Source organism: Bufo gargarizans, chromosome 1 (genome assembly GCF_014858855.1).
Source record: "Bufo gargarizans isolate SCDJY-AF-19 chromosome 1, ASM1485885v1, whole genome shotgun sequence".
Taxonomy (NCBI): domain Eukaryota; kingdom Metazoa; phylum Chordata; class Amphibia; order Anura; family Bufonidae; genus Bufo; species Bufo gargarizans.
In genome coordinates, this window is record NC_058080.1 from 242,368,960 (window position 1) to 242,581,379 (window position 212,420).

General features: G+C 43.4%; 1 protein-coding gene across 2 annotated transcripts; it reads left to right on the forward strand.

Annotated features, from left to right (window-relative positions):
* Nucleotides 1-32,106: 32,106 nt before the first annotated feature.
* On the forward strand, nt 32,107-200,475 carry RAP1GDS1 (Rap1 GTPase-GDP dissociation stimulator 1). Of its 2 annotated transcripts, XM_044302262.1 has the most exons (15): nt 32,107-32,289; nt 104,555-104,662; nt 118,887-119,009; nt 127,733-127,858; nt 145,144-145,290; nt 149,244-149,372; nt 155,222-155,347; nt 173,585-173,728; nt 175,832-175,963; nt 177,198-177,332; nt 178,816-178,941; nt 189,532-189,671; nt 193,640-193,766; nt 196,231-196,359; nt 197,986-200,475. In XM_044302262.1, the coding sequence occupies exons 1-15, from the start codon at nt 32,286-32,288 to the stop codon at nt 198,111-198,113; spliced, it is 1,824 nt and encodes a 607-aa protein (XP_044158197.1). In that variant the 5' UTR covers nt 32,107-32,285; the 3' UTR covers nt 198,114-200,475. The 2 variants fall into 2 exon arrangements, with proteins under 2 accessions (XP_044158197.1, XP_044158205.1); XM_044302270.1 differs by lacking the exon at nt 145,144-145,290.
* The last annotated feature ends 11,945 nt before the right edge of the window (nt 200,476-212,420 follow it).

Below are 212,420 nucleotides of genomic sequence, written 5' to 3' on the forward strand. Positions count from 1 at the left end.
GAGTGGAGTTCAGGATTTGCCCCCGCACAGGGAGTACGATTGCCCTATTAATCTCATCCCAGGCGCCAAACTGCCTAAATCTCGTTTATACAATCTTTCCCAACCTGAGAGGATCGCTATGCGTGCTTATATCTCTGAGAGTCTGAGAAAAGGACACATATGACCCTCGAAGTCACCTGTTGCCGCTGTTTTTTTCTTTGTTAAGAAAAAAGATGGTTCTTTAAGACCTTGTCTGGATTTCAGGGAGCTGAACAGTATCACTATTCGTGACCCTTATCCGCTTCCTCTGATCCCGGACCTGTTTAACCAGGTTGTTGGGGCTAAAGTATTTTCCAAATTAGATCTAAGAGGGGCATACAACTTGGTCAGGGTCAGAGAAGGAGACGAATGGAAGACGGCCTTCAATACCCCTGAGGGCCATTTTGAGAATTTGGTTATGCCTTTTGGTTTGATGAATGCCCCAGCCGTTTTTCAGCATTTCGTGAACAGCATTTTTTATCATTTGATGGGAAAATTTGTATTAGTGTATTTGGATGACATTTAGATTTTTTCTCCTGATTTCAAAACTCATAAGGAACATTTACTTCAAGTCTTGCTCATCCTGCGGGAGAATAAATTATATGCGAAACTGGAAAAATGTGTGTTTGCGGTTCCAGAAATTCAATTTCTGGGGTTCCTCCTCTCCGCTTCTGGTTTTCACATGGACCCCGAGAAGGTCCGCACTGTGCTTGAGTGGGAGCTTCCTGAGAATCAGAAGGCGCTGATGCGCTTTTTGGGCTTTGCCAATTATTACAGGAAGTTTATTTTGAATTATTCCTCTATTGTTAAACCACTCACTGATATGACCAGAAAGGGGGTAGATTTTTCTTCTTGGTCAGTAGAGGCGCGTAAGGCTTTTTCTAATATCAAGGAGAGTTTTGCTTCCGCTCCCATCTTGGTGCAACCTGATATTTCTTTACCCTTCATAGTTGAGGTTGATGCTTCTGAGGTGGGTGTGGGGGCGGTCTTGTCTCAGAGTTCCTCTCCTGCCAAATGGCAACCGTGTGCCTTTTTCTCGAAAAAACTCTCCTCCGCAGAGAGAAATTACGATGTGGGAGATAGGGAATTGTTGGCCATCAAGTTGGCTTTTGAGGAAGGGCGCCATTGGCTAGAGGGAGCCAGACACCCTATTACCGTATTTACTGACCATAAAAATCTGGCCTACTTGGAGTCAGCCAAGCGTCTGAACCCGAGACAGGCCAGATGGTCTTTGTTCTTTTCTAGGTTTAATTTTGTGGTCACGTTCCGCCCTGGAGTTAAGAATGTGAAGGCAGATGCCCTGTCACGTTGTTTTCCGGGAGGCGGGAATTTTGAAGACCCGGGTCCCATTTTGGCTGAAGGTGTGGTGGTCTCTGCTCTCTTTTCTGAATTGGAGGCAGAGGTGCAGGCAGCCCAGTCAGAGGTTCCTGATCTTTGTCCTCCTGGGAGGTTGTTTGTGCCTCTCGCTTTAAGACACAAGATTTTTAAGGAACACCACGATACGGTCCTTGCTGGGCACCCAGGGGCAAGAGCCACACTGGATCTCATCGCTCGGAGATTCTGGTGGCCTGCGCTTCGTAAGTCGGTTGAGGGTTTTGTGGCAGCCTGCGAGACTTGCACTCGTGCCAAAGTCCCTCATTCACGGCCATCAGGTCCTCTCCTTCCCTTACCCATTCCTTCCCGTCCTTGGACACATCTGTCCATGGACTTCATAACGGACCTGCCTCGTTCCTCGGGGAAGACTGTGATTCTGGTGGTGGTGGACCGTTTTAGCAAAATGGTGCATTTCATCCCTTTTCCTGGTTTGCTCAATGCTAAGACGCTGGCGCAGGCATTTATTGATCACATTGTCAATATTCTGCCACAGATGTACGTTAGAGATTATCCCCTGATTGGTTGTGAGTGATAGCCCCTGTACAAGCAATGGTAGATAGCTGAACTCACTAATATCTCCAGATATAGGCACCAGTTGCATGTGATGATCCAGTGAGGAGAATACAATGGTGAAGCTTTGATCATTTATTGATTTGTCTTGAAAACAAATGCAGGGAAATGAGGGTATACTAGAGGATATTAGAGGTCAAAAAGAATAGCTCTCACCATCTTGAAGGTCTGCGACAAAGAGGAAGTACGAAGGACCTTACAGAGGATGTGATGTCACAAAAGAGGGAGGAGAGCAATGCAATGGAAATTTACATAACACACTATAAATGGTATTATAAGAATAACCACAGGGTGGCAGCGTTACACAACATGGTAAATGATAATATAATGCAAACACAAATTGTAGAATATAAGAATAAAGGCTGGAACAGCACACTCCCCGTCTGAAATCCTTGGATTTCACTATATATGCAATTACCGAAGTGTCCATGAAATGTTGGAACCTGAAAGACAAAAAACAAACAAAAAGAACATACTGGAACTGGTGAACTGGAAAAGTCCAACGCCTTGAATCTTCTGGTTCCCAGGAATAAAGTTCCTTAAGTAAAGAATCATTCCTCCACGGGTAAGAGGAGAACAATCTCAGATGCAGGCCTGATAAAGGATTTGGGATGGCCTTGCTTTGCAATGGTCACTTCCACCTTGCGAACTTTGCCATCTTCACTGATGAAGACCTTTGAGATGAGTCCCATGGGCCAGGAGTTTCTTTCCACCTTTTGGTCTTTCATGAGTACAAGATCTCCTATCTGTATATTTGGCTTGACCTGTTGCCACTTTCTACGTGCTTGCAGAAGCGTTAAATACTCCTTTTTCCACCTGCTCCAGAAACAGTCGGCCAGATGTTGAACGTGCTTCCACTGTTCAGATATATGTTACTAGAAGAAGACTCTTCAGGTGGATTAGGAACAGATCCAAACTTCTGAGTGAGAAGAGTTGCTGGAGTAAGAATGGCAGGGGATCCTGGATCCATAGATACAGGTACAAGAGGTCTTGAGTTGACAATAGCAGATACCTCAGCCAGGAATGTAGTCAAAGTCTCATGGGTGAGCCTTGAGAAGTTTGAGTTCATAAGCATACAGTCCAATATTTTGCGGGTGATGCCTATCATTCTTTCCCATGAACCGCCCATATGAGAGGCATGCGGGGGGTTAAAGATCCATGTACAACCATTATTGGCTAAGTAGTCTTGAACTGGTTTAGAGTCAATTTGCAACTCTCGACAGGCTCCTATGAAGTTGGTTCCACAGTCAGATCTTATTTGCTTTACTGGTCCTCTGATGGCGAGGAATCGTCTTAAAGCATTGATGAAGCTAGAAGCGTCCATGGATTCTATTGCTTCAATGTGTATAGCACGTACACTTAAGCATGTAAACAACACTGCCCATCGTTTGCTTTCTGCATGACCACCTCTGGTCTTACGTGCAGTGACTGTCCATGGCCCAAAGACGTCCAGACCAACATAAGTGAACGGTGGTTCGGTGCTTGTCCTATCAACTGGCAAATCAGACATTTGTTGATGTTGTAATTTTCCTCTCGCCTTGCGACAGTTAATGCAATGGTGAATAATATGAGCAACCTGTCTTTTTGCTCCCACTATCCAAAGACCTGCGGCTCTTAAAGCGCCCTCAGTGAAATGTCGGCCTTGATGCTGGACTCTTTCATGATAATGCCGTATCAACAGTGTTTTAACGTGGTGTTTGGCAGTAATAATAAGGGGATTCATTTCTGCAATCTCTAGCTTAGCCTTGTTTAGGCGACCACCAACTCTCAGCATGCCACGATCATCAATTACTGGTTTCAAGTTGACAATGGGGCTGCCTTTTGGTATATCTTGCTTGTCATGTATACATTTCAGTTCCATTTTAGAGGCACTCTGCTGTACGTTACGTATCACAAGCAATTCACTTAGAATAATGTCTTCTGCCGTTAGAGGTTTATGGCACAGGTGCCAACTGCGACAGTCAGTGTTATGCTTCTCAGCATGAAAACAATGAACAATGTGGACTAACCTTGCAATGATGTGAATGAGTCTTGACCATCTAGAGAAGCGTTCAAAGCGATGACAGCCCAAGCCAGCGCTCCTTTCAGACTTGGTGACGAAGGTACTAACTTCAGGCCGAATCTCTGGATCTTCATGAGGGTCCTGGAGACTGAAGACGTCTTGGATAGGAGTTTCTTCATTCTGGTTCAGCAGAAACTCTGGACCTGTCAACCAAGAAGAAGTTGCAGAGACTCTTCCAGATGCTGGTCTGGTGGCGCAATCTGCAGGATTGAGATGAGATGGAACATAGTGCCACTGTTCAGGTTTAGAGGATCTTCTAACCCTTTCGATGCGGTTACTGACATAAACGTAGAAGCGTTTTGACTGGTTGTAGATGTAACCCAGGACAACCTTACTGTCTGTGTAAAATTGAATGTCATCCACCTGAATATCCAGCTCACGTTGTATAAAGTCCACAATCTCTACGGCTAGCACAGTCCCACAAAGTTCGAGTCTAGGAATGGTGTGCTCAGGTTTTGGAGCTAATTTTGCCTTTCCAAACAGAAATCCAACATGTGCTTGATTGGAATAGTCTATTACCTTTAAATAAGCAACAGCTGCGATGGCTTCAGTAGACGCATCTGAGAAGATGTGGATTTCTCTCCTCCGAGTCAGGGGCGTACATACAGGGGTCGCAGGGGTCGCAGTTGCGACCGGGCCCGGCCCTCCAGGGGGCCCGGCCGCCTGTGGACCCCTGGCCCCGCCCTGCAGTAGTGCTGTGCCTGCCTGTATAAACCAGGCGGCCGACCCGGGGCCCGCCTCCCGGGCCCGCCTCCCAGTGTTATGTGCTATGTGCCAGCCCTACCCTCCTTCATTCTCCTCCCCCTGATTCTCCCGTGGGTGCGGCGGTGCGGCGTGCCTCGTCATTTCCTATTGGGCGGCCGCACCGGACATGACGCTTCCCAAGGCTGCGCAGACGCACAACGACGCCGAGACGCAGCAGGGAGAAGGCGCCGGAAGCTCGCGAAGATGCAGGTGCCGGTCCGAAATGAAGATAAGATTAGATTTGATTAGATTTGTAAAGAAAAATAAAATAAAAAAAAGGTCTTCATAATTGCTCAGAATAGACTCAGAGTAGGGTCTGCTGGGGGCTGGCAGGGGCTGGCTTTATAACTAGCTCTCCTATATTTCTGTAGCCGGCAACCTCTGACTGCCCAGTTGGGCTGAAACTACTACACCCCACATGTTCTGGCAGTAATAGTAAATGGATATTGGTGCCATTCTGAGCTACTAGTCTATATAATACATATGTATTATATAGACTAGTAGCTCAGAATTACACCAATATCCATTTACTATTACTGCCAGAACATGTTGGGTGTAGTAGTTTCAGCCCAACTGGGCAGTCAGAGGTTGCCGGCTACAGAAATATAGCAGAGTTAGGCTACTTTCACACCTGCGTTAGGTGCGGATCCGTCTGGTATCTGCACAGACGGATCCGCACCTATAATGCAAACGCTTGTATCCGTTCAGAACAGATCCGTTTGGCTGCAAGCAGCGTTTTGGTGTCCGCCTCCAGAGCGGAATGGAGGCTCAACGGAGGCAAACTGATGCATTCTGAGCGGATCCTTATCCATTCAGAATGCATTGGGGCTAAACTGATCCGTTTTGGTCCGCTTGTGAGAGCCCTGAAACGGATCTCACAGGCGGACCCAGAAACGCCAGTGTGAAAGTAACCTTAGGCTACTTTCACACTGGCGTTTCTGGGTCCGCCTGTGAGATCCGTTTCAGGGCTCTCACAAACAGTGCAAAACAGATCAGTTCATCCCCAATGCATTCTGAATGGATAAGGATCCGCTCAGAATGCATCAGTTTGCCTCCGTTGAGCCTCCATTCCGCTCTGGAGGCGGACACCAAAACGCTGCTTGCAGCCAAACGGATCCGTTCTGAACGGATACAAGCGTTTGCATTATAGGTGCGGATCCGTCTGTGCAGATACCAGACGGATCCGCACCTAACGCAGGTGTGAAAGTAGCCTAACTCTGCTATTGGTGGAGGGATGTTGGGGGGGCGGTGACGGGGAGGGGGGCCCCATGGTTCAGTTTTGCACCGGGGCCCCATGGATTGTGTGTACGCCACTGCTCCGAGTGACTGTAAGGGATGTTGGAGTGTAACACTTTGGTATGTGAATACTGTCTAATGCATGCAAGCATTCCTTCCACAACTCCCACTTTTGTTGTTTGTCAGAGGGCAGTGGAGCATCCCAGTCAGATACAGACTCTGAGAACTGTCTTAACAGGAATTTGCCTTGTACAGTCAAAGGTGCCACAAATCCCAGGGGATCATATAGGCTGTTCGCCACTGAGAGAACTCCCCGTTTAGTAAATGGTTTATCTGCACAGTTAACTTGAAATCCAAGGGAGTCATTTGCTAAGTCCCACCTCAGGCCCAGACTTCTCTGTACTGGTGGATTGTCTATCCCTAGATTCAAATCTCTGAATTCTGTGGCATGATCGCTGGGCTGGAAGGCTTTCATTACGGCAGCGCAGTTAGAGGCTATCTTATGTAACCTTAGACGAGACTTTGAAAGCATACCTTGTGTCCTTTTGAGCAGATCTATGGCCTCCTCCGCTGTAGGGAAGGATTTGAGTGCGTCGTCCACATAGAAGTCTCTCACGACAAAGTTTCTGGCATGTTCCCCAAATTCTGACTCACCATCTAAGGCAGCCCTCCGTAGGCCATATGTAGCAACCGCAGGTGAAGGACTGTTACCAAACACGTGCACCTTCATGCGACATTCAACCATTTCTTTGCTGGTGTCATTGCCTCTATGCCAAAGAAACCTGAGGTAGTTTCTATGATCTTGCCGCACGATAAAGCAATGGAACATTTGTTCAATGTCTACAGTAATGGCTACTGGCTCCTTTCTGAATCTCATGAGCACTCCCACCAGATTATTGGTCAGGTTCGGACCGGTGAGAAGGACGTCGTTCAGAGATACGCCATTATGTTTGGCACTTGAATCGAATACCACTCTTATTTGGTTTGGCTTCCGTGGGTGATATACCCCAAAGGATGGAAGGTACCAGCATTCTTCATGCTCTTGTAAGGGTGGAGCCAGCTCTGCATGATCATTGCAAAATATTTTTTCCATGAAGGCCACAAAATGACTTTTCATTTCTGGTTTGCTTTTTAACGTACGTTGCAAGGAGATGAATCTGGAGAGTGCTTGTTCCCGGTTGTCAGGAAGTCTGGCTCTTACAGCACGGAAAGGTAAAGGTGCAACCCAGTGGTTAGATGCATCTTTGAAGAATTCATCGTCCATTATTTTAATAAACTCTTTGTCATCCATGGACAAGGCCAGTTTGTCGTCGTCTGGTGTTGTACAAAACACAGTTTTTCCTAAGTTGTCATAACTGGTAGGAATGATGTCTGGTGTCTTTAAGAGGTTAGAAAGCCTTTCCTTCACCTCATAATGATGAACACATGGCTTAAAATGAGATGTGCGACCATTGTTGAGCACAAAGGTTTTGAAGGAGTTCACTTGAGATGGTTTGTGGCTCTTATTTAAACATACATCGCCCACGATTACCCAGCCTAAATCGAGTCTCTGTGCATATGGGGCATTATCAGGACCGTTTCATTGTTGACGCACCTTGTGGACCCTCAGAATGTCTCTCCCAAGCAGAAGTAGGATGTCAGCATTCATGTCCATAGGGGGAATCTCACTAGCTAGATGTTTCAAGTGGGAATGATGATATGCAGCTTCTGGAGTAGGAATTTCATCTCTTTCATCTGGTATTTGGTCGCATTCAATTAACGTTGGCAAGGGTATATGAACGTTCCCTTTTATGGAGGAGATAAGGTATCCAGTGGCTCTTCTGCCATAGGTCTCTACACGACCAGAACAAGTGTTGAGGGTATATGGTGTTGCTTCTCCTGCTATGCCGAAAATCTCAAAGAATTTAGGTTTTGCCAGAGACCTATTGCTTTGTTCATCAATAATTGCGTACATTCTGATGGCTCTTTCAGATTGCCCTTCTGGGTAGACGTTGACCAAACACACCTTTGCACAGCACTTAGAATCAGCCTCCTTGCCACATATCGCCATACAGGAAGAGGAAATAGTAGTTGTAGTTAATTCTTGAGCCGGTGGCTCCCCGCCATGAAGTGCGACGGCATTGGTCGCAGCTTGAGATGGTGCGTTGTCTGAAGGCAAGGTAGGATGCATTGCTGTAACGTGCTTGTCACTGCTGCATTCTGCACACTTGATAATAACCTTACAGTCTTTCGCCATATGATTAGATAAGGCACAACACTTGTAACACACTCCAAGCTCTTTGAGTATCTCTCTGCGTTCTTGCAAGGTCTTTGCCCTGAGCCCACGACACTCCTTTAAAGGATGAGGTCTTTTATGGATGGGGCACATGCAGTTAGGGTCCTTTTCTTTGAGGACAGGGTATTCCTTCCTAGTAGTGCAGGTTGAAATGAGTGGAACATTGGTTTTCCTAACGGATACTGTCCCCCTTAAGTCTCTACGTTTATTTGTGGTGTTGTCATACCTTGAACATGAGGATGAAGCAGGTAGAGTGGATTCAGTGAAGTCAAAGCTGGGGTCATTCTTCTTTCGAGCTTGGTCACTGATGAATCTGGTAAAATAAGAGAAAGAGGGAAAAGACACATTGTGTTCTCTCTTGTATCTGGAGCCCTGGTCTGCCCATTTCTCTTGCATGCCATGTGGTAGTTTCAACACTATTGGATTGACGCCATGGGCGGTATCAAGGTAACTCAGTCCTGGCAGACGTGGGTCCATTTTTGCCAATTCAAGCTCTTTTAGTAGGTCGCTTAGATCCTGGAGTTTGCGATTGTCATTGCCAGTTATCCTTGGGAAGGCTTGAAGTCTCCTGAATAGGGCACTTTCTATAGCTTCTGGACTACCATAGGTCTGTTCAAGTCTCTCCCATGCTGCAGCGAGACCTTCCTCTGAGTGGCCTGCATGAACCACTCTTAATGTCTTTATGCGTTCTGCAGATTCTGGGCCTAACCATTTGATGAGCAAGTCAAGTTCCTCCATGGCAGTGAGGTTTATGTCACCGATTACTGCTTTAAAGGTCGATTTCCAGGCCCTGTAGTTTTCGGCACGGTCATCAAACCTTGAGAGACTAACGTTAATCAGCTCCCTGCGCATCATGTATCTGGCAAAGTCTGACATGTCTGATCTCCCATTCCATATTGCAGTATTGCATTGTGGTGTCTCTCAGAGCATGTAGGGGCTCTGGCAGATAAGGTTGAGATTGATCAGGATGGAATGATGTGGCATAAGGATTAAGCTGCGGTTTAGTCTCTGGATGATCAGCCTGCTTGGTGTTAGATATTACCTTATTACTGGGCTGTGATGATTTCTGGTACTCTGGGGGTTCACCCAGTTGGTGAGTTAGAAGTGGCGTTGGTGCATGCGATTTTACAGGAGGAGTAGGCGATGGTTGCCTTAGCACATACCTGGCAGTGCGGTCGGTTGGGTCTTCCTCTTCTCCTGGGACGAAACAGTCTGGGTCGGTACCTTGGCCTAATGCTTGCTCGAGGACCTTTAGTTTAGCTAAGGTAGCTGCTTCTTCCCTTTCTGTCTGGAGGATCTTTAGCTGGGCTTCTGTCTCAGCCTCCATTTCTGCCATCTTAGCCTCCATTTCTGCTTTCTTAGCCTCCATTTCTGCTTTCTTAGCCTCCATTTTAGCCTCCATTTCTGCTTTCTTCTTCGTAATCTCCGCCTCCTTCTTAGCAAAGGAACTTCTTACGCTAGCTTCCTCTGCTTCTGCCCGGACTTCTATAAGCTTGTCATGCAAGGCTGACCTTCCGGAACGAGAGGTTTTGGAAGATGAAAGGGTGTATTTTGTATGTTTACTTGAAGTTGACCGATGGGATCTTGTCTCCTGTAAGTGTGCGATGCGGAGTTCTGCCTTGCTCTTAGCATCTTGTACTAGGGCATCCTTCTCTTCAAGGAGATTCTTTCTCTCACTCAGCTCATCAGAGGCTTCGTCAAAATCAGAGTCGCTCAGGAAAGTGATGTACTTAGCAGAGAGTCGCTGATAGAGGACGTAGGAGTTAGTTAAGCGATTCAATGTTGTGGTTAACTTTGTTGGGTCGTTGTTATATCGTAAAAGAGCTGCTATATAGTGTTCAGTTCTCTGCCATAAATCATTTAAATTGTCACTGAACTCTTCTTTGGTCGCCTCAAAGTTCTATCTAATCTTTTGTGTTGGCTTGGTAACACGTTTAGATCGTACTGCTTGTTCTTCAGTTAACATGGACTCTGCTTCCTGCATATTTGAGTTTTTGGGAGCAGGGTTACTTTCTGTATGTTCAGTTACTGAGAGATCCACTAAGCTTCTTGTGGACATGTTATTCCTGTTTAAGCGGTACTGTCTCTTTAAGAGGGTATTCCAGCTTGTGCACTGTGCTTATGAAGCCACGTGCGTATAAGATGGCGGACAGCTCTAAGCTCGCAGGCAGACTGTGTGTAGACATGCAAGACTGTAGATTTAAGCTTCTTTTTGACTATTCTGCCACAGATGTACGTTAGAGATTATCCCCTGATTGGTTGTGAGTGATAGCCCCTGTACAAGCAATGGTAGATAGCTGAACTCACTAATATCTCCAGATATAGGCACCAGTTGAATGTGATGATCCAGTGAGGAGAATACAATGGTGAAGCTTTGATCATTTATTGATTTGTCTTGAAAACAAATGCAGGGAAAGGAGGGTATGCTAGAGGATATTAGAGGTCAAAAAGAATAGCTCTCACCATCTTGAAGGTCTGCGACAAAGAGGAAGTACGAAGGACCTTACAGAGGATGTGATGTCACAAAAGAGGGAGGAGAGCAATGCAATGGAAATTTACATAACACACTATAAATGGTATTATAAGAATAACCACAGGGTGGCAGCGTTACACAACATGGTAAATGATAATATAATGCAAACACAAATTGTAGAATATAAGAATAAAGGCTGGAACAGCACAGTCAAATTGCACGGTATTCCTTCAGACATAGTCTCTGATAGGGGCACGCAGTTTGTTTCCAGATTCTGGAAGGCTTTCTGTTCTCGCTTGGGGGTTCGGTTGTCATTCTCTTCTGCTTTCCACCCGTAGTCGAATGGCCAGACGGAGCGCGTCAATCAGAATCTGGAGACATATCTGCGCTGTTTGGTGGCGGAGAATCAAGAGGATTGGTGTTCTTTTTTGTCCCTTGCTGAGTTTGCTTTAAATAACCGTCGTCAGGAGTCCTCTGATAAGTCACCATTTTTTGGTGCATATGGGTTTCATCCGCAGTTTGGGACTTTCTCGGGAGAGGGGTCTTCTGGTTTACCTGATGAGGACAGATTCTCCTCGTCTTTGTCATCTATTTGGCAAAAGATTCAGGATAATCTAAAGAGCATGAGTGAGAGATATAAGCGTGTGGCAGATAAGAGACGTGTGCTTGGTCCGGACCTGAATGTTGGTGATCTGGTGTGGTTGTCAAGAATATCAAATTGAAGGTTCCCTCCTGGAAGTTGGGTCCTAGGTTTATTGGGCCTTACAAAATCCTGTCTGTCATCAATCCTGTTGCCTACCGTCTTGATCTTCCTCAGACTTGGAAGATCCATAATGTTTTTCATAAGTCCTTATTGAAACCTTATGTTCAACCCATTGTACCCTCGCCTTTGCCTCCTCCTCCGATTATGGTTGATGGGAATCTTGAATTTCAGGTCTCTAGGATTGTGGATTCTCGTCTTGTCCGCGGTTCTCTTCAGTACCTTGTTCATTGGGAGGGTTATGGTCCTGAGGAGAGGATGTGGGTCCCAGTGACGGACATTAAGGCCTCTCGTCTCATCAGGGCTTTCCATAGGTCCCATCCTGAGAAGGTGGGCTCTGAGTGTCTGGAGTCCACTCGTAGAGGGAGGGGTACTGTCACAACCAGACAGCTGAGAAACTCTGACAGAGGCCTTTCAGAACCTCCTCCTTGAGTTCTCTTTGTTGTGCTGTTCAGTTCCTCATCTCGTTAGCCTCTCTCAGCTGTCATGGAGTTGGACTGATTGCATCCCTTTAAATTCCGCCCCATAATGCATTACTGGGCGGCTTATACTACTTCCTGGAGTGTGTGTGCATGCTGATCTTGTTTTCCTGTCTGCTACAAAGTTAAGTGCTGAACATTTATCTGTTATTTTCTGTTTGCTGGATCCCAGGTGACCCTGACTCCCTCCGTGTCTGGTGTAGGGAGCCGGTGGTCATGTCCCCTCACTATTGTAGGGTGTTCAGGGGTTATATAGTCGAGGTACGTGGATATGCAACCTTCCACCTCTGGGATCTTTGCATAGGCTGAGCAGCCAGGGAAAGTCTCAGGTCTTGTGCAGGGGTCTCCCTTTTGGTTCCTTAGCTTTGGATCCACTCAGTCATATATGCATGTTGCTTTGTCTTGTTTCCTGTACACCGTCCGTGACAACAGGCTGAAGAGAAATTAGCTCAGTCAGTGAAAAAAGGCGATAAGGCATTCTTCAGATACATAAATGAAAAAAGGAAACTAAAACAAGGAATTACCAAATTAAAAACAAAAGAAGGAAGGTATATGGAAGAAGATAAAGAACTAGCTGACTGCCTCAATGAATACTTCTTATCAGTTTTTACAAAGGAAAATGAAGGAAAAGGACCTCAGTTAGGGAGGAAGACTAATGAATTGTTTGATGCATGTGTCTTTACAGAGGAAGAGGTTCTAAGTCAACTGTCTAAAATTAATACGAATAAGTCACAGGGGCCTGATGGGATACACCCAAAGCTATTAAAAGAGCTCAGCGGTGAACTAGCAAAACCATTAACAGATTTATTTAACCCTAACCAATCACTGGTAACAGGAGTCGTCCCAAAAGATTGGAAATTAGCAAATGTGCCCATTCACAAGAAAGGTAGTAGAGAGGAATTGGGCAACTATAGACCAGTAAGCCTGACATCAATAGTGGGGAAATTAATGGAAACCATACTTAAGGAGAGGATTGTGGAACATCTAAAATCCCATGGATTAAAAGATGAAAAACAGCATGGGTTTACTTCAGGGAGATCATGTCAAACTAATCTTATAGATTTTTTTGAATGGGTGACTAAAATAATAGATGGCGGAGGTGCAGTAGACATTGCTTATCTAGACTTTAGTAAGACTTTTGATACTGTCCCACATAGAAGGCTTATCAATAAATTGCAGTCTTTGAGCTTGGACTCCCATATTGTTGAATGGATTAGGCAGTGGCGGAGGGACAGACAACAGAGGGTTGTAGTCAATGGAGTATATTCAGACCATGGTCTTGTTATCAGTGGGGTACCTCAGGGATCTGTTCTGGGACCCATATTGTTTAATATCTTTATCAGCGAAATTGCAGAAGGCCTCGATGGTAAGGTGTGTCTTTTTGCTGATGACACAAAGATTTGTAACAGGGTTGATGTTCCTGGAGGGATACACCAAATGGAAAAGGATTTAGGAAAACTAGAGGAATGGTTGAAAATCTGGCAACTAAAATTGAATGTTGATAAGTGCAAGATAATGCACCTGGGGCATAAAAACCCAAGAACAGAATATAAAATCAGTGATACAGTCCTAACCTCAGTATCTGAGGAAAGGAATTTAGGGGGTCATTATTTCAGAAGACTTAAAGGTAGGCAGACAATGTCATAGAGCAGCAGGAAATGCTAGCAGAATGCTTGGGTGTATAGGGAGAGGCATTACTAGTAGAAAGAGGGAGGTGCTCAGGCCGCTCTACAGAGCACTAGTGAGACCTCATTTGGAGTATTGTGCTCAGTACTGGAGACCATATCTCCAGAAGGATATTGATACTATGGAGAGAGTTCAAAGAAGAGCTACTAAACTGGTACATGGATAGATTAAAGGACCTTAACATGTATAGCTTGGAAGAAAGACGAGACAGGGGGGATATGATAGAAACTTTTAAATACATAAAGGGAACCTGAGGGGTTAATTGTGCGGATCACAGCCCCCTGTAAGAGATCAGTTGCTGCCAGGCAGCAGGGGGCAGTTATTACACAGTTCTAAGTATATTCTAACTTGAAGCGTCCCCATCACTATGGGAATGCCTCTGTGTTAGAATATACTGTCGGATCTGAGTTTCACGCTCTAACTCAAATCCGATGGTATATTCTAACATAGAGGCGTTCCCATGGTGATGGGGATGCTTCAAGTTAAAAAACTCTGATCCGATGGTATATTGATAGGGACTCCTGACTTTACATTGAAAGTCAATGGGGGACGGATCCGTTTGCAATTGCACAATATTGTGTCAACGTTTGGCTCCGCACGGCCAGGCGGACACCCAAACGCTGCAAGCTGCGTTCGGGTGTCCGCCTGCTGAGCGGAGGCGAAACGGCACCATACTGATGCATTCTGAGCGGATCCGCATCCACTCAGAATGCATTGGGGCTGTACGGATCCGTTCGGGGCCGCTTGTGAGAGCCTTCAAACGGAACTCACAAGCGGAACCCCGAACGCAAGTGTGAAAGTAGCTTAAAAGAATAGAAAATATTTAAAAGAAGAAAAACTGCTACAAGAGGACATTGTTTTAAATTAGAGGGGCAAAGGTTTAAAAGTAATATCAGGAAGTATTACTTTACTGAGAGAGTAGTGGATGCATGGAATAGCCTTCCTGCAGAAGTGGTAGCTGCAAATACAGTGAAGGGGCCAAATGGTTCTTATCTGCCGACACATTCTATGTTTCTATGTTCCTTACTTTTCCATTATCCTCCCCCTCCTGGTGCCCCAACATTGTCATCCTGCTGCCACCCTTAATAGTGTGCCCACTATGCTCCCTCATGAACATAAAGCGATACTGCAAAAATAACAGTGCCGTCCAGATCAGCCGTCCCCACAGTAATATATATATATATATATAAAAAATAAAAAAGTTGTACAACAAGTATTTATAATGCGCCCCTGCAGTGCCCCATTTAGTAATACTGCATCCTGCAGTGCCCATGTAGTTACAATGTCCTCCTGCAATTATAACCCCCCTGTAGTGCCCCCTATTATTATAGTGCCCCCCTGTAGTGCTCTGGCCTATTTTAATGTCTTCAGTAGTGCCCCCTTGTATTATAATCCCCCCATAGTGCTCCAAACAGTATCAATGTCATTGTGACCTCCTTGTACCATTCTACTGCCCCCAGTCACCTGAGGCCTATGAGGCTGATTGGCGGCATGGAAGCCATAGGCTCCCGTGGCCCGCCATTAGTTTCTACCTGCTAGATGCTCGTCTTGCCTTGATGTCACGGGCCGCAGATAATTGCCTTAGGGTCTGCATGCGCCTGTGAGTTTGAGACCCTTGTCCTAAGGGGTTACTTATTAGAATTTAATAAACTTTGAGATTTATTTATGAAAATGCCTCATGTTTTATAAAAAACAAAACAGGAGATACATGTCTCCAACAAAGCATTACTCACCTCATCGATCCCCTGCCAAGGCCATTCTGATGCTGCTATTGTCCCTGTTGCTCTCCATTTCCTTGTTGCAGCTTTTACACAAAGTAAATTACTTGGACCGTCCCTTCAGTCAATCATTGGCTAAGGTGGTTCAACTTTATAATATAACAAATCATTGTCCATCACAACTTTCAGACTCCAATGACATGGCTGTAAACCCTTGCTGCACTGCTGTGAAGAGGGTGGTGGGGGGTTGTGAGAGTGAAGAAGTCTCCAAAAAGTAATCAAGAATGATCTCCTCCCCCATGCAGCCATTTTTCATTTTCCCTTTTTAATCTTTTACTCCCTGCCTTCCAAACTATTTTAATTGTCTGTTCATATAGCCGTATGAGCTTACTATTTGTAAGATGATCTGTACTTTCTAATGGCACTATTTAATATTCCACATGTTGCATTGGAAATCTGGCAAAAAAAAAAAACAGTTGGGGTGGAATTGGAAGAAAATGCAAATGTGCCATTGTTTTATGGGTTTCATTGTTACAGCGTACAATGTGTGGTGAAATGAGGTTATCTCTATTCTGGGGCTCTGTATGATTACAGTGATACTAAATTTATATATATATATTTTTTATATCATAAAGGAAGTGTCACACAAAAAAATATTCAACATTTTTCAAATCAGCACCTGGATCTGAAAACTTTTGCAATTGCATGTAATTAAAAATGTTGTATAGTCACTGAGCTATTTAATAAAATGGATCTGTATAGCGCCACCTGCTGTTTTTACTCTTCCTTATTTCTCTGTCCACTTCTGTTCAGTTACAAGGAGAGAAGCTGTCTAGCAAAGCAATGAATGGGGAGATCTCTGGATCCATGTGAGGTACAGGGCTGGTTCTAGCTGTGTTAGAAAGAGGTTGCCATGAACTATATGATGTCTGGTTTTCATGTTTTACAGACATCAGGAGGAAAGAAGGTTTCTACATCAGCATAGAAGAGGATTCTTTACTGTAAGAGCAGTGAGACTATGGAGGTCTCTGCCAGAGAATGTGGTGATTTCTGGAGAAGGGTCTTTGATCCAGGGAGTTATTCTGATTGCCTGACTGGAGTTGGGAAGGAATAGTTTTCCTCTAAAATGAGGAAAATTGGCTTCTATCTCATTATTTTTATTTGCCTTCCTCAGGATTAACTTTGCAGGATAACAGTCTGAACTGGATGGATGGACGTCTTTTTTTCAGCCTTACAAACGATCTAAATGTCATACTTACCTCCGTCAGAGTCATCCTCAAACCTATGACCGGATAGGTGAAAGGTTCCAGAGTCAGCTGCTGCGCCTGACCCCGCTGCACGTGGACTTCACTGCAATAGCGGAGAAAAGACTCGCTACAGCGCATGCTCAAGAACTTAGACTCTGACGGGGAGAGAAGAGTGCCAGTACGCATGTTCTGCGCAGTACTTAGATGTCCACACGCAGCGGGATCAAGCTCAGCAGCCGACTCTGGGACCTTTCACCTATCCAGTCTTAGGTTTGCGGATGACTCTGATGGAGGTGAGTATGACATATCATTGGAGCATGAAGTGGGAGTAGAGGTAATTCACAGTTTTTTATTGGTTCTTCTATCTGTCAATCTTAGAATTAAGGTATTTATACCACGTTAGTGGTGCTGAGTTTCAATTCGGCCAGATACCCCTGAGGAAGCCTGGTTACTGGCGAAACATGTTGGGGGGCAGGTTTAGGTTTTAGTCTAGCTTTCCTGTCTTCAGTTCATTATATCAGCGATTCAGTGTAAGGCCTCTTGCACATGACCGTATGGCCTTTTCAGTATTTTGCGGTCTGCAAAAAACGGATCCGCAAAAAATACAGATGACGTCCATGTGCATTCAGTTTTTTGCATAACGGAACAGCTGGCCCCTTTTAGAACAGTACTATCCTTGTCCGTTATGCGGACAATAATAGGACATGTTCCATCTTTAAACGGAACGGAAAAACAGAAATACAGAAACGGAAGGCATACAGAGTACCTTCCGTTTTTTTTTTTTTGCGGATCTATTGAAATGACTGGTTCCGTATACGGACTGCAAAAGACGGAACGGAAACGGGGGGAAAAAAAACGTTTGTGTGCAAAAGGTCCAATAGTTACAATCCAGATCCTCCAGTGAGTCAGTGATGTAACTAACTACTGTTGAAGGGCTGTCAGTAATAGCGCTGGATGGTGGGGAGACTGCACATCCCCACTCCAGGCAAGAACAATTACAATAATCAGTCTGAATTCAGGGAGCAGAGATTTTAAAACACTTTTTCTTGTGCTAACATATTTTGTTTTTTTACCCCCTTCCTTTGATTCCTGACTGGTTTAATCAGGTTGTTGGTGCCAAGGTGTTCTCCAAGTTGGACCTGAGGGGGGCATATCATCTAGTCAGGATCAAGGAGAGGGATGAATGGAAGATGGAGTTTAACACCCCAGAGGGTCATTTTGAGAATCTGGCCATGTAATTTGGGTTAACTAATGCTCCTGCAGTTTTCCAGCATTTTGTTAATGACATCTTTCATCATCTGGTGGGGAGTTTTGTTGTTGTGTATCTGGATGACATTCATTTATTCTCCAGATATGGAAGCTCATCAGGATCACGTGAGACAGGTGTTTCAGATCCTAATAGAGAATAAATCGTATGCTAAGATGGAGAAGTGTGTATTTGCAGAACAAGAAGTGCAATTCCTGGGTTACCTACTCTTATCTTCAGGTTTTCATATGGATCCAGAGAAGGTTCGTGCTGTGTTGGGACTGGGATCGGCCCGAAAATCTGAAAGCACTTATGCGGTTTTTGGGATTCACCAACTACTACCATAAATTCATTTTGAACTACTCGACTGTGGTTAAACCTTTAACGGACATGACTAAGAAAGGTTCAGATGTCACAGTCTGGTCTGATGCGGTATTACAAGCCTTTTCTGCTTTAAAGGAGTGTTTTGCTTCTGCTCCTATACTGGTGCAACCGGATGTGTCACAATCATTCATTGTGGAAGTTGACGCATCCGAGGTAGGGGTAGGAGCAGTTTTGTCACAGGGTCCTTCACCTAGTAAATGCCACCCATGTGCATTCTTCTCTGAGAAACTCTTGGCTGCAGAAAGAAATGGATGGGTAATAGAGAGTTGCCAGCCATTAAGTTGGCTTTTGAGGAGTGGAGTCTTTGGTTGGAAGGAGCTATTCATCCTATTACTGTGCTTACTGACCACAAAAATCTGGCTTACATGGAGTCAGCTAAACGACTGAACCCAAGGCAGGCCAGATGGTCATTGTTTTTAACCAGATTTAATTTCATCGTCACTTATCGCCCTGGGGTTAAGAATGTGGAAATGAGGTAGGCGAACAGAGCCTCTAGGAGCAGGTGCAACGCCCCCCCCCCCCCCCCCGGCTCCTAGAGGCTCATTTGCATATAATAAAAGATAAAATTACACGAAAACAGGGGCATACTTAAATAAAAGAAATGCAATTTCAAGTGACGAAAATTGGGGGGACAGAAACCCTTTAAAGAGCTATAATTCCTAATAACTTCCAATTAGGATGTGAATACCCTCAAATTAAAGCTGAAAGTCTGCATGCAACGTGCCACTGCCCAAAGCCCATTGTGTCCCAGGTTTATAGGAATGCTGAGTGGTATGGTGCGGCCTTAGTAGTTTGTGTGTGTCACGGTGCTCCTACCTGGATACCATCGATCCCCAGGGTTAGAGACTGGAGCAATAAAGGGGGTAGAGTCAGGGCCGGCGTCATAACCCGGCATCCCCGGGCAAGTGCCGGGGCCCAATGCTCCTGGGGGGGCCCACTGAGCTGCTATGAGCACTTCCATCAATACAGATGGGAGCTCTCACTGCTGTCACTTCACTTACGCAGTACCCCTTTGGTGGGCCCTCTGAGCTGCAGAGACTCAGAACACGCCCCCTCTACACAGGACACGCCCCCTCTACACAGGACACATGCTGCCTGAGGAGAGAGACCGGAGGGCTGGAGCTGGAGCTGTGAGTGAGTCTGCACTGTGACTGTCTCTTGTCTGTGGGACAGAAGGGGGGGGGGGGGGGGACTCTCCGATCGGCTGCTGCTTCATTCTATTTAGTTGTGTTACTGTTTCATTAAGCAGTTTGCCTCCATGATACCTGCCCCCCCCCCCCACATCTGCCCCCCCCCCACATATCCTGTACTATCTCATCCTCATGGGGCCCCTGCTGTCTCCTTTCCTCCCTCATGTATCCAGAGCTCCTGTTTCACCCTCCTATCTCCTATTGCTGCCCTGCACAGACCTCCTGCCCCTACTTCTTGTATGAATCCCCCTCAGAGCCCCTTCCCCCTACTTGCTGTGTCCACCCCTCCTGTCCATCCAGAGCTCCTGTTTCACCCTCCTATCTCCTGTTGCTGCCCTGCACAGACCTCCTTCCCCTACTTCTTGTATGAATCCCCCTCAGAGCCCCTTCCCCCTACTTGCTGTGTCCACCCCTCCTGTCCATCCAGGGCCCCTGTCTCACTCCTCTGCCTCTCAGTATGGTGGCATCTGAACCGCATTCACCATAAGGATCTTCTAACGTCACAGGGTCATGTGACTGTGCCCCCCACCCTGTACTGTACCCCCTTTATACCCTGCATTGTGCCCTCTTACCACACCCTGTGCAGTGCCCATAGTCATTCCGTGTACTGTGCCCTCTTATACCCTTTTATCCGGTCACTGTATGGTGGTTTTATCATTTTATGGCGTGTTATCACTATATGGCGGTGGTATCCAATAACTGCATGGCCATAACTGTGTCCCCTTCCATGCCCACACCACTTTTTTTAGACCTGGCATGAGCGGGAAAAGATACAGATTGCGGTGCTAAGGACCTTTGCGCCACAATCTGTGTCAGAAATACGCCTAACATAGACGTATTTATATATAATAAATGACCCCCTAATTGTATTATTATTCGGTGGTAGGGCTAATATCTTTATATTATATAGACTCTAGTGTATTATATTGTGCCCTGTATTTCCCAGTAGAAAATGATCCTTGGGAAGCACAGTCCTCATCCCGGACCACCAGAACCAGGTAGCGCTCTGTCAGTACATGGCGGCCTCCCCTCTCCGCCACGCTGCTCCGCTGTGTACTGGGGCTTATTCTGACACTAGGGCTGGGTTCACATCCCATTTGTGCCATCCATTTAATGTATACCAAAAATGTATGCGTTAACAGATGCCTCAGACTGATGCCGTACAGTGGCGTCCGGTCACCATACAGTTCCATTGTAAAAAAACATATATGCATTTTTTACTTGACTCTGCAGGATACAAAAACTTGGAATGCTGCACATTTGTATACATCAGGCATGTCCAAACTGCGGCCCTCCAGCTGTTCCAAAACTACAACTCCCAGCATGCCTGCATAGCTTACAGCTATTAGAGCATGCTGGGAGTTGTAGTTTTGCAACAGCTGGAGGGCCGCAGTTTGGATATGCCTGGTATACATCAAACCGATAGGAAAAACGTGATGTGAACACACATTGGGGGGGAGGGGGGCGTACTAAAATTTGCTGTGGGGCCCAGTCAGTTCTAGCTACATCACTGCACATCTTCTTATCTCCTCCAGGCCTGGCTCACTGCTGCAGCGGGCCGCCGAAGAGAAGGAGCGCAGGGAGCTGCGGTTAGTGAATGACAGGACCGCCAGCTCCCCTGCAATGATAGGTATGTGAGGGGGCCACTGGGGGGTCATTCATCACACTGTGAGGGCCCCTTACACAGTATAATGACTCCCAGTGCCCCCCATTTAGTATAATGATCCCCATTGACCCTCTATTTAGCATAATGACCACCAGAGCCCCCATTAAATATAATAACCCCTCGTGCCCCCTCCATACAGTATAACCCCCAGTGTGGGGGCGACTGGGGGTCATTATTCTGAATGGAGGGTCACTGTGGGGTCATTATACTGTGAGGGCCCTTTACATAGTATAATGACCCCCAGTGTCCCCCATTTAGTATAATGATCACCAATGACCCTCCATTCAGTATAATGACCCCCAGAGCCCCCTCCATACAGTATTCCCCCAGTGTGGGGGCTACTGGGGGTCATTATTCTGAATGGGGGCGACTGGGGGTTATTATTCTGAATACAGGGCCACAGGTGGTCATTATACAGTGGGGGGGGGGGGGATTGGGGGTTCATTATACTGTGTGAAGGGCCACTAGTAGTCATTATACTGTGTGAAGGGCCACTAGTAGTCATTATACTGTATAGGGGCCACTGGGGGTCATTATATCGTGTGGGAGCCACAGGGGGACATGTCAATGTAAAAAAATGCCTCATGGGGGCCCACTGGGATTTATCGCCCAAGGGCCCACATGAACCTGGAGCCGGCCCTGGGTAGAGTTGTAGGAGGTGGAGAATAAGTCGAGTCCAGACTTGGTGAAAGTTCAACAGCTTTACTTGAATAAACTTGCATCCAGACAAAATGCAATCTTTCTCTTGGTTCCAGCAGGTTTTGGGGTAAACTGGTAGACATAGACAACCTTGAATACCTAGCTGTGTCTTTCTCTGCTGTACTAGACTCTGGCTTCCGTCTGGTAGCTGGACTTTGTAGCAGTTCTGGTATGTTTGGAGTGGCGTGCCTTTGACTGCTGACCCCCTCGCAATACTCTGTATCTGTAAGGTGTCATGGTTCTCTATAAGCTGCTTCCCTTGGGAGACTCCTGCTGCAGGAGGGGGACCCTTCCCCTCACTGCTACATCTTGACTCGTCTGCTCCCAACATTAGACTAGAACCAAACTAAAACTTCCTGCAACCTCTCCCTTGGTAGGAAAAAGGACTAGCCCATTTCTGCCCAAACTGGGCAGTTCTATTCTATCTAAAAATCTGTCTGCCATATCTTCTGCCACCTGCTGGTGAACCTGGCACATTACATGAACATAACAGTTTCATAGCAATATGGTGCCATATTCAACCATAATGAATTAAATAATAAATAATTGACACAAACCTCTTGTGGATGAAAAGGCCGCGGTCTTTATTAAAATCTTGGGGGTTACATAAATCAACCAACTTTAAAATACCTATATAAATACCATTCTAAATAAATAATAAAGTCCATTACTGAATTAATACGAGCTTCTTCTTTCATCTTGACACGGCGATTGAAATCCACAGGTAAGGTGCCTCGATAAATAGGTGACATTCCCGCCACAAACCTCCGAAAACCAATCAGGAAACTAGATAAAAATAGAAACAGGCCCAGCAACTGAACAGCAACCGATTTATCCAATAGCAACGCTGACCAGCCATCCAATTGTCCAATCCTGAAGCTGTCCAGAATAACACTGGCTCACTTGACATCTGAGGAGAAATAACAAGAACATAGTAACATAGTACATAAGGCCGAAAAAAGACATTTGTCCATCCAGTTCGGCCTGTTATCCTGCAAGTTGATCCAGAGGAAGGCAAAAAACCCTGTGAGGTAGAAGCCAATTTTCCACACTTTAGGGGAATAAAAATTCCTTCCCGACTCCAATCAGGCAATCAGAATAACTCCCGGGATCAACGACCCCTCTCTAGTAGCTATAGCCTGTAATATTATTACACTCCAGAAATACATCCAGGCCCCTCTTGAATTCCTTTATTGTACTCACCATCACCACCTCCTCAGGCAGAGAGTTCCATAGTCTCACTGCTCTTACCGTAAAGAATCCTCTTCTATGTTTGTGTACAAACCTTCTTTCCTCCAGACGCAGAGGATGTCCCCTCGTCACAGTCACAGTCCTGGGGATAAATAGCTGATGGGATAGATCTCTGTACTGACCCCTGATATATTTATACATATTAATTAGATCTCCCCTCAGTCGTCTTTTTTCTAAAGTGAATAACCCTAATTTTGATAATCTTTCAGGGTACTGTAGTTGCCCCATTCCAGTTATTACTTTAGTTGCCCTCCTCTGGACCCTCTCCAGCTCTGCTATGTCTGCCTTGTTTACAGGAGCCCAGAACTGTACACAGTACTCCATGTGTGGTCTGACTAGTGATTTGTAAAGTGGTAAGACTATGTTCTCATCACGGGAATCTATGCCCCTTTTGATGCAACCCATTATTTTATTGGCCTTGGCAGCAGCTGTCTGACACTGTTTTTTGCAGCTTAGTTTGCTGTTTATTAAAATTCCTAGGTCCTTTTCCATGTCAGTGTAACCGAGTGTTTTACCATTTAATAAGTACGGGTGACTTGCATTATTCCTTCCCATGTGCATAACTTTACATTTGTCAGTGTTAAACCTCATCTGCCACTTATCTGCCCAAGCCTCCAATCTATCGAGATCCCTCTGTAGTAGTATGCTGTCCTCTTCAGTGTTAATTACTTTACACAGTTTAGTGTCATCTGTGAAAATTTTACTGTGCAAGCCTTCTCCGAGATCATTAATAAATATATTGAAGAGAATAGGGCCCAATACTGACCCCTGAGGTACTCCACTAGTGACAGTGACCCAATCTGAGTATGTACCATTAATAACCACCCTCTGTTTTCTATCACTCAGCCAGTTACTTACCCACTTACAGACGTTTTCTCCCAGTCCGAGCATTCTCATTTTATATACTAACCTTTTATGTGGTACAGTGTCAAATGCTTTGGAGAAGTCTAGATACACGACATCCATTGATTCGCCGCTGTCAAGTCTAGAACTTACCTCCTCATAGAAACTGATTAAATTAGTTTGACATGACCGATCCCTCACGAAGCCATGCTGATATGGCGTTATTTGCTTATTTCCGTTAAGATGCTCTAACATAGCATCTCTCAGAAAACCTTCAAACAGTTTACCCACAACAGATGTTAAACTTACCGGCCTATAGTTTCCAGGCTCTGTTTTTGGACCCTTTTTGAATATTGCCACCACATTTGCCATGCGCCAATCCTGTGGGACATTCCCTGTCAATATAGAGTCTGCAAATATCAGAAATAAGGGTCTGGCTATGACATTACTTAATTCCCTTAAGATACTGGGGTGTATGCCATCCGGTCCTGGCGATTTGTCTATTTTAATCTTTTTAAGTCGCTGTTGCACTTCTTCCTGGGTCAGACAGTACACTTTTAATGGGGAATTTATTTCAACATTCGGCATGTCATCTGACAGTTTATTTTCCTCAGTGAATACATTGGAGAAAAAAATATTTAAGAACTTTGCTTTCTCCTCGTCGCTCTCTGCGACTCCCCCCTCATTACTCTTTAACGGGCCGACACCTTCAGATTTATACTTTTTAACATTTATATAATTGAAGAACATTTTAGGGTTAGTTTTACTCTCTTTGGCAATTAATCTCTCGGTCTCTAGTTTGGCCGCTATTTATTTTTTACATGTTCTATTTTTTTCCTTATAGTTTTTCAGTGCTTCCGTGCTACCCTCCTGTTTCAGTGTTTTATATGCTTTCTTTTTGTCATTTATTGCTTTCTTTACAGTTCTGTTTATCCACATTGGTTTCTTTTTGTTCCTTAACCTTTTATTCCCATACGGTATGTACCTCTCACACTGAGATTTTAGGATGTTTTTAAAGATATCCCATTTTGTGGCTGTATTTTTATTTGTGAGGACTTTATCCCATTTAGTTAGGCCTATGGCCTCTCTTAGTTGGCTAAATTTAGCTTTTTTGAAGTTTGGTATTTTTGTTCCTCCCTGTAGAAACGCTCTTTTGAATGATAATTGGAAGGTTATTACTTTATGGTCACTATTTCCCAGGTGTCCCCCAACCTGCACGTCTGTTGTTCTGTCAGGCCTATTGGTTAATACTAAGTCCAGTATGGCCGTCCCTCTAGTCGGGTCCTGAACCAGTTGGGAGAGGTAATTGTCTTTGGTTATTGCCAAGAACCTGTTTCCTTTATGAGATATACAAGTTTCAGTTTCCCAGTCTATATCTGGGTAGTTGAAGTCCCCCATAATAACCACCTCATTATGATTTGCCGCCTTGTCAATCTCATTTAGTAGTAGATTTTCTGTGGACTCTGGTATATTAGGTGGTTTATAGTAAACTCCTATTAGTAATTTATTATTGTTTTTAGCGCCATGTATCTCTACCCACAGTGACTCCACATGTTCATGTCCCTCACTTATATCTTCACGGAGTGTGGGCTTTAGACCGGACTTTACATAAAGGCAGACTCCTCCCCCTCTCCGGTTTTGACGATCCTTTCTAAACAGACTGTAACCCTGTACATTAACTGCCCAGTCATAGCTATCATCCAGCCATGTCTCAGTTATTCCCACTATGTCATAGTCCTCCTCACACATCACTAATTCCAGTTCACCAGTTTTATTAGTCAGGCTTCTGGCATTAGTATACATACATTTGAGAGGTTTATGTATATTTTTTACCCTACACCTTTCCTTCTGAACTGTTCTAGTCCCTCCTTCCATTCCTCCCCCAGTCCCATTACCTTGCCCCCGGTCTCTATCTGCACTATCTTCCCATCCTATAACATAATTCCCCCCCCCCCCCAGTCCCTAGTTTAAACACTCCTCCAACCTTCTAGCCATCTTCTTCCCCAACACAGCTGCCCCTTCCCCATTGAGGTGCAGCCCGTCCCTACGATAGAGCCTGTAGCCGATAGAGAAGTCGGCCCAGTTCTCCAGGAACCCAAAGCCCTCCTTCCTACGCCAGTTCTTGAGCCACTTGTTAATCTCCCTAATCTCCCGCTGCCTTTCTTGTGTGACCCGTGGTACAGGTAGTATTTCGGAAAATACTACCTTTGAGGTCCTTGCCCTAAGCTTTTGACCTAAATCCCTGAAATCATTTTTAAGGACTCTCCACCTACCCCTAACTTTGTCATTGGTTCCAATATGGACCATGAACGCTGGATCTTCTCCAGCCCCTCCCAGTAATCTGTCAACCCGATGTGTCGAACTCTAGCGCCAGTAAGACAGCACACTGTACGGCGATCACGGTCTTTGTGACAGAATCACGGTCTTTGTGAGAGAAAAAGAAAACACCACAGAACCAAAAATCCATGTTTCAATGGCACCATGAGGGGCAAAGCCCATTCAGGCCATGCCCCTATTATTATGAATGCACAGTGTAGGAGGACTTGGAATAACTACACAGATTACATTAGTGTTAGCCTATTAGAGACAGTAGCAGGGTGAAGGAATGGTAGTGCCACTCTGGGGTACTACATGCACTTTAAGCCCATATCCATACTGATTATATAACTATCTTGAATATATTTTGGCACTCAACTAAAATGCCAAAACTTGTATCACTGTCCAGGACCTAACTGTATGTAATAAAAAGGAGTCAATGCCCAGGACCAGTTTGTGAGGTCCCATTATGTCCTTTCCTTCTTTTTGGTCATCATAGCCTTGTAATGGGAAGAAAGAGCTCAGTCATTGCATTATCAAGTCTTCATACTTAGGCAGAAAACAAAGTTAGAGCAACACCTCCAAACAATATGAAATAAAGTACAGGTGCATGCTATCACAGCTACTACGCTATAGAAAAGAAGATGGTCATGTGGATTTCTGTACTTGTCGATATTGAAGGGAGTGTAGAACACTGGAAGGAAATGTTTTGTCTCCCAGTGGGATTTTTAAAGGGGTTTTCTAATTTTACACATTTATGGTGCATCAACAGGACAGAACTGTCATAGTTCCGTGTTTACAGTGCCTTGCAAAAGTATTCACCCCCTTGACTTTTTTTGTATTTTGTTACATTACAGCCTTAAGTTCAATGTTTTGTTATTCTGAATTTTACGTGATGGATCAGAACACAATAGTCTAAGTTGGTGAAATTAAATGAGGAAAATATATAAATAAAACTATTGTTCAGAAATAGAAAACAGAAAATTGGCATGTGCGTATGTATTCACCCCCTTTGTTAGGAAGCCCATAAAAATCTCTGGTGCAACCAATTACCTTGAGAAGTCACATAATTAGGGTACTTTCACACTAGCGTTTTTCTTTTCCGGCATAGAGTTCCGTCACAGTGGCTCTATACCGGAAAATAACTGATCAGGCATATCCCCATGCATTCTGAATGGAGAGTAATCTGTTCAGTTTGCATCAGGATGTCTTCAGTTCAGTAGTTTTGACTGATCAGGCAAAAGAGAAAACCGTAGCATGCTACGGTTTTATCTCCGGCGAAAAAAACTGAAGACTTGCCTGAATGCCGGATCCGGCATTTTTTTCCATAGGAATGTATTAGTGCCGGATCCGGCATTCAAAATACCGGAATGCCGGATCCGTCCTTCCGGTCTGCGCATGCGCAGACCTTTAAAAATGAAAAAAAAACTGATCCGTTTTGCCTGATGACACCGGAAAAACGGATCCGGTATTGCAATGCATTTTTCTGACTGATCAGGCATTTTTCAGACTGATCAGGATCCTGATCAGTCTGAAAAATGCCTGATCAGTCAGAAAAAATGACATCCGTTTGCATACAGTTTGCCTGATCAGGCAGTCAGTTCAGGCAACGGAACTGCCTGCCGGAATCAAACAACGCAAGTGTGAAAGTACCCTTAGCGAAATGATGTCCACCTGTGTGCAATCTAAGTGTCACATGATCTGTTATTACATATACACACCTTTTGGCCTCATGCACACGACAGTTTTTTTTCACGGTCCGCAAAAACGGGGTCCGTAGGTCCATGATCCGTGACCGTTTTTTCGTCCGTGGGTCTTCCTTGATTTTTGGAGGATCCACGGACATGAAAAAAAAGTCGTTTTGGTGTCCGCCTGGCCGTGCGGAGCCAAACGGATCCGTCCTGAATTACAATGCAAGTCAATGGGGACGGATCCGTTTGACGTTGACACAATATGGTGCCATTTCAAACGGATCCGTCCCCATTGACTTTCAATGTAAAGTCTGGAGTTCTTTTATACCATCGGATTGGAGTTTTCTGAATGGGAACGCCTCTATGTTAGAATATACTGTCGGATATGAGCTACATCGTGAAACTCAGATCCGACAGTATATTCTAACACAGAGGCGTTCCTATGGTGATGGGGACGCTTCAGGTTAGAATATATTGGAAAACTGTGTACATGACTGCCCCCTCCCTCCCCTGTAGTTAACTCATTGGTGTCCAGTGGGCCCCCCCTCCCTCCCCTGTAGTTAACTCATTGGTGTCCAGTGGGCCCCCCCTCCCTCCCCTGTAGTTAACTCATTGGTGTCCAGTGGGCCCCCCTCCCTCCCCTGTAGTTAACTCATTGGTGTCCAGTGGGCCCCCCTCCCTCCCCTGTAGTTAACTCATTGGTGTCCAGTGGGCCCCCCCTCCCTCCCCTGTAGTTAACTCATTGGTGTCCAGTGGGCCCCCCCTCCCTCCCCTGTAGTTAACTCGTTGGTGGCCAGTGGGCCCTCTCCCCTCCCTCCCCCTCTTAATTAAAATCGCCCCCCCTATCATTGGTGGCAGTGGAGAGTACCGATCGGAGTCCCAGTGTAATCGCTGGGGCTCGATCGGTAGCCATGGCAACCGGGACGCTACTGCAGTCCCGGTTGCCATGGTTGCTTAGCAATTTGTAGAAGCTTCATACTTACCTGAAGAGCTGCGATGTCTGTGACCGGCCGGGAGCTCCTCCTACTGGTAAGTGACAGGTCTGTGCGGCGCATTGCCTAATGATCTGTCACTTACCAGTAGGAGGAGCTCCCGGCCGGACACAGACATCGCAGCTCTTCAGGTAAGTATGAAGCTTCTACAAATTGCTAAGCTACCATGGCAACCGGGACTGCAGTAGCGTCCCGGTTGCCATGGTTACCGATCGGAGCCCCAGCGATTACACTGGGACTCCGATCGGTACTCACCACTGCCACCAATGATAGGGGGGGCGATTTTAATTAGGAGGGGGAGGGAGGGGAGAGGGCCCACTGGCCACCAACGAGTTATCTACAGCGGAGGGAGGGGGGGCCCACTGGACACAAATGAGTTAACTACAAGGGAGGGAGGGGGGCCCACTGGACACCAATGAGTTAACTACAGGGTGGGGGGGGGGGGGTCTGCCCCCTGCTGCCTGGCAGCACCTGCCAGGCAGCAGGGGGCAGTCATGTACACAGTTTTTCAGTATATTCTAACCTGAAGCGTCCCCATCACTATGGGAACGCCTCTGTGTTAGAATATACTGTCGGATCTGAGTTTTCACGAAGTGAAAACTCACCTCTGAAAAAGCTTTCAGAGGTGAGTTTTCGGATCCGTCTGTATAAAAGTAACCTACGGCCACGGATCACGGACACGGATGCCAATCTTGTGTGCATCTGTGTTCTTTCACGGACCCATTGACTTGAATGGGTCCGTGAACCGTTGTCCGTCAAAAAAATAGGACAGGTCATATTTTTTTGACGGACAGGAAACACGGATCACGGTCTCGGCTGCAAAACGGTGCATTTTCCGATTTTTCCACGGACCCATTGAAAGTCAATAGGTCCGCGAAAAAAAACGGCACAACGGCCACGGATGCACACAACGGTCGTGTGCATGAGGCCTTTTTGAAAGGCCCCAGAGGCTGCAACATCTAAGCAAGAGGCATCACTGAACCAAACACTGCCATGAAGACCAAGGAACTCTCCAAACAAGTAAGGGACAATGTTGTTGAGAAGTACAAGTCAGGGTTAGGTTATAAAAAAAATATCCAAATCTTTGATGATCCCCAGGAGCACCATCAAATCTATCATAACCAAATGGAAAGAACATGGCACAACAGCAAACCTGCCAAGAGATGGCAGCCCACCAAAACTCACGGACTGGGCAAGGAGGGCATTAATCAGAGAGGCAGCACAGAGACCTAAGGTAACCCTGGAGGAGCTGCAGAGTTCCATAGCAGAGACTGGAGTATCTGTACATAGAATGACAATAAGCCGTACACTCCACAGAGTTGGGCTTTATGGCAGAGTGGCCAGAAGAAAGCCATTACTTTCAGCTAAAAACAAAAAGGCATGTTGTAAGTTTGCGAAAAGGCATGTGGGAGACTCCCAAAATGTATGGAGGAAGGTGCTCTGGTCTGATGAGGCTAAAATTGAACTTTTCGGCCATCAAAGAAAACGCTATGTCTGGAGCAAACCCAACCCATCACATCACCCAAAGAACACCATCCCCACAGTGAAACATGGTGGTGGCAGATTCATGCTGTGGGGATGTTTTTTTAGCAGCCGGGACTGGGAAACTGGTCAGAGTTGAGGGAAAGATGGATGGTGCTAAATACAGGGATATTGTACCACTCTGTGCGTGATTTGAGGCTAGGACGGAGGTTCTCCTTCCAGCCGGACAATGACCCCAAACACACTGCTAAAGCAACACTTGAGTGGTTTAAGGGGATACATGTAAATGTGTTGGAATGGCCTAGTCAAAGCCCAGATCTAAATCCAATCGAAAATCTGTGGTCTGACTTAAAGATTGCTGTTCAGAAGCGCAAACCATCCAACTTGAAGGAGCTGGAGCAGTTTTGCAAGGAGAAATTGGCAAAAATCCCAGTGGTAAGATGTGGGAAGATCATAGAGACTTATCCAAAGCGACTTGGAGCTGTGATTGCTGCAAAAGGTGGCTCTACAAAGTATTGACTTTAGGAGGGTGAATATTTATGCACATTGACTTTTTCTGTTATTTGCTTCTCCAATAAACAAATATCTTCAAAGTTGTGAGCATGTTCTGTAAATTAAATTATGCAAATCCTCAAACAATCCATGTTAATTCCAGGTTGTGAGGCACCAAGACATGAAAAAAGTCAACGGGGGTGAATACTTTTGCAAGGCACTATATGTGTGTGTGTGTGTGTGTGTGTGTAGGGGCACAGTAAAGGAGTTCCCAGCTGCTGATTCCAGGGAGGCATACAAGAACAACCACTTCACCAGTGAATTATATTGGGTAAAAATTGGCAAATGGGGCCATGGTACCATCTATTCTACCAATAAGAAAGGTTTCAAAAAGTGAGACCCGTACGTATCACACATATAAGACATGGCCAGTGGATATGCACTCTGCTTCACTATGGACCAACTGCTGTCTTCATTCATGGTCCAAGGATTCTCCTGTGCTGCTCTTCTTCTGCAGGAATCTCTTTCCCTTTCTTATCCACCAGTATACAACGGTTTCAGAAGGTTCAGAAGTCCCGATACCTACCTCATAAACTGTAGCACCGGTCCCCTCTTTCCTGTCCTATTCTATACCTCCTCATCCTCTGCTGTCACCAAAACCCACAAGCCACAACAGACATTTTTATGTAAAAAGTGGAACAGTAAAATATTTCCATAAATTGTACAGACCATGTGTGAACTTAGGGATGGTTCTCAACCATGAGGACACAAACCAGCACCCGAGGGGCCATAAACCATCTGGTCTAAACGAACAGAACCGCTCCTATTCATATAACAGTATGAATGAGCGCTGTACGGTGGTTTAGCGCTGTATGGGGCCATCATTTACACACAACGCTGTCTATTATTCTCCATTTCCAAATTCCCAAAAAATGGAAGATGTTCCCACAAGATTTCGGAAAAAAAAGTGTTATACTAGAAACCCTTTCCTGTCACCTAAGATATTTACAGAACAAGGAGCTCAGTCAGGAAGCTACTCATTACAGTCTCAGTATAATCTTTCTGACTAATTAGTCCCTCCATACACATACAGCAGCCAGTAGCCAGTGCTATGCCATGTGCCAGCACCGGTGGCAGCAGCGGCACTGCAGGGTGGGGCTGAAGATGGGCACTGTACCTGCCTAGTGCGCAGGCGCGCTCACAAACCAACCCCCGCCCGTCCTCCTCCTCTTAGCCCAGACCCTGGGCGCTCCATAGCTCTCGCGGTGACTCGAGTATTTTCGCCGGGTGTCGTCTGGGTCCCACAAACCTCCGAAGATACCCGCTTATACACCCGGCCAGAGGCAGCTGCAGACCGGAGCGGCACAGGGACCAGGGGAGGCAGCAGCAGCATGGGTGAGTGGAGGAGACGGGCGCTGGATGACAGTCACACACGGCGCAGCTGTATACAGTGCGTGCGGATTGTGCAGGATGTGACTGACCGGCTGTGCCAGGAAGCCCTGCCATTATCTGTCACCGGGAGTGTGTATGCTGTGTATAGGACTCCTATACATAGGAGTGTGTATACTGTGCAGGTATAGGTGACATCCCCAGGACATCCAGTACATACAGGCTGTATGGGTCTATAGATAGGAGTGTGTATACTGTGCAGGTATAGGTGAGATCCCCAGGACATCCAGTACACACAGGCTGTATGGGTCTATAGATAGGAGTGTATATACTGTGCACCGTATAGGTGACATCTCCAGGACATCCTGTACACACAGGCTGTATGGGTCTATAGATAGGAGTGTGTATACTGTGCAGGTATAGGTGACATCCCCAGGACATCCAGTACACACAGGCTGTATGGGTCTATAGATAGGAGTGTATATACTGTGCACCGTATAGGTGACATCTCCAGGACATCCTGTACACACAGGCTGTATGGGTCTATAGATAGGAGTGTGTATACTGTGCAGGTATAGGTGACATCCCCAGGACATCCAGTACACACAGGCTGTATGGGTCTATAGATAGGAGTGTATATACTGTGCACCGTATAGGTGACATCTCCAGGACATCCTGTACACACAGGCTGTATGGGTCTATAGATAGGAGTGTGTATACTGTGCAGGTATAGGTGACATCCCCAGGACATCCTGTATATACAGGCTGTATGGTTCTATAGATAGGAGTGTGTATACTGTGCAGGTATAGGTGACATCCCCAGGACATCCTGTATATACAGGCTGTATGGTTCTATAGATAGGAGTGTGTACACTGTGCAGGTATAGGTGACATCCCCAGGACATCCTGTATATACAGGCTGTATGGGTCTATAGATAGGAGTGTGTACACTGTGCAGGTATAGGTGACATCCCCAGGACATCCAGTACACACAGGCTGTATGGGTCTATAGATAGGAGTGTGTATACTGTGCAGGTATAGGTGACATCCCCAGGACATCCTGTATATACAGGCTGTATGGTTCTATAGATAGGAGTGTGTACACTGTGCAGGTATAGGTGACATCCCCAGGACATCCTGTATATACAGGCTGTATGGGTCTATAGATAGGAGTGTGTACACTGTGCAGGTATAGGTGACATCCCCAGGACATCCAGTACACACAGGCTGTATGGGTCTATAGATAGGAGTGTATATACTGTGCAGGTATAGGTGACATCCCCAGGACATCCTGTATATACAGGCTGTATGGGTCTATAGATAGGAGTGTGTACACTGTGCAGGTATAGGTGACATCCCCAGGACATCCAGTACACACAGGCTGTATGGGTCTATAGATAGGAGTGTATATACTGTGCACGTATAGGTGACATCCCCAGGACATCCAGTACACACAGGCTGTATGGGTCTATAGATAGGAGTGTGTATACTGTGCAGGTATAGGTGACACCCCCAGCATATCCAGTACATACAGGCTGTATGGGTCTATAGATCGGAGTGTATATACTGTGCAGGTATAGGTGACATCTCCAGGACATCCTGTACACACAGGCTGTATGGGTCTATAGATAGGAGTGTGTATACTGTGCAGGTATAGGTGACATCCCCAGGACATCCAGTACACACAGGCTGTATGGGTCTATAGATAGGAGTGTGTACACTGTGCAGGTATAGGTGACATCCCCAGGACATCCTGTATATACAGGCTGTATGGGTCTATAGATAGGAGTGTGTACACTGTGCAGGTATAGGTGACATCCCCAGGACATCCAGTACACACAGGCTGTATGGGTCTATAGATAGGAGTGTGTATACTGTGCAGGTATAGGTGACATCCCCAGGACATCCTGTACACACAGGCTGTATGGGTCTATAGATAGGAGTGTGTATACTGTGCAGGTATAGGTGACATCCCCAGGACATCCTGTACACACAGGCTGTATGGGTCTATAGATAGGAGTGTATATACTGTGCACGTATAGGTGACATCCCCAGGACATCCTGTACATACAGGCTGTATGGGTCTATAGATAGGAGTGTATATACTGTGCAGGTATAGGTGACACCCCCAGCATATCCAGTACATACAGGCTGTATGGGTCTATAGATAGGATTGTGTACACTGTGCAGGTATAGGTGACATCCCCAGGACATACAGGCTGTATGGGTCTATAGATAGGAGTGTGTATACTGTGCAGGTATAGGTGACATCCCCAGCATATCCAGTACATACAGGCTGTATAGGTCTATAGATAGGAGTGTGTATACTGTGCAGGTATAGGTGACATCTCCAGTACATCCAGGTTGTATGGGCCTATAGATAGGAGTGTATATACTGTGCACGTATAGGTGACATCCCCAACACATCCAGTACATACAGGCTGTATAGGTCTATAGATAGGAGTGTATATACTGTGCACGTATAGGTGACATCTCCAGTACACACAGGCTGTATGGGTCTATAGATAGGAGTGTATATACTGTGCACGTATAGGTGACATCTCCAGCACATACGGCCAGTATGGCCGTATAGAAAGGTGTGTATACTGTGCACATATAGGTGACATCCCCAGCACATCCATTACATACAGGCAGTATGGTTCTATAGATGTATAGGTGACATCTATAGCATATCCAGTACATACAGGAAGTATGGTTCTATAGATAGTGTATATACTGTACATGTATAGGTGACATCTCCAGCACATCCCGTTAGGGCTGCAGTAAACTATTATTTAAGTAATCGAGTATTCTATTGATTATTTTTTGCAATTGAGTAATCTAATAAGAAAAACCCTCTTAAAATAACGTATTGCTTTATAAAACTTTCCCCCTTTCCCAGTGCTTCCTATGCCATCCACCATGTTCCCCCCCCCCCCCCCCCCAGTACCATCAGATCAGCAGCCCCTCCATGTCATGTCCCCCAGTGCCCCCATGATGGCACTACTATCAGCCCCTCCATGCCATCTGGATTGCCATGATGTCCCCCTTCCCCAATGCCTCCTATGCCATCCACCATGTCCCCCAGTGCCATCAGATCAGCAGCAGCCCCTCCATGCCATGTCCTCTAGTGCCCCCATCAGCCCCTCCATCCAGATTGCCATGATGTCTTCCTTCCCCAGTGCCTCCATGCCATCCACCATGTCCCCCACTCCCCCAGATCAGCCTCTTCATGTGCCAAATCACAGGTGCCCCCATTAACCCCTCCCCCCAATAACGTTATACATGCCAAATTACAGGTGCCCCCCCCCCCCCGCCAATAAATTTATATACATGCCAAATCACAGAATAACTGCATCAAGGATTTTTTTTGGCCTCTATTACATTGATTAAATCGATGAATCGTTTCAGTCCTACATCCAGTACATACAGGCAGTATGGGCCTCTAGATATGAGTGTATATACTGTGCACGTATAGGTGACATCTCCAGTACATCCAGTATATACAGTCAGTATGGTTCTATAGATAGCAGTGTATACTGTACATGTATAGGTGACATCTCCAGTACACACAGGCTGTATGGTTCTATAGATAGCAGTGTATACTGTACATGTATAGGTGACATCTCCAGTACATACAGGCTGTATGGTTCTATAGATAGCAGTGAACAGTATATACTGAAGATGTATAGGCGACATCTCCAGCACATCAAGTACATACAGTCTGTATGGTTCTACAGATATGAGTGTATATACTGTCCATGTATACGTGACATCCCCAGCACACCCTGTACATACAGGTAATATGGTTCTATAGATCGGAGTGTATATACTGTGCACGTATAGGTGACATCCCCAGTACATCCTGTACATACAAGCTGTATGGTTCTATAGATCGGAGTGTATATACTGTGCACATATAGGTGACATCCCCAGCACACCCAGTACATACAGGCTGTATGGGTCTATAGATCGGAGTGTATATACTGTGCACGTATAGGTGACATCCCCAGCACACCCAGTACATACAGGCAGTATGGTTCTATAGATCGGAGTGTATATACTGTGAACGTATAGGTGACATCCCCAGCACACCCAGTACATACAGGCAGTATGAGTCTATAGATAGGAGTGTATATACTGTGCACGTATAGGTGACATCCCCAGCACACCCAGTACATACAGGCTGTATGGTTCTATAGATCGGAGTGTATATACTGTGCACGTATTGGTGACATCCCCAGCATATCCAGTACATACAGGCTGTATGGGTCTATAGATAGGAGTGTATATACTGTGCACGTATAGGTGACATCCCCAGCACACACAGTACATACATTCAGTATGGGTCGATAGATCGGAGTGTATATACTGTGCACGTATAGGTGACATCCCCAGCACACCCAGTACATACAGGCAGTATGGGTCTATAGATCGGAGTGTGTATACTGTGCACGTATAGGTGACATCCCCAGCACACCCTGTACATACAGGCAGTATGGGTCTATAGATCGGAGTGTATATACTGTGCACGTATAGGTGAGATCCCCAGCACACCCAGTACATACAGGCAGTATGGGTCTATAGATCGGAGTGTATATACTGTGCACGTATAGGTGACATCCCCAACACATCCAGTACATACAGGTAATATGGTTCTATAGATGTATAGGTGACATCTATAGCATATCCAGTACATACAGGAAGTATGGTTCTATAGATAGTGTATATACTGTACATGTATAGGTGACATCTCCAGCACATCCCGTTAGGGCTGCAGTAAACTATTATTTAAGTAATCGAGTATTCTATTGATTATTTTTTGCAATTGAGTAATCTAATAAGAAAAACCCTCTTAAAATAACGTATTGCTTTATAAAACTTTCCCCCTTTCCCAGTGCTTCCTATGCCATCCACCATGTCCCCCCCCCCCCCAGTACCATCAGATCAGCAGCCCCTCCATGTCATGTCCCCCAGTGCCCCCATGATGGCACTACTATCAGCCCCTCCATGCCATCTGGATTGCCATGATGTCCCCCTTCCCCAATGCCTCCTATGCCATCCACCATGTCCCCCAGTGCCATCAGATCAGCAGCAGCCCCTCCATGCCATGTCCTCTAGTGCCCCCATCAGCCCCTCCATCCAGATTGCCATGATGTCTTCCTTCCCCAGTGCCTCCATGCCATCCACCATGTCCCCCACTCCCCCAGATCAGCCTCTTCATGTGCCAAATCACAGGTGCCCCCATTAACCCCTCCCCCCAATAACGTTATACATGCCAAATTACAGGTGCCCCCCCCCCCGCCAATAAATTTATATACATGCCAAATCACAGAATAACTGCATCAAGGATTTTTTTTGGCCTCTATTACATTGATTAAATCGATGAATCGTTTCAGTCCTACATCCAGTACATACAGGCAGTATGGGCCTCTAGATATGAGTGTATATACTGTGCACGTATAGGTGACATCTCCAGTACATCCAGTATATACAGTCAGTATGGTTCTATAGATAGCAGTGTATACTGTACATGTATAGGTGACATCTCCAGTACACACAGGCTGTATGGTTCTATAGATAGCAGTGTATACTGTACATGTATAGGTGACATCTCCAGTACATACAGGCTGTATGGTTCTATAGATAGCAGTGAACAGTATATACTGAAGATGTATAGGCGACATCTCCAGCACATCAAGTACATACAGTCTGTATGGTTCTACAGATATGAGTGTATATACTGTCCATGTATACGTGACATCCCCAGCACACCCTGTACATACAGGTAATATGGTTCTATAGATCGGAGTGTATATACTGTGCACGTATAGGTGACATCCCCAGTACATCCTGTACATACAAGCTGTATGGTTCTATAGATCGGAGTGTATATACTGTGCACATATAGGTGACATCCCCAGCACACCCAGTACATACAGGCTGTATGGGTCTATAGATCGGAGTGTATATACTGTGCACGTATAGGTGACATCCCCAGCACACCCAGTACATACAGGCAGTATGGTTCTATAGATCGGAGTGTATATACTGTGAACGTATAGGTGACATCCCCAGCACACCCAGTACATACAGGCAGTATGAGTCTATAGATCGGAGTGTATATACTGTGCACGTATTGGTGACATCCCCAGCACACCCAGTACATACAGGCAGTATGGTTCTATAGATCGGAGTGTATATACTGTGAACGTATAGGTGACATCCCCAGCACACCCAGTACATACAGGCAGTATGAGTCTATAGATCGGAGTGTATATACTGTGCACGTATTGGTGACATCCCCAGCACACCCAGTACATACAGGCAGTATGGTTCTATAGATCGGAGTGTATATACTGTGAACGTATAGGTGACATCCCCAGCACACCCAGTACATACAGGCAGTATGAGTCTATAGATCGGAGTGTATATACTGTGCACGTATAGGTGACATCCCCAGCACACCCAGTACATACAGGCAGTATGGTTCTATAGATCGGAGTGTATATACTGTGCACGTATAGGTGACATCCCCAGCACACCCAGTACATACAGGCTGTATGGTTCTATAGATCGGAGTGTATATACTGTGCACGTATTGGTGACATCCCCAGCATATCCAGTACATACAGGCTGTATGGGTCTATAGATAGGAGTGTATATACTGTGCACGTATAGGTGACATCCCCAGCACACACAGTACATACATTCAGTATGGGTCGATAGATCGGAGTGTATATACTGTGCACGTATAGGTGACATCCCCAGCACACCCAGTACATACAGGCAGTATGGGTCTATAGATCGGAGTGTGTATACTGTGCACGTATAGGTGACATCCCCAGCATATCCAGTACATACAGGCTGTATGGATCTGTAGATCGGAGTGTATATACTGTGCACGTATAGGTGACATCCCCAGCACACCCTGTACATACAGGCAGTATGGGTCTATAGATCGGAGTGTATATACTGTGCACGTATAGGTGAGATCCCCAGCACACCCAGTACATACAGGCAGTATGGGTCTATAGATCGGAGTGTATATACTGTGCACGTATAGGTGACATCCCCAACACATCCAGTACATACAGGTAATATGGTTCTATAGATAGGAGTGTGTATACTGTGCAGGTATAGGTGACATCCCCAACACATCCAGTACATACAGGCTGTATGGTTCTATAGATCGGAGTGTGTATACTGTGCAGGTATAGGTGACATCCCCAGCACACCCAGTACATACAGGCTGTATGGTTCTATAGATATGAGTGTATATACTGTGCACGTATAGGTGACATCCCCAGCACACCCAGTACATACAGGCAGTATGGGTCTATAGATCGGAGTGTGTATACTGTGCACGTATAGGTGACATCCCCAGCACACCCTGTGCATACAGGCAGTATGGGTCTATAGATAGGAGTGTATATACTGTGCACGTATAGGTGAGATCCCCAGCACACCCAGTACATACAGGCAGTATGGGTCTATAGATCGGAGTGTATATACTGTGCACGTATAGGTGACATCCCCAGCACACCCTGTACATACAGGCAGTATGGGTCTATAGATCGGAGTGTATATACTGTGCACGTATAGGTGACATCCCCAGCACACCCTGTACATACAGGCAGTATGGGTCTATAGATCGGAGTGTATATACTGTGCACGTATAGGTGACATCCCCAGCACACCCTGTACATACAGGCAGTATGGTTCTATAGATCGGAGTGTATATACTGTGCACGTATAGGTGACATCCCCAGCACACCCAGTACATACAGGCTGTATGGTTCTATAGATCGGAGTGTATATACTGTGCACGTATTGGTGACATCCCCAGCACACCCAGTACATACAGGCAGTATGGTTCTATAGATCGGAGTGTATATACTGTGCACGTATAGGTGACATCCCCAGCACACCCAGTACATACAGGCTGTATGGTTCTATAGATCGGAGTGTATATACTGTGCACGTATTGGTGACCTCCCCAGCACACCCTGTACATACAGGCTGTATGGGTCTATAGATAGGAGTGTATATACTGTGCAGGTATAGGTGACATCCCCAGCACACCCAGTACATACAGGCTGGATGGTTCTATAGATCGGAGTGTATATACTGTGCAGGTATAGGTGACATCCCCAGCACACCCTGTACATACAGGAAGCTCCTTTTCATGAGGCAGTTTTATTAAGGAAGTTGGAGTGAGCAGAAATCTCCTGCTGGTCTATAGTGCGGAGCTCCCATGTATGTGCACGTTTATAGGGGACCTCCGTGATAATCTTACAAATGGCCTATTCTAATTTAAATGTTGGCAGGGCATTATGCACAGGATGCATGGAGAAATCGGCCATGTTGCTCTCCTGCTTGTAATGAAAGAACTCCATGCTCTATGGATTAGGGGCCGCATTTAATATACTGGTGGTGTTCGGCGCCAGATGATTTGTGCCATGTTCATACTTGTAAGATTCAGAAATGGGAAATACGGTTTTCTCTGCAAGATAGATGTCAGATGAGGATTAGTGCTTTTTATTGAGGTTAAATCTTCCACGAGGAATCTGCAGGGATAAACATATTGCATGCTGCTTATTATGGTTTTTATTTTTTTTTTAATTTTCCTTGATGTGAATGATGTTGCGGAAGCCGCATTCATGTGCATTGGATTTGGGTTACTCCACATCAAAATCCATGTCAAATCCAATGCCGGGTCCTGAGGTCTTTATACAATTCTCCTTACCATCCTTGTGCATTTTTAACATACTCTCACTTTACTTTTTACTTGACAAAAGAAAATAAGTAAAACTTCAGAATTCATATTTCATGTACTCGATTTACAAGAGGGTTCTTGGACATCTTTCAGCCTATGTTTAGTGACGGGCACTGCTGTCAGTGGGTTGTCATGCTGGACCTCCTAAGGCAGGCATGGCCAACCTGCGGCTCTCCAGCTGTTGTAAAACTACAACTCCCACCATGCCCAGCTGTAGGCTGATGGCTGTAGGCAGTCTGGGCATGCTGGGAGTTGTAGTTTTGAAACAGCTGGAGAGCATCACTTCTAAGGGGATCGTCCCATACACCATATGGATGTCATAGAGGGAGCTCATGTCACTTGATCCCCATTATTACCTGGAGCAGAGAACTTCAACTTGGCACCTCCATGTACTACAAGGTAGCTCATTCATTTGGATAGCGCCAGCGGGCATGTAGTACTACATGTGTGCCCTCTTGTTGCTTGTAACCTCCGTTCATTTGTGGTATTATGGTACGCCGGGTAAGGGTCTCAGTCCTGTGGAGATTGATAATGCATCACTGCTCCTGGAAATATGGTGAAAGACGCTTGGAGTGCTGACCATCTCTGGATTCTCTTGGGAATAAGGGCGGCTGGCACTGAGAAGGATTTTTTTTTTTTTCTACAGTTTTATAATAGCTTGGATTTGATTTCAACGTTTTATTGTAATAGTTTGCGTGTTTAGACCCGGAAAGGTCTCTTCAAAAAGAAAGAGGTACTTTCCAGGACGTCCCTCCATGACAGCACCCATGGAGGTTGTCCTATTGGTCTCTGTAGGGACAGGAAGCGAGAGAGATTAAAAGGCCCCCTCCCCTCCCACTCTCCAGTGTTCTTCCTGTCCCTACAGGGATCGGAGCAGAGAGAATCTTTCCCGACTCTGGGAATCTATTTCAGGGCCGAGCCTGGTCGGGGGGGTCTCCCTCTCCTCTTCAGGCTCTGGAGGGCCCTGGGGCTAGCACCTCTCTGGGTAGGGGTCCCCTAGCTTCCCCCGATACCTGTTTCCTTTCCGCATCAAGCTCTGTTGGTGGCCGCGGTATCGGGGAGCCGAAGCCGCTTCTTCCGGGTTCGGGAGCTCTGGGATCGGCTGCGGCTCCTGCGCTCGGCGCTCCTCCCGTTTGACGTGCAAGCCCATGTGACCGGAAGTGCGGGTCACATGGGCGGAAGAAAGATGGCGGCGCCCAGGGAACGCTGAGCCCGGCGGAATGCACGCAAGGGGGGGTCGACTCTTCGTTTGAACGAGTCCCCCCCCACCTGGATTTAAGGAGGCGGAGCCGCGCGGCAACGGGTGGACCAGGTAGGACATAAATTGTGTGTCAGTTTGTTGTCCAAGCGTGGTATGGAGGTCCAGATGTCAGCTATGGATTCTAGCGCAGACATCCCTAACCCGAGTCATGTAAGTAGGGAGACTTGTATTCCGGTCCCTCTCTCTCTTCTTGGCACTGGACTAATGGTCTCTCTCTCTTCCATACCAGGGAGAGAAAGACACCACGGTTAAAACGCTGGGAGAACCCAAAAAGAAACCCAGAAGATGTGCTCTGTGCTCAAAGAGACTGGGGGACGCACATGTAAAAGCCCTGTGTAGCGACTGCCTGGCAAAGATCCTCAGAGACGAACAATCCTCCCTTTTGGCTGATCTGAGAGTGATTGTGAAGGAGGAGATCCAAGCGGCCAGCTCTAGTATAGCACAGAAACCCTGTGCCGTCTCCCCTCCCCCCAAGAGACCCCGTGTTCTTAGGGAGTCAGATTCTGAGGAAGAAGGTTTATATCTGTCAGAAGGGGAAACCTCAAAGGGGGATGACGATCAGGGCTCGTCTTATATGGCCGACGACCAGAGAAGATATCTCTTCTCGCAAGAAGATCTAGATCCCCTCCTGCCGGCCGTAAGGCAGACAATGGATATAGAGGAGGAAGAACAGACTCGCTCGATACAGGACGAGATGTTCGGCGGCTTAAAAGCTAAGAAGAAAAAGTTGTTCCCGGTAAACGAGACCTTAAAGGACCTAGTCATAGACGAGTGGGCAGATGCCGATAGAAAATTGTACATTCCACGGGAGTTTAAGAACAGACTATTGTTCAACTCAGAGGACACAAAACTGTGGGATATAGTTCCTAAAGTTGACATTCAAGTGGCAAAGGTGGTAAAGAGAACCACTCTCCCCTTTGAAGACTCAGCCCAGCTAAAGGAACCAATGGATCGGAAGATCGACGGTTTGCTCAAAAGAGCATGGGAAGTTTCGGCCAACAGCATAAATACCAATATTGCTGCTACCTCCGTGGCCAGATCTCTGTGTTTATGGGTGAACCAGCTGGAGGAACATCTTAAGCGGGACACCCCTAAGGAAGAAATTCTGGCATCCCTGCCTCTCTTTAAGATGGCCGCATCCTTTGTAGCAGACGCCTCGGCAGAGTCCATAAGGTTTGCAGCAAAAACAGACTCCCTAACAAATACGGCAAGGAGAGCCCTGTGGCTAAAATCCTGGTCTGGGGATATAGCCTCCAAGAATAAATTATGCGCCTTACCTCTTAAAGGTTCTCACCTCTTTGGTCCGGTACTGGACGAGATCCTGGAGAAAACAGCGGACAGAAAGAAAGGTTTTCCGGAGGAAAAAGGCAAGAAACCCTTGCCCTTTCGTAAGACGACCAGCAGCTTCCACGGCACTCCCAGAGGTAAAGGGAAGACGGGAAGGTGGAGCTACCCCAAAGGAGGAAAAGGTCGGGGTTTCCTTTTCAATCCCAACTCCAAGCCTGAGAAACAATGACGCCAGACCAGTAGGGGGCAGACTCCAGTTCTTTTGGGAAGAATGGACCCGGATAACCAAGAACCAATACATCCTGGAATCCATCCAGAAAGGGTTCAAGATAGAGTTTCGCCTTCCCCCTCCTCATCTTTTTCAGGCCACAATATTTCAGTCGACCTCCCTGCAGAATCAACTTCTGGCGGACATCCAAAAACTTCTGAGTTTGGGCGCAATAGTACAAGTCCCTCCTTCAGAAGAATTCAAGGGTCACTATTCAAAACTCTTCCTCATAACCAAACCGGATGGCTCCAAGAGAACCATCATCAACCTGAAATTCCTAAACAAATGGATAACACATCACCACTTCAAGATGGAATCAATAAAATCCGCAATTCCGTTGATAAGCCCAGGGGCGTTCCTATGCACCCTGGATCTAAAGGACGCTTATTACCACGTCCCCATTCACCCTCAATACCAACAATACTTGAGGTTCGCAATCAAGAAAGACGGCAGGATTATGCATTTCCAGTTCCAATGTCTCCCGTTTGGGATCTCATCAGCCCCACGCATCTTTACAAAGGTAGTGGCGGAGATAGTTGCCTATCTAAGACAGAGACAGGTAACTATAATTCCCTACCTAGACGATTTTCTGCTTGTGGCAGACTCAGAGGAGGAGTTAGAGCTTCACAAAGAAAGGACTCTATCTTTGCTCACACGTCTAGGATGGAAAATAAACCTGGAGAAATCAGACCTACATCCAGCAACACAAAAGAAGTTCCTAGGAACCCTCCTAAACTCCGTGACCCAATATTCTCTTCTTCCCCAGGACAAGCAGGTCAGTATAAGGGAAAGAATAAGAGCCTTCAAACTAAAGAAAAAACGGACTCTACGGGAAGCCATGCAAGTCCTAGGTCTGATGACCTCATGCATCACAACAGTTCCTTGGGCCCAGTTCCACTCAAGAACTCTCCAGGCGGAAGTCCTCTCTTCTTGGGACAAGGACCACAGATCTCTGAACGCCAGGATATCTCTCAGACAGGGCAGTAAGCTCCCTCTCCTGGTGGTTGTTAGCAGAAAACCTGTCCCGGGGGATTTCCTGGAACACGTTACCACTCAGAACGTTAACCACGGACGCAAGCAGCCAGGGTTGGGGGGCTCACGTAGAGGATCAGTTCTTTCAGGGCAGTTGGTCCAATACAGACGCCCTACGATCCTCAAACTATCGGGAGTTAAAAGCGGTCTGGGAGTCCCTGAGGGCGGCAGAACATCTCCTCATAGGTCATCATGTCCGAGTACTATCAGACAACATAACAACTGTTTGCTACATAAAGAGACAAGGGGGGACGAAGAATCCTCATCTCCAGCAGCTAGCGGATCTCATCTTCAGCTGGTCAGAGGAAAAGATCTTATCCATTTCAGCCACACACCTGAAAGGATCTCTCAATCGCACAGCGGACTTTCTCAGCCGACAGTTAGTCAGGCCAGGGGAATGGAAATTGAACCAGGAGGTATTCCAGTTGATTTGCCAGCAGTGGGGGAGACCTCAGGTGGATTTATTCGCGTCCAGCAGAAATACTCAGCTGGACTATTTCTTCTCGCTAGACCCAAGAGGAGGACCACTGGCGGTGGATGCTCTTTCCCAACCTTGGGACATGAGTCTAGCCTACGCCTTTCCCCCACTTCTCCTCATACCGCAGATCCTGAAGAAATTGAGAGGGTGCTCATCCACGCTGATTTTGATAGCCCCAGCTTGGCCCAAGAGAGCCTGGTTTTCGGTTCTAAAGACCATGTCCATCAGGGATCCAATATCCCTTCCAAAAAGACAGGATCTTCTATCGCAAGGTCCTCTGTTGCACCCCAACCTGGACAAACTGAACCTTACAGCATGGATCCTGAGAGGCAGACCTTAAGGAATAAAGGGCTCTCGGACAAGGTAATTTCAACTTTACAGAGCTGCCGCAAACCTGTCACAAGAGCAATATACAACAAGATCTGGAAGAAGTTCTCATCCTGGTTGTCACAGAACCATACAGATTCCGGATCCCCCACGGTGGGTTGTATTTTAGAGTTCCTTCAGGAGGGGTTCGATGCAGGTCTGAAACCCAGCACACTCAAAGTACAGGTTTCGGCTCTCAGCTGTTGTCTCGATAGTCCCCCTTGCAGACCATAGGTGGATTAAAAGCTTTCTAAGAGCAGCTTCTAGATTGAGGCCCACCTTGAGACAGTCGGTCCCCCCCTGGAGTCTAAACATAGTTTTAGAAGGGTTATGCGATCCTCCTTTTGAGCCGATTGGGCAGATATCCGAAAAATTTCTGTCTCTAAAAGCGGTGTTCCTTCTGGCTATAACCACAGCCCGCAGGATAGGGGAGATCCAGGCCTTATCAATTAAACAACCTTATCTAAGGATTCTGGATGACCGCATAATCTTGAGGCCGGATCCAGCTTTTCTTCCCAAGGTGGTCTCTACTTTCCATAGAGAACAGGAGCTAACACTCCCTTCATTTTGTTCCTTTCCCAAAAATATACAGGAGGAAAGATTCCAGAGGCTGGACGTTAGAAGAACAATCCTAGCCTATCTGGACAGAACCAGTTCCTGGAGGAGATCAAGTAATCTGTTCATCCAGTTCGGTGGGAAGAATAGAGGCTTGAAAGCATCAAAACAGACGCTGGCACGGTGGATTAAGGACACCATCAGAGAAGCATACAGACTGCAGGAAATGTCCTGCCCCTTAAATCTGAAGGCACATTCCACGAGAGCGATGGCAACTTCCTGGGCTGAAAGGGCCGACGCTACAGTTGACCAGATTTGCAAAGCTGCAACCTGGTCTAACTTCCTGACTTTTGCTAAGCATTATAGGCTTGATGTATTGGCCGGACAGGACTTGGCCTTTGGGCGTAAAGTCCTTCAGGCAGTAGTCCCCCCCCCTAGGAGATTCAGTTGTTAGTTCTCCATGGGTGCTGTCATGGAGGGACGTCCTGGAAATACTGGTTTAGTTTACCGGTAAATCCTTTTCCAGGAGTCCGACATGACAGCACCCATGGAGGTTGTCCTATTGGTCTCTGTAGGGACAGGAAGCGAGAGAGATTAAAAGGCCCCCTCCCCTCCCACTCTCCAGTGTTCTTTCAAATTACTACACCGGATAGGATCCAACACCTTTATTAATACAATGTTATATTCATACTGCTTACAAGGCTGGAACCAGCATAACAGGGAGGGTAGTACAGGGTGCTGTCATGTCGGACTCCTGGAAAAGGATTTACCGGTAAACTAAACCAGTATTTTGTGCATTGCGTCCTGAAGGCTCCAGCGTAATCTATAAACGGGCTCCCATCCACCATTTTTAACACTGGTGACTCTTTGCCCTCCTGTATTGATGCATATCATCCCTATCCCATACAACCGAAGCGATGGCCTCCGTATAACAAGCCAGAAACGGTGGAATGCCCATTGGAATAAACGGTTCCCTACGTGGAGATTGTCTCTGTGCTATACGCAGCTCTGGTTTCAGAGTTAACCCATGCGGCATAAAAGAGCAACCCATCTGTAGTGGTCGTGCTTGAGCAGTATAGGAAAAAGCACCAGCCTATGTGAGCTCCCATGATCCTGGCCACCAAAGAGGCTGGAGCTTTTCCCTATAGTGTGCAAGCACGGCCACCGCTGCTGGATTGCAGGGTGGTTGTAACCATGGAAACGAGCAGTGTATAATGTGATGGAAAAATGAATCCAGCCAGCAAAGTAACCAATATGGATAATAACAATACATTAGTAAGTGGCTTGTATTAAAGGGATATTCCCATCTCAGACAATGGGTACATGTTGTTACGATATGACCCCATTGTCCCATAGGTGCGGATCCCACCTCTGGGACCTGTACCTATCTAGTAAACAGAGCTAGCAAAGTGAAAGATGGCACACCGCGCATGCGCGGCCACCCTCCAATAATTTCTCTGGGGCTGTCGAAAATAGCCAAGTTGATTTGAAATGCTCAGCATGTCCGTTTATGGTATGGATCTCCACTCTGGATTTCACCCTTTGCAATGGAGAGAGTGAAATCCTCAATACATGCATAGGTGCAAATATGTGGCAAAATCCACACTGGACTTTTCAGCTGTGTTTTTAGTCACAAGTGAACATTCCCTAAAGAGTAGCCCTATAAAGGGAATCTGTCACCACTTACCTCCCATAGTAATGCAGTGTCAGATTTGCACAGGTCTCCCGATGCCTGTTTCCAGCATGCCGATTAGTGCCTGCTTTTCTGCAAAATCCATGATTTGATAATATACTAATTTTCTTCTTAATGCAACAAGGGCATCCCCCATTGCACTAAAAATCCAGCTTTTTTATTGCCATCCACCTTGCCCGCCCATCTTTAAGTGACAGGGCCAGGCAGAGGAGAAGTAATCTTGTTTGACTCTGTGTTCTTGTGCTTGCGCTGTTGCTTCAGGGATCAGCACACATGCCGTGCAACTGCGGTACTTGCCAGATTGGAAGTTGCCTGGCAAGCATCAGGGCCAAGGTACGCATAAGAAGATTCTCCACTCCGACGATCCTTTGATCGCTGGTCCGTGGATATTCCTGGCCTGGAGGAGTTGAGCTCTGTATGGAAAACCACGGTCATTAGTGCCCGAGACCAGCTCATCCAGATCAAGTGGATACACAGGGTGTATCTGACCCCCGGTGCGCCTGTTCCACATCCATACCGGATCCCTCATGTACGAGATGCGGGGAGTCAAGAGGATCCTTGTATCATATGATATGGGTGTGTCCCACATTGCAGCTGTACTGGGGTCGGATATGCACTTTCATCAATATGGAGTTGGGGCTCCCAAGGATCTGTTCCCCTGTGGTATGCTTATTGGAACTTGTGGTAGACTTAATTCCCACTAAATATGGCAGAAGGTTGCTCCGCTTATTAAGGTTTTATGGGAGAAAGACCTCTACTCTTGAACAGTGGACACAACTGATGAATGCTGATCTCACCATGTATAAGCTAACATATACTGCTAGAGGAACTCCAGACCGCTTTGAAAAGATTTAGGGCGTTTGGCTGTGTTGACTTGGGTGGGGCAACAGGGTGCTCAGGTGTGTGGTATGAATGATGTCTAGTGATCGCTCAATATGTCCGGGGGGCTACTGCCATAAAAAGACACCCGCAAGTGCTTTTGTTTGGATCCCTTTTTTATTATTGGATTTTCCTTGTAACTGAATACTGTGATACCTGGGCTTGATGTCTAATAATGTCTAATGTTCCTACTTGTTTTTTCCCATCCCGGTTGAGATGTTGATGTACTGTGAATTTAAAACGAATAAATAAATACTATTAAAAAAAGGTACACATGAGAACACAGAGCCAGGCAAGATTACATCTCCTTGGACTGGCCTGTCACTCAAAGCTGGCTGGCTGAGATAAGGAGTAGGCCTTTCGGTGCAACAAGGTGCGCCAATCAGTCCTTTGATTGTACATGAGAAATAACACTATAATTGGTCACTATATCACTTGTGTCTGGCATTTTTAGCAGTTTTCCCCTGTGCTGCATGTCTAGTGTGCAGTTCTCCCAGAGATGGTGAGTGGAGACTAGCTTCTATCCAGTGCACACAGAATGTAGAGGAGAATCTGCTTCCTAATCTTCTCTTCCTCAGTCAAAAGCAGCCCCATGACCATGAGGACATTACGGAGAAGTACTGACCTGTATGGTTGTGAATAAAGCACTTGCGAATTTTATATCTCAGTCCATATAGCATCAGCAGTCTGCTTGTCTGTTTTTGCCTCTGCTCACTTCTCCCCTCTCCCTAGACTTGCATTGACATGTTTAATATGATCCTCATGTGGAGCTGCTCCTGTCTAGGATTAAAGGTCTTAAGTTGATCAAAGTGGGCAAGTTCAACCAAAACAAACATTAGTCGGTTGTAATTTAACACAAAACAATCGTTTTAGCTTACAGAGAGCAAGCCCATTATTGTTTGAACAACTGTAATGGCCAATATGGACTTAATGTGCATGGCCGTGTCAACGAAATGAACGTTCAGCAGATGATTGTTCCATTCATTATGTTACCCATTTTATTTTCTTTCTTTTTTTTCACCTTGTTTCGTATTAGGCTACTTTCACACTTGTGTTTTGGGCGGATCCGTCATGGATCAGCAAAAACGGATCTGTTACAATAATAAACCGTATGCATCCATCGTGAACGGATCCGTTTGTATTATCTCTAACATAGCCAAGACGGATCCGTCATGAACTCCATTGACTCTATTGTGTCAGAGAAAACGGATCTCTCCCCATTGACTTACATTGTGTGCCAGGACGGATCCGTTTGGCTCAGTTTCGTCAAGCGGACAGCAAATTGTTGCAGGCAGCGTTTTGGTGTCCGCCTCCAGAGCGGAACGGAGACTGATCGGTGGCAAACTGATGCATTCTGAGCGGATCCTTATCCATTTAGAATGCATTAGGGCAAAACTGATCTGTTTTGGACCACTTGTAAGAGCCTTGAACGGATCTCGCAAACAGAAAGCCAAAACGCGAGTGTGAAAGTAGTCTTATACGGTTTCAAAACTTCAATAAATATCTTTTGAAACATAATGAGTATAGCCAGCTTAAGGCATTTTTCAAAGTGAAAAGCAATAAGGAAGGGGGGAGGGAAGGTAAACGGCTGATAAGGTGAGAACTGGACATTTCTCACTGATAAGACCTAGTACAAAGTTTCTTGTGATCGCTTGTAGTATTGATTTATGTAAAGATGTGTGAAGTTACTGAACCAAAGAAATTGCTATGACCTTTTAAGGGATTCTATTTTACTTGATCGGTTCTGGAGATATTGTACCTCCAAAATTCCAACAGGTCAAGAATGGTAATTTTTGGGAAGCTATCATCATAAAAATGTATGCTGCTGTCAGGATGGAGGGGTACTGTTTACATTGGGAACACCGCCAGCTTCTGTAGGGAAAAAGGTATGAAAATTAGCTTGATTACAGAAGGAAATAAACTGCCTCTAGTGAGGAAGTCAATGTCTGACCAGTTAAAGGGATTTTCTGAGGGAATATAGGGCCAGAATGGGTAAAAATAACCCTGAGGCCTCATGCACACGACCGTTGTGTGCACCCGTGGGCGTTGTGCCGTTTTTTTCTGCGGCTCCATTGACTTTCAATGGGGCCGTAGAAAACTCGGCTTGTGCACCGTTTTTACACCGCGCCCGTGACCCGTGTTTCGAGGCCGTGAAAAAAATATAACCTGTCCTATTTTTTTCACGGCCAACGGTTCACGGGCCCATTCAAGTCAATGGGTCCGTGAAAATCACGGATGCACACAAGATTGTCATCCGTGTCCGTGATCCGTGTCTGTTTTTTCCTATCATTTCAATGGCAAACTTGACTTCGATTTTTTTTTTTCATCTTTCATGTCCGTGGATCCTCCAAAAATCACGGCAGACCCACGGACGAAAAAACGGGCACGGATCACGGTACAACGGAACCACGTTTTGCGGGACGTTAAAAAATACGGTCGTGTGCATGAGGCCTTACTCACTATATAAGCATTATGCAATAAGCAGCCCTTGGCTGCTGGCATTCTGATGCTGCTCCCATCCCTCCTTCTCTCTACTTCTTGGTCTCAGCTCGACACACAAGAAACAGCTGGATATGCTTATTAATTCATCCATTCTGCATTGGCCGCAGCCATGACCCACCTCAGCCTGTGATTGGCTAAATGGCCATTTTGCTCCATTTCCTGTGCATTGTGCTGGCACCAGGAAGTAGAGAACAGTCTGGAGTGGAGCAGCTTTGGAATGGCAGAGGCAGGAGATCAGGGAGGTGAGTAATGTTTGTTTTTTATAAGTTAAAAAGCAAATAAAATAAAAAAAAGAGGTGACCCCTTCAAAATGTCTTCCATGTAAACCATGTACAAAAAAATTGGCCACAGCACTCTATTCATAGAATGGCGAGGGTGGGTGCATGTCCGGATTGTGTTCTAAAGCTCCACCTCCAGAACTTGTAAGTGTCACAAATATTTAGACAGCACTCCTTTGTTTGGTGATAATTAAATGATTTTATTTCATGTTATTTCAGCCGGAATAGGTGGTTTTGTCAGTTGCAACGTTTCAGGCGTAATAATCGCCCTTCATCAGGCTGAATGTCTTGTCAGACTATGTCTTGTCAGCCTGATGAAGGGCGATTATTACGCCTGAAACGTTGCAACTGACAAAACCACCTATTCCGGCTGAAATAACATGAAATAAAATCATTTAATTATCACCAAACAAAGGAGTGCTGTCTAAATATTTGTGACACTTCCATGTAAACCATGGACTTCCTTGAAAAGGAAGTGACACCCATCTGTAGACCACCATTTGTTACAATTTTTTTTATTTATTTTTTACACCATTTATATCTTTATAGCATATTGTCCTTAATCAAAACTTAAATGGCACAGAGGTTCTCCAAATTATTGGCTTATTTCTGGTACTTCCATGTTTGTATTCACTAGTGGGTCCTCTTCTGTGGAAAGCCATGGATTGTGTGCGTGGCATGTTAGGTTGGCATTTTACAGAACAGCCGGCCCCTAATAGAACAGTCCTAGCCTTGTCCGTAATGCGGACATGTTCCACTTTTTGCAGCACGGCCATGTGGACATACGGACATGGAATTTACACAGTCATTTCCATATATTTTTTTATATTTTATTTTTTTTTTTTTTGCAGCCCCATTAAAGTGAACGTTTCTGCATACGTGCCGCAAAAAAAAACAGAACGCATGCGGAAAAAATATAAGTTTGTGTGCATGAGCCCTAATATGTGAATTTGCCATGGATTTTACCCTGTGCATTGCAAAAAATAAAACCTGCAGTGGAAGTCCGCAGCATAACTTGTCATGCTGCAGAGTCAAGATCCCCACCACATGTCAAGCTGCAGTATGTGCTCATTCTGTTCTGGAAATTTTCTGCAGCTTGTGGGTGAGTTTTAAATTCACTGTACTGATGCCATTTTTTTGTCGGCATCAACATTTTCTTTAGACATGAATGGAGAAGAGAATATTATATCACTCAGGATCAATACAAGAAAAGTAAGGGCAAGTGCGCACTCATTCGGTGTGTGAAAGGCTATACATTGTGGTGTAAAGGTCTGGTCCCACTAGTGGCATCCTATGGGCAGTTTCTGGGTCTTCAGGCCTTAATTCACAGACTGTTTTTAAATATGTTTTGCTAACAGTCGGCTAGCACCGACATCCCCTCTCAATCATGATAGGCAGAGATTACAACCTTATCCATTTTAATCTTTTTTTACAAGCTAGCAAGACATCATATTAGATGTCTGCAAGATTATGCTCAGTGACCAAAGCTGCCTGCATATGGGCTGCCCAACCCGAGTGTTCACATAGGGCAGTAAACAGCTGACGGTCAGGGCTTAGGATGGCCGTACACATTAGATAGAACAGGGATGCTCAACCTGTCGCCCTCCAGCTGCTGTAAAACTACAACCATGCTGGGAGTTGTAGTTTTGCAACAGCTGGAGGGCCGCAAGTTGAGCATGCCTTAGAAGTTGGTTGAACGATCATCTGGAGAACGTTCACTTCACATAGTCATACACACTTTAGGCTACTTTCACACTTGCGGCAGGACGTATCCGACAGGCTGTTCACCCTGTTGGATCCGTCCCGCTGTTTCGCCGCTCCGTCCCCATTGACATAATGGAGAGGGGGCGGGGCTCCGGCACAGTACGGCAGTTCGTGGTCAGAGGCCGCCGGACTAAAGTCGGACATGTAGGACATTTAGTGCGGCGGCCTGTCGCCGTGCACTGCCGTACTGCGCCGGAGCGCCGCCCCCGTCCCCATTATAGTCAATGGGGAGGGAGCGGTGGCACGGTGAAACAGCGGAAGGATGGATCCAACAGGGTGAACAGCCTGTCGGATCCGTCCTGCCGCAAGTGTGAAAGTACCCTAACGCTGGGTTCAGACCTGGGCGTACTGAATGTACGCTCTGTATGCGCGATTGTACGGGCGTTTGCAATCGCGCATACAGAGACAAGCGAACGCCCATTGTCGCGCGTACCCGCTGAAGTGTATGTACGGGAACGCGCGACAAGATGCCCCAAAGAAGCTCCCGAACTTCTTGGGGCATCGGACGTTTTACAGCGCGTAGGAACGCGCTGTAAAACGCTCAGGTCTGAACCCAGCCTTAGTCCATTCATTGAAATCGGGTGATGGATGAAAGATCTTTCTGGGAACGGCCTTTCAAAGACGGACCTTTCGTTCACGAGCGATCTATTTTTTGAATAAACAATCTTTCATCCAACCATCAGATAAAAATATTAAACACGGCCGGCTTCTTTTAAAACAACAATGGTCTGTCATCAGTTGACTAAAAATATCATTTGTAGCAGACGAACGGCTGTTTTAGTTGAAATCGTCCGTTTTATCAACTTTAGAGTACATTGGTCCCTCAAGTTACAATATTCATTGATTCCAGGGTGACGATTGTATGTTGAAACCATTGTAAGTTGAGTAATCTGTTCCTAAACCCCAAAGTGTCACCCAAAATAATAGAAAATTAAGATTTAAAAAAATAAGCAGATAACGAAGACACATAAAACAAGTCCTTACATATAAGGCCTCATGTACACGAACGTATTTTCCTTCCGTGTCCATTCAAATTTATTTTTTTGCGGACCGTATACGGAACCATTCACTTCAGTGGCTCAGCAAAAAAACTGAAGTTACTCCGTGTGCATTCCCTTTCCGTATGTCCGTATTTCTGTTCTGCAAAAAAGTAGAACAGGTTCTATTATTGTCCTCATTACGGACAAGGATAGGACTGTTCTATTGTGCAAAATATGGCATGCACACGGACGTCATCTGTATTTATTTTTTTTCGTGTGCATGAGGCCTAACAGTCAGGAGCAGCTGCTAACTAGTATGTAATAAATGAAAAAATTCCACAGCACTTCCAAGGCATAAAAAAGTAGAAAAGGCTTTATTCACCAGACCCGCGACGTTTTGATGACTGCTTGAGAAAGATCCCAGAAAGCGGATCGAAACGTCGCTGGTCTGGTGAATAAAGCCTTTTTTACGCCTTGGAAGTGCTGTGGAATTTTTTCATTTATTTCACTGGAGGTGGATCGCCCCCACAGCCACTGGCACTCTGACTGCACCTACAGAAAGCTGTGCTGCCCACATCTTTCTACCTTTATAGTATGTAATACAGCTATTTTACCAGAGAAGTGGTTGGATCAGAGTCTGAGGCATTGTATGTTTAGTCTGGCTTCAACCTACGATGGGTCGGAAAAGACCACTGTATGCTGAACATATTGTATCATGAGGGATCACTGTAATGTGTAGGGTCCTCTTACATTGACAAATTTTCCGCCCACTAACGAGCAATTTGAAGATGACATCGTCCTGATCAGCACTCATTGCCTGCAATTATTGTTAGTATGGGGAAGAGCGATCTGCAATACGATTGTTCATCCCCACACAGTTTTTATTTGACAGCAGTACATTCCCGGTTTACAGTGGGCCATGTGCTGCCGACAAATGACTACTTTAAATACTGCATTAAAAAAACGCGGTTACGCAACAGACTAGCTGTGATTAGCGGCATGTTTACAGGGGCAGTTCGTTCTTGGTCATCAGCCCAGTGTACAGGGGCCCTTAGTAAAGGGTGAGGACTCCAACAATCTTTTTTGCTCTACTGTAGTTAGGAGTGGGAAGATTAGGGCTCATGAACACGGCTATTGGACGTTTTGCAAAACACGGATGACATCCGTGTGCATTCCATATTTTGCAGAACAGAACAGCTGGCCCCTAATGGAACAGTCCTGTCTTTGTCCTATTATTGTCCGCATTACGGACATGTTCTATTTTTGCGGAACGGACATATGGAAACAGAATCCATGTGGAGTAATTTCCTTTTTTTGAGGCCTATTGAAGTGAAAGTTTTTGTGGTCTGTATGCGGAACCAAACAGAACAGACACGGACAAGAAATAAGTTTGTGTGCATGAGCCCTTAGTTAGGAGTGGCTGATCTCCTGGGCACATACAGAAATGTGTGTCCTGGTCTTTAACTTCCTTTTTCTTTGGACATTCAGGCGGACAAACAGTCTCGCTTAACTTTTTCCGTCAAACCATGACAGCGACCAGAGAGGGAGCCCCCTTGTGGTGACTCGGTTAGAACTCCACACATTACAATAATTCGTGCAATGCTCTTTTGTGGTCATCTTTATCTACACTTATTAAGTGCTATAATACCGTTAACCCAATTCTACACCTGCTGTTACCCTTCAGATAACCTCTTCCCCCTCACAGCAGCTGTAAATTGACAATGGGTTTCCTAGCTATAGAGGAGGTCTTATAATTGTGCTGACTGCTAGAGAAGGACAATATTTTGTATTTAATTTTCAATGGCATAGTAGTGCTGAAATGGAAAAGAACAGAAAAAAATTCTAAAAGTAATCGTTTCTTATGAATATTAAGTTTAACGGGAATGTTTTATCAGAAAACGACAGATTGTTTGTTTAAATTGAGTTTTTGTGTTTAAACATATTTTAAAGGATTTTTGTTCATATCACTATCCATATAGAGAAAATCCAGCAGATTTCACATTGGCCGCCACTAAGCCCAATAATAACTTATAAGCATAATTTCTTGGTTTGTACAGATCTCTATTCATCAGGCATCTCATTATTGTCATAGGCAAGATTAGAGTGATGGATATCATCTATATATAGATAACACAGGATCCACCATTCACAATAGGTGATACCACAGCTTATCTACTCCCTCCTGACCTCTGCACAGCATGCCTACAAAACTCTACCACAGAATTCAGTGGGGTCCTCTCCAGTCCATTGTCTCTAGAGCCCATGGTGGCTGCTGTCAAACAGATCTCGAAGGCCTCTTTCACACAAGAGATACAGATTGTGTCAAGATCTGCACAGGGAACAACATATGGTTTTGCACACAAGTTCAGTCAGTTTTTTTTGCGATTGCTTTCAGTGTGTGTGTGTGTGTGTGTGTGTGTGTGTGTGTGTTTCTGTGCAGATTGTATCCACATTGCATGCATTTTTTACGCACATGATAAAAAACTAATGAATACTTTACACCAGTCTGATAAATGACCCCCATTGTATCCAGATGCCTTCCGTTTTTCACGCAAGCCCCATTCACTTCTTTGGAACCAGAGCTGTGCGAAAAACGCACAATATAGAATATGCTGCGTGTTTTTTTTTTTTTTGTTTTTTTTTTCTGAACACAGAGATGATGGTTTAAAACTCATGTGCACAGACCTATTGAAATGAATGGGTCAGGATTTGGTCCGGATGCTATGCCTTCACTACTCGCATCACATCCCGACGGAAAACTCGCTCGTGTGAAAGGGTCCTAAATGCTGTTAAAGGGCTTCTGTCACCCCACTAAACGCATTTTTTTTTTTTTTTGTCTACTTATAATCCCTATCCTGCCATATTGCCATACATTATGTTATTATTAATTTTCGTTCAGTAGATTTAGCCCAAAACCGAACGAACGAACGAAAATTAATAATAACATAATGTATGGCAATATAGCAGGATAGGGATTATAAGTAGACAAAAAAAATAAAAATGCGTTTAGTGGGGTGACAGAAGCCCTTTAGAACAGCTCACGCAAGATGGCCGCCTCCGTAATCATGTTCAGGAAACAGAAAAAAAAACAATGTACGATCAGTAGATAAAATTGGATTAGAAAAAAAAAAGTGCCACTATCTGGTTTTAACTGGTATTAAAACAGAATTATAGGTTATATGTTCCTGAGCCCACACAGTGATTTGCAGCACAGAATCCTGAGGGCCTGTAGATCACGAGCATCCAGTACTGACCATCGGCCTTGTTCCTTGCGCACATTAATTTCTCTGAACCTTTTCATGATACTATCAGGGGCGGATTGGGAATTTAAAATGGCCCTGAAAAAAATTCTAAAAGTGGTCCTGTTTTGTAGTTGGGTCCTTATTGATGGAAGGCAGGGCTGGCAATACCATATTGTGGCACATTATACCATCCCAACAGAGCCAAATACCACAGTCCATCACAAAATACTGCCAGCAGCACAAAATATTCCCCAAACACTTCAACTGGCTGGCCATGAGGAGGGCCCAGGTGGCCCCCTGGGCGTCGGCCCACTGGGAAACTTACATGTAAGGTCTATGGCCAATTCGCCCCTGTGAGAGTATCAGATCTTTTTGTACCTGGCTTTTGGCCAAGAGGAGGATTTAGGTGGCCCTCTGGGCATCGGCCCATCGGGAAATTTCCCTGTAGGGTCTATGGCCAGTCTGCCCCTGTGTACTATAGATGGTGGAATATTCAAAGTCTTCGCAAAGAAAATTTTTCTGAAATTGTTCCACAATTGTTAGATGCAGTTTGTTGCAGATAGGCAAAGGTTCACCAATCTTTGCTTCTGTGAGACTCTGCCTCTCTAAAGTGGCATTTTTATACCCAGTCATGTAACTTAGGTGCAAATTTCGCTTCCAGCTGTTTTTTTTATTAGTACCACTTACTTTTCTAGCCTTTTATTGCCCCTGTCCCAACTTTTTTGAGATGCGTTGATGCCATAAAGTTCGAAATTAGATTTTTTTTTTATTTATTTTTTTTTTTTTTTCACGAAATGATAAAATGTCTTACTCTTATTGTCTGGTATGTGTCCTGTGATCTATTGTAAATGAAATGTGGTCCATTTATTTACATTTTACACAGCGGCGTCCTAACTTTTCTGGAATTGGGGTTGTATATGAACAAACATACCTGGCTTCTCTTTCGATATTCCTTTCCATATTGAAGGCCTGTGATGTCCTGGCCATAGTCCATGAAAGTGAGTGATAGAGTGCAGGAGTCATGTAATGTGAAATAGTGCGTCTGGTCTATGTCTCAAAAGAGTTTGCCGCACAAACTTGGCTACACAATAGATGTGTTTCCGTAGAAAGCAATACACTTTCCGGGTGATTTTATGATGAATGCTGTTATTGTAATTGACAGCTAGGAAGCTGTCTTGCATTTAGAACTGGCGCTGGTTGCGCCAAAGTTATGGAGAGGCCTGCGCCTCTGCATAACTTCACCGGAACCACCGCCAACTATGGGCCTTTATTAAGACTGACGTCTGGGGTTTGAAGTCATGGATTTCCTAAAAGCTACAGTTGCAAGAAAAAGTATGTGAACCCTTTGGAATGATATGGATTTCTGCACAAATTGGTCATAAAATGTGATCTAATCTTCATCTAAGTCACAACAATAGACAATCAGTCTGCTTAAACTAATAACACACAAAGAATTAAATGTTACCATGTTTTTATTGAACACACCATGTAAACATTCACAGTGCAGGTGGAAAAAGTATGTGAACCCCTAGACTAATGACATCTCCAAGAGCTAATTGGAGTGAGGTGTCAGCCAACTGGAGTCCAATCAATGAGATGAGATTGGAGGTGTTGGTTACAGCTGCCCTGCCCTATAAAAAATACACACCAGTTCTGGGTTTGCTTTTCACAAGAAGCATTGCCTGATGTGAATGATGCCTTGCACAAAAGAGCTCTCAGAAGACCTACGATTAAGAATTGTTGACTTGCATAAAGCTGAGAAGGGTTATAAAAGTATCTCCAAAAGCTTTGCTGTTCATCAGTCCACGTTAAGACAAATTGTCTATAAATGGAGAAGGTTCAGCACTGCTGCTACTCTCGCTAGGAGTGGCCGTCCTGTAAAGATGACTGCAAGAGCACAGCGCAGACTGCTCAATGAGGTGAAGAAGAATCCTAGAGTGTCAGCAAAAGACTTACAAAAGTCTCTGGCATATGCTAACATCCCTGTTAGCGAATCTACGATACGTAAAACACTAAACAAGAATGGATTTCATGGGAGGATACCACAGAGGAAGCCACTGCTGTCCAAAAAAAAAAAAATCATTTCTGCACGTTTACAGTTTGCACAAGAGCATCTGGATGTTCCACAGCAGTACTGGCAAAATATTCTGTGGACAGATGAAACCAAAGTTGAGTTGTTTGGAAGAAACACCCAACACTATGTGTGGAGAAAGAGGCACAGCACACCAACATGAAAACCTCATCTCAACTGTGAAGTATGGTGGTGAGGGCATCATGGTTTGGGGCTGCTTTGCTGCATCAGGGCATATGGATGATTGTATATAATTAGTTAGATTATAATCAAATATCCACATGATAGGTTCCCTTTAAGTTCTCCTGTAAAATGTCTTGATAAACTTGGGAATTCATTTTTCCTTCGATGATAGCAATCAGTCCCTGGACTGATTGCTATCATCGAAGGAAAAATGAATTCCCAAGTTTATCAAGACATTTTACAGGAGAACTTAAAGGGAACCTATCATGTGGATATTTGATTATAATCTAACTAATTATATACAATCATTAACTACTAAAAAGTACCTTTTAGATGTATTCACTTACTGGTGTGACAGATGGTTACCTCATAATATACACACAAAGATGCCGCATGCTAATGGGCTGATTTGGAGTCCGGCGTGATGTCATTGAGTCCAGCGTATATTATATTCAGAGCTATAGCCACTCCCCTGCCCACCTGCTGCTGATTCATATGGTAACAAACTGTCATTCAGCAACAGGTGGGCGGGGAGAGTCAGGAGCTCCTAAATATTCAGGACTCTTTATTATCAGCTGGAGCTTTTCAATACAAGATGTTGGCAGATTGACTGGGTCAATTAAAGAAAGTGACCCAGCATTTTACTAAGTGAATCAGTCACTTATTTATGTTGCCCTTAGTTAGGACACCATAAAACTGGTGACAGGTTCCCTTTAAGGCCATCTGTCCACCAGCTGAAGCTCAACAGAAGATGGGTGTTGCAACAGGACAACAACCCAAAGCATAGAAGTAAATCAACAACAGAATGGCTTAAACAGAAGAAAATACGCCTTCTAGAGTGGCCCAGTCAGAGTCCTGACCTCAACCCGATTGAGATGCTGGGGCATGACCTCAAGAAAGTGATTCACACCAGACATCCCAAGAATATTGCTGAACTGAAACAGTTCTGTAAAGAGGAATGGTCGAGAATTACTCCTGACCGTTGTGCACGTCTGATCTTCAACTACAGGAAACGTTTGGTTGAAGTTATTGCTGCCAAAGGAGGTTCAACCAGTTATTAAATCCAAGGGTTCACATACTTTTTCCACCTGCACTGTGAATGTTTACATGGTGTGTTCAATAAAAACATGGTAACATTTAATTCTTTGTGTTATTAGTTTAAGCAGACTGTGATTGTCTATTGTTGTGACTTAGGTGAAGATCAGATCACATTTTATGACCAATTTGTGCAGAAATCCATATCATTCCAAAGGGTTCACATACTTTTTCTTGCAACTGTATGTATATATAATCTGCCCAGCTCCTCCTGCTCATGATATGCTGCTGGCAGATGACACTGCATTTTCATAAGAACAAGTTCCCTTTAAAAAAGGCATGGATTAGTGGTATAGCAGATTAATATTACCGCTGTACAAATCATTGGCGCGGCCACATCCGGAATATGCTCATTCGTTCTAGGCAGATTGTAACCTGGAGTTAGAAAAGACACAGGGAAGAGAAGCTAAACTGTCAGGGTGCATGGAGGAGCTTGGTTATGAGGAATTTAGTCTTTAGAAGAGTCGGCTAAGAGTTGACATGAATAACCTATATACATATGTAAATGCCCTGTACAATCCAGTACAGGGCCGGCTCCAGGTTCATGTGGGCCCTTGGGAGATAAATCCCAGTGGGCCCCCATGAGGCATTTTTTTGACATTTACATGTCCCCCCTGTGGCTCCCACATGGTATAATGACCCCCAGTGGCCCCTATACAGTATAATGAACCCCCAATCCCCCCCCCCCCACTGTATGACCCCCAGTGGCCCTGCATTCAGAATAATGACCCCCCAGTAGCCCCCACACTGGGGGAATACTGTATGGAGGGGGCTCTGGGGGTCATTATACTGAATAGAGGGTCATTGGGGATCATTATACTAAATGGGGGACACTGGGGGTCATTCTACTATGTAAAGGGAGCTCACAGTATAATGACCCCCAGTGGTCCTCCATTCAGAATAATGACCCCCCAGTCGCCCCCACACTGGGGGTTATACTGTATGGAGGGGGCACTGGCGGTCATTATATTGAATATGAGGCTCTGGTGTTCATTATACTAAATGGAGGGTCAATGGGGATCATTATACTAAATGGGGGGCACTAGGAGTCATTATACTGTGTAAGGGGCCCCTTACAGTGTGATGAATGACCCCCCCCCCAGTGGCCCCCCTCACATACCTATCATTGCTGGAGAGCAGGGGATTCGGCGGTCCTGTCATTCACTAACCGCAGCTCCCTGCGATCCTTCTCTCCGGCGGCCCGCTGCAGCAGTGGGCCAGGCCTGGAGAGAAGATGTGCAGTGATGTAGCTAGAACTGACTGGGCCCCACAGCAAATTTTAGTACGCCCCCCCTCCCCCCCAGTTGGTTCACATCACGTTTTTCCTATCTGTTTGGTTTGATGTATACAAATGTGCCGCACTCCACGTTTTTGTATCCTGCAGAGTCAAGTAAAAAATGCATACGTTAACGTATATGTTTTTTTTACAATGGAACTGTATGGTGACCGGACGCCACTGTACGGCATCAGTCTGAGGCATCTGGTAACGCATACATTTTTGGTATGCATTAAATAGATGGCACAAATGTGATGTGAACCAAGCCTTAGTGTCAGAATAAGCACCAGTACACAGCGGAGCAGCGTGGCGGAGAGGGGAGGCCGTCATGTACTGACAGAGCGCTACCTGGTCCTGGTGGTCAGTGGTGAGGACTGCGCTTCCCAAGGATCATTTTCTACTTGGAAATATAGGGCACAGTATAATACACTAGAATCTATATAATATAAAGATATTAACCCTACCCCCGAATAATAATACAATTAGGTGGTCATCTATTATATAGAAATACGTCTATGTTAGGCGTATTTCTGACACCGATTGTGGCGCAAAGGTCCTTAGCACCGCAATCTGTATCTTTTCCCGCTCGTGCCAGGTCTAAAAAAAAGTGGTGTGGGCATGGAAGGGGATACAGTTATGGCCATGCAGTTATTGGATACCACCGCCATATAGTGATAACACCGCCATATAGTGACCGGATAAAAGGGTATAAGAGGGCACAGTACAGGGAATGACTATGGGCACTGTGGTAAGAGGACACAATGCAGGGTATAAAGGGGCACAGTACAGGGTGGGGGGCACAGTCACATGACCCTGTGACGTTAGAAGGTCCTTATGGTGAATACGGTTCAGATGCCACCATAATGAGAGGCAGAGGAGTGAGACAGGGGCCTTGGATGGACAGGAGGGGTGGACAAAGCAAGTAGGTTGAAGGGGCTCTGAGGGGGATTCATACAAGAAGTAGGGGCAGGAGGTCTGTGCAGGGCAGCAATAGGAGATAGGAGGGTGGAACAGGAGCTCTGGATACATGAGGGAGGAAAGGAGACAGCAGGGGTTCCATGAGGATGAGATGGGACAGGATATGGGGGGGGGGGGGCAGGTGTCATGGAGGCAAACTGCTTAATGAAACCGTAACACATCTAAATAGAATGAAGCAGCATCCAGCAGCAGATCGAAGAGTCCCCCCACCCCCCCTCCCTTCTGTCCTACAGAGAAGAGACAGTCACAGTGCAGACTCACTCACAGACTGTCTTCACAGGTCTCTTCTCCAGCCCTGCGGTCTCTCTCCTCAGGCAGCATGTGTCCTGTGTAGAGGGGGCGTGTTCTGTGTAGAGGGGGCGTGTTCTGAGTCTCTGCAGCAGCCGGACCCATGTGACTCAGAGGGCCCACCAAAGGGGTATTGCGTAAGTGAAATGACAGCAGTGAGAGCTCCCATCTGTATTGATGGAAGTGCTCATAGCAGCTCAGTGGGCCCCCCCCCCAGGAGCATTGGGCCCGGGGATGCCGGGTTATGCCGCCGGCCCTGATCCAGTATGTGGTACCGGAGAAGATGGCATCTGTCAGCAGATTTGTACCTATAAAACTGGCTGACCAGCTACATGTGCACTTGGCAGCTGAAGGCATCTGTGTTGGTCCCATGTTCATATGTGCCTGCATTACCGAGAAAAATTAAGTTTTAATATATGTAAATGAGCCTCTAGGAGCAATGGGGGCGTTGCCGTTACACCTAGAGGCTCTGCTCTCTCTGCAACTGCCACAGGAGCGAGCTCACATTCATGGCAGGTGCTGGCTGTATAATATGGTGATGATGTAATTTAACCACTTGGATGTCACTATCAGTAGCGACCATGGCATCTGTGGGGTTAAACAGAGTAAAAGGGGCTCCCTCTACCTTCCAATTGGAGCCCTTGAATAAAATTGTCATGCTCAAATAGGTTACCATGACAGCTATGGGGCCTTCTAAAGGTTCTTAGGCCTGTCATGGTTATCTGCCTGTAAATACGTACACAAGGCACAGCACAGCAGGCAGTGCCTCAGAGTCCCATAGACTGAGGCGCTAACAATGTGCCCAGTGTGCAGTAGGGCTGGTTTCACATGCAGCAGTTTTCTTTATGGCAGTGTTTCATGCAGTCTTGCAGGAAGTGGGTCCAAAAAGAATGGGGAAATAGAACAGAAAGACTAAGGCCCCTTTCACACGAGCGTGACTGATTAGGTCCGGATGCATTTAGGGAAACTCGCACTATTTTGCAAGCAAGTTCAGTCAGTTTTGTCTGCAATTGCGTTCAGTTGTTCAGTTTTTTCCGCGCGGGCGCAATGCGTTTTGATGCGTTTTTCACGCTCGTGATAAAAAACTGAAGGTTTACAAACAACATCTCTTAGCAACCATCAGTGAAAAACGCATCGCACCCGCACTTGCTTGTGGATGCAATGCGTTTTTCACTCGGCCCTATTCACTTCTATGGGGCAAGGGCTGTGTGAAAAACGCAGAACATAGAACATGCTGCGATTTTCACGGAATGCAGAACTGATGCGTGCAAAACAACGCTCATGTACACAGACCCATTGAAATGAATGGGTCAGGATTCAGTGCGGGTGCTATGTGTTCACGTCACGCATTGCACCAGCGTGGAAAACTCGCTCATGTGAAAGGGGCCTTAGGCCTCTTTCACACAGGCATCATATTTTTTGCCCGGATAAAAGGTGGGTGCGTTGCGGGAACACGCGCGATTTTTCCGCACGAGTGCAAAACATTGTAATGCGCGTGAGAAAAATTGCGCATGTTTGGTACCCAAACCCGGACTTCTTCACAGAAGTTCGGGCTTGGGATTGATGTTCTGAAGATTGTATTTTCCCTTATAAATAATGATGATGAACTACCGGCTAGGACCTGTGGCGACGTCAGATCACATGCTCCAATCACATGGTCCATCACCATGGTGATGGACCATGTGATTGGAGCATGTGATCTGACGTCACCACAGGTCCTTTAGCCCACAGCTCATCATTAAAGAAGTAAAGAAGAGACCGGGAACTACGCGATCAAGAGGAGAAGGTGAGTTAACTTTTTATTTATTTTTTAACCCTCAATTGATCACCTACTAAGCATTCTGTATTCAGAATGCTATTATCTTCCCTTTATAACCATGTTATAAGGGTAAATAATACAGTGAATAGACTGTCACCTAGCAACCATGCGTGAAAATTGCACCGCATCCGCACTTGCTTGCGGATGCTTGCGATTTTCACGCAACCCCATTCATTTCTATGGGGCCTGCGTTACGTGACAAACGCAGAATATAGAACATGCTGCGATTTTCACGCAACGCATAAGAGATGCGTGAAAATCACCGCTCATGTGAACAGCCCCATAGAAATGAATGGGATTCAGTGCGGGTGCAATGCGTTCAACTCGCGCATCGTACCCGCGCTGAATACTCGCCCGTGTGAAAGAGGCCTTACACTTTTCCTTCCTTCCACGTCTGTGTGGCCGTTAATCTTATACACCTTCACGTGGCCATTTTATGTATAAATCCATCAAGCACCTGATATTGCACATTTATGGCAGCCGGGCGATCTACAGTATGTGTGAGCAGATCTGGTGCATTGTTCTGGAAATCGCGTCTTCTGGTCCTTTATAATACCATTCCATCCGCTCTAACGAGAATTAATTACCAGCTATTTACTTCCGTATAAGCCTTGTTTCAGTTGTCATTGCACAATGGTTTCCTGTCTTTTTCCTCTTTTCACTGCTGATAGAACTATAACGTGGTCCGTGCCTCCATAGCATTTGCTGTGGAAATTTTTTTTGAAGAATGCTGGGCATCTGTTGTGCAGGCCACATTTGGTTTATTCCTGCCAACATCAGAAGTGATGAAAAATGCTCCTGGTGTAAAGTCAAGTATAGTCTGCTCATTGATATTGAAGGCATAAATGAGCATTTTATTTTCCCTGAATGTATAGCAGAGGAATAGTGACAGGCACATGACATGGGCTCCTATGCTGTGACCACCATCAGCAGCAGATTAGAAATGTTCTAATAGGTATGGTTTTCACTTCCCTGAGCCTTTTTGTCCTCTTGTACTTTCAGTGGTTGGTTTTATTCACTACCTATCAGCATAGCAGACATCTCACTGTTTTATTGCTGCAACTACTAGTTAAAAAAAAAAAAAAAAGTTTCTCCCCTGGATTCGTTAGCATTTCCTTTTCCTCTCTTTCTGGCCCAGACCTCCATGTTGATTTCCAGCTGACAGTGACCCAAACATTAACATGGCCAAGACTGTGGTAATACCCTCAAAGTAGTAGTGCCCCTATAAGTCCAACACAGTAACAGTGTTCCCTTAACCCCTTTTATGCCCCCAACTAGGCCTGCACAATAAATCGCAATCGCCAATTGGCCGACCCAAAAATGCTGCAATTGTATTACCATATTTTTCGCTTTATAAGACAAACTTTTTTTACCCCAGAAGTGGAAGGAAAATGGCAGTGCGTCTTATAAAGCGTTGTTTGACTTTTTACGTGGCTGACACTTATGTATTGCCGGCCGCCATGCTGCACAGCGCGGCCGGCGATACATCAGTTACTGTGTGGGGAGAGAGGAGGTGCTTGAGGCAAGTCATTATTTTAATGAACAAACGTTCTTCTATTTATCTGTTCTGTGCAGCGCTATTAAGAAAATGGCAAGTTTTGTATGTTGTACTTTTGCAGTAATGCAAATATGTTATTTAATTTAGTAAAAGATGTTTTATTTTGAAAAACACTGTGCATTTCAGTTCTTGAGTTAAGCATAACTACATCTCAGCATTATCAGTAATTTCTGTGTGCTTTGTGCCTTGAAAATCCAAGCAAATAGCCCTAATCGCAGACGCACAAAATTCCCATATCGTGCAGCCCTACCCCCAACATAATCAGTAACCCTCTTGTGATCAATCAGTAACTTTAAATGTAGTTAAATACTTGCATGAGCTCGTTTCCAAGCGGATAAGGCCTCTTTCATACACCCTTTTTGTTTACTGGCCGTCTTTTGCGTTCCATATACGGAACCATTCATCTCAATGGTTCCGCAAAAAAAAGGAATGTACTCTGTTTGCATTCTGTTTTTGTATTTCCATTTTTCGTTCCGTTGAAAGATAGAGCATGTCCTATTATTGCCCGCAAATCATATTGCATGGCTCTATTCAAGTCAATGGGTCTGCAAAAAAAAACATACGGAAATCCGTATCCGTTACGTTTTTGCGGAACCATCTATTGAAAATTTTATGTCCAGACCAATTTTTCTATGTTATTACTGTACTGTATATGCCATACGGAAAAAAATCTGCACCATTTTGTAGATTTAGTAAGGTATACTCCCTTATTTTGAGCTGTGCACACAGAGGTCCTGTCCATAACGCACTCCATTCAAACACACTGTACCTGCACTAAACGCCCAATAGTGCAAGCACAGATGGCAGGTGAATGGAGGAGACCTCACATGGAGGTGATTTGCCTGGTCACATGACCCTCCATCAGTGGCCATCTTATGGACAGGACCTCTGTGTGGACAGCACAAAAGACATAGTAAACAAGGGGGCAGTGCTTAAGAAATATTAGTAAGTGCCATATAATCCTCTCCCAAACACATTGGTCAACAGTAACCAGAAAGTGGCAAACATCTTTAAGAAATATCTTCGCAGTAGTGAGCTGTATGTGAAACAAATTTAGTTGGGCAAGCCTGAAACGCATGTGTAGACAGTTCACTAATAAGCATTAGCAGTGTTCTCCGAGTAGCCTGAACACTGTGGTTTTCATCTATCTTTTGGATATCTAAAAAATACATTTACAGGGAATATAGAGAAACGTAATTGTCATATGTGGTTATTCGTTGACCTTTGGCTACAGAATGGCTGTCTGAAAGTGCAAAACTAAGGCCTGTATTACACCTGCAAATAGTCAAGCAGGTCATCGCTAAACAAGTGTTTGTGTAATAGTGCAACCGATTGCTTGCTCATCGGGCAATCACAATTTTTAAACAGGCTAAAAAAAAAATCATTGTTTGCTGACGGCAGATCATGCTGTCTCATCACGGTCTGCTGCCAGCAAATAAAGACTTTGTATGAGGACGAGCAATGACATTAGTGATTGTTCTTTCCCATACTGTGGAGGAGATCGCTGCATGTAAATCCAGTTGATGAGCAGGCGATTATCAGGAAGGAACACTTCCTTCCCGACAAACAGCCTCATCTGCTGGTCTAATACCAGCCTAAGATGAGCTAATCCCCTTTCACTGTTCTTTCCCCTCTGTCTGGGCACTTTTTGTGTTATGTAGAGGGTCAGAGGGCGAGGCGATCTGGGTACTTTAAGATCTACTTACTTCTATTTTGTTAAAATTATAACAAATCAAAGGGAAAAATGTCTGTGGTCAGACATATGGGATTCGGTCAGAGGAAGAACTTCTTAAAGTATAATGGAGAATTAATTTTAAGGCAGGAAATATCCACCTAATGTGTGTTCTCAACCATAAATACTTGTGTCCTTCTGCATAGAGAAGGTCTGTAGAATAACATTTTATGTACACTGTTCTCATGAGTATGAATTGGTCTGAGATGACCAGTGAAACTGGAAATTGAATAATCTGCTTTGCAGTCCTCAAAATTTTTAGCTGTGAAAACCTAAATAATTTAACAGATCAATATATAACATTATTATCTATATGTATCTTTGTGCTGAAAACGGATACTTTATGTTAAGGGTCTTGTGCACTACACATAGAGGAAGTTGGAATTTATTGTTCAATTTGTGCCACTTTTGTGGGGTTGAAAATTTTGCTAATTATGGTGCATAGTTGCATACCATATTTGTACCATAATTTGTGACTTTTCACTCTTCTGGCCACACTTGAAAAGGAGGGAAAAAAGACTAGGCTTTAGCAAGAAGGGCATGCCCAAGGACAGTCTAATAAATTTAAAAATGTTGCAAAAAGTGGGGCAAATCTATACTGGCTCATAGTAGCAGTGTAACAGCGGCTGCTGCACGCCGCTGTTCTCCCGCTTACTGCTGTGGTCCTGGGCGCCGTGCTCAGCGGTGATCCTTCCGTCTACCACTGCAGTCTTGGGCTTAGGTCTAGGATTCCGCTTCACAAGTTCCACTCAGCCCTGGCCACAGCATGCTTGCTGCTGGTTTTGTGTTACACTGCCCTAGGGGTGGTGCGCATCACTCCCTGGGCTGCATGGGTTGGGTCATGTGACCTTGCTGACCAACCAAGGCTTTCCTGCAGGTACTTAAGTGGCTCAGCCCCCTTCCCAGATGCCTCAGTGTCAAGGTCCTTGTGTTTGCTAAGCTCCTGATACTCACGTTTTCTCCTGACTTGTACCTTGTTCCTGGATTCTGCTACTTATCTGATCCCTGCCTGCTTGTCTTGACTCTCCTGTTGCCGATCCAAATTGCCTGTCTGACTACACCTTTGCCTCATCCTTCGGTCATGCACTGTTTCTCCTGGTAATGACCCCTACTGCCTGACTTTGCTTGTACTTCTAGTACCTACCCAGGTATCTCCTGGTCTGCCTGGACCAGCTGCCTAGTGTGCCTTCCCTCCTCAAGAGGTAGCGACCTGGTGTACCCCTCAGAAAAGTCTATCCTCACCATCAGGGGTACATCAGGTGCGACACGTGGCACAGTGGGTTCACACCTGCTGGTTCGTGATAAGCAGTAGATCTCATTTTTTTGCTTTAAGCCAGACCAAAATGTGTCTAATTTATTGAGGCATTCTTCTTGTAATAAATTTGGTGCATTTTAATCCCGCAAACTTTTTTTTATTTTTTTAAATCAAATTATATATATATATATATATATATATATATATATATATATATATATATATATATATATATATAATTTTTTTTTTTTTTTTTATAGCAATAAAAAAAGTCAACATTGCCATTAACAAGAACCCTCCCCCAATACCCTTTTCTTGAATCATAGGTTTGCGGTTACAAGAGAGTCCAAAGAAGAGATGCCAAGAAAGTTCTGTCAATTCCTTCCACTTTCACTGCAAGAATGCCGCTATAGTTTCTTAGTTTGACTGACTCCTCGACACTTCCTCGGTTCCTCATTCATGCATGTCTGTCACACAATTGAACAAGCATGCTATGCTTATTCTATCATGTATCCTATCCACTGTCAATGGCTATTTCAATAAATATTTGTAACTAAGCCATAATATTGTAATGATTTATCCATAGCGACCATATTTTTTCAGCCTTTTTGTTATGCCCTCTTTTCTGGTATACGTAGCTCTCTAGCTTTACTAAAATAGGTATTTTATCCACTAATTCTTGGATGAGTGGAGGATTAGAAGCAATCCAATGAAATGCTATTGGTTTCCTTGTTGATATAGGATACGCATAATAGCTGACAATGTTTTAGTATGTCCCAGAATACATATCAAAGGTACCAAATCCATATTTATGTTGAACACATTGTGTATTAATTCAGTGACACCTGTCCAATATCATCTTAATCTCGGGCAGTTCCACATTAGATGTATTAAATCAGCATTGTGTACCGCATCTCGGACATTTATCATCTGTCCGGTAACCCGGTAAATTTTATGCATTAAAACAGGGCTTCTATATACTCTGTGCAGTAAGAGCAATGGTGAAACTCTGTGAGCTTCGCTCACCGCCACCTCAGGGAAATCTTCAATCCAGCAAACTTTTAGGTTAAAGCCTATGTACGCCTTTAAGGCCATTTTTTTTATTATTGCATTGTGCTCATTTTGAGCTAAAAACGCTAGTTAAAAGACTTAGAAGTTTAGAAGCAAATCTTGAAATGTTTCCGAAAATTTCCAAAACCCACTTTTTTAAGGACCAGTTCAGTTATGAGGTCACTGTGGGGCTTACATAATAGAAACCACCCATAAATGGCCCCATTTTAGAAATTACACCCCTTAAGGTATTCAAAACTAATTTTAGGTGTTCCACAAGAAAATGTAGATGAAATTTCTGAATTTCACTTTTTTGGCAGATTTTCCATTTTTCCAGTAACAAAGCAAGGGTTAACAGTCAAACAAGACTCAATATTTATAACCCTGATTCTGTAGTTTATAGAAACACCCCATGTGTCATCGTAAACCACTGTAAGGGCTCATAACCGGGCACAGAAGAAAAGGAGCGCCATATGGTTTTTAGGAGGGCAGATTTCACTGGGATAATTTTAAGTTGCCATGTCACATTTGAAGCCCCCCGATGCACCCCTAGAGTAGAAAATCCCAAAATGTGACCCCATTTTGGAAACTACAGGATAAGGTTTTGTTGGTACTAGTTTAGGGTACATATGATTTTTGGTTGCTCTATATTACACTTTTTGTGAGGCAAGGTAACAAATAATAGCTGTTTTGGCACCTTTTTTTGTTTTTTACAATGTTCATCTGACAGGTTAGATAATGTGATATTTTAATAGAGCAGGTTGTCACAGACGCAATAATGCCAAATATGACAGCTTTTTTTGGTTGTTTGTTTCAGTTTTACATAATAAAGCATTTTTGAAAAAAATAATTTTTTAGTGTCTCCGTATTCTGAAAGCCATATTTTTTGGGTCTTATGTCTTTTTTTTTATTTTTATTTTTTATAAATTTTTTACAATCTTATGTGTTTTATTTAGTGAAAGGGGCTTTTTTTTTTTTTTTTTTTTTTTTTTTTTTTTCCCCCCCCACACTGGGACTTCAACTTCTGGGGTTGATCCCCTCTGCAATGCATTACAATACATCCTGTATTGTAATGCATTGCCTGTCAGACTAAGGGGCTGGGTCTCACAGGCTTCCGTAGAAGGCTACCACTACGATGTGCCATGTAGATATGTTATTTTGTGTTCCTGCTACTTATTGCAGTTTTGTACATTCCTGATTTAGTGTGTACAGCCTGTACTATCAGGGTAAGCCTTTGTCACTACATAGATCTGATGTGATTTATAGCCTTTTTTTTTTTTCTCTCCTTTTTTAAGCCTTAAAAGCAAGTAAGATCAGTGTGGCTTAATAAAATAGAGCACGGACCCGTAACACTGCAAGAGCTATGCACTTGAAAAGATTTACTTTCCTCTTTCCTGTGTCAGCCGCGTTCTCATGCCGTTAAGTAAAGATTTCCTTTAAAGATGTCCGGTTGGAAGCCTACTTCCCGAGCACCCGCATGTAGTTGCAGATGGTTTCTAGGCAATAGTGAAAATATAACATATGGTGTATGTGGGGTGAATTAAGAAATATAAGCTGTGCAGTTTTTTTTTTCTTTTTTCTTTTTCTTTTCCTTTGGCTTGTTTATTGGTCTTAAAGCAGACCTTTCATGTTGTGTGTGTTTTTTTTATTTTTTTATTTTTTTATCCAATTCTAGATAAATACCTTTAACTTGCGGGGTATAATGTTAACACTGAGCATTGGTACAGGGAGGAGAGTCACCTTCTCACTGGCTGTGACGCTCTCCGCTGTGATTGGATTGCGGCACAGTCAAGGAGAAGGGGACTCCTATTGAGAAACCCTGGCGTCTTGTCCTACCTGTACCGATGCTCAATATTTACATAGTGAGCGGGTAAACTGCTGGAGGGCACAGCAGGGCGCAGGAGCGATATTTAAAAAAAAAAAAGGCCGGGTGGCAGCATCAGCCCTTGGTACCCTGCAAGTAAAGGTATTTATCTAGAGTAAAAAAAAAAAACAATGAAAGGTCTGCTTTAAAAGGTTATAGCCATCTCATACATTGGTGACATATTGCTAGGATATGCCACCAATGTCATGTGTGTCCCAGCTCTGCCAGAGTAATGGAGAGTGCACCGCATATACTCTGTATTCACATCTATGGGAGTTCTGAAAATAGCCACTCGAACGCAATCGGCAGTTTTTTTGTAATCCTATAGAAGTGAATGAAGAGCGCAACACACATGCATTTCCACCTCAACCCACCTTATCCCCTGGGAGATGAGGAGATGTAGGAGTTAAGTAGAAGTATCGTTGTGTTAGGACGTCTTGGAACCTCGCCAATCACAAGAATGAATGAATGGAATGGCAGTCAATGCATGTGTGCTGACACTCTGTTTAATTCTTTGGGACTTCCGAAGAGAAGTTTGGTACAGCGCTCCGCTATCTCCGGAAGTTCTACAGAGATGAATGGAGTGCACATGTGTGACTGCCACTCCATTCACTTCTGGGACTCTAGCACCTCATTCTTGTAATCGGAGGGGGTCCCAGTGGTCTGACATCAGTAGATACTTATATCCTATCGACACATCCCTTAGGGCTGTATTACACTGGCCAATGATCTGCTGCCGATTACCTGATGAACGTTCATTGTTCTTATGGCGGGACACCCTTTTAAAGAGGATCTGTCTTCTAAATAGTGGGCCCTATGTAATGACTGCAAATTGTAGTGACAGGTCCACTCTTTAATTTGGTAAAATAGCACAAAGAAATACTTTTAAGGCCACTTTCACACTAGTGTATTAGTTTTCCAGTATTGAGATCCGTCGTAGGGGCTCAATACTGGAAAAAATCGCTTCAGTTTTGTCCCCATTCATTGTCAATGGGGCCCAAACTGGACTGAACAGAACAGGAGGCTCTAAAATGCATTGTGTTCCGTTTAGTTGCGTTCCCATACCAGAGAGCAAACCGCAACATGTTGTAGTTTTCTTTCCGTCATGGGATGCGGAGCAAGACTGATCCGGCATGACCCCCAATGCAAGTCAATAGGGACGGACACAATGACACAATAGAAAACGGATCTGTCCCCCATTGACTTTCAATGGAGTTCATGACAGATCCTTGGCTAGGTTAAAGATAATACAACCGGATCCGTTCGTAACGGAGGCCCGAGGCTGCTACACACACCACCCCCCCCCCCCCCCCCCCCCCCCCCCCATCCTCCCTATGGGGATCTGGTGCATGGCCGGGAGCACACGCTCTCTCGCTTTTTTATCTCCCAGATGCCGTGGTCACATTTGACCATGGCATCTGAGGGGGTTTAATGTGTGCGATCAACATTATTGTTGATTGCATACATTAGCCTCAGGTAACTGCTGTTTAAAGATTAAAAAAAAAAAAAAGCAGGTACCCGGTGGCTATGGCGACCCCTGTGCTTGCATTAGGCAGTAAGGAAGGGGTTAAGTTGGTTCCTTTTTTTATTTCTCTTGGGTTGCTCTTGTCTGAATTTTGTTTTCCTCTATTTGCCAGTACATTGTCTTAATCTTCTAATGAAACGACCTGTGGATTTACAGTAATTGGTTCTCAAGGGATATCTGTTTATCTCTACCTTGCCCAATGCACCAAAGGAAAGGTACTCTCAGTTGTCGCCCAATATATGCATTCTAAAATCACCTCAAACTAACTTTATTTATTGCTTTGCCGAGTCTAAGTGGCGAAGACCCCTCTACTAATGCACAATTGTCATTTCGGCTATGGAAGCTGGATTGTCTAAACCAGACAATCCCTTTAAAGCCCTGTGTTGAAGTTGGTTGCCATTTCTTATTGAAGGGATGTTCTGAGATTTTTTTGGTGGGTGTTCGACTCCCACCGATCAGATACTGATGAAGCGGTGACTTCCCGTACAGCCTTGTGACCTCTGCAGCCAGTCGCTGGCCTCAGAAGTCTTGTGCTGCACATACGAGGTCAATATTTGGCTGCTGCAGACACTTGCCTTTATAGAACATAGTCTCTGCAGGAAAGCAAGAGAAGTTCGGCATGGACCATTGCATCGGTGATGCTGGAACCGTGGTGGATTTATCAGGTAAGTAATGTTTAGTAATGTTTTTTTTTTCTCCTTTTTTATTTTTTATTTTAGTACACTTCTTCCTGTTAACTTCCAGCAGCTCTGTTACCTGAGCATCCTAGCCTGGTAGGGTTGATGGTGCTGATTAAAACAATACATGTCTTATGTGTGTCGGTGGTATCGTTGCAGAGAAAAATGAACTGTTAAAATGATGCTAAAACTATTGCATAATGACGCCCTTCTGCTTTTCATCATGCCTTCCCTGCCTTTAGATTGACAGCGCTTGACCGCACTTGTGTTCAGAAGCCTAGGATGTTCTGTGCACATTCTGGACACAAGTGTGTTCTACTGCTGTCAATCTAAAGGCAGAGCAGTGTCATTATGGAGCACCATGGGCGGAATTTTAAAAGTACATTTTTCTCTGCAACAATGCAACTGACAGACCTTAAACAGGTATCATTTTAATCAGCGTCATCAACCCTACCAGGCTATATGCCTGGAAGGGAAGGGTTGATCCGCGTGACAGAGCCGCTTTAATGTCTTTATTTAAATCTCAGACATCAGTTTTCACATTTCTTCAGCTCTAGCAAAATCCTACTCTTAAAAGGGCTTGTCTCACTTCAGCATATGTCATGTATCATGTAGATAAATGTAATACAAGGCACTTACTAATGTATTGTGATTGCCCATATTGCCTCCTTTGCTGGCTTGATTCATTTTTCCATCACATTATACACTGCTCATATCCAGGGGTTATGGCCACCGCTGCAGAGCAAATATAAGGTGGCTAGGACAGGAGTTTGCTGGGCATGCAGGCCTTATGTGTGCTCCCACGGTCTTGGCCCCCAGAGAGGTCAGCTCCTTTTCCTATAGTGTACAAGCACGACCACCACTGCTGGATTACAGCATGGTCATAATCCCTGGAAACGACCAGTGTATAATGTGATGGAAAAATGAATCCAGCCAGCAAAGGAAACAATATGGACAATCACAATACATTAGTAAGTGTCCTGTATTAATTTTATCTACATGATAAATGCTATTTGCTGAAGTGACACAACCCCTTTAAATATTGTCTTTTTTATGTCTTTTTTTTTATTTTTATTTTTTTTGGTCTGTTTTGCATCAATAATTTTTTTTCTTTTCTCTAGTTTCATCCATTTTGTCTCTGTTTTAGTTTGTCCACTTTTTCTGTCTCTTAAGTGCTTATGACCGTTCTTTTCTTCAGTGTGCTATCCGTTTTTAAAGTGGTTAGGGCACAGACCCCCACATTTCATCGGGTCATGAACACATCTGTTTTTATTAAATGAATCTGGTCCGGTAGTTCTGTATAAAGCAGTGCATGTCCTGTTCTTGGTCAGACATTGAAGTCTATGGGGCTTCCATTTTTCAATCCGTTTTTAACAGATCAGTTTCCTGGCAACATCAAAAGTGAAACCAGGAAGTGGCTAGAAAGCAGCCTGGTACACACTCTGTTGTGCGCCTTCAGGGAGGTCCCACCCATGTGGCCAAACATGCGGAAGAAAGCATACTCGCCTGCTCCCTGCTGCTGGGTCATGGCTCCCTCGCTTCCCTGCCGCCACAGCTGTCTGTTCTCACCCATCAAATCTAGTTTGATGCGAGTCACATGGCCACTGAGGCCAATGACTGGCCTCAGCCCTGACGTGTCCCAAATGCGTCATGTGACCCACTTCCCATACTTGATCTTGCTGCGCCAGATTTATTAGGAGGCAAATGCCTTTTTTTAATGGAATTGGCGGATCTTGGTCACGCCATGGGCCAGAAACCTAAATCTACGCCAGCCAGGGGTTAGCACAGACATGAGCTATATCTTACGCCAGTCTCTTGTGAAAGTTATAGTAGATTCTGTTGGCCATGATGGGCTCTGCCCCTTCCCCCAAAAAGCATAAACTATGGTGCAAATATGGTGTGTGCCATAATTTGTGACCTTTTTTTACTCCACAATAATGGTGTAAAAGCATTAATAAGTGACCCCCATTGTCTTTTGGCAGATTAATTCTGTTTTACAGTGTCTAGACTGTAATTCACTTCAATGTAATGTTATGTTTTCTTCATCGTGTTGCTAGAGGCACAAATATTGCTTACCACATCTTCCATTTTGTCTAAATTAAAGTGACATCCTCAGTCTGTAGAGGAGAAAATTCTAGATATTATCAGTATATTTTACAATTTCTTTTAGCAAGGGCCACATGCCGTCATCATTGTCCTGTTGTCATCTATTATGAGATTTTCACGTTACACGGATGAGATTAAGTGGGTTCTCCAGAAATGGTTTAAAATGGCCGTCAGCAACCTGTCCTAGAAGGTAGGCAGGACTGGTTGCCTCCACTTATACAGCTACCTAGAGCAATGAGGGAGTGCGGCCTCACTACACACTATAGACTGCCACTTGCATATACTATACACTGGTGAGAGTTCCTGTCAGGCTGCTCAGCCATGATTGCATATCATAGGCAGGATCACCTCATTACCATCTGTTGTAGAGCAGTGTAGTGAGGACCCTCTCACTCCACCCCCACCCCCCAGGCAGCTCTGCAAGTTGAGCCAACCATTCCTGTTCGCAGTCTAGACAATTTGCTGGCAGACATTTTGAATCACTCCTGGAGAACACAATTTAAGGGCTCATGACCATGATCGGTCCAGGAAACACAGTCCATGTGTTGGCCAAATCCCCCAGGCCCATCATGGACCTGAACTGACCATATTTTATAGTAATTTATGATAGAGTTGGTCGTTTATTGCAGTGCACTCACATTTTCGGGTCTAGTAGGCTGGAAGATGCGGCTGACACACGGACCACGTTTCCCAGGCCGACCACACTTGTGGACATGAGACCTAACTACTGTATATTTTATTTTTATTTTTTACTGGATACTGTTGTGTGGAGTATTGTGGTCTACTATGCTCTTGCATACCCCCTTTATTTTTGTAGTATACTGTCGAGATGGAGACCAGAAAGACATTCTTGGCTTCCATTTGGCTAAAGTAGCCCTATGGACAGAGTATGTATGTCGGTAACTTTTCTGTCATACTCGCTATAGACGTAATGTGATGGAAACCCATCCCAGGAAGGAGAATCAGACTAATTTTGGTGAATTGATTGCATCTTCATCTTCATTTTGCAGATTGCATCCTTGTATAAATGAAATTAGGTTTTCCTACTGTATTTAGCGGTGCCATATCAGCGCAGTGTAACTTTTTTCTTCCTGCCATTTTATTGGCTTTTTGTTTTTTTCCATAAGACAGCTAAGATCAGCATACTTTGTACCATTGTTCAGCCTGGTGAGGGTCATACTGAAATTTGTTCCGAATAAAATGAAAATGGTGTTCTGCTTATTCTATTCATCCTTTGAAAACATTTGGCGGTTTGGTCTGCTGCTGTTTTTTTGAGTTCTAATTGCCCTTTCAGAAGCGGCTCAAGATCACTTAGAGGAAAGTATTGCACTTTTGAGGCCTCACTTTCCTTACACAATTATGGACTGGCATATTAAGTAGGTGGAAACGGACTGCAAGGAAGATGTGTACATTTAGCAGAAGCGTGAAGGAAGCGCTCTTCGTGGTGTAATTGCATGTTGGTTTCTGGCAGTCTTGATGTTCACAGATCTTCTTGAAGACAGTTGCGTGCGTATAAGATGAGTCTCCAGGAGCTGTCTGTGCTGACACAATATCTCTGCCCTATTACCAGATTACTCCTTTTCCTAAAGGGAGCTTTTCCCTTGATGAAAGTATGTAGCATTATATGCAATTCCCTGATGTACAAGCACCAGTTCACTGAAGGTTAATGTCACTGCATAGATGCCAGTCTATATACATTTTGTCCCATTTTTATCTTTTTATTTTGTAGAGACATCGATTTATGCACAAGAATGTAAATCTGTGCGGTTTAATCCCTCATTTTCATCTCGGCATGCCTAGAAACAACGATTACAAAATGTAAAAGAATTTGGTTACAGTGTTAGTTCATATTGGAAAAACTTGACCTGAATTTTCTTTTGGCTGCTCTTCAGAAAACCCTATAACTAGCCCATTCCCACTCCAAGAGTTGCGTCTTTTACTGTTGTCTTCTAGGGAACCCCCTGAGATATATCACCAGAAAACCATGGAGACCTGATTGGGAAAGTGCTACATTGTTGCCATATGACTTGTCAGTGTGTCCGCCTAAAGCTGGCCATACACCTAAGATGAAAGTTGAACCGAAAGGCCAATTTTGACTATTCTACCCAACCATCATATTAAAATTATACACCAGTAAGTGCCTGTAATGGCGACCGACTACTGTCTGCTAAAACCATTATCTGTGCAATGGGATTTTTTTTTTTTTTTTTTACTGGTTGTCAGCTGAAACTTAATATGTATGTTGTTCAGATGATTATTCTCAACGTTGCACAAGCCCACTTGCTTTTATATATTTTTTTAACTATGCAGGAGATTTAAAGAGGACCTGTCACCACTGCTGACATTCCTGGTTTAATAGCTTCATGCATTCCCCATGTAATAACCGTTCTGGAACATCTATTCTTATGGTTCTGTGTTGTGCCATTCCTTTATTATTTCTACTAGAAATTAAAATAAAATTGCTAGCAGTCTGCAGTAAGGGTACAGAGTGGTGTGAACCAGTTGGGGGGGGGGGGGGGGGGTTGTACCTGCACAGACTGACTCTATCCAATCAGTGCTGCCATTGTCAGACTGTACAAGTACACCCCCCCCCCCCAACTTGTTACCTCCCCTTTGTACCCTTACTACAGACTGCTAGCAATTCATTCATAACTCCTAGTAGAAATAATAAGGGAATGGCACAGACATAGAGCCATAAGAATGGATGTTCCAGATTTGTTATTACATGGGGAATGCATGAAGCTATTGATAAAGGCATGTCAGGAGCCGTGAAAGGTCCTATTTAATATCGCTTTTATGCTACAGGAGTGGCACTCCAAAGTCAGATATTTGCGTCATAATTTGCGATTTTAGCACTTTAGAAAAGTGGTGAGAACTGGAGATGGTGCCTCCCATAGCTCGCTGGATTTACTGTAATTTACCCCATAAACTAGTGTAAACTGTAGCTCAATCTGTTTCAGCCATTAGCTGGCGTAGATCCTTGTTTCTGGTGCATGGAGTGCCAGAGATGCACCTAATTTATTAAGCGGCATCTTCTTTTTGAGAAGTTAGACACATCTCCCTTACCGGGGATCGGTGTTGATAAATCTCCCCCTAGGACCAGTTTCAGATGAGTGCGTTGTCCATGGGAAACATGCCCTCACATGGATTTTTCATCCTGGACTCTGCTCACAACATATAATGACTTATAATGCTGTGTGTCCCTGCATGACCTAGACTGTAATGAATTATACTGACCTAATGCCATCAGTACAATACATTTACAGCTGTCGTCAGGCAGAGACACACACAATTATAAATCAGTGTGTGTATATATATATATATATATATATATATATATATATATATATATATATATATATATATATAATTTTATATACTGTGAGGTACATGAGCAGAATCCAGGACAGAAAATCACATCCACACAGAGCGTGTTTCTGATTTGCCAGTTTAGCCTGCCATGTTATTTGTACAAACACTCTGCCACATTCCTGCTCATTCTAATCCTAAAGGGGTTATTGTATAATTAAATGGGTTGTCCGGGATTGGGGACATTGGTGTAATAGGACTAGAGTGACATACATATCTCACACATGCATGTCCTACCTTTGCCACAAATTTCTGAAGCCCCGTTTTGACACAGCAAGTTATTGGCCGGAAGTGACATTCCGGGTCCCTTGCAGGCGAGCAAAGCCTCTTCTTCCGCTTCACAGGGAGCCCGGTGATGTCACCATCAGCCCAAGTCATTATGCAGTAGCGCACGGAGGGGCTGTTACTAGGCTGGCAGTCATCGCGCTAAGCCACGCCCCTCAGGTCCGGTGACGTCACCGGGCATGGAGCTTTCTAATGAATGGAGGCAGATCACTATGCTACTTATGGCTGCCTCTGTGCTAGGCAAACACAGAGCGCATGATATTTGGGAGAAGAGACAGAGCTAGGAGGAGTTTATGGGCGTAAATATGGGGGAGGAATATATGTGGCTGGAGGTGGGATATGTATGAGGGGAGCGGATAGATGGAGTGGACGATGTCCGGCAGGAGGCTGAATATGTATGAGGGGGGCAGGTGCAGGGACGAGTTGAAAGACAGTAGAAACCAGGAGATGTTGCGCTGGGACCCACAGTGCAGTGCGTCAGGAAGTCATCCCACACAGAAACATTGATGTCAATAATCTGTTGGGGCCCATAGGAGCCATGCAGCAGTGTAAAAAACACCTAAAAACATTGGGGAACCTTGACTCGACTAGTAATAGTGAGTAAACTATTTAAAAAAAATATTTGATCCTGGACAACCCCTTTTAATATAAATTCTAATCAGACATCATATAGTACATGACAACTTCTTTCTAACAAAGCTAGAACCGGCCCTGTACCTCACATGGGTCCAAAGATACCCTACTCATTGCTCAAAGTCTGCTACATTTATTTCAAACTGGCAGCTTAGGGGGGGTGTCCTTTCTCAGAGGGCGTGACTTGTCTGCTGCAGCTGGTGGCAGTTGAAGGATGGAACTGCGCATGTGCTTCCATTTCAGAGCACTGGGCAGAGAGATTAGAAAAAAGAGTAAACGGCAGGTGGCCCCATACAGAAAGATTTCAGTGAATAAGGCCTCATGCACACGACAGTTTTTTTTCACGGTCCGCAAAAACTGGGTCCGTGGGTCCGTGATCCGTGACAGTTTTTTCGTCCGTGGGTCTTCCTTGATTTTTGGAGGATCCACGGACATGAAGAAAGTCGTTTTGGCGTTCGCCTGGCCGTGCGGAGCCAAACGGATCCGTCCTGAATTACAATGCAAGTCAATGGGGACGGATCCGTTTGACGTTGACACAATATGGTGCAATTGCAAACGGATCCGTCCCCATTGACTTTCAATGTAAAGTCAGGAGTCCCTTTACTTTCACACTTGTGTTCATAATGCAGACGGTGGCTCCATTCAGAGCGGATCCATCTGCATTATATTGTTAAAACATTTCTAAGTGTGAAAATAGCCTCAGACGGATCCGTCCAGACTTTACATTGAAAGTCAATGGGGGACGGATCCGTTTGAAAATTGAGCCACAGTGTGTCATCTTCAAACGGATCCGTCCCCATTGACTTACATTATAAGTCTGGACGGATCCGCTTGCCTCCGCACGGCCAGGCGGACACCCGAACATAACTTGAAGCGTCCCCATCACCATGGGAACGCCTCTACGTTAGAATATACTGTCGGATATGATCTACATCGTGAAACTCATTTCTGACAGTATATTCTAACACAGGCGTTCCCATGGTGATGGGGACGCTTCAGGTTAGAATATACTGAAAAACTGTGTACATGACTGCCCCCTGCTGCCTGGCAGCACCCGATCTCTTACAGGGGGCCAGGATCAGCACAATTAACTCCTCAGGTGCCGCACCTGAAGGGGTTAATTGTACTATCATATCCCCCTGTAAGAGATCAGGGCTGCCAGGCAGCAGGGGGCAGACCCCCCCCCCCCCCCTCCCCAGTTTGAATATCGTTGGTGGCACAGTGTGCGCCCTCCATCGGGCCCCCCCCCTTCCTCCCTCTATTGTTATAAATCGTTGGTGGCACAGTGTGCGCCCACCATCGCCCCCCTTCCTCCCTCTATAGTTAAAAATCGTTGGTGGCACAGTGTGCGCCCACCATCGGCCCCCCCTCTCTCTATAGTAGTAACAACCATTGGTGGCAGTGTGCGGCCTCCCATTCCCCCCCCCCCCCATCATTGGTGGCAGCGGAGTTCCGATCGGAGTCCCAGTTTAATCGCTGGGGCTCCGATCGGTAACCATGGCAACCAGGAAGCTACTGCATCCCTGGTTGCCATGGTTACTTAGCAATAGTACAACTGTAGAAGATTCATACTTACCTGCTTGCTGCTGCGATGTCTGTGACCGGCCGGGAGCTCCACCTACTGGTAAGTGAAAGGTCTGTGCGGCGCATTGCTAAAGAACTGTCACTTACCAGTAGGAGGCGCTCCCGGCCGTTCACAGACATCACAGCAGCAAGCAGGTAAGTATGAATCTTCTACTGTTGTACTATTGCTAAGTAACCATGGCAACCAGGGCTGCAGTAGCTTCCTGGTTGCCATGGTTACCGATCGGAGCCCCAGCGATTAAACTGGGACTCCGATCGGAACTCCGCTGCCACCAATGATGGGGGGGGGGGAATGGGAGGCCGCACACTGCCACCAATGGTTGTTACTACTATAGAGAGAGGGGGGGCCGATGGTGGGCGCACACTGTGCCACCAACGATTTCTAACATTAGAGGGAGGAAGGGGGGGCCCGATGGTGGGCGCACACTGTGCCACCAACGATTTCTAACATTAGAGGGAGGAAGGGGGGGCCCGATGGGGGGCGCACACTGTGCCACCAACGATATTCAAACTGGGGAGGGGGGGGGGTCTGCCCCCTGCTGCCTGGCAGCACTGATCTCTTACAGGGGAATATGATAGTACAATTAACCCCTTTAGGTGCCACACCTGAAGGGGTTAATTGTGCTATCATATCCCCCTGTAAGAGATCGGGTGCTGCCAGGCAGCAGGGGGCAGTCTTGTACAAAGTTTGCAGTGTATTCTAACCTGAAGCGTCCCATCACCATGGGAACGCTTCTGTGTTAGAATATACTGTCGGATATGAGTTTTCACGAAGTGAAAACTTAGATCAGAAAAAGCTTTTATGCAGACGGATCTTCGGATCCGTCTGTATGAAAGCAACCTACGGCCACGGATCACGGACACGGATGCCAATCTTGTGTGCATCCGTGTTCTTTCACGGACCCATCGACTTGAATGGGTCCGTGAACCGTTGTCCGTCAAAAAAATAAGACCGGTTATATTTTTTTGACAGACAGGATACACGGATCACGGCCTCGGCTGCAAAACGGTGCATTTTCCGATTTTTCCACGGACCCATTGAAAGTCAATGGGTCCGCGAAAAAAAAAAGGAAAACGGCCACGGATGCACACAACGGTCGTGTGCATGAGGCCTTACTCAGTAACTATAATACAGTTTTAATTTTATGCAATAACAGAAGTGTTCACCTCTATTTGCTGGTTTAAAAACAGTAGAATATTATTCATGGGACAACCCCTTCAATGTAGATTAGGGCTGTTTTCAGGTTTGCATGTGCAATTGTCATATTTGACAGAAGAATAGCACTGCATGCAGCACCGTTCTTGCTGTCAAAATTGTAAAAACCACAACAGAACCCCATCAGACCCAATTATAAGTCACCGGGTACCATTGGGATTGTTGGTGTATGAACCCATCATGTTGTTGTGGCTTCTGGCTTCGATGCAGATGTGAGTAGAACCATTAACATCAGCAGTATTTGGCCTCGGAGAGCAATAATAGTTCCCATGGATTCAGTGATCACGATACGTAAGCATTCTGGTAGGCACGCCTATGGCAGTGTATGCTTGTGTGTTCAGTTCCGTGGGGTTGGGTATAAATTAAAGTTAATAAATATATCCATATTTTCATGCTGAGTTATTTTATCCAATTTTTATTTTTTATTTTTTTTACTGAATCTGGAAGAGAGGCTCAAAAGCAGATGTGAATGTGACTTGGGCCTCTTTCACATGACCGTTCCCCCCCCCCCCCCGTTTGCGGGCCTTTTTTTTTTTTTGCGTTCCGTATACAGAAGCATTCATTTCAACGGTTCCACAAAAAAAGGAATGTACTCCGTATGCATTCAGTTTCCGTATTTTAGTTTTTCCGTTCCATTGAAAGATGGAGCATGTCCTATTATTGCCCGCAAATCATGTTCCGTGGCTCCATTCAAGTCAATGGGTCCGCAAAAAAAAAAGGAACACATACGGAATGTACTCCGTATGTCTTCCGTATCCGTTCCGTTTTTTGTGGAACCATCTATTAAAAATGTTATGCCCAGCACAATTTTTTTCTATGTAATTACTGTATATGCCATACGGAACAACGGATCCGGAAAAAACAGCCAGCAAAACACTGAAATATCCATACGGTCGTGTGAAAGAGGCCTTACTCAGATCCTTTTAGGCTAGGGCTAATATATAATAATTCTATATCAACCAGACCTATTATCGGGCACATAACATGGGGATAGGCGCTAAAACAAAATAATAATGTCTTTATTAATTGTCTGATTTAAGAAATAAGGGGTATCAACCGTCAGTATAATGTGCAAAACTGACTTTAACAATTGTGAAAACACTGATATATACCAAATAGCACCACCATCTGGATTGCCAGTGTAATCTCACAAGCTACTAGCATAAGGGGCTCATTCAACCACAGGGTTCAAGATGTGTATCCCAGGGTGAAAGGTATCAAGGGGATGTATTGGTATAGGAATTTCACCAAACACCACTCCAAAACAGTGAGAGCCAGCGCGCAGACTCTCACTGCACTAATAATCACAGGTGCTGGACTATGGCAGAGCAATAACAATCACTCCAGGTGGATTAAAGGAGCAATGGTTGCCCTGACATGTCCCTTATTGGCAACAGCTCAACGCTGCGTTTCCATGCATTGGGGATGCATTTCATCAGGAGCTATGTGCACCAGGTTAATACTAGAGCCCAGAGCCTCAGTGTTGTTTTAATGACCGAGGTAATGGACAAACAAACAGTCAGTGATAGAGATCCCTGCCTAGCGCCGTTTTCCTCTAGTGTGAGGTACGGAGCTTTACAAACAGTCACTATCCTGCCTGAGCTAGCAACCTCTAGGCTGAGGTGCTGCGTGCTAGTGTGCATGTAATCCGGCACTGTGATGGCCGCAAAGCGGCCCACAGAACACCGAGCTTTACAGGGTGAAGCCCCGCCCTGTTAGACACGCCTCCGTCAATCAGCCAATCCGGCCAGGAGGCACGGCACAAGGCAAACCAAAGGCTGAGGGCAGGAGGAACACGGTGAGTCACAGGGAAAGCGCAGCAAGCGCCACATAAACAAAGCAAGGAATTTACAAAGCGGCTTTATATATTTATCGCAGCATGGACATCTTTATTGTAATTATACAGTAAAGGAGAGTCACTCCAAGAGAAGTGTGTAAAAACGGACAGACACATAGATTCATGTGTGTAGCCACTTGTATCAATGATCACACACATGAATCCACTTCTCATAGTGCATTGTACAGTAACGCAAAGAAATCAGCCTGGTCACTAGATGAACGGGACGTATGAGATCGCATCATTGAGGCCGGATGGTTTGATGGTATTCAGAGAAAAAATCCATCTCGCCTCTTTTTGCAACAATATGCGATCATAGTCACCGCCCCTTGGTGACGGCTTCACAGAGTCGATCACTTGAAATTTGACCGATGATGTATCCCCCCTGTGAAGGTCAAGAACATGACGAGCAATTGGCGTATCTTTGAGATTGGTAATATCCAAAATATGCTCCCCAATCCGTCTTCTTAGCTCTCTGATGGTTTTACCCACATATTTGATGCTGCATACACATGTCATTAAATACACAACACCAACTGACTTGCAATTGTGGAAAGACTTAATGAAGAACGTTTTGTCCGCAGTGCTGTTAGTGAAGCTTTTGGATTTTTTAATGAACCCACAAAATTTACAGGATCCACAAGGAAACGTACCTGTAAGTGGGTTTCGCAGCCATGACTGCGGACGGGGGCTGATGTACAGACTATGTGTCAACATGTCACGTAAATTATTGTTGCGGCGATAAGTGACTGAAGGGTTGGCTGAAATCATCCCACCAATATCCGGATCGGATTTCAAAATGTCCCAGTGCTCGTTAAGGACATGGTGCACCTCGTCATGGGCGCCGTCAAAAGTCCCAATGATCCTCACAATATTCTCACTATTGTCCCTCCTTTTTCGGAGACAACAACCGATCCCTGTTAGTACTCATTGAGTGCTGGTAAGCCTGCTTTAGACACTGCTGAGGATAACCACGACACTGAAACCTCTGCTGGAGATCTTTAGCAGCCACCCTAAAATCACTGAGATGAGAACAATTCCTCCTAACCCTCAAATATTGGCCCTTAGGGATTCCTCTCCTAAGGGCTACAGGGTGCGCACTGTCCCATTTCAAAAGGTTATTGGTAGCTGTGGGCTTTCTGAAAACGTTGGTACTAATATGCCCATCAGCAGACAATGAAATGGACAGATCCAGGAAGGAAATGTTCTTCAAATCCATTTCTGAGGTGAAAAAAAGTCCCACGGTGTTATTGTTGAGGACCGCAACAAATTCACGGAACAATTCACTATCGCCCCCCCACAGGATCAGCACATCGTCGATGTACCTGATCCAGAGGGGGACAACATCCGTGAATCGCTCCATATCTTCACAAAACACTACCTCCCTCTCCCACCAGCCCAGGTAGAGGTTCGCAAAAGTCGGGGCACAGGGACTGCCCATTGCGACCCCCCTGAGCTGGTGGAAGATAGAGCCATCAAACAAAAATACATTGTGTGTGAGTATGAAACTCAACAATTCCATTACAAAGGCATTATGGGCCCTGTATTGTTCACCCCTCTGCTGAAGGAATGTTAGGATCGCTCCACAGCCCAATCCATGAGGGATTGAGCTGTAGAGCGCCTCCACATCCAAACTGGCCAGATAGGTACCACTGTCACATTGGACACCACTATTATCGGGCACACCTAAAATTTCATCTAAACCTACAGTAAGCATTGGTGCTATAGCCCTCACCAAAATTCATCCACCAAAGAAATGGAAATATATTTTTTATTATTAAATTCAAGCAAATTAAAATGGGAGGAATCCACATGATTGTAGAAAAAGAAATGGTTTAAACAACCAAACTAGTAGTGGACTAAGTCACATGCAGACCAGGGCAAGTTTGTATGAAAATAACGGGAAAAGAGATATTACGATAGCATCATATCCAAGTGGATTATGCCTAAACTTAAAAGCACATAAGGTATACAGCGACCTCCCAATAGGCCATACATAGGACCCGGTACCACAAACCATAAAGTAGTGAATGTTGGAAAAACATAAATCAAACACCCACTGTCTACATGGAGGTCCCCCACTTACCCGACACGTTTTGGCAATGACGTCGCATAGGAGTTAGTCCCCTTTAATTGAATTTAATAAAGGACATATATTTTTATTTCTCTAACATATAAGAAGTCACGTGACAAAGAGTACAACACGACAGTCATATTGTACCAGTGTTGCGCAACATTTTTTGTAATGATAGTCAATGGTGTCGCACTGTGACAGTCGCCCAAAAATCCAACAAGATTTTTTGGGGATTGTCGTGTCGTAGTCGCAGTGCGACACCATTGACTATTGTTATAAATAATGTTGCGCGACTTTTCTGCAACAAGAAGTCATATGACAAATGTCGCCGTGTGGCTCTAGCCTTACTCTGTACCTTTTCCTGCTTATATTAAGAGGTCTTAAAAAAAAAAAAAAAAAAAAAAAAAAAAAAGTGGAGCGCCATCCCCTGACTGATATGATACTACAGAACAGTTGCATTATCACCTTTTGGGTCCCTGCATGCGGTTTTTCTCTACCGGCTTGAAGTCGAGTGTTGGCATAACAACCACGCACAAAGCAGATCTAATGTATGAGTTGCCGGTGGGCACAATAGTAATGTAGACTGTCAGCTCTTGGGGGCAGGGTTCTCTCCCCCTCTGTACAAGTAGTTTCTTGTGTATTGTATTTTAGATTCCATATGTATGGTAGTAATAATAATGCTCTGAACTTTCTTTTTAGAAAAGAGCCAGTTTTTTCTTAGAAATATAGGCAGACACTCCGCTTGTGCCCGCCAGCACAACTTCTCTTGCCAGCTGCATCCTGTCCATACATTTTTAGCACAATCATTGACCCTTCGAGCAGCACTAGCAGCCCGTAATTACAGTGCAGTTACATCTTCTCTGATTCCAGCTGTCCATTTCCCAAATAGCGAATGCAGCATCTAAGGTTTTTGACAGAGGGAGGGGCTTTTCTCACCACATTGTGCTTTTTGTACAATTCTATGCATCAATGTGCTCATTGGTGTCAGGCAGTTCATGAAAAGCCAACCGTAATCTACTTAGGCTGATATGAGCCTCAAATTAGTTACTGGATACCACGATACGCCACTACCACACTAAGTGGTTATAAGTCAGGGGTGCAGGGCAGATCTCCTGTACAGCTCAGTAGTCTCTTTCATATAGACATGTGTTATAAGAACACTGTAACCCTTGCAGCTGCCAATCTGCATTTTTCTCCACAGCTTCCTTTCTTGACTTGAATTTTAGCATTAAAGATTAAAGGGGTTTTCCGGGATTTTAATGCTGTGCAGTATACTAACTTTTTTTTTTTTTTTTTTTACTAGCTGGAGCCTATAGAGTTTCATCCTTTTTAGATTTTGAGAAATTTTCCACTTCCAATGGACATTGCAAAACACAGGGGAAAATTTGTCAAAACTAATGTGTAAAGTAGAACTAGCTTATTTTCCTATAGCAACCAATCAGATTCCACCATTCATTTTGGACAGCTCCTTTGGAAAATGAAAGGTGGAATCTGATTGGTTTCTATGGGCAACTAAGCCAGTTTTCCTTTACACCCGTTTGCTTAATCTCGCCCAGTGTGAGGGTAGCCTAAATGTCTGAACCTTTTTAAATTTTGGGCTGAATGAATGTGGTCTCTAGTTAACCTGGGTTAACCTGAGTCTGAGTTCGTTTTCACACTTCTGCTTCAGGGTTTTGTCAGCATTTCCGACTGGTTTTCTGCTCTTTTGATTGCAAGCATAAAATGTGTGCAGCAGTATTCTTGCCATCAAAAACACGGGAACCCTGAGGGACACCGCTATATTCTTTAGAGTCTGTTTGGATCCATCTAAAAACGGATCCTTCACCATGGCCATGACCCTGTAATAAACAAAAGCCATGATGCTTGCGAAAGTGGCCATTTACAACATAAAATCAATCCATTTCAGTGTGAATCCACACTACGGTAGGTTCACATCTGCAGTAGATAAATCCGGTCAGAGGAGCAGACAATTGGCGTTACCGTATCCATCCTAGCTGGACGCTGTCGGATCCTCATTCAGCAGGTTTCCTGCATAAATTCTGGCATTCTGCCAGTTAAAGACCGCCGCATGCAGTAACATTTTGTAGCAGAAAGCCAGCATTAACTCCAGTAGTCTGCTCCTCTGCAAGAACAGACAACCAGATTTACCTGCCACAGGTGTGATCCCACCCTTAGAATATGAAAATTGAGCTATCTAAATGACTTTGAACGGGGCATTGTCAACTGTGCTAGACTAGCCAGGTCTATCTGTAAATAATAAATCAAGGCAACTGGACGTACTGTAGATTTCTTGAAAACGTTTCACTCTTTCTTCCAACGAGCTTTCTCAATTGTGAGTGACTGTACAAGAATTCTCTGGGAATAAATATGTAACTGAATCCACATCTGGTAATTATACCCAGCATGGGGTCAAAGGTGTTGATTCCATTATCCTAATTGGAGTCAGTAGGTTATAATGACCTCCCAGAAAAAGGTGTCAAGACAGCATTGTATGTGGCTGTCACGGAAGGTGTACAGGAAACAAAAGACAACACAAAATGCATATGACTCACTGGATCCAAAACTTAGGAACAAAAAGGGAGACCCCTGCATCAGACCTGGCACTCTCCCTGACTGCTCAGCCTATGCGAAAATCCCAATGGTAGATGATCGCATATCCTCGTACCTCGACTGTAAAACACCTGAACACCCTATAATAGTGAGGGGACACGACCACCGGCTCCCTACACTAGACACGGAGGGAGTCGGGGTCACCTAGGATCCAGCAAACAGAAAATCACAAATGAATGTACAAAACTTATCTTGTAGAAGACTGGGAAATAGGATCAGCATGCGCACACACACTCCAGGAAGATGTATAAACCGCACACTAATGCATTATGGGGAGGAATTTAAAGGGATGCAATCAGTCCAACTACATGACAGCTGAGAGAGGCTAACGAGATGAGGAACTGAAAACCAAAACAAAAGAAGCTCAAGGAGGAGGTTCTGAAAGGCATCTGTCAGAGCTTCTCAGATGTCTGGTCGTGACAGTACCCCTCCCTCTACGAGTGGACTCCAGACACTCAGAGCCCACCTTCTCAGGATGGGACCTATGGAAAGCCCTGATGAGACGAGTGGCCTTAATGTCCGTCACTGGGACCCACATCCTCTCCTCAGGACCATAACCCTCCTAATGAATGAGGTACTGGAGAGAACCGCGGACAACACGAGAATCCACAATCCTAGAGACCTGAAATTCAAGATTACCATCAACCATAATGGGAGGAGGAGGCAAAGACGAGGGTACAATGGGTTGAACATAAGGTTTTAATAAGGACTTGTTGCCTACCATCTTGATCTTCCTCAGACAGGATTTTGTAAGGCCCAATAAACTTAGGACCCAACTTCCAGGAGGGAACCTTCAATTTGATATTTTTGGTAGACAACCACATCAGATCACCAACATTCAGGTCCGGACCAGGCACACGTCTCTTATCTGCCACACGCTTATATCTCTCACTCATGCTCTTTAGATTATCCTGAATCTTTTGCCAAATAGATGACAAAGACGAGGAGAATCTGTCCTCATCAGGTAAACCAGAAGACCCCTCTCCCGAGAATGTCCCAAACTGCGGATGAAACCCATATTCACCAAAAAATGGTGACTTATCAGAGGACTCCTGACGACGGTTATGTAAAGCAAACTCAGCAAGGGACAAAAAAGAACACTGATTCTCTGCCACAAAACAGCGCAGATATGTCTCCAGATTCTGAGTGACGCGCTCTGTCTGGCCATTCGACTGCGGGTGGAAAGCAGAAGAGAATGACAACCGAACCCCCAAGCGAGCACAGAAAGCCTTCCAGAATCTGGAAACAAACTGCGTGCCCCTATCAGAGACTATGTCTGAAGGAATACCATGCAATTTGACAATGTGATCAATAAATGCCTGCGCCAGCGTCTTAGCATTGGGCAAACCAGGAAAAGGGATGAAATGCACCATTTTGCTAAAATGGTCCACCACCACCAGAATCAGTCTTCCCCGAGGAACGAGGCAGGTCCGTTATGAAGTCCATGGACAGATGTGTCAAAGGACGGGAAGGAATGGGTAAGGGAAGGAGAGGACCTGATGGCCCTGAATGAGGGACTTTGGCACGAGCGCAAGTCTCGCAGGCTGCCACAAAACCCTCAACCGACCTACGAAGCGCAGGCCACCAGAATCTCCGAGCGATGAGATCCACTGTGGCTCTTGCCCCCGGGTGCCCAGCAAGGACAGTATCGTGGTGTTCCTTAAAAATCTTGTGTCTCAAAGCGAGAGGCACAAACAACCTCCCAGGAGGACAAAGATCAGGAGCCTCTGACTGGGCTACCTGCACCTCTGCCTCCAATTCAGGAAAAAGAGCAGAGACCACCACATCTTCAGCCAAAATGGGACCCGGGTCTTCAAAATTCCCACCTCCCAGAAAACAACGTGACAGGGCACCTGCCTTCACATTCTTAACCCCAGGGCGGAACGTGACAACAAAATTAAACCTTGAAAAGAACAAAGACCATCTGGCCTGTCTCTGGTTCAGACGCTTGGCTGACTCCAAGTAGGCCAGATTTTTATGGTCAGTAAACACGGTAATAGGGTGTCTGGCTCCCTCTAGCCAATGGCGCCATTCCTCAAAAGCCAACTTGATGGTCAACAACTCCCTATCTCCCACATCGTCATTTCTCTCTGCGGAGGAGAGTTTCTTCGAGAAAAAGGCACACGGTTGCCATTTGGCAGGAGAGGAACCCTGAGACAAGACCACACCCACCTCAGAAGCATCAACCTCAACTATGAAGGGTAGAGAAATATCAGGTTGTACCAAGATGGGAGCGGAAGCAAAACTCTCCTTGATATTAGAAAAAGCCTTACGCGCCTCTATCGACCAGGAAGAAAAATCTACCCCCTTTCTGGTCATATCAATGAGTGGTTTAACAACAGAGGAATAATTCAAAATAAACTTCCTGTAATAATTGGCAAAGCCCAAAAAACGCATCAGCGCCTTCTGATTTTCAGGAAGCTCCCACTCAAGCACAGCGCGGACCTTCTCGGGGTCCATGTGAAAACCAGAAGCGGAGAGAAGAAACCCCAGAAATTGAATTTCGGGAACCGCAAACACACATTTTTCCAGTTTCGCGTATAATTTATTCTCCCGCAGGATGAGCAAGACCTGACGTAAGTGTTCCTTTATAAGTTTTGAAATCAGGAGAAAAAATCAATGTCATCCAAATACACTAATACAAATTTTCCCATTTAAATGATAAAAAATGCTGTTCACGAAATGCTGAAAAACGGCTGGGGCATTCATCAAACCAAAAGGCATAACCAAATTCTCAAAATGGCCCTCAGGGGTATTGAAGGCCGTCTTCCATTCGTCTCCTTCTCTGACCCTGACCAGGTTGTATGCCCCTCTTAGATCTTATTTGGAAAAGACTTTAGCCCCAACAATCTGGTTAAACAGGTCCGGGATCAGAGGAAGTGGATAAGGGTCACGAATCGTGATACTGTTCAGCTCCCGGAAATCCAGACAAGGTCTTAAAGAACCATCTTTTTTCTTAACAAAGAAAAAACCAGCGGCAACAGGTGACTTCGAGGGTCGTATGTGTCCTTTTCTCAGACTCTCAGAGATATAAGCACGCATAGCGACCCTTTCAGGTTGGGAAAGATTGTATAAACGAGATTTAGGCAGCTTGGCGCCTGGGATGAGATTAATAGGGCAATTGTACTCCCTGTGCGGGGGCAAATCCTGAACTCCACTCTCGGAGAAGACATCCGAAAATTCAGAGAGAAAAGATGGTACAGTCTTAGTAGAAACCTCAGAAACGGATGTCGTGAGGCAATTCTCTCTGCAAAAGTCACTCCAACCATTTATTTGCCTCGCTTGCCAATCAATGGTGGGGTTATGTTTAGTGAGCCAGGGTAGCCCCAACACAAGAGGAGTAGGCAATCCGCTAAGGACGAAACATGACACATCCTTAACATGAGCATCACTCACAATTAAACGGATATTGTGAACTATGCCCTTTAATGATTTCTGAGAAAGTGGAGCGGAATCAATAGCAAAAACAGGAATATCCTTTCCCAAAGTGCATACCTGGAAACCATGAGTTATCGCAAATTAATTATCAATGAGATTGACAGCTGCTCCACTATCTACAAAAATCTCACAAAAAATGTTCTTTCTCTCTAGCGCCACCCTGGCAGGCAGGACAAAACGGGAACTACAAGCAAACGGAAAACCTTCACTTTCCGCCTCAACCCTGCCAATAGTAACAGATGGAACATTTTTGTTTTTGTTTCTTTATTACTCCCAGAAAACTGCCTGAATCTCCTAGAGGGACAAACATTTGCCAAATGATTTATACTTCCACAACAAAAACAAACCCTCCCATGCGAGCTGAATCTTCTATTGTCAGAGGCAATAAACCCCAGCTGCATGGGCTCCTGCTCAGAAGGGGCTGACGGCGACTGAGACCCCTGCGCACAGAATGAGACCGCTGCACTGTCCTGGGATTGAGTATGACAGGAAGGAGTGATCTCTCCTCTCTCTCTAAGACGCCTGTCAATACGAACAGCCTGAGACATAGCAGAGTCCAAGGAGATAGGCCTCTCATGAAAGGCAAATGCATCTTTCAATCCTTATGAAAGACCATGGCAAAATTGACTTCGGAGTGCAGCATCATTCCAACCAGTATCAGCTGCCCATCTCCGAAATTCTGAGCAGTATATCTCTGCGGATTGTTTACCCTGGCATAACAGACGTAGTCTAGACTCAGCCAAAGCAATATGATCCGGATCATCATATATCTGACCCAGGGCTAAAAAGAATTCATCCACTGAACGGAGGGGCCGTGCCCCCACCGGCAGCGAAAAGGCCCACGACTGAGCGTTACCCCTGAGCAGCGATATAATGATCCCCACCCTCCGTTCCTCATCACCAGAGGAATGGGGAAGAAGGCGAAAATGGAGTTTGCAAGTCTCTCTAAAACGCAGAAAATTCTCACTACCCCCGGAGAATGTATCCGGGAGCGAGATCTTAGGCTCAGAACAAACTCCATGAACGCAAGCTGAACCGGTCACTAGAAACTGAGAAAGAGTCTTATGGAGATCAGCTACCTCCAATGAAAGACCCTGGAAGCGTTCAGTCAAAAGTGAAACCGGATCCATGCTTGAGACGGTTTTGGGTGGTTTATAATGTCACGGAAGGTGTACAGGAAACAAGACAACACAAAATGCATATATGACTCACTGGATCCAAAACTAAGGAACAAGAAGGGAGACCCCTGCATCAGACCTGGCACTCTCCCTGACTGCTCAGCCTATGCGAAAATCCCAATGGTAGATGATCGCATATCCTCGTACCTCGACTGTAAAACACCTGAACACCCTATAATAGTGAGGGGACACGACTACCGGCTCCCTACACTAGACACGGAGGGAGTCGGGGTCACCTGGGATCCAGCAAACAGAAAATCACAAATGAATGTACAACACTTATCTTGTAGAAGACTGGGAAATGGGATTAGCATGCACACACACTCCATGAAGATGTATAAACCGCACACTAATCCATTATGGGGAGGAATTTAAAGGGATGCAATCAGTCCAACTACATGACAGCTGAGAGAGGCTAACGAGATGAGGAACTGAAAACCAAAACAAAGGAAGCTCAAGGAGGAGGTTCTGAAAGGCATCTGTCAGAGCTTCTCAGATGTCTGGTGGTGACAGTGGCAGACAATAGATGTCTAATCCCACCCCCCCCCCCACCCTGCCTCTATTCAAGCTTGTCTTCTCCATTTTTACATAGATGGCCAGGTCTTGTGTGGTTTTCTCAAGCAATGAAGTTGAGTTTTTACTTTTTAATCAAAAATGTGTTTTGAGGAAGTGCCTTCAGCTAAAGAGGATTCTGTGGAGTCCGAGGAGAATGTCAAGAATCATTCTGATGAACCCAGGCGGTGCGCACAGTGGAGCAAATTGCAGGCAAATACAACCCAGGTGCACCATCTAATGTGCCTTAAAGGAAACCTACAGTAATGGCACTCAAAATGTTCATCAGCTGTTTTAGCCCAACCGTGCTAAGGAATGGTACGTTAAAGGGAACCTGTTGCCTCCAAAAACCATCCCAAGCCTCCAGCAGTACCTGAGAGTAGCCAGCAGCGTGTTTCCGACGATAATTTTCTTCCTGAAGTCAGATGAAGCTAAAGCTCAGAAAACGTTCTTTTATCCCCTGCCCGTGTGATTTTCTAGTCATGCTTAAAGTGAAGGGGGCAGCGGCCTCTGCAGGAAGCGCATAGCGAAACTATCGTTGGGCGGTACGCTTCAGGCTGGGTCAGTACTTATTATCATTATTTCACAGTATTGCTACTATAGCATTTGTATAAGGTTGTCGCCATTCCCCACTGTGCACAGTGGTGGGCGGTGTATCCTGACAACATGTGTGCATGTTTTGCTACCTTAGCCACAATATACTATGCAAATATGTGTAATTAATACTAGTCCCTTATGGCTGGAGTGTTTTTTATGTTTGCCACATTCCAGCTTCTCCATATTGCTGCTTTATGTATTTTATTACATTTGATTATTGTTGTGTATGTATGAGGATTTGCCAATAAATTATGAATTTCTCTATCTTGTGTGGAGGTTTTTGATCTTGATAGGTGTTGTTCAGTTTTATAAGAGTAGCAGAAGAGCAGAGGAAGTATGCATGCTGGGAGTTGTAGTTTCACAACAGCTGGAGTGCAGGAGGTTGCCTACTGCTGGTGTAAGAGAAACAGAAGGGCAAGAGCACAAATATGGAATCGCTGAGCAGTAGAAGAACATTGCGTGGTCAGCTGAATCCAGACTCCTGTTGCACCAAATTGATGGAAGGGTCAGAATTTGGCACAAGCAGCACGAATTGATGAAGTCTTCATATCCGGTGCCAACAGTGGAGTAATGGTGTTCGTAGTGTTTTCTTCCTAAGCATTGAGGCGGGCCAAGTTCATACCTTTATGGCAGAAGGACGCTTTCAGCAGGACAATGTACCGTGCCACAAGGGTTGTATGAATTGGTTTCGGAACATAACACTTTTCCTTGAGTCCCTGGCCTTCACAGTCCCAAGATCTTAATCTTCTAGAACAGGACGTTTCCTGGTTGGGGGCCACATTGCCAGACTGAACCAATGACGAGGGCCGAAATTAAAATTTAAAGGTGTATTAACAACTGAAATATTGTACTTAAGGCATATTGAACACACATTATATACCATTAATGTCTAGTTATACTTCCAGGACTCCCATCTAATGGGAGAAATACATGAAAATTACATGTAAGCAGCCACAAGACATAGGCATACATGTCTGTTACCAGATGGTTGGGGGCCGCACAGAATGGTATCAAGGGCCGCATGTGGCCCCCGGGCCGCAGGTTGTGCACCCCTGTTCTAGAACATCTCTGGGATGAGATGGAATAGGCTGTTTAAAGCATGTCAGTGCCTCCATCTTGTTTGTGGCAACTGTCTACAATGAATCAAGATTTCAACACCCAATGGATTTTATGCCCCAACAAATTGCTGTGGTTCTGAATGCCAAAGGCGGCTGAACATGCTACTAGATAGGTGTCTCTTATAAAGTGGCCATTCAGTGTACATTCTTGTATCTGTACAGTGGACAGCAGGGGTATGAACGGGACAATATAAATGATCAGTGCAGATTCTTAGTCCGCTAGAGAAATATAACAAAATTAGTGCAAAGGAGAAGGGTGAAGCAGTATAATATAATATAATATGAGCTACTTTTGGGTAACTGTTCTAATGTTTTTTTAAACTCATTTTATACAGTATATCTCAAACATACAGGTAGCCTTACATAAAAGTAAAAAGGTATGATGGCCAAAATAAAATGTGTAATTTTTTTTTTGGCTCCTCGGCCCCTCACCTACCATGTGTCATTTGTATTGCTTTTGAGCAACCTCAAGCACCAGGATCCTGATGTGATCCACTTCTTCTCATGTAAGAATTCTAAGAGGAGAAGGCAAATCATTATATGTGGCGTCAAGACAAAATTAACTGCTTCCTCAGTAAGCCACCCCAAATATGAATGCATTTATAAAAAGGTTCTAATAGACACAGAATGCATTTTTTAGGACAAGCTGATGGAACAGGAAAACGTTATGTGCACTTTCCTATTGTCTGCTATCGTATCTAATCTATTGTGCATTAATCTGATGGATGCATGCGACGCCAGAGTGCTTGAGCCCTTGAGGTCTTCTAGCAGCCATGTTTTAGCAATCTGATTTCTCTGTAAATGAACAGTCGCCTCTTATCTGCAGAATCCAGTGTGCGGAGAGGTTGTTCTGAATGAACAAATACAATTCATACTCCTAAAACTGTTCACAGATAAGTGTCCTAGTGAGATCATCTAAACCATGAATAATGTGATTGGACCCATTTCTTCACAGTTTATCTTACATGTGTACTAAAAGTAAAAAAGCGCCAGGCTTGTCTCGGTAGATGTACTCCAGGGGCAACTGCTGCCATGCTAAACCCCTGTGTGGCTCGGCAGTAGGGGAACTTGCTGAGATGATGCATATTCATATGTATTTGTACTTGGTTTTGCATTGAGGAGTAAAGGCAACTCACTTTATTGCTGAATTGACCCCCGCCCCAATACCAGGATGGCACCCTTTATAGTTTAAAGAGATTTTCCCATAATGGATTTTTTGCCCCCGATAGACAATAAATCTCTGTTCGCTGAGTTTCCCCACCTTAGATCTGACACCTATGTCTTGTAGATGTAGGTATTTGACATGCAGCCGACATATCATCTTGTGTGGCGGAAAACCGTTTTACACTGCCAGCATAGTGCTCTGGCGTAGAATGTCTGGAATCGGCCGGACACAAACTGGTATTTGTAAGGCCAATTCTCGGCATATTTTGCCAGCATTCCGGATCTCCACCAGACTCCATTATAGTTATTGAGGCCGGAGAGCAGTGATGGATCTGTCAGGCTTTCCCTGACTGGAACAGCCTACCAGATCTGTAAACACTAGTGTGAAACTAGCCTTAAATGGAGTCGGTCACCAAAATCTGACAATCTAAACTGCCTACGTGGTGCTCTAGCACAACTGCACAAGATTCCAAAGGTACCTTTGTTGTAGTCTTCTGACTTTCACCAGCTGAAAAAACATAATTTTATGTATATGCAAATGAGGGCTCGCAAGTGCCCAGGGGCGGGGTTCTTGTTGTAGGTGCCCAGGCTACTCTGCCTTCTTTTCATATTACCCCTCCCCAGCCTCTTTCTGGTCCCGCCCTATAAGGCTGTTTCATCATCCCAAGTATCGTCCGAGATTCGGCGCGTGCGCAGTTCAGCGCCAGCCCGAGCATGCACACTGCAATGTGGATATACTTACCTTTCTCTTGCTCGGCTTGCCTCCAGTCTCCCTGCTTGCTTCCGGTCCGCCCCCTTGCCGCTGGTTTTGTGCTGTCCACAGACGCATGCGCACAACATGAAGCAATGCCACTCCCCACAATGGGCATTGTAGTGCCTGGGCCGGCGCTGAACTGCGCACGCGCCAGATCTCGGCCAGTACTTGGGATGATGAAACAGCCTTATAGGGCGGGACCAGCAAGAGGCTGGGGAGGGGTAATATGAAAAGAAGGCAGAGCAGCCTGGGCACCTACAACAAGAACCCTGCCCCTGGGCACTTGCGAGCCCTCATTTGCATATACATAAAACTGTTCTTTTTCAGCGGGTGAAAGTGAGAAGAATACAACATAGGTACCATTGGAATCTTGTCTAGTTGTGCTAGAGTGCCACGTAGGCAGTTTTTATTGTCCTATTTTGGTGACGGACTCCCTTTTAAAAAGACAAGTCCAACAAGTCCTTGTCATGCAGATTAAAGTAGATGCCAATCAAAAGCTTTTATGGATCCTTAAAGGGGTATCCCAGATTTTAGATATTGATGGCCTATCTAGTGGATAGATCATAAGTATCAGATTGACTGTCCCCACCTCCACTAATCGGCTGTTTTCAGACTGGCGCTGGAAAAACAGTGGTGGCATTATGCAGTGGCTGTGTTGGCATACTGCAGTTGAAGTCAAGGGGGGTGGGGTGTTATCATTAGGGGAAAATTTTAAGTCAGTTTTCCTAGTGTCTATGTTGGTGTACTTTGTCACATTTATCAAATGTCTTATGATGTTTGATAGGTTTGAGGAGGAGACAAACACTTTTTTTTGCTTAGAAAAGCTTCTCCAGTTTTCCTTCCCCATCCTCCTACTAGAGTGCGACTTTAAAATTTTTTTTTTTTTTTTAAGTCTCAATCACTCAGTGAAACTCATTAACATAACTAACCATGCCCACTTTCCCATCAATTTTTTCAAAACTGGAGTGAGTGGTGCAAAAATGGGAAAGTCGCAACATTTTTACGCAAAATGGGGCTTTTGCAACTTTTTGAAGTCCGAATTCTGGAGTGAAGGCATGATAAACCAGGGTCAAAGCCTTTAGGCCACTTGCAGACGAGCGTGTCCGGATTAGGTCTGGATGCATTGCGGCAAACCTGCGCGAGTAGGTACGCAATTGCAGTCTGTTTTGACTGCGATTACGTTTTGTTGTTCAGTTTTTATCGCGCAGGTGCAATGCATTTTGCACGCGCATGATAAAAAAACTGAATGTGGTACCCAGACCCGAACTTCTTCACTGAAGTTCAGGTTTGGGTTCATGGTTGTGTAGATGTAATTATTTCCCCTTATAACATGGTTATAAGGGAAAATAATAGCGTTCCTTCATACTGAATGCTTAGTACAGGGTCAATTTGAGGGTTAAAATTATTATTTTTTTGCTCACCTCCTCCAATTGATCGCGTAGCTGCTGGTCTCCTGTTCTTTCTTCAGGACCTGTCAAAGGATCTGTGGTGACGTCACTGAGCTCATCACATGGTCCATCACCACGTGATGGACCATGTGACGTGACGTCACCACAGGTCCTTTACCTGGCACCTCATGATTAAAGAAGTAAGAAGAGATCGGACACTACGCAATCAAGAGGAGGAGGTGAGTTAATTTTTTAATTTTTTTTTTTAATCCTCAATTGACCTTCTAAGCATTCTGTATTAAAGAATGCTATTATTTTCTCTTATAACCATGTTATAAGGGAAAATATTACAGTGAATAGACTGTCATCTTAGCAACCATGCGTGAAAATCGCACCGCATCCGCACTTGCTTGCGTATGCTTGCGATTTTCACGCAGCCCCATTCACTTCCGTGGAAAAAGCACAATATAGAGCATGCTGCTTTTTTCACGCAACACACAAGTGATGCGTGAAAATCATCGCTCATGTGCACAGCCCCATAGAAATAAATGGGTCCGGATTCAGTGTGGGTGCAATGCGTTCACCTCACGCATTGCACCCGTGCGGAAAACTCGCCCGTGTGAAAGAGGCCTTACAATATCCATTTATGGGACACCTAAAACACCATAATCAGTTTTCATTTATATCTAGAGACTAATATATCCATAATTGCAGAGCTGTGATTACAATAATTTTGAGGGTCAGTCGTCTGTGTGGTAATTTTACTATTCGGTTGCGCAGTATCTCTATTTAGGGAAGAGGTCGCGCTATATTTTTTAGTCAAGGAGGAATACAAAAGTTCAAGTAATTCAAATATTTAAAATTCCAATAGGTACTCATAATGTTAAGGGGTTGCTATTTATACAGGGAAACCATTACTCGTCTTCTCTATAACCATCTCCATCTGATACTCCAAAGACAGACTGATGGGGACTTTAGATTGTGAGCCCCATTGGGGACAGTGGTCTGTCTGTAAAGCGCTGTGGAATATAGTGGGGCTATATAAGTGCGTAAAATAAATAATAAATACAGAAGCCGACTGAATCCCTAGCTTTCTTGAAGCATCAAATCAGTCATTCAAAAACTGTACACATAAGTAAAGCTGACTATACTCATCGCCAATCATCTGGCGAGCGTTCATTTTGCAGACACTGCCATCCACATTTTAGTCCATATTGGCCGTTAGTGGTTCAATCTGTCCATACATGTTCAATGAAACTAGCGATGGATGACAGATCTTTTTGGGAACGTCCTTTCAAAGAAAGATCTTTCATCCAGGGAAAAAAACACAGCCGACTTCTTTTCAGATGATAATGGTTTATCACCGGGCGGCTAAAACGAACGTTCGACAATTGTTCATTTGGTTGAAATTGTCTGTTTTGATCAACTTTAGACTAAGGCTACTTTCACACTGGCGTTTTGGCTTTCCGTTTGTGAGGTCAGTCATAGGCTCTCACAAGCCGTCCAAAACGGATCAGTTTTGCTCTAATGCATTCTGAATGGAAAAGGATCCGCTCAGAATGCAACAGTTTGCTTCCGATCAGTCTCCATTCCGCTCAGGAGGCGGACAACAAAACGCAGTCTGCAGCGTATTGGTGTCCGTCTGACGAAACTGAGCCAAATGGATCCATTCTGACACAATGTAAGTCAATGGGGACGGATCCGTTTTCACTGAAACAATCTGGCACAATAGAAAACTGATCTGTCCTCCATTGACTTTCAATGGTGTTCAAGACGGATCCGTCTTGGCTATGTTAAAGATAATACAAATGGATCCGTTCTGAACGGATGCAGATGATTGTATTATCTGAACGGATCCATCCATGACGGATCCGCACAAAACGCTAGTATGAAAGTAGCCTAATGTGTATGGCCACCTTAACAATTGAACAGGGGGGTCGTGGGGGTAGTGGGTAGCACTTTGGAAGGTGAAACCAGAATGGAGAACTAGGGGCAATGGGTGGCTTGGTCTCTTTGTGGCAAAGTGACATCAGTGATGGGATGTAGAAACTCATGCCGTATCCCTAGTCGCCTCACTGACTGGCATCTTTTTTGACTAACAAGATCATGGCGGTGGTGCTGCTGTACAAACAAGAGCCCCCCTCCACAGTGGTCTGAGTGGCATGGGATCAACTTGTCATCAGCAGCCTGTTTAGTTATGACAAAGCTACTTACTCTCTGCCTACTCCTGGTTGTGATCTGCAGGTGTGGGGCTTTGGATGTTTTGGGCAGCAGCAGTATTGCTGTGCTGCTTCTGCATGTACTCTGGCTGCACCCTCCATGTACTCTGCCTGCGCCCTCCATGTACTCTGCCTGCGCCCTCCATGTACTCTGCCTGCGCCCTCCATGTACTCTGCCTGCGCCCTCCATGTACTCTGCCTGCACTCTCGCTCTTCGATATACTTCTGTTAATAAATTTCAGCAACACTGTCCCTAGCACATGAGCACTTGCCACATCTCTCCCTATGCTCAGCTCACAGGACAATGGTGGAGACCGCGCCGGATGAGGGTTTTATAGGGCTGTGACATGTCAGGGGATGGGATCTGCAGATTGGCTGGCTGCACGGCATTATGGGTGATCTCGCATTTCCGGGCATCTTACACTCAATTTGTAACATGTGCAGCCACCATTTTAAGAATGTCTGATTCGTTACCACAAAGCACAAGGAAATTTGGATTAGGCTACTTTCACACTCGCGTTTGGTGCGGATCCGTCATGGATCTGCACAATGGATCTGTTCAGAAAAGATCAGTTTGTATTATCTTTAACATAGCCAAAACGGATCCGTCTTGAACACCACGTCAATGGGGGATGGATCTGTGTTCTATTGTGTCAGTGTGAAAACGGATCCGTCCCCCTGACTTGCAGTTTCGTCAGACGGACACAAAAACGCTGCAAGCAGTGTTTTGGTGTCCGCCTCCAAAGCAGAATGGAGACTGAACGGGGGAAAACTGATGCATTCTGAGCAGATCCTTTTCCATTCAGAATGCATTAGGGCAAAACTGATCCGTTTTTGGACCGCTTGTGAGAGTCCTGAACTGATCTCGCAAAAGGAAACTAAAACGCCAGTCTGAGAGTAGACTTATTTGCGAATCGAAGTTTTCCTAAACGTCAGACTGAATTCCGCTTCGAATGCTTCACTTCACTCAACACTAGTGATTGCGTCTATTTCAATAAAAGTATGTCATTTTATTTATGTTGCCTGCCATGGAGTGGTGACTTTTTTTTAGCGCCTTTATAAAAAAAAGTCGCACTTCATAAATGTGACACAAAAGTGATGTACTCTGAAATTCTGTCCAGATTTTCACACAAACCTGTAGGTGGCACTAGAAGGTGCGGTGCTAAGGTGCTAAAAAAAAAACAAAAAAAAAAAACAAACCCTAATGGTGACTTTTTGAAGCCCGAAGTCTGGTGCGTAGAGCTTGATAAACTCCCCCGAGTCCATCTTTGCCCTGCACTCCTGCATTTCATCCCGTCTATCCTACCGCTACAGATCTCATTCCCACTAATGTAAACCAGATAGCGATACAATGCAGACGCAATTAGTGACTGTGCTGATTTCTTACAGTTTCAATGCTTCCGGTATATTGCAGATAATTTAAGCGACACCTTAGAGAAACTGAAGTTGACTGGATCTGACCGCGCATCTGACAAGTTAGATGGATGTTTGGATTGTCTGCTCCAGGCTCTTGGTCAAAACAGTAAGTTCCCGAATCATCTTTCTACTAAATACATGGTTGCAAATGTCGTCCAATTGATTTGCCTGTAATTCTCTGCAGATATACCTGATAGAAGCTCGGTATATGTGGCTTGCAAGAGAGATGGGACTCTTCAGGCAAGAAATGCTTTATGAAATAGTAAGGAGTAATAAATCGCATTCCCAGAGACTCTGGTTTCAATTATAACCGAGTCTGACTGAATATAAAGCGGTTATGGCTGGGCCATTTTGCTAAAAAAAAAAAAGTAAAAAAAAAAAAAATTGTCAATTTAAAGGGGTTATCCAACTTTGGATAGTTCATCATTATCTGGTCCATGGGGGTCTGACACCCAGGACGCCCACCAATTGTCTGTTTGAGGAGGCTGTGGTGCTTACAGGAGAACCAGGTCCTTCTCAAACAATTGTCCCCGGTGTCGAGCTCCCACTGTTCAAATGCTGATGACCTGTCCAGAGGATAAGTCCTCACTTTCAAAGAGTCGGATAACCCTTTTAGGGACAATTATCGATTTTGATTTTTAGTGACTCCATTTTGGGACTAATTGATCAACTTTTAATTTTTTTTGGTGTGGTAGTAGATAAAAAGCTAATCTGACATTGCACTTTGCACTTAATAATGTACAACGGTCATCTACCGGAATAACTGGCATGTTATTGGATGGGTCATTACAATTATCGCGATACCAAAGATGTGTTCTTTGATACTTTTGCACAATAATGGCACAACTCATGCAAAAAAAAAAATCAGTTTTTTATGTCAACACATTCCAAGAGCCATAACTATAGATTAATTTTCCTACTCTACTTATGTTATTCAATTCAATTAATCACCTACATGATAGACATCCAAGCAAATCGGTGACCTTTTCAAGGTAAGGCTAGGTTCACCTCTGCAGCCACATTTTGAAATATTATGGTTATTAATGCGTTCGTGTAGACCCAAGGGTTTGGGTAGAGTTCAGGAGAACAGTGACGGCCCCCATCAGCTCTACTTTTTCTTGCTTAGACCCTCAGTATGTGTAGATTTTTGAAGCTGCGCTTTTGTAAACTGCTGACTCGAGGTTCTTTACTTTATTCTGTGACCGGCTTATGTTAGTCATTTCTTCCCTAAAAGCACAAAACCACAAACATTTCAAACTTTCTTACTCAGGGTAGAGCTAATGCTAAAATAATAGTGAAGACTGGTTTTGATTCTGTCACTTCTGCCACATTATTACCATTAGTCTGACTTGCATTAGTCCAGTGGTAGCATTCCTATGGCACCTCTCTGTGGGCACACACACCCTGGAAAAAGTCTATGGTGTACCCATATGCCTTAGACTTTTCCTGCCATTCATCAGCGCAGGGCGCACTATGAACAGCACAGGCAGCGCACTGAATGTAGGCAGGCTATTATAGCTAAATGATAAAATACATGGAAGATATACTGTATTGATATTCAGGTTAACTCTCTGTGTTGGATATTCGCGATAAATCCGTAGGTTTTGGGTTGCAGCTTGGGCACTCTGCCTTTTAAAAATTCATAATTGCTGCTTTAGTCATACCAGACTGAGATTCAAAAAAAGGGTTAAAGGGGAACCACCTACAAAAGGAGTTCTCTATTTTAAACAAGTTTTCCTATTTTAGACATTAATGGCATATCCACAGGGTCTGCACCTATCTGCCGAACAGGTGTGACCCTCTCCATCTGCAATGAGCAAGACCGTGCAGTGGGTCCAGATATGGATATAGAAGTCTATTGTTTTTGTTCGTGACGCCAATTGCAGCGTGCGCAGGGTACAGTCTTGGGGCCCTTTAAGGTGTTGCAACTCACGTACCAGGTGAGGAATGCCAGAGTGATGTAATGTCTCTGTGTGGTAATAGTAATAGTGTCAACGGTATCTCCTACCTTGGTACGGCTGGACTCCTGGATCCTGGCTCACTTGCGATAAATGAGTGCTAGTAGGAGTAATTGAGGAACTTGGTAGTAATGAATGAGATCCAGACTTGGAATATAATTCAACTTGTCTTTACTGCAGGCAGCATTAATCCATATGAGGTACAGCAATAGTCTCAGGTCCCAGCAGGTATTGGCAATGTATGGCAGGGATCAATATCTCTTCTGCTCTTATCATGTGCCTGGAGGATATGGCAGGAATCGGTCTTCTGCTCTGTCTATCTTCTGCTGTGTATGGGACTGACTAGCTGAGGAGGAATTTGGCTTCACCTGGTCTCTGGATGGTTTCTCACAGTGATGCTCACAGGGAATGGCTCTTCCTGGAGGTCTGGAGGTGCTGCTTTCTTGTCAACCAGCTGAGGCTGAAGGCTCAGACTTGGGATGAAGATCCTTGGTTTCAGCCGAGACTCGATCCTGGGTTGGGATCCCTAGAACTGGGAGCTCCTACCAGCACAGCCTTCCCCAAGCAGGGGTAGCTGGCACACTAACTATAACTTCCTTTCCTCCCCATGAGACAGGACATGAGCCAGCCCACTTCTGATCAGAGGGGGAGCTAAACTGGAATAAACTATTCCAGTTTAGAAACACTAAACTGTCTAAAGTCCTGCTAACACATTGCTACCACTTGCTGAAATTACCGCAAATATATGTAACAGGCTTAGAAAATGCACATTTGTGAGATATATTGAATAAAATCACATTAGATGACAAGGCACATGTTACCAACCAATAGTAGCGGGGAAACAGACTTTAGTAACATAACTCTGGGATGTTACACATCCACTTCAAAAGGCTTTCTCAGACATTTGCAGAACTCCCTGTGACATAAATAAAGAGAGCCACGCATGCGCAGCCACCTTTCCATGCCGACTGTGGGGTGGTATGAGGACCTCATTCTGGAGATAGGTGTGGTTCTCAGAGGTATTCTACATAGTCATTCACTCGTTTGTCATTGACCACATCTTTTAGGATGGTGTAAAAATTTATTGGCAGCAAATTCCTCCTCCAATAATTGCCCAATACACTGTAAATCTAATAAACAAGCACCCAATCTACTTGCTGTATCATAGATCAGTGCTCATTACTGGCAATCTGTCCATTCCTGTAAAAGTAGTCCGTGTTCCCCTATCCTTTATGCTTTCCTGTTTTAGCCCATTAAACCACCATGACGTAAATACGCTTCAGGGATTGACGTATATTATGCCTTCATGACGTACAGTTACGTGTCGGTGCTTGTGGGGGCACAGAAGCTCTGCCAGCACAATCCCTGTGGGAACCTGGCATTGACTGACTCCCAATTACTTGCTGTCAGTAGTGACCTTGGCAGTTAAAGTTTTTTTATTATATTTTTTTTTGCACAAGACATGTTGTTACTGTGCAAAAGTATAAAAAAATAAAAAACAAAACCATAAATGGGAGTTAAGCTGCGGTACCCTGGCACGGCCACCACACAATGGACAGAGCCTTCTACTTTTGTCTCCACGGCTGCATGAAAACAGCTGATTGATGGTCGTGCCAGGTGTCAGACCCCACCAATCTGATATTGATTAACTCCCTGTAGGATAGGTCATCAATATCCAGAAGCCAGAATATTTCTTTAGTGCCAAATAGGCTTGGGGAGAGATTTTTTTTTTTTGTTAAATCAGTGTGAAATGGGGAGAATCACAATTGGGTTGTGGCCAGAGGATAGAGTAGTAGCATAGGAAACCATAGACATGCCTTCAGAGTGGCAGGACTGAAATTTGAAATCATTTGTCACTCCAGTAATCCGCACATCAATAAAAATATGTCGAGTTTATACTTCCCCTGCTGTGTGCAGTTCACCGTGACTGAATCATGGTGTCTGTGATCACCTTTCTTTTTCCATTCGCTGTGATAGAGGATAGGATAACATGTATTCTGCCACATTATTTAGTGAGGACACTTTATTTAATAAGCCGAGCGTCTGGATTTTATCATGGGACATCGCTTAAGGTGACACACTGCATCTGGTTCACATTGTACCAGATCTTCATTTTTTTTCCCTCTTTAATGCCCTTTATTTTCCCAATTTCTCTAGAATAGTATGAGAACAAATGCTTGTACAACTCTCAGGCCACCTGTAATGGTTTCCTGAGTGGTGCCCTCTGCATTATGGATTTGGCTTCATTATTCTTTCTTATTAAAGGTGTCCATACTTCAGTAGCTGGTGGCTAAGCAGCTGTCCCTCCAGAGGGCGCCGTACACAGCCTTGCAGAAGAAAGGTGCCCTCAGACACCTCTAGCAGCAGCTTGCTTTCTGGTAGAACAAACGGACCGGGTGTTAAAATTCATTGCTCCCAATCCTTCCCTCCCCCAACATCATTTGTGGTGGACTAGTTGGAAGATCCCATACACATTAGATTGTTGACCGACCTGACCAACAATACTCACTGTGTACAGGAACCGTTGTACCCTGCCAAGTTAAAATGAATTGGGTATAGGAAATGGAAGTAGTAGGCCCCTGTCACCTGCTATATACCAAATCAGAATATTGGGTAAGATCTAGGAGTGATGGCTTTTTCTTTATAATGAAAAGAGTTAGGGTTGTATTAACATCACTAATGCCATGCCTAGCCTGGAGCGATCTCCTCCACAGTATGGGGAGGAGTGATCACTAATGCCATGCTTAGGCTACTTTCACACTGTGTTTAGTGCGGATCCGTCATGGATCTGCACAAACGCTTCCGTTCAGATAATACAACTGCATGCATCTGTTCAGAACGGATCCGTTTGTATTATCTGTAACATAGCCAAGACGGATCCGTCTTGAACACCATTAAAAGTCAATGGAAGATGGATCCTTTTTCTATTGTGCCATATTTTGTCAGTAAAAACGGATCCGTCCCTATTGACTTGCATTGTGTGTCAGAATGGATCTGTTTGGCTCAGTTTCGTCAGATGGACACCAAAATGCTGCAAGCAGCGTTTTGGGGTCTGCCTCCAAAGCGGAATGGAGACAGAATGGAGGCAAACTGATTCATTCTGAGCGGATACTTTTCCCTTCATAATGCATTAAGGGCAAAACGGATCCGTTTTGGACCGCTTGTGAGATCCCTGAACGGATCTCACAAACAGAAACCAAAACGCCAGTGTGAAAGTAGCCTTAGCCTGCAGCGATCTCCTTCACAGTATGGGGAATAGCGATCGCTAATGCCATCCCTCGTCCCCATTTTGACTAGTTGTTTGCCTGCAGCAGATCATGATTAGACAGCAGGACCTGCCGCCGGCAAACAATGATTTTTTATTTATTTTTTTACTCGTTTTATTGAGAATATCAACCAAAATTGGTACATTTATACATATGACATTATCTTGAATCATACATGATAACTTACATACATTGCCATGAAACAGTACAATACAGTCAGAATGTAATACAGTGTCGTCCTGAAGGCAGTAAAAGCAGCAAATAGAAAAGAAGGAACCACGTGGTATCTCCTGATAAAGTACCCTTTCTCCTCACCCCCTATCCAGCATACACATTACATATTTAAATATGCATTATTATGTAGGTTGCACTGAGTGCATATGAGATGGCATGGCAGTAACTGGTGAAGAGCACCAAGAACCCCAAATTTTCTCAAATTTCTAAGGGCACTTCCTATTACCATACATTACTTTTTCATAGGGCAAAATTTGGTTCACCAGCGTCTTCCACTGGCCTATTGTCAGCGGCCTGTCCGCCATCCACCGCAAGGCTATAGCTTTTCTAGCTAGGAATAGGGACTCTCTTAGGAAAGTACAAATATACAGTGAGCGTGAGTCACTATCCACTATCCCCAAAAGGCACATCTTAGGACAGCAGGGAATCACCTCCGTGATCAGAGTGGACAATATATCCACTACTTTCCTCCAAAAGGGTTGTACGTACCGGCAGTCCCAGATAAGATGCCAGAAATCCGCATTTTCCCGAGCGCATCTGTGGCATCTCGTGTGGTCTAGCCTACCCATTCTGTGCAACCTGGTAGGTGTTAAATAACTCCTGTAGAGAATGAATAACTGAGTAAGCCTATTGTTGAGAGAAGGCGATACAGTTGACGGCGCACACAAAGCCTCAGCCCATTCCTCATCAGTGAGCTGAGGCACCCTTTCTTTCCACCTAGTCTCCACCAGCAGGGGTTTGGAGCGTACTTTCAGATCTAGAAGATGCGTGTATAAAGTCGAGACCATCCCCTTTGGCCCCTGCGTCCTGAGTATGCCTATCAGTGGGTATTTGGAAATGTTCCTTACCTCCCCATGAAATTGAGCCTGGAGAGCATGTCTGAGCTGTAGGTACCTGTAAAAATGGCGCCTCAGTACCCCAAACTTCTCCTGAAGCTGAGAGAATGAGTAAAGAACACCCTTCTCGTACAGATCCCTCGAAGTGAAAATGCCGTAATTTTCCCAGACAGCCCTACCTTCGCAGTGCCGTAGGTGTGGAAACATGGGATTGTTTCACACTACGATATCATCAGGTAGGACTTGATATTGTTGGAGCTTGGCAGCTCTCCAGACCTGGTGAGCTAACCTGTGTAAAGGCAAAAGTCGTCCCTCTATTGACTGGATGTTTTCTAGAACCGTCCACAAAGTTGAGACCCAAATGATTCCTTAAATAAAATTCAGAATTCGGTATGGCAGACTGCGAAACCCATGTAGTTAAGGATCTAAGCTGTCCTGCTAAGAAGTACAAAAATAAATCTGGCATAGCAGCTCCTCCCTGCTGCCAACCTCTCTGTAGATTATCAATGGCCAGCTTCCTCCCCTCTTTACCCCAGACAAATCTCGCTATAGCTGAGTGCAGCCGTACAGAGAAGCTCCTCGGAAGTGGGGTGCATGCGTGTCCCAATAGGTATAATGCTTTGGGTAGGAGAACCATCTTGACAAGATTCAATCTGCCCATAACTGATAGAGGTAGTGTGGCCCATGACTTGAATTTGTCTAAAGCATAAGACTCAATAGGGGTAATGTTAAGCTGATGTGACCTCGTAGGGGTCTTGGTAATGATGACTCCCAAATATTTGAAATGTTCCACCACCATAAGATTGTGATAAACCGGAGGCCATTGCGGGGACCACAAGGGCATAAGGGCCGATTTGGACCAGTTAATGCGTAGGCCGGAAAAATCACCAAATTGATCGATCAATTCAATCGCCCGCAGCAGGGACGAATCCACATCGTCCATGAATAGAATAAGATCATCAGCATACAACCCTAGTCTATCCTCCCTACCTCCCACAGCCACCCCCTTGAAAATATTGTCTTGGCGTATTCTAATGGCTAGATGTTCAATTGCCACCGCGAACAGCAATGGGGATAAGGGACACCTGCCGGGTACCGCGGTATAGAGGAAATGTGGGGGACAAGGATCCATTAATCATAATATTAGCTGTAGGACGGTGATAAAGCACTTTAATCCATTTGATAAAAATAGGGCCAAATCCAAAACATTTTAGGGTGTGTAGCAGGAACTCCCATTCAATAGAATCAAATGCCTTGGCCGTGTCTAGGGATTGTAATCAAGGTTCAGTAATGATATTGGGCGGTAAGAGCCGCATTCTAAGGGGTTTTTATCTGGCTTCAGGAGAACCACCATAGAAGCATCATATAGGGAATCTGGTAAATAGCCCTTCTCCAAGGAGGCAGTATACACTTTGCGCAGCTGAGGCCCTAAAATATCCTCATATTTAGAGTAAACCTCCAGGGGATTTGCCCAAATTCAAACCCTTAATCGCCGCGACCACCTCCTCCAGCATGATCTCTTCATCAAGAAGCCCCCTATCCAAGGGGGACAATTGAGGATGAGCCACTTCACTCAAATACCAATGGAGTGCAGGCAGAGTATACTGAGTTCTTGAGGAGTATAGTTCACTGTAGAATTCCCTGAATCTGTGCAATATTCCACCAGGGTCCTCCGTTACGGTTCCATCTGCATCCTGTATACGAATGATCGGAGGAGCCATAGTATTACGTCTGATAACCTGCGCTAGGACCCTCCCCGTCTTACTACCCTGCTCAAAAGCCTGTTTAAGGAAGAAGAGCTTGCGATCACTCTTTTCCTGTAAGCATCTAATCTAATCTATTCTCCTCGGAGGGATTGGAGACATATATGTTCTCAGCTACCTTGCATAGTGCACACAACTCCTCCTCCTTAAGCCTCGCAGTTTTCTTTAGGTAAGATATAGATGATTTGGCACAACCCCTTACATAAGCTTTCAGGGTATCCCACACTATAAGAGCATCACTGTCCCCTTCCGCATTTAAGTTCAGAAACACTCTCAGTTGGTCAGGAATATGGTCATTTATATTCATCAGGGACAGCCAGAACGGATGTATGTGCAGACTATGACCACGTGGCTCCCCTTCAGATGAAAGCAGAGTCCCCACAATGGGCGCATGGTCAGACGGTCCCTGAGGCATATATTTCACGTCCGAAATTGACAGGTAGGCCTGCGCATCACATAATAGGTAATCTATGCGGGATAACGCCCCCCTGGAGGGTGTGAAACAGGAGAACTCCCTGTTAGAAGGATTTCTCTCCCTCCACACGTCTAGCCACCCCAGTTCCAAGATGAATCGTCCCAGCCGCGTGACACCCGTTTGTGTACCATCTGCACAACGGTTGGCCTGAAACCTATCTAATGTCTCATTACCCACCATGTTAAGGTCTCCCATGCACAGTACCTTAGAGAATGGGAACTGGGCTGCAAAGCTCGCCGCAGCCTGCAGAACAGAGAGGTTGGCAGGAGGAGGTACATACACGTTTAGTATAACATATGGTACGCCATTTAAATGTGCGACTACGAAAACATACTGGCCCTCAGGATCCGTCACCTCTTTATGTACCTCCCACCTTCCCGATCGGTGAACCAACAGGGACACACCCCTAGAATATGACGTGCCGTAAGCACTTTTTACCCATTGCACCCAAGGTTTGCACAATCTACCCTCTGTTTCGGCTGTGACATGGGTTTCCTGGAGGCACAATATGTGGGGGTTATATAACCTGACTTGTGCGAATACCGCCATACGTTTCCTGGGACCCCCAAGACCACGCACATTCCAGGACATATATGTTATGGAAGCCATGAGTACATTGTGACCATTGATGAGTAGGATGATCCAGGAAACCCACATGCACTCGCCAAAATACTGAAGCGGCAATGTATAACACAGCAAAAGATGATGTACCAGTAAACATACAAACAGTTAAACAAATAACTGAACAGTGGATCCCGGCGTACCGGGTGATAAACACATCTGAAGCACATTACATTAGTGACCATGGTATCGGGGGACCTGCACAGTGTAGAGATATTGCAAACAAGTGCAGGTGAGAGCGCTGTCTTCCAATATCAATTACAAGCATGGCTAATAATTCGATTAACCTGAAAACATAACCTATAGGCATATTCCGAACATACTCACGGGCCCCTCACACCCGTTAGCCGTCATATGAAAAGTTCGCATGGAAGTCCAGGAGATCCTTAAGTGCTCAAAATAAAAGATCCAAAGGGTGAGAAAGATCAGTCCCGTGACCAGAACAAGTGTAATAACTGTAGGCATATTACGGACAGACTAATGGACTCCTCACACCCGTTAGCCGTAAGATGAAAAGTTCGCATGGAAGTCCAGTAGAACCTTATTTGCCCAAGATGAAGGAACCAAAGGGTGAGCAGGATCTAACCCGTGTCCAGAACAATTGTGAGCGCTGTCCCAGGAGTGATTCCTCATCTCTGGGGCACGTTTCGGGGTCTCACTAGGAGCCAGTCCTCGGCCTCCCTGGGGTTATTGAAGAAGTGTGATTTTCCCGCCATCCAAGACTCTCAAACGGGCCGGATAGGCCATAGAATATTTTAAATCCATATCTCGTAAGCATTTCTTTATAGATGTAAACGTAGCCCTCTTCTTCTGCAGCTCTGCCGAGAAATCCGGATACAAGGATATGTTAGCAGACCCAAGGGTGATGGTTTGTTTGATTCTAACCTTGGAAAGAATGAGGATCGTGATCCTGCCAGTTGAGCATGCGGGCGAGGAGTGGTCTTGACGGGGCCCCTGGTGGAGTCATCCGAGCCGACACCCGGTGGGCTTTCTCTACCGCAAAGGTCGCCGAGACGGACGCGTCCGGGAACGTTGATTTGAACCATCAAACGATGATTCTTAAGCATGCTAAGGGCTGTATTACAATGACCGATGGTCGGCCAGATTATCACCAAAAAGTGTTTTATAGGAATGCTTGTTAGTAGTGATCTGGCTGTGTAGTACAGCCCTAAAAGTGCAGCCAATTGCCAGATGAATAAGCAAATGCGTTCCTATGAGCGCTCGTTAGTGATGATCTGGCCAACCATTGACCAGTGTAATATAGTCCTAACTGGTTTATTTATGTTTTCTAAGAACGATTGTATGCTTTGTGTGAATGTAGCCTCCATTGTCTTTGTGAGATGTCATGGAACTTGTCAGGTTGAACATGGTGTCTAATCTGCAGGCAGCATGTTACATAGCCGGAGGAGCTGAGCAGACTGATGTGTAGTTTTGTTGTAAAATATTCTGTATAAGGCTAGCTTTTGGGGAGTAGCCTGCCGGAGATGTCTGGATGCAGCATTCCCGGACACTACCTGACATCTGCTGGCCCCATTCACTATAATTGGGACCAGCGAAGAACCGGCTACAACCTGGCAAACATGCCTGCCTGGCATGTTTGCCGGGTTCTAGCCAGATCTCTGCCAATCCTCATTATAGCAAATGAGACCGGACGGCAATGCAGTACCTTCCGGAAATGCAGAGAGATCTGGCAGGCTGTTCCCTGCAGCGCCAGGGTGAAACTAGCCTAACTTGTATGTAATCAGTTTCAATACCTTCTTTTTCTGTGCTTAGAAGTCCAGTGGACAGTCCTCATCAGTGATGGATATTCCCCTATAACTGAGAAAAGTGCATACATGTCAATCACAGGCTCATAAAATTATTTAGTCTATCTGGCTGAAAACGTTCTGCAGAGCATATAAATAAAAGGTTTAGTTACAGCTTGTCCTTAATTGACCCTTGCATAATTATTATGCATACTGAGCTAAATTGGTAAGCGGCTTAGTTTGTAACCCTCTAACATCATTCCACTTAAGTTTATGGATAGGAACTGGATTGGCCTTAAAAGTACACGTATCACTGTAGCACAATGAAATTTAATTACATTCTGTTTCATGGAAATGGGGCTCATTTACAAAGTATTTAAATCATTTTTTTGGGGCGCACAATGTTTTTTGTCTGTCCGATTCTCACCATATTTGCCAGGTTACGGCCAGATCTCTGCTGGACCCCATTATAGTTCATGTAGCCAGCAGACATTGAAGTACCGTCCAGCATTGCCAGATCTCTAAAGGGGTTGACACCCACAAATTATCATGAGGAAAACCTCAGAGATTGTTGTTGCATGCTCCCACAGCTCTGAAACTGCATGTAAACAATGGGCCAGAACAGAACTAGGGTAATGAGGAAATATTTTTTTTAATTTTTTTTTGTTACATAACCCGGACAGTTTTTGAAACTAGCTGAAGGTCACCATGACCCAACACATTTACAATAATTTACATCAGAAATCTAATTGATTTCAATTTCTGACCTACATTCAGCACAGATGCAACAGATTTGTTAAGAGGTTTGTGCCTTTTGGTAAACTGCCCACATATTACTGTGGCAGCATGGTATACTAAGGGTGGTGTGGGAAATTTTTGTAAATTAATCCCCACTGTCTAATGAAAAGCACTGCTTTTATTTCACTTCAGAACCAAAACTTGAGCCTGTTTACGCTAATTAAAAAATGATGATTTCGCCAGATATTTAATTTAAAAGAAGTGTATAGCTCCTCCTGCTGGTCATTTCACTCTCTCTGTTCTGCATCTTCCTCAGTAGCATTATTGAGATGGACATGCATATACAGTTGTCATGTCACTGGATATGCTGTGACTTATCCTGGATGTGGAGGTGTACCTTGTGTGGTGCCCCTGGTGCAGCATATCTTTGCCTTTAGTTATATAAGTTGGGTATAATCAACGGATATATAACGTATATCCTTACGGGGCTCAAGACAACTAAAATTGTTACAAAAGCAACAAAGAAAATATTATTTAGCTCCTTCATTTTTTTTAGACCTAGGAATTAAAAACGCCAAAGTAATAATTACAGCTGAAGGCCTGTTGTATAGGAGGGAAATCTGTGAAATCAGTTTTGAACTTGAGCCCAGCACTTTTGTCTATAAATGCTGCTCCAGTTTAGTTTCTCCCCCCACCCCCCACTAGAATTAGTTTTTCAAAAGTGCCAAGAGTGTCTTAAAATGGCAAAAAGTCACAAATTTTGACTCAATTTTGTGACTTATCTACTCCAGAAAACTGGCGTATCCACTGTAGATTTAAAGTGACCCTCTGGATCAAGAAGAAAATTGACATTAACAGGGGCATGAATAGAACACCTGTTGTCCTTTTCAGCTACACACCTGCCAGTTCCTGGGCTCCTCTTCTGTCTACCTGATGTATACTGTGCATTTGGCAGGCCAAGACGCTTCCTGTTGCCCTCAAATTGGCCAGCACTGCTCATGTGATCAGCGCTGACCAATCTGAGATCTGGGCAAGCGGGAAGACTCTTGGACTACCGGTAACTCCAAAGTTTAGTGTTAATGCTGCCATCGGTGACTGAGAACTTTGCTGGCTGTCACTCCACAGTGCAGTGTAGATGCTTCCTTTATTATCTGCTGTAGTGTTAATTATTTTTGTTATTTGCATCCAAAATGTTTACACTTAACACTCAGGCACGCAGGGGATTTTTTTTTTCTTTCCCCTAAATGGTCTGAGACATGAGTTCATTAGTGGGATGTATATAGAGAGAAAATATTCCCCTATTTAAAGGGGGTTTCCAGTCCTTTTTATATTATTGGTTTATCCTGAGGTTAGGCAGTCAATATCTGATCGGCGGGGTCTAACACCTTGCACCCCTGCTGACCCAAGCGCCAAAACTACAACAGTTTCTATTGTTTGTATTGGGCATAGCTGGTTACCGCAGGGCTGCGCTCATTCACTTCAGTGGCAGCAGTGCGGTAGTGACCAGCTTCAGGGGATAGGCCATCAGTATAAAAGGACCGGAAAACCCCTTTTTAAGGATCAACCATTTCCGTAACAAACATTTTTAGAGCGTTTATAGAGGTTGTTCTAGTCTACACAAAATCCTTGGTGGGTTGCTTCCATTTTTAACACCATGTACACTTTTCATGCTGGAGGCAGAAATTTCTGTATGACCAGGAACACTGGATAGGTAAAGATGGTAGTTATGCGACCTAATCTATATGTCCTTGGATCATTTCTAAATTTGACCAGTTGGAACGTTTTACTAAAAAAACTTAAAAAAAAATACTAAAATGAAGAAATGTGGTAAAAGAAATAAAAAAACAAAAACAAAACAGTAGTCGGCAGTAACTTCCCCACCACATGATGGTCCTTGCCTTGATATGCCTGACTTACACGAATGCTGCAGCCACTGCCTGGCCTCAGCAGTGATGTCTCCATGTACAGCACAAGCACTGAGGCCAGTAATTCTCTGCAGTGATCTTATACAATGTGTCATCTATGAAGCCAAGCCAGCTGGGGCGGAGGAAGGGGGCTGAGATTTACCAGGTGAGTATCTTTTTTTTTTTTTTTCCTTTGTTTTTTTTTATCCTGAACAACTTCCTTTAAGGGTACTTTCACACTTGCGTTTGATTCCGGCAGGCAGTTCAGTTGCCTGAACTGCCTGCCTGATCAGAAAATCTGTATGCAAACGCATATATTATTTGCAGACTGATCAGGATCCTGATCGTCAGAAAAATGCATTGTAATACCGGATCAGTTTTCTTTAAATTATTTTTCACATTTTTAAAGGTCTGCGCATGCACAGACCTGGACACCGGATCCATTTTACCGGAACACTTGATACCGGATCCAGCATTAATACATTTCAGGCAAGTGTTCCAGAATTTTGGCCGGAGAAAATACCGCAGCATGCTGCAGTATTTTTTCCGTCCAAAAACCGTACAGTGACTGAACTGAAAACATCCTCATGCATACTGAACGGATTGCTCTCAGAATGCATTAGGATAAAACTCATCAACCGGAAACTAAATACCGGAAAAGTTTAACGCAAGTGTGAAAGTACCCTAAGGAACTGTTCTGGTATTTTTGCAAATAAACAATCTACAGTAGTATGACGAGTCTTATTAATTTAGCAGAATATTGATGCTTTTTTTTTTTTTCTTCTTTCAGATGTAGAAAGCAGTGAAAAAATCCTCCAGAGTGGGATGCTTCAAGTCTTTGCAAGTCTTTTGAGTTCTCAATCTTCCTGCTCTTCAAAAATAGCCCACATCATAGCTGAAATCGCAAAAAATGGTGAGGTTTTCCAAGAGAACTTTAACTGCTGGAACATCTTCAGTTATTCACCTCATTTGTCCGTATGTTTTAATTCATTTTCATTTCATTTACTTCTGTACATGTAGAATCTGCTACTTTTTCAGTTCACCTTTAGTTTATGCCATTGCACAATTATTATTTTACTCCTCTGCAAACTGAACTGATGTGTTTGTCAGTACTTTGCCTTAGGCACTATTCACAGTTTGATTTCTGAGGATCAAGCTACCGGAGCTCCCTGTATCTGGCATTGTCAGATACCACCATGTACCACTATAATGGTATCTGGAGATTATCCGGCTGCTCTTCCAACCCTGTTATGTTTTTAAACCATATATATCGTTTTTGTACTGAGACTAGTGATGCAGCTGAATTTTTACTTTAACTGGGGAAAAAGGGCTATCAAATCCACCTTCCAAATGGGGGGAACTCATCAAGACTGGTGTATCATGTCTTGACTGAATTTGTCATGGAGTGAGGTGTGCCTAATTTATTAAGATACACAAGCCTCTTAATATATTGGGTGCATCCCTAGCCCTGTGCTTGAAAGTGACATCATGGCAGCTATGAGCTGGTGTAGATTTGACCTATAATTTACTTCAGTTTGTGGCGTAAATTATAGTAAATTTGCTTGGCTGTGGAATGCCCCTGCCAGCTCCTCACCCAGTGTTCCAAAAAGAGGCAGTGTTTTGACCCAAGATTTCTGGCATCCCCCACCCCATTGACGTATTTAAAATGCACCTATAGTTTCAGAAAATGTCGGAGGTTGTGCTTGTTGAGGGCCCGGATGCAATGCGCCACTACTTGACTGGTCCTTGTAGAGATGGAATTAGCGGGGTGTCGGCTCCTCGGAAGTATGAATCGTACACCACTTTGCTTGCATCTCTGAGCATCAGACTGGTAGAGCTAAACCCAAATGTATGAGCACAGCACTTCTGCCCCTTGGTTTTAGTGATCATTGGTGGTCCTCAGCATCTGGGTTCCCCAAAACTTTTCATGTCACTATGGCCTATCTGGAGAGTTCTGAAACTACAAATTCAGCGGTTTCTTAGTTATATCTGTGCAGGACATATGGAGAGGTCTTGTTATTGTGAGACAACCCCTTGCATCGAAGTGACTCCTTTTAAATATTCAGAATTCCACCTCCGTCCGTCCTTTTTCGGTCTTATGCACATGGACAAAATCAAGTTCCATATCCTGAATGTAACGCTCATATAATTCTACTTTATATTTGTGACAAAAAAAATAAATCGAAGTGCAGTTGCAGAGATATTGTACCTGAGATACTTATGGCAGACCCATAATGCATACTGCATTTACTGACTATATCTGAAAAATGGTGACAGATTCTCACAATATAGGAGAATACTTAGAGGTTCTCTGGGAAACAAAAAAAAGAAAAAGCATGTTATATAAATAAACTTTATATGCCTTTGATTATTTACAATGGCTTGGTTTGTAGTGAAGAAATGATAGTGCCTGCTATCTGATGCCTTCACATGGAATCTGTCCTGATCACACAGCAGGACAGCCTGAGTCAGAACGCAGAGCAGTAGCTAGTAGGTCTCATCTGTGTCTATCTGCCTCGCCTCGTACTGACAAGCTGCAGTGCTATCTAATGACGTACCTCCCCCGAAGCAGCATGTCTGGTCCTCATTCCAGCTTGTGAGGAAGATGTGAAGCCCATTCCAAGGCAGACACAGATGATGAGACCTTATGTCCGCTGTGATCTGTAAATCATATAGTGCTATACAGGGCTCCTGTGCTGGCCCTCCTGCCATTGGTGGATTGGCCATAGACCCTACAGAGAAATATCCTGGTGGTCCGAAGCCCATGGGGCCGCTTTAATCCCTCCTCTTGGCCGTCAGCAACGTGCATAAAGATCTGATGCTCTCAGCATTAATGTAGGCGCATCAGGCTCTCATGCACCTGGCCAGTGGCTGCAGGTGCCCTCCTGAAATCAATATCCAAAATTAAGCAGCACTACTGTTAGGTCCAAATTGGACAGTCTGTGAAATGGTGGTGCCTGAAGTGTTATGCCTTAGCCCAGCAGGCCCCTGATAATCAAGGCTTTGGGAGAAATACTGTAGCACTCTGTCTTCAATGCAGTTCCCAATTTAGTGATCAAGAATATGACTTTTCAACGACAGTATACACCAGTGTTCCATATATATATATTGGAAAAAAGGCAGCGCTGACAAAAAGTAATAACAAGTGCCAGGCCCAAGGGGAATAAGCAATTACCCAAAATATAAATAGGAAAAAGGGCAGCAAAAAAATAAAATGGAACTTTTAGGCTATTTTCACACTAGCATGTCCGTACTGCATGTCCGACTTTTTAGTCCAGCGGCCTCTCACCGCGAACTGTCGTGCTGCGCAGGAGCTCCGCCCCCGTCCCCATTATAGTCAATGGGGGACGGAGCGGCGGCACGGCGAAATAGTGGCAGGACTGATCAGACAGGGTAATCAGCCTGTTGGATCTGTCCTGCCGCTAGTGTGAAAGTACCCTTATTCACCCATGTGGTATAGCGACTATTCAGCTCAACAATAGAGCCTTTCTCAAGCAAATTAAAAGGACAAAATGCTCAGTTTATAGATCATAGTCAATCACATACATGATTATTAATTAATTAGATTAATAAATAAAGGAAAAATTCATATCAAGTGAAATAAAATTTGTACAGTGAAATAAAAATAGTGGTCATAATGGAAACAAACATGATTTACAAATCCTCATAAAAAAGTGAAGTAGCCAAAATGCCAAATGGCATAAAAAGAGTGATATTTCATATAATCAAATATTAAAATCAGTTCATAACATATGTGTGAAGATAGTGACGTCTGCAATAATCATGATATGTTAAATTAAGGCGAGGGAGGATTAGAGATGGTGCAACTATAGGTACAGCGACTCGGTGCACACGTTGCGCCAAACTCTGCTTGTGGAGGTCACCACTGGGCATGCCCTGGTTCCGCCCTTAATTGCCGTGGCGCCGCTACATGATGTTGCTATCAGAGCATGCGCTCTGAAGTTACGGTGGCAATATTGGAAGAGGCAAAGGGCAAAAGTATACTGGCACAATATGATTGTCGGTAGCGCGCTGCGCCATTTTGGTCACTGATTGAATAAATTACACCTGTACAGATACATGGACTCATAGAATACAAGTTGGGCACTATGGCGAAAGGGATCCAAAGGGACGCGGGAGTGCATACCATCTGGGACACACACCCCTCCCAACAACGAACAGACCATACAGATGTTCCCATATTCATGGGGCAACTGCCATAGGTCCACCTCACCGATCTACCACGCCAAAAAATAGCCCATGAGGGTTCTCCTCTGTGTATTGTAAAAGTAAACTGGTGATTAATAAACTGTTATAACATATTAATAGCACAACTCGGGAACTGTAGCAGATCATATAGCAGGTATACAGAAACAATAAACAGATTTTCAGACTCCAGCACTCACTTTTTCTTGAAGTTTCAAGTTCTCCGGCTTTATTTATCAAAAGTGCACAGATAATACAAGGTTCAATTCTCATAGGTGTAGGCTGTTACATATAGCAGGTAGTTTGCACTGTAGTAGCAAAAGCATCTGGCCCGTGTATCCACATTCCTCATCCTCGCGTCCATCTTCAACACATAATCTATAAGAGAAAAAAATAAATAAATCACCATGAGAGGTGAGGGTTCCCAAAGGAACATGATCAATAATGCAATATCTTAGATCTCTTTCAGTATGTTTAAAGTCACAAAAAGGTTTGGAAACTGGCAGATCAAGGCGTCTGTTCGTTTCTATTATGACCACTTTTTTTATTTCACCGTACAAATTTTATTTAACTTAATATGAATTTTTCCTTTTATTTATTGAACAATTAATTAATAATCATATATGTGATTGACTATGAGCTCTAAACTGAGCACTTTGTCCTTGTAATTTGCTTGAGAAAGGCTCTATCATTGAGCTGAAACGTCGCTGTACCACATGGGTGAATAAAAGTTATTTAGAGTGCTGCCCTTATTTATTTAGATAGAGAGAGAGATATATATATATATATATATATATATATATATATATATATATCTCTCTCTCTATCTCTCTATTAGTGTGGAACACTGGTGTATACTGTCACTGTGCTTGAAATAGACTTATTGTAGTCGAAACGTTGCATTCTTGGTGAATAAATCAGGAATTGCATTGAAGACATCAAGTGCTGCAGTATTTCTCCCAACTTCTGAATTCAATGATATTCCCATCCTCAAGATGATGATATAGCTTCGTACTGTTGGGTTGGCGGCAGTATATTGTGCTGCACTGTGGTATTTGGTTATGTTGGGGCAGTATATTGTGCTGCACTGTGGTGTCTGGTTCTGCTGGGGCAGTATATTGCGCTGCACTGTGGTGTCTGGTTCTGCTGGGGCAGTATATTGCGCTGCACTGTTGTATTTGGTTCTGCTGGGGCAGTATATTGCGCTGCACTGTGGTATTTGGTTCTGCTGGGGCAGTATATTGTGCTGCACTGTGGTATTTGGTTCTGCTGGGGCAGTATATTGTGCTGCACTGTGGTATTTGGTTCTGCTGCGGCAGTATATTGTGCTGCACTGTGTATTTGGTTCTGCTGGTGCAGTATATTGTGCTGCACTGTGTATTTGGTTCTGTTGGGGCAGTATATTGTGCTGCACTGTGGTATTTGGTTCTTTTGGGGCAGTATATTGTGCTGCACTGTGGTGTTTGGTTCTGCTGGGGTAGTATATTGTGCTGCACTGTGGTATTTGGTTCTGCTGCGGCAGTACAGGGAGTGCAGAATTATTAGGCAAGTTGTATTTTTGAGGATTAATTTTATTATTGAACAACAACAATGTTCTCAATGAACCCAAAAAACTCATTCATATCAAAGCTGAATATTTTTGGAAGTAGTTTTTAGTTTTGTTTTTAGTTATAGCTATTTTAGGGGGATATCTGTGTGTGCAGGTGACTATTACTGTGCATAATTATTAGGCAACTTAACAAAAAACAAATATATACCCATTTCAATTATTTATTTTTACCAGTGAAACCAATATAACATCTCAACATTCACAAATATACATTTCTGACATTCAAAAACAAAACAAAAACAAATCAGTGACCAATATAGCCACCTTTCTTTGCAAGGACACTCAAAAGCCTGCCATCCATGGATTCTGTCAGTGTTTTGATCTGTTCACCATCAACATTGCGTGCAGCAGCAACCACAGCCTCCCAGACACTGTTCAGAGAGGTGTACTGTTTTCCCTCCTTGTAAATCTCACATTTGATGATGGACCACAGGTTCTTAATGGGGTTCAGATCAGGTGAACAAGGAGGCCATGTCATTAGATTTTCTTCTTTTATACCCTTTCTTGCCAGCCACGCTGTGGAGTACTTGGACGCGTGTGATGGAGCATTGTCCTGCATGAAAATCATGTTTTTCTTGAAGGATGCAGACTTCTTCCTGTACCACTGCTTGAAGGTGGTGTCTTCCAGAAACTGGCAGTAGGACTGGGAGTTGAGCTTGACTCCATCCTCAACCCGAAAAGGCCCCACAAGCTCATCTTTGATGATACCAGCCCAAACCAGTACTCCACCTTGCTGGCGTCTGAGTCGGACTGGAGCTCTCTGCCCTTTACCAATCCAGCCACGGGCCCATCCATCTGGCCCATCAAGACTCACTCTCATTTCATCAGTCCATAAAACCTTAGAAAAATCAGTCTTGAGATATTTCTTGGCCCAGTCTTTACGTTTCAGCTTGTGTGTCTTGTTCAGTGGTGGTCGTCTTTCAGCCTTTCTTACCTTGGCCATGTCTCTGAGTATTGCACACCTTGTGCTTTTGGGCACTCCAGTGATGTTGCAGCTCTGAAATATGGCCAAACTGGTGGCAAGTGGCATCTTGGCAGCTGCACGCTTGACTTTTCTCAGTTCATGGGCAGTTATTTTGCGCCTTGGTTTTTTCACACGTTTCTTGCGACCCTGTTGACTATTTTGAATGAAACGCTTGATTGTTCGATGATCACGCTTCAGAAGCTTTGCAATTTTAAGAGTGCTGCATCCCTCTGCAAGATATCTCACTATTTTTGACTTTTCTGAGCCTGTCAAGTCCTTCTTTTGACCCATTTTGCCAAAGGAAAGGAAGTTGCCTAATAATTATGCACACCTGATATAGGGTGTTGATGTCATTAGATCACACCCCTTCTCATTACAGAGAGGCACATCACCTAATATGCTTAATTGGCAGTAGGCTTTCGAGCCTATACAGCTTGGAGTAAGACAACATGCATAAAGAGGATGGTGTGGTCAAAATACTCATTTGCCTAATAATTCTGCACTCCCTGTATATTGTGCTGCACTGTGGTATTTGGTTCTGCTGGGGTAGTATATTGTGCTGCACTGTGGTATTTGGTTCTGTTGGGGCAGTATATTGTGCTGCACTTTGGTATTTGGTTCTGCTGGGGCAGTATATTGTGCTGCACTGTGGTATTTGGTTCTGCTGGGGCAGTATAATGTGCTGCACTATGGTATTTGGTTCTGTTGGGGCAGTATATTGTGCTGCACTGTGATATTTGGTTCTGCTGGGGCGGTATGTTATGCTGCACTGTGGTATTTGGTTCTGTTGGGGCAGTATATTGTGCTGCACTGTGGTATTTGGTTCTGCTGGGGCAGTATATTGTGCTGCACTGTGGTATTTGGTTCTGCTGGGGCAGTATATTGTGCTGCACTGTGGTATTTGGTTCTGCTGGGGCATTAGGACAGATTCCATGTGAATGGATTAGATACCGGTCATTTTAATTTTTTCACTTTATTGTCCTCTAGACAAAAGAGCTATTATAAATAAAGGCATTTAGGAGTTATTTATAATTACATGCTTTTCTAGTATGTTCAGGTTTTTTTTGTTTCCCAGAGACCTCTTTAATGCCGATGTCAAGGTTTGCTAGAATCTTCTAAGTTTGAATAGGTTCCCACCAAAGAGCTATGTACAGTCATGTGAAAAAATTAGGACACCCTTTGAAAGCATGTGGTTTTTTGTAACATTTTTAATAAAAGGTTATTTCATCTCTGTTTCAACAATACAGAGAGATTAAAGTAATCCAACTAAACAAAGAAAACTGAAGAAAAGTCTTTTCAAGATCTTCTGTAAATGTCATTCTACAAAAATGCCTATTCTAACTGAGGAAAAAGATAGGACACCCTCACATGTATTCCCTCTTAAATTGGCTCAGATCTCACATAGGTATATCACACCAGGTGCACATAATTAGTAGATCGTTACTCTGCATGTTGAATGAGGCTTGCCCTATTTAAACCTCAGACATTTAGTTTGGTGTGCTCCTGACTGTTGAAGTGAGAGTGAGCACCATGGTGAGAGCAAAAGAGCTGTCAGAGGACTTCAGAAAAAAGATTGTAGCAGCCTATGAGTCTGGGAAGGGATTTAAAAAGATCTCAAAAGATTTTGAAATCAGCCATTCCACTGTCCGGAAGATAGTCTACAAGTGGAGGGCTTTCAAAACAACTGCCAACATGCCCAGGACTGGTCGCCCCAGCAAGTTCACCCCAAGAGCAGACCGCAAGATGCTAAAAGAGGTCTCCAAAAACCCTAAAGTGTCATCTCGAGAACTACAGCAGGCTCTGGCTACTGTTGATGTAGAAGTACATGCCTCTACAATCAGAAAGAGACTGTACAAGTTTAACTTGCATGGGAGGTGTGCAAGGAGGAAACCTTTGCTTTCCAAGAGAAACATCGAGGCCAGACTGACATTTGCCAGAGATAAAGTTGACAAAGACCAGGACTTCTGGAATAATGTTCTTTGGACAGATGAGTCCAAAATTGAATTATTTGGACACAACAGCAGAGGACATGTTTGGCGTAAACCAAACACAGCATTCCAAGAAAAGAACCTCATACCAACTGTGAAGCATGGAGGTGGAAGTGTCATGGTTTGGGGCTGCTTTGCTGCAGCAGGACCTGGTCAGCTCACCATCATAGAATCCACGATGAATTCTACTGTGTATCAGAAGGTGCTTGAAGAACATGTGAGACCATCAGTTAGAAAATTAAAGCTGAAGCGGAACTGGACCATGCAACATGACAATGACCCAAAACATACTAGTAAATCAACCAAAGATTGGCTGAAAAAGAAGAAATGGAGAGTCCTGGAATGGCCAAGTCAAAGTCCAGATTTGAATCCCATTGAGATGCTGTGGGGTGACTTGAAAAGGGCTGTACGTGCAAGAAACCCCTCAAACATCTCACAGCTGAAAAAGTTCTGCATTGAGGAGTGGGGTAAAATTTCCTCAGACCGATGTCGAAGACTGGTAGATGGCTACAAGAACCGTCTCACTGCAGTTATTTCAGCCAAAGGAGGTAACACTCGCTATTAGGGGCAAGGGTGTCCTATCTTTTTCCTCAGTTAGAATAGGTATTTTTGTAGAATGACATTTACAGAAGATCTTGAAAAGACTTTTCTTCAGTTTTCTTTGTTTAGTCGGATTACTTTAATCTCTCTGTATTGTTGAAATGGAGATGAAATAACCTTTTATTAAAAATGTTACTAAAAACCACATGCTTTCAAAGGGTGTCCTAATTTTTTCACATGACTGTATGTTCTTTTATGTAAGTAGAAATAAACTTACTTTTGGAATTTCATATTAATCTTTGTTAATGGCCTCATATATGTCATTTCAGAACAACTGCGTATCCCATGTGTGGATGCAGGACTGATTCCACCTTTGGTGCAACTCTTAAATTGTAAAGATCAAGAAGTCTTGCTACAAACTGGTCGTGCCCTTGGAAATATTTGCTATGATAGCCGTAAGTACATCATTGCTTCATTTCTATGTATAGTAAGTCCAAATACAGTACAAATTAGCAAGAGGGCTTTGATACCTAGTGTCAATCCTATTGATATATATATATATATATATAATTACTATGAACAGAAGTAACTTAGAAATCATGGAGTGGTAAAATTCACATTGAAGGTCTATTCCCACTCTGAGAGAATAAAAAAATAATAATCACATTGTATGATTTTTAAAGGATTTATTTGTCTTGCACTGCTGAACATAAGTATTTGAACACCTGAGAAACAGCAAGAATTCTGGCTCTCGAAGACCTGTTACTGTGCCTTTAAAAAGTCCACCTCTACTCCACTCATTAATCTAACTTAGTAGCGCCTGTATGAGCTCTTTAAAGACACTTGTCCACCCCACAGTCAGATGCCAACTACTACCATGGGCAAGACCAAAGAGCTGTCAAAAGACACCAGAGACAAAATTGTGGACCTCTAAGAGGCCGGAAACAGCTCCTGGGCAATTGCCAAGCAGCTTGGTGAAAATATATCAACTGGTGGAGCAGTTGTTAGAAAATGGAAGAGGCTAAAGACTACTGTCAGTCTCCCTTGGACTGGGGCTCCATGCAATCTCACCTCGTGGGGTATCACTGATGATAAGAAAGGTGAGGAATCAGCCCAGAACTACAAGGGAGGAGCTGATCAATGACATGAAGAGAGCTGGGACCACTGTTTCAAAGGTCACTGTCGGTAGAACACTACGCCGTCATGGTTTCAAATCATGCATTGCACAGAAGATTCTCCTGCTCAAGTCATCACATGTCCAGGCCCATCTGGAGTTTGCCAATGACCATCTGGATGATCCAGAAGAGGCATGGGAGAAAGTCATGTGGGCAGATGAGACCAAAGTAGAACTTTTTGGTCTAAACTTCACTCGTGTTTGGAGGAAAAAGGATGAGCTGCATCCCAAAAATACAATCCCTACTGTGAAGCATGGGGGTGGTAACATAATGCTTTGGGGGGGGGGGGGTTCTGTGAAGGGGACAGGACGACTGCACTGTATTAAGGAGAGGATGAATGGGGCCATTTATTGTGGGATTTTGAGCAACAACCTCCTTCCCTTAGTCAGAGCATTGAAGATGGGTCGTGGCTGGGTCTACCAACATGACAACGACCCGAAGCACACAGCCAGGATAATGAAAGAGTGGCTCCGTAAGAAGCAATAGAACATCTTTGGAGGGAGCTGAAACTCTGACAGATCTAGAGGAGATCTGTGTGGAGGAGTGGGCCAAAATCCCTTCTGTGCAAACCTGGTCAAGAACTACAGGAAACGTTTGACCTCTAATTGCAAACAAAGGCTTCTGTACCAAATATTAACACTGATTTTCTCAGGTGTTCAAATACTTTTTTTTTTTTTTATTCATTTTTTATTCTGTCTCAGAGTGGCAATGCACCTACAATGTGAATTTCAGACCCCTCCATGATTTCTAAGTGGAAGAACTCGCAAAATTGCAGGGTGTTCAAATAATTATGTTTCTCACGGTATATACATATAATTGGAAAAGGACCATCTATGGCTTCTTCTAATTTGCAATCTGTTTAGAGTCTTCTTTTGACCATGCTAAAACAAGTCAATGAAGACAGAATCTGTCTGACTAATAAATGGGGTAGGCCGGGGCAAAATGTCTGATTTTGGGCTAGTATCCTTATTAGAAAGTAATATTGACTAAATGCATTTATCGGGACTGGAAACATATTTGATAGAAAGTACTGTAACTGATACAGATAGTAATTGATGCATCCATGCTATCTGCCCACTTCACGTCTTGTTTCTAAGGTCTTACCAGATAAGACTCCACGGAGCACATGAAGTGCCTTTATTTTCAGAGTTATATTGCATTAAAACTAATCTGATGAAAGCCAAGGCACCAGGGCATGCAGGTATTTCCATTCCCACCGAGCGTATACATGTCCGCACAGCATTTACTTGTATGCAGTACGCCAATGAATGGACACAATAGTCTCTGCAGGCTCCAGTCCCTTCTGTGAGCTCTCGACTTCTATTAGATAAGCCTAAAAGGAATGGAAAGTCTTGATGCAATGATGGCTTTTGTGAATGTTGATGAAGCTGTTGTCTGACTCACTCACTAATGACTGCATGTGATCAAATCTGTTGCTTCCACGTGTATTCTCTGTGTATTTCTACTTTAAGCAGCTGCACCTCTGCTGACGGATCTTCTCTGTTCCATAGCATGGACCTGGGTTCCACCGCCTCTAATCTTTCTTTTTTCCTGCTGAGACCAATATGTTAATTCACCTAGCTGGATGTTCATCAGCCTCTTGGCTACAGAGCTGAAACAATAGACCGCAGACGTAAATGTGCCATATTACCCGGCAGGACACATTTCAGCTTTTGTAACCGTTTCCCGTGTTGGTACTGAGCTAAGAGGCAGGTGTACAACTTAGCTCTGTGACTATTTTTCTCTGCTCTTTCCTTTCCAGGGCACACTTCCTGAGTTTCTTCTGTCTATTGCAAATTTGTCTGCGTGCCACTCTTGTCTGTATTTTAGGTGATGGTTGCTAAATAATTTACCCACAGGCTTTTGCTTTTAGCACCACTTTAAATGCTTACCGATCCTGCACTGAGAATTCTTTTACCTTGGGTAATGGCATAAATGAACGAGGATGATATTTCTACACGTTGACTTTTTCACCACTTTAGTTATTTTTGTCAGATTTTTATTTTCAGACTTAATACTTTTTTTGAAACATCTTTTTCGTTCAGGTTATAAAATATTCTTAACCCCTTAAGGACATAGGACGTACCGGTACGCCCTATTTCCCGAGTCCTTAAGGACCAAGGACGTACCGGTACGTCCTGACTTTAAAATCGGCATTCCGGTGCCGCAGGGGTTAATTTGAACAGGATGCCGGCTGAAATCATTCAGCCGGCATCCTGTTAAAACGCCAGGGGGGGTCATGTGACCCCCCCCGTGTCGGCGATCGCAGCAAACCGCAGGTCAATTCAGACCTGCGGTTTGCTGCGCTTTTTGCAGTTTCTGATCCCCGCGGTCCCTGACCGCGGGGATCAGAAACTTTAGAGTGTCTAAAATCAATATAGTACACCCCCCCTGCACCCCTGCATGATTTGATGGCAGCGGGTGGTGCAGGGGGGGTGTCGCAGGCGGTGGGGGCGTTGCGGGAGGCGGGCGGTGCGGCAGGCGGGATCGCGATCCCCCGCCCGCCTCCCATTGAATAATCGTTGGTGTACAGTGGGTATACCAGGGTGCCAGCACATTGCTGGCACCCTGGTATAAACGGCTGACATCGTTGATGCGATGTCAGCCGTTTAACCCTTTCCATACAGCGGTCCGTACGGACCGCTGTATGGAAAAGGTTAACAGTAAAAGGGAGCTCCCTCCCTCTCCGATCGGGGGGCTGCTGTGCCTTTGCAGCCCCCCGATGGGAGAGGGAGAGTGCCCCCAGACAGCCCCCCCAGAGCCCCGTCCTTACCCTTCCCCGTCTGCGCAGTTCTGACCATAACTGAGCAGACGGGGAAGGTTCCCATGACAACAGGACGCCTGCTCAGGCGTCCTGCTGTCCATGGTGCTGAACAGATCTATGCTGAAAGCATAGATCTGTTCAGTGTAAGTAAAATACAGTTACAGATACCTATATAGGTTCTGTACTGTATTTTACAGACATCAGACCCACTGGATCTTCAAGAACCAAGTGGGTCTGGGTCAAAAAAAAAAAAAAGTGAAAAAAGTTAAGATAAAAAAAAAAAACATTTATCACTGAATAAAAATTAAAAAAATAAAAATAAACTACACATATTAGGTATCGCCGCGTCCGTAACGACCTGATCTATAAAACGGTCATGTTACTTTCCCCGCACAGTGAACGCCATAAAAATAAAAAAATAAAAACTATGAGAAAATTGAAATTTTGCCCACCTTACTTCCCAAAAAAGGTAATAAGTGATCAAAAAAGTCGCATGTACGCCAAAATAGTACTAATCAAACCGTCATCTCATCCCGCAAAAAATTTGACCCTACTCAAGATAATCGCCAAAAAACTATGGCTCTTAGACTATGGAAACACTAAAACATCATTTTTTTTGTTTCAAAAATAAAATCATTGTGTAAAACCTACATAAATAAAAATAAAGTATACATATTAGGTATTGCCGCGTCCGTATCGACCGGCTCTATATAAATATCATATGACCTAACCCCTCAGGTGACCACCATAAAAAATAAAAATAATAAATTGTGCAAAAAAAGCAATTTTTTGCCATCTTACGTCACAAAAAGTGTAATAGCAAGCGATCAAAAAAAGTCATATGCACCCCAAAATAGTGCCAATCAAACTGTCATCTCATCCCGCAAAAAATTAGACCCTACTCAAGATAATCGCCCAAAAACTGAAAAAACTATGGCTCTCAGACTATGGAGACACTAAACAATTTTTTGGTTTTAAAAATGAAGTTATTGTATAAAACTTACATAAATAAAAAAAATTGTATACATATTAGGTATCGCTGCGTCCGTGACAACCTGCTCTATAAAATTACCACGTGATCTAACCTGTCAGATGAATGTTGTAAATAACAAAAAAAAAAACGTGCCAAAAAAGCTATTTCTTGTTACCTTGCCGCACAAAAAGTGTAATATAGAGCAACCAAAAATCATATCTACCCTGAACTAGTACCAACAATACTGCCACCCTATTCCGTACTTTCTAAAATGGGGTCACTTTTTTGGAGTTTCTACTCTAGGGGTGCATCAGGGGGGCTTCAAATAGGACATGGTGTCAAAAAAACCAGTCCAGCAAAATCTGCCTTCCAAAAACCGTATGGCATTCCTTTCCTTCTGCTCCCTGCCGTGTGCCCGTACAGCGGTCTACAACCACATATGAGGTGTTTCTGTAAACTACAGAATCAGGGCCATAAATAATGAGTTTTGTTTGGCTGTTAACCCTTGCTTTGTAACTGGAAAAAAAATATTAAAATGGAAAATCTGCCAAAAAAGTGAAATTTTGAAATTGTATCTCTATTTTCCATTAAATCTTGTGCAACACCTAAAGGGTTAACAAAGTTTGTAAAATCAGTTTGAATACCTTGAGGGGTGTAGTTTCTTAGATGGGGTAACTTTTATGGAGTTTCTACTCTAGGGGTGCATCAGGGGGCTTCAAATGGGACATGGTGTCAAAAAACCAGTCCAGCAAAATCTGCCTTCCAAAAACCGTATGGCATTCCTTTCCTTCTGCGCCCTGCCGTGTGCCCGTACAGCGGTCTACAGCCACATATGAGGTGTTTCTGTAAACTACAGAATCAGGGCCATAAATAATGAGTTTTGTTTGGCTGTTAACCCTTGCTTTGTAACTGGAAAAAAAATATTAAAATGGAAAATCTGCCAAAAAAGTGAAATTTTGAAATTGTATCTCTATTTTCCATTAAATCTTGTGCAACACCTAAAGGGTTAACAAAGTTTGTAAAAATCAGTTTTGAATACCTTGAGGGGTGTAGTTTCTTAGATGGGGTCACTTTTATGGAGTTTCTACTCTAGGGGTGCATCAGGGGGCTTCAAATGGGACATGGTGTCAAAAAAACTGTCCAGCAAAATCTGGCTTCCAAAAACCATACAGCGTACCTTTCACTCTACGCCCCGCTGTGTGGCCGTACAGTAGTTTACGGCCACATATGGGGTGTTTCTGTAAACGGCAGAGTCAGGGCAATAAAGATACAGTCTTGTTTGGCTGTTAACCCTTGCTTTGTTAGTGGAAAAAATGGGTTAAAATTGAAAATTAGGCAAAAAAATGAAATTCTCAAATTTCATCCCCATTTGCCAATAACTCTTGTGCAACACCTAAAGGGTTAATGAAGTTTGTAAAATCAGTTTTGAATACCTTGAGGGGTGTAGTTTCTTAGATGGGGTCACTTTTATGGAGTTTCTACTCTAGGGGTGCATCAGGGGGCTTCAAATGGGACATGGTGTCAAAAAAACTGTCCAGCAAAATCTGGCTTCCAAAAACCATCCGGCGCACCTTTCACTCTACGCCCCGCTGTGTGGCCGTACAGTTGTTTACGGCCACATATGGGGTGTTTCTGTAAACGGCAGAGTCAGGGCAATAAAGATACAGTCTTTTTTGGCTGTTAACCCTTGCTTTGTTAGTGGAAAAAATGGGTTAAAATTGAAAATTAGGCAAAAAAATGAAATTCTCAAATTTCATCCCCATTTGCCAATAACTCTTGTGCAACACCTAAAGGGTTAACAGAGTTTGTAAAATCAGTTTTGAATACCTTGAGGGGTGTAGTTTATAGAATGGGGTCATTTTTGGGCGGTTTCTATTATGTAAGCCTTGCAAAGTGACTTCAGAGCTGTAGTGGTCCCTAAAAATTGGGTTTTTGTAAATTTCTGAAAAATTTCAAGATTTGCTTCTAAACTTCTAAGCCTTGTAACATCCCCAAAAAATAAAATATCATTCCCAAAATAATTCAAACATGAAGTAGACATATGGGGAATGTAAAGTCATCACAATTTTTGGGGGTATTACTATGTATTACAGAAGTAGAGAAACTGAAACTTTGAAATTTGCTAATTTTTCCAAATTTTTGGTAAATTAGGTATTTTATTATGCAAAAAAATTAATTTTTTTGACTTTATTTTACCAGTGTCATGAAGTACAATATGTGACGAAAAAACAATCTCAGAATGGCCTGTATAAGTAAAAGCGTTTTAAAGTTATCAGCACTTAAAGTGACACTGGTCAGATTTGCAAAAAATGGCCTGGTCCTTAAGGTGAAAATGAGCCTGGTCCTTAAGGGGTTAAAGCTAAAAAAAAAAGTAATATTATGACCACATTACCTCCTTATTTTCTCTTCTTTCTAAACATGAGTGCTTCTTACAGTTTCAAAAAAACAGTGGTGCTTGAAAGCTTGTGAACCTTCAAAATTTTCTTTTTTTGCCTAAATTTGACCTAAAACTACAACAGAAATCCTAAAACTACATACATATAACCAAATGAAACAAATAAGTCAATACAACTAGACCAGTAATATTAGAAATTAATCCAGTATCACGTGTCTGTCAGAAGAAATGAATGGGTCCAGATTCATTGCTAATGCTTATAGCATTAGCAATGCGCCGCACTGAATCTGGACCCATTCATTTCTATGGGGCTGTGCACATGAGCTGTGATTTTCACGCATCACTTATGCGTTGCGTGAAAATCGCAGCATGCTCTATATTGTGCATTTATCACGCAACGCAGGCCCCATAGAAGTTAATGGGGCTGAGGGAAAATCGCAAGCATCTGCAATCAAGTGCGGATGCAGTGCGATTTTCACGCATGGGTTCTAGGTGACAGTCTATTTACTGTATTATTTTCCCTTATAACATGGTTATAACGGAAAATAATAGCATTCTTTAATACAGAATGCTTAGTAGGTGGTCAATTGAGGGTTAAAAAAAAATATATAATTAACTCGCCTTCTCCTCTTGATCGCGTGATGGACCATGTGATCTGGCGTCACCACAGGTCCTTTAGCCAGCAGCTCATGATTAAAGAAGTAAGAAGAGAACGGCAGCTACGCGATCAAGAGGACAAGGTGAGTTAATAATTTTTTTTTTTTTAACCCTCAATTGACCACCTACTAAGCATTCTGTATTAAAGAATGCTATTATTTTCCTTTTATAACCATGTTATAAGGGAAAATAATAACCTCTACACAACACCGAACCCAAACCTGAACTTCTGTGAAGAAGTTCGGGTCTGGGTACCACAGTCAGTTTGTTATCGCGCACGTGCAAAACTGAACAACAGAATGCAATAACAGTCAAAACTGACTGCAATTGGGTACCTACTTGCGCGGGTTTGCCGCAACGCATCCGGACCTTATCCGGACGTGCTCGTGTGAACTCGGCCTAACTCTTTTCAGCCTGATGAGCATCAACAACTCTTCTTCTAAGGTCCTCAGAAATATCCTTTGTTTGTGCCATGATACACTTACACAAACATGTGTTGTGAAGATCGCATTTCCATTGGAGATGATCTAGCATAAATGCCGACTGTCGGCCAGGACAAAAACTTCTGCATGCATTTTTGCTAGAAAGCAGCCAGATCAGTGTTGGATCCCATTATAGTCAATAGGGATCTGGCGGTGATCTGTTGGATCTGGCAATGCCGGATCCAGTAAATGCCGGCAGGCTGTTCTCTGCCGGAAGTGGCTGCCGTAAATGTTTACCGGGCATGTGAATGTTGCCTAAAACAGGTCGCCCACTCATCCCTTTGACTGAAACATCGAACTCTAATTTCACCTTTAAATTATCTGCTAATCCTAAATGTTCACGTACTTTTGCCACTCGCAGAAATTTGATATTGGATCATTTTTCTCAATAATAAGTGACCATGTCGAATATTTAATCATTTGTCTGATTTGGTTATCTTCGTCTACTATTAGGCCTGAAAATGTGATGTAGTTTTAGTTCAAATTTATGAAGAAATATAGAAAATTCTCAAGGGTTCACAAACTTTCAAGCACCAATGTACAATAGGCTCTGCATGAGACATGTCAGGTTTTCACTATATTTGGTTACGGCTTTCCACTGGTGAGTAGAAGCACTTTATTAGTTGCTACCTTTGTCATTTGCAATCTGTTCCCAACTACTATGCGTGAGACATAGTTATAAAATCTGGCTCTGAGAATTCATCACAAATTGTGAGACCTTGTTGATTTAAATATTGGCCTACATTTACTAAAACGGACATCATTTTTGCCCCAATCTAAGTTAATGAGACATTTGGAGTTATCTGTGCCAACATTATTAAAGGCATGCACCTCTAAATAAAGATGGCACTTGTTGATGATGTCTGACCATAAGGAATTGAGGAGGCATAGATTTGCAACGACCTTTTCTTCTGTTGTGTATATAATGTGGGTTAAACCATGGTTCCTTTGGAGACTGTACCTTCCCCCCCCCCCCCTCTCATTACTGTAAGTGACAAGAAAAGAGAGTACTTTTATCTGGGGAAGACTGCTTAGGAAAGGTTGGTTGTTGTCTGTTTATAGACCATAGGAGCAATCATTTGCAGAGTGCCAAGTTGATCTACTTCCCGTCAAGGGTGTGCATGTCAAAGAGACATACTAGGCGGCTGCCTTGGGAGCCATGGAGAGAGGGGTTATCATCCTCTTTGCTATTGGGTGGTGATGACCAGTTACTGGTCGAACTGCATTGTTGGCGAACAAGGGGATGTGAAATTGGCCCAAGGGTCATCGAAAAGGAGAAGAAACAACAGGCCTTAGTGTCCTGGGTGGTAAGTGAGCACCATGATAAGACTGCCCTTCTGCCATTCACTCACTTTATGTATCTAACACCTTTCACACAAGGCTATCATGTAAGAAAGCTCTAAATTCTATCTCCATTTGTTATTCAATTCATTAGAATTTTCTATGATTTATTTTATTTTAATCATCAGTCATCTCCAGATGATCCGTGTGCATTCCGCATCCGTATGTCCACTCCGCAAAAGGTTAGCACATGTCCTATGCTTGGCCACAAAATGCGGACCATGGACCCATTGAAGATGATAGTTACGCAAAAAATATGCTAATGCAACACAGATGGTATCCGTATTTTGCAATTCTGCAATTTGCGGGCCTCAAAATACGTACTGTCGTGTGCATGAGGCCTAATTTGTATTGTATTTCAATCTCTGCACTTTCTGACACCGCCAATAGACTCCTAAGCCCGTAATGAGCAGATATGTAAATGGGAAAAAAAATACAAGTTTTGCTGAATATTGTTCCATAAAACTATACAATATATCAATCTGCTCAGCTCCTGCTGCTCTGTTACCTGCAAATTGAACTGCATTTCATGGTGACAGGTTCCCTTTAAGGAAAATACAGTATTAGGGCGAGGAGTTCACACGAACGTGTGTGACCCGTGCCCACGCTGATCGTAATGCACGATCGCCGGCCGTAGGTCAGCCGCATCGGATCGTGGACCCTATCAATTTAATGGGTCCGCGAACCACCCGTTCCGCAAAAAGATAGGACATGTTCTATCTTTTTGCGGAACGGAAGTACGGGACGAAACCCCACGGAAGCACTCCGTAGTGCTTCCGAGGGTCCCGTTCTGTGCGGCCGTTCCACAATTCCGGATTTGCGGACCCATTCTGCCACACAATCTGCCACATGTGAAGGTACTGCTTTTTAAAATTTTTGAACAACACCTTTAGCAGTTTTTATTTTTTTTCTGCTGCTGCTTTAATATAACATTCACCTTCCCACTTCAGCTTTGTTCAGTTAAAACATTTTCTTAGGCTACTTTCACACTTGCCGCAGAGTGATTCGGCAAGCAGTTCTGTCACCGGAACTGCCTGCCAGATCTGGCAATCTGCATGCAAACAGACAACATTTGTAGACTGATCTGGATGCGGATCTGTCTCACAAATGCATTGCAAGAACGGATCTGTCTCTCCGGCGAAACGGATCCGTTAAATATTTTTTTCACATCTTTACCGGTCTGCGCATGGCAGACCGGAAGGATGGATCCGGCAGTATTTTATCCGGCACTAATACATTTTAAATATAAATTAATGCCGGATCCGGCATTCCGGCAACTGGTGCTGCAGTATTTCCTCTGTCCAAAATGCCGTTCAGTGACTGAACTGAAGACATCCTGATGCATCCTGAACCGATTTCTCTCCATTCAGAATGCATTAGGATAATCCTGATCAGTTCTTTTCCGGTATTGAGCCCCTAGGACGGAACTCAATGCAGGAAAAGAAAAACACTAGTGTGAAAGTACCCTTAAAATAAAATGACAAAAACAAAAAAATGGATCCCTTCATTAATTTAGTGTAAAAAGATAAAAAAAAAAGTCCTTGCAGCAATAGCCAATAAAAGTACCTCACTTCCTAAAAAGTAATTAATTAAATCGATTAGATATGTGCTGCTCTAAACACAAGAATGGTAACTGGAAGACTTCTAAATGACTCGAGGCTCAATTGCAAATGTCCATAAAACAGCATCATATAGATATCAAATCCTTCTGTGGGGCCTTCAGTCTTCATGTCCTGTTGCACATGCCCCAGAAGAAGCAAGAGTGAAATTGGAGTTGGGCAGGACCCACGAGGGAGCTGTGTAGGGGGGTTTTGTTTTTTAATGTGCGCTACTTTGTTTTGTATATAGTGCATTTGGAAAGTCTTTAGACTTTTTTTTCACATTTTATGTTGCAGCCTTGTGCTAAAATAAAACAAAGTTCACATTGTTCCCCATCATCCTGAACTTCCATAATGAGAAAGTGAAAACAGAATGTTCAAAATCTTCTCAAATTTATTGAAAACTAAAATTGTGCATTTGTAACACCGTGAACCGGGGAGGGACCCCCAGGATACAGCGAAGTCATGGAATAAGGAAAGTGACACGGACACCAGCTCCTGATGCAAAAACAGTAACTTTACTGAACTATAACAGTAGTATTAACAGTAATTACAACAGTAGTTAGAGAGTATATATCCCCTACAATATCAAATACAATGAACAACAAAACATCACATTCCCTTCTCTTGCCCCCAAACGACACTGTTCACGTGCCCTGACTACTCCCAGCCTAGACGCTGGAGGAGCCTTGTAGTGTAGCAACAATGGAGTGTCCAGAATACCCTGTACCCCAGGCTCAGAGTCACGGTACCAGCCCAACTAAACAACCCTACCCTAAGTCGATACTGTGCTGCAGGGTAACGGACCTGATCGATGGCGCACACGGCAGAGCCTACAAGTCAATAACTGTGCCGCTGAGTCACTGACCTGGGTATGTCCTTTGTTCACTGGTTGCTCCAAACCGACAGCAAGTCCCCGCAACAACATGTGACCCTGCAGAACCTGTAACTCTGACCCTCTGTTCCGATCAGCTTCCTGATGCTGAAACTCATTCCTGCAAACAGAATCTGGATCCACACAGTCCTCTCATGCAGCTCACAAGATGGCGGACTGCTTCTTTTCAAAGCTGAGCAACACCACCTCTTATGGTAGCTTCAACCATTCCATGGCTCTACCAGACTTCTGGGATCTCTCTCTCTCTCTCTGTCTCTCTCGTCTGCTCAGATCACCATGAGTCATCATCTGTTTTGCATATTCAAGTCGCAGAGTCTGCTGGCTGTAGCTACAAAACAGTGGCCTCTAGTGCCCAAAAAGTTTCAGAAACAGCATTCAAGAATCAGTGGCTGTTTCTCCATCTTACATATTGACATACAGTAAGTATCCAGACCCTTTATTTAGTACACCTTTGGCTGGGATTAAACCCTCCAGTCTTCTTAGGTATGATGCCACAGGTTTTGCACACCTGGGTTTGAGCATTTTCTGCGATACTTCTGTCAGGTTGGATGGGGACAGCAGCAAGTCAGGGCTCTGGCTGGGCCACTCAAGGACATTTAGAGTTGTCCATAAGCCACTCCTGTGTTGTCTTGGCCGTGTGCTTATGGTCATTGTCTTGTTGGACGATAAACCAGGTTTTTATTAAGAATATCTCTGTACTTTGCTCTATTCAAATTTCTCTTAACTCTGACTAGTATTACTGTGCCATCCACTGAAAAACGCCACCACTAAGCTTCACTCCACCGACACTACATAGCGGTTTTTGTCTAGTCAATCCTTGGGTATATGTGCCAGGTTGCAGTCAGATCTCTGCTGGACCCCATTTTAGTTAATGTGACTGGCAGGCATTCAGGTACCATCTCTTAACGCTAGTTTCTAACTAGGCCTAACAAGGATGTGATAACTACATGAGACTCTTTAATGGCCACTTATAAGGGAGCCTTTGGTCATTAACCTCTTCTTTGTTACCATTCTTGTGTTCAGAGCAGTTCATATCCACTTTATTTTACTTGAATGTAAAATATAAAATCCCTCTGGTTGTGATTTCCTTTTATAGTTAAAGGGAGTCTGTCACCTACCTGACCGGTTTCAAACAGGTGACATTGTTCAGCCCTGTGGCTCTGTGACATCATATTTCCCTATAGGCTGTTCGCGCATCACTGCCGGGCCCGGGCATGCGCAGTGTTCTGCCCACTGTGGGCAGAGGGACAGGGATATTGAGTGCACATGCGCACTGCATATCTCTGTGCCTCTGACCACAGTGGGCAGAACAGTGCGCATGCCCGGGCCCGGCAGTGATGCGCGAACAGCCTATAGGGAAATATGATGTCACAGGGCTGGCCTGAGCTTACTGAGGGGCGGGGGAACTTAGGCACTTTCAGAAAACTCTCCGCCCCTGGGCACTTGCGACGGCTCAATAGCATATGATAAAAACGACTTTTTGGGCGATTTGAAGCATCTGAAGAACTAAACACGGGTAACATCTGTGTCATGTCTTTGTGCCCTACTGAACAATGTCACCTGTTTGAAACCGGTCAGGTAGGTGACAGACTCCCTTTAAATGTACTTTTTTGAAAAAGCCCTTTTACAGAACAGTTGATCAAAGTTAGAAATCTGTGATCCCCAACGGTCACGAATACAGGGGTCTCCAGCATGACTATAGTGAGGAGCAGTTTGTATGCACAGTACCACGCCATACAACTCTGCAGGAGTTACAGAAACAGGCAAATGTTCTGTCTGGAGAGCCGTATTAGTGATTGTGGGGTTCCAAGGAGTGTAATCGCTAGCACCCACCCAGCAGATAGGAGATAAATGTTATTTTGGGGAATTGGGGGGAAATTAAATCTAATGAAAAGTTGGTTTTGTACAACACAGGTCTTTCTAATGAAAAGTTGGTTTTGTACAACACAGGTCCATTTGCAATATTATGCAAACTAAAGATTGTAGATTCGGAAGCGATCACTTTTTCCTCAATTTACCTGATTGGAGATAGTTTGTCTCCTTGTTTTCGTGATTGATGCTTTTTGTATACAGTTCTGTGGGCGCTGTATTAGCAAATTCAAAAACTCTCCATGGGACAGATTTCAGCTGTCAGACCAATTTGTTAGCTAAAATCTCCTTCATGGTGAAAATTTTTCAAGGTAGGAAGAAAAGACTTAAAAAAATACAGAATAAAAGCAAATGCGAATAAAAATAGAAAGTTGGACAAGCTTATGTAGCGCTTGGCAAAGTTACACATGAGAAGTGCATAAAGTGGTTACACTGGTGGCCAAATCTAATAAAGGAAGCAAAGAATGGGACATTCATGAAAACGGTCTAACAGAAAAACTGCCTTTGCTGACCTTGTTAACCGATCACAGCTGATTTCTTCTAGTGCTCATGAAAAAAAACCTGCACCAGGATTGGTTGCTCTGGGTATGGAGAGTTTTTCTGTTAGTTTCAAATGTCAAAATTCACATTGAGTAAAAGGAGAATGGGAGGAATTTATTAATAATTCTATGTCCCCCATTTTTGCAATGCAGTAACTAGTTTTTCCAAAAAGTGGTCAGAGCGTGAGTGTCGGGAGTTGTGGCCTATGTGGCCGACATATTGAAGACTGGCATAAGTTAAACCTGAGATTTATGTTGGCTCCTATGAGGTCCAGCTTCTGCCATGTGGACCTCTTGCCATACACAAAAATTAAGAGATGTGCTTCAGTATGAGATATGAGCAGACAAACATAAGGGCTCCGTACCCTTGCTGCGGACCACAAATAGCAGTTCGCAATGCACGGGCACCAGCCATATGCACTCCTGGTGCTGACCCATTGACTTGAATGGTTTACGTGATCTGCAAAATACAACAAAAGGTAGGACATGTCTTATCTTTTGAGTTGCAGAGGCAGGGAAGAGCTTCATAGTACTTCCATGGGCTTCCGATCCGTGCCTGCTCAGCAACAAAATAGGAGTTTGCCAATCTTTGACCATATCTGGCAGATCGCAGTCCTATTCAAGTCAATGGGTCTGCATCCACACCACGGAGTGCACACAGCCAGTGCTTGTATATTGCGGACCGGCTGTTTATGGTCCACAATACGGGCGCGGAGCCCTTACGTTTGTCTGCATGAGCCCTAAGACTGCCATTTAAAGTGGCAGTCTTGGTAAACTTTCTCCAATGAGTTCATTGATTTTAGTGTGATCTGTACTAAATTAATCAAAAATGCCACACACTACATAGTAACTTTGGCAGCAGTCACTGCGTACTAGAAACTACTCTTAATTACTCCGTCTTATGGCTGCCAAACATGTATGCTAGTATTTTGTACACATTTTGGTGTTAGCCCCTAGTAAATCTAGTGCAGCTGAGCCTTTTTAAACCATCTATTTTTTCTAATCTGTGTTGCATGCGCATTAAAGGGCATCTGTCAGCAGAGTTGTACCTCTGAAACTGGCTGACCTGTTGCATGTGCACTTGATTGACAGGTCCAGGTGTGGTGATGATTTCACTGCCTGGCCCTGTCAATCAATCGGCAGTTGCAGAGAGAGCAGATTTTCTAGGTGTAACTGCAACACCCCTGTTGCTTCTAGAGGCTCATTTTCATATATTAAAATATAATTTTGCTTAGCAATGCGGTTACATATGAATATGGGACCAACACAGATGTCTTCAGCTGCCAAGTGTACATGTGACAGATCAGCCAGTTTCATAAGTACAAAACTGCTGACAGATGCCTTTTAAGGTAACATTTTACTACACAGTGAGTACAATATTGACTTCCAAGCCATCTATGACATCAGGGGTTAGAAGTCAAAACTATGGGGGAGATTTACAAGGCTAAACATGGGACATTGCTTAGAGGGCTTAAAATACAGAAGAACGTTGAGCAGAAGGCCTTGAAGAAAGTGGTGCAGGAACAAAAATCTTGATTAGCATAATGAAACCGGACTGAAGTCAATAAACATCATAGCCAAAGTTTGCATGGTCTCCACCAGTGATCTGCCAAGCATTGTATTTCTATATTTAAGTTAATTTCCTCAGTTCCTTTTTCAGTTTCAAAATTGTATGCCGATTACTTTTAAGATACATCTGTATGGGTGGAGTGCTGTTTTTCTGACTTTATGAATGATACTATTGTGGCTTCATGCATCAGCTATTACGGGGAGCTCACTGCGAATGGATTTATGCAGCCAGTCTTGAAGTCAATGGAAGCTGTGTAAATCGATATACAAGGAGCTCCTCTCAGTGGCAGCTGCAGGTAGGTGCTATGACCATGTCATGGAACGCAGGGAGAGGGGTTCCGTGCCAGGCCCTTTATAACCAAATGGAGTGGCTGTCTAATGGTAATGTCGGTCTGAATACTAACATTCAATAGTTTTGTGTGAAAACACTTTGTGAGGAGTTAAAAATATTGCTGCAATTCCTGTTTCGCACCAAAATATGCGACTTTTGTCTGACACCCTTGCCACTTTTACCAAAAAAGGAAGGGGACCTCTGTCACTCGAGGCATTGAGTAATAAAAAAGGCACATATTGTTCCTGACATCTACGGCAGTTTCTTATTGGTGTAGATATCATTTTCTAAAGTACAAACCTCGCAATGATGCCCCACAATCATTTAGAGGAATGTCCCTATTAGTAATTTTGGAACATCATAGGTCAGCAAGATTTCTTATTAAGACTGTAGTTGTCAATCAAGATGTAGAATTTGATTATAAGGACTTGGAACATTTGAATGTTTTTGTCATTGACCACTGATGTTTTCATCATCTGTAGAGCTTTTACTGGAAAACTTGCATTCTCCATAAATCGGACAGATTGCAAGCATTGTTCAAAAGCAAGTCCAGACGCGAGTCTCCAACCACCATGAGCTAGTACATTCCTTCAACCCTTAAAGGGTATGTGCACCTTTGGGGGGGAGGGAGTTGTTTGGCAAACCTTCCCCCTGTTTGGCTTCCAGCTCCTTCTCTTCCCGACTTTGGCTTCTCTGTTAGTCTCCCAGAATGTAAACTACCATTTTTACGGCGTTGGCCATAGACGTGACCTTGTGACCATTTGACATGATGCAAAGAGGGAAGGTCACTGCTTCGACCAGCGATTGACAACAGTGTCGCCAAAACGGAACTTTAGTTCCTGGGAACCAAGCAGAGAAGCCAAGACTGGAGAAGCCAAGGCGGGAAAGAGAAGCAGCCGGGAGTCTGTGCCGGGAAGCAGGGAAATGTTCTTCCCTTCACTGGTCTCCCCAAGAGATTTACTGTATTTGTAGGGCACTACAGCAGTGCTACACTTGGTGCTTAGTAAGATGCCTTTTATGTTATTAGCTGGGACATACATAAGATATACTGTATGTCCCCCCCCCAAAGCTTTGTATATTATGTAATTTGAAGTAAGGGTGCTATTGGTTTGCTTTCTGTTGTTTTTAATGTGCCTTTTTGTTTGTTTCCAGATGAGGGCAGGCGAGCAGTTGACCAAGCGGGTGGCGCACAAATTGTAGTTGACCATTTGCGGTCAATATGCACATTAACAGATCCAGCAAATGAGAAGCTCATGACTGTCTTTTGTGGCATGCTGATGAACTATAGCAATGAGAATGGTAAACAAACTGCTTTATCCACACACAATAAGGACAGCTCCATGAGGTCCTGTAGACGCTCCCCTCACTAAATGTATATTGTAGATGACTGAATAGTGTATTAGCACAGGTCGTTCCAGTGCACCCCAGCAAGCGAAGGGCTGGAAGAAAATAACAGCATTATATTTCTTTTTCCAAACATCCTGATATCATCTGAAATCTGGTGTCGGAAATATAGGAAACAACGCGAAGTGTTAACTACAAGATAATTCCCCCTACTATGCTTTTAATTCAAGTTTGAACCTAGTTCTACCAGATGGATGTGCACTGAATCTCAGAAGCAATCTGTTCTGTACCCTGCTGTTCTGAAGGGAATTTCATATGGTTATTCATATCTCAGTTTTTTCCATATTATGATTATTCTCTTACCCATTGTGTTACTTTTTCCTATAGGTGGAGCAAGTATTACCGTAAAACCCTGTATTTGGTTTCTAAAGCAATTGTATTTGTGCCTTTATTACCAGCTTGATATACTTCTTTATATCCTTATTAATATCTTTACAACCTAATATCGATTTACAAATATAATAATTTGTACAGAAAAAAACTAGCAAATAGTAAGATAAAAGCCCCTGCTCAACGAGAATTTAAAGGAACATTAAATCTAAAAATGAACGATAAATGTAAACCGGAGATACATTTTACCCGACTGTTTGTCATTCTGCGGGATTTCCTGCATGCTACTGAAAGTCTTCTAGAAATCCTGCAAAGAGCACAGGGCTTACTCGTTTGTTGATGGGCTAGTTTTTTTTTGCTGGCGAGTGACAGATGAGGTTTAATAGAACTATGGAGGCTGAGCTGAACAATCTCCAGGACAGAGGGGGAGATACCTATTCCAGCCAGTTACCTTACAGCCAGACACATGCCAGTGAGGAGGAGGGGGAGCATAGCTGAGCTCTTAAGATATTTATTTTATATTTCTCAGTTTTAACTGTAATATTAGACAACTAGGACCAAAGAAATAGAAGGGAGGAAGGAGGAAGTGCTGGGATTTTGTTTTGTTCATTGTCTATGTTTAGTGTTCCTTTAAGGCTACATTTGTAAGCTCATTTAAAGTTTTTTTTTTTTTTTTGCTGTGATATATGGTAACTTCCTGACACTGCTGCTCCTGTGCAGACTGGAATACCATTTTTTCTGCTTGTATATTGCAGTTCTCTGCACCATGATTGATCAGAAGTGGTGGTGAGCAAAAGAAGTGAACAGCTTCTGTTCTAGTGATAGGTAGATGTCCAAAAGGCTGAACCCCCACCTATTGTCAAGTTAATATGGCATACTGTACAGAAGTATGTACCATAGCTCTAGCTTCGTATCCTTGAACTGGAGTCTCATTTCCCCTGTTTTGATGAAGCAGCAAGCCAATAATGCGCCCTGCTGCTCCATTCATTCTCCGTGGGACCACTGGATATAGCCGAGCGATGTACTCTGCCACCCCCCCCCCCTTCCCATTCTCCGGATTGGTGGGGTCCCAGAGGTTGGACCCCCCTCTCCTCAGTTACCCCTATAGATAGCCCATTTGGCTGGGTTGTCCTGCACCCTTTTCATGTGGAACCTGCATACTTAATGAACTTTCTGTGGATTATAAAGTGGGAAGTACATCCGATATGCCACAAGGATTTTTTTTTTTTTGCTGTATAAAATACCCCATTCACTTGCATTACTTGCAGTTTGTTGGCAAATTGTGTCAGAATTTAGGCCTGGAATCTGCGCCTAAATCCTGGCAAAATAAAAAAACTTGTTATTGTGGCCTTAATTAAAGAGGTTGTCTGGTGTTTTTTTAATAGTTTAAAAGGATTAGAATGGAAAAAAAAACAAGGAAACAGCAGAAGTGATATTCAACTCGCCAATGCCCCGAAGCTCCCATTCTAACACATCCCGAGTTCTTCCTCTTCCGAGTTTCTCCTAACGCACAGGAAATGACATCTGGTAACCACCGTGGTCAAAGATTGGTTATGTGTTGAGGGAGCCTGGGCAGGCACCCAGGAAACATTGGAGTGGGAGTTAGGATATGCCAAAAAATTATAACCATTGAGGGTCCAAAGAATGTGTTTTACGTCAGGTCAGCATTTTGTCTTTTAATTGCACAGATCTGATTTTATAATTACTGTCTAAGGGCACAATATAAAAGCCATTGGATGGCGTGGCCATTGTAAAGTTTTCTATTCTCTGAGTGCCGTCTTGTTTTAAAAGATTGTATTTAACACTGGTTGGATTTGTTATTGCTTGTAATTCCCCCCACACACCCGGTCTGTCACCGTCACGCTGTATTTGCCCTTCATTGCTTCTGCACCGTCACTTGCAGATGATTAGTAATTATGAATGTGTTTAGGAATCAAACCGTAATAAAGGAAGGATCTGTTCGCTTCCACGTCTGATTCACTGTCATTGGTTTAATTCACCCTAAATTCAAGTCAAGAATGATCTTTATTATATATTTTGTTTGCTTGTTTTCTTTAACCTTCTGCTGTCGTGTTTGACAGGGGTGATTTATACCGTTTTATGCATAAATAACCTTGCATTTAGATTTGACGCAGCGTTCTTGGGTTATAATGACTAAAGGCGCGGTTATATGTAAAACAAATTTGAGTGATTAGTGCCAAGCATCTTTCTATTTTTCATTATATTGTGTGCACTGCACCATATTCAGTCATCAGTTATAACCGGTCTTTATACCGTATGTTCGGACTGGGAAGAAATACTAAAAGTGGCCCTGTTTTGTAGTCTGGTCTAAATTGATGGAAGGCAGGTCCAACACAAGTAGGTAGGGCCAGCAATATCCTATTGCAGCACCTTATACCACCCCAATAGAGCCAAATACCACAGTCCATCACAAAATGCTGCCCCCCATCAGCACAAAATACTTCCCCCCAAAAAAGTTCCACTGGCCAGCTGTGAGGAGAGCTGAGGCGGCCCCTTGGGCATTGGCCCACTGGGTAATTTCCCTGCAAAGTCTATGGCCACTCTGCCCCTGGTTATAGCACACACACATGACCAGAGCACCTAAAAGATTTATAAAGTGAATTTGCCACCGGGTTTATGCTGCCCCTTCGGAGGTCAGCGTAAACTGGTGTCCGAGACCTTTAATGAAGTGCAGTTTCACCTATTTCTGTTCAGGTGGTGTCTTAAAATGTTGGGCAGGACCAGTGGAAACCAGACACTGGAGATCACTTTAATTGACAGGACCAGGCAGTGAAAACGTCCTCATTCAAAGTGCATAGGCTGTGGCAGTTGCAGAGAGACCAACGTCTCTAGGTGTACGGGCAACGCCCCCGTTGCTTGTAGAGGCTCATATAATAACCTAATTTACACATGTGCACCTGGCAGCTGAAGGCATCTGCGTTCATATATAACAGGTCAGACCATTTCATAGGTACAAATCTGCTGACAGATGTCCATTAATGGATGCCACTTAGTGCTTTCCATCGACCATACTCGTCCATGTTAAAAAGTATGTATACTGTGCGGTGTCTGTTTTTTACTGGATACCTATGTATAAATTAACGCAGTCTGCTATGCTATACCATATAGTTAAAAAAAAAAAAGAAACATTATTCCATACCGCCCAGTGGAGGCCAAAAGAGTCACGACCCACGTTGGTATGATAAAAGCCTATGGGTACATTTAATGTACAGCATATATATCAAATGTGTAGGGTAAATGCAGTGTGAAGGAGCCTAATACCATATTGCAGGAGAACCCATTTTGTAAGGTATGATACTTTATGATATTAGTTATCTTATTCTGTAATGAGCATGCGAATGGTATTCACTTTTTATCACATTTTATTGTTTTATATCTGTGGCACTAGGTACAAAACTACTTGGAATGGAGCCTTTTTCCGGTTATTGCGTATATTGTATCATCGTTCAGTATTTTGCAGACACTAGTTTAATTTCAGTTATTTGGTTTTTTTCTAGATTCTCTGCAAGCTCAGCTTATAAATATGGGGGTGATTCCTACATTAGTGAAGCTCCTTGGAGTTCATTCTCAGAACACTCCTCTGACGGAAATGTGCCTTGTTGCCTTTGGTAATTTAGCAGAGCTTGGTAAGTATACTAAAGACTGGACACAAATAAAAAAGTTAGAATAGTGGCTTATTTTTATTTTTATTTTTATGCTTTGCACAGATTTGCTTATATTCACTTTTGCAGCCATTTGTTTCATTACTGCAACACTACTAATTTAAAAAGGCCACATACAGACGTGGACAAAATTGTTGGTACCCTTTGGTCAATGAAAGAAAAAGTCACAATGGTCACAGAAATAACTTTAATCTGACAAAAGTAATAATAAATTAAAATTCTATAAATGTTAACCAATGAAAGTCAGACATTGTTTTTCAACCATGCTTCAACAGAATTATGTAAAAAAATAAACTCATGAAACAGGCATGGACAAAAATGATGGTACCCCTAACTTAATATTTTGTTTCGCAACCTTTTGAGGCAATCACTGCAATCAAACGCTTCCTGTAACTGTCAATGAGACATCTGCACCTCTCAGCAGGTATTTTGGCCCACTCCTCATGAGCAAACTGCTCCAGTTGTGTCCGGTTTGAAGGGTGCCTTTTCCAGACTGCATGTTTCAGCTCCTTCCAAAGATGCTCAATAGGATTGAGGTCAGGGCTCATAGAAGGCCACTTTAGAATAGTCCAATTTTTTCCTCTTAGCCATTCTTGGGTGTTTTTAGCGGTGTGTTTTGGGTCATTGTCCTGTTGCAAGACCCATGACCTGCGACTGAGACCAAGCTTTCTGACACTGGCTAGTACATTTCTCTCTAGAATTCCTTGATAGTCTTGAGATTTCATTGTACCCTGCACAGATTCAAGACACCCTGTGCCAGACGCAGCAAAGCAGCCCCAGAACATAACAGAGCCTCCTCCATGTTTCACAGTAGGGACAGTGTTCTTTTCTTGATATGCTTCATTTTTTCGTCTGTGAACATACAGCTGATGTGCCTTGGCAAAAACTTCGATTTTTGTCTCATCTGTCCACAGGACATTCTCCCAGAAGCTTTGTGGCTTGTCAACATGTAGTTTGGCATATTCCAGTCTTGCTTTTTTATGATTCGTTTTCAACAATGGTGTCCTCCTTGGTCGTCTCCCATGTAGTCCACTTTGGCTCAAACAACGACGGATGGTGCGATCTGACACTGATGTTCCTTGAGCATGAAGTTCACCTTGAATCTCTTTAGAAGTCTTTCTAGGCTCTTTTGTTACCATTCGGATTATCCGTCTCTTAGATTTGTCATCAATTTTCCTCCTGCGGCCACGTCCAGGGAGGTTGGCTACAGTCCCATGGATCTTAAACTTATGAATAATATGTGCAACTGTACTCACAGGAACATCTAGTTGCTTGGAGATGGTCTTATAGCCTTTACCTTTAACATGCTTGTCTATAATTTTCTTTCTGATCTCTTGAGACAGCTCTTTCCTTTGCTTCCTCTGGTCCATGTCGAGTGTGGTACACACCATATCACCAAACAACACAGTGATTACCTGGAGCCATATATATAGGCCCAATGGCTGATTACAAGGTTGTAGACACCTGTGATGCTAATTAGTGGACACACCTTGAATTAACATGTCCCTTTGGTCACATTATGTTCTGTGTTTTCTAGGGGTACCATCATTTTTGTCCATGCCTGTTTCATGAGTTTATTTTTTTACATAATTCTGTTGAAGCATGGTTGAAAAACAATGTCTGACTTTCATTGGTTAACATTTATAGAATTTTAATTTATTATTACTTTTGTCAGATTAAAGTTATTTCTGTGACCATTGTGACTTTTTCTTTCATTGACCAAAGGGTACCAACAATTTTGTCCACGTCTGTAGCTTTGCATAGGAGCTGTATACACAAAACACTAGGGTATATTTTCTGCTTCATTCCTTACTTTAGATGCGTGGAAACAATTAAAAAATGGTTGCTAACATGCTCATTCTGTATTAGCTTTAGGCTACAAGCACACAAACGTTTTGTTTCGTGTCTGTTCCATTTTTTTTATTTATTTTTTGTGCGGATAGGATGCAGAGCCATTCTATCCACATCCGTACAGATATGTCCGTTCCGTAGCCCCAATATCACTGCTTGAAGAACGTATTATAAAAGAAAATAATAAAGTGTTTATTAAACTCTGGTTAAAAAACGGGAAAGACTGTATATCACTTTCCATCACCATCAGGCTTCCAGACTCAGGTGATATAGTGTAGGAGTTTGATTGGATCCACCACACAGCTTGAAATCTGGACTAGATCCCTATCCAGCTAGCACATTGGTGCCAATAAATACTGGGGAGGGAATCGGGACACGGTTCTTATATTTGAACCAGGCACAGGTGCATTGCTTGAGCAGTTCTACCTAGCATGGATTGCAGAACAGTTGCGAGTGAGCGCTAGGCAATTTGCCAAGACAGTCCACAAAGTTGCTGTTATATATGTGGACACTCACTCAGCTGTCTACAACAGCCTACCCATACATGCAGCCACACACTGGGTCTCTGTATCAGACCGCATACACACTAGCAAGTCAGCTGTTGCACTCCTTGACAATTGACCTGCACCCTGCCTAGAGAGCCGTGTCCTAATTAAAGATCACCGGCTCAACGCGTTTCACTATAGCACTGTACGCCACAAATCATCAGGCGCGAAAATCTCTTTTAAATAGAGTAGCCTGTGGAGCAGAACCAGCCTCACACTTTTGCGTGTCAAGGCTCCAGCGCTATGATGGCCGTACGCGGCCGCTCAAACGCAGAGGAGATATCAGATAAGCCCCGCCTATGATGGAGGCGTGTGCTAGCACTCCGCGAATCGGCCAAAGGCGCGTCATCTGACCTTCGCCCCTGATCCGCCCAGTGCCCATGTCATCAAACATGCCCCCCTACCAGCGCAACAAGCGCTCATGTAAAGGGGGAATCGAGAATCGCGGCTCGAAAACATGTCATCTAAACGCCTCGCTCCAATGTGGGTACATCAAGGAATCCTAGCAGGTGACAGAACGATATATAGATGCATCAATTATGAAACCATACTAGGGAAAACACAAACCAAATTTGTTGCCCTGGTTCTCCCCGCCTGTCACTCACCACATCTGTGCACTGTAGCTGACATCACTCACAGTGGACACCCTAAAAATTAAATTAAAGGGAAAGACAGGCAGCAGAGAGCAGCTGCACAATTCAAATTATGCATGGACGCAAATAACCGTGGGCATATCCATGGTGTGTCTTACATCTGAATCAGATGAAGCAAGCATAGGAAATCGCTTCATTTAGACCTCTAGGCTGTATAGTTTGTAGCTTAAAGATCCACATAGCTTCTTTACGGAGTAATGGTGTAATCACATCTCCGCCACGTATGGATCTATTATGCATAACAATCCTCTGAACTCGCAACACATCTGGATTACCATCATGTGTCTCACGCACATGACGAGACACCGTAGTGTCCCATGAGTTGCGGATATCTGATAGATGTTCACCTATTCTCCTCCTTAGTTCACGCTTGGTCTTACCCACATATTGTAGGCCACATTTGCAAGTTATCAGGTACACTACACCCACTGTGGTGCATCTAATGAAGGACCGAATATTATATCCCAGTCCAGTAGAAGAACTAGTAAAGGAGTCTCCTTTCATGATGTACTTACATATAATGCAAGAACCACAGGGGAAGTTGCCTTTTACTGTGTTTTTGAGCCATGTTTCAGGCGTAGGCTGACTATACAGGCTATGCACCAATCGAGCGCGTAAGTTGGATCCACGTCTATACGTAACCGATGGACAATCAGGTATAGATGATCCGATATCTGGATCCGACTGCAGGATGGACCAATGATTTTGCAAGATTTCACGGACCTGTCGATGGGCTTTGTCGAAGTTGGCTAGGATACGTGGAGCCGAATCGGTGTTATCCCTGTTTTAAGGGACCAACAATTCGCTCCGATGCCTTTTTCAAGGTATGTTCTGGGTATCCTCTATTTTTAAACCTACATTTGAGGTCCGATGCTGTGGCCTTAAATTCACCAATCTCAGAACAATTCCTCCTGGCCCTGAGATACTGTCCCTTCGGGATGCCACTTCTCAGGGCCAGGGGGTGTCCACTCTCCCAATGTAGGAGACTATTAGTGGAGGTTTGTTTTCTGAAAAGTTTGGTGGTAATCCTCCTGCCCCTACCTATAGAGATGGTCAAGTCCAGAAACGTAGTCTGGCTCTCTTGTATTTCAGATGTGAAGAAAAGGCCGACCACATTGGTATTCAAGATCTCCACAGATTCTAAGAATCCAGTTTTAGTACCATTCCACAATGAGTACATCATCCAGATATCTAATCCATAACTGGATACAAGATGTGTATTGATCCATCGTGTCCGTAAACACCACCTCCTTCTCCCACCAACCCAGGAAAAGGTTTGCAAAGGTTGGGGCACAAGGACTGCCCATTGCAACCCCCTGAGCTGGTGGTAGATACGTTGATCAAAGAGGAAGATGTTTCGTGTCAGAATAAAATTCAAGAATTGCATAATGAGGATATTATGGCGGCGACATTGATCACCCCTCTGTTGGAGGAAAGTCCCCACAGCCTCACATCCCAAATCATGGGGTATGGAGGTATATAGGGCTTCAACGTCCAAACTTGCCATATTACCTCATCACAATAGATACCATCCAGCCGCTGTAACACATCCATGGTATCGCGGGCATACGATGGCAGGCTCACTACAAATGTTCCGTAGTCCCGCAAAAAGAATATAACTTGTCCTATTGTCCATTTTAGGCATTGTTACAATGTATCCGGCAAAAAACCGGATGGCATACGTTTTTTTTTTTTGTGGATCCGTAATTTGCGGAACGCAAAGCACATACGGTCGTGTGCATGTAGCCTTACTGTTCACATTTTATTTATTTTTTTTGCCATTTTTGTCAGAGTAATTTCTCCCCAAATTTCAGTAGTAGTTACTTCTTCCTTTGCCTCCACAGATTTTTACTTACCTACGTGTTTCTGTAACACTCATCCAACCCAATGGCTATATTTACATACTCAGGTTTGGACATCCTGAAGCAGATGCCATGGGCTAGATTCATCAAAACTGATGCAAAGGAAAACCGGCCTAGTTGCCCAAAACTACTAATCAGATTCATACTTTTATTTTTCAGTGCTCCTTTGGAAAATGAAATTATCAATCTGATTGGTCACTAGGGAAACTAAGTCAGTTTTACCTTGCACCAGTTTTGATAAATCTGCTCCTATACTTATGAAAATGTAATGTTCATACCATGGAAAGGAGGGAGGATGCATTTCATGAGACAGCAAAATTGGTGCCTTATTTTCACTCTTTCATTTTTTTAACTAAAATAACCAGTTTATCATTGTTCTTAGTTGAAATTATTCTTCACCCAATCTGCTGAAAGAGTAGTCTATTAGTGGCATCAGTGTTTTGTAGGGCATGATGCACACAGCAGCGTCTCACTGCGTCCTGGCCACAGTGTAGTGCCTTTGGAGGACACCATGTTACAGAGATGGGGAGAATACCTCTGCTATAAGGAATCTAATAGATTTTTTTCAGTTTGATTCATTCATAGTCCATGTGCAATTGATGGCCTATGGAGTTAGTTAAACCGTACAACTTGAAAGTTGTACAGCGGTGTGACATGACTGTGTGCATGAGGCCTACAAAGTGTTGGAGTAGATATAGAGGCCCTCATCCTGTAAATGTTTATTCCTTTTCTCAGATCCAACAGATGATTTGGTAGATAGTTCATGGTTAATAAGACATATGCCCATCTTGCACCATCTGTTTATCCATGGTATGACGGGGGTCCTTCCCTTTGAACCTGTTTGAATATAATACATACCTTTTGAGAAACCTGTTTTTCTTATTTTTTTCTACTCTTTATAGAATCAAGTAAAGAGCAGTTTGCTTCTACAAATGTTGCCGATGAACTTGTTAAACTTTTTAAAAAGCAGTCGGAGCATGAAAAGAAGGAAATGATTTTTGAAGTTCTGGCTCCTCTTGCGGAAAATGGTAAAGATACTTGATTGAACCTGTCCTAAAGTAATATCGAGCCATTTTGTTAACCTCTAAAATGTTAAATGTGTGTAAAAATAATGCTAGTAAAGTCTGAAAAAATAATGGCTTGTTTAATTAAAGGGGTTGTCTCAGTTTAGCACGTGGCAATTATCATGTACAGAAAGTTAATTCAAGCCACTTACTATTGTATTGTGATTATTCATATTGCTCCCTTTGCTGGCTTCATGCATTTTCTCATCACATTATACACTGCTCGTTTCCACCCTACAGTCCATCAGTGGTGGCCATGCTCACACACTATAGGAAAAAGTGCCGTCCTGCGCACATTTCCATGATCCCATCCACTAGAGATGTCAAAGTTTTTTCTGTGCTAGCATGGCCATCGCTGCTGGATTGCAGGGTGGTCGTAACCCCTGGAAACAAGCGGTGTATAATGTGATAGAAAAATGAATCAAGCCAGCAAAGGAGACGTTATGGATTATTACAATACATTAGTAAGTGGCTTGTATTAACTTTGTCTACATGATGAATGCCATTTGCTGAAGTGAGACAACCCCTTTAAAGGGGTTCTCCGGGAATTAAGAAAATGAAAATACTTAAATATTACTTTATTTTAATTATATTCCCAAATACATTTCATTAGTTATAATGGCTCGTTTTATCCAGGGAGCAATCATTAGGAGAAATAAAATGCCTGCCATCCTATTAGTACACACAAAACCTGTCCTACTCACACAGGAGGACAAGTTACTTCACAGCACTGAGGTAAAGAGCTGCCTCATCCTCCTCTCCTACTTCAGGGATTATACAGCTAATAAGAACTTTATCAGAATTTCTGTGGGAATGGAGTTCACGAGGAGACATGAAGTACAGAGAGGATGGACAGGACAGGCTGTGGTAATGAAGACTGCATACAAGTGCTGCTGCTCATTAGCTACACACACACCCTCCTTTTTGTACTTCATGTCTCCTCATGAACTCCATTTCTATAGAGATTCAGCTGAAGGCCTTATCAGCTGTATTCAGGATCATAATCCCTGACAAGTAGAGCAGAGAAGAGACTGAGGCAGCTCTTTACCTCAGTCCTGTGTACTAATAGGATGGGGTCTATTTTGTTTCTCTTAATGATTGCTTCCTAGACAAAACAAGCCATTATAACTAATGAAAGGTAATTGGGAATATATTTATAATGGTTATTTTTAAGTATTTTCATTTTCTTAAGAACCCCTTTTAAGGTCTAGTGTTACTGTTAATGTAATACGTTTCTACCTTAAAGCGGTTGGCTACTTTCTGGCTAGTTGAGAACGATGTGTAGATAAGATGACTATATAACACTAATATAGACTTTGTTGATATTATGTGCTGTTTTGTGCCATATTTCATAAGCCATGTTCCCCTGGTAGGCAAATGTTCTGTACTGTCTGCATAGTGACCCAACATCCCTCAACCTCCTCCATTCTGACACTGGTCCTGCGAAGGCTCAGTGTTGTGTCTGGAGTTATTTTTTCCTGGGGTATATATCCAGTACTTGTGCACCAGTATTCTTACATCCAAAAGTCAGAATTTTTGTGCAAAAATTACTGACGTTTTGTTTTTGCTCAGGATGGTGCTTTTCAAAAAGTGGACCTGCAAATGTCTCCTAGTTTATGCCAGAAAACTGGAGTAAATTATTTGTGAAATCTAAGCCAGCTGATAGGTGGTGTAGATTTCAGTTTCTGGCACATGGATGGCTAAGGCTACTTTCACACCTGCGTTTAGGTGCGGATCCGTCTGGTATCTGCACAGACGGATCCGCACCTATAATGCAAACGCTTGTATCCGTTCAGAACGGATCCGCTTGCATTATCATGAACAAAAAATGTATATTATTTTTTTGTTCATAATGCAAACGGATCCGTTTTGACTTACATTGAAAGTCAATGGGAGGCGGATCCGTTTTTAATTGCACCATATTGTGTCAGTAAAAACGGATCCGTCCCCGTTGACTTGCATTGTAAGTCAGGACGGATACGTTTGGCTCAGTTTCATCAGACGGACATCAAAACGCTGCAAGCTGCGTTTTGGTGTCCGCCTTCAGAGCGGAATGGAGGCTGAACGGAGGCAAACTGATGCATTCTGAGCGGATCCTTATCCATTCAGAATGCATTGGAGCTGAACTGATCCGTTTTGGACCGCTTGTGAGAGCCCTGAAACGGATCTCACAAGCGGACCCAGAAATGCCAGTGTGAAAGTAGCCTAAAAGATGCACTAAATTTATTAAGAAGTCTGCACCTCTTATTGGATTTGGAATTTCTTGCTCCAATGAAGATCTGGTAAAGACTGGCATATTGTACACCAGTCTTAATAACTTCCCCCAAGAGTCTTAATAGATTATGTATAGCAAGTCTTCTCTAGTCCAGTCCTCAAGTACTACCATCTGATCCTGTTTGCAGGATTTCTTTTAGTATAATGCTGGTGATATAGTTATTTGTAGTGCATCAGGAACTGTCAAAGGTGTTTTTTTTTTTTTTTTTTTCTATTCGATATCCTTAAATCCTTCCTTTTTGGTTTACTTGAGGACTGCACAAATCACAGCAATTATTAATAGATATTCACAATCGCGTCACTGATAGATCCGATTCACAGTTATTGTAGGGACAGTAAAATGAAAATAACAAAAACTTTATTCTCTTTCTTTACTTTAGTACTAGGAGCAGCCTATGAGGCACTCCTGGGTACCTATAACAATGTATCAACACTGTCGCTCCTATATGAGTTGGGTATCCTAAGCCAGGGAACGGGGTTGGGATATAGGCTGTATGGATTCCTGTTGATAGACACTGCTCTCATCCTCAGTGTAAATCCCTAGCAGCCTACTATCCTACATAAACCCTAGTATCATAATCAATGTCCCTCACCACTGACTCACTTAAAATCTGTGTCGCTGCCTAATACATATTCCTGTCCTCTGTTAACACTGGCTGCAGTTAAACGCTGACTCAACGCGTTTCTGGTTAGAACATCTCATCAGGAACCTTTACACTGTTACTGCCAGTGTCACATAAATTCCTACAGACAAACATAAAATGAGCACGCCACCTCTCTCACGTGGCCGAGCTCCCGGGACTTGTGCGGCTGCCGAAACCACGATGATTTAATCATGCGGCTCCGCCCATAGCACTACACTGGGCCAATCAGCTGACCCAACTCGGGAGGTAGGAGCGCCCCAACTGAGACACTCTCCCGCTGTCAGATGATCAATCAGCAGGAAATAATCCAAATGCCAGACTCCTTATTATGAAAACTAACTGCAAGCATCAGCTTGTAATGGTACAATTCTGTTGGTCAGAGAAGGTCACTAAGTGCAGATTGAGAGCGGAAACGGCATCAGGGTGACACGAACTAGGACCGAGGCCTAATAAATTCATTATGGCCCCCATCATACAATGATAAACGTATTATTGGCTGCCTGTCACTTCACCAATGTGACTGCAGCTAACAGTAAATATGTATATCAACACCATGGTGGGTGAATGTACTCCTCTAATGCAGTGGTCCTCAACTCCGGTCCTCAGGGCCCACCTGCCGGTCATGTTTTCAGGATTTCCTTAGTATTGGGCAGCTGATATAATTAGTGTCCATCCATCAGGATTTCACATAGGTATTCATTCTTTGAGATACTCCTAAATCCTGACCGGCAAGTGGGCCCTGAGGACTGGAGTTGGGGGAACCCTGCTCTAACGTGTACATCCAGGGAGATGGAATGGTGATGGCGTGAAGTGGCATAAATTACAACCACCATAAGCCAACAGACGGATACTCCAATTACTTAAAGGGACACTGACAGGCCAATAAGCATATTTAGGTATATATATGACAGTACAGGTCTTAAGTGTATTAAAATCATATAAGTATACCCCCTGTCCACCTTATAAATACAGTAAACTGAAGTTTTATAACCTGGTAGAATCGTCTTCATTCTGCCCAAGGGGTGGCGTTTCATCTCCACTTGCGCCCAGCCAGCCTCGCCCCAACTGCCGTTTTGAAGCGCCATCATCAGTATTCACTTCGCTGGGCGGCTACTACTGTCCCCGACTTCACAACATCCGGCGCATGCCCAATACAATCCTATGGGCATCGGCCTACGTCTCATCTTCAGCACATGCGCCCGGCACCCTCACTGGCCGGGATCACATCGCGCCTGCGTACAGTCTGCATCTTAGAGGCCGCTTCAGCCTCTGCGTTATGCGCATGCGCCGGGCACTGTTCAGAGCGCTGCTCTTTTACACCTCAGAAGGGGTTAATACTAGTGCGGCCGACCTCCAAATCTTTGTACCGGCCATTTGTACATGTTTTGGGAGTAGAAACTCATTTCCTTATCAACTTAGATTCCAGAGCCTGTGACAGAATTATGTGCAACTCTTAAGCATCTATAAGAGGGAGGATGGTACTCTGGACACGCGGTTGTTCCCAAATGAGACGGCCTCAAACAGCTTGTTGGGCTGGAAGAGCTGTCATCCGCTGCCCCTTAAACGTGGAGTCCCTAAGGGTCAGTACTTGCGATTGAGGCGCAATTGCTCGACCATGCAGGATTTCCAGGTGGCGGCTGTAGATTTGCGGCAAAGATTCATACACCATAGGGTTCTCAAGCAGGCATATCAACATGCCCTCAGTCAGGAAAGAGTCTTATTGTTGAACCCGCGGGAAAGGGATGAATCTTCGGAAAAGATCCACATCATAGTGTCACGGCAGTTTAAGGGTAACAAGAGCATACACAGTAAAAAGAGCTACTGACCGGACCCAAACTAGGGAAGAGAAAGGGTGACCCCTGTCAGACCCTCAACACTCTCCCTATGCTGCTAAAGCACATGCCCGGATCCATGTGGTGGAACGAGGCATGCCCGCGTGCCTAAGACTGATGAGCCCTGTAACCCCTACAAAAGTGGAAGGGGCACGGCCACCGATGCCCTGCTCAGAATATGGAGGGAACCGTGGCCACCTCAGATCCAGTCAGAAAATCACCAGGTACACAACAATGTCTGCACACTTAGCTGATGGAGCTGCAGCCGCAGAGAAGACGGATCCAAGGGCCGCTGGCAATATCCGGAGTGCTTGCAGCAACAGAACACAGGTCCAGAGAACTAATAGCTTAACAAATGAAGATACTCAAGGCAGAGCTACAACTGAAAAGAGAAATATAATCCACGCCCTGCAATAGGAGGAGGGGTGATTTAAAGGCAGGGAAATCAAACGCAGGAGGAACAGCTGGGAGTAAAGACCTCATTACAGGGGCGGAGAAACAGAACAGTGAGAACACCTCCAAACTCTAAGTGACATCATCACAGGGGTGGAGACACAGAGCTGTGAGAACGTCTCAAAGCTCTGGTAGTGACACATAGGGAATGACGAATCGCATGAGGTTGTAAGGGAGGTTCTATCTGAATTTTGGGGCATCTTACGTGCCGATCTGGATGTTGGGCATCTGGTTGGAGAGAGACCAGCTATTACATACCGGCGCGGCCATAATATCAGAGACCGCTTGGTACAGTTTCTACCAACCATTAATAACCAGTAGCAACTGGTGACAGAATCCATTAAAGGGCACATTTTAGACAAGGCAAATATATTGCCTATAGATCTATCAAAAAGGGCAGTATCTTCACAAGTAAATCTACAGGCCGGTCCTACGAGATTAGAACATTCATCAACTTGCAACCTGTTCATGTGGTATGCAGTACTGTATGTAGGAAAAACTGAGTTCAGGCATCACATAGGTGAACACCTTGGGGATACACGCAAAGAGGCTGATGCCCCAATTGCGCTCCATATGTCGGAATGTCATATGGATGATACAGCTGGCATGAGCTTTCAGGGTATTGAAGTGATCAGACCGTCGCCGAGAGGCGGGGACATGGACAAGCGTTTGCTTCAAAAAGAGGCCTAATGGACCTTTCACCTCAGAACAGTTCGACATGAGGGTCTAAATGATCACATCTCCTACAGTTGTTTTCTATGATATTTGAAGCGTAAGGAGCTTAAGTGCTCCAATATAGCTCTGATGGGATTGTCATCATTTGAGTAACCCAGTTGTCCCCAATAGATCTCTGATGTGATGGTGGCCAATTGAGTAATATTCTTGGCACCTTTACAGTGTCCACTACCAGTGATCAGGGCACCAATTTGGACATCAGATCATCTAGGGCAGTGATAGGATTGTGGCAAAGGACCCCACGGTGTGGTGGGGGCCACAGTCCGGCATTACATGTATACATTTATTGAATTTTGCACCTATTGGGGCATGGAATGTAAGGTCCCTGTCACCTTATTGTAGTAACATCCAGGTCATAAATTGATATGGATGATGGTAGTCGAGTGACTACTGGCACTTAAGTAATGGGAGTATCAGTCTGTTGGCTTATGGTGGTTGTAATTTATGCCACGACCTTCTCTGACCAACAGAATTGTACCATTACAAGCTGATGCTTGCAGTTAGTTTTCATAATAAGGAGTCTGGCATTTGGATTACAGGTCCTTCTAAAAAAATTAGCATATTGTGATAAAGTTCATTATTTTCTGTAATGTACTGATAAACATTAGACTTTCATATATTTTAGATTCATTACACACCAACTGAAGTAGTTCAAGCCTTTTATTGTTTTAATATTGATGATTTTGGCATACAGCTCATGAAAACCCAAATTTCCTATCTCAAAAAATTAGCATATTTCATCCGACCAATAAAAGAAAAGTGTTTTTAATACAAAAAAAGTCAACCTTCAAATAATTCTGTTCAGTTATGCACTCAATACTTGGTCGGGAATCCTTTTGCAGAAATGACTGCTTCAATGCGGCGTGGCATGGAGGCAATCAGCCTGTGGCACTGCTGAGGTGTTATGGAGGCCCAGGATGCTTCGATAGCGGCCTTCGATAGCGGCCTTAAGCTCATCCAGAGTGTTGGGTCTTGCGTCTCTCAACTTTCTTTTCCCAATATCCCACAGGTTCTCTATGGGGTTCAGGTCAGGAGAGTTGGCAGGCCAATTGAGCACAGTAATACCATGGTCAGTAAACCATTTACCAGTGGTGTTGGCACTGTGAGCAGGTGCCAGGTCGTGCTGAAAAATGAAATCTTCATCTCCATAAAGCTTTTCAGCAGAAGGAAGCATGAAGTGCTCCAAAATCTCCTGATAGCTAGCTGCATTGACCCTGCCCTTGATAAAACACAGTGGATCAACACCAGCAGCTGACATGGCACCCCAGACCATCACTGACTGTGGGTACTTGACACTGGACTTCAGGCATTTTGGCATTTCCCTCTCCCCAGTCTTCCTCCAGACTCTGGCACCTTGATTTCCGAATGACATGCAAAATTTGCTTTCATCCGAAAAAAGTACTTTGGACCACTGAGCAACAGTCCAGTGCTGCTTCTCTGTAGCCCAGGTCAGGCGCTTCTGCCGCTGTTTCTGGTTCAAAAGTGGCTTGACCTGGGGAATGCGGCTTCATACCCAAATCGGAGAGCGCCTTCCACATGGATGAGTGGGCCCAGAGAATGCCACAAAAACATTCTCTAGACGATAATGCTGCCACCACCAGCTTGTGTTTTTCCACTAATGGTCACAGGGTGTTTGTTCTGTGATGTTTCTCGCATGACACACCAACCTACATCCCTTTGATGAAACAGAAAACATTATCCGCCAGAGAAGGCAATCCTTTCCCAATCGGTGGAGGTCCAGTTCTGATACTGCCACAAAAATGTAAGCCTTTTCTCACGATTTTGTTAGCAGAGGTGCAGCGACCATCCGTCTACTTCGGAACCCCATACACAGTAGGGTTCACTGAACTGTTTTAGACACACATCTGGCAGCACCCAGTTCATCTTGGTGGTAAGCTGCTACACTGTAGACTGCTGGTCCACCCTCGCCCACCTTTGTAGCTGACGTTCACCTCTAACTTCACTGGCATGTGGTGCTCCGCAGTAATATCGCAATATCCTAATCATCCCTTTTTGCAACTCTAATAAATCAACCCTTTATCCCATGACAGGATTGAGGGATATGTGTGCAGACAGACCATCGCACACCTTATATACTCGCCAAACCAGCTCACGACACGTGACTTCTTCATGAGCTACGTGCTTCTGACGTCGAAAGTAGGAATTGGCCATAATTTAATGACGACTGTATATTTTCATTCTCCAGTTATATGGCTGGGACAAATTCTATCCTTACAATTGGTGATATATGAACTTTGTTGGAAAGGTTTCTTCTTTCATTGTATGTATTGTGTGCTACCTGTTTTCCAACCGGTTTAATTGCTTGTAACACATGACAAACAACCCGCTACCAACCACTGTGTTGTGACTTGTCTGAAAAGCAAAAGTGACCTTTCTGTAGGAAGCACACGACTGCATTCCTGCTGACATCTCTCCAACTGTGACCATTTCTGACAGGCTGTTAACAAAATAGCAGAATGCAATTTACAACCAGAAAGAAACTATGATGTGCTATGTGCTTAGGCTTGTATGTCCTTCAGCTGTCATCATATGAATTATATTGAAGTGATACAGCTACGTTATGCATTACTGTTTAGCTTGGAGGCCTTATTCTGACCCACCTTTATCAAAAAGCACTTTTCACTGTGTATATAAGCCAATCCATGGCTTCAGTGGTCACTTACCATACTACTGGCATCCATGCTTAGCGGTGGGAACCAAAAGAATATCAACAGAAAAAAAAAAGACTCTAGTCTTCACTCATGGCAAATTTCACCAGACCTGCTGTTGATAAAGATTTTCTTCTCAAATTCTGTTTACACGACTATGGTAAGATGGAAAAACCACCACAAGTCAGAGTACAGTTGCATGTGGTCAATCATTAGGATAAAGTGCGACTGGTACCAGTCACTACTGTGATATGACTCTCGTACACTGGACTCAACATACATACATACATAGTGATTCCCTGCAACTGTGATGTGACCTTAGCTCCAGTTGGTCCTATCTTCCTTCTCCATGATCAGTGAAATCTGCTTCAGAGAGGTAGTTGCCCTTCTGTCCTAAAATAGGAGAAGCGGCTGTCCCATAAAGACCGGGCATGGTGACATGAAATAGTAACAGAAAGGAGACCACATTGTTATTTTTGCTATGGGGTCTCCTCTACATTCTGAACCCCTAATATTGCAGGTATTCACCTACTTTGGACTGAGTATAAAAATAAAACTTTTGAGGGTTATTGGTGATGAGATTGAACCCCTACATAAGCAGATTGTATAAAGTTGTTGCCCTCACAATCTCGTTTCTTAAATACCTGCAGTTAATATGCAGTATTTACCAAGTTACTATCTCTCTCACTCTCTACACCACATTATTAAGCCATAAAGTTCTAGTTTTCCTAAATCTGTTTATGCTATATTCCTATTTTGCCATGGCTACTGATACTATTTCTACTCCCAATTTTTAAATTGCATGAACCCTTCTGATATAGCTTGTCATGCTGTATCAGGGTGCATTTGATTTAAATCAAAGAGATTTAAATCACTAGTCAGTAAGGCTTGATTTAAATCATAGTTTTCTACATAAAGACTAATTCTTGCTGGTATAACTTATAATATGCAAGTAGATAAAGATTTTTAGAATAACAACTTTTCATATTAGTTTGATTAGGTTGATTCTGTATTCATAGGTTTGTAGAAGTTAGGATTAAGGTCTTTTTCTCAACTCTGTTCATGTTATAACATTTTTTGCGCTAAAGAAGGCAAAGAGGCATGTGATCTCTGCTGAGTCAAATTCAGTTTTGAGAACTGCAAAAGTAAACCAAGCATCTGTGATTAATATCTTGTAGGCAGAGAAACTGACCAATAATCTTACAAAAACCTCTGGAAGAGCATGACATTGTGAATGGATTAATGGAATTTAGTTACCCAAAAAATTAAACATACAGCCTTATTCTACATAATTTAAAAACCAATCTTTATTTCATGATGGAATAACCTTTGGATGGTAATATATTTTCCTCAAAAAGCATTTTATATTAAAAAAAAATCTGATTTAAATCCAAAAAATCCAATTTAAATAATAAAAACTTTATTTTTTGTATTATTATTTTTTTTTACATTGATTTTTATCCACCCTGTGCTGTATTAATTGTGTCCTTTTATACAGAAATGATTTGGAAAAGCAACGACCCTGCTGCATTAATTTATGCAGGAAATAAAAAGGGTATGATACACTTTATGCTAATTTTTTATGGAACATGGGAGTGCCAGACATCTTACATTAAGCTGTAGGACTCCTTTTTAAACCAGAGGATTCCAAGTATAGTCCATAAATTGCAAGGTTGTCTAAACAGTGTTCCAGAGATCACTGAGTTCATTGAGCAGGGATTCCTAAAGGTGTTACGCACACCTGTTTCCTCTGTTAATGCACACATCAGGCACTACCTGATCTGGCACAGTTTTGGAATTATGTATGAAAAGTACTCAGGAGAAAAATGCCCATTAATGCCATAAATTTAATCCCACTGCTGAAAGAGGTTGGCCTATCTCGCACTTTGGTGGCATATCACTATGAAATGCCACCAATGTCCAACAGGTGCGGGTCCCGCATCTGGGACCTGCACCCATCTCTAGGATGGGGCCCCAAAGTGAAGGAGAGCGCACTGCTCATGTGCCGCGTGCTCTCCATTCAGATCTATAAGAGTTCCAAAAAGAGCCAATTTAGCGCACTAAGCTAATTCTGGAACTCTCATAGAAGTGAATGGAGAGCACACTGCACAAGAGCAGCCGCCTCTTCATTCACTTCAATGGGAGTTCCTGAAATAGCCGAGGCAGTGCTCAGCTATTTTAGGCACTTCAATAGAAGTGATTTGAGGTTGGTCGTGCTTGTGTGATGTGCCCCCATCCACTTGGGGAACCTGTTCTAGAGATAGGTTTGGGTCTGATCTCTGGTACCTACATCTATCAGACATTGGTGGCATAGCCTAGCGATATGCCACCAAAGTGCAAGATGGGAAGATCCCTTTAATGCTACAAATATTGATGACATATCCTCAGGATAATGTAAGGTAGATGTCACCCCATTTAAATTGTGGTGCTCGAGTAGGTTCTTAAAGGGGTTGTCTCACTTCAGCAAATAGCATTTATTATGTAGAGGGAGTTAGTACAAACCTCTTACTAATGTATTGTTATTATCCATATTGCTTCATTTGCTGGCTGGATTCATTTTTCCATCACATTATACACTGCTCGTGTCCATGGTTATAGACCACCCTACAATCCATCAGTGGTGGTCGTGCTTGCACACTATAGGAAAAAGTGTCGGCCTCTCTTGTGGCCGGAACAATGGGAGCACATATAGGCCACTGCTTTTTCCTATGTTGTGCAAGCACTACCACCACTGCTGGATTGCAAGGTGGTCTGTCACCATGGAAACGAGCAGTGTATAATGTGACAGAAAATGAATCCAGCCAGCAAAGGAAGCAATATGGATAATAACAATAGATTAGTAAGTGCTTTGTATTAACTTTCTCTACATGATAAATGCCACTTACTGAAGTGAGACAACCCCTTTAACTTATATGTACACTCATTGACAAAAAAGTAACACGCCAAAGAGGACTTGTTGGAATCAGATGAAACTTTGTGTGTGACTGTAATGATATCTGTAAGTGATTACAATATTCCAGTGAAAGGATAGTTTATTGGGGAAAACTGTACAGTTGAAAGGAGGCTCTAGAACCGTTAGCCCACCTCTAGTCTGGATACAAGATGAGATACGGTTGGGCATGGAGGCATACATGTTCCATATCATATCTTGCAGCACATTTTTCCACAGATGTTGCAGCTGGGTCTGTGGATCCTGCGCTATAAATACTTAATTGGAGATTCTTATTTGAAGACTGGCAACCAGGCAAGCCAAGGAAGTGTTGCAATCTTGCGTAGCCATTCCTGGGAAACCCTTTTTGTGTGTGGGCAAGCATTATTCTGCTGAAAAATGGTAGCTGGAAGCCCTGCCATGAGAGGCAACATGTGCTCACAGGATGTCCTGCACATATCTCTGGGCTGATAATGTCCCTCGTATCGCTACTAGGGGTGACTGACTGTCATATGCCATGACTCTTCGGATCATCACACCACAGTTGGGGTATTTTGTCTCTCTACAGCAAAGGCAGAATTAAAGTGCTCGCCATGAGGTCTCCATACTCTAACCCAACCGTCGTCAGATCCCAAACAGAACCTGGATTCTTTCTAGTAACATAGTACATAAGTAACATGGTGCATAAGGCCGAAAAAAGACATTTGTCCATCCAGTTCGGCCTGTCATCCTGCAAGTTGATCCAGAGGAAGGCAAAAAAAAACCTGTGAGGTAGAAGCCAATTTTCCCCACTTTAGGGGAATAAAAAATTTCTTCCCGACTCCAATCAGGCAATCAGAATAACTCCCTGGATCAACGACCCCTCTCTAGAAGCTATAGCCTGTAATATTATTACGCTCCAGAAATACATCCAGGCCCCTCTTGAATTCCTTTATTGTACTCACCATTCTCAAAGTCAGCTGTCAAAATGTCTTTGAGTGTGTCATAGAGGCATGTCTAGCAGTAAGTGATCTCACAAGAGGTACACTACCGAAAAGTAGCCTCTGAGAGGCTTTCTATAGGGTAGCAGAGGAACCACCTTTATGCTGTCATTTGGCAAGACCCAGTGTCTAATCAAACCACACCTGTAATCAATTACGTATCTGCCTAAGACATAAATGTTCAGTTTTGCAGAAATCCAACATTTCTATCTGCGTTTATAAAAAAAAAATAATTGGGTCAGTGTGTATGATAAAACTTGGCGCTCTAAGGAATTTATGAATGCTTAAAGGGGTTGTCCAAGTTATTTTTATTGATGACCTATCCTCAGGATAGGTCATCAATATCAGATCAGCTGATTGAAGAGAAGGCTGATTGAAGAGAATAGCAACAAGCCGTCCTATTGAGGGGAATGGGGCAGCTTCTTGTAATTACACCTGCTCACCTCTGCTGTTGCGACGGCAAGCAGGTAAACAATAATCTGATATGATATTGATGACCTGTCCTGACGGGTACTCTTTTAGTCCCTGTAGTACTACTCCCTTCAAAATTAACATCAGAATAGTACCAGGGAATGTTCCAGTTGTGAGAGTGGAAGCTGCCTAATCAACATTGCCAAAGCCCTGCAAAGGGACAGCAGAGTAAAAAAACATCTTTAGTTGTTCACTGTCAACAATAGATAGTTACAATGTATGTCTACCTGCTGATCAATAGTGACAAAGACCAATTTTCTAGAATAATCTAGACCTACATGCAACCAGGTGGGCGACAATGTCTTGCTGTAAGGCCTCATGCACATGACTGTGAATAATGGCCGTGTGATGGCCGTCACACGGCCATTTTTAGTACCAATGAAAGTCTATAGGGCTATTCACATGGCCATTCTTTTAACGGCCAGTGAATAGCGTCCGTCTAAAAATAAGACGTCCTTTTTTTTGCAGTTTTCACGGTCAGACGGACCCATTGAAATCAATGGGACCGTTTTTAACGGCTGATTGACAGGAGTGCACCCGTCTAACGGACGTTAAAAATGGGTACACTTTACCCAGGAGGGTTTAAAAAAAAAATACTCGCCTCATCCACTTGCTCGCGGTGCGGCAGTCTCATCTCTCTTCATTGAGCAGGACCTGCGATATGTCTGGTGACGTAACCACGTGGGAGCACGCAGTGACGTCATCTCGCACCTTCGGCAGGTCCCGTTCAATAAAGAGAGAAGAGACTTCTGCAGCGCGAGCAAGTGGATGAGGTTTTTGTAAAATCAACAAAAAGAAAAACAGTGGTGGGCCATTATGGGGGCATTATTACAGCTGGGGACAGGAAAAAAAAATAAAAATCCTACACTACGGGGGACATTGAAAGACATTATTTTAGCTGGAGCCAAAATAGGGGGCATTATTAAAGCTGGGGGCAGTAAAAAACAAAAATTCTTACACTATGGGGGAAACTATTTTAGCTGGGGGCCTACATGGGGGCAGCAACAAAAAAAATCCTACACTATGGGGGACATTATTTTAGCTGGGTGCCTACCATTCTGTGGGTGTTCTCAGAAGTGTGGGTCTAGAAATAACTGCCAATCAAATTCTTTCATTTTTTCATGTCCGTTTTTAACAGACCTGAAAAACTGATGCAAAACGGACATTAAAAACGGACACACTGCCAGAAAATGGATGCACACACTGATGCAAAATGGCCATGAAAAACTGACAGTGTGTCTGTTTTTTAACGGAAGCTTTTTTCACTGTCGTGTGCATGTAGCCTTATTGTCGGTCATTGATCTATAAAACTCAGTATTCTGATTTCAATTTTCACTCATACAAAGTTATTATTGTCTACCTGTTGTACATACACTATGGACACTATGGGGCATACCTGTTAATGAATTCAGGTTGTTCATTCATTCCCATTTCCACAGGTGTATAAAATCCAGCACAATCCGTCTAGCCATACAATCTGCCTTTACAAACATTTGTGGAAGAATGTCTTGTTCTAAAGAACTGAATTGGTATGTGATCCTGTAAGGCTGGTTTCACACAGGGGCGTTGCGGCAAAAGGTGCGGGTGCGTTGCGGGAACATGCGCAATTTTTTCTGCGCAAGTGCAAAACATTGTAATGCATTTTGCACGCGTGTGAGAAAAATCGGCATGTTTGGTACCCAAACCTCTTCACAGAAGTTCGGGTTTAGGTAAGGTATTCTGTAAATTGTATTATTTTTCCCTTATAACATGGTTATAAGAGAAAATAATAGCATTCTTAATACAGAATGCATAGTACAATAGGGCTGGAGGGGTAAAAAAATAAAAAAATTTAACTCCCCTTAATCGCGCAGCCGGCATCTCTTCGGTCTTCTTCTTTGCTGTGCACAGGAATAGGACCTTTTGATGACGTCACTGTGCTCATCACATGGTCCAATCACATGGTTCATCACCATGGTGATGGACCATGTGATGGGACGTCACCACAGCGCCTTAGCCGGCAGCTCAACATTACAGAAGAAGACAGAGATCCGCAACTACGCGATCAAGTGGACTCGGTGAAATAATTTATTTTTTTTTTTTAACCCCTCCATCACTATTTTACTTTGCATTCTGTATTCAAAATGCTATTATTTTACCTTATAACCATGTTATAAGGGAAAATAATACAGATCGGGTACCCAGCCCGATCGTCACCTTGCAACCATGTGCGAAAATCGCACCGCATCCACACTTGCTTGCGGATGCTTGCGATTTTTACGAGGCCCCATTCACTTCTATGGGGCCTGCGTGGCGTGAAAAATGCTGAATATAGAGCATGCTGCGATTTTCACGCAACGCACAAGTGATGCGTGAAAATCACTGCTCATGTGCACAGCCCCATAGAAATGAATGGGTCAGGATTCAGTGCGGGTGCAATGCGTTCAACTCGCGCATTGCACCCGCGCAGAATACTCGCCCGTGTGAAAGGGGCCTAAGAGGATGCCACCATTCCACCAAGTCAGTTTGTGAAGTTTCGTCACTCCTTGATATTCCACAATCCAAATTTAAATGGCATTATTGCAAAGTTGAAGTGACTCTGTGACAGACCATGTTAAATTACATCGGGGAGGGGGGGGGGGGGGTTGCCGAGTGCTGAGTGCTGAGGCACACAGTGCATAAGTGTTCTAACCCTCCTCTGACATTACCAGCAGCACAGGCTGAGGTGCTGCATGCAAGGCTTACTTCACAAAGTATAATGCCAAGCGTTGGATGGACTAGCGAGCTGTAGAAATATGTTCTGTGAAATGACAAATTACGCATCTCTATCTGGTAGTCTGATAAATTTAGGTTTGGTGCAGGGGAGGAGAACATTACCTGACTTGTATTGTGTGAACTGTAAAGTTTGGTGGAGGAGGGATAACATTATGGGGTTGTTTTTCCGGGGTTGGCCTAGCTCCTTTCATTCCAGTGAAGTGATATCTAAATGCTTCAGCATAGCAAGACATTATGGAAAATTTTATGCGTCAAACTTTGTGGAAGTTTGTTGTAGGCCCTTTTTTGTTCCAGCATGACTGTGCCCCAGTGCACAAAGCAAGGTCTATACAGGCATGGTTGGGTGAGTTTTGTGTGGAAGAACTTGACAGAGCCCTGACCTCAACCGCTTTGACCATCTTTTCGATGAACTGGGTCATCGATTGCAAGCCAGGCCCTCTCATCCAACATCAGTACCTGACCTAATGAATGCTAAAATTATTATCTAGAACTACATAGAACCAGGTGGACAATAATAACTTTATATTACTCCATATGTAAAACATACAGATTTTTATTATCTTCCCTGAAATTCTAAATTTAGAGGAAGAAATGTGTTGTCAGCTGTCGTGAATGTATGCATAGAACACGCTCGTTCTGCTCAGTTTTGTTTGCATTGAAATTGAAAGTACGTATGCCTTCAAATGCATGTGAATACCAATAGGAATAAATGCGGCTTTTCCGTTGGGGTTAAAACTAAAAGGCATGCTTGGCATCAGAAAGGAGAATTGTGTGCGTGTCAGCTGTTGTGTGTTTGGAAAAGCTTTGCCATTTAATATGCACTTAAAGGAACATCTGTTACACAAAATAATCCTCCTGACAAGTGACTGCCTCTGGAAGGTAGATGTATATTTAAGGCACAGTGTGGGTGTTACATTGAAATGCATATTGGTAATCTACATAATGTTAACATTTTATGCTCTCTCATATGCAAAGATCTGGCATTGACTATAATCTTAAATAACTGAAGATATTTAGTACAATGAAATCACCTGGAATTTTGCTGAACTGATTTTGCCGTGGATTTACTAAAATATGTGTAGCAGAAATGATTTGCCATGTGTGGACACAACCTTTTGGGGGAAGTTAGGAGATATTGCAATCAGCCAGCCAACAGTTACATTAGGCTCTGTGCAGATTGAGCCCTAAAAGTGTGATGTATAGGCTGGGAAATCTCCCAATGTACTGTATATGTCAAATTTATCTATAGGGCTCCATTGAACCGGCAGAGGCCAAAAAAGGGTCCTATGCAGAAGGCTACCACATTTAGTGGGTGACATGCCACTGTATCCATTCCTGCATGTCAGGAAATCATCCCATTGTATACCTTAGACAGAAGGCTCAACCACAGTTTACACCAGGGATGGCCAACCTGAGGCTCTCCAGCTGTTGCAAAACTACAACTCCCAGCATGCCCAGACTGCCTACAGCTAGCAGCCTACAGCAGGGCATGGTGGAAGTTGTAGTTTTACAACAGCTGAAGAGCCGCAGGTTGGCCATGCCTGGTCTACACAAAGCCTCGGGTATATCAGCAGCATAAGAGATTAATTCACAGAATACTTAAAGGAACACTAAAACCTAGAAATAATACAAGTAGGCAAGAAATATAGTCGCCCTATATGTTTATCACGCTTCAACATTTCATGCATAATCCTGACAGAGGTCCCCTTGTGGAGACAGACTGAGGGGTGGGGACTAAATAGTCCTTACTAAGCAGACAGGGGAGAGGCTCCTGCTGCAGCCAGTTGCCCAACAGCCAGACACAGGACAGAGGAGAGTTCTCCATATATTTTGTAGTTTTAATTGTAGTATGAGACCAAGAAGTGTCTAGCCTACCAATCGAGAAGAATTGCTGTATGCAGCCAATGAACGAGCCATGTGAGGTTAAACTGCCCAGAAAGAACCTGTTTTCTGTTACCTCCAAGCCTGGTTTAGTATCTCCATTTTCTCTCCCAACTACTTCCTCAAAAGATAAGAGATTTTAGCCGTTTCAAAATCAAAAGTGGCTGTCAGCTCATGAAATCTAGGAAATATTTAAAAGTGCTAAGGCTAGGTTTTTCATCAGTGCTTTTATTTCTGATTTTCTGCTGTTGTTATACAAGCAGAACAATGGAAATGACAAAAGTGCTGGAGCCACCAGATGACTGAAACGAACAGCGCCAATGAACCCCTCTGATAATGGGAGAAGACCCAGCATTTTACCAGACAAAAACCACAGCATGCTCGGCTAATTTAACCCATAGTTTTGGCATTATCAGCTCCTATCGGAGTCTGTTGACGCAGGTTTGAACAAAGTCTTATTTTATGTAAATTAAAGTGAAAGATATATAAATCTTGGAAGTCGCCAGGTTTTATTGCTCAGCTCCTTGCTATTTTGGCAGTCTGTTCTCTGAATTACTAGTGTGCTGTTGTTTTTTGTAGATGCAATAAAGCTTCAGTTGGTGGAGGCTGGCCTGGTGGAGTGTTTACTGGACATAGTCCATCAAACTGTGAACAGTGACAAAGATGATGACGTTGCAGAGCTCAAAACAGCCTCTGATCTAATGGTCCTTCTGCTTTTAGGTGGTAAGTTCATGTAAGATTTTGTATGCTCATACCCAGTGGGAAATTATAATATGGGCAGCTTTGGAGCTGCCGGGGGCTGCCGTTGGTGGGTGTCATGACCACACAAATCGCCCATCATATTAAAAGAAGGGCACTGATATAAATGAATGTTATTGGCCATGGCATGCGCCAGTGTATGCTCTCACATAATAGAGGGCTTCACATGCCCTCTGTGATCAGTTGCTGGTAGCTGCAGCTGCTTAGTGCAAATCCAACAGCCAGCTTGTGGTTGATGCGGTTCTGCGGCCGCCATCTTGCAGTTGCTGCACTGACCCTTTCCTGGCTAGGCTGGCAGATGTCTGTCCCTTGCTGGAGCTATTTTTGCTTGGTACATTGTCGAAAGAAATCACTGAAAAAAAGATAATATTGCACTAAAAAAATAGATGCAAGCATTATATATGGACCAAGCCCTCACTCTGACGTAATAAAATCTGAGACACTTATCCAATATATTTTGATCAAAACACATCTGTGCCCACCTACCCAGCACCAAGGTGGTCTCAGGTCAGGCGGGTCCTACGCTAAACCTACCTAAGCTCGTTGGGCTTCTATGTTCAGAAGCGCATTGGTACATTGTCTCCTAACACCCCATCCAGCACAGTATAATTAATAATCTTAATATATCACAGCTACCTGTAAAATATTGAAATCACCATTTGGGTCTTTTAACATGATGCAGTGAGATTGCAGTTTATTACCCATAATTCTAGCAAAATAATGTCCTTTTCCTGCAGTTTCTCAAAACCGCTACGGCTACTTTCACATCTCCAGTTTGAATTCCAGCAGAGAACATCCTGCGGTAATTCTCCAGGTCCGGCACTACCGGATGTGGACAGAATGTGCACCAGCCCCATTAAGTATAATGGGGTTCAGCAGAGATCCGTGCGCTTTCCGACAGACAAGCAGAGAACCAGCTGGACACAAACCGCTGCATATGCTGGCATTTCTCGCCACCCCTGCGCTTGTCTCATGGAACGGCCATGCTGGAGTTTCACACCGGAGGTGTGAAATTAGCCTTAGTTTTGTCACTCTTTTGTGGTAATTGTGGCAGTATACCACAATTTCACTACACCATGTGAATAAGTTCTTCAGAAAAGTGGTGCTACTGACTATAGACACTGTGTATAGGAAGGAAACAGGTAAGTTATTTGTACAGCCCAGAGCCAGTGGCACACTTAGTCTGCCACCGCTCATAGCAGTGTCTGGTGGCATGTTAAAGCGGTTGTCCAAGTTATATTTATTGATGACCTATCCTCAGGATAGGTCATCAATATCAGATCGCCTGGGGTCCAACACCCGGCACCCCCTCCGATCAGCTGTTTGAAGAGAAGGCGTGCGCCGTGCCAGCGCTGCCTCCTCTTCACTGTTTACCTGATCGCCATTGCATCTGCAGCGGTGAGCAGGTGTAATTACACCCAAGACGTCCCATTAATTTCAATGGGACTGATCGTTCCCATACACTTGTATAGAAGCGATCCGTACCATTGAAATGAATGGGACAGCTTGGGTGTAATTACACCTGCTCACCGCTGCAGATGCAATGGCGAGCAGGTAAACAATGAAGAGGAGGCAGCACTGGCACGGCGCACGCCTTCTCTTCAAACAGCTGATCGGCGGGGGTGCCGGGTGTTGGACCCTAGGCGATCTGATATTGATGACCTATGCTGAGGATAGGTCATCAATAAATATAACTCGGACAACCCCTTTAATAGGGCAGTCAGGGAAGATTAGTGTCAGGTGAATGATGGTATACGGTAGTTCATTAGTATGTGCTGCCTGGGAGCATGTCACTACTGAGGTCAGTGAATTGACTGCAGTTGTGCATGTGACCACAGAAGGGACCTCCCACCGGACCAGAAGGATCGGGGACAGAAGCCTCAGTGCTGGAACAGAGTGCATTCGGTAGGTGAGTGAGGTTTTTTTCATTCTTGTATTCACTTTGCCAGTCCTCACTAAAAAGATTTTGGGGCTGGTCTTCTTTTGATTTTACAATTGTTTGATACTTGGAATTGTTTTACTAAATGTTTTTGGATGACAGCTTGATTTTTGTTTTTTTGTGTACAGATGAGTCCATGCAGAAGCTGTTTGAAGGTGGAAAAGGCAGCGTCTTTCAGAGGGTTCTGTCCTGGCTTCCATCACACAATCATCAGCTACAGTTAGCTGGTGCCCTGGCAATAGCCAATTTTGCTAGAAATGGTAAATTACCTTGTTTGTAGCTTTAGATCCAATCTATTTAAGTGGCAGTATTTTCTGTAACCGCAGTCACATCAGTCCCTGTATCCAATGGAGCTCACACTTATTTCCCCTATTGCAGCACCAGGAATAATTTCATAGGTAGCCTCTAAGCCTATAGTTGTGTTTCTGCAATACAGGAGGAATTAAAATACTGAGAGGAAATCCCAGTATACACAGTATACACATAGTGACTCTTTCCAGATCAGTTGCATTAAGTTATCACAGCATTTTGCATATTTACTTTCACTTAGTAGTTAGAAAGTTTATTTTTTACTTTAATTTCAGATTGCAGACCGATTTTCTGCCTAGCAAATGATTAGTAGATTTTTTTTATTTATTTTTTTATTTCCTATTCTTTGTTATTAGAAACTAGATGTTTTTCTGAATTCCTAACAGAAAAACTAGCCTTGTTGCCCAATCATAATGCAGCTTTCATTTTTTATTTTATTTTTTCCAGAGCAGTTTACACCATAAATGTTGAGCCCTGATTGGTTGTTTTGGCGCACAAGGCAAGTTTTTCTCTTAGGCCATTTTGACAAAACATGACTGGGATATTTGGAAAACTCTCAGAAGGATTCACTTCAATACTGGTTGGTAATCTTCTAGCCTCTGGTGAACGGTCTGTTTGCTGACCGCCTAAACAGCAGTGAATCAGTTTTGCAGATATGACAACACAGAAAACGCCAATATCTCTGTAGGTGACAATAAAGAACATTACAGAACATTCGCTATCGCTCTGATCTCTGATTTACTAAAATATGGGCAATTTTATGTTGTGTTGGACATTCTTCTTTTATAGTAGATTAAGGGAAGCAGTAGTATGTATCATGTACTGCGTAGGGGAGATTTGAGTAGACTGATGTTAAACTAAAATATGTTGGAGTCAGATGTACCAGAGTTATTAAGAATCTTTGGATGACTGTACGGTAGAAGTTGAAATCTACACCTGGTACAAGCAGGCAATAATATCTGCTATAATTGCTGTGCAGTTAAACCCTGCCACTTTTCTGATCACTGGCAAGAAGATTGTAAAACAGAAGTCACACATTATTGTGCAGCTGTAGCCTATAATGTGTGTCTTTTCAACAGCAGAATGCAAGAATACATTTTTCCCTGTGATAGTATACTCTCTACCGTAACATTACTTACTAAGCTATGATGCCTGCCAAAGTTGACAGTAATCTGTGTAATTTAGATGGGAACTGCATTCATATGGTGGACAATGGCATTGTGCAGAAGCTTGTGGATCTTCTAGACAGACATGTAGAGGAAGGCAATGTAACTGTACAGCATGCTGCTCTCAGTGCTCTTAGAAACCTGGCAATTCCTGGTAAGTAGTCCACATGGTTGAATAAATTGGTATTATATATTAAAAATCACTTGTATTGTGAGTCTGTCCGTAAACTCATTAAAATAACTTTTTTTAATTGTTATGTTCTTTGATGGGATAGAAAAAAAAATTTCAATTGGTCTTTATAAAAAAAATATGGAGCCCTTTTTTCTGTAAATAGCTGAAATGCTCTAGTGGCAGCGTTTGGTTTTTCTCACTTTTCCGTCAGCCAAGGAGCTGACGGGCTCCTTATCTCTGTTCTTTGACATTATAACATTCTTTACAGCTTGGTTTTTATAACCAATGGCTTAAATAACTGTTTATGACCTTTAGTAATTTAGAGATGAGGTTTATTAGATGACCAACACAAAGTGAAAATGAAAGTCACACAGCTAGAAAAACTGTTAACCCTTTGTGACAGAACAGCTCAATATTGTTAATAAAGACCAATTGGAAAAAAAAGATTTTTAGCCAAAAACAAGTAAAATGAAATCGTAAACAAAAATAGCCTCCGAAGGTGTACATAGCCTTCAATTACAATTTTAAGAATTCAGCTAAGCCTTTTTTTTTTTAAACTGTCCACTGTTCCTGCTGTGACAACGTCCTGAGGTAGACTATTCCACAGATTTACAGTTCTTACAGTAAAGAAGCTTTAACGCTTCTGGAGACTGAACTTTTTCTTCTCCAGGTGGAGGCAGTTCTCCCTTGCCTTTTGCGAGGATTTTACATGCAACAGCTTTTCACCGTATTTTTGTATGGCCCATTTTATATATTTGTATAGGTTACTCATGTCCCCCCCTTAAACACCTCTTCTCAAGACTAAATATATTTAATTCTCTTACTCTTTCCTTATAATTAAGACCCTCCATGCCCCTTATCAGTTCAGTTGCTCTCATTTGTGCTTTTTCAAGCTCCGGAGAAACCTTTCTATGGACTGGTGCCCTGAACTGAACTGCATATTGCAGGCCACACCGAAGCTTTGTAGAGTTGTAATATTAGATCCCTGTCCCGCAAGTCTATGCCTCTTATTCAATTGATATTTAATCTATTTAAAAAAAAAGATACAAAGCGGGCTATTGCCTTCATTCTCCTCAGTCCTGTAATTTTTTTGTACTTACTACATTTTGCTGGTCCAATGCGAGTTTCCACCAGTCGTGTTCTGGATTTTTCTGTTGCCTCAAAAATACATGCCAGGACTGCATGTCAAAAGACCCCAGAAATCACTTACTGGTCTAACACTTTGAACATTACATTTAAATTGCTATCACGTTGTGCTGGGGCATTTTCCTTTGCACATTTTCGTTCCAAATTTTATTAAAAGATGTAGCAGGCAGTGGAAACAGTAAAGCATAAATTAAATGTACAACTATAGGTAAATTTGGCTATTAATTACTCATTTTCTTTGAGCCAACTTTAAACAGCATTGTGCCTTTACATCTTTATATGTAGACAGCACAAAAGTTTTGTTTTTATCATTTCATAGTTGTGAACAAAGCAAAAATGTTGTCAGCTGGAGTATCGGAAGAAGTGCTCAAGTTTCTGAAGTCAGAAATGCCTCCAGTACAGTTTAAATTATTGGGAACCCTACGGATGTTAATAGATGCTCAAGGTAACAATGCATTATATATGGTGAGAAAATTTATCTCATTTGATAATGGTAAAATTTACGTAAATAGATTCTATGTGCTACTAGAAAGACAAGCGGGAATAAATAAATAGTAGGTAGTTAATACTGTGTGCCTTAATAGTACATCATGGCACGGGTTCAGGAGCTGTGTCCGCACCATCACTTGCTGGGTCTCAGCTGTATTATACAGCTGACACTCTGCTGTTCTTAGTGTCCATGACATGTTGTGGATTGTGGAGCGTCTAATGTTTTTCTTGGCAACCGGGAGCCGGGAGTCAGAAACACTATGCACTGTAATACAGAAGTATTGTTATAAATGGATAAACCACAGGTTCATGTCCTTAACCCTTTTACTACTAGCGCCACACATGTAGGAGCGATAGGCAAACATGCCGCCCGCTCGCACGTGCAGCGGACGTCATGCCCTGCGGGTCTACGCTGCTTTAAACAGCAAAGACCAGCGGCTAATAATGGTGATCGCAGTAATTAAAGTCTTGAGATGCTGTGATCAAGTGAGATAAGGGCATCTAAAAGGTGAAAAACGACCAGTGAGGATGCCGATAATTGCTTTCAATACTCAGTCTCGCTGAAGAGGTTGAGTTTATCAAACCTGCAATTCTTATTTTGGCCACCAGGTGGCAGGCCAACGTAAGAAATGAGCAATCTTCAATAATAAATGGATTTTAAAAATTCATGATTTTTCAGAAAAAAAAAATTGGGATTTTGTACACTCAAATACAAGCTTCAAAATCATTACAAAAAGTAAAAAAAAATATAAAAGTGTGTGTATGTATGTATATATATATATATATATATGTGTGTGTATATATATATATATATTATTTTATATAATATATATGTGTGTGTATGTATATATGTGTATATATTTGCAAGAAAAAGTATGTGAACCCTTTGGAATGATATGGATTTCTGCACAAATTGGTCATAAAATGTGATCTGATCTTCATCTAAGTCACAACAATAGACAATCACAGTCTGCTTAAACTAATAACACACACAGAATTAAATGTTACCATGTTTTTATTGAACACACCATGTAAAAATTCACAGTGCAGGTGGAAAAAGTATGTGAACCCTTGGATTTAATAACTGGTTGAACCTCATTTGACAGCAATAACTTCAACCGAACGTTTCCTGTAGTTGCAGATCAGACGTGCACAACGGTCAGGAGTAATTCTTGACCATTCCTCTTAACGAACTGTTTCAGTTTAGCAATATTCTTGGGATGTCTGGTGTGAATCGCTTTCTTGAGGTCATGCCACAGCATCTCAATCGGGTTGAGGTCAGGACTCTGAATGGGCCACTCCAAAAGGCGTATTTTCTTCTGTTTCAAGCCATTCGGTTGTTGATTTACTTCTATGCTTTGGGTCATTGTCCTTTTGTAACACCCATCTTCTGTTGAGCTTCAGCTTGTGGACAGATGGCCTTAAGTTCTCCTGCAAAGTTCTCCTGCAAAATGTCTTGATAAACTTGGGAATTCATTTTCCTTCGATGATGGCAATCCGTCCAGGCCCTGACCCAGCAAAGCAGCCCCCAACCATGGGGGACTTTATTGTAAGTCTTTTGCTGACACTCTAGGATTCTTCTTCACCTCATTGAGCATTCTGCGCTGTGCTCTTGCAGTCATCTTTACGGGACGGCCACTCCTAGGGAGAGTAGCAGCAGTGCTGAACTTTCTCCATTTATAGACAATTTGTCTTACCGTGGACTGATTAACAACAAGGCTTTTGGAGATACTTTTATAACCCTTTCCAGCTTTATGCAAGTCAACAATTCTTAATCGTAGGTCTTCTGAGAGCTCTTTTGTGCGAGGCATTCACATTAGGCAATGCTTCTTGTGAAAAGCAAACCCAGAACTCGTGTGTTTTATTTTTTTATAGGGCAGGGCAGCTGTAACCAACACCTCTAATCTCATCTCATTGATTGGACTCCAGTTGGCTGACACCTCACTCCAATTAGCTCTTGGAGATGTCATTAGTCTAGGGGTTCACATACTTTTTCCACCTGCACTGTGAATGTTTACATGGTGTGTTCAATAAAAACATGGTAACAATTCTTAATTCTTTGTGTGTTATTAGTTTAAGCAGACTGTGATTTGTCTATTGTTGTGACTTAGATGAAGATCAGATCACATTTTATGACCAATTTGTGCAGAAATCATATCATATATTCCAAAGGGTTCACATACTTTTTCTTGCAACTGTGTGTGTGTGTGTATGTATGTATGTATGTATGTGTGTGTGTATATATATATATATCTATACATATATATATATATATATATCAGATAAAAAAAGTCTCCTTTATTCACTTTGCTGGTGCCGCCATTTTTCTTCAGTATGTATGAATGTGTGTGTGTGTATATATACAGTACAGACCAAAAGTTTGGACACACCTTCTCATTGAAAGAGTTTTCTTTATTTTCATGACTATGAAAATTGTAGATTCACACTGAAGGAATCAAAACTATGAATTAACACATGTGGAATTATATACTTATCAAAAAAGTATGAAACAACTGAAAATATGTCATATTCTAAGTTCTTTAAAGTAGCCACCTTTTGCTTTGATTACTGCTTTGCACACTCTTGGCATTCTCTTGATGAGCTTCAAGAGGTAGTCACCTGAAATGGTCTTCCAACAGTCTTGAAGGAGTTCCCAGAGATGCTTAGCACTTATTGGCCCTTTTGCCTTCACTCTGCGGTCTATTGGGTTCAGGTCTGGTGACTGTGGAGGCCAGGTCATCTGGCGCAGCACCCCATCACTCTCCTTCATGGTCAAATAGCCCTTACACATTCTGGAGGTGTGTTTGGGGTCATTGTCCTGTTGAAAAATAAATGATGGTCCAACTAAACGCAAACCGGATGGAATAGCATGCCGCTGCAAGATGCTGTGGTAGCCATGCTAGTTCAGTATGCCTTCAATTTTGAATAAATCCCCAACAGTGTCACCAGCAAAGCACCCCCACACCATCACACCTCCTCCTCCATGCTTCACTGTGGGAACCAGGCATGTAGAGTCCATCCGTTCACCTATTCTGCGTCGCACAAAGACACTGTGGTTGGAACCAAAGATCTCAAATTTGGAATCAGACCAAAGCACAGATTTCCACTGGTCTAATGTCCATTCCTTGTGTTCTTTAGCCCAAACAAGTCTTTTCTGCTTGTTGCCTGTGCTTAGCAGTGGTTTCCTAGCAGATATTCCACCATGAAGGCCTGATTCACACAGTCTCCTCTTAACAGTTGTTCTAGAGATGTGTCTGCTGCTAGAACTCTGTGTGGCATTGACCTGGTCTCTAATCTGAGCTGCTGTTAACCTGCGATTTCTGAGGCTGGTGACTCGGATGAACTTATTCTCCGCAGCTGAGGTGACTCTTGGTCTTCCTTTCCTGGAGCGGTCCACATGTGAGCCAGTTTTTGTAGCGCTTGATGCTTTTTGTGACTGCACTTGGGGACACTTTCAAAGTTTTCCCAATTTTTCGGACTGACTGACCTTAATTTCTTAAAGTAATGATGGCCACTCGTTTTTCTTTACTTAGCTGCTTTTTTCTTGCCATAATACAAATTCTAACAGTCTATTCAGTAGGACTATCAGCTGTGTATCCACCTGACTTCTCCACAACGCAACTGATGGTCCCAACCCCATTTATAAGGCAAGAAATCACACTTATTAAACCTGACCGGACACACCTGTGAAGTGAAAACTATTTCAGATGACTACCTCTTGAAGCTCATCAAGAGAATGCCAAGAGTGTGCAAAGCAGTAATCAAAGAAAAAGGTGGCTACTTTGAAGAACCTAGAATGACATATTTTCAGTTGTTTCATACTTTTTTGATAAGTGTATAATTCCACATGTGTTAATTCATAGTTTTAATGCATTCAGTGTGAATCTACAATTTTCATAGTCATGAAAATAAAGAAAACTCTTTGAATGAGAAGGTGTGTCCAAACTTTTGGTCTGTACTGTGTGTGTGTGTCACGGCTGAGGATGGGGAAAACCCTCAGCCGTGCGATGCCAAAAGATGTTACGCGCTGCTTGACCAGGACGACAGGATTAGGGAGCAGGTCACCTCCTATCGCGTCCCTAAACTGACCCTGACTCCTATACATATGAGTCAACCCTGAAGGTGGGAGGACTCATACACTGGATGCCTAGGGGTCCCTACTAGCCCTCAGGATTGCCCTGGAACAAGGAGCAGGGTAAGACGACCTGTTCTTTCTGGACACGAATGAACAGGAGTCTCACTGGCCAAGCTGCAGGGAAAGGAACATAAACAGCCTATGGATATGGCAGGAGGCTGAAAAGCACTTCCACACCTACCTGCCACAGACACTCAGACTGGATCCCGTGCAAGACAGCAAGTGTCCACACCCAAACACAGATGGACACAGCACACACACAAACACACAGGAAGCCAGATCCATAGGTGCATAACATAACAAAGGAAAACATCAAATGGCAGATGGAAATACCAGGAGAGTGTCTCCAGCAAAGCATGGCTGAAGCACCCCTCTGACCTGCACTATACACTAAGGCTTTATAGGCCCAAGTAGTCACACCCACATAGACACACCCAGTGTTCACACACACAGAAGGGAATTAACCCTTCCAACACCAGGGAAGGGAAGACAGCAACTTAAAGGGGAATACACACAAATAAACCCCGTGCACACCAAACAAGGGAAGTGCACACAATACAAACCAAGTTGCCCAGTACAACCGCATGCATTTACAGCAAGCTGCCTAACAGCTCAGGCTGCTATGCTGCAACAGTACAACATAACTTGTTGCCCGCGGCAACCACAAGTGAGGCAGCACACTAGCGGCCCTCACCTGTGGTTAAACACCTACATACAAACTGCAGGCAACCGCATGCGGTTCAAGAGTCACGACCATGACCATGGCAGTGTGTATGTATATGTGTATGTATGTATATATATATATATATATATATATATATATAGTGTGTGTATGTATATGTGTATATATATATATATATATATATATATATATATAATATAATATAATATAATATAATATAATATAATATAATTTAGTTTAAATCACTCCCCTTTCCGTAGAATAAAAAATATATAAACATCACGGGTATCACCGCGACCGAACATGCCTGTACTATTAAAATATGAAAATATTTTTCCAATACGGCAAATGGCGTAACAGAGAAAAGGTTCAAAATGAGCCAATTTGCCATTTTTTCATTGCTTCTTTTACCCCAAAAAAGTAATAAAATGTGATTAACAAGTCACACACATTCCAAGGTATCAATAAAAACTGCAGATTGACCTGCAAAAAAACGAGCCCCCACACAGCTCAGTAGATATAACTATAAAAGAAAGTTATGGAGGTCAGAATATGGTGATGTGTAAAAAAATAAATAAAAAAAAAAAGACAGTATGTTATAGAGCAGGTGATGCTGAGCAGATTGCTGAATATTTTCCCACAAAGCTATATATCAAACCGTGTAATTTACACAATTAAACTTCAACTTATTCTGAACGTTCACAGCAATCATTGACAGTTATCACTGTATACACATTTACACAGAGAATGCTATCAGTCAATGACAACACCTTCCCGTGAACAGCTGAAGTCAGCAAAATCTGAGATATTCAGCTGAAAATGAAATGAAAGCAGCTAAGGTTGGGCTATATAAAAAATATTCCCTCGATAACGAAATTAAGAAACTTATCGCGATAAATACTGATTTAAAAGAAAAAAAAACACTTAGGGCCACAAGGTGACGTTATACTGTATGGGGGCAGCCACAAGTTGACGTTATACTGTATGGGGGCAGCCACAAGTTGACGTTATACTGTGTGGGGCAGCCACAAGGTGACGTTATACTGTATGGGGCTCCTCTTCATTGGTGGCAGTGGCAGCTTTTGATCGGAGCACCAGCAGTGTAATCCTGGGGCTCCGATCCGTTACCATAGCAGCCAGGATGCTACTGAAGCCCTGGCTGCCATGGTAATCTCCCTGCTGCTGTGTGTACTATGCACAGGGCAGCAGGGAGAGTGTGAAGTCCTATTCATCCTAATAGAGCTCTATCAGGGTGAATAGGACAAGGGATTAAAAGATCCCACGTTCTAGCCCATAAGGAGGGAAATATTTATTAAATAAAAAGTAAAAAAAAAAGCACCAAAATATTAAGTATAAATCACCCCTTTCCCAATTTTACATATATAAACAATAAATAAATATATCGCATATTGCCATATCAAATCTATATCGGTCAAAGCTGCTTCAGATGCTGTGGTCACAATTGACTGTGGCATCGGAGGGGTTAAGTGTCTGCGATCAGCGTTATTGCCACATTGAAGACATTGCCTCCAGGTGTCTGCTGTTTAAAGCAGCATAAACCTGCCAACGATAGCCCCTGCTTTTCTCTGGGGTAGTCCCCATCTTTAACACCCTAATGCATAATGCTTTACATGTATGGCATTATGTGTCCGCAATTGTATGGAGCAGGCTGCTGCGGTGAGCCCTCTCCATAAGCGGCTGGTGCTGGCTGTTTAATACAGCAGGCACCCAGCCACAATGACTGGAAATTGCGATCACGCTGAACCCCGTCATTTAACAACTCAGGTGCCACGTTCAACAGCGATTGCAGCATCTGTGAGGTAAGGCAGAGAGATGTGGCTGCCTCTCTCTCTCTTCCAATTGGAGCCCCTGCAGTGAAATCACGGGTCTCCAATCAGTTACCGTGACAGTCTGGGGCCTGCTGAGGCATCTCAAGGCTGTCATATTAAACTCCCTGCTAAGCTGTGCATGAGGCACAGCTCAGCAAGGAGCATGTCAAAATGCTATTCACCCTAAGGCCCCTTTCACATGGGCAAGTATTCCGCGCGGATGCGATACGTGAGTTGAACGCATTGCACCCGCACTGAATACCGACCCATTCATTTCTATGGGGCTGTTCACATGAGCGGTGATTTTCACGCATCACTTATGCGTTGCGTGAAAATCGCAGCATGCTCCTCTTTGTGCTTTGCGGTGCGATAAACCATGCAACGCAGGCCCCATAGAAGTGAATGGGGTTGCATGAAAATCGCAAGCAAGTGCGGATGCGGTGCGATTTTCACGCACGGTTGCTAGGAGACTATCGGGATGGAGACCCGATCATTATTATTTTGCCTTATAACATGGTTATAAGGGAAAATAATAGCATTCTGAATACAGAATGCATAGTAAAATATCGCTGGAGGGGTTAAAAATAAAAAAATTTAACTCCCCTTAATCCACTTGCTCGCGTAGCCCGGCATCTCCTTCTGTCTTGATCTTAGCTTTTTGTAGCAACAAGGACCTTTGGTGACGTCACAGTCATCACATGATCCATCACATGATCTTTTACCATAAAGCTAAGATGAAGACAGAAGGAGATGCCGGCTACGCGAGCAAGTGGACTAAGGTGAGTTAAATTTATTTATATTTTTTTAACCCTTCCAGCACTATTGTACTATGCATTCTGTATTCAGAATGCTATTATTTTCCCTTATAACCATGTTATAAGGGAAAATAATACAATCTTCAGAACATCAATCCCAAGCCCGAACTTCTGTGAAGAAGTTCGGGTTTGGGTACCAAACATGCGTGATTTTTCTCACGCGAGTGCAACGCATGACAATGTTTTGCACTTACGCAGAAAAATCGCCCGTGTGAAAGGGGCCTAAGGGGGTTAAAAGTAAAAAAGTAAAAAAAAATAAAAAAAATATTAAAAAGTTAAATCTCACCTTTCCCAATTTTACATATAAAAATTAAAAAATAATTAACAAAATAAACTTATTACGTATTGCCATGTCCAAAAATTTCTGAACTTTTAAAATGTTTAAATTAAAATTTTCCTGCGCAGTAAACGTTGTAACAGAAAAAAAAGAAAAACGCCCAATTCTCAATTTTTAGTCACCTTGTTCTCCCCCAAAAAAGTGATCAAAAAGTTGTACATACCACAAAAATAGTACCAATAAAAACTACAGTTCTCCTAAAACCAAGCCCTCATATAGCTCTGTTGACCAAAATATTAAAACGTTTTGGCTGTCAGAATATGGCGATGCAAAGAAAATTTAGATTTTTTATTTTTCCAAAAGTTTTTTATTTTTTAAAAGTAGTAAAAACTATAAAAGTTTGGAATCGCCATAATCGTATTGAGCTGCAGAATAAGAACTTCATGTCATTTGTATCACACAGTGAGCACCGTGATATTAAAACCCCAAAAACCTTGGTGGTTTTTTTTTTTGTTTACCCGTTTTCCAATACAAGTAATGCTAAATTAAATGGTGTCATTAAAAAATGCATCTTGCCCTGCAAAAAATAAGCCATCATATTGCTAAGTGAACGGAAAAATAAAAAAACATATGGCTATTGGAACATGGGAGGAAAAATCAAAAATGAAAATAGGCCCGGTCTTTTAGGGGTTAAAGACCCTACCGCTGACCTATATAGTCGTATGGCAGTGAGCTATGTAAATACTATTTGGTTTACAATTTCAATGATTAATTTCCGTGAAACTATTTTCAAATAAAGCAAATGATGCAGAAAACCACAAATAAGGGTTCAACAGTAATGTAGGAAACGGATATACATCCTTAGATATACCGACATAAACTTAAAGAGGACCTTTCATTGGTTTGTAGTAAGTGAGATAAGTACCTGTACCTGCAGGGTACAGCTGATGCTGCCACCTTGCCTGTTTTGTTAAAATAGCACTCCTACGCCACGCTGTGCCCCCGGTATTTTCCCCGCTCAGTATGCAAATACTAAGCATCGTAGCAATGGGGAGGAGACGCTGTCTTTTTTTCTGTGGGTGTCTCCTTCTCCCCTGGCTGTAGCGCTGTCGTCACAGCCAGGGAGGTTTTTTCTCCAATGCTCAGTATTGGCATAATGAGCACGAAATTTGCGGGGGACCATAACTGTGCGCAGGAGTGCTATTTAAAAGAAACAGGCAGGGTGGCAGCATCAGCGGGGGGTACCCCACAGGTACAGATATTTATCTCACTTACTACAAACCAATGAAAGAAATATAAGATACTATATATACATTGTGCCAGGGAGAGAGTAGAGATTGTATGATGAAGCAGGGCCTCCTCTGGGTCTACAGGAATATAAATATGAAAGAGGATGCAGGCTAACCTTGCACATGTATCCTGAATGGTAAAATGCAGGTTTAGAGGCACCCGCCAAAGCAGTGTGTTGTGTAGCCAGACACATTGTGAGCATGCAGAACGGGCCATATGCTGTACCAGTGCATGAAGACTTCATATGCACATCAGTTTTCACTGTTTGTAGTGTTTTTGGAGCATGAGAAAATCGCATTTAATGCTTTGTCCCAAGCCATTTTGTCTTGCGCGAAGAGAGATGAACCCTCAGGAGAGTGGGGTTATTTGACAGATGTTTGAAACAAGTGAACTTGAAGTAATGGGTCATAGTTCAGAGAAGGGTGGATACCCAGTCTACTCCATTGTGGTGAACATAATGTCAGAGCAGCAAATATCTCTCACAGCTCTGAGCAGCATACAGAGGACCACTAGTAATGAACAATGGCGGTGAAAACTGATTACCGTAAACATTTTTTTTAAATCTTTTTTCATTGCTGATGCAAATAAAGGGGCTGTCTGTCCAGTAAATAAAAAAAAGGCCCAGAATGCTTTCAAAATGTAAAGAAAAGAAAACAATACTTCCATATCCCCTACTGTTTCCATTCCAACGTATCCTAGGTTCTGGCCAGTCTCAGTAGAGAGCTTACATTTGCATGTCGAGGAGGACCAGGAAGTATAGTGACTAGTGAGGGACCCAGGAACAGTCAAAAAAAAAAAAGGGCTAAGGACTAGGAAGTAGAGAGACTAGCTTTAGGAGACTTTTTTTTTTAAAGCATTTTGACTTTAAAAAAAATATTTTGCTTGATGGACAACCACTTTAAAGGGGATCAGTCAGAAATGTATTTCAGGGACATGGACTGTACCTTTTATCTTCTAAATGGTTGTGCTGTGTGGGGGGGTGGAGGGGTAGGGGAGGGATTGGGTGGGATTGGCGGGAATCTTGATGTACCTGTATTAAAAATCTTTAAACATTTAATAAAAATTATCTGATTCAAAAAAAGAAATGTATTTCAGAAATAAGCATTCCAAGCTTTTCAAACCACACATTAAGAACCAAGCATGCCAGTTTCAAAGACATCCTTGGTGTCTCTGACTGGAACTTTGAAAATAACTTTCTCCTAAGGTTAAACTTAATGACTGATAATAGAATGCACCCGTAACCAGAACTTGGTGGAAAAAACGTATGGTGTAAACGTAAAATAGTGTACTTTTAAATCTAGGAATTTCTGAGATTGGGACAACCTCAACAAAATACTCCAGAGGTCCAGTAGTCATTTATATGATATATAGAGCCTAGAATCCTGTATAAAGAACTTCTTAGTTTTTCACCATCTGCACTGAATTTTTTGTGATCCTGGCATAAAATAATCATTGGTATGAATTTGATGAGATCAGTTATCATGCTGTTAAATTATTATATTCTCCATGTTCATTTAGCTGAGGCTGCTGAACAACTGGGGAAAAACACCAAACTTGTTGAGCGTCTTGTGGAGTGGTGTGAAGCCAAAGACCATGCTGGAGTTATGGGAGAATCAAACAGGCTGCTCTCGGCTCTTGTACGCCACAGCAAATCAAAGGTTAGTTAAAGTATGAAACTGTACAATGATGTAAAAGGCATAAGGGCACTCCCACTTTTGTAAAAAAAAAAAAAAAAAAGCCATCATATTCTTGTTCTTGCAAGGCTTTGTTTTTTTTACTTTTTTTTCCCCTATAGAGAAGTATATGATAAAATGCTACACTCATAGCATGCTATTTGGGGGAAAAAATGCCAGGCGGATGAAAAAACACCAGGAAACTTAGAGGGATTCTCTGGAAATAATTTAAAATGCAACCTGTCCTTGAATGTAAACAGAATCGGTTGCCTCTAGCTGCCTAGGGAGTTTAAGGGGCAGGGCCTCACTATGCTCCAGCACCTTCATCTACTGCACATTGAGCATTTCTGTCAGGCTGCTCAGCTATGATGGCATATCATAGGAAGGATCACATCATTACCATCTGTTGTATAGCAGTGTAGTGAGGACCCTCTGCAAGTGGAGGCAACCAGTCCTCCTCACATCGTGAAGACAGTGCTTGCAGCCATTTGAAATAATTCTTGGAGAATCCCTTTAAAGCACTACTACAAAAAACTGTGGGATTCCTCCTTTCATTTTTTAAAGGAGCTCTGAAATGAAAGGTGGAATCCGATTGGCAACTAAGCCGGTTTTCCTTTACACCAGTTTTGATAAATTTCCCCCAGTGTGTGTAGGTTGGTTTTTGCCTTAAAAAGAATACAAAGAAAGTAGCATTTTTGGAAAAAAAAAGCCTGTATGTACAGCCCTCGAAGAAACTTTTCTGTACTTAGCTTTTTATCTAAATTAAAAGCACACTGTTTGAGTGGAGTGGAGCAGAGAAGCTCAGCGTTTTGTACTTTATGAAGAACACTCATCCTTGATGGTGTGGACCACATTTGGTTCAGCATTAAGGAGAGACATTTCAAATGTGAGGAAACAGGAAATGGTGAATTTGCAAATTAACATTTCAGTGTACGCTTACACTAGTGTTATACCATCCACAATTGTCACTGGTTAGTAGTTAGGCTAGTTTCACACTAGCGCTTGTAGATCCAGCAGGCTGTTCTGGCAGGGAACAGCCTGCCAGATCTCTCTGTATCTGGCATTGCTTGAAGTTACAGGGATGCCATCCAACCCCATTAACTATAACTGGGTCTGGCACAGATCCATCAGCAGTCCGGACAAATACCACTGTGCGCTGCATGGCTCCCCATTATAGGTAATGGGGCCAGACAGCATCGCTGTAGCTTCTGGCAATGCCGGATACAGAGAGATCCTGCAACCGGTTCCCTGCCGGATCTACAAGCTCTAGTGTGAAACTAGCCTAAGGATGTACCTGCAATATTGGTCATAACTTTTAGGCCTCCTGCACACGGCAGTTTTTTTTCCCGTTTACTGGCCGTTTTACGGAACCATTCATTTCAATGGTTCCACAAAAAAAAACGGAATGTACTCCCTATGCATTCCGTTTCAGTTTTTCCGTTCCATTTTAACATAGAACATGTCCTATTATTGCTCAAGTCAATGGATCCGCAAAAAAATAGGAACACATACGGAAATGCATCCGTATGTCTTTTCTGTTTCCGTTCAGTTTTTTCCTGAACCATCTATTGAAAATGTTATGGCCAGACCAATTTTATCTATGTAATTACTGTATACTGTATATGCCATACAGAAAAACGGAACGGAAACGCAACGGAAACAAAAAATGGAACAACGGATCCATGAAAAACGGACCGCAAAACACTGAAAAAGCCATACGGTCGTGTGCAATAGGCCTTAAGATGAGCCACACCAGCTGGAGGTTGCAAGCCACCTGAGCCACTAGTTGGTATCAAGCTCTGACTACAGGAGGCTCCAATATGAAATAAAAACTATAGTCTGATTTAGATCAGAGCTCTCATTATTGGACTGATCTCTAATAAAGCTTGTACTTTGTAGGGCATACAGTTTCTGCAACAAAATCTGCAGCATGTGAGGGAACCCTTAGGCTGGGTTCACACCTGAGCGTTTTACAGCGCGTTCCTACGCGCTGTAAAACGCTCAACAAGGAGAAACCAATGATTCCCTATGGGAATGGTTCACACTTGGGCGTTTTACAGCGCGTACGATCGCGCTGTAAAACGCCCGACGCTCCAAAAAGTACATGAGCGACTTTTGGGGCGTTTGTGGCCATAGGACACTGTAGTGAATCACACAAACGCGCGTCAAACGCGCGTTTACTATTACAAAAACGCGCATAAAAATGCGCGTCAAAAACGCGCGTAAAACGCGCGTTTGCGCAACGCTCAAGTGTGAACCCAGCCTTACAGTAGAAGATTGTTGGGCTTGTTAACCATCCATCACTAATGGAAGAAACTTGATTCAAACTTAGGTCTCTTCTTCTGCCTTTTTGTTGGTTCTGTATGGTGGACATTTTTGTTAACTGACTAGCACTGACACCATATTGGTTACTTCATTTGAATTTGCTTCTGAGCAACTGACAACACGACATTCTGAGAAAGCGACAGCTGATTGTCAATTGCCAAGAAGCTTGTTCAAGATTGACAACCATTATTAGATCCCACCAGAATAGCTTAGTCTGTCCCCGTTAATTATCTCATTCTTTCCAAGGGTGCTAATAAGCGATTACACTATGCATATCTAGTATAGCTGTGAGTTTACCCCTCAACTGAACAGTTATCATTTTCTAGAAAGACCCATGGTGGACCCTTGTTCACCATGATCAGTGGTGTCCTTTCCATATTCCATAAATATTTCAGAAGACTTAAAGGTAGGCAGACAATGTCATAGAGCAGCAGGAAATGCTGGGTGTATAGGGAGAGGCATTACCAGTAGAAAGAGGGAGGTGCTCATGCCGCTCTACAGAGCACTAGTGAGACCTCATTTGGAGTATTGTGCGCAGTACTAGAGAACAAATCTCCAGAAAGATATTGATACTCTGGAGAGAGTTCAGAGAAGAGCTACTAAACTGGTACATGGATTGCAGGATAAAACTTACCAGGAAAGATTAAAGGACCTTAACATGTATAGCTTGGAAGAAAGACTAGACAGAGGGGCTATGATAGAAACTTTTAAAAACATAAAGGGAATCAACAAGGTAAAAGAGAAGAGAATATTTAAAAGAAGAAAAACTGCTACAAGAGGACATCGTTTTAAATTAGAGGGGCAAAGGTTTAAAAGTAATATCAGGAAGTATTACTTTACTGAGAGAGTAGTGGATGCATGGAATAGCCTTCCTGCAGAAGTGGTAGCTGTAAATACAGTGAAGGAGTTTAAGCATGCATGGGATAGGCATAAGGCCATCCTTCATATAAGATAGGGCCAGGGACTATTCATAGGATTCAGTATATTGGGCAGACTAGATGGACCAAATGGTTCATATCTGCCGACACATTCTATGTTTCTATGTGTGTAATTTTTTGGGTAAATGAATTCCATTAATCCATTCACAATGTCATGCTCTTCCAGAGGTTTTTGTAAAATTATTGGGCAGTTTCTCTGCCTACGAGATATTATCACAGATGCTTGGTTTACTTTTGCAGTTCTCAAAACTGAATTTGACTCAGCAGAGATCACATGCCTCTTCACAGCAAAAATGTTTAACATGAACAGAGTTGAGAAATGGACCTTAATCCTAACTTCTACAAACCTATGAATACAGAATCAACCTAATCAAACTAATATGAAAAATTGTTATTCTAAAAATCTTCATCTACTTGCATATTATAAGTTATACCAGCAAGAATTAGTCTTTATGTAGAAAACTATGATTTAAATCAAGCCTTACTGACTAGAGATTTAAATCGTGATTTAAATCATTTTGATTTAAATCAAATTCACCCTGCTTTTTTGCTGTGCAACACTTCTGACAGATGTACCCTTAGATACAACTTTTGTATTAGTTTGTATTTGACCATTGGAGACTTTTTCAAAAGGAGAACAATTTCATGCAAATCTGCTTTCTTTCATTGCTTGATTTCTCTTTGCCATAGGATGTAATTAGAACCATTGTCGAAAGTGGTGGCATAAAGCACTTAGTCACCATGGCAACCAGCGAACATGTAATAATGCAGAACGAAGCACTTGTTGCCCTGGGATTAATAGCAGCATTAGAATTACGTGAGTATTTCAAAGGATATATTCCTTCCTGTTATTAACGCACTGGTGCTGTGCTTGATTTGGTTGGAATTATATCCACAGATCCCTTCCTGTTTCTGTGATTTAAAAGGTGCAGAGGTTAAGCTTATGGAAAGAGACTCAACATGCTTAAATAAAAAAAATATATATATGTGTGTGTGTGTGTGTATATATGTATGTGTATGTATATGTATGTGTGTGTGTATATATATGCATACAAGCAATCCCTCCTCATATTCAAATCCTCACTCGCTGATGCAAAACAGGCTTACTTCTCATCTCTCATATCTTCCCTGTCCCACAGCCCTAAACAACTTTTTAGCACTTTTAATTCCCTTCTCCGTCCCCCAGCGCCCCCACCCTCTCCTCTCTTCTCAGCTGAGGACTTTGCCAAATATTTCAAACAAAAGATAGTCCACATCAGAGAAAGCTTTACTACACAGTCCCCACAGACCCTATACACAACTGCTCGGTCCTCTTCTCCCAAAACCCACTTCTCTACCATTACAGAAGGTAAACTCTCCACTCTACTCTCCAAATCTCATCTGACCACCTGTGCACTTGACCCAATCCCATCCCACCTCATCCCTAACCTCACTGCAGTGTTTATCCCAGCCCTAACTCATCTCTTCAACCTATCACTAAACTCTGGTGTCTTCCCCTCTGCTTTTAAACATGCTACCATTACACCCATCCTCAAAAAACCTTCACTTGACCCATCTTCCTTGTCCAGTTATCGCCCCATATCACTTCTTCCGTATGCCTCAAAGCTACTTGAACAACATGTCCATTCAGAACTGTCCTCCCACCTCTCCTCCTGCTCCCTCTTTGACTGCCTACAATCTGGCTTCCGACTCCACCACTCGACCGAGACTGCCCTTACCAAAGTCACCAATGACCTACTGACAGCCAAAACCAAGAAACAATACTCTGTCCTCCTTCTCCTTGACCTGTCCTCTGCCTTCGACACTGTTGACCACTCCCTTCTGTTGCAAACGCTCTCATCTCTTGGCATCACTGACCTGGCCCTCTCCTGGATCACATCATACCTCACAGACCGGACATTCAGCGTCTCCCACTCCCGCACCACCTCCTCGTCTCATTCCCTCTCTGTTGGTGTCCCGCAAGGCTCTGTTCTAGGACCCCTGCTCTTCTCTATCTACACTTTTGGCCTGGGACAGCTCATAGAGTCCTATGGCTTTCAGTATCACTCCTACGCTGATGACACACAAATCTACCTCTCTGGTCCAGACATCACCACCTTACTATCTAGAATCCCACAATGTCTATCTTCTATATCATCCTTCTTCGCCTCTCGCTTTCTTAAACTTAACATGGATAAGACAGAATTCATAATCTTTCCCCCATCTTGTTCAACCCCCCCTACAGACCTATCTATCACGATCAATGGCTGCACACTATCCCCAGTCAACAAAGCCCGCTGCCTTGGAGTGATCTTGGATTCTGCCCTTTCCTTCCGACCGCACATCCAAGCCCTTTCCACCACCTGCCGTCTCCAACTCAAAAACATCTCCCGCATCCGCGCTTTCCTTAACTTTGAATCTGCGAAAATACTTGTACATGCCCTCATTATCTCCCGCCTAGACTACTGCAACATTCTCCTCTGTGGCCTTCCATCTAGCACTCTCGCACCCCTCCAATCTATCCTCAACTCTGCTGCCCGACTAATCCACCTCTCACCCTATTATTCCTCTGCCTCTCCCCTTTGCCAATCCCTTCACTGGCTCCCCATTGCCCAACGAATTCACTTCAAAGTACTTACAAATACATACAAGGCCGTCCATAACCTGTCCCCTCCCTACATCTCTGAGCTAATTTCCCGATACACCCCCACACGCACTCTCCGATCCTCACAAGACCTCCTTCTCTCCTCTCCTCTTATTGCCTCTTCCCACAATCGACTCCAGGATTTCTCCCGTGCATCCCCCATACTCTGGAACTCGCTACCCCAACATATCAGACTCTCACCTACAGTGGAATCCTTCAAAAGAAACCTGAAAACCCACCTCTTCAGACAAGCCTACAACCAGTGACCCTGCTGCCTCTATACCGCCACGACCTGCTTCACCCGCACCTACTGTGTCCTTCTCCCATACCATGTAGATTGTAAGCCCTCACGGGCAGGGCCCTCTCTCCTTCTGTACCAGTTTGTAACTCATTTTGTTTATGATTAGTGCAATTGTCTGTATTATGTATGTGCACCCCTTATCATATGTACAGCGCTATGGAATGAATGGCGCTTAAATAATTAATAATAATAATAATAATAATATATATATATATATATATATATATATATATATATTATCCTTATACAGTTTATTGTATATTGTTATGTAGAGTATAGAAGAGCTGCTCTTCTGCTTTGTCATGGTGAGGAGAAGCGTTCAATGTTATTGTTACCATCATTTTCTGTCTGTTATAGAAACTGCAGAATGTGAGCTAGAAAGTGCCAAGCTAGTCCAGGTTCTGCATAGACTATTATCAGATGAAAGAAGTGCTCCAGAGATAAAGTACAATTCTATGGTTCTGATCTGTGCTGTTATGGGCTCAGGTAAGTAACTTCCAGGGCGTTATAGCGCATAATCTAGATAATAAGGGTGGGTTCACACTAGCGTTAAGGATTCCGTTATGGCTTTCCATTATAAAGTAAAATAACGGAATGCCCAGACACACAATGCAAAAACGGAAGCCTTTAAAAGGCGTACCGTTTGCTTTCCGTCCTAATAGAAGTCTATGGAAAAGCATAACGGATCTGTCTGGGTCCCGTTATGCAAGACGATAAACAAAGTCCTGTGAACAGAACTTCGTTTTCCGTCTTGCATAACGGGACCCAGATGGATCTGTTTTGATTCCCATAGACTTCTATTAGGACGGAAAGCAAACTGAATGCCTTTTTAAAGCCTTCCGTTTTTCATTCCATCATAATACAAATCTATGGCCAGAAGAACGGAGCCATCCTTCCGCCTTATGGATTCCGTTATAACCATGTTATAACGGAAAGCCATAACGGAATCCCTAACGCTAGTGTGAACCCACCCTAAGGAATGTGATATGTACAGATATTTGATACAACTTTAAAGGGAACTCGTCATAGATTAAGGCCCCCAAACCAGCACCAACTTGTTATCTAGGATGGTGAAAGTTTCATAAAGATGCTCATCTATATTCTGGGAGACTCACAGAATGCTCTACATTGGAATGACTTGTAAGGCCTCGTTCACATCTCCGTTTTAAGATCAGGCAGACTGTTCTGGCACAGAGCAGCCTGCCGAATCTTACACATCTGGTGTTGCCAGATCCTCTACGTCACTGCCGGATCCCCATTGACTACAGTGAGGCCCAGAGGTGATCTGGCCAATTTCCGACTTAGGCCTCTTTCACACGAACGTGACGGATTAGGTCCGGATGCGTTCAGTGAAACTCGCACCATTTTGCAAGCAAGTTCAGTTACTTTTGTCTGCGATTGCGTTCAGTTTTTTGCGCGCGGGTGCAATGCATTTTGATGCGTTTTTCACGCGCTTGAAAAAAACCCTGTAGGTTTACAAACAACATCTCTTAGCAACCATTAGTGAAAAACGCATTGCATCCGCATTTGCTTCTATGGGGCCAGGGCTGCGTGAAAAACGCAGAATATAGAACATGCTGCGTTTTTCACTTGGCGCAGAAGTGATGCATGAAGAAAATACGGGGTCTGGATTCAGTGCGGATGCTATGCGTTCATGTCACTCATTGCACCCGCGTGGAAAACTCGCTCGTGTGAAAGGGGCCTTAAACGCCAGGTTGAATCTTGGCACCCTTGGTGGTCAGCTGTCTGGAGAGGTCTCTGCAAGGCTGTTCTGAGTTTTTTAGTTTACTACAGCTTTGTCCCATTGAAGTGAAAGGTAGCTTTGCCTAGTAAGGAGTGAAAGGGATGCGGCATTCACCTAGGCTCTGTGGAACAAGCTGATCATGGGGCTGAAGAGGTTCAAACCCCCCCACAGTCCACTATTGATGGTCCGTCCAACAGTTTGGCCTTCAGTTTTAAAGAGTAGGATGACGCCTTTAATAATCCACTTAATGCTTGTAAATATATAATTGTATACTGTACAGATTCATGAAAGTCATCTGGTTGGAATTTTAAGGAATTGTCCTAAATTCTTTTTGAATATTTGAAATATTTCTTGTTGCCGTTCCTCAGAGCCCCTGCATAAGGAAGTTCAAAGCCTGGCATTCCTGGACGTTGTGTCAAAATTACGAAGCCATGAGAACAAAACTGTAGCCCAGCAGGCCTCGCTAACAGAGCAGAAACTGACTGTACAGAGCTGAGACCGATCGGCACACCTTGTCCATCCTGCTGACTCCATTGTCTCCTGTGCTCTGCCCCGGTCATATCCCCGCCAATCGTATCACTTGTGCATGTGTGTTATGTTGCCACAGAAACAGATGAACTGCTGTAGGTACAATCTTAGGCACAAAAAGGTGAAAACTAAGCCAGTCTCTTTTTATTACTGTCTCCCTTGTAAACCTGTTGCTTACTTCCAAGGGAAATGCGTGCATGTTGTAGTCCTCTAATGTAAAAGTGATACTCACTAACCCCTAAAACAACCTTAAACTGCATAATAGAGTATTACTAGAGTCTGGACAATACAGGAAACAGCCAGTTCTTTTTGGAATCGGATTATCATGCGTAGTCACAACAGCTCCATTTTTGGTGCATTGGTTGCAGGCTAGGAAGGAAATGTATTACCACTCTTTCACTAGTCTTGCCTGTTGCTGTCAAACTTGTGGTACAATGCCCAGAGTCAACTAATAAAAATATAAATGCCCTCTTATTTTGTGTTTCATCACTTCCTTTTTATGAGAGCCACATTTTGGAGGGAGATTCACTGGGTCCTAGGTTCAAATCTGACCAGGGGCAACATCTCCTTGTTCTGTTCTCTCAGTGTTTATTTGATTCATTTATATAGCGCTTTTATATTCCACTGGGCAGCACAGAGATTGTTATCACATCAGTCCCTTTTTTTTATTTTTTTTTATTGGGGTTCCCAATCTGTTTTTGAACTGGTGGAAGAAACCCATGCAAACACACAGACAAGATACACCTCCATGCAGATTTTGGCCTTGGTGAGATTTGAACACAGGACCCCAGAGTTGCAAGGCAGCAGTGCTGACTACTGAGCCACCATAGTGCACGTGTTTGTATTTTCTCGGGGTGCTGTTGTTTCCTCCCACAATCCAAAAACATTCTGATAGGTTAATTAGCCTTCTATAAAATTGTCCATAGTGAATGCCCGACACAGGGAAAATTTAGATTGTGAGCCCCATTGGGGACATGGACTGATATTAATAGGGACAGTCTCTGTACAGCACTGCAAAGTATGTTGGCGCCATATAAGGGAAAAATGCTTCAGGTTTTTTCAATGTATTATGCTTTTATTTATATGGTACTAATATATTTTAGAGTGCTGTGTAATTCATTCATTTTAGTTATTATGGATGTAATGAGATGAGAATCAGACACCATACAACACATGACAATCTCTTTCTAACAAAACTAGAACCAGCCATGTACCCCACATGGATCCAAACCTGTCCCCATCCATTGAGCCAGTTGCTCTACTAGATTCTCCTCTCTGGCAGTTCAAGGAGCGTGTCCTTTCTCAGAATGTGTGTTTCTGCTGTAGTGCTCTCCCTCTAACAGTAGATATGGTTGGTGGCAGGTGAAGGATGGAACAGAGCATGTGCGTCCACCTCAGTAGATGGTTGTGCAAATGACTATACAAGGGGGGTGCTATTCTAATGAGGTAAAGAGAGTATCTTGCAACTGAAACATTTTTGTAACACAAAGTAAATTGCAAAAACAAGTTTTTTTTTATGCTAAATAATTTTAAAATCACATTTAATGGTGGCACAACCCCTTTGAAGAGGTTTTCTGGAAGTAGAAAAAAAAGGATTCAGCTACTCCATTTGCAGGCCATGGTCAGTTTTTATAGGAAATCAGTTATACAGTAATGTAAGTTCTTACCACGCTGCTCTCTGAACGACCATGTACTTCTTTACCTACTTTATAGAAATATTGTGGGCACCACTATTTACATGTAGGTTAAGTGATAGGGGTACACTACTTTCCTCTTTAATAATGTAAAGACTAAGGCTCTATTCACGTGGTTGCTCTTCATAAGGAAACCACAAAGCAGGGTTGGATCAGTCATACCATTAATGCCAATGTGTCCATTTTTTCCTGAAAAACTAGTGCTGCATGCAGTTGTGAAATGTGGACTGTGTGACAGAAGTGAACTAAGAATTATCCTTATTATCGAAATAACCTCCAAAAGATTGTACGAGAAATTATAATTGTATAAGAAGCTTGGACAGTTATAAGGTTGATGTGGTTTAGGACTAAATATTTATTTATAAAAGAATATAAATGCTGCCATAAATTTTCCGCTCTGAAATAAACAGGTCAAGGTCGCCCACTATGATTAAAGATCGCTAGCTTTTTAGTGTCAGTCTATGGCTACATGAGTGATTTAACTGCAGCAATATTCGGCTCTTTGCTCTGATGACCCAAACTATGGCGGACCATTTTATCAATCTGACAGCTTCCAATGCTGCTGGATGAATGAGGTAGCTCACCATTTTTCAGTTATCTGCAGGCACAGTATATACATACATATTTAGTGATGGACGTATCAGAAAAGGATATTTTTTTTAAACGCAGTACTCATTGTTTTTAGTATTTTGTTGCTTTTTCTAAACTCCTTTTTTAACATTTTGCTCTACATGGGAATAACCTATAACGAAAAAGGCAATTTCTCAATTCATAAACATTGTGGAAAAGAGTACCGTATATCACACAATAAGCAAGCAAAAACCCCACACCCAAGTCACTGTCATATAACCGTAACCGTACAGGCATCCTACCACCAGCATTCTGAAGAGTACCAAGCCATGTATTTAAAACAATCATGAACAGAAGTACAAACTGCCACTGATCTGCTTCTAATAAAGTCTTACCCAAAAAAGAAACTCTTTGTCTGGTTCCCGTTTTGTAAAGTGGTAAGCCAATACATAGGCAAAGGTATTCTACCTTAGAAATTACCTAGAGCTAAAGGTGCAGGGATGGGACTAGCCTAGTGCTGTTACGGTTGTCAAAATGTGTTTTGTCAACATCATTAACCTGATAAATAACAGTTTTTGCTAGAAGTGATAACTCTACGTATCAAATAATTTACTTGTAAGTGTATTAGAGTAATACAAAAAAAATCTGTCCCAACAATTAGGACATGCATTCTGAGTAACTGTATCATTAATGGAAAGGGATGTGCTCAAAATAATAGCAGTGAGGAGTTAAATTGGTGAAGTCATTCATTCTGTGGAATAACACGTGTTAATTTTGGCACTTACGGTAGGAGGGTGGCAAATGTTGAACATGTTGGTTATAGCGCATTTTCTTCTGAAATACTGGCGAAAATTGGGTTATTCCAGACATTCTTCTGATGAAGAACTTATAGTGATGAGCAGAGCGAGCTTCGTATGCTACTTACAAAGTCGCTTCATTCTAAACTTTGGATTAATACTGTACTGAGATCCATCCTTCGGTGGTTGATTTTTTTTAATTTATTTTTTTATGTAAAAAAAATACTTTAAAACTTGGAACCAAACTCTGCTTCTTTTCCAACTGGTACCTCAGAACCGAAGCAGAGTTCAATTTCAAATCAACTACCGAAGTTATTCAACAAAGTCTCTCATGACTTAGCGAATAACTGAGTTCGGCTCAATGGAGCCCATACATTCTAATACTGTAGACGAATCTCCGTACAGTATTACTCCGAAGTTTTAAAAAAAAGCGACTTCGGACGCAGCATCCGACGCTCGCTTCACTCAGAACATACTTTGGTTAAAAAGCGGATTGAAGAGGGAAAAACATACAGACAAGTGCAGCTAATTATAAGTGCCATAGCAAAGGGTCTGAATATTTACGTACAGGTGAAATCTATGTTTTTCCTAAATTTGCAAACATTTCTAAATATCTGTTTTCACTTTCTCATTATGGTTATGGATGAGCGAATCGACTTCGAATGAAACATAATATTAATACCTTTAGAAATTAATTTCTATTGTAAAAAAAACTTTTACCGAACTCTGGTTCGGTTCCATGTGGCACCTTCTAACCGAATCAGAGTTTGGTAAAAGTTTTTTTACAGTAGAAATTAATTTCTAAAGTAATCACCGAAGTCGATTCGCGTATCCTGAATTATGGGATATTGAGTGCAGATTGATGGGCAAAAATGTGTTCTTTGTTCTTTTATCACGAGGCTGCAACATAACAAAATGTGACAAAAGTGAAAAAGTAGCATTGAATATATAAGGTGACTTCTGTCATTGTAATCTTGCTTTTGTCAATATTGAGATGACTGCTGAAAAGTTATTTGTACAGACCAAGGAGTGTCACTTATGTTTAAACATAGTAACTTTTGTGAAAACGGTATGATTGTAGGATGTTGATAAGACAGATAGTGACATGAAAAATTAAAAATAACCACCCAATTTTTTTATTTTAAACTTTAACATAAACACTTGAGACCTTAAGTCATTTTCTTATGACATATTCCCTTTAGGAGGGGTTGACTCACTTCAGCAAATGGCATTTATCATGTAGAGAAAGTTAATACAAGGCACTTACTAATGTATTGTGATTGTCCATATTGGCTCCTTTGCTGGCTGGATTCATTTTTCCATCATACTATACACTGCTCGTATCCATGGTTACGACCACCCTGTAATCCAGCAGCAGTGACCGTGCTCGCATGTCATTGAAAAAAGTGCAGGCCTCTCTGATGACCGGGAACGTGGGAGTGTGCATAGGCCGGAGTGCTTTGTATTATCATTATGATAAATGCATTTGCTTAAGTGAGACAACCCCTTTAAACACCAAATATTGTCCTGTAGTAGTAATCTCAGAGAGATAAAGGTTCTTCCTCAGTTTATAACTGCTGCACAGGGAAGAGATAATTTGTAAGGTAATCCTCACTAGAATAGTAGGTGGGGGGTTGGAATAACTGACAGGATGACAATTTTATTGTTTTCTTGACAGGCCTAGATAAACATGGAGTAGACAGACAAGGACCGTAAAATAAATAGAACTTCTAAGCCAGCAGTTTATAATGACATCAAACCCCAACAAAAACATTAAAGGGGTTGTCCGCCCGGCCGTGTGTTATTGAAAACAAAAGAGCCCGTGTCCTGCGTGATTTAGCATGAGATGCTCCGATGTTAGGCTCAGGGGGGCTGCCTGGGTGAAAATAAGGGTATGTCCGGGCTCAGCTCTGAACCCGGACAACCCCTTGAATAGTGTACCAAAACTGATCTCTTTAAAATTAACATACCATACATAACTATTCAAATGACTATACAGAAAGAGTACTAAAAACCATAACTGATTCCACTAGCCACACTAGAGGAACTGTCTCCAAACCTATAAACAGTCTGGAGTGGCACCAGTGGTCATCCTTAGGCAGGTGAACTGTAGGCAGCCTGTTCTTCTCCATGTGCTTCCCTTGGGAGAGTTTCTTCCACGATCCTTCCAGGGGAGTCAGTAGACACCGATTTTTGCATTCTAATCCGTTTCTGAATACTTTCTAATTAGTTTGACTTAGGGGCTTTTCCAGACATGTTATCCATCTGTATCACATAAAAGGACATCTGTCAGCAGATTTATTCCTAGCAGACCTGTAGCATATGCACTTGGCAGCTGAAGGCATGTGTGTTGGTCCCATGTTCATATGTGCCCACGTTGCTGAGAATTTTATTTTTAAGTTTTAATATATGCAAATGAGCCTAGAGGCTCTGTTCTCTCTGCAACCGCCGTGCCCTTTTCTACTTCGACAGGGCCAGGCAATGAAAACATCATAACGCTTGGCCCTGACTTTTCCTAAAGTTAATCAAAGTGCAGAGGGTGCAGCAGTTGCAGAGAGCAGAGTCTCTAGGTGTAATGGCAACTCCCCCTAGAGACTAATTTGCAGATGCCACCAGCTGCCAAATGACCATGTAACAGGTCAGCCAGTTTCATAGGTACAAATCTGCTGAGATGTCCTTTAATCTGGTGAAAATACATCTGTTTTCTGTGGTTGATCCAAGGCTCCATTCCCGAGATACTTTTAATATGCAAATTAAGCATTTGGTGCAATAAGGACATCACTGTTGCTCTTCTTACACCCAACACCACTCCTTTCTGTGGTTAGCCCCCCCTGCTTTAATTGACAGGGCCAGGCATTGGTAAAGCAGCAAGGGGTGCCCTGGTCACAGAAAGATGCAGAGATAATTCCCTTTAAGACTACAGATATTTTATTTTTGTAATTTGTGGCATAAGCCTTTTACGTAAGTAAGACTCTGCCATGGTTAAAGTATATGCAGAGTGACTTTGAAAAGTTTTATCCAGAAAACCATCCACGTATAATTTATCAAATAAAATTGCATAGAATATTCATATATAGGCCTCTTTCACACGGTCAGAATTTGGTCAGTAGCTATACGCTAAAACCAGAAGTGGAGAGATGAAGTGAATTGACTCTAACAAATCGAACATATACAAATGAAATCTGGCTTAGGGCTCATGCACAGATCCGTTTTTTTTGCGGACCGTATGCAGAACCATTCATTTCAATGTGTCCGTGTGCATTCTGTTTCCAAATTTCCGTTTCACAAAAAAATAGAACATGTCCTATTATTGTCCACAATATGGACAAGGATAGTACTGTTCTATTAGGGGCCAGCTGTTCCGTAAAATACTGAATTCTCACGGACGTCTTCCGTATTTTTTGCGGACCGCAAAATACATACGGTCGTGTGCATGAGGCCTTATGGAGCAACAAGGGGCTGGCCCTGCTACTCAAGAAACTACCTTGATTCACAGGCTACATCACGGCCTCCTGACACAACGCTGAGCTCCAGGACCTGAACCGGAACATCACCCAGGTTGGATCCTACAGACTTCTAGAATACCGTCAGGCAGAATTTGCGCCCAGGTACGCCAGTGGAGCCTGGACAAAGGGCCTCCGCTGCTAAGGTACCACTTGTCATACACAGCTAAAAGTAACTGTGTACAAATATATCTATATGTGTTGACTCTTGACAAGAAAGTCAACACTATAGTTTTCAATATATTGCCCGATAGTATATGCCTAAAATCCCCTGACGAGTACTGTAAACGAAACATGCGTGTAGGGATTAGCTACACTAGGGCACAATAGGGCCAAGTAGCAAAAAGGGCAAGGTTCCGGACGGGGTCGTTCTTATCAGAACGGGTGCTCCGTGTTAGGATGTCAGGGCTGAGCCAGCACCGCTATATTAGGGCTGTCTAGGGTCCATATTCTAACCAATACCCCTCGTCCAGGTCTAACCGCTCTTCATTTCAGCTTATTTAAGCCATTGAACATTCAAGGTGACAAGAGGATCCTGACTTACATGGTAGGACCATTGGTTGCCTGTAAAGTGCTGCTGTGCACATCTTTTCTTGTATATATCAAAGGCGTCGCAGCGCACTTTCCCATATCCCTGGTGTCATCATACACCCTCTTTTTCTTTTCATTAAGGAACACTCAGGGACTATATTCTATATAAATACCCAAATAAAAGTTAAGTTTTAAAAATAAAATCACCATCCACACCTCCTTATACAAATACTTGATTGACAAGGCCAGACATTTCACCTGGCCCTGTCAATCTCAAGCTCATAGGTTCTGCTCCTGCTACCTGAACAGTGCAGATACCAACTGCGCATGCGCTGCAGATATCTGGATATACCTTGAAGCGGTGCTACTCTGATTTTGAACTAATTTGATTCATTTGAATAAATTCTCTCACCTCTACTACAAAAAAAAAAAGTATAAAGGAAAGAATTGTGCTTCCTATTTGTTTTGGAACCACTCCTGGTTTTTGACATATACTGATCAAATTTACTGACTGTGAATGAGGTTGTTGACATGTGATAAAATGATGGAGGTGTCACTTTAATAGATTATGTAGAGTTAAGGTGTGGGTGTTGGCAGAGGCTACTGGTTTTGATGCATAAAACTATAACTGTGTTTCCATTGTAACAGCAGAGGTGTACACAAATCTCATAGACCCCCATAGCAAGATTTAGTATGGGCCCCCAGTTTTCCAGTATAGGTGCATAAAACACACCCAGGCCATGCAGAATGCAAAGCGCAACACCTCTGATTTCTGATGAATGAACTTTTTTTTTTTTATTGAGCAGAAGTTTTAATTAAAAAAAATGAATAAGAAGACTCCCTTGGCAACGGCCACTTTATCTGACCTCATCAGGCGGTACAAAAATATGGCACTCATTCTAAACATGCATAAATACATAGATAAATATCTCCCATATAGCTCTAAATCACTTCCTCCCTTTTCAAAATTTACTACAAAACTGGCTGCCTGTGGTCACCACTAGGGGGAGCTCAGTGCATTGGATTATGTACAGTTACTGTAATAACCCCTTTGCACTGAGTTCAACCTGCATAAAAATGTAGTGCTTTCTTGGCGGGAAGAGAGGAAGTTCTGTTCCAGTCCACATAGCAGTCATGTGGCCTGTCTCCATGGAAAGGTACACCACTGTGTAACAGTCATGAGAAATAAAAACAAATTATACTGGCTGTTCATTCTGAAAGCCCTCTGCACCAGCTCCACAGCACTGATCTCTCCCATTGCCTCAGCCATGACTTTGTTTTTAACTGCATCAATTAGGTACCCATGGAACACACATAACCACTGCAGCCAATCGCTGGCCTCAGAAATCTACGGAGACATCTTTTCTGCATTCAGGAAAACAAAGCTCAGCTGAAAGTATTAGCGTGGCACCACCGGAATGCAGGGGATTTGGAATGGGGAGCCTAACTTTTTTAGTATTTTAGTATCTTCTCGTGCTAGTTTATTGAGTTCAATATTGATAGCCTATCCTCAGAATAGGTCATCAAAAATATTTGATTCTTGGGATTTTGATTCAGGAGTCCCACTCCGACTGATCAGATGTTGGTGACGTATTCTGATGCAATGCCATCAAAATTGAACTGCCGGAAAACTCCTTTAATTCTTACAAAAAAAAACTTTATATACACTATATAGACAGATGTATAGGGACATACCTGTTAATCATTGAATTCAGGTTTTTCATTCAGTCCCATTGTCACAGGTGTATAAAATCCAGGCCCCAGCCACGGAGTCTGCCTCTATAAACATTTGTGAAAGAACGGCTCATTGTAAAGAGCTCAATGAATTCCAGCTTGGTAAACAAAATATATAATTAATAATTTCTGCCCATTTTAATCCTGGACTCAGCAAGGAATTGAAGTCAGGTGTGGTTTGTGCTTTTGAATTCTGCTTTGGGTTCAGGAGTACACCACTGCCCTCTAGTGGCAAATGTGTAGGAAGCGGCAAGGATAAAGATAAGCTGAATGCTAACGTTGCAATTTGTTTTCATAGAGACTATGAACTTGCCATTTTTTTTCTTTTACATGGTCTAAGAGTACAGTCGTGGCCAAAAGTTTTGAGAATGACACAAATATTAGTTTTCACAAAGTTTGCTGCTAAACTGCTTTTAGATCTTTGTTTCAGTTGTTTCTGTGATGTAGTGAAATATAATTGCACGCACTTCATACGTTTCAAAGGCTTTTATTACATGACATTTATGCAAAGAGTCAGTATTTGCAGTGTCTGCCCTTCTTTTTCAGGACCTCTGCAATTCGACTGGGCATGCTCTCAATCAACTTCTGGGCCAATTCCTGACTGATAGCAACCCATTCTTTCATAATCACTTCTTGGAGTTTGTCAGAATTAGTGGGTCTTTGTTTGTCCACCCGCCTCTTGAGGATTGACCACAAGTTCTCAATGGGATTAAGATCTGGGGAGTTTCCAGGCTATGGACCCAAAATGTCGACGTTTTGGTCCCCGAGCCACTTAGTTATCACTTTTGCCTTGTGGCACGGTGCTCAATCGTGCTGGAAAATGCATTGTTCTTAACCAAACTGTTGTTGGATTGTTGGAAGAAGTTGCTGTTGGAGGGTGTTTTGGTACCATTCTTTATTCATGGCTGTGTTTTTGGGCAAAATTGTGAGTGAGCCCACTCCCTTGGATGAGAAGCAACCCCACACATGAATGGTCTCAGGATGCTTTACTGTTGGCATGACACAGGACTGATGGTAGCACTCACCTTTTCTTCTCCGGACAAGCCTTTTTCCTGATGCCCCAAACAATCGGAAAGAGGCTTCATTGGAAAATATGACTTTGCCCCAGTCCTCAGCAGTCCATTCACCATATTCTGCAGAAGATCAATCTGTCCCTGATGTTTTTTTTGGAGAGAAGTGGCTTCTTTGCTGCCCTTCTTGACACCAGGCCATCTTCCAAAAGTCTTTGCCTCACTGTGCGTGCAGATGCGCTTACACCTGCCTGCTGCCATTCCTGAGCAAGCTCTGCACTGGTGGCAATCTGATCCCGCAGCTGAATCCTCTTTAGGAGACGATCCTGACGCTTGCTGGACTTTCTTGGACGCCCTGAAGCCTTCTTAACAAGAATTGAACCTCTTTCCTTGAAGTTCTTGATGATCCTATAAATTTGTTGATTGAGGTGCAATCTTAGTAGCCACAATATCCTTGACTGTGAAGCCATTTTTATGCAACGCAATGATGGCTGCATGCGTTTCTTTGCAGGTCACCATGGTTAACAATGGAAGAACAATTATTTCAAGCATCACCCTCCTTTTAACAGGTCAAGTCTGCCATTTTAACCCAATCAGCCTGACATAATGATCTCCAGCCTTGTGCTCGTCAACATTCTCACCTGAGTTAACAAGACGATTACTGAAATGATCTCAGCAGGTCCTTTAATGACAGCAATGAAATGCAGTGGAAAGGTTTTTTTGGGATTAAGTAAATTTTCATGGCAAAGAAGGACTATGCAATTCATCTGATCACTCTTCATAACATTCTGGAGTATATACAAATTGCTATTATAAAAACTTAAGCAGCAACTTTTCCAATTTCCAATATTTATATAATTCTCAAAACTTTTGGCCACTACTGTACAGTCCTGCTAGTTATTGGATTGAGTGCTCTGAGTGATATAAGACCAAATCCATATTCCTATTCACTGTATTTCATGTACATTATAGTATATTGAGCATAGTCCTGAGTGCAACCCCAGTCGTGTTATATATACTGATACCACACATGCATGGCAGAGCATTCGTCTTGTGCAATATATGTAACTCAGCTGTGGGTGCTCTTTGGGGTATTCTGAGCTTCAGACTAGGGTCACATCTAAGTTACAAGGTAACTGACCTTTTCACAAGTTTGTCTAAAACTATTCTAAATTCCCTATAATTCATTTTTGTAATATACAGCAGACATAGTGGCTGCAGTGTGCATTGTACAGGCAAGCGCACAAATCTCTGGCCTTTACCCGGTCTGCTGAAGCCTGGCACAGCCCATAGGTACAGGGTCTCCAGCACTGATCTGCTTTTAGCAGAGCGATGTGCTATGCAGAGCTCCTGTCCGTGCCCGCTCTGCATAGCACCAACGTCCTATCCAAGCTTCACAGGCAGGAGCAGCAATATGTGCTCCTGCCTCTACAGCGCTCTCTGCAGCCCCTACACCTTTCTTACAGTGGAATACGCATTTTTTGGCTAAAATGTAACATTCACATGAATGCCAGGTCCCAAGGTTTCATAGTAGGACACTGCCCACGGCATCATACTGCCTCCGCTGGCTTGCCTTCTTCCATTACAGTATAGTGGTGCCATCGCTCCCTAGATAAGTGATACACGTGTACCGGCAAACCACATGATAGAGAAGCTTGCTGTGGATTTTAAATCTGCAGCATGCCCTATTTGTTACAGTAATTTAATGGATTTTTACCCCAGATTTTGTTAATTGCCATGAAATTAGTGAAATCAAGGGGTCAGTCCACACCAAGATCTGTAATTAATTCTGCGGATGTATTTGTGGAAATGGGACTGTGTAAATTTACTCACTTTTGCACAGGGGTCAAGTCCTGGGAAAAAAAGTGTGGGAACTCACCCAAGATCCACTGCAACCCCCCCCCCCCCTCCAAAAAATAAAAAAGCACAGAAAATCTAGCATGCTGTAATTTGTGTCGCTGCGGACTAAAAAATAAATTAAAAAAATAGCACTTTTAGAAAAGTTTGTCCTGGGATTCGATCTCATGACCTCTACACAGCAGAAGCAAGGCATATGCCCTCACAGCTATGAAAGCTGTCTAGCTTGCTACTTAAAAAATATATATATATAAGACTTCTACTGTAGGTAACTTTGCCCACTGTGTATGGATGTAGCAGAGCTGGGTGTGTTGGGGCAGCTGTCATGTGTATGGTTGTACACTAGGTATCAGTACACAAGGTATCAGTAGAAGTATCAGAAAAAGAAAAAAAAACACTTTTAGTTTGTACTGGGATTCGAACTCATGACCTCTACACATTACAGGCAAGGCATTTACCCTCACAGCCATAAAAGCTGTTGAGGTAGTTGCTTAAAAAAAAAAAACTAAGACTTCTACTTATACCTAGTGTACTGATACCTAGTGTACAACCATACACATGACAGCTGCCCCAACACACCCAGCTCTGCTACATCCATACACAGTGGGCAGCTGTCATGTGTATGGTTGTACACTTGGTATCAGTAAACTAGGTATCAGTAGAAGTCTTATAAAAAAAAAAAAAACACTTTTAGAAAAGTTTGTCCTGGGATTCGAACTCATGACCTCTACACATCAGAGGCAAGGCATTTACCCTCACAGCCATAAAAGCTGTCAAGGTAGCTGTTTAAAAAAAAAAAAAATAAGACTTCTACTTATACCTAGTGTACTGATACCTAGTGTACAACCATACACATGACAGCTGCCCCAACACACCCAGCTCTGCTACATCCATACACAGTGGGCAGCTGTCATGTGTATGGTTGTACACTAGATATCAGTACACTAGGTATAATTAGAAGTCTTATATTTTTTTTTTTAAGCATTTACCTAGACGGCTTTCATGGCTGTGAGGGTAAATGCCTTCCTCTGATGTGTAGAGGTCGTGAGTTCGAATCCCAGGACAAACTTTTCTAAAAGACATTCTAAATGATCGCGTAGTGAAGGAGATGATGTCATTAGGGGGCGGGGCGCCATGAGAGGAGTCGCAGGCAGCGGCACCGCACAGACAGCTTCCTCTCAACTGAAGCCGCCCCTCCTCCCTTAACCTGCCCTGCACAGTGCGCTCCGTCTCCCCCTGTGAATCTGATTCAGCCGTGTTCTCCTGGCTTGAGGCTGAAAGGGAACGGCGTTCCTGCCATGAAAAAAGTGCAGGAACGCCGTTCCCATGCGTTCCCCCTCCACTCGACCCCTGCTTTTGCAGTTTTCCATGCAATTGCATTTTTTACAGTTGAAACACATTTAACATGTTTTACATTTAAAAACATAACAACATTGAAAACTTCAGCAGAAACATGCGTTTTTAAACACTTTAAAAATGATTTTTTTTCTGATGTTCTTCAAGTCCTATACAAAAGCCTATGGGACAAAAAACAAAAAGAAAAACTCCATACCTAGAGCATGCTGCGTTTTAAGAAAAAAAAACACAATTGTGTGGTAATGCCCTCAAAATTCTTCTTATGCAGTACATCTCTAATGCACTATAGACCTTAGATTAATATCTGACTGCATAAAAAAATGCCTTAAAAAAAGCTGAGAAATGTTTTTTCCAGACAGATTTAGAAACACAGACCCACAAGTGCAGGGCCTTATTAAGGGCTTAATAAGGCCCTGCACTTGCTGTAGATCCACCAAAGTTATGAAGAGGCTGTACATGGCTTTACAGATCCACCGCCTTTTGTCATAGGACAGCTTTCTAGCTGTCTTACATTTAGACCATTTTATATGGGTAAAACAGGCATAGAAAACGGTAAATGAGACTGGACAGCCGGACCTTTCCCGTCCACTGTTTTTGACCTGGCGCAAGCGGCGAAAAACCTATGGGATCAACTGAGTTGCCATGTAGAGGTTTGTAACTCTTTACCCCCAGAACCTCAATAACCTGAGGGCCACCCTTCAGGTTAGCTCGTTTTACTCACTTTGCCAATGACCCTCTCTGTCTCTGGCTTGGCTGCCTTTATCTGTTTTATACATATTCTATTTTTCTCCTTGTAGTTTTTAAGCATTTCTTCGCTAAAGTAATTAGTAATCTAAAGGTGTCCTTTTTGTTATTTATTGCCCTCTTTACATTTTTATCAACATAGGTTTTTTGGTTCCTGACCCTCATAGCATATGTATTTCTCACAATGAGAGTTCAAGAAGCTCAAAAATACCCTATTTTGTGGCTGTATTTTTTTATTTTTTTTAAGACATTTCCCCGGTTAGTACGTCTGATGGACACTAAGCTGGTCAAATTTTAGCTTTTCGTAAATCCAGCATTTTTGTTTCCTCCCTCTTTTGAATGACAATTGGAAGTTTATTATGCTATGGTCACTATTTCACAGGTGTCTCCCAACCTGCACGTCTGTTGTTCTGTCAGGTCTGTCAGTTAATGCTAAGTTGAGCATGACCATCCCTCTAGTCGGAAGCTGTGCCAGTTGG

Bases quoted from the DNA above. Each gene is read 5' to 3' on its own strand.
- RAP1GDS1 (XM_044302262.1), top strand. The intron at 149,373-155,221 runs GTAAGTATACTA...TACTCTTTATAG, and splicing joins TGGTAATTTAGCAGAGCTTG to AATCAAGTAAAGAGCAGTTT. The intron at 155,348-173,584 runs GTAAAGATACTT...TGTTTTTTGTAG, and splicing joins GGCTCCTCTTGCGGAAAATG to ATGCAATAAAGCTTCAGTTG.